The sequence below is a fragment of the Orcinus orca genome, chromosome 1 (assembly GCF_937001465.1).
Source record: "Orcinus orca chromosome 1, mOrcOrc1.1, whole genome shotgun sequence".
Classification (NCBI taxonomy): Eukaryota; Metazoa; Chordata; class Mammalia; order Artiodactyla; family Delphinidae; genus Orcinus; species Orcinus orca.
In genome coordinates, this window is record NC_064559.1 from 11,524,261 (window position 1) to 11,811,248 (window position 286,988).

Below are 286,988 nucleotides of genomic sequence, written 5' to 3' on the forward strand. Positions count from 1 at the left end.
AGTAATTATCAATATAGTCCTTTATGGATGGTGACGTCATAGACCAATCAGCAGAAGGGCAAGCACATTAGGTCTCTTTTCCAGCAACGGGTTTTTGTTCCATACATCCTTTCACCCTCATTCAATCAGAGCCTCTTATAGGCATTTATGAGATGGCTTTTTGGGGTGATGAGTATAATGTATGGCCATAGGATTGGGAAAATGTGCAAAATGCTAGCTGTTGTGGACTGAACTGTGTCCACCCCCAAATTTATGTTGAAGCACTACCCCCCCCAAGTGTGATGGTATTTGAGGGTGGGGCTTTTGAAAGATAATAAAGTTTAGATGAGGTCTTGAAGGCCCTCATGATGGGATTCTCGCCCTTATAGGAAGAGACACCAGAGAGCTTTCCTCCTCGTTCTCTCTCTGCCGTGTGGGGATACATGCTAAGACAGTAGCCTGTAAGCCAGGAAGAGAGCCCTCGCTGTGGAACCAAACTGGCTGGTACCTTGGTCTTGGACTTCCCAGCCTCCAGAACCATGAAAAACATAAATTCCTGTAGTTTAAGCCACCTAGTCTATGATATTTTGTTATGGCAGCCTGAGCTGATTAATGCACTGGCTTTAATCACATGCGTTACAGGCAAATGAACAACTCATTAGTCACTCTTTTGTTCATTCAGTTATTCATTCTACTACTATGTACCGGGCCCCATTTTAGGTACTGAAGGATCAGGGGTAAACAAGGATGAGCTGAAGTCGATACCCTACAGTTTAAAGTCTTGTGGGAGAGACAGGCATGAACTGAATAACACTAGCAACACAATTCATCTAAATATTCAGTGGTGGCACGTGGCATAAAGGTGAGGTCCTCGGAGCCATACTGCCGTATGTCCTGGAGGAAGCACGGAGGGTGAAAGGGACTGAAAAGGATGGTGCGGCTGAGTCTCAGGGAGGGAGGGGACTATACCTGGTAAAGATAGAGAATGGGCAGGGACAGACATTCAGGGCTTGGAGGCAATGTTAAGGAGAGACTTTAAGTAGGGTTGTCTATAATCAGACGAATGAGAGATGATAGTGGCTTCAGCAGAGTAGCGGCGGTGATGGAAAATGGGGATTTTGAAGAAATGTTTAAGAAACAGAATGAACACAGCTTGATGATTGAATAGATGTTGGAGATGAGGAAGAAATAAAGTCAAGCATGATTCCTGGGTTCTTGGCTTGAGAAAATGGATGAATACTCGTGCCATTCACAGAGACAGGACATGCTGGGGAGAAAGATTACATGTTTGGTTTTAGACAAGTTGAGTTTGCAATACCTTGAGACAGCCAAGAGGAAATGACTAACAGGCAGCTGGATATGCAGCACTACTCAGTAGAACTTTCTGTGATGATGTAAGTATTCCGTATCTACACTGTCTACCACTACCGTCCACTTACATTTAAATGAATTAAAATGAAAATTGTAGTTTCTCAGTTGCGCTAGCCACATTTCAAATGCTCAATAACTATATATGGTACGTGACTTTCTCATTGGACAGCTCAGTTCTAGAGCCCAGAGAAGCAGTCTGGTTTGGAAATATAAAACTTCATACCACGTGTAGATGAGGTTTATGACTGGGGATGAGACTGTCGAGGAAGTAGGTAGTCAGTGAAAAAAGGAAATAGTTAGGATTGAGCCTTGAGGACCTTCAACATGTCAAGGCTGGTGAGGAGGAATGAGCTTCAAAAGACACAGAGAAGAAGCAGTGAGAGAGGTAGGAGGAAAACCATGAGAGCATTGTCCTAAAAGTCAAGGGAAACGGGTGTTTTGAGAGGGAGAGAATGAGTCACAGCTAAGTGCTGGTGAAAGGTCAAGAAAGATGAAAATGTTTATTGCATCAATGAAGTAGAGGTCACCAGTGATTTCATCAAGAGCTATTTCAGAGGGGGGATGGGGCTGGAAGGCAGACTGGATGAGGGAGGGGAAGGTGAGGTATGGAGAGAGAATTGACAACAGAAGCTGAGGAACCAGGAGCCCCTGGTTCCACAACTTGCAATAAGCAGGGACTTATTTAAACCAAATCAACATACAGTCAGTAGCCAGAAAGATGTCTTCAAAGCACTGAGTTTATTCTGCAAAGTTACCAATTTCGAATCATTTTTTCATGAATTTGGGGAGGTAATTACCGTTCCTCCTTCCTGCCCTAACTGTCTCGGACAGTAGGTATGAGCTAGACCAAGCAAAGGCTTGGAGGCCATGTATAGAGTATTCTTTACCCTAACAGCAATAGAAGGCAATAGAAGGGTTTTCCTTTTTCTTGAAAAAAATTTTTTTATTATCCAGAATTTAGAGTAAACACAAGAAGACAGAAAAGTATGATTAACTTCTATGTACATTTATCTCCTGGCCCCAGTGGCCTTCAGACCTCAGTTCTACCCCATCCATATGCTCAACCACTTTGATTAAAGACCTTCAAGCATGGGAGTGACATGATTATGCTTTTGCTAAAATGATCATTCTTGTTGCTCTTAGAGCAGGAGCGGCAAACCTCCCCTTTAAAGGGCCAGGTAGTAGATATTTCAGGCTCTGCCGGACATACAGTCTCTACCACAACTACTCAACTCCCCTGTTGTAGTGTCAAAGCAGCCACAGACAACATGCAAACAAATATGTGTGGCTGTATTCCAATAAAACTTTCCTTAAGGACACAGAAATTTGAATTTCATATAATTTTCTTGTGTCACAACATATTCTTTTTTTGATTCCTCCCCTCTCCCTCGAGCATTAAAAAATTTAAAAACCGTATTTGCTCATAGGCAATACAAAAACTGGTGGAGGGCAGATCTGGCCTGTTGGTTGCCAACTCCTAGGGAGGAGAGTGGATTGGAGGAAACAGGGCAGAAAGACCTGCCTGAGGCTATTGCAGGAATCAGGAACAAAACCTCCCTAGGTTTTGTTCCTAGCAAAGAGAAAAGAGAGCATGGTAAACACTGATTAAGCACCATCAACTCTACATTTATTGAGTACCTACCATGCCCGGGCACAATGTTAGGGCTGAAGATACACAAATAAATGAACAAACCAATAGCTTTTGCCACTGAGTCTAGTTGGGAAGACAAATGTGTTTTTTTCTATATAATATGGTAAGTACCATAATAAATAAATTGTTTATATATATATAAATGGCTATGGAATATAGATGAGATATTGATTAATTCCGTTTGAGAAACATGAAACGTGACTTCCAAGAATGACATTTAGGTAGGCACTTAAAAGATGAGCAAAAGTAGGGTGAGGGGGAAGATATTCAAGGCAAAGAGAAAAGTGTGGATGGAGGCAAGGAGGCCTGAAACTCAAAATTCTGCCCCATCTCTGTCTTTTGGTTACTGCTAATTTGAAGGGAGTGTAGGAGAGAACCAAATAAACTTGTAGGCGAAGAAACCTGAAAAATGGAGTATCTGAGATTTCAAGAGGGAGAATAATTGGTCCCACGCAATCGATCTTCCACCTCCCTGACCACCCTTCTTGTTCACTCAGCGCCAGGCACACTGGTCCTTTTTGCTGGTTTTTCTTTTTTTTTTTTTTGGCTGCACCTTGTGGCTCGCAGGATCTAAGTTCCCCTACCAGGGATTGAACCCAGGCCCTCGCAGTGAAAGCGCAGAGTCCTAACCACTCGACCGCCAGGGAATTCCCTGCTGTTTCTTTAAGATGCCTGGCACACTCCTGCCTCAGGCTCTTTGCCCTTGCTGTTCCCACTGCCTAGAGCCCCATTCCCTCCCTCACTCCATCCCTCAGAGGACTTCTCTGACCACCCTATCCAAAACAGACACTACTCTTTGGTTTACCTAGTTGCTTCCCCCGCCCCACAAAGCATCTATTATAATCTCATTCATTTATTGTCTAACTCCCTGACTAGAATCCAAGCTTCATGAAGGCAGAGTCTTTGTTTTGCAGGCTGTTGTATCTCTAGAGTCTAGAACGGTGCCTGGCAAAATTCAGGCACACAGAGTGAAATGAAGAAGAGGAAGGAAGTGGAAAAGGCTGCATGATGGGTTGGAAGTGGAGGAAAGGATATTGCAGGTGTGTAATGTAAGCTCCAATAGCCTCTATTTCATTGGGTAAGGAAACTGGGAGTTCATCTTCTGAGCCGGGGAGGGATGCAAGGTTTGGAACACCTGAGGGAAATGGGAAAGAAAGTAACATGGGGAGGAAGTTGGGAACTCAAACATTTGAACTCCAGCCAAACAAGTGATTGATTGTACTGTGCCTGGGGGTGAGGTGAGATCCAAAGAGAAGACAGCTCCTCCGCACCCAGCTTGGTGGTGATTTGATTTATCTTTCTCGGAGTTGAATATAGAATTATAGAGTCGGGAGAAACGAGGACAGGCTCTCGGCGGAATAAGCAGGTGAGAGTGGGCATGAAGAAATAGGTGGAACTTTGGAAGGGAGGAAATAACCCATCTGAGAGCTATATGTGATGGCACAGAATCTGAAGGAGTGAAACCGAAGCATAGACAGGGTTTCATTGGTTTCATGCTCAACGCTAAAAAAGAAAATAAACGAAAGAAAGAAAAGAAAACAAAACCAAACCCTCAACAGAAACATGCCTGCTATTTGGCAGCAGGGAATTCTCAATTGGCTGGAAGTGAGTTTTGGGACCGATTGCCAGCTGCTGTCCCCTTTTCTTCCTCTCCTCAGGAGAAACAGGCAGTAAAACAAACCGTGAGAACAGGCGGGAAAGAAATAGACCTGGGCCATCTTATTCCAATAATCGTCTCCTTTCTTCTACTGCTGTTATTATTTTATTAATAAGCCAGGGCTGCCCATGCTCCCTCTAAATATAATTTACTATTGTGTGTGACCAGTTTTTGGATGGCAAAGAGAGATGTTTTCTCCTTGTTGAGGATGGGACGTTTAGTGACCGATATTCAGAATCCCTTTCCTGGATGACCTGGATCATGGTATCTTATAGTTGTTTCTGAGATTTCTTCATATGCCAGAAAATAATGAAAGCCAGCGGAATATGAAGTAGGTTTTTGGGTTACATAGTCCCTGCCGGTTGCCAAAAGGGAGTCTTGTTTTCCACAAATGTGCTAAATTCCAGGACTAGGGTTTCTCTTATTTTTATTAAGATTCTCAAATTTAACATGATCGCCTCTTCCCTGCAACTTGCCACTCAGGGTCTTTCTCCGTCTCAGTTGGTAGCAGCTTCCATTCTTCAGGACAAAAACCTTGAACTCACCCTTGACTTTTTACTCTCCTATTCCATATCTATCCTATCAGGAAATTCTATTCTATTCGGCCTTCAGAATACATCCCACATCTGACCACTTTTCACCACATCCACTGTTACTGCCCAAGGCACTTTCATCTTTTGCTTGGATTATTGCAAGGTCTTCCTACAGGTTCTCTGCTAACTTTGTCTGTTTTCCACAGCAGCTAGAATGATTCCATTAAAATATGTCAGATCATGGTACTCATCTGTTCAAAATCTTTCCATGACTCCCCATTTCACTCAGAGTAAAAGCCAAAGTTCTTACAATGGCCCCCAAGGCTGTACATTATCCGGCTCCTTATATCACTCTACCTCATCTGCTGCTTCTCTCCACCTTATCTAGTCTTCTCCAGCCATCCTGGCCTCCTTGACAGTCCTGGAATGTGACAAGTAGGCTCCCACCTTAAGGCCTTAGCACTGGCTATTCCCTCTGCCTGGAAGCCTTCATGGAGGCTGTAGTTCAGAGATCCCCAACTGCCTGGCCACGGACTGGTACCAGTCCACGGCCTGTTAGGAACCCGGGACGCACAGCAGGAGGTGAGCTGCGGGTAAGCTAGCAAAGCTTCATCTGCCGCTCCCCATAACTCGCATTCATCACTCGCCTGAACTATCCCCCCACCCCTCCCGCTCCGAAAAGTTGTCTTCCGGGAAACTGGTCCCTGGTGCCAGAAAGGTTGGGGACCGCTGCTGTAGTCCACTCCTTCAAGTCTGTGCTCACAGATCGTCTTTTCAGTGAGGTCTACCTTGACCACTTGATTTATTTATTCATTTATTTTTAAAGTTTTTTTTTGATGTGGACCATTTCTTAAAACTTTATTGAATTTGTTACAATATTGCTTCTGTTTTATGTTTTGGTTTTTTGGCCATGAGGCATGTGGGATCTTAGCTCCCAGACCAGGGATCGAACCCACACCCCCTGCACTGGAAGGGGAAGTCTCAACCACTGGACCACCAGGGAAGTCCCTTGATCACTTTAAAATTGCACCTGCATGCCTCATCCCCTTAGCCCCTTTAATTTTTTCCTTATAACTATATTTGGTAATGTAAGTCTTAATTATTAATATACTCAGCTACGGATTTTGTTGTCCACCCAATTTTTGTTTTCTTTATTAATGTATCCCAGCACTTAGAAGAATACCCAGCATGTAGTAGGTATTGGATAAATATTTACTGAATAAAGGGATGAATTCCCTTTACTTGACTTAGGACAATCCTCTTAGAAAAGCTAGACTTTAAACTAGATTTTTGGAGACATTTTAATACTAATCAAATTAGTTATAGTTTAATATTTAATATTTCCAGATATGTACCTGGAAGAGTAGGATAGGACTTTGATGGAGATTCTGGTAAGGGATATACTGGACAACGAAAGAACTGTCCGTCCTTGAGGCTAGGTAAATCCAGGTGCTTCACCCCACTTAAGCTCGCTCACAGGGACAATTCTGCCAGAACTAAGGCTTCCTGGAGTTAGGGTTCCCGGAATCTGTCTCCCTGGAAGGTGGAAGAGGGTACCTGAACCAGCTCTGCTACTCTTTCGAAATGAGCCTCTGCAATTCTCCTAGGCCTTCGCTTAGCTCCCTGCAAAGGGAGCAGTGTGTGGTCACATCCGAGACTGTCCTGAGGGTGTAACAAGCAACCTTCAGAGAGGAAATCCAGGACATTCTTGGGCAACAGAAAAGCAGCGCCTCAGAAAGCTGCTTTACGCATTTCAAACTTCTTTGGTTTTATTTACTTATTTTTATTGTGGTAAAACAGGTAAAATTGACCATTTTCGTCATCTTTAAATGTTTGGTTTTTTTGTTTGTTTTTAGTTATAGAAAGTCACACGTGAGTTCTAAATCAGAATTTGGACGATGGCAAATGAGACGAAAGGCGACAGCCCGAGGACTCCTTCACCAGGAACTTTCGGAATGCGCTGCGGGCTGAGACGGCCCCGCCGATCTCCATCTTGCTGGGACGGGGCAGTGGCCGGGCCTCCAGGGACATCGGCCGTCCCAGCCGTGCGGCCGGGTCCTCCCATGAGGTCCGGTCGCCTGGCTTCGGCCGATCCCCGCGACACCGCCGCGGGGAGGACCCGTCCAGGTGCCGAGTCTCGGCCCAAGGTTCAGCCTCCTGGCCCAGTTCGAAGCTGCTGGGAGGTGACGGCCGCAGCCCCCGGGCTCCTCCGGCGTCTTTCATTATTCCGTCTTTCAGAGGCGGCCTTACAGTCCCCGGCCGCGCCTGCAGGCGCGCGCTCCGGTCGCTCCGCCGCGCGCCCCCGGCGACGCGTCGTCCGAAGGCAAATAAAGAAAAGGTGACCCGGCGCCCGCCAACCCGTGCGCGAGCCAGCCGCCTCGCCTCCCTCCTGCCGCGGGCCCGCGCAGGCGCGCGCGGCTCAGTCCCCGCGTCCTCCCCTCCCCCAGCCAGCCTCGCGCGCCGCGGGCGGGGCTCCGCGCGGGGGGCGGAGCCGGCGCGGGCTCGGCGGGGGCCAGGCCCCGGGATTAGTTGGTTTCGGAGCAAAGCGGGGGGAGTCCGGGCCGTCGCGAGCGCTGAGTAGACAAAGCCGCGTCCGGGGGCCCGGTCGGAGGTGGGCCCGGGGCTCGGTGGCGCCCCAGACCGCGGGGAGAACTCTGCGGACCCGCACGCCGCCCCACCACCCGCCGTCGCTTTGCAACAGGTCCGCCGCCTCCCGGGCGGCCTCCCTCTGCGCTCCCCAACCACGCACCGCGCGACCCCCTGGGCGCCTCCACTCGGCTCCGAGCCGCGGTCTGGCCATCCGCTTCGATGCGGTTCGGGTCCAAAATGATGCCGGTAAGCGGGCTGGCGGGTGGGGGCCGGGGCCGGGGTCGGAAGTGTGCGGGGTCGCGGGCGGGGGTCTGGTGCGCGCCTTCGTGCAGGTCCCGAGAGGAGCCCGGGGGCCTGAGTTCGCGTCGCGGGTGGTCTTTGCGTTGCAAACCTCGGGAGAGCTGCTGCGGCTCCATCCTCGGGGCTCTCCACCCCAAGCTCCTGCGTGCGGGAGCGGGGAGACCCTCACCGCGGGGAGGGGTTCCAGCAACTGCTCCAGAGTCGGTGAGGCAGCCACTCGAACTTTTCTTTTTCTCTCTGTTTGGGTCCTGACTTTTTGCAGTTCTTGAAGGTCAAGAACAAGGGAACCGGGAATCTTGTTATTTGCTTTGTCTTTAAACAAACAACTTTAAGTTGGAGTGAAATATACCTACTGAAAAGAGAACTCTTGCTTTATTTTTAGTTGAATTTCGATCTTGATAGCTGTGATGGCAGCCAAGCCACTCTATCTCTTTCTGGAAACTGGTTTTAATAAATGCAACCTCAAAGTTTTTGATCGCAGTAAACGCATTTGCCTGGTTCCTGCTGTTTCCCACAACTTGTTTAGCTAGACCTCTGAGATTAGTGCGTTGTTTATAGGCTCTGTAGGCTTTTGACGTGGCCACCAGGACACAGGTGAACAGCAGGTTTGAGACATTTGAAATGCCCCTTTCCTTCAACGGTCGCAGAACCTGGAGGCTTGCAATGGCTTATGCAGACTTCAGTAGTGTTGTTTCCTCGAGGAAGTTGTACTTAAACCTCTCCCACTGAAGCGGGATCATCTTGCAGTCATCCGATGTTTTCTTATGGCTTCATTTGTTAAAACAAAGAAACAACTTTTCTTTTACTTTTATACAATCTGTGGAATGAGTGGCGACAAATTTTGTTTATATGCAGTCGCAGATGCAGAATATAATATTCTGTCCCCAGGCCCCCTAGCTTGTGTTTAAGGAGGGCGTCCCTAAACTTTCACGCACTGGACACACTTAATTTATTGGATTTAATAATTGAGTTTAGATGGTTTGGGATAGTTTGTTCTGCCAGGATTCAGGGAATTTGAAAGTGTTAATAGCATTATGCATCCTATTTTAGTTTAATACCTGGTTATGAAGTTAGGTTTGTGATGTGAATGCCCAATATTAAAATACGGACATTGGATAAGGGTGAGGGATTTTGCTGTTAAAATTTTTTATTCCTTGGATTTACATTTCTTTGCCTTAAAATAACTTTTGCAAGTTGTCTGTGAATTCTTCTTAAAAATAGGAGCAAGACAGCAAATGTGCGTTGTTGCAATATGATTTCTTCCTTGAAGAAGGAAGGTGTTCTTTGGGCTTTCTTAATGCTTATGAAAGTTTTCTTTCTCCCAACTACATACCAGATCATCACAATCTATAAAGATTTATGTAGCTCTTTAGACTATATTTAATTTAGCAGCATGGTTCTTCTGATTGCCTTTCCTAATGTCAGTAGACTCTTAATGAGACTGTGTGCTGTGATGGCATGCGCAGTATTTGCTCAGCTCCTACCTTTGTGACTGTACCCTTTTTTCTTTTTTACTGATTTGTTCCTCAATTTCACCATCTGCAAAATGGGGATGATAGTAGCTCTTAGGGTGGTTGGGAGGATTAGAGTTACTGTTTATGAAGCAGTTGGTGCCTCATTGCCTCGCTTAGAATAGTTGCTAGATAAGAACTTCTCCTGAATTTGCAATATTGGTTAAACTGGAGATTCTTATACTTGCGACACACAAAAATATGAAACAAATTTTCACTTAGTAACCTCATGTTATATGTGTCTTTATCCTGTAATGTTTGGGGTACTTGAAAATAAGACTGTTTTCTTAAATATATTCTCCTCTTTAGCTTTTAATATGGATTTTTATTCCACCAAGTGAGGTTTTGAATTTATTACTTTGAAAAATTCTAATTTATCAGGAAGAGCATTATGCTTAATATGGAAAAATGGATAGTCTCAGAAAGTAGATAGTTGCCTTGATATACTTTCTTGTTGGGGTAAAATGTACGTAACATAAAAATGACCATTTTAACCGTTTTTAAGTGTATAGTTCTGTGACATTAAGAGTACATTTTTTTGATCTGCTTTTAAAGGCATGCTAAAAATAATTTGCTGTTGATATTTAGGCTGCATTATATTAAAAATGTGCAAATAAATTGTGTTCATGTGTGTTCTCACCAAATGTTAGAGAATCAAGTGATTTTCTTCCATGTGGGACATGAAGTGATACTTGGGCCCCAAACCAGAAGGGGATGATGCATTTTAGCAGGCTAACTAAAAATAAGTAGACAAGCGCTGAGAATCACAATAGAGGTAATGATAGGTTATTGCAGAAAAGGGGGTAATAATTACACTCATTTTCAGATACCTGCCATAGTTAGTATGTCTGGTTCTGTGATATTTCCACAACTTGGTGAGGAGAAACTGATTATGCTTTCATACTTGACACCTTATTTTTTCTTCATTAAAGAAAGGGTCATTTGCAGTTTGACAGTATGACTTTTTAGTGAGCCACTCTCATATTGTATTTACTTATCAAATAAAGGGAAATCATCATTAAAAGCAAAATTTCTCAGTCATTTAAAATTATATCAGATATCTTTTTTTCATTACTTTCATTTTGTGAAGTGTTGTATTCAAAGAAGAATATTTTTATGAAGGAGCTTAGCTAACTCTAAAAGCATTCACTGTTCTTTTAGATATAGTTTTATCAAAATTTTTGTTTGTACTTGCTGCTGAAAGGTAAATTAACAAAATGTACACACAAAACCACACATAGTATTCTGCAGTGCCACATGGAAGGCCAGAGGACTTGAATTTGCCTGTCTCAGTGGTTGATGTCATATATTTGGCATTTATATCCGGCTGTGATGGAAATGAACTGTATCTGTGCTGTCCAGTGTGGTAGCCACCAGCCACCTGCAGCCACTGCACTTGAAATGGGACTAGTGGGACCAAGGAATTGAATTTTTTAAAAAAATCTATTTAATTTTAATTACATCGAAATAGTCACATGTGCCTGGTGGCCACTGACTGTATTTACAGTGCAGTCAGTTTGACGAAGTGGCACAAAGGATAATTTTACATTTGAATCCCATATTGCAGCTTCACATTTACGTTAATAGTTTAAATGATATAGTGATGGCCTGTTTATCCCTAATGACTTGGAGAATGGTTTTTCTGATTATTTAATTTAGTGTTCTGCCTAAACAAATTTTATCATGTAGCCCTAATACGGATAATATTTTCGAGAAAATAATAGCTTATTTTAAAGAGCTCAATTGAACTAATCATGATTTATTTTTAGGTTTATGGCTTCTTATCTTTTGGTGCTTCAGAGGTATCGTAATTATTTCTAGTTATCCCATGATGCTGTGAAATAATATCTGATTATTTGAGCTTCTAGTCTGGGGAGTCTGGGACCAAAAAAATGTGATATTGTAGTAGCTCCTTTAGAAGTTTGATACCTGGTCAGTCGGATTTATATATTTCTAAAGGCAACTAGGTGCAGCTTCGTTAGATGCACAGCCCAAGAGCTTAACTTCTGCTGAAATACTTGTATTAGTTTCATATAGAAGTGCTGGTTTTGCCCCTATTTTTTTTTTTTTTTTTTTTTTGCGGTACGTGGGCCTTTCAGTGTTGTGGTCTCTCCCGTTCCGGAGCACAGGCTCCGAACGCGCAGGCTCAGCGGCCATGGCTCACGGGCCCAGCCGCTCCGCGGCATGTGGGATCTTCCCAGACCGGGGCACGAACCCGCGTCCCCTGCATTGGCAGGCGGACTCTCAACCACTGTGCCACCAGGGAAGCGAAGCACTGGTTTTATTTGCACATATTTTTCCAAACTGAGATTGTGTTTTGAAATTACAAACCTTTCAAGTATAGCATTGGAACATTGTATTATTATGATTATACCACGTCCTGAAAGAATTTCTTTTTGTTGTTGAGTAGTAATGTAGTGAGTTAGTTTAGGTTTTATTCCAGAAGAAAGTTTAAGGTAGGTTCTCTATAGAATTGTAATTCTCAAAGGCTGTTAAACAAATCACCTATTTTAAAAAATGTGCAAAGTATCTCACATTTCATGTGCTGTAGTGAAATTTGTTGCCTTGTGACTTCTGCTACACTAATTAAAAGCTGAAAAGCATTTAATAATTTCTGTATTTTTACCTGTTTCAGAGAAACCAGATTTAGACTTTATAAAGAAACGTAGCACAAACGTGTACCTGCTTATATTTAAAAAATTAACTTAGAACTTCTTTATCTGGGAGGGACACGGAGGGTCATTTATTAATACACTGCTTCTAGGAAGAACTGTTTTCTCTCCCTCTTCACGTCCCCTGCCCCCCAGCAGCAGACAGTAAAAACAAGAAAACAAAACCTCTCTTTTCTGGAGCTTTTAAGGAATACTGTAGACCTTTATCTCTTGGTAATCTACCATAGTGTGTGAGACTCCTTAAAAAGTCTTTCTAAAGCTAACTTAACACTGAGCCATTCTTGCAGCTCATGTGAGGTCCAGCCTCTCTCTAGCTCAAATAGGGTAACTGCGTACCAATACGTGTTGGTAGGATTTGCCGTCATGTATTGTAAACCTCTCACCACCCTTCTCTACTAACAAATATCACAAAGAATATGAAGAATGGGATATAAGAATTCAGGAATCCAGGGTGTTCTTTTCAGCTCATGCCATGTAGTCAAGTCAAACATTATTTAAATACATTTTTTTTTTGACGGTGTGCTAGGTACTGAACAGAACATTTTCCTTAATCAGATGTCATTGAGAAAAGCACACAGAGATGACAGACCGTGTGAGAAGTATACTTACGCTGGAGTGGTAGGTGAGACAGTAAAAGTTTTCATCTTGCTGGGGAGAGCCAAGACGTCTTAGTCATTAAGGAGATCCTTTAGGAGCACTGAGCATTAAGGAGGATTCTTAAAACGTTCTGCATACTGTCTTATCAAAAGAAAACTATCTTATCGAAGAAATGCAAATTCTCAACATAGTTAGATCATGTGCAAGAAACGTAGCTTCGCAGACTCAGCCACTGTGGCCATTTTTAGCTCTTTTCTACATAAAATTTATCCAAAAAACAAATGATTTATTTGGTTAGTGGAACCAGATTTTCATTGAAAATGTTCATGGGACCAGTAAATACTGAACTTTCCCTTTTGAAATGCATATTTCAGTGGTTTTTCTAGAAACAGATTTATAACTTAGTACTATTTATTTAAATTTGAAACATTTCTACCAGAAATCCCTAAGGCGCAAGTTTAGGAAAGTAAACTATTGTAGAATACCAGTTGAAACTGCTAGTGGTAAAAATAAAAAATGGTCAAGGCAGTGTATTGGTCTTCCACAGTGGAATGAACAATTTCTCTGTAAACCAGCGTGGGTGAAAGCCCTGTGCTCTCATTTCCCACCCAGGATGGAGAGGGAGCTTCTCCTGGAACCCCTGTGTGCCCCACACCTGCCCCGAGGTTAGGCTGCTCATCCCGGATAATCTCCTTATGACCCTGTGAAGCGAGGCTACCCCCTTCTCATACAACAGATAAGGAATTTCAAGCTCAAAGGGTTTCGGTAATTTACTGCAGGTCACTTGGCAGAAATGAAATGAAAACGAGGTCTACCTGTGAAGAAATGTTCTAGAATTTTTTTTTTATGTTTGTTTTGTTCTGTTTTGGCTGAGCCGCATGGTGTGTGGGATCTTAGTTTCCCGACCAGGGATTGAACCCATGCCCCCCTGCAGTGGAAGCGCGGAGTCCTAACCACTGGACCACCAGGGAAGTCCCTCTAGAATGTTTTTATATACTGGGCAGGACAGTAGTCATGATGTTCTTTTGGCTAATGATAACTTCAAATATTGCTTTTCAGGGCATAACTATAATTATTTTTGATGTAGAAAAAGGAGAACAGAGGTATCTTCCCATATTTAAATCCAAACTGGATGAGAAGATTGGTAAATGTTTCTTACCAAGTTTCGACTGATGTGGAGCTGACCTCACCCTGTGCAGAGTAAACATCTCAGTGACTATTAGTTTTTCCTATGTCTAATATTTCCATAGAGATCTTAGTTCTTCCACATCAGCAGGGAAAGAGAAGGGGTGTAATGATTACCTTTTTTTTTCTCTCCTTTCTTTTTAATGTTTACCTTTTGTATGAGGGGTGTTGGATAATCTTTCTTTGACGGTATCTTTAAACAGGGTGTGAAGTGATGAGGTAGGAAAGAAAGGGCAGAGTAGCGTAGGCGTGTTGGGAGCCGTGGAGGGCAAGGAAAGCGTGGCGTCTGCTGAGAGATTGCCATCGTCATTGTGCAGTCATTTCCAGCGGCTTGAGAGGGACAGCAGTGACTTGAAGGAATGCCCGCTGCTGGTGGGATCTCCGGGCGGGGGCAGAGTGACAGCATCTCCCCTTGCTGCCCCAGGGTTGTCTGTATAGAGAGGAATAGTGATTCAGTTTAGTCAGATGAATTTATCGGAAGTAAACTAGGGACTGATGTCAAACGACATCACATTAAATCATCGCTCTTCATTCTTCCTCATTAACCTGCTGATTGTTTTTGGATGGCCTTTTGGAGACAACATCTGTTCAACAGGTATTTTTAGCGAACATCCACTGTATTCCAGCCACTGTTCTAAGTGCCATGGACACAGGAAAGAAGGAGAGAGTTTTTGGGGAGCTTACCTTTCAAGAAGTTTAGTGTGGGGCTTGGAGGGGGGCAGATATGGAAAGTAAAAAAACAAAACATGAGAGGTATGTAGGATTTAAATAGCATCATGTGACTGGGATGACTGCTTTAGATTGGATGGTCAGGGAAGTGACATTTTGGCTGAGACCTGAATGACAGGAAGGGGCTGGTCTTGTGAAGATTTGTGGGAGGGGCATATCCAGTAGGCAGAATTCCCAGGGGCTGGTGTAAAGGCCCGGAGGAAGCAATGGGGATGGTGAGGCTGGAGATTAGCAGGCTGGGAGGCGGGTGGCAGGAGCAGGAGGTGGAGCGGTGCAGCGTGTAGGCTTTCCTGGGCTGGTGCGAAGATTTTAGGCGGCAGGGGAGGGGATGTGGCAGCCACTGGAAGAGTTTTAAGCAGTAAAAGTGACATAATCTGAGAGGTTAGATAAGATCCCTCCGTTGCTGTGTGAGAATGGATGATGGCGGTGCCAGAGCGAAAGAACTGGGAAAGGTGCGAGAGACTGATAACCCACGTCATAGGAAGACTACAGAAAACCACCTAAGATGGATAAAAGCGTTATCACACCGAGGGCCCAGCTGTTAGTGTGAACTGGATGTGAGCTCAGTCCACACAGTGTGTGACTTGCTCTAGGCGTTCAGAAGCTTCAAGGGTGAGAGAAGAAACAGTAACACCTGCCCGGGGTTGGGATTAAGACCAGGACAGGGATGGGGAGGGTAACATGTCCACAAGCTCCTCCTATGGGACTAAAGAGAAACCAGACTTTTTATATCATTAGAGAGCTCTGCAGAGCTTGAGAGAAAGCCGCCTTCTGTCCCCGTGGTTCTTTAAACGGAGAGGGGCACATCAGGTTTCTTACAGAAGCCACAACCCTGCAAGTGTTTTACAACAACTGTGCCTTTGACCATGTGACCACGCCACCCTGGAAGCTTCTGATACTTTCACCTACAAGTTCCTTGACCTCCTTTTTTTTTTTTTTTTTTTAAAGCGCTGTGATAATCTTCATTTTATTGACAAATACAAAGCAGCTAGCTATCTAGGAAATTCAAGTCAGAGGCGACTTGAATTCTAGAAAGGGTCTCCTCGTGCCAGTGTTTTTCTGCACCCCAACAATATCTAGTTGCTAACTGATACCTGGTTTGTGATGTGTAGGTCGTTTTTTGGTAATTTATTGATCTCCTGGAAAGAGGGGGCTATTTTTTTTTTTTTTTTTTCAATATGCGGGCCTCTCACTGTTGTGGCCTCTCCCGTTGCGGAGCACAGGCTCCGGACGTGCAGGCTCAGCGGCCATGGCTCACGGGCCCAGCCGCTCCGCGGCATGTGGGATCTTCCCGGACCGGGGCATGAACCCGTGTCCCCTGCATTGGCAGGCGGACTCTCAACCACTGCGGGGTGGGGGCAGCTATTTTGGATAACACTTTTATTTTAAAGGTAGATAGGATCCTTTCTCTGGTAGGTTTTGCTTGCTGCTTTCAGTGGTTGGGAGACCTGGGCGTTATCCTGCTTTCCTTCCGTTCTTCTGTTTTCTCCCATAATGGTTTCATCACTGTCACGGACCCCTCCTCTCTAGCCCCTGGTGCTCCTCTTCTGCATCACCCCTCGCCTGCCTGGACTGGGGTGATCCTCTCCTTATTTATCTTCTTACCCTTACTGTTCTTCATGCCTTCAGTCCATCTGTACACTTCTTCGTGGTGGTCTTTCTTACACTACTTCGTGGTGGCCTTTCTTTCTTTTTTTTTAATTAATCAATTGATTTATTTTTGGCTGCGTTGGGTCTTTGTTGCTGCACGCGGGCTTTCTCTAGTTGTGGCGAGCGGGGGCTACCCTTCCTTGCGGTGCGCAGGCTTCTCATTGTGGTGGCTTCTCTTTTTGTGTAGCACGGGATCTAGGCGCATGGGCTGCAGTAGTCGTGGCATGCGGGCTCAGTAATTGTGGCTCTCAGGCTTCAGTAGTTGTGGCTCGTGGGCTCTAGAGCGCAGGCTCAGTAGTTGTGGCACACAGGCTTAGTTGCTCCGCAGCATGTGGGATCTTCCCGGACTAGGGCTCGAACCCGTGTCCCCTGCCTTGGCAGGCGGATTCCTGACCACTGCGCCACCAGGGAAGACCCCGTGGTGGTCTTTCTGAAACAGCAGTCTGTCTCTTCCCCCTCCAGAATTCTTCCAGACTGACTTGTATTACTTACAGACTATGATAAAACCTCCTTAGCTAGATACAAAGTTTCTTTATTGTCTAGCCCAGTAGATTTCGATTTCGGCCTTTTTGTGTCAAGATAGACTTCCAGAATATTTTGCCTCTCAGTGGGCAGTGGAAGTGATTGAAGACTCAAAACACAGAACAAGTCAGCACTTCCAACCCAGCACCCACCGTGGAGGGGGAGTAAATAGTGTGTTTGCTTTGTGCTGAATGGAAGAGCAGCCACCTCCTCACTGCTCAGCCGACCTTCCTTCGGGATCGAGGGGCAGTTCTGGAAGATCTGCTCACCACCTCGCACATGCTTCCAGGGACCCTGCGTTAGGACTGTTTGTGGGGCCTGATCCGTTTTCCTTTCGCTCACGGTAAGTTGCACCTTCTTGTATATTGCCGTCCACCACCTGCTCTGCGCCATCTGACTTTGCCATAATCCCCTGTGTGTGTAAAACAAGTTTTGTACGTTGTAGGTTTCTACGGCGCAGCTGCAGCTCACTGGTTAAAAAGTGACCTGTCTCTTCTGTTTGTCCTCCCACCTTCCTGTTTCAGCAGTTCCAGGATTGCAGTGAGGATAGCATGCTAGGTTTCCTCACGCCTTTACGTGTGATGTTTTTCTGCCTGGATGGCCCTCTTCCTGCTTGTCTTACTCATCCTGCAGTTTTCAGTTCAGTAGTACTCCTTGAAAGGAGTGCTTTTTTTTTTTTTTTTTTGCAGTACGCGGGCCTCTCACTGCTGTGGCCTCTCCCCTTGCGGATCACAGGCTCCGGACGCGCAGGCTCAACGGCCATGGCTCACGGGCCCAGCCGCTCCGCGGCATGTGGGATCTTCCCAGACCGGGGCACGAACCCGTGTCCCCTGCATCCGCAGGCGGACTCTCAACCACTGCGCCACCAGGGAAGCCCGAAAGGAGTGCTTTTTTTTTTTTTTTGGGATTGAGAGGAAACTGAAGGAGGAACTTCTTCAGAGTGACTGACGTTGATGGGATAAGACTCAGTCTCAGGGGAGGTGACTGTTCTGTTGACGTAGATGAAGTGCTTATGTAATCAGATACCTAAGACCAGCTAGTTTTTAGTATGTAATGAATTTTTCCCACAATTAAAGTAACCACTTCATATGTGCTGTGTCATTTTCCGCAGAATGGTAATTATCTCAGAAAATGATTGTGTACTCTAGGTAACACTGAATGAATGGCTAGGATATCCCATATGTGATGAACTTTTTTTTTTTTTTTGCGGTACGCGGGCCTCTCACTGTTGCAGCCTCTCCCGTTGCGGAGCACAGGCTCCAGACGCGCAGGCTCAGCAGCCGTGGCTCATGGGCCCAGCTGCTCCGTGGCATGTGGGATCTTCCCGGACCGGGGCACGAACCCGTGTCCCCTGCATCGGCAGGTGGACTCTAAACCACTGCGCCACCAGGGAAGCCTGTGATGAACTTTTCTAACAGTACTGTTCAAATTGGTATTGAGACGAATGTGTCATTGATTTCTAGATTCTACTCACTTGCTATTGTGACCAAAGAAATAGCTTATGATGTAAAAAAAAAAATCCATTGAATATGATTTTATAATTTTTTTTTTATGTAACTCAGATATCTCATAGAAACTGATGGACTGATGTTTAAAATATTCCATGCTAAAAAGGCAGTACATGTGGTGTATGAGTGGTGTACTTAGTGTAGAAGTAGGTTTAAATATCATTGATCTTTAATACAACATTAGTAGATGTAACTCATGGTAATTGATGAAAATTTAATAAAGCAGTTTAATGGCCTCGAGAGTAAACTCTAGGCAGGAGAGACGGCTCAGAAGTCATAATAGGCCTCTCTAAGCAGTGATCATCAGATAACTGTAATAAGGTTGGACTGATCATCAGGGAGGCTGGAGAGTATCTGTTTGAGGGAAAGGACTCAAAGCTGTATCCCCGCTGCTCCTGAGGGAGGCTCCACAGAGACCTCTGTTGGGTTGCCCACTGAGATGGGGAGAGAGGCGGAAGGGCCGACCAGGCTGGGATAACTGGGGTAACGGGACGGCACACTTCCTACAGAAGGCCGGCAGCCCAGCCCACCTCTAGGGCGGAGTGTGTCCAAGATAGGGAGCCAAGTGAGCCACGGAGTGTTTCGGTGCACACTCCCTGCCAGCAGAGCGACCACAGGAGCAGACAGCCGGGACTCTGAGGGGCAGGACGCTGAAAACCCGGGAGATCGGAACTCTCTGCATCTCATTTCTAACCCCCTTCCAGGGTTGTAAGCCATAGTTGGGCTGAACGGCTCTGTGCGTTTGAGAGATTGAAAGAAGCTTTGGTTGCTGTTGCTATGTCTTAATCAAATCCCCTTTCTGGATGTATGAGTGTTAAGAGAGGTGTTTTTCTTGACCAGTTATAGGAAGCCTAGTGGCAGCATCCTCTTCTAGAAGGAAGTCTGGGGGCTTCCTTCATTCATGACATTCTTTCTCCACAGAGGAATTATTAAAGACAAAACGCATCTTGACTTTAATCTCACTACGAGCATTATTACCTGGCTGTCCCTATGGTGAGTTTCCTGTGAGTTGTAAGATTGCGGAGGATTTATGTCACTCTTTTTACAGATTGTTCATTTTTCTCTAAAGGACAAATTTTTTCTCCTCTTACGTTGTTTTTTTTTTTTTTTCCCCTCTTAGGTAAACCTAAGCAATTTGAGTTTTTGTAAATCAAAGCTCTGAAGGTGTTATTGCAAAGCTTAATTTCCTTTCTCTGACAGGGAACGTCTTAAACTCTTAATTCTTTTTTTCTTTCTGTGGAACTTCACATGGTTTTTTCAATCAAAGGAATAAACTTTGGCCTCTGACACAAGTACATTTCTTGTAAATGTACCGGCCAGTTTTTTTTTTTAATTTCCTTTTGGAAAAGTCTTCCAAATTTTAATCTGAAATAATTCCTCTTTGAAATGAGTCATTCTTGTGTTAATAGCATAACATTATAGTTACAGTGAATACATGTCCTGTAAAAATGGAACTCTTAAAAATAAATCTTTGATCTGTTCTTTTTAAGTGAAAATTGTCTGTGACTTTGGATATTTGGAAAGGCAAACCTTCCTTCAGACATGACAGGTGTGAATGACTGTGCACAGCGTGTGGGGAGGTGTGGCCTGGCCCAACTTAACATAGTGTTTGATCTTTCCCTGAATCTTCTTTCTCTTCAGATTGATCACTTTAAGAATCGAACCACATTTACTATTTTTACTGCAATATTTTCACATTGTTTTATCACAGTTTGTGTTGTGTTATGTGTAGTTTTAAATTGTAAATTACTGTAAAAATATATTAACGTTGAGATTTAAACAAATTTAAAGTGACATCTATATCCGATCTCCTAATACCACGGGTTTCACTTACATATTCCATACAAGTCAGTTCCTGTGTCCATATGTTTTAGACTTTTTTTTTTTTAATTTATTTTTGGCTGCGTTTGGTCTTTGTTGCTGCGCGCGGGCTTTCTCTAGTGGCGGCGAGCCGGGGCTACTCTTCGTTGCGGTGCGCGAGCTTCTCCTTGCGGTGGCTTCTCTTGTTGCGGAGCACGGGCTCGAGGCACGCGGGTTCAGTAGTTGTGGCTCGCAGGCTCAGTAGTTGTGGCGCATGGGCATAGTTGCTCCGCGGCATGTGGAATCTTCCCAGACCAGGGGCTCGAACCCGTGTCCCCTGCATTGGCAGGTGGATTCTTAACCACTGCACCACCAGGGAAGTCCCCAGATGTTTTAAATGGTTACAATCTACAACTTAATATTACTGTTTTATAACTTTTTCTTACCATTTTTCTAACACTATACTTACAGTAGTTGGTAGCTGGGTCATAGTCCTTCCAGCAGTTGTATTTTAACTTACTTTTCCTTGCTTAACTTACTGGATATTTAGTTTTCTATCTTGCTGTTTATTGATCTAGCACCGTAGTGAAAATCTTCAGGCATTTAGAGTTTTTCTTCATTTTATTGCTTTCTCTAGGGATAATTCATGAGGTATACATAAATGTATGGTTTTTGATACATGATTCATTTTACTTTCTAAACGGGATTTTTAACAATTTTTAGTACCATCATTATGTCTTTGAATGAATCACTTTCCCACAACCTCATCTCTGTTATATCATCTTTTAATAGAAGACTAATTTAATAGTTGTAAGTGATGCCTTGTTGTTTTAATTTAATTTATCCTCCCACCCCCAAGTTTTACCATTTGTATTGCCCTATGTGATCTGTCTGTTATAGCCTCTGCTCTTAAGTATACTCTAGATTTGACTCTTGTTGTTTATTGGGTAATCTGTTCTCTTTGTGGCTCATACTATAAAAAAATGAAGTTCTTGATTTACAAGTTGGAAAGAAGTTAACAGTTGATGTCTGTATGTCACTGAGAAGGGCTGACCAGCTTTTAAGGGAACAAAATCCATCTCCTCTGTTCCATCCAAGCTAGACGCCATGAGCATTTTCAGATGCCCCAGCAATTTATTGTCCTCGTAGCCGCAGGTGCAGCTGTAAAGGCTCATGTGTTGTTTTGATCTGATTATTGCTGCACTGTTTATGATGAAGTTAATTTACGTCACAAGTTCCCAGGAACACATTTGTGAGTCAGTGAGAATAACCAGGATTCTCACGGCAGCCTCCCAGGGGATTTAACTCTAGGGAACTCCATTTTCCTTGCTTCCATATGGGAAAGAAGCTAAGGAAGTCACCTCTATTTTCTTGAGAATATGGTGTTTTAAAAAATCTGGGGCTTCCTTAGTGGCACAGTGGTTGAGAGTCCGCCTGCCGGTGCGGGGGACACGGGTTCGTGCCCCGGTCTGGGAGGATCCCACGTGCCGCGGAGCGGCTGGGCCCCTGAGTCATAGCCGCTGAGCCTGTGCGTCCAGAGCCTGTGCTCCGCAACGGGAGAGGCCACAACAGTGAGAGGCCCGCGTACCGCAAAAAAAAAAAAAAAAAAAAATCTGAAGTATCAGGAAAAGATGGCATTTTGGAAGTAAGGTTACTATAGATTATTATTTTTCTATTATTTCTTAATGCTTTCCATTAATTTATGCCTCTTTGTTGAAACCTCAGTCTACCTCAGATCAAATTCATCTTTCTCTTTTCTGAATTTCCATTTTACCTACATCCTCACTCACGTAATTTGGTACTAAATTGTTCTCTAATCTTTTCATGAGTAAATTTTATTTCTTTTAAGAGATTTTTATATTTCTCACATAGTAAGTATGTAGTAAGCATTTTTAATTGTGATATAATTCACATACCATAAAATTCACCCTACAGAGTATATAATTCAGTAGGGTTTTTTTTTTTTAGTATATTCACAAGGTTATCACCACTAATTCCAGAACATTTTTATCACCCCAGAGAGAAACTCCATCCTCCAGAGTCACTCCCTATTCTGCCTGCCCCCCAGCCGCTGCTAAACATTTATCTAGTTTTTGTCCCTATGGATTTGAATTTTCTGGATGTTTCTTTCTGTGTCTGGCTTCTGTCACTTAGCATAACGTTCCCAAGGTTCATCTATGTGTAGTACGCATCAGTACTTCATTCCTTTTATGGCTGAATAATATTCCATTCTAATGGACATTTAAGATATATTTCTTGATTGTTTATTTTTAGTCCCCGGCTAAAGTTAAGGCAGTATGGTAACCCTAGAAAAGCATTGTCAGACAGATATTTATTTGCCTTACACATCTCACAGCAAGGGCCCAGGGAATAAAAATGGTACTTTATGTTTATCTTACTAATTTCATTATTGATTCCTTAAAAAATCAATTTTAGGGCTTCCCTGGTGGCGCAGTGGTTGAGAGTCCGCCTGCCGATGCAGGGGACATGGGTTCGTGTCCCGGTCTGGGAGGATCCCATGTGCCGCGGAGCGGCTGGGCCCGTGAGCCATGGCCGCTGAGCCTGCGCGTCCGGAGCCTGTGCTCCGCAATAGGGGAGGCCACAACAGTGAGAGGCCCCTGTACCGCAAAAAAAAAAAAAAAAAAAAAAAAAAAATCAATTTTATTATCCAAGTGATGTTTAATCATTCTAGAAAACTTAAGCATAGATAAGCTCCCCCAAATTTATTTCTTAATCTTATCACCAAGGCATAACTACTGTTAATTTGGTGAATTTAATTCCAGGCCCTTCTTTTTTTTCTTTGTATGTATGCACATATATTTTTCCAGTTGTGTAGTAAGATATGGTGAATACTGTTTTGTAATAAAACAATACATAACTTTTTTTTGACACATTTTTGAAAGTTTTGCTCTTTGTGCTTTTTCCTTCTAAATTCCTTCTAAGATTTAGCAGTTTTATTTTTTATCATTAAAGATCATGAATTCTTGGCCACAGTTGTTTTCAGAAGGACTTAGTTGATAGAATAGGCTAAAATTTCTTTCTTTAGTAAGTTTTCGACATGCTGATAAAACTGCTTCATCAAAATGAAATAAAAACAGCTTCATCTTGATTTTGTTTTATTTTTTAGGTAATTAAATTACATTTTGAAGAATTCTTTTATCTTTTGTAGCACAGTACACTTATGAAACAAAGATGAAAGGAAAGTAGCAATATAAAGAGCATGTGTGCCTACTTTTTCTCAGGTTAACATGATAGATTAGTTTAACCAGCCCTCTGTTTTGACCCTCTTCTCTTTTTTCTTTACATTCTTCTTTTATTTTTTTTAATATTCTTTTCTATTATGGTTTATCCCAGGAGATTGGATATAGTCCCCTGTGCTATACAGTAGGACCTTGTTGTTTATCCGTTCTAAGTGTAATAGTTTGGATCTACTAACCCCAAACTTCCAGTCCATCCCTCCCCCCACCCCGCCACTTGACAACCACATCTTTTTTCTTTTTTGTTCCTTTTCCAAGTAAAGTTAAGAAGAGAATTGATACTTACTGAGAAAATGCCCGTTTTACTTTCTCTATAAAATTTGAAATAGTTATAAATTATCAGTAAAGCCCATAATTGTGGGCAGATTATAATGAAAAGATTTAAAATTATAAGTGATATATAAATGCAAGTGATATTTAACCTTTATAACTTGGGGACATACTTAAAGTCTATAAATTTAAAGATGGGTGAAGTGAGTTTTAAAGGTTGATTTCAAATGGTGTGATGCTTTGTGTTCTAATCAGAATTTTCTAGGGGGAAGTGTAGCAGTTATAGGTATTATGGCCATTAGGAGCAGCTGGGCCCGGTGGGTGGTCCCTCTCCCCCACCGCTTCTCTGGTGTGGATGGGAAGACACTTGCTCTCAGCTGCACATGAGCTGTCATACTGTCATGGCTCAAAGACACCTCTTCCAGCTATATCGCTGTCACCATGCCGTGGTGGCCAATTAAAAAATCTTCAAAATAAAGGTAAACTATCTTTGTAACTTAAAAAGTAAAATCACTACAACAAAGAAGATAAGTGAGAACGGGACTGCTTTGGCCAAGCCTAGCATGAAGTGTTTGTGGGTTCTCCGGACGCAGATCACCGCTGGGCAGTCTAGGGAGCAGGCAGTGGCTAGAGATACAGATTCAGCATCACCCACATCATTTCCTCTTGACTGGATCATTCCATCCATTAAAGTGTCCTGTAAAAACTCCATGTTGAAATAAAGAAGAAACAAAGCACCCCTTTCACTCTGTCTCCTTCCATCTGTGGCTCCGTTTTTTCCGTCTTTCTGTTCTGAGTCTCTGCATCCTTCCTTCAGGTTCTCAGCCTGTCTCAGCCAGGCCTTCAATCTCATTCCTCAGACAGCGCTGGTCAAGGCGCCCAGCAGCCTCTGTCTTGCTGAGCCTGGGGACCGGTCCTCAGCCCTCATTTCTGAGATCTGTAAGCTTCATCTGAAGCACTGTCTTTACTTGGTCTCTGGTACTCCACACTCCTTTGGGTTTCTTTCTGGTTTTTTTATGGATGGATCTTTCCCAGTCCTTTGCTGGATCCTTGTTCTCTGTAGGACTTCTGGACGAGACCCCTGACTTGTGGGCCCTTCCCCAGCTCGTTCCACCTTCCTCATCTCAGTAAGTCACACTACTCTTAACTCCGTTGCTTAGACACCAAATCCACATTCACTCTTAATTTCTCTCTACACTCACATCCCATATTCTGTCCATTAAGCCAGTCTTGCTGGCTCTGCTTCAAAATATAACCCCAATCCAGCCATTTTTCACTACCTTTGCTGTTACCTGCAGTCTGTGCTACCATTATATCTCATTTTATGTGCTACATTTCCTCTTAATTGGTCTTCCGTGCCTGTCCCCCTGTAGTCTATTCATATAGTAGCCAGAGTGATTTTTTAAAAAATGACATAAAAATGACTTCAATACCCTGTTCAGAATCCTCCAGTGACTTCTTTTTTTTTTAAAAAGTTGAGATATGATTTACGTACCACCATTTTGAAGTATCCAATTCGGTGTTTTTTAGTGTGTTTACAAGATGGTGCAACCATCACCACTAATTCCAGAACATTCTCATCACCCCAAAAAGAAGCCCTGTACCTCTGAGCAGTCACTCCCCCAGCCCTGGCAACCACTAATCCACTTTTTGTCTCTAATGATTTGCCTCCAATGGTCTCTTAGATTAAAATCCGAATTCCTTGCTCTGGCCTTTGAACAGTGGTTCTCAGCTTGTGGTTTCCAGGGCAGCAGGTACCAGCATCACGTGGCAGCTCGTTAGAAATGCAGCATCTCAGTCCCCATCCTAGATCTACTGAATCAGAAGCTCTGAAGATGGGACCTAGCCATCCATAGTTAAAGACCCTCTCTCCGCACCACATCTCGAGGACCAGTGGCCTCTAAGGTCTTGCATCATCTGGACTCTTTGAAATGATCTCCTATAATCCTTTCCTCTTGCTCTCCCTACAGTGACCTTCCTCTTCCACAGATGTGACAAACTTGATTCCTCCTCAGGGCCTTTACATTTGCTATTTCCTCTGCTTGGGATATTCTTTTCCTATATCGTGTGTTCTCATTCTGTTTCGATTGTGGCTCAAGGACCCTCTCTAACCACATAGAGGTTGAAGTAATTGAGTTTGAGCATGGCCTGTCTCTACCCTGCTTTATGCCCCAGGAGGTTGACTTCTATAAGCCACATAAATGGCCTCCCTTGCCGTCCGACTTCTAGTTGGGTTTATCCAGTGGTGAGTGGTAGGATGGATGATATAAGAAGAAGGGAGCCACGTTGGGGTATTTATTCCTCTGGGCTGGCTGAGTCCTCTCCACGCAGCGTGCTCTCTCTCTCTCTTGAATTTTGTGCTGTGTGCTATAATAACTATTTAGTGAGGATGATTTCTACATTAGAACTTAAACCATAAAATAGATGGCCTATAGGGAATTCCCTGGTGGTCCAGTGGTTAGGGCTCAGTGCTCTCAATGCCGAGGCCCCATGTTTGATCCCTGGTTGGGGAACTAAAATCCCACAAGCTGGGCGGTGTGGCAAAAAGAAAAAAAACAAAAATAGATGGCCTATATATCTTTCATGAATGAAAAGAATGTTGAAACAGAAGTAGGAGGACGTAGCATGATGTAAGCTTGAAGAAATGAGGAGAGGAAGCTAATTTCTGTCAGTGCGTGTAGCTGTGCTGTATACTATCTGCTCTACCATCTGTCAATACCCGAGGGAACACTTACTCTGAAAATAAATCAGAGGTGAATCTGTCAAGTGCAGTAACAGCTACTGGACGTATTCATTCATAAACACATACTTATTGTGTGCTTGTCACAGACCAGGCACAGATCAAGGGGCCGAGGATATTGTATGGAACAGAAAAAGCCCTGGACTTCGTGGAGCTTATGTTCTAGCAGGGAAGACAGATATTAAAAGCAAGTGAAATAAATATAATATTTGGTATGATGGTCACTGTGCCAAGGAGAGACAGTGGAGGCGCACGTGTGTGCGCACGTGTGAGCACGGTGGTGGGATTTTAGGCAGGATGGCCAGGGAAGGCCTCTCTGGGAAGGCAGTGTTGGAGTATAAAGACCTGGGGACATGAGGGGGCAGGCCGTGCTGGCACACAGGGAAGAACATTTGTTGGGGAAGGTCATTAAGAAGGCGTGACCACAGGTTTGACCTGCAAGCTGGACCCCGGCTTGGAGGCCGTGCACTCACTTTCCTGTCCTTGGAATGTGCGCTCCACCTGCCTTCCCCCAAGCTCGAAGCTGCCCAAGGACGCAGCCTGGAGACTGAACCCAGGTAAAGCCTCTCCATAAGCTTTTTTTTAAAAAAAAATTTAATTTATTTATTTAATTTATTTATTTTTGGTTGCATTGGGTCTTCGTTGCTGTGCACGGGCTTTTCTCTGGTTGCTGCGAGCGGGCCTACTCTTCGTTGCGGTGAGCGGGCTTCTCATTGCGGAGCACGGGCTCTAGGCACACGGGCTTCAGTAGTTGTGGCACGTGGGGTCAGTAGCTGTGGCTCGCGGGCTCTAGAGCGGAGGCTCAGTAGTTGTGGCGCACGGGCTTAGTTGCTCTGTGGCATGTGGGATCTTCCCAGACCAGGGCTCGCACCCGTGTCCCCTGCATTGGCAGGCGGATTCTTAATCACTGTGCCACGAGGGAAGTCCCCCCTCATTAGCTTTTAATGCTCTTAAATTTAAACATATTCATCCAGATTTTTTTTTTTTTTGGTCCTTAGTGGGAGGATCGTTTGAATAAGGTGCTGTTGTCTTATGTAATAGCCTTTTATTTGTTGATACAGTATGTTTCGTATATATACACTGTATATTAAATATTTCTGTAATTTAATAAATGCCTCTAGGTCTCATATTTACGAAGAAAACAGTTACTGTGTTTGAAGTGTTGAACTTCAAAGAAAGTATTGGTGTGGGTAGGAACATTGAGGAGGAGCACAGTTTAGTACTGAAGTGTAAATTATTTATCTCTCTCGTTAAATGCACTGTATATGTATCTAGAGCAGCAGCAGGGTGGAAACCTGTGTTCATTTTGTGGAACAGTTTGAAAGTGTTGACTAAGTTGAGGCCTAGAACTATGTATCTATCTTTATGTAGCACAGTTGATCAGAATGTGAAGAACCTGATAACAGTTAGCGTGAAAGCTTCTGAGCTCATCCTGGCAAATTCTAGTTTTGATTTTATATATTTTACTGTTTCAACATTATCCACTTAAACTCTTTTTTTTCTGGGTTACCCTCTAGCTGTAATGGTTTCTAGTTTTGGGGGTTACTTTCTATGCTACACATGTTTATGTGAGTTAAAGGGTTTTGGTTGCAGGAAGTGGAGACTTGGCTTACTTTAAGAACTCATGGTTTTAGTGCAGGGAGGAGGTGGGAAGTTCCCGGGGGCTGAGCCTGCTGACCCAGTGGGCCGTCTTCTCTTACGCATGTTGTCTTCTCCCCTTACTTGGACCGGATCCTTGAGGCACCCAGTCTGCTGTTTTAGCCAGTTTCCGTCATAGTTTCCATGAGGCACTGCCTTCCCCCTCCTTCCCCCCTTACCCCACCCCACCCTGCAAAAAAAAAAAAGAAGAGCCTAATGCATCTGTCTCACCTCGGGGGTAATGGGCAGCGAGGTTTAAGCTGGATGGGAAGCTGTGTGGCTGACTGTTGGCAGGTGCTACAGCTGTCGTATGATGTCCTTGTGTCAGTGTGGTCACAGTGCAGATCCTACTCATTCTGCTTTGTTAGAGCCTTAAAACCCCAATTTCCCCCAGTGTTTGGCATAGTCTCATTAATTATTTTTACAGAATGTATAATGGCCCATCAAGTTCATGTTTCACAGGCTTTGTATTCTCTTTGATTAGAGTTATTTTCACAGGATAAATTCTCACAGTGGGATTACGCTTTCAAGTTGTCTGGTGTTTTTGTTTGTTTATTGTTTTGTTTTATCCTGATACACACTAATCTTCCCGGCATAGGTCCTCACTGAGTGAGTGAGCATGGGAGTGTGCTGACTTGCATTGCCGCCATCAATTTGTTTGTTGATTTCACTCAGTTTCTTCAGTACTGGGAGTTAACAACGGTTTTTTTGTTTGGGTTATTTTTGGTTATTTAATAGGTATGAAAACTTGTATTCCTTTTTTTAATTGTCATGCATTTTTATTTATTTTTTTTAAACTTGAATTCTTTAGTTGCAGTGTCTTTAAGATGCAGTATTGGGCTTCCCTGGTGGCACACTGATTAACAATCCGCCTGCCAATGCAGGGGACACGGGTTTGAGCCCTGGCCCGGGAAGATCGCACATGCCGTGGAGCAACTAAGCCCGTGCGCCACAACTACTGAGCCTGAGCTCTAGAGCCTGCAAGGCACAACTACTGAGTCCACGTGCCACAACTACTGAAGCCCGCGCGCCTAGAGCCTGTGCTCCACAACAAGAGAAGCCACGACAGTGAGAAGCCCTTGCACCACAACAAAGAGTAGCCCCTGCTCACTGCAACTAGTGAAAGCCTGCGCGCAGCAACGAAGACCCCACAATAAATAAATAAATAAATAAAACTCAATAGCAGTCTTTCTTCCAGTAAAAGTAGATACTGCATCTTTTCTTATTTATTTATTTATTTATTTTTGCGGTACGTGGGCCTCTCACTGTTGTGGCCTCTCCCGTTGCGAAGCACAGGCTCCGGACGTGCAGGCTCAGCGGCCATGGCTCATGGGCCCAGCCGCTCCGCGGCATGTGGGATCCTCCCAGACCGGGGCACGAACCCGTGTCCCCTGCATCGGCAGGCGGACTCTCAACCACTGCGCCACCAGGGAAGCCCTGCATCTTTTCTTTTTATAAAAAAAGACATCCCCACCCTCAGAAGCAACACATGTTTTGTTCTTGTGTATCCTTCCCAAAAGAGGCTTTGCATAAGTGTGTGTGTGTGTGTGTGTGTGTGTGTGTGTGTGTGTGTGTGTGTGTGTGAGATCATCAGCCCCTGATCACCTTCACAGGATTGATAAGAAGATCTATTTGTAGTATGGGTCTGGCGCATCATACTAAGAACTACATAAGTATTTGGTAAACAAATAACATGAATAAAATGTCAGAGGAAGACTTTTTTTTGGCCGTACCACAGGGCATGTGGGATCCCTGACCAGGCATTGAACCCATGTCCCCTGCATTGGAAGCAGGTAGTCTTTTAACCACTTGACTGCCAGGGAATTCCCAGAAGAAAATTTAATACGACCTTTTGTATGCACTGATTTGCCTGTGCTCCGGGGATCCCCAAGGGCTCTGCAGGCGCTGCCAGGAGAGGGGGGCCGGTGTCCATCGGCCGAGCTCCAGGTCCCTCCCTTCCTCAGGCCAGGGAACAGCCAGACGGTCCTGTTGTGCATTTGCACTTCAACTGAGACCATCTGGGGAAAGGAATCCGAGGTGAGTAAAAAGTGACCAGCACCAGTGTAGACAGTACTGATAACTGTTGTGTTTCTCCTTTTGTTTCCAGATGTTTCTTACCGTGTACCTCAGCAACAACGAGCAGCACTTCACGGAAGTCCCAGTTACTCCGGAAACCATCTGCAGAGACGTGGTGGATCTTTGCAAAGAACCTGGCGAGAGCGATTGCCACCTGGCTGAAGTGTGGTGCGGCTCCGGTATGCGTGCTTCGGTCGTGCCGTCTTTCATTGTCATCGGTTTTAGACGAGGCGCTGTGTGCCGCACGCGTTTATCTGTGGAGAAACTGCAGGATAGGGTGTCCATCAGAGATAGTATTCTCAGTCCAGTTCTGTGGCGACCTACAAAGTCTCTTTGCTGTTTTCTTTTTCTGCAAGACACCGTAGACACTCCAGTATAAAAGGTCAAAAGATAGGCAGCTGATACACAGGGTGGAAGCTTCTGGGGTGTTATGGTAAAATGTATAGCGCTCACAAGTGTTTCTTGTATGCTTAAGCTGCACTTAATTAGGAATTTGAGGTGTCCTGATTGTTTTGCCCTCTCTGAGGTTCTGTAGGTTTTTCGGGAAAGCTCTTCGGCGTTGAGTTACTGTGGTGGCAGGAGACATAGGCATTATTTTAAGCCTTGACATCAACCCCCTTACTTAGTTCTTTGGAGCCCTGAAATGGGACAGCCTGGTTTCTTTTTGGCCCCTTAGGAGTTTGTAGATGCGGGAATAAGTTTTCATGATTTCTGCTTTGTTTCTGTACAGCCTGGGTGAGCTCCCACTGTTTCCTTTTTCTCCCCTGGGGGTGCAGTGTCCCAGCACGAGTTTCCCACTGTGTTCATTGCATTCACACCGTTCATGGTATGTGACTCCAGCTGAGCGTCCGCTGCTTCCCAGGCCAGTCCTCTTACTCATCTTCCGTTGACTTCCCTACAGCTGCGTGTTCAGGAAGGTCTTCTACACTCTCCCCGAATTGCTTACTTCACATAGGAGCTAGATTAGACCAGTCCCATAAAGAAACCCAAGTGATCCTTTTTAAATAAAAATCTGATAGTTCGGGCTTCCCTGGTGGCGCGGTGGTTGAGAGTCTGCCTGCCGATGCAGGGGACGTGGGTTCGTGTCCCGGTCCGGGAAGATCCCACATGCCGTGGAGTGGCTGGGCCCGTGAGCCATGGCCGCTGAGCCTGTGCGTCCAGAGCCCGTGCTCCGCAACGGGAGAGGCTGCAACAGTGAGAGGCCTGCGTACCGCAAAAAAAAAAAAAAAAAAATCTGATAGTTCAACTTTCCTGTTTAAACCCTTTGATGGCTTTCTCTTCTACTTAGAATAAAATCCAAAGTCTTGATCTGAGATTGTGAGGTCTTTGATGTCATCTGGAACCATTTTCCTCCTTGCCTGCCTCCTGCAGCTATTTTATATTCCTGGATAAACAACGCTCTTTCCCGCCTTAGAGCCAGTGGCGGCAGCTGTTCGCTCTGCCTCTATTGCTCTCCCTCCGGATTTTGTCATTGCCGGTTCACTCTGGTCATTTGGATTGCAGCTAAAACATTGCCTCCTCGGAGGTGCTTCTCCCGAGCTTCCTACTAAAGCAGGCATGAGGTTCTCTGTTTTACAGTTCCATCCTGATTTGATCCTCTGCGTGAGGTGTGTCCGGTTTTTTGTGTGTGTTTATTAGTTTATTGCCTCTTTAATCCCCGTAGCCTCACACACACGCACAAGAATGTAAACTGCCTAAGAGCAGAGACCTGCTTGTCTTGTTCCTTGCTGCACCCCAGCTCAGAGGGAGTGCTGGATAAATATTTACTGAATGAATAAATGAGCTTCTCGTTGCTCTGGTGGCCTCCTTGCATTCTGCAAATTACTTTCCCAAGATGATTGAAACCACGCATTGTGAGCTTCCTCGGTTTCCTTCCTCTGTACTTACCTCAGGTTTCTCTGCATGTGTGCCTACCCTTCTGGCTGATTTTCTTAGAGCAAGAAGTGTTCTTTCACTTTGCCAAGGCTCACTCTCTGAGTTGAAACTTTTTTTTTTTCTGGGAGCCTGGCATGGTCTCCTTGTTTTTGATTATTGATGGAATTCTTTTATTTATTTTAATGAATTTATTTATTTATGGCTGCATTGGGTCTTCGTTGCCGCGCTCAGGCTTTCTCTAGTTGCGGTGAGCAGGGGCTACTCTTCATTGCGGTGCGCAGACTTCTCATTGCGGTGGCTTCTCTTGTGGAGCATGGGCTCTAGGCACGTGGGCTTCAGTAGTTGTGGCACACAGGCTCAGTAGTTGTGGCTCACAGGCTCTAGAGCGCAGGCTTAGTTGTGGTGCACAGTGTCACAACTGTGGCGCACAGTTGCTCCGTGACATGTGAGATCTTCCCGGACCAGGGCTCGAACCCATGTCCCCTGCATTGGCAGGCGGATTCTTAACCACTGCGCCACCAGGGAAATCCCGTGAATTTTTTTTTAAATTATTTATTTGGTTGCGCCCGTCTTAGTTGCGGCAGGCGGGCTCCTTAGTTGCAGCACGTGGGCTCCTTAGTTGTGGCTTGCCAGCTCCTTAGTTGTGCCACGTGAATTCTTAATTGCGGCATGAATGTGGTATCTAGTTCTCTGACCAGGGATTGAACCCGGGCCCCCTGCATTGGGAGTGCAGAGTCTTATCCACTGCACCACCAGGGAAGTCCCCCGCGAATTTTTTTTTAAGTGTCTTATTGAACAGCTGTCTTTTTCCTTACTGATGTGAAATGTCACTTTGAATTCCTGTTGTATCTTATATGAAGTTATGTTTCTATAAGCTTTATAGTCAGTTACTTTTATTGTTTTCTTCTAGTTTTATGATAGGACCAAATAGTTTTAATTACTATAGTTTTATAAAAGGTTTGGTATTGTAAGGCAAGTGCTTATTTCATTGTTATCCTGTAGTATTCTTGTGTGTTTTCTTTTTCAGATATGTTTTAGAATTACCTTGAAATGTTCCATGAAAAATTCTTTGGGGCTTTTGATTGCTTACAGTGAATTCATAATTCATTTGAGGGTTGTTTGTATGGTGTGATTAAGATCAAGGTCTTAGGTATCAAAATCTTGTCTCTTTCATTTACTAGCTTTATAACTTCAGACAAGGTACTTAATCTCAGTAGTCCTCAAGTGTTTTCCCTGCATAATTGGGATAATAATTGAATCTATTGCATAGGATTGTGTGAGGATCCCAGGAGCTGACATTTGAAGGGGGTTTAGCATAGCCCCTGTTAGCATAGCACTTAATGTTAGCTCTCAGCAAGTAATAGCTGTTATGTTTTCAACTCCTCCTTTTTTGCTATAAATTGTTCAAGGTGCCCCATTTTAAAAATAGTACATTTGGACTTCCCTGGTGGCACAGTGGTTAAGAATCCGCCTGCCAGTCCAGGGAACATGGGTCTGAGCCCTGGTCCGGGAAGATCCCACATGCCATGGAGCAGCTAAGCCCGTGCGCCACAACTACTGAGCTGGCGCTCTACAGCCACAACTACTGAGCCCGTGTGCCACAACTACTGAAGCCTGCGCGCCTAGAGCCTGTGCTCCGCAACAAGAGAAGCCACCGCAATGAGAAGCCCGCACACCGCAATGAAGAGTAGCCCCCGCTCGCCACAACTAGAGAAAGCCTGCGTGCAGCCAAAAATAAATAAATGAATAAGTAAAATTTAAAAAATAAAAATAATAAATTTGTTGCTTCCACTTTGTTAGCTTCTCAAGTTTCCCATTTCCTTTAACTGACAGTCTTTCAAAATATGTAGCTTTTATTTGCCATCTCCATTTCCTTACTCCCCACTCATTTGTTTGCTAAGAGAACGTTTCTTGGATTCCTATAATGTACTAGGAACTGTGCTTGATTGTGAGGAATAGAGAGATGAAAGTGTCCTGCCTTCAAGTAAAAGCAGGAATCAGCAGACATTTATCATACAGTGCGATGACTGCAGGAATAGATGGATGTGCTCCACCTGCAGAAGGAGAAAAAAGTGATGGGGACAGTTCTCAATGCTAGGAATGGCTTGTTCCAAGTCACATAGGCACGGATGCCAGGACAAGGGGATTGGTGTGGTCAGAGCATGGGGTGAATAGGCGGCTTTGAGACCCTTTGAAGTGTATTTCAGCGTTTGCTGGCCTAAGCCTGATTTTTTGTCGTCATAGGCCATCAGGACCTTAGCTCCTAGACCTTGTAAGACGGTCCAACCCAGCGTGGACTGGAAGTTACTTCCCTTCCTTTGAATTCCCTCTTTGCTTATGGAACCTGGGGATTTCACTTCTTTTGAAATAAAGTGTCTGTGTGTGTGTGTGTGTGTGTGTGTGTGTTTGGTTTTTTTGTGAGGAGGTGGAGGGTCTGCTGAGAGTTTCTTTTGGGAGGGTGTCTACTCAGCTATGGGTGTTTCCTTTTGCGGGGTGGTCTTAGTTAGAATTTCCCCAGTTTAGAGGAGAGAGGGGTATCTGTGTCAACTCAGTATGTCAAGAACCAGAGCTGTACTTCGTTGCAACCGAGCAGATTAAGTTCAGGGCTTAGTTCACAGAATTGGCTGCTGAACCCTTGGCTGCCCCATTCTCTGCCCGTGTTGTTTATTTAAGGTACTCAGATAGTGTCTTTGATTACTGACAAGTGCATTGAGTTTTCTTAGGCTGTTTCAACCTTCTTATATTAAAAATTATATCGATGTTACCGGAGTTTTTTCGTTTTAAACAGTTACATCCTCAGACAGTATATTTGGTTTTTATATCCAGATCCCTTAAGATTGGAAGATTTTTTTTTTTTTTTTTTGGCTGTGTTGGGTCTTCATTGCTGCACGCAGGCTTTCTCTACTTGTGGCAAGAGGGGGCTACTGTTCGTTGCGGTGCACGGGCTTCTCATTGCGGTGGCTTCTCTTGTTGTGGAGCACAGGCTGTAGGTGCACGGGCTTCAGTAGTTGTGACACGTGGGCTCAGTAGTTGTGGCTCGCAGGCTCAGCAATTGTGGTGCACGGGCTTAGTTGCTCCGTGACATGTGGGATCTTCCTGGACCAGGGCTTGAACCCGTGTCCCCTGCATTGGCAGGCGGATTCCTAACCACTACGCCACCAGGGAAGCCCTCAAGATTGGAAGATTTTTTGAGGGGAGCTTAAGATATCTGGTTTCTCCTAAAGTTCCCATTTATTAGGGTATTTATCTATGCCCTTCTTTTTGTCTCTAGAAAAGTTCTGACAACTGGCAGTCTCATCGGAAGAAGGGCCAAAGAAGCATATTTTCAGGGCAGTAAAGAGGCTTTTGTTTGGAAATGCAAGTGTCTGATTTTTTTTTTAACGTAGTTTATAAAATTGTAATTAAAAAAAACAATAGACAGTAAGACTACACTATTTAGAAAGCTGTTTTTTAATGTTTCATGTGTATACTTAGAGAATCATAGAGCCATTAGAGTTAGAAGGGACCTCAGAGACTGTCCTATGGAATAGATGACAGGAGCTTTGGAACCCGCAGAGCTTCCCAGCCTGCCTGTGGCTAGTGAGGGGCCTCTGAATTAGACTCCTGAGCTCCTGCTCACGGCCTGGATCCAGTCCTCCCCCCAGTACTCCACCCACGCTTGACCCTGATCATATGGGTGGAAAGCTGGTGATGCTTCATTTTCTAAAAAAAAAAAAAAAAAAAGATGTAAGATGCTAAGTAACTTCTGCATTCATAATGCATAATTTGCATGAAGGATAGACAGTAAATGATATGTTCGTCTTTCTTTTTACCTGCAGATAACATGATTTGTACCTCATTTATTCGTTTCTTTTAGAACGTCCAGTTGCCGATAATGAGCGAATGTTTGATGTCCTGCAACGGTTTGGAAGTCAGAGGAGTGAAGTTCGGTTCTTCCTTCGCCATGAACGCCCCCCTGGCAGGGACATTGGTAGGTAGCATCCTATCAGTCATAACAAAGATCTGAAGTTTTATTTCATGCTCGGGTGTAGCACGTGATCAGGAGCCAGGTAATTTGGGGGGTAAGTGAGAGGTAAGGAAGTGGGAACAGCGAGGATAGACAGCTCCTCTAAGCCCTGACTGGGGGGTGGGGAGAAAGGGGTGTGGTTCAGTTTGTTCTGTTTTCTTGGAAGATGGGAAAAATTAGGCGACAGTTTTTAATGTGGGTGGGAAGGAAAGAGTCAGTAGAGCAGCGGGTTGAAATACAAGGAGGAGGAATGCTCAATGGGCAAGTCAGCCAGTGGGAGGTGGCGGGGGAAGGATCTCTCTTCCATTATTTATTTATTTATTATTTTTAAAATTTATTTTTAACATCTTTATTGGAGTATAATTGCTCTGCAATGGTGTGTTAGTTTCTGCTTTATAACAAAGCGAATCAGCTATACATATACATATATCCCCATATCTCCTCCCTCTTGCGTCTCCCTCCCACTCTCCCTATCCCACCCCTCTAGGTGGTCACAGAGCACCGAACTGATCTCCCTGTGCTATGCAGCTGCTTCCCACTAGCCCTCTATTTTACATTTGGTAGTGTATATATGTCCATGCTAGTCTCTCACTTCATCCCAGCTTCCCCTTCCCTGCCCCCCGCCCCTGCTGTGTCTTCAAGTCCATTCTCTAAGTCTGCGTCTTTATTCTCTCTTCCATTTTAACTGGGTGGAAGGGAAACTTTGCAGATGCAGGTAAATGTGTGTTCCCTGTGGGAGCAGTGGGAGGGTCTTCTCATCTGAGAACATTTGTTTTCTCTGAGATAGGAGGCACAGCCGTGTGAAAGTGATGGTTGGAGCCATGGTGGAGAACAGGAGAGAGTGCTGCTGGGGGACCAGGGTCCCCCTGGAGGCCAGTTGAGACTAGAGACCAGGAGACCATGGGTGATTTTTTTCCCCAGTGATGCTCTGCAGCCCAGAGGGTTGTAAGAGGAGATGGTTGGATTGACCCAAGGTTGGGGTTTGACCAGACCAGTTCAGTGGAGTCAGTGGGACAGGGAAGACGAGGATGTTGGTGAGATGACGTCTAAGCTGGGTGGGGGCGAAGTGAAGGCAGGGGGGCTGCAGGGCAAGAGCAGACCAGTGCTAAGGAACTGCACGTCTCACATTCATGCACAGGTGCAGTGAGAGGAAATTATGGTCAAAAAGTAGAAAGTCTGAATTTAAGATTTCAGGGGTAGAGCACCTCTAGGTGACGTGGTCCTGCACCGGGCCATGAAATGATCCTGAATTAGAGAGGAGGTAGGAGGCCACGGATCCTAGAGGTGAGCTTTTGGGTGGTAAGGTCGTCCAGCATGAAGGCAGGACTTGGAGTGGGGAGAACAGGGGAGTCAGGTGGTCACATCTGCGGTGACTGAGGGTTGTGACCAGAGTTTATAGATGACAGTGAGGAAAGGGTAGAAGGTAATACATGAAGGTGGAGAAATAGTGGGCTGAAAGCAGCCCTAGACATCGGGACACAGCTATCCCTGTGACCCTGGAGATCTCATAGGACATGGGAGAAAAGGCAGTTTCAGGTCTGAGATCTGTGGGGAAACTTTGTTCTCAGTGGGAAACCACTGGCCGGAGCATGATTACTAGGTGTTTCTAAAAATGTTGGAACTTTTAAAATGGAAGGTTTGTGACTTCAGTATATGTGTAATTCTTGGGAGTAAGAATGTCGGTAACAGAGGTTAATTATTAGATGTCACAGAATCTCAGTTTTATTCCTTTAGTACAGATGTCCACATGGTACCCAGCAATTAGACATTCAGACCGTGGGGGACCCCAGAATTGACTTAGTCTGGCCTCTTACTCTACAGATGAGAAAGGCTGATACTCAGGGGTTAAATGACTTGTCAGAGGCCACGTCCCTAGAGGCAGAGGCAGGCGTGGAACCTGAGTCACTTCAGCCAGGCTGGCTCACAGGCCTTTCAGTGTCTCTGGTGTCTGTAATTTTATTTTAAATAAGCATGCATTTTTTTTTTTTTTCCCCTAAAGCAGGCTTCTTTTTTGTGGTTTTAAGTTGGCATCTGCATCTTATTTTTATTTTGTTCTTTGTTTACATTACTGCATACATCTTCTTTTAGTAAATTAGATGAATTTTCCCCGTTGATCTACTAGTTCAAATATCTTTCTCTATCGTACCGGGTAAATTATTAAACAGCCTCTCAATAGTGCAGTACGCAGTTTCAGTGTGTCTGTAATGTGAGAAATATAATCTGAAGATAAAGACGCTGTTTTCACATTGTTGCAAAACACCAGTGCCACATAGTGTCTGAACTGGGATAAAACAGGATTGCTGTTCAGTGTCAGCCTTTGTGGTGTAGACTTCTAGATTACAGATTAGGAGACTGTTACTGTATTCTTTTTCCAGTTTAACTAGGACCTGTGACCCAGAATGTATATGACATTAATTTAAAAACTCTTGCTTTTTACTCTGATTATGTAACTGAACATGCCAAGGAGAAACTGGCGGAGTGCTCTTTCTTTGAGGCAGCAAAGAAAGCAGTTATTCCTAAGTGATAGATTTTTTTTTCTTCTACGGAAATATTGTCACAGGTTACCTGAGCTGTTTTGTCAGAGAATTGAACAGTATTTAAAAGTAAGGCTTCCCTGGTGGCGCAGTGGTTGAGAGTCCGCCTGCCGATGCAGGGGACACGGGTTCGTGCCCCGATCCGGGAAGATGCCACGTGCCGCGGAGTGGCTGGGCACCTGAGCCATGGCCGCTGAGCCTGCGCGTCCGGAGCCTGTGCTCCGCAATGGGAGAGGCCACAACAGTGAGAGGCCCACGTACCGCAAAAAAAAAAAAGTAAAGCTAACTCATTGGAGTTAGATGAAGTGTGGTACGTGGCCCTGAGGATAGACATATTTATTTACTGGAAATTTGTGCTAAGCTTCCAGGCAGGTACAATAGAGATTTGATTCAAAAGAAATTTTAATCTAAAACCTCTTGGGAGATAATTTAATAAATTTTCTAACTTCTGGGAAGTACAGGTCTAAGCTTAATTTCACATATTTAAGAAATTCTCTTTGATATTGTTTCTTATAATTTATCAGTTTAAGACTATTTTCCCTTCATGATGCTTTAAGTGGTACTGAGAGACCCATATATTCGGGCTTGAAAAATTCTTTTTAGCCAAAAAAGCAGAATGCACAGTGTTTTCCAATTAGTACTTTCCCAAGCTAAGAAAATGGAAATTTTTTTACTTAAATAAATGGGGAAATACTTGATAATACTTCGGAATTATCGCAAAATGACCAAATGTTCGAAATGCCACTTGTTCTGTTTTCATTTGCTTCCTTCCCGTGTAAGGTACAAACTCTTTAACGAGTACAAGGATGGGTTGATTTAATTTTCACGTTTATTTCTTTCAATGAAACTATTCCCAATTTCACTGCTGAGTAGCTAAATAGAGAACTGGGAGGAGCCACTTAAGCAAACGGTGTGAATGACCCGTAATCAGAAGTACATGTATTTTCTTAACTTCGCCTCCTGTGGTATCTGACGCATGGGAATGGTTAGCATGTGACATTTTCTAGTGCTATTTCTTTTTTTTTTTTTTTTTTTTTAACATCTTTATTGGAGTATAATTGCTTTACAATGGTATGTTAGTTTCAGCTTCACAACAAAATGAATCAGTTATATATATACATATATTCCCATATCTCTTCCCACTTGCGTCTCCCTCCCTCCCACCCTCCCTATCCCACCCCTCCAGGCGGTCACAAAGCACCGAGCTGATCTCCCTGTGCTATGCGGCTGCTTCCCACTAGCTATCTACCTTATGTTTGGCTATTTCTTTTTTTTTGCGGTACGCGGGCCTCTCACTGCTGGGGCCTTTCCCGTTGCGAAGCACAGGCTCCGGACGCGCAGGCTCAGCGGCCATGGCTCACGGGTCCAGCCGCTCCGCGGCATGTGGGATCTTCCCGGACCGGGGCACGAACCCGCGTCCCCCGCATCGGCAGGCGGACTCTTAACCACTGCGCCACCAGGGAAGCCCTGTAATGCTGACTATTTATTCACCGTTCCAAGTAAGGTTTTCCAGAACAGGCTGAATTACGAGACCTTAACTTCATTGCTACTAGAAAGCATTTTAAGTATATTTTCAACTTAAAATATCAGAGAGCTTTTTTTTTTTTTTTTTTTTTTTTTTGCGGTACGCGGGCCTCTCACCGTTGTGGCCTCTCCCATTGTGGAGCACAGGCTCCGGACGCGCAGGCTCAGCGGCTATGGCTCACGGGCCCAGCGGCTCCACGGCATGTGGGATCTTCCCAGACCGGGGCACGAACCCGTGTCCCCTGCATCGGCAGGCGGACTCTCAACCACTGCGCCACCAGGGAACTGAGAAATGAACCGGGACTTATAATATCTGTCAACTCTAGTGTTAATGCCTGCTTTCTGAATTTTGTGCCTAGTGAGCGGACCAAGGTCTCAGGATCCAAGTTTAAAAAGAAATGGTGTAAAACTTCCTGGTGAACATCGAAGAAAGGAGAATGGCGTAAGTGATCATTGTTACCCAAGCCATGTATGGACCACAGTGATACTGCTTTTTTAACCTTTAAATCTCATTCACTGTTACTTTTTTTTTCAGTGGGTTATTAAGGATGGCCCTTTTTAAAAGGCCTATTTTAAATTTATTTCTTCAAAACGGTTAATTTTAATGATCTCCACGTGGCTGTCGAAATAATTCAAATGCTGAATGTACCATAAATTCAGAACAAAACAGATGTTGAGCAGGTTGGAGGAAGTGTCTGTTTTTTTGGTGATTTTATTTGTTGCCGTCGTTTTTAGCGATTAATGATATATTAATACTCTCGCTACTGCATATGAATTTTAGCAGGTGTCCTTGGGATTCCTTGTAGGCATTTTCTCTTCAGAGCTTAGACTTTTTAATACTGTTAAGGATTAGCTAAATTACCTCTCTCCAACCTACATTTGCTTCTACTCTGCCTTTCCCCATATTCTTTGTTTCCCCCCCCAAAATTCTTCCTGTTTCTCTTCTCTGATCTCATATTTATCTTACAGTGAAGAAAGGTTGATATGACGATAACAGAAATGGTCTCAACCATTAACAGGATTTCAGTGCATCTTGACACATTATCACTGGGTTTTTTATTTTTTATTTGTTTTTTCGGCCACGCAGCATGTGGGATCGTAGTTTCCTGACCAAGGATCGAACCCATGCCCCCTGCACTGGAAATGCAGTCTTAACCACTGGACTACCAGGGAAGTCCCATCACTGGGTTGTTAAAAAACATCTTGATAGAAGTATAATTGTCATATAATAAACTGCACATATTTCAGGTATACAATTTGATAAGTTTTGACATATGTGTACACCTGTGAAGCCATTACCATAATCAAGCTAATGAACATATCCATCACCCCCTCCCCCCCAAAAAAAGTTTCCTTACGTCCTTCTGTAATCCTTTCCTTGTTGCCTCCCTCCCCATCCTCAGGGAACTGCTAGCAAGTCTCCTTTCTGTTACTACAAATTAGTTATATTTTCTAGAATCTAGGATAAATGGAGCCATCCAGTATGTACTCTTTTTGTCTGAATTTACTCAGGATAATTATTGTGAGATTAATCCATTTTGCTGTGTGTATCAATAGTTGATTCCTTTTTATTGCTGAGAGATACTTCATTGTCTGGTTACACCACTCCTTATCCATTCATCTGTTGATGGACATTTGGGTTGTTTCCAGTTACTCCATATCAAGCTACAATGAATATTTGGGTACACATCTTTGTATGGACATATACTTTTATTTCTCTTGGGTGAATACTTAGGAGTGGAATGGTTGGGTCGTTTGGTAGATGTATGTTAACTTTTTTTTTTTTTTTTAACATCTTTATTGGAGTATAATTGCTTTACAATGGTGTGTTGTATGTTAACTTTTAAAAAGCTGCCAGAGTGTTTTCCAAAGTGATTGTTTTATTTTACATTCCCCACCAGAGAGTTCTAGTTTTTCCACATCCTTGCCAACATTTGGTATGGTCATTCCTTTTCATTTTGGCTGTCTAATAGGTGTGTAGTGGTATTACATTGTGGTTTTAATTTGTATTTCTCTAATGGCTAATGATGTTGGGCATCTATCATGTGCTTATTTGCCATTTGTGTATTGTCTTTGGTGAAGTATTTGTTCACCTCTTTTGCTTAATTTTTTCTTTATTGGGTTGTTTACTTTCTTATTACTGAGTTTAAGGCTTCTTTATATATTCTGGATCCAAGTTTTTTATTACATAGATGATTTGCAAATATTTTTCCCAGTCTATGACTTGTTCTTAATTTTAATACAGTATAATTGATCGGTTTAGAAATTTTGTAGTTTTAGATTTTACATCTAAGTTTATGATCCATTTTGCAGTAACATTTGCATATGGTGTGAGAGTTAAAGTTCATTTTGTTTTTCATATATGGATAGCAGTTGTACAAGCAGTATTTGTTGAAAACACTAAACTTTCTCCACTCAATTGCCTTTTTTTCTAAAATCAATTACCCCATATATGTGCGGGTCTATTTTTGTACTCTCTGTCCTGCACAATTGATCTATTTATCTGTCATGATGTCAGTAACACACTGTGTTGGTTACTGAAACATGGTAAGTCTTGAAGTCAGGTAGTGTATGTTTTCAACTGCATTCTTTACAAAGCTTTGGCTATTGTATGTCCTTTGCACTTCCATACGGAATTTTAGAATTTGGTTGTCAGTTTATACAAAAAAAGCCTGCTGGGATTTTGGTTGGGATTCCGTTGACTCTGTAAGTCAGTTTGGGAAGAATTGCCGTCTTGACAGTATTGAGCTTTTCGGTTCATGAGCTCCACTTCGCCCTTTATTTAAGTCTTCTCTCTCTCAGCCAGGTTTTGAAGTTTCCAGTGTGCATATCTGGCACATCTTCTGTTAAACGTATTCCTAAGTGCTTCATGTTTTTTATGCTATTGTTAATGGTATTAAAAATACTTTCTTCAGTTTCTGGTTGTTGCTAATATATAGAAATATAATTGATTTGGGCATATTGATGTTTTATCCTGCATTCTTGCTAAATAAATTATTCTGGTAGCTTTTTTGTAGATTCCATAGGATTTTCTTCATAGATGATTGTGTTGTCTTTGTGTAAAGACAGAAAAGAAACTTTTTTTTTACATCTTTATTGGAGTATAATTGCTTTACAATGGTGTGTTAGTTTCCGCTTTATAACAAAGTGAATCAGTTATACATATACATATGTTCCCATATCTCCTCCCTCTTGTGTCTCCCTCCCTCCCACCCTCCCTATCCCACCCCTCTAGGTGGTCACAAAGCACCGAGCTGATCTCCCTGTGCTATGCGGCTGCTTCCGACTAGCTATCTATTTTACGTTTGGTAGTGTATATATGTCCATGCCACTCACTCACCCTGTCACAGCTCACCCCTCCCCCTCCCCATATCCTCAAGTCCGTTCTCTAGTAGGTCTGTGTCTTTATTCCTGTCTTACCCCTAGGATCTTCATGACATTTTTTCCCCCTTAAATTCCATATATATGTGTTAGCATACGGTATTTGTCTTTCTCTTTCTGACTTACTTCACTCTGTATGACAGACTCTAGGTCCATCCACCTCATAACAAATAGCTCAACTTCATTTCTTTTTATGGCTGAGTAATATTCCATTGTATATATGTGCCACATCTTCTTTATCCATTCATCTGATGATGAACACTTAGGTTGTTTCCATCTCCTGGCTATTGTAAATAGAGCTGCAATGAACATTTTGGTACATGACTCTTTTTGAATTATGGTTTTCTCAGGGTATATGCCCAGTATTGGGATTGCTGGGTCGTATGGTAGTTCTATTTGTAGTTTTTTAAGGAACCTCCATACTGTTCTCCATAGTGGCTGTACCAATTCACATTCCCACCAGCAGTGCAAGAGTGTTCCCTTCTCCACACCCTCTCCAGCATTTATTGTTTCCAGATTTTTTGATGATGGCCGTTCTGACCGGTGTGAGATGATATCTCATTGTAGTTTTGATTTGCATTTCTCTAATGATTAATGACGTTGAGCATTCGTTCATGTGTTTGTTGGCAGTCTGTATATCTTCTTTGGAGAAATGTCTATTTAGGTCTTCTGCCCATTTTTGGATTGGGTTGTTTGTTTTTCTGTTATTGAGCTGCATGAGCTGCTTGTAAATTTTACAGATTAATCCATTGTCAGTTGCTTCATTTGCAAATATTTTCTCCCATTCTGAAGGTTGTCTTTTGGTCTTGTTTATGACCTTGCTGTGCAAAAGCTTTTAAGTTTCATTAGGTCCCATTTGTTTATTTTTGTTTTTCTTTCCATTTCTCTAGGAGGTGGGTCAAAAAGGATCTTGCTGTGATTTATGTCATAGAGTGTTCTGCCTATGTTTTCCTCTAAGAGTTTGATAGTTTCTGGCCTTACATTTAGGTCTTTAATCCATTTTGAGCTAATTTTTGTGTATGGTGTTAGGGAGTGATCTAATCTCATACTTTCACACGTACCTGTCCAGTTTTCCCAGCACCACTTATTGAAGAGGCTGTCCTTTCTCCACTGTACATTCCTGCCTCGTTTACCAAAGATAAGGTGACCATATGTGGGTGGGTTTATCTCTGGGCTTTCTATCCTGTTCCATTGATGTATCTTTCTGTTTTTGTGCCAGTACCGTACTGTCTTGATTACTGTAGCTTTGTAGTATAGTGTGAAGTCAGGGAGCCTGATTCTTCCAGCTCCGTTTTTCATTCTCAAGATTGCTTTGGCTATTCGGGGTCTTTTGTGTTTCCATACAAATTGTGAAATTTTTTGTTCTAGTTCTGTGAAAAATGCTAGTGGTAGTTTGATAGGGATTGCATTGAATCTGTAGATTGCTTTGGGTAGTAGAGTCATTTTCACAATGTTGATTCTTCCAATCCAAAAACATGGTATATCTCTCCATCTATTTGTATCATCTTTAATTTCTTTCATCAGTGTCTTAAAATTTTCTGCATACAGGTCTTTTGTCTCCTTAGGTAGGCTTATTCCTAGATATTTTATTCTTTTTGTTGCAATGGTAAATGGGAGTGTTTTGTTGATTTCACTTTCAGATTTTTCATCATTAGTGTATAGGAATGCCAGAGATTTCTGTGCATTAATTTTGTATCCTGCTACTTTACCAAATTCATTGATTAGCTCTAGTAGTTTTCTGGTAGCATCTTTAGGATTCTCTATGTATAGTATCATGTCATCTGCAAACAGTGACAGCTTTACTTCTTCTTTTCCTATTTGTATTATTTTATTTCCTTTTCTTCTCTGATTGCTGTGGCTAAAACTTCCAAAACTATGTTGAATAAGAGTGGTCAACCTTGTCTTGTTCCTGATCTTAGTGGAAATGGTTTCAGTTTTTCACCGTTGAGGACAATGTTGGCTCTGGGTTTGTCATGTATGCCCTTTATTATGTTGAGGAAAGTTCCCTCTGTGCCTACTTTCTGGAGGGTTTTTATCATAAATGGGTGTTGAATTTTGTTGAAAGCTTTCTCTGCATCTATTGAGATGATCATATGCTTTTTCTCCTTCAAGTTGTTAATATGGTGTATCACATTGACTGATTTGCGTATATTGAAGAATCCTTGCATGCCTGGAATAAACCCTGCTTGATCATGGTGTATGGTCCTTTTAATGTGCTGTTGGATTCTGTTTGCTAGTATTTTGTTGAGGATTTTTGCATCTTTGTTCATCAGTGATATTGGCCTGTAGTTTTCTTTGTGACATCCTTGTCTGGTTTTGGTATCAAGGTGATGGTGGCCTCGTGGAATGACTTTGGGAGTGTTCCTCCCTCTGCTATATTTTGGATGAGTTTGAGAAGGATAGGTGTTATCTCTTCTGTAAATGTGTGATAGAATTCGCCTGTGAAGCCATCTGGTCCTGGGCTTTTGTTTGTTGGAAGATTTTTAATCACAGTTTCAATTTCAGTGCTTGTGATTGGTCTGTTCATATTTTCTATTTCTTCCTGATTCAGTCTTGGCAGGTTGTGCATTTCTAAGAATTTGTCCATTTCTTCCAGGTTGTCCATTTTATTGGCGTAGAGTTGCTTGTAGTCATCTCTCATTATCCTTTGTATTTCTGCATTGTCAGTTGTTACTTCTCCTTTTTCATTTCTAATTCTATTGATTTGAGTCTTCTCCCTTTTTTTCTTGATGAGTCTGGCTAATGATTTCTCAATTTTGTTTATCTTCTCAAAGAACCAGCTTTTAGTTTTATTGATCTTTGCTATCATTTCCTTCATTTCTTTTTCATTTATTTATGATGTGATCTTTATGATTTCTTTCCTTCTGCTAACTTTGGGGTTTTTTTGTTCTTCTTCCTCTAATTGCTTTAGGTTCAAGGTTAGGTTGTTTATCCGAGATGTTTCCTGTTTCTTAAGGTAGGATTGTATTGCTATAAACTTCCCTCTTAGAACTGCTTTTGCTGCATCCCATAGGTTTTGGGTCGTCGTGTCTCCATTGTCATTTGTTTCTAGGTATTTTTTGATTTCCTCTTTGATTTCTTCAGTGATCACTTCGTTATTAAGTAGTGTATTGTTTAGCCTCCATGTGTTTGTATTTTTTACAGATCTTTTCCTGTAATTGATATCTAGTCTCATAGCCTTGTGGTTGGAAAAGATAGTTGATACAATTTCAGTTTTCTTAAATTTACCAAGGCTTGATTTGTGATCCAAGATATGATCTATCCTGGAGAATATTCCATGAGCAGTTGAGAAAAATGTGTATTCTATTGTTTTTGGATGGAATGTCCTATAAATATCAATTAAGCCCATCTTGTTTAATGTATCATTTAAAGCTTGTGTTTCCTTATTTATTTTCATTTTGGATGATCTGTCCATTGGTGAAAGTGGGGTGTTAAAGTCCCCTACTATGATTGTGTTACTGTCGATTTCCCCTTTTATGGCTGTTAGTATTTGCCTTATGTATTGAGGTGCTCCTATGTTGGGTGCATAAATATTTACAATTGTTACAATTGTTCCATTCAGTGAATCTGTGTCTTTTGGTGGGAGCATTTAGTCCATTTACATTTAAGGTAATTATTGATATGTATGTTCCTATCCCCATTTTCTAAATTGTTTTGGGTTCGTTATTATAGCTCTTTTCCTTCTCTTGTGTTTCTTGCCTAGAGAAGTTCCTTTAGCAGTTGTTGTAAAGTTGGTTTGGTGGTGCTGAACTCTCACAGCTTTTGCTTCTCTGTAAGGTTTTAATTTCTCCATCAAATCTGAATGAGATCCTTGCTGGGCAGAGTAATCTTGGTTGCAGGTTTTTCTCCTTCATCACTTTCAATATGTCCTGCCAGTCCCTTCTGGCTTGTGGAGTTTCTGCTGAAAGATCAGCTGTTAACCTTATGGGGATTCCCTTGTGTGTTATTTGTTGTTTTTCCCTTGCTGCTTTTAATATGTTTTCTTTGTATTTAATTTTTGACAGTTTGATTAATATGTGTCTTGGCGTGTTTCTCCTTGGATTTATCCTGTATGGGACTCTGTGCTTCCTGGACTTGATTAACTATTTCCTTTCCCATATTAGGGAAGTTTTCAACTATAATCTCTTCAAATATTTTCTCAGTCCCTTTCTTTTTCTCTTCTTCTTCTGGAACCCCTATAATTCGAATGTTGGTGCGTTTAATGTTGTCCCAGAGGTCTCTGAGACCGTCCTCAGTTCTTTTCATTCTTTTTTCTTTATTCTGCTCTGCAGTAGTTATTTCCACTATTTTATCTTTCAGGTCACTTATCCGTTCTTCTGCCTCAACTATTCTGCTACTGATCCCATCTAGAGTATTTTTAATTTCGTTTATTGTGTTGTTCATCGTTGCTTGTTTCATCTTTAGTTCTTCTAGGTCCTTGTGAAATGTTTCTTGCATTTTCTCTATTCTATTTCCAAGATTTTGGATCATCTTTACTATCATTATTCTGAAATCTTTTTCAGGTAGACTGCCTATTTCCTCTTCATTTGTTAGGTCTGGTGGGTTTTTATCTTGCTCCGTCATCTGCTGTGTGTTTTTCTGTCTTCTCATTTTGCTTATCTTACTGTGTTTGGGGTCTCCTTTTTGCAGGCTGCAGGTTCGTAGTTCCCGTTGTTTTTGGTGTCTGTCCCCAGTGGCTAAGGTTGGTTCAGTGGGTTGTGTAGGCTTCCTGGTGGAGGGGACTAGTGCCTGTGTTCTGGTGGTTGAGGCTGGATCTTGTCTTTCTGGTGGGCAGGTCCATGTCTGGTGGTGTGTTTTGGGGTGTCTGTGGACTTATTATGATTTTAGGCAGCCTCTCTGCTAATGGGTGAGGTTGTGTTCCTGTCTTGGTAGTTGTTTGGCATAGGGTGTCCAGCACTGTAGCTTGCTGGTCGTTGAGTGAAGCTGGGCGCTGGTGTTGAGATGGAGATCTCTGGGAGATTTTCCCCGTTTGAAATTCTGTGGTGCTGGGAGGTCTCTTGTGGACCAGTGTCCTGAAGTTGGCTCTCCCACCTCAGAGGCACAGCACTGACTCCTGGCTGCAGCTCCTAGAGCCTTTCATCCACACGGCTCAGAATAAAAGGGAGAAAAAGTAGAAAGAAAGAAGCTAAAAGAAAATAAAGTAAGGTGTAATAAAGTTATTAAAATAAAAAAATAATTATTAAGAAAAATTTAAACAAAAAACGGACGGATAGAATCCTAGGACAAATGGTGAAAGCAGAGCTATATAGACAAAATCTCACACAGAAGCATACATATACACACTCACAAAAAGAGGAAAAGGGGAAAAATAATAAATCTTGCTCTCAAAGTCCACCTCCTCAATTTGAGATGATTCGTTGTCTATTCAGGTATTCCACAGATGCAGGGTACATCAAGTTGATTGTGGAGATTTAATCCACTGCTCTTGAGGCTGCTGGGAGAGATTTCCCTTTCTCTTCTTTGTTCGCACAGCTCCCAGGGCTCAGCTTTGGATTTGGCCCCTCCTTTGCGTGTAGGTCGCCGGAGGGCGTGTGTTCTTCGCTCAGATGGGACGAGGTTAAAGGAGCTGCTGATTCCGGGGCTCCGGCTCACTCAGGCCAAGGGGAGGGAGGGGCACCGGTGCGGGGCGAGCCTGTGGCGGCAGAGGCCAGCTGGACTTTGCACCAGCCTGAGGCACGCCGTGCGTTCTCCCGGGGAAGTTGTCCCTGGATCCCGGGACCCTGGCAGTGGCGGGCTGCACAGTCACCCCGGAAGGGGGGTGTGGACAGTGACCTGTGCTCGCACACAGGCTTCTTGGTGGCGGCAGCAGCAGCCTTTAGCGTCTCATGCCCGTCTCTGGGGTCCGCGCTGTTAGCCGCGGCTCATGCCCGTCTCAGGAGCTCCTTTAAGTAGCGCTCTTAATCCCCTCTTCTCGCGCACCAGGAAACAAAGAGGGAAGAACAAGTCTCTTGCCTCTTCGGCAGGTCCAGACTCCCTCCCAGCTAGCCGTGGTGCACTAACCCCTTCAGGCCGGAAGCCTGAGCCTCAGCTCCCAGCCCCACCCGCTCCGACGGGTGAGCAGAAAAGCCTCTTGGGCTGGTGAGTGCCTGTAGGCCCTGATCCTCTGTGTGGGAATCTCCCCGCTTTGCCCTCCGCACCCCAGTTGCTGTGCTCTCCTCTGCGGCTCCAAAGCTTCCCCCTTCGCCACCCGCAGTCTCCGCCCGCGAAGGGGCTTCTAGTGTGTGGAAACCTTTCCTCCTTCACAGCTCCTTCCCGCTGGTGCAGGTCCCGTCCCTATCCTTTTGTCTCTGTTTATTATATTTTCTTTTTCTCTACCCAGGTACGTGGGGACTTTCTTGCCTTTGGGGAGTTCTGAGGTCTTCTGCCAGCATTCAGTAGGTGTTCTGTAGGAGTTGTTGCACATGTAGATGTATTTCTGATGTATCTGATGCTGTTGGTATCTTGTAATGAATCACATAGACGCAATTCTCCTTTCAGGTAAAGCTGCAGAAAAATGACAGAATAATGGCTGTTCCTTCATTATCTCCTTTTTCTACTTTTCTTCTTCTTTTTCTGCTAGCATTGGAGGGTCTCCTGCAGAGTCTGAGGGCGGCTGTGGCTCACCACAGGGACAAGGACACTGGCAACAAAAGTTCGGGGGAGTACTCCTTGGCGTGAGCCCTCCCACAGTCCGCCATTAGCCCCATCCAAGAAACGTTTTCGTTTTCAATCTGGACACAGTTTATTTCTACTTTTTTGTTCTGTGGCACGGGTTAAACCTCTTAGGACCATGTCCAACGGATGTTTAGAGAGTGGACATCTTGCTTTGTCCCTGATGACCCAATGTATCTTGAATTTGTAAAATTCTAGTGTCATAGTTTTAAAGGGTGTTTTGATGACTGTATTCTAGGTTTGCTGCCAGTGTCCCAGTATCATGTTTAATATGGTCAAACACTGCCTTCCTAATTTAAATTAACTATAGAACGAGGTAATTCCAAGTTGTTCCATCTGTGTTACTGACTATTGAAACTAGTTAATTTAAATTTACAGCTTAGAAGAGTGTTGGTCTGTATGTTAGTATGTTTTATATGTTAATAAGTCAATGTGGGGTATTAATATAAAAGTTAATGGTTTCTTTAATATTATGGAAGAAAAATGGCTAAATAATTTTGTCATGATTGGTTCAGGTGATGCTTATAATGGGCCTTTGAGTGAGGAATCTCTGTGATCATTTTGTACTAAGTTGGATTGTTTGCATTTTTTTTTTTTTGGTAGGTTAATAGTCCTAGGATGGACCTGACACTTGCTGAACTTCAGGAAATGGCATCTCGCCAGCAGCAACAGATTGAGGCCCAGCAACAAATGCTGGCCACTAAGGTAATATCTTGTTTTCAAAGACCTAACAGGCCACTCCTGTTCATGTGTGTGTAAAGCCGTTTACGTTCCATCCTCACTGGTAAACCAGTTACCTCCTAGATACATGTTGATACCATCAACCCGGAAGGTACCTGCTTTCTTCTCTTCACTGCAGCATTTTGTAGAAACCTTAAATCACCCAGTTGTTCCTCTTCCCGACCACCATTCTCATCAGAGTTAACCACGCTATGCTGAGTATCAGTAAAACAGGACCAGCGGAAAGAACCTTTCGGCTTTGCTTGTAGGCACAGCTCTGGGCTGACCTCCTCCTGAATCATTACTGCAGCAAGAGGCGCTTGCTGCTCACGCAAACCTGTCCCCAGCTGCTGCTTGGCACTGGTAACAGGCTGCCTGCCTTTATCTGGGGACATTCTTCACCCACCACCTAATTCACATCCTGTCCTTGGACAAAGAAAACATGGGAAGCCTGTCCCTTTCTATCTAAACCAGTCTCCCTGCTGCTGCTTCTGCCAGCCATGGGCTTCTAGTCTGAGCCAGATGTTGTCGGACTTTGTCTGTAAAGGGCTGAGATATTTTAGGCTTTGCAAGCTGTGCTGTCTCAGCTCCGCAGTTGTAGCAGGAAAGCAGCCATAGACGAACGGGTATGGCAGTGTGCCGAGAAGACTTTACTCACAACACGGATAGCAAGCTGGATTTCGCCTGCAGGTCTGCCAGCCCCTGGTCTAAATACCCAGTCTCTGCCGCCGACCAGTCTTTGAGGGACTGTAAGTTCACTTGGGGTGAACAACTTGAGGGTTTGAGTAGCAAGGTCCCCAGCAGGGCTTTGAAGTGATGGCCAGGGATTCTTTAAGGTGGTTCTCAACATGCACGATGGCCTTCCCTGGAATACTTCCTAGGGTTCCGATGCATCCTTTCTACTTCTGATGCCAGACACCAGCTTTTTCAAAATCATGTGTATCATTGCTTCTCAGACTTTAATACGAATACAGATCACCTAGGGATCTTGTTAAAAATGCATATTTTGATTCAGTAGGTGTGGGTTGGAGTCTGACATTTTGCATTTCTAACAAGGTCCCATGTGATGCTGACGCAGCATTCCTTGAGTTGCAAGGACATGAATTCAAAGAAAAAGGTTGATTGTTAACAGAATAACTCTCTACCCTCAGGGTCTTATTTTGAAACTATTTCTGTGTTATTTGTATGTTTTAGCCGTATTAATCTGTGAAGTTTACCCTTGATTATAAATTGTGTGGCTGTATTACTCAGTTAAAAATTTTAATATAATAGAAATAAAATTGTAAGTTGCATTATTGCAGTTTTCTGAAGGCACTAAGTAGTTCTTTAGCTCTTTTCTAAGTGTATTGAGTGTGTACTAACTATGTACAATACTGTTGACAGAGGTTTACATTTCACATTGCATTTAATCCTCACTGTAGCCCTAGGAGGACTAGTGATCATCTCATTTTATAGATGAAGAGACAGACTTGTGGATTTGGTGAAATTATGTAATTTGCCCAAAGTCTCATAGCTAATAAATGGCAGAGCTTGGGTTTGAATCCAAATTGGACTTCGAAGTGTATCATTTAATAGCTTTCTTTTACTGCCTCCCCCTCTACATGAGCTCCTTCTTGAAATTATAGCCGCAGCTCATGAAAACTAGTTCAAGGATCACTGCTTGCTTGCCGCACAAGGACCACTTGGATAAAAATACTGGTTCCTGGATCTTACCCCCTAAGAGGTAGATTCTAGGCTTGGGCCCGGGAGAGGCTGTTTTTCACAAACTCCCCAGGTGGTTCTCATAGCAGTGTGTAGGACAGATGGTGAGACCAGAGCAACACCACCGGTGTACCTCAGCCTGGGCACCTCAGGGTGTGGTTAGATTAATTGTGGGTTAGTGGTCTGCTGTTTAAAATGACATGTCTGATGATGGCTTATATCTTCAGGAGCAGCGCTTAAAGTTTTTGAAACAGCAAGATCAGCGTCAGCAGCAACAAGCTGCTGAACAGGAAAAGCTTAAGAGGCTCAAAGAAATAGCTGAGAATCAGGAAGCTAAGCTGAAAAAAGTGAGAGCACTTAAAGGCCACGTGGAACAGAAGAGGCTAAGCAACGGGAAACTTGGTGAGTTGCTCCCATTTGGTTTACCTCAGTGCTAAATGCTATAGTGTTAAACTGTTTGGGTGTAAGGAAACGCATTGGTATAAGAAAACACGTTGGTGTAGGAAGTTTATGTGAATTTGCAGTAAGTAAGAAGAATAAGATGAGACTCTGTATGTAGATCAACTTCAAAGGATTTTTTTGGAAAAGTATAATTCACTGCAGTTTTGATGCTGCTGCTTCCCCCTGAATTGAATTCAGCTGTTGAATGTTTTAGACAAGGTTTCCAGGTTCCCTTTGGAAAACGTAGTAGTAGTAGTAGTAGTAGTTTCCACCCCCCCCCCATTTAGTTAGTTATTTATTTGGTTGCACCAGGTCTTAGTTGCAGCAGGCGGGCTCCTTAGTTGCGACTCCAGGGCTCCTTAGTTGTGGCATGTGAACTCTTAGTTGCGGCATGCATGTGGGATCTAGTTCCCTGACCAAGGATGGAACCCAGGCCCCCTGCATTGAAGTTCTCTTTCTTCTCTCTAATTTTTGACTGAAAATTTGATGAAGGTAAGGATTTTTATGCATATAATGGCTCCATCTATTACAATACCATTTTAATTAAAATTTTAGTGATTTGATTTAGAGATGTCTGTTTGATTTAGAGGTGCTTATAAAGGAATAGGTTGATTCTAGGACATTCCTGAAAATTTTCTCTACTTTTTATGAGAAAGTTTATGGTACATCCTGGTTGCCCGGAAAGCAGTCCATTCTCATTTTTCTTTTCAACTACTGTTGCTTTTCTTGTTCTTACTTTAGTGGAGGAAATTGAACAGATGAATAGTTTGTTCCAGCAAAAGCAGAGGGAGCTCGTTCTGGCTGTGTCAAAAGTAGAGGAACTTACAAGGCAGCTAGAGATGCTCAAGAACGGCAGGATTGATGGTCACCATGACAACCAGTCCGCGGTGGCTGAGCTTGATCGGCTGTACAAGGAGCTGCAGGTAAACTGTGGCCACCTGTGACGTTCAGTGGCACATCCTCTCTAGGACGACAGCATTGTCCACATAAGCGGCAGGAAGTCCTGGATTTCGGCCTCTTTTCCTTAAAGCGGGGAGGGGGAGGAAGACCTAAACCCCGCAGAATCCAGAATAAACTTTATAGTACCTCAGACAGGAAATCTGAGGTGTTCCTTATGACCACAGCTGGTGGTCCAACACTTAATTTTAAACCGTGAGATGAGAAGTGTGGGGGGACCTTGCATTTTTAGAAATTGTATGATAGCGAACCATGTGATTATCTGTTTGAGAAATTTTTCTTCCTACTCCTTGGCTACCTTTTATTCCCTTAATTTTGTTCAGTTAAGAAACAAACTGAACCAGGAGCAGAATGCCAAGCTGCAACAACAGAGGGAGTGCTTGAATAAGCGCAATTCAGAAGTGGCGGTCATGGACAAGCGTGTTAATGAGCTCAGGGACCGGCTGTGGAAGAAGAAGGCGGCCCTGCAGCAGAAAGAGAACCTTCCAGTAAGTGTGCTGTTGGCAGGGGGCGGGAAGAGGGGACGATGACCATCCCAGTGAGGTCAGTACTTGCAGCAGCATCTTCAGAATCATTGCTCAGTGCGTCCTCCGGAAAGGGACGGGACCTGTGACTTCTTGAAAGAGAATCCACCGTTCTTATACTTTTAATATGATCACCTACGTAGCTCTGCTCTTTTTTCTAATTCTTGTGATAAAGTGTGGGTGAGAGTTCACCATGGGGTGTTTTTGTTTGGGGATCTCTCTTGTAGATTTGATGACTAGATCCTGAAAGTGCCGATTTTTAACAAAATTATGAACACGTCAGGGGCTTTTCTGAGTCAGATCCAGCCTGACTTGCAATACTAAAGGCTCTGTGCTTTCTCCTAAGGTTTCGTCTGATGGACACCTGCCCCAGCCGGGGGCGTCGGGGCCGAGTCGAGTGGCTGCGGTCGGTCCCTATATCCAGTCGTCAACTATGCCCCGGATTGCCTCGAGGCCTGAGCTTCTGGTGAAGCCAGCCCTGCCCGATGGGCCTGGGGCCACGCAGGCTTCCGAGGGGTCCATGAAAGTCCAGACACTGCCCAACATGAGATCTGGGGCCGCTTCACAAGTGAAAGGTAAAACCAGGCATTTCCAAGTCCTTCCAGGGCTAAGTTGCTCCCGTGCTCACTATGATTTTCCCCCAAATTTGAGTTATTTATTTATTTGTTTGTTTTTGTATACCTTTCTTTTATTTGTGCTTCACAGCAAGTCTTTTTTTTTTTTTATTAATTTAGATTTTTTTTTTCCCTCCAGGTTTGAGTTTAAAAAGATGTCTTCCTATCCCTTGTTCATGTGGCAATTCTAAGAATCTCCTTGTGTTCTCTGGGGTTAAGAAATGATAATTTTCTTAACCCTAAGTACTATAGGGTTCTGTTCAGGAAATGAAATAAAACATCAGGTTTTTAAAAACCTGGAAATTGTTTTGAATTCCTTCTCGTTAATAAGGAAGTTTTGATCTGATGTTAATAACTTGAGAACTTTCCTTGTGGTATAAAAACTCCAGATATGTTAGTGGTGTTGTCGCCACAGAATGCAAGACAGTCGGTCCATTCTGTTGATGATTGGTGTTTGCTATTCGTATATGTTTCTGTGTGAGAATTTGCCTGATGATAATTTTTAGAATAAAGGTAAACATAGTGGGAGATAAAAGTGAAAGTAACAGAGGCTCGTTGTGTTAGTGGTCTTTGCATTCTGTGTGTAGTCCTCAGATACTTGGCCGGGGGCGGGGGGCAGGTGCAAGCCAGACTTTTATAATAGGAGGAAAAAATGAAGGGAGAGTTGCAGGAAAAGCAGGGCAAAAAGCATCCTTTAATGAGCTTATTAAACTCACCCCTGGAGAAAAAAAAATAGAATCGTCTCTTTTCCGTAACCACTACCATGTGTAAATAATAGCTAACTTTAAAATTATTTATTATTTTGGATTAATTGCCACTGTGAAGCAGTAGTGCTGCATAGTCTGGGTTTTATTGTAGAAAGAGTTAGTTTTGTTTTTTTAAGGAAAAATAAAAGCTATGGCTTTGAAACTTAAATACCAGTGTAGAAAAAACCTGAATACTCTGATTTACCCAAGACTGTGGTCAGAGTCATGGGCTGAAAGTCCGTGCTTTTGCTTTTGTTGTGTGTGCATCACTTGTGGTGGTTACGTAAGACACACCAGAGAGCCCTTGGTCTGCTAGATTGGAAGTCGTTTTCTGGGTGGGATGGTGACGTTTTCTTACCTGGTGAGGAGTAATGCGTCCTTGCTGCTTCAAACGGACTTTCTGTTGATGGTGATTAATTTATTTGAGTCAGCAGGAGCACTCTTCAATTACAAGTATAAAATCTGATGTTTTCCAAGTAAGTTTACTGGGGTTTTTGTGAGTCTGAGATTTAAACCCATTTTTAGAGATTTAACTTCTTAGCAGCAAAGTGAACCATTAAACATCTCCTTAGAATGCCAGGTTATTGCAGTTGCTTTTCTGTGTTCTAGGCTCTAAAATCCATCTGCTTGGCCCTGATTGGACTCCTCCGAATGCAGATCTTTTCTCAAGCCAACAAGCCTCTGCTTCTGTGTCCAAAAGCTCTGGAAATGCTCCAGAGCAAGGTGAGGTTTACTTGTGCTGTTCCTGAATATTCTGTTTTGGGCATCTAAAGGTTCTGTGTATCCTTTTTTAGATAGCTTATTTTTTAGTGTGTTAAGACCAGGGACTGTGTTTATTTCCAGAACAGCTTCATTTAGCCAGGGAATTAAGGTACTAGCATTGTAGTGTTGGGTTATCCTTTAATCAACTTAATTTAAGAATAGAAGAGCATTTAGTGGGTATACGTTTGAGGAGAGAGAAACATGTGTGAATAAGAAATTTTATTACAAGCAGTTTGGTTATCAGCGTGATTCTTTTTTTCCCCTGTCTTCTTCAGCTGATGATGGGGAGGTTCCGCTGAGGGAGAAGGAGAAGAAAGTGCGTCCCTTTTCAATGTTTGACACCGTGGACCAGTCTGCTGCCCCACCCGCCTTTGGTACCCTCAGGAAGAACCAGAGCAGTGAAGATATCTTGCGGGATGCTCAGGTACTTGAGAGTATCCCAGTTTTAAGATTTAATGGTAATTCTATATACATTTTTTTTTTTTGAAGAGAGAAAGTATTATGTAAGGGAGAGAAAAAAAATCTATCTGGAAGATTAGAAAATACAACAGCATTCTGTTATTTTAAATTCTGTTGCTTGAGTATATTTGTGGTCTCACATCGTACTGGCACATGACTAACATGCTTGCTTCTGGGTCATATTTTGTATGATTCTCTAAAAAAAATACTAGTGCATTGAAGAACATTGTATTTGTGCTGCTCAGTTACCTTGTTTCTTCAAAATTTGGAGCTTAGGTTATGTCAAGCAATCTGATGATGAATCTTCCGTAACTGTTAGGATCCCACCCTTTGATAAGCAGTCTATGGCTGCATGCTCCAAGTTAGGAGTTTTTTTTTTTAACCACGTGGCCCAGATTGCGTGAAGTTCCGATGAACGAGAATGGTTTTCAGTTATTGGTGTCACCTGTGAATATGAAAAATGGCAGTTAAAAGTTTTCAAGTGGCCACTTATAGTTGCCCAAATAGGAAGGGGCAATGCGGAGGAAATCGTACGGGGCAGGATCTGTATTGCATTACTGAAGTGCCTTTTACGTGTGATTTAGTTCAGAGATTTAAGAGTTTTTAATGGTTTTTAAATGTAGAGCTAGTCTTTTCAGTCTGTACTTAGCATTTGTGCAGTTCAGGGTGTCTGGAACATCCTGTACACCCAGTTACACAGTATTTTAATCAGCTGTCAATGTGTGTTCACAGGCTGCAAATAAGAATGTAGCTAAGGTACCACCTCCTGTTCCATCAAAACCAAAACAGATTAATTTGCCTTATTTTGGACAAACTAATCAGTCGCCCTCAGACGTTAAGCCAGATGGAAACCCTCAGCAGTTGTCAGCGGCTGTCGCATCCATGGGAAACAAACCCAAACCAGCAGGGCAGCAGCAGAGGGTCCTGCTGGCTGTCAGCATGCCTTCAGTTGGCCAAGCGGACCAGACCCTTCCTCCAGGTTCTAAGCAAGAAAGTCCCCCTGCTGCTGCCGTCCGGCCCTTCACGCCTCAGCCTTCCAAGGACACCCTCCTTCCGCCCTTCAGGAAACCCCAGACCGTGGCTGCCAGCTCCATATACTCCATGTATACCCAGCACCAGGCTCCCGGCAAAAACTTCCAGCAGGCCGTGCAGAGCGCGTTGACCAAGTCCCATTCCCGAGGGCCCCACTTTCCGAGCGGTAAGATTCTTGGTCTCATCTTCACCTGCGTGGATGTGTTTCCATCCTACACCAGAGCTGCCGTCGATCAGTAGACAGCACAGTGACGTGTACCTCTTTTGACTGATGCTTTTGTCCTAAGAGATTTGTTTCATTATGGCTTCTGTTCTTCATGGGGAGTTTCAAAGAGTTTGTGCTAAATGTCAGCTACTGTAGTAGCTGAAGATGGTAGGTGAATAAAATGAAATAAATATGAAAATTGATGCATAAAACCTATAGCGATGACATAGCCTTCTGTGTTGAATTTCCTGTGTGCGTTTGTTTCCTGCTCACGGACGAGCTCCTCGGTGAGCGGGGGAAAAGTGCCTGCAGGGGATCGCTGCGCAGAGGGATGTGTCTTCACTCTAGGTCTGACCAGGTGTTCTTGGTGCCTAGAGGTTTAGACAACTGCCTCTGTATATGTATTTTTTTTTTTAATGTTCTCTACTATATTTTAAGTTGTTCTAATGAGTACACAGTTACTAGTTAAATATAAAACACAAAAAGATTACTTTGTGTTCAACATACATAATTTGGTAACTTGTTGGGTTCTTTCTAAGAGTCATTAGTTTATGGGACTGGAATAAAATTCACTGTGTTTTAATGGAATGAAAATGGCTTTCTAGTTATGAAATAAGCACGTAATTGTGGCCCAGAATGTCATGAAAGTAATTACACAGCAGAGAATTAGTATATATGCTACATCTTACTCTTTTTCATGAGTCTGGTGAAAACTGCTACTATAATAATTCGGGAATTAGATAATGATGATGTAATCAGAATGTTTAAGGAGAATAGTTTTGGTAAATAGAAGTGGTTATTAATAATTTTGTAAGCCAAATGATTTGTCACATTGATTTCCTTTTGAAAATTGTGAAAGATGGGATATAGTGCATGTTTAGTTTTAATCTGGACACGTGAAAGGATCACCAGTTTTCACTGATTCTAAATTCTTTTCACATTTTGACATTTTATTTATTTTAATTTTAATTTTTTTTTTTTACATTTTGACATTTTAAATTTGGATACTATGGTCTGTGATTTCTTACAATTATAATTGACAACAGTTTCTTTCACATTGGTACATAAAATAATGGTACCTCTTTACAATCAATGAGGGTTTTGATTCTGTAATAAGTTTATTATGCAGCGATGGAAACCTTGCTTTGTCATTTGTTATTTTTAAAAATTAGTTGTATTGAAGGGTATTATGTAATAACTGAAATTAAAAGAGGCTTTAATTATTGTTAGCTATGTCTGTTATTTGCTAGTTTTGTTTAATTAATACTAATCAGGGCTTTTTTTTTCCATTTCCAATTAGTTTATGGCAAGCCTGTGATTGCTACTGCCCAGAACCCACAGCAGCTCCCAGAGAACATTTATTCCAATACCCAGGGCAAACCTGGCAGCCCGGAACCTGAAACAGAGCCCATTTCTTCAGTTCAGGAGACCCATGAAAATGAAAGAATTCCTAGGCCACTGAGCCCAACCAAATTACTGCCTTTCTTATCGAATCCTTACCGAAACCAGAGCGACGCTGACCTAGAAGCCCTGCGAAAGAAACTGTCGAACGCACCACGGCCACTAAAGAAACGCAGCTCTATTACAGAGCCAGAGGGTCCTAATGGGCCGAATATTCAGAAACTTCTGTATCAGAGGACCACCATCGCCGCCATGGAGACCATCTCCGTCCCGGCACACGCATCCAAGTCCACTTCTGGGACTGCCAGCCCGGAAAGCCCGCTGGAGACCCAGAGTCCATATTTGCACGTGGAGCCAGAGAAGGAGGCGCTCCCTCTGGCCCCTGAGCCGGTATCCCCGGGGGAAGCAGGGAGCGCCAGTACAGAGAGCAGTGACCTGCCCGCTCCTTCTCCGGGCCTTGAGTATGAGCCTGAAGGAGTCCCAGACAGCAGTCCAAGTTTCCAGAACAACGTGGAAGAGCCAAACCCAGAGGCTCCCCCTCTGCTTGAAGTGTACCTCGAAGAGTACCCCCCCTACCCACCCCCGCCATACCCGTCTGGGGAGCCAGAAGGCCCAGGAGAAGACCCTGTGAGCCTGCGTCCGCCTGAGATCACTGGGCAGGTTTCTCTGCCTCCTGTAAGTACTGTGGTGTCTTGTGGTCACTGCAGAAACCTTCTGTCTTGTCACAGCTTTCTAGGTGGCTCGTTGTCACTACTCAGTGAAACACCAGTGAGTACTTACAGCCGGCCATTCACCAAAGATGGTCTGTGTTTAAACCGCCTGTTGTAGCCAATGTGTTCTACAGCTTGCCCTTCATTTTACAGTTCCCTTGGCACAGAGTGGATCTTATAAATGTTATCAAAACGCAATATGTTCAGCATCACAAACATTTTAATGTTGGGGGAAGAGCCCCTTTCTTTATGAAGGAAACAAAGTTTTGCTCTCATACCTATAAACACCATGTTTGCTGTTTCTTCTCTAGCTAGTGTCACATATTATGGAAGGCAACACTGGGAATGAAAAGACCTGGATTTGGAACTTTCGATCACTAGTTTAGCTCTGTGAAATCGGGCAGATGGTTTAACTTCTCTCATTGGTGATACCACTCTTTCAGACTTTTCTTTTTCTGGCAGTGAAATTTATTTTCAATGTCATATTTAGGTGGAACCTCAAACTTCCAATGCTGATAACATTGGAAGGGTTCTAAATGAAATGGGGGCTGGGGGAGGTAACTGAGCAGAGAGTGGGGTGGACCCTCTTCAGCCTCTTCCTCTCCTTCAGCCTGGTTTGAAGTCTCTGGGTATCATGGCGATCCCTCAGGTTTCCTTGTGCTCTGACATTGTTATTCTGATTCAGTACTTGTAATTGGTCTGTTCATATTTTCTATTTCTTCCTGGTTCAGTCTTGGAAGATTGTACCTTTCTAAGAATTGGTCCATTTCTTCTAGTGTTGACAGTCGTTTTATTGGCATGTAGTCGCCTGTAGTAGTCTCTTACCGGTCCTTTGTATATCTGCGGTGTCGGTGGTAACTTCTCCTTTTTCATTTCTAATTTTGTTGATTTGGGCCCTCTCCCTTTTTTTCTTGACGAGTCTGGCTAAAGGTGTACCAATTTTGTTTATCTTTTCAAAGAGCCAGCTTTTAGTTTCATTGATCTTTTCTGTTGTTTTCTTTGTCTCTAGTTCATTTATTTCTGCTCTGATCTTTATGATTTCTTTTCTTCTGCTAACTTTGGGTTTTGTTTGTTTTTCCTTCTCTAGTTGCTTTAGATATAAGGTTAGGTGGAGGTTTTTCTTGTTTCCTGAGGTAAGTTTGTATCACTGTAAACTTTTCTCTTAGAACTGCTTTTGCCGCATCCCATAGGTTTTGGATGACGCTAAGTTATTCTAAAGCTTTGTATGTTTTGACTTGGGCGTGTCTTCTGCACTCCTTCCAAATGTTAAGCTTTTCTTTGGAAGTTTATTTTGTCACTTTGAAATAGGTGAAAGAAGATCAGAATCCCAAAATGTCTTCAAAGTTGTTTTCTTCAGAGTTTAGTTTGAAGTCATTTTGTTTCAGTAGGATGCCAAGCTATGAATTTTTAAAACCTGGCCAGAAGCACCATAGCATATTGTAAGGGTTTTTTTTTAAGTGCTTTATATGTTTGATCCCTTATTACATCTTTTAGATGTGGTAGAAGTCAAAGGTAATGATTATCCAAAGTTGCCTCAACTACTAGTTTACAGTCGACATTTGTTTAAAACTTCTATATGGTAGGGCTTCCCTGGTAGCGCAGTGGTTGAGAGTCCGCCTGCCGATGCAGGGGACACGGGTTCGTGCCCCAGTCCGGGAAGATCCCACATGTCGTGGAGCGGCTGGGCCCGTGAGCCGTGGCCGCTGAGCCTGCGCATCCGGAGCCTGTGCTCCGCAGCGGGAGAGGCCACAGCAGTGAGAGGCCCGCGTACCGCCAAAAAAAAAAAAAAAAAAAAAAAAAAAAAATTCTATATGGTAAACATTGAATTGTAGTGAAAAAAGTTTTAAAATAGAGGTTAACACTTTTTTAACAGTTCTGTGCTGCTCCACCCTGAGGTGTGATTCTCTTTGAGTTAAACATGCGAGATTCTGTTATTCTCTTCCTGGGAAGGTGATCTATAAACTTTTCCCTTCTTGGTTCAAGTGAAGTAGAAGCCACTGTCTCGTGCTGTTGTTTGAAAGTGGGTATGATTGTACTGTTTGTGAGTTGTATTATCTCAGCCATGTAATATTTACTCTTGTTTTCTTTTTTTCAAGAGACAGAAACATTTTAGCCATTGTACATTTATGAAATATATTCATTGCTACTTAACGTTTTTCAAAACTCAGTAGTTTTCCACACCTGAAATAAAATAAAGAGAAGTATGTGCAGCATATCATACCCTAGGAAATGTTTCCACTCTGTTGGCTGTGTTTAAGAAACCTGTCTTATAGGATGTTAGATCTAGTTTTAACATTTGCCTTAGTTTTTTAAGCCTGACATATTAAAATGTAGAAAAGATGGTTAATTTACCCATGTGTCTTGGAGTACAGTTAAATATTTAAATATAAAATAGTGATAGCATTTTAAGACTTGTAGGATTCCTCCCTGGTATGTCTAAGACAGACTAATAATCTTTATTTTTTACTTTCATAATATGCTCCACTCCCCTTCCCCCAGGAGGCATTATGTTGGATATGGTTAAAAGGAGGGGCTTTGAAGAAGCCAGATTCCTTGGATTTGAATTCCAGCTCTGATGTTTACTGGCTGTGTGCCTCAACTTCCTTATCTGTAAAATGGGATAATAGGGTTTTCAAGAGGAATAAATGAATAATCATTCAATAAATGTCAACTGTCGCAATTCTCAGTTTGTGCTCTTGCCCAGTTTATTAATGTGGGGTTAGCGCTACTGTATTAGGTAATTAAAGACCAATCTTGGCTAATTTTGATCTTTGACAGAGAACCAGCCTGCTTCCTACTGCAGATTATACTCTTAGCGCATGTTACCCAAATGTAGTTTTCACTAGGCTTTAAAGAATTAGGTTCTTCCCACTTAGTTACGTGGGTTTATTCATTAAGCGCTAAAAAAATATTTTTTTATATATATATACATATATATATATATATGTATTTTCAAAGCTCCTTTTACTATCTCAGCTGAGATATTATTCCTCCCTTCTTGTTGTTTTTTGGTCTCTTGCTTAGACCGGGATCCTTAACCTTCCGTGCATTTCTTTTGCAGGGCAAAAGGACAAACTTGCGTAAAACTGGTTCAGACCGGATTGCTCATGGAATGAGGGTGAAATTCAACCCCCTTGCTTTACTTCTCGATTCCTCTTTGGAGGGAGAATTTGACCTTGTACAGAGAATTATATATGAGGTACGATTGAATTAGTACGTTTCTTATATACCGCCTTGTATTTTGTTTTAAAGCTCTAATCAGAAGGCTACTGTAGGGAAACTGTACTTTTGCATTGTTTTCTCTTTTGGGAGGTGGGGTTGTTGAGAGGAACTCTTGAGCATGCTCCCAAACCAGCTTCTCTGTTTTAAAGGTGTGGCTGTAACACTTTCAATAAATAGTGCGGAAGTTCAGTTATTCACTGGGGGTACTTTCCTTAGGGACATCATGACCCTCCTTTAAAAGTTGCTCAAGTATGGATTTGTACCCTGCAGTGTTAAATTACAGATGTGGTCCCTACTTTTCAGAAACCTGCTATTTAAAATATTTTTAGTTGACCTTTCTTCCCTTCCATGGCAAACGTGACTTCTCCTTAGATGCTTATCTGTGGTGGGAAGTTGGAGGATAAATAAGCAAAAGTGACTATAAGGATATATAGTTTCTGGGACTTCTTCAGCTTGTAAAACCCTTTTTATAGGGAGTGCCTACTTAATGTCGTATTTCTAGAACTGTACTTGGTATAGTTTTCTTGGCTCCTGAAGGCTTTAATTATGTTTAAAAAAAAAAAAAACTACAAGAGTCTCTTTCAATTCTCTTGATCCTAGAGCCAGTTAATAGTTGACAGTTAAGGTGACAAAAAATTTGAGTGATGATCACCCTTGTTCTTATTGATGTTACAGGTTGATGACCCAAGCCTACCTAATGATGAAGGTATCACAGCTCTTCACAACGCCGTGTGTGCAGGACACACAGAAATTGTTAAATTCCTGGTACAGTTTGGTGTAAATGTCAATGCTGCTGACAGTGATGGATGGTAAGGTTTTCTTTTAAACTCCACTCAGACTTCAATTGTATCTGCTGCGTAGGCAACGGAGGAGCAGTGTTGTAGACGCTGTTAGAAGGGAAGAAGTATGTCAGTGCGTGTCCTCAATGCTGCTTGTAATCTAGAAGGAGAGACGTGGGAGACATTTTTAAGGAATTAATATGTCTTCATGTAATAGTCATCTCACTCCCGTTCTGGAAGCAGATGGAGTTCTGTTTTTTTATATAAAAAAATTTTTTTTAGCCACACTGCATGGCTTATGGGATCATAGTTCCCCGACCAGAGATTGAACTCAGGCCCTTGGCAGTGAGAGTTTAGAGTCCTAACCACTGGACCGCCAGGGAATTTCCCAGATGGAGTTTCAGAAGTTTAGTAGTTAAATAATAAAAATAAGAAATGTCCCAAAGTGGTACACAGTTCATTGGCATGCTTCAGTGAATATGAGAAATGCTGATTTAAGCAGGGTCCCCCCACCTCCCTGAAACTACTGTGTGTCTAAGAGGGGATTATAATTTGTAAACTTCTCCCAGTAATTTTGACCATGGAATCCATTTTTCATGGAGCATCTTGTGGAACTGGTGTGTGGCTAAAACCCAGGAGATATTATTGTAAATGATGAATATTATTATTCCTAGGATGATGATTTAATGATTATGATTATTAATTAAATTATGATTTAATGATTAATAATGATTCCTAGGAAAGATTTACTTCTTTCTATATGAAAAAAAAATTAAGTTATAATCACATTATTTATGCAAGTATTTAAATTTTATAGCCTGTATTTCTCTCAATATGGAAATAATTGTAATATCAAATTTACATGTATACACATATAAGTTGCAGACACCCATATGCATAGGTTTGAAAAAGCCTCATCTCTTACCACATGGCTGTGACTCATTCATTGTGGCAGTCTCCTTCTTGCTAGACGTTTAGATTGCTTTCCAATTCTTTGTTTGTTATAAATAATTCTTGGAGAAGCATTTTTGGTTGCACTTTAAAAAAAATTGTATTTATAAAAGTAATGTGAGCCCATTGTGGAAAACGTACAAAATAGAGAAATAAGAGGAAAACAAGCCATTTGTATCCTACAATCTAGAAGTAAACACCATCAGTATTTTAATATGTTTCCTTCAAGCTCATTTATGTATGTGTATATATGTATAATTTTTATTTATTTTTATTTATTTATTTATTTTTTGTGGTATGCGGGCCTCTCACTGTTGTGGCCTCTCCCGTTGCGGAGCACAGGCTCCGGACGCGCAGGCTCAGCGGCCATGGCTCACGGGCCCAGCCGCTCCGCGGCATGTGGGATCTTCCCGGACCGGGGCACGAACCCATGTCCCCCGCATCGGCAGGCGGACTCTCAACCACTGTGCCACCAGGGAAGCCCTATATGTATAATTTTTTATGCCTATATATTTTTTTTAGTTTAGCTCTCAATAGGTTTTTTTTTTAAGTTGAGGTATAGGTGAGTTACAATATTATACTAGTTTCGGGTGTATAACACAGGGTCAAAATTTTTATAGGTTATACTCCATTTAAAGTTATTAAAATATCGGCTACATTCCCTGTGCTGTACAAAATATCCTTGTAGCTTATTTATTTTATACATAATAGTTTGTACCTCTTAGTCCTCGATCCCCATCTTGATCTCTTCCTCGCTTGGCTTTCCCCACTGGTAACCTCTGATTTGTTCTCTGCACCTGTGAGTCTGCATGTTTTGTTCTCTTCATTCATTTGTTTTATTTTTCAGATTCTACATATAAGTGATAACAAACAGTATTTGCCTTTTTTATGCCTACTTTTTTAGTTTACCTTCACAGCATAAGCAGAACAAACTCCTAATGTGTCACAATGTCTTTGTTTCCTAATATTGGGAGTTCAGATTATAATTTTTTACTATTAAAAAACTTAAAAAGCCATGCAGTTAAAAAGTCTGTAGTAATATTCACCAAATTATTAGTGATAGTGTTTGGGATATGGGGGGTGGGAAATAAATTTCTTTTGTGAAAGACCCAAGTGGAATAACATGAAAAGGGGAGGGAAGAAAAGGGTAAAGAAATCTCATGTACTTCAGGGCTTGATTAACATCCTCCAGCCCATCTTCTGAGTTTGGGCAGTGGTCCCGGCTCTTCCACCTTTACCATGAATCTGGAGTCATTTATAATACATTATGAAACATTTGAGATGGTGGAGAAGATTCTTTGTCATGGTATTCCTAAGTTCCTGCTAACCGGTTGCTAATATAGATTGAAATGTGTATTTTCCAGTCATTTTTCTGGTCTGAATTGAATTGGCAATTTTTTTCCAATTAAAATTGAATTAGGATTAAAAAAATGTTGGGTAAAGGTAGTTCTTTATGTGCAACTTAATTCCTTCAAAATTGGTGGTGATAAAGGGACATTTACAGGCACGTGGTTTTTTTTGTTTTTTTTTTTTTGCGGTACGCGGGCTTCTCACTGCCGTGGCCCCCCCCACCGCGGAAAACAGGCTCCGGACTCGCAGGCCCAGAGGCCATGGCCCACGGGCCCAGCCGCTCCGCTGCATGTGGGATCCTCCCGGACCGGGGCACGAACCCGCGTCCCCTGCATCGGCAGGTGGAGTCCCAGCCACTGCACCACCAGGGAAGCCCAGGCACGTGTTTTGAGGGGAGGCCTATTATTTAAAGACGTTAGGTCCTCCATCCTGGCGGAAATCATCAGGCTGGATGCTCCAGAACATGGAACTAAATATATTCTATCCTGCTTTAGATCAGTGTACAAATTGCATGTCCTTTCACTCCTGTCCTTGATCCCTCTCACCCGCGGTGCTGCCCTGGCCCCAGTGCCGTCCCGACATTTTTCTTTGTGGCTGGAATTCTCGGATGGGCTCCAGCATCTGTGTTTAACTCATTTTTAAAAATCTGTGAGAGCGGTTTTCAGGAGAAAGGGCCTGGTGGGTGACAGGCTGGAGAGCTCTCCCTGCGGATTCCGTGTTGCGGCAGGTGTCGTCCCGTGTAGGAAGGCACCCCCAGTCCTTGCTGTGCCCTTGTCCGCAGGACCCCGCTGCATTGCGCTGCGTCCTGTAACAGCGTCCAGGTGTGTAAGTTTTTGGTGGAGTGCGGAGCCGCTGTGTTTGCCATGACCTACAGCGACATGCAGACGGCTGCGGATAAATGTGAGGAAACGGAGGAAGGCTACACCCAGTGCTCGCAGTTTCTTTACGGTACGGAACAATTCGATTTACGTGCACTGATTACTGCGTTCATTTATCCTTTATCTCTAGGGGATCGTTCCAAAGGGTTTTTATTATTTGGGAATGCATTTTGTGTTGTACATAGTCCTGGGCATTGAAGATAGGGCAGCCTCGATCACAAACATGAATGCAGCTTTTGTGTGTGCCTAGAAGCGGCTGTTATCAGGGACATCTTCAAAGACAAAAGACAGTGATGCAGCCTTGGACCTAGCAGGGTTAATAGCTTTTGACCATCGAAAGATCCTCTAGTAAGACTTCAGTACTTAGCGAGTGATGCTGTATCTGTGCAAATAAGTAAACAGAACCCCCCCTCAAGATGATCAAGAGAAATGCAGGGTTGGAATAAGAATCCACAGATCCAAGTTTTCCTGCTAAATCAAACTTGTCGCAGAGGAAAAGAAAGGCAACACCATATTTTAGAACTGATTTTTTTGACTCTTTTGTTCTCTTGTTTTTGAGTTTATGATTCTGATCAGCTCTGTCCCTAGAGAAAAAAGGACTTGAAGTTTTAGATGGATATATGTTGATTGGCACAGTTATTTACAAGGAAAATTTTTTTTATTTACAAGTCTTAGAAGTTGAGGTTAATGTTTCTTTTTAGTTTGGCTTGAGAGAAGTGGAGAAGGGGAAAAGACAGAGACAAATGAGGAGGTACGTCCCAGGACCCCAGACCACTTGAGCATCAGGCATGGAAAGATGCCTGAGGTGAAACGTCTTCTCTGTTTGACTGTTTTCCGAGTCTCACTAGGCCTGTTTTCAGGCTCTCGGAGAGAAGGGAGGGGGGTCAGAGGGAGAACCACAGACTGCAGGTTCTCTTCTTCATCTCTCAGCTCTTAGTTTTTATCGTTGATATTTATGATCCCTCTCTGTTTATGTTCTCAACTTTACATCAAAGGATAATTTTGACCCATGGACACATTTTGAAATCAGTATGTTATATTAATATGTATTTTGTTACATTAAACGTATTGGCGATCGAGCTATATGTAAGTATGGGATATGATTTTTTAAAAAACATTTAGGGACATTTGATCAGATTTTTTAAATTTATGAAATATATCGTGGATACCGAGAGCATTTCTGACATAGATGTGCAGTTTAAGTAATGATGATCCTAGATTAACACAGTGAAACATCCAGGTATCCAGCTTGGGAAACAGAACATGAGCTCTGTCTGCCGTCAGCAGGGGCTGATATAGCTCCTCTCACATCTGTGGCGACTGCCCCCTTGAATTTATAAAAATAGGTATATCACCTCTGTATGAATCCTACAACTGGTACTGTTTAGTTCTGCCCGTTTTTGACCTTCATATTAAATGAACCATACTGGTGATTCTGTGGCTTAGCTTTTTTCATTCCCCATAGTTTTTGAGATGCGTCTGTGTTGTTGCATGTAGCTGTTGTTTCTTTTCACTGCGCTACTGTTCCATTTTGGGACTCTACTACAATTTATCTTTCCATTCTACTTCTGGCAGATGTTGGGTTATTTCCTTTATTTATTTATCCATTCATGCATTCAGTTATAAACATGGCTTCGGCCACCATTTTTGTCCTCATCTGGTGTCTCTCTAGAAGTAGAATAGCCAGGTCACAGGAATATACGTCAAGCAGAGAGTACCTTTTGCTCTGTGTTCTCTTTGACCTTTGGTGGATTTGGAAGCCTGTCTCACTGTGCCTTTAGTTTGCATTTCCCAAACTGCCACTGAGATGGAGCATGTTTTTAGGACCCTCAGAAACGTTTGAAAATTGTTGACTCATAACTCTTAGTTTGGTAAATAGCAAAGTAATGAGAAATTGTCTTCCATGCCTAATGGTTTCCAGGAAATGAGACTCAAGTTGTCATGTTGAGTGCACCATTCTGATCCCAACCAGATGACGAGTCTGGCGTGCTTTAAAACTTGGTGGAGTTACAGTTCTATCAAACATAACTTGAAAGTTGGAAATTTACTTGTCCCCATGAGTAGAAACCTGACCATTTAGATAGGTAGAGCCTTCTTTTGGAAAAGAACGATTTAATTTCTTGTTTTGCCCAGAGTGAGAGGTAGTGTGTGCTATGTCATATTAACTGACACAGGAAAAATAAGTTCATAATAATTTAGGTTCGCATAAGTTGAGAAACCCAGCTGTTCACAGGCAAGCAGGTGTTTTCCTGGCTTTTCTAAAAAGGTGACAATGATAATGACCTCTGACTTGCCCAGGACGTTGTTGTCTAATTCTTCCTCCCCTTTCCCCATGTTGCTTGCCCGTTGATGACTGTGACCGCTAATTAGCGTCGCCTTATAGGATAGGAAGGTATAAATGGAGAAAGGTACAACCTAAGGTCGTACTTCATTTGCAAATCTGTTATTAACTCTGGTAAGAAGTGGACATTTGGGGATTTTTTTTCCTTCCCCAGTTTGTGGATTTCAGTATCTTTTAGAATTCTGATTCTCATCATTTTAGAGTTGACTATATGTGGACTTTTATATCCTGTCTAATATACCTGGCCATATTTCTATATTCTAACATTTTATAATTTTTTTTCTTTTATCTTTCCACATTTGGAAATTGATAGAGACCACTTTAATAGGCACAACACTCTGGTCATTTTTCTCTGTCTGCTTTAAGTTTTAGGTAAAGAACAAAAATGATTCCAGAGTTCCTTGGTCATTACACTTAGTGAATAGGCTAAAATTGGACAGATGTTTCATTAACTTTTTTAATATCCTAGACTGGAACAGTTCTTTTTTTATTCCTGGGTTTGTAATCGTTTTGTATTCTGAGTAAGAGAAGTTTTGAGAGCTGCTTATAAGGTGTTGGTTAGTTTTTAGAGCTGGTTTAGAGATGATAGCATATGTTAACTTGTCTTTTATATGTTCCCTCTACACGGCTGGCCTTCCTCTGCTCCCCCTGGCCCCGGGAAGTTTATTTATTGAATGTTTAATGTAGTAGTTCTACCATTCCAGCAGGTCCCCATTTCTTCTCATTTGGTTTTATAGAGTGACAGGTTCTGAGCATGGTATCCTCTGAGTTAACATATATTCTGTTCTGTATCTTACATGATTTCAGGAGTTCAGGAGAAGATGGGCATAATGAATAAAGGGGTCATTTATGCCCTTTGGGACTATGAACCTCAGAATGACGACGAGCTACCCATGAAAGAAGGAGACTGCATGACAATCATCCGCAGGGAAGACGAAGATGAGATTGAATGGTGGTGGGCCCGCCTGAATGACAAGGAGGGATACGTTCCACGCAATTTGCTGGGAGTAAGTGAAGGATGTTTTTTTAAAAACAATTTTTATTTCTTTAATGTTGTATCTATTTTATGTTATTTATTTGTTTATTTTTGGCTGCATTGGGTCTTCGTTGCTATGCGCAGGCTTTTCTCTAGTTGGGGCGAGCGGGGGCTACTTTTTGTTGCGGTACATGGGCTTCTCATTGCAGTGGCTTCTCTTGTTGTGGAGCACGGGCTCTAGGCGCGTGAACTTCAGTAGTTGTGGCGCGTGGGCTCAGTAGCTGTGGCTCGCGGGCTCTAGAGTGCAGGCTCAGTAGTTGTGGCACGCGGGCTCAGTAGCTGTGGCGCATGGGCCTAGTTGCTCTGCGGCATGTGGGATCTTCCCGGACCAGGGCTCGAACCAGGGCGCTGCATTGGCAGGCGGATTCTTAACCACTGCGTCACCAGGGAAGTCCCTGGATTTGTTTAAGTCAGGATTTCCGAATCTGCTAGGGAACTTGAACAGGGCACCAGAGACAAGATTCTTTGTTCTTTCTCTACCTTTGGATTTTAAGTTTCATAAAAACCAAGAAAATAATCAAATCATATCAGCACATGTAATCCAATAACATGTCTGTATTAGTCTGAAGGGACTGCTGTCAGTGGGCAGACATTCTTGGTGGGGGTATTTTCAGGGAAAGGCTAGTATAGTTGGACAGAGTCTAATATACAAAAAATGGGAGATATTTTCACTGTATTTTCATCAGCTGTCAGACAGACATGGTCTGTGTCCGCAGAGAGCTTCTGTCCCACTCGGGGCCCTGAACCAGGGCTCTGTCTGGAATCATCCCGCTGTCCGGACATTACTCTCTGTGGAGCTCGTTAAAATGACCCCTGTGTTGGGACCTGGAGCTTGGATTCTGGCCTGTATCTCCTCCTCCTTACTCTTCTCCTTTGTGGTTTGATGTGCAGTGTAAATGACATCATATATCCTGACTGCTGTCTTCCTGGTAGCAAAATTTACTATTAGATAAGCATTTGGGGTTTGGACAATATTCATTCGTGTGATCATACTATAAACGATAAAGAGTAGTGAAACTGAAAAAAACAATTAAGCCATGGAGCCCGTTAAAAAAATCTTTCCAATTACCAGACGAAAGCAGAAATGTAAAGGTAGTTCCCTTTTGAGTCCTCCTGTTTGCTTCTACAAAGTCTTGAGCGCCAGAGAAGCATAATCTCTTGCGTGCAGCCTCTTTCCTTCTTTAATGAACACCGAGAGCAAACAGGCACGCACTTCTGCTTTTTGTAGTTTCTTATCTGGGAAAAGCTCTACCTCTTAGAAGTAGTTGCTTATTTGAGTCTTAACTTTAATTTTCTGACAAAGAGGTCCCGTGGTGAATGAAACATGGGGAGAATGATTTGTTCCCACGTGTGGAAGCAGCTGGTCAGAGACCAAGCTCTGCCTCCTGGGTGGCTTTCAGAGGTTCTGTAATGAGTGGACTGGACTGCAGATTTTCATTTTAATCGGACATTTAAATATTCTCGGTTCTTTGGAGATCTTTCCTGGGTAGAAGTGGCCTCTACACAACTTCTTTGGGTTCCTTTTGAGGTTTTTTTTTAAAAAAGGAAATTGCATAAATGTTTTAGTCAGAGGCTCACATACAAGTGTAGAAAATTATATTGGCTAAAATATCTTCCCTCACAGAGAAAAACAACCCTTGATACAACATTGATCCCTCAGTTAACTTTGCAGTTTGGGCTGGAAGTCTGGCTTGACTTTGTTTCAGTAAACCCTTTTTTCCCTTTGTCTAGGGGAGGGGGAGGAGGGTTTTGTTCTGTTTGCCAGTTGAATGACTAGTTTGAGTTGCTCTTGGCTTCCTGAACACCCCCCTTGCCAGCCCTTGTTATGGAAAACACAAAACCACCAAATCCTAAAACAAAAAACTCCACTTATCCTTCCTCAAATCTGTAGACTTTTAGTCTGTGGCATTTGGTTCCTGATAGCCTCAAGTCTGTGTGACGTCCATTGTGAAATAAAGTTAAAATAGAGACTTTTTAACCTCTTATCTTTTCCCGTGGAATGGAAGCTCCCAGCATTGGAGCTTATAACGTATTGCAAATCACCTCTAGTCCTTTGTGGTCCTTGTTGGACTTGATTTACGGTTCAGTAGGCTGTGTAGATGGAGTTAATGCTCAGAGCATCTTGGATTTTTTTTTTTTTTTTTTTTTTGCGGTACGCGGGCCTCTCACTGTTGTGGCCTCTCCCATCGCGGAGCACAGGCTCCGGATGCGCAGGCTCAGCAGCCACGGCTCACGGGCCCAGCCGCTCCGTGGCATATGGGATCTTCCTGGACCGGGGCACGAACCCGTGTCCCCTGCATCGGCAGGCGGACTGTCAACCACTGCGCCGCCAGGGAAGCCCGCATCCTGGATTTTATATCACTGCACCATGGCGTTGTCCCTGTTGAGGGAACCCCTGTGACCTTTGAATGTCCTTTGTACAAGAGTTGGTAAATATGAATCTTTGGGCAGCTCTGGGTGTTTCACATGGCAGGGAGTTCTTTCTTTGGTTTAATTTCTTTCCTGTGACATCAGCACCCGTCCCTACCCCCCATATTTCTTGAAAATGTGTTATACTCCCACGTCTGTGCGGTATGTAAATATTTTTAAAATTCTTTTTTACAGCTATACCCAAGAATTAAACCAAGACAAAGGAGCTTGGCTTGAAACTTTGCACACTTTTAGTTAATGAAGAATTAATCTGTTACCAATAAGAAGAAATAATATGATTGTTTGTGGCAAAAATTTTGTAAGACTTATTTTAATGACAAACTAACTTGAAAGCAATGAAGATCGGGCTCTGGAAGCAAATGAAGGCTTGGAGCAGAGCCACTGTTGGTGGAGGATACTCAGCACGACGGAATGAACGGAGCTTGGCAGGAAGCTGACCACTCTGCGCTGGATACAGGTACTCCGTGTCACACTCCGAAAGATACACGGTGACCGTCCTGTTCTCTGCAAGAAACGGGACCACTTATTGGGCTCCTGGGAGATCAGCTGCGGGGCCTGCTTAAATGGGCGTTTTTCATTGCCTGCCCCTGTCCCTGCCCTCCCACCGGAAGGAGCAGTGCCATCATGATGCCATCTCAGATTGTCCCCCAGCACCAGCAGGCCCATGGGGGACTCACACGGAGGCTCGAAGGTGCCGCACACTTGCGTGTCGTCTGTGAAGAACTGTTTGTTGGTTGTCAGTGAGCAATAACTTTATGGTATGAGTTCTTGTAGCGTCATGTATTCAAAATATTGAAACCACACTACACTACAGGTAATTAGATTTAGACTTTTGTTTTTAGGCCGAAGTTTGAATCTATATTTATTGTCTTTTGTATCTCGGAAATTAGAGACTTGCTATATAGACTTACCCGTGATATTTGTCAAGATCATAGCTGACTTTAAAAACAATTGTAATAAAGTTAAACTTTTTGACTCTAAGCTTTTTACCGGCTTTAGTTTTTTATGTCACGTTAACAGCCTTGTTTAACGTTCCTAAGCCATTGGAATATCGTACCCTGCTGAAAAATAATAAGAATTTTTTTTTTTACCAGCCATGTGATTAAACGTAAGTATTTCTTTGCTCAGTTTTGCAATTTGTGAGTTTCGTGGTGGTCTTCGTTATAGAATTAAGACACTTTTTAAAGATCCTAGAGGCCATGGTGCTAGAAACTTGTACCTTTACCTAGAGCTTCTGATAGGCTGTTTCAGTGTCCTCGTTTTATTTCAGATTCTTCTTAGAGTTATATACATTTACGGGATGAAAACTTAGGTGGACACAGTCTGCACGTCGTTTTATTAATATGTTACCAAGTTGGTGAATTTTGGGGGAACTCATTTTGCTTAGTGAAACTGTTTCATTTAATAGAAGATACAGGTGAGAAAAACCAGTGGTCCCTTTTCCTTATACATTTTTATGAGTAGCTAACTTCTAGCAAAAAAGGAAGATAGATGAATGACAGAACATATGATGCCTTTCAGAGTCATGCAGAAGTAGTGACAACATGGTTGAAACATCAGAAGACCTGTGTGGTAGACAGAATTCTAAAGATGCCCCTCCAGCCCCTCATATTCCTGTCCTGTGGTGCTGTGGACTGTCTGTGTCCCCCTAAAATTCATGTTGATGCCCTAACCCCCAGTGTGATAGTATTTGGAGGTGGGGCCCTTGGGAGGTGATTAGGTTTAGGTGAGGTCCTGAGGGTGGGTCTGCATAATGAGGTTAGTGTTCTCATAAGAGGAAGTCTGGTGCACTGTGTGAGGACACCCCAGGAAGGCTGCCACTCTCACCAGACACTGAACCTGCTGGCACCTTGATCCTGGACTTCCCAGCTTCCAGAATCACGAGAATGTTATTTAAGCCACACAGCCTGTGGTATTTTGTTACAGCAGCTTGAGCGGACTGAGACACCTGGTTATTTAATCCAGCACTAATCCAGGTACTGCTGTGAAGGATTTTTCAGATTTAAATTAAATTTACTCATCAACTGACCTGACCATAGGGGGATTATCCTGGGCCCATCCCAGGTGGGCCCAACTTGAGCCCTTCCAAGCAGGAGAGATGAGGCCGAAGGGGAGGTCAGCGAGATTTGAAGTGAAGGGATTCGACCTGCCATTGCTGGCTTTGAAGGTGAAGGGGTCATGAGCCAGGGAATGTGGAAACTGAGGAAACCCCTGGCTGACAGCCAGCAAGGAAACGGGGACCGCAGTTTTACAACGACATGGACCTGAATTCTGCCAACCTGAGTGGGCCTGGAAACAGATCCTCCTCCAGTCTCCAGCAAGAATGCGTCACCCAATAAGAGAGGTGTTGGACTTTAACCTACAGAACTGGGAGATGGTGGGTGTTCTTCAAGCCACCAAGTTTGGGCAAACATGTTACAGCAGCACAGGAGCCAAAAAAACCAATGGATTCTCATCCTGGGCTGGTGCACTTAACTCATCCATCCTGTGACCTTGCCCGGGACACTCAGCCTTGTGTGTATAATCTGAGATGGGGTCGAGGGAAACCATACTAAGTACTATACGTGAAGGTACCTGGAAACCCGCAACAAATTGCACCAATGTATGAAAAGGGAAGATGGGAAAATTTGGGAAAACGTGATCATCTCACTTTTATTTCCTTAGTCCGAAACTTAGAGCATCATTTGTTTTTATTCTCCCTTTGGGGGTATTTTTACTTGCTTGTTTTATTATCAGAATATCCGTATATTAAAGCTCCCTATAGTGGATTCCCTGGCAGTCCAGTGATTAAGACTCCACGCGGCATAGCCGGAAAAAAAAAAAAAGCTCCTTAAAAGTATAGAAAAATGTTATGAAGCCAGGGGGGAAAAGACCACTATGGAGGCAACCATAACTAACATTCGGGCCTGTTTCTTTCTATTCTTGCTTGTGATTTTCTCTTCACGTAGTTGAGAGCATACTGTTAAAGCAGTTCTGTATTGTCCTGTTTTATGTTTCACGTTGCATCACATGCATGGTTTTTAATGGCGGTGTAGTATTCCACCACGTCATTCATCCAGTCGTTTGTGTTGAACGCGTGGCTGCCTTTCGCTTGTGTTATCATCGATGCTGCGCTCACATCTTTATGGGAGCAGAATTTTTAGATTGTTGAAAAAATAAGTGGGGATAAAGCAACTGGAGAATGGGCCTTGCTAAGGAGGGTAGGGTGTAAACTCTAGCTGTGCTTGGAGTCTAAAGGCAGTGGAGCCACCGAGGGGTTTTAACCAGGGGAGTACGGGAGTCAGCCAGGGAGGCAGGCGAGTGGGGGTGTCCGAGAGGGAGAGGGAACGGCAGGGACGGCAGCACAAAGTCGGGGAGGGTGATGACAGATACGTGTTCATAGCTTTTGGCTTTGGGAGGTAAGTGGTGATCATCAAAAGCAGTTTCAGGAGAGTGGTCGGGCCATTAGCCAGATCGCAGAAGGTAAAGGAGGCGCAGAAAGATGCAGGGGCGTAGCTGCTGGGGAGGCCTGGCTCTGGGGGAAGGAGGGGAGGCCGGGAGGAGGCGGGTGGTCTGTGTGTTATCAGGTGGCAGGCCTAAGGCACCTGAAAGAGAGTGTGAAGAGAGGGGCCAGCTGATAGGCTGAGACTGCAGTTCAGAGCAGAGATGGGGAGGGCTTTTCTTTTGGACTGGAGGGAAGGGAGCAATGGGGGATTAGATTAGGGTGACTTCCTCGGGGCAGAAGTCTGGGGGGGATTTACTTTATCATCTGGTTCTCTCCCCCCGTGAAATCTCTCCCCTTCTCTTTTAAATCTTTTCTAAATTTGCTACAATAAGCATATAACGTTATCTTTTTTTTTTTTTTCAAGCATTATTTCTTATCCTGTGACTAAATGTGAAGTTGTGAACTCCAGCTTCAGGCAGCGCGGCAGGTCAAAGTGCACCAGGAGGGGCAGAGCACCCGGAACAGTGGGAAAGGTTTGGAGCAGCCTGGGTGGACTGGGGGGAGCCTGCCTGCCCTTCCCCTCCCAGTTTCTACCACTCCTGTATTTCAACCGCCTTAGCACCCTCCTCTCCCCTTCCGGTAGTCAGCCTACCCTCCCCCCACCCCACCCCTCCCATAGCAATCCCGTGTCACTGGGAGCATCCAGCCCTCCCAAACCCAGTTCTACTGAACGGAGAAAATCACCCCCCACCCCCCACCAGGGGAAGTGCTGCCTGTTCTTGGTTCCCGCTTCCTCTGGGCCCTGAGATGCTCCGCAAGCAGGAAAACTTAAACTCCTGCGAGCTGAATTTGGGAAATCCCTCTTCCTATCTTTTCATGAGATAGTAGGCTGCCATTTGCCTCTCTCTAGTCGTCTGACATCTTTCCCTCCTGCCAGGAATCCCCAGCAGGCGACCTGTGGTTTAGCTGCATGTCTTCCTGGCTCTCTCTTGTTCCCTCCACCAAAGTGACAGGCAGGTGGCAGGTGGAGCACAGACTTGCCGGTACCTCCTTCAGAGACCAAGAAGCAGTAGAAATTGGAGCTGACTTTATGGTCCATTATCAAAGCTTCTGAATTGGATTTTTAAAAAGCTCTATAGTTCCACACTGAAATGGAGGCCAGCTGCCCTTTCCTCTCAATACAGGCATTTAGGGAGGGAGGGAGCATTTAGGGAGGGAGGGAGCGCGCCTGGCTAGAGTGGGACGGGATGTAACTGGGTGTGCTCACCGCTGGGCCCTCAGGAAGAGCGGCACCCACGTGCGATTGCCTGAGCGACTCTTTATTGAACAGTACATTTGCGAGAAGATAAGGCAACAAGGCAGTATCTGTACAGTGTCGCTAGCATTTACCCAAGGTGAAGCCAGGAAACACGTTCATGTGGTTTCCACGGGCGTCCCCCCAATCCATGCACGAACGCTAGCGGTGAAGTCTGGGAAGGTTCGAGGCAGGCGGCGAACAGCTGTGCTGTCTTCCGTCACCGTGGGCTTGCAGACGGGACCCCCGGTTTGGGTCATCACTTCAGCTGAGCAACGGGAGCGTCCCTTCAGTATCGTAACGCTCAGTTTATAAGACCAGACGTGCGCGAGAACTTGAGACAGACACACTGTTAACCAATCAGTTTTATATAAAATCTGTCTCTTATTAGCCCAAATGAGAGAGATGTGCTTCTCACCTGGCCTCTTCAGGTGCCTTCGTGATGCAGCATATTTTTCCATTTTACTCAAGGGAAATGGTAATCCCTGGACAGCTGTGTGGTACATGTCACAACTGTATTTTTAAACTCAAAGTTGCTTTAAATATTGCCGGCAAGGACCTTATGTCCTTTAAGGTTTGACTGAATGTTAAATTAAGCTCAGCTGTTAAATACCTCCCTGCATTTTTTTCCTGATTTAATATTGTTATAAACAGGAAAGTGTGTAAAAGTAAAGTGTATCCTATGTACAGATTGAAGGTTTTCTCTAAGTTTTTCAAGGGTTAAGTGACTCGCTTGCATTTAGTACGATTATATGCAAATCTTTTACATTGATATCTGAAAGTTCTGCTTTCTCAAGTAGATAGTATCATCATTTTCAGCTCTAATCATCAGTTTAAGTAAATGTTCCCATAAGTTCAAGATTCAGATAAAAAGTTTCTCTGTGGAGGCTTAGTCCGTGGCTAAGAGAGAAGTCTTCATGAGAAGTCTTCAGGCAGATCAGTTATAACCTCAAAGTACTGAAAAACACAGCCACTGTGGGGAAGGAAAAAAACCAAATCAGTTCAGTGAGCATTCTTAGAATTAAAAGGCTATCCGAGTACCTACAGATTATTCTGAAAGATTGACTGTTGTACGAGAAAAGCTGATCAAGGGTTACGATATCAGAGTATTAACTCACATTTTTTCTACCTGATTTCTAGAGTCTAGCTTTTTACAGGGTCGTAAAAAGCTGTTATCTGAATTAGGTGGTCATGAATCGTAGTACAGGGTTGACTGAAACACGTGAAACGTGGAAAACACGAATTAGCATTTCTGTATCCCTGCCTCAGTGTCACATCAGAGGTTAGTTTGGATAGCCCTTAAACTAGTGGTTTTCAACCTCGGTTCTCTACTGGAGTAATCTGCGAACTTTAAATCAGTCTCTAATGAAATTAGTCTGGGATGGGCCTGGACATCAGGACTTCTGCGAAGCTCCCCAGGACTGCAAGCTGCAGGCCAGGCTAACAATCGCTGCAAACTGAAGGAGAGGTCGTCTTCTGTCGCAGCCTCAGCGAAAAGAGAGTTGAGTGTGGGGAACTCCAGGGACCTGTGAAAGGCGAGGCTTAGGAAAGGAAGGAAAGCCGGTGGGTAAGATGTTTCTCAGAGGAAATGGGAGGATGGTCTGAGTAGGCTGGCCGCATAAAATAGTGGGAGGAATGAGATTTCCAGCCAGAAGGATAAAGGGGGCTGCAGTTTCCCAAACTTCACACGTGGCATGTTTAGGTCCCAATTGTATTGCCTCTACCTTAGACTGCAGTCTCAGGGGAGGGTTATTTCCTGAGCTACACAGAGTTTTAAGCAAGTTAGTGTTCTTTGGAACCAGCTAAAACGTATTTTGCAGTTGGCTCGCGCTACTTTAAAATGCATTGATACCAGAGTGAAAGAGCTATTTAGTTGCTGGCTTCCTCCAGAGTTCGAAATTCAATGGAAGGCGGCGCCAGTCCCTCACCCTCGTCCTTCTTACCACTCTGCTCCTCTCTGGTCCCTGGGACTTGGTCATTCCTACCCAGCACTGGCCACCCAACCCCAGTCTCTGTAGCCTGTGTTGCTCCAAGCTCAGTTCCCCCTTGGACAGAGGAAATGCAAGCTGGAGCCGGGCAAGGATGAAAAGTAAGCCCAGCTGGCTTCCTTCTTTGAAGTGAGAGAACTTTCTGTCTTCGGATGACAAGAGAACATTTTTGCGCTTTGCTTTCTGTGGAATTGGCATACCAACTGAATTTCTAGTGATCGTTTCAGAGGTGCCCATTGCTGGGGTTCCAGACACATGAGCACAATCATTATATATGGTAAGCTTATCTACTATTGTTATTTTATTTTAAAGGTGGAGGAAGTAGAGAAGAGTAATTTGTGCAGAAAGTATTTTAAGTAGATCTAAGAATGACAGCTCTTCCCAAGACCCACTTACATTTCATCCACAGGGTTTCTTTGCATAATAAGCGTCTTCTCCCGTGCATGCGAATTAGCAGGTCATTTTTCTAAGAGGGATTCTGCAGCCACCCTCTTCTTCTTTTAACCTTGTGCTATTCTCAAGGCAAAGCTTCTGGGAGGAGGGACCAGGTGTGTTTTCTTGGACTCGAGAACCAATGGGTAGTTGGGAAATGACTGCCAGTAGAGGTGCACTGTGGGATCTTACAACAATTTACAGCCTGACCCTGACAGACCAAAAGCCACAGATCTCTGTCGCCCAAGTTACAGCCCTTCTCCCCTCCGTCCCCTAGGAGTAGGGGCTGGGAAGCTGCTGACTTACAGAGATAAGGTCAAGCTGGATCATACCAGTATCCTCGGGGTCCAGCCGCTTGAATATCCCTGTGGAGGCAGAAACAGGATGTCATATAAGTGAGCTGCAACAGAGGTCACATTATCCTTTTCCCCAGCCTGGCAGCTGAGTTCACTGAATGACACAAGTTACGATTCCTTCCCTCTGTCCCCAAATTAAAGAAGGATTTTCATTCTCAACTGGACAGACACGTCTCTGGCTCACCCGTGAGGATGGTTTCACCCGTGGGGAAAGGCAGGCTGCTTTCGTACCGAGAGAACTGAAATGGGCCTTTACCCAAGTGGGCACTTACTGAATAGTGTTTCCAGTCGAACCAAACACCTAACAAAATTGTCAAAATCGATGACGAGCTGGTCATCTGCGAACCGAGCAACGATGACTTGGTGGAGCTGACAGGGCATCTTGAAACCTGCAGTTAAATGGACATGCAGACCAATTGCCAAGTGTTCGACTGCACCCTGGGGCTCTGTTCATGGGCTCTGGACCCGGAAGATGAGAGTTATGATGGCTTTGGTCCCCTGGCTGCTCTGCTGTGAGACTTTTTATTTTGCAAAGCCAGTGCCTTCTGCCATTGCTTCTGTTTCCACACTGTTCACCTCCACCCTGCCTCTCTCCTTTTCTTTTGTTTTTTTTTTTTTTGCATTTTAATATTTATATATTATTTATTTAGGCTGCTCCGGGTCTTAGTTGCAGCATGCGTGTGAGATCTGGTTCCCCGACCAGGGATTGAACCCAGACCCCCTGCATTGGGAGCGTGGAGTCTTACCTACTGGACCATCAGGAAGTCCCATCTCCTTACTAACATGTAAGACTTTCCTTGCCTGTTCCTACTTTCATGGTCAGGCTATTTCATGCTATCGATCCTATCTCCTTTTCTGTCTGTCTTACGCTGAATCGCCTTGGAGACTAGATTCTTCCTGGATGTATGTGGCAGAAACTGTTCATGCTAAACTAATATTAATTCTCCCTTTTTCCATAGTTGTAGAATTTTTAACAGGCCATGGCTACCTAGAATCAAGGCTGCCTTTCCCAGCTTCCCTGGCAGCCCTCTGAAGCCTTGTGACTAAGTCCTGGCACTGGGATTTGTGTACAGAGTGACATGTGCCCTTAAAGGCAAGGAGCCCCTCTTTCCCTCCTTCTGTCAGCCCATTGCTAGAACGTGGTTGTGGTGACAAGCTGTCCCCGTCCTGCAGATACGGGTGACGATCTAAGGGCTGGTGACACAGTATGAGAGAAGGAGCCTGGGTCCCTGACAGCAGGAGACACCGTCTGGCCTTGGATGGCTTGAGCTTGAATCGTTATGTGAGAGGAAGGTGTATCTTGTTTAAACCACTTATTTGGGGTCTCTGCTGCAGCATTACATCCCAACGAATGGACAACCTCATACTGTCATATTTGTCCCCTAAGCACACCAGTCTCCCACTCTGCTGGTCTCCCACAGCTGGTGTCCCTTTTACTGACATCACGTGCTGCTAAGGACTCACCCAAGGGTGGAACTGGACATCACACTTCTGCCTGACCAGCCCTGCACCCGAACGGACGAGGGCAGGGTGTGTGGGTCTGCTGAAAACTGGCTTTGCCTGCGACCCACTGGGGCCCTTGGAGGGAAACTGAGATTCCAGACGGCTTAGAGGGCAGAGCGTCCTGGACTCCGTATCATTTTACCAATTAGTCTTTAAAAGGCGAATGAAAAGGATGTGTTTGTACTGAACCAGCACCTACTCTATTTCATAGCTTACCAAACTTTGTATCGTATAGAATAAGTTTTCACATATTCTACAGATAAAAGAAAGAAAATACAGTTAGGAAGTGTTACCTGCTTCTTCTAATGCTTTCCGCATCTCATAGGAGTTCATGGTTCCGGACCTGTCCACGTCGATCTCCCGGTAAATTTTCTGAAACACGCAAAATAGTTAGAAAACCATGACCCAGAAGGTGGCAAGTTACCTCTCTGTGCTGTGTGCTAAGCGGGGCTGAAGTTCTTCCAGCTCCATGCCTCTAGTTTGGCCTTGGAAGCATCACCCATGTTTCTGCCTTAAAGAGTACTTTGCCTCTCCATGAGCTAGTTTATAAATACGCCCATCAAATCACCTAGCCAACTACACGAGCCCCTGTTATTATCTTCTGTAATTTTTGTACTTTAGCTGTCAAAAACCCCAACTACAAGCGGCTACATGGCCTTTTCAGGACACTTGATGGTGGCTTTTAGATGACCCCGTTTCCGGTCAGTAAGGCAGGGAGTAAACCACGTCACTTGCGAAGTCTTTGTTTTTCCTGTTTGCATTTGCCCAGCCCTGTCTTCACCCATTCTGAGCTCCGTTATGAGTACAATCCCCTCTGCTTGGAGATGCTCCTCCACCGTCCTAAAGAGCTGCCGCGTCCAAAAGTACGTGCATGGCGCGTTGCCCACACAGACCCACCGCCCCTGCCGCCCGGCCCTCCTGGGCTCTCACTTGGTATTTCTGAATCTTGGTCCAAAGAATGTAGAACTCCTTCAGACCCAGCTTGCCACTCCCATCCGACTGCCTGCAGTTAAGGAAAGCTCCCAGAGTCTGGGTTCACGTGGGCCGTGGCACCTGGTTTGTCCTCTCCCCTGGAGCATCTGGTAACCACAGTTCAATCACGAGAAGCTCTCGCAGAAGGACCCTTTTCCTGCTCTTCACACTGGCTAGACCTCCATCTGAGGGCTGGTGGAAGGGCCCAATAGAGACCTGCTGGTTCCCCGACACTGTGTGCTGATGGGTCTGGGGGTGCTATGCAGCTGGCCCCAGTTCCTGCTAAGAAGGAGCTGTTGGAGGATATGCAGAGGCTTCAGATGGCTTCTAATGGCTGCGCCCTTGCCCATTTAGGGAGTATCATTATTTCTAAGAGGCCTTCTGTGAGGGGAGCTACACAGCAGGTGCCATGAGCCCACCAGACGAAACTTCATAGAAGCTTAAGCCATCCAGGCCATCCTTGCCCAGCGCCTCTCAGTAAGCAGCAGGGACAGCAGAGGGATGATGAGTCGGCCTCAGGGCCGGGTGGTGGCCTGGGAAGGAGCCAGAGCAAGAGGAAGGAGAGTGCTCTTGGAGGGTGGGCCCCTATCTTATGAATCAGGAAGAAAATCATGACTGGGGAAAGCATTCACATTGGAAGTATCATGGTAGGGACTTCTCTGGTGGCACAGTGGTTAAGAATCCATCTGCCAATGCAGGGGACACGGGTTCGAACCCCGGTCCGGGAAGATCCCACATGCTGCAGAGCAACTAAGCCTGTGCGCCACAACTACCGAGCCCGTGTGCCTAGAGCCCGCGAGCCACAACTACTGAGCCCACGTGCCACAACTGCTGAAGCCCGCGCGCCTATAGCCCAGAAGAACCATTGCAATGAGAAGCCCGTGCACCGCAACGAAGAGTAGCCCCTGCTCGCTGCAACTAGAGAAAGCCCGCGCGCAGCAACGAAGACCCAACACAGCCAAAAAAAAAAAAAAAAGTATCATGGTTTAGGGACTATTTCCCTAGAGGTAACACATCCAAGCTGCGCTGGGCAGAGAACAGCGGGCATGCTGTCAGGAATTCCCTGCAGGAACCCCTCCGCCTGTGGCATCTCACATTCCCTCAGCTGAAGTCCCTCGAATTCCCTACTAAGGGAGGTCAGCGCTGACAACGGTCCTACGCCTCAGCCAGTAGGGACAGCTGGCCGCTGTGCAGGGGAGGAGGCCTGTGTTTGTATCTTCCCGGAGTGAAGTTTCAAACTCTCCCAGCCTCTGTCCTGCGGGGCCCATTAAAGGATACATCGAGCATGTCAACCATGATTTTGCAGGTCTCTATGCTGAAGCCGTCTGACTTGATATCTTGGCCTAGGAGACAAAAATAAGTGTGACAGGAACATCTTCTAGAGCAGTACTGTCCAATACAACCTTCTACGATGGCAGAATATTCCGTATCTGCACCCTCCCATGTGGGAGCCACTTAAATTGTTTTAAATAGCTGCACGAGGCAGGTGGCCACCATACTGGGACAGTGCAGAGGCTGTGTGACATCTGCCTGACTTCTCTGTATATTGGCCATGGGCATACGGAGTTATAATAAGTGCTTTTTAAATAAGTAAGAGAATGCTAAGAGTCTGGGCCCTGAAGTGTTCATAAGATGCAGAGTCACCTGTGGAGCTAGCGGGGGCCCCGCGTGTTTATTCTAGGCAGGGCCCTGAGAGAGGAAGAGGTTTACTTAACTGCCTGTCTGCAGGCATTCAGGGGACCTCTGTGTCCCCAGCTGGGTTAGCCAGAGGGCCAGAGCCTGTCCGCAGCCTGTGCTCTCCTAGGCGAGTCACTCACTGGTTGAGTCCCGTCTAGTTGGTGGTCGACAGGTGGCGTGAGAGCCTTGTCACAGATGTGAGTCTGTTCCCACAGCCTTCAGGGGAGCCCACCCTTTTCATCATGTCCTTGTGGAAGGTTAGGACGTAACCTGTCTCAGAGCTGCTGTTCTGGGCTCTGACCCCGTCTGGGGTGTGGGTGTGGGCTGTGCCTGGGGCCCTCGGGCAGGAGTCGTCACTGGGTGTGGAGCGGGGAAGGGTACCGAGCTCCGGGGCTCGGGTGAGGCTACTGCCGCGCCCCCAACAAGCAGCAGCAGAATCCCAGCGTGGCCCGATCCCTCCCCTCCCCCTCCCCGCATCTGTGCAGAAACAATGGGGCTCAGTGTCCCTGGGTTCATGACAACCACACAGCTTAACAGGCTGTGACCTCACTCGTGCCTGGTGGCCTCGAGGGTAAACACCATCTTCTCATCACCCCCAGATTGGAGGAGGGGCGCCGAGGACCAGGGTCCGCCTTGGGGAAGCCCCACCCTGGCCGCTGGACCCCCTGGCTGCAGCTCTGCGAAGAAGCTCAAAGGCAGCCTTTTGTTTGGAGGCCCCCGGGCATGGATCGGTCACACGTGGTTCCTGTGAGGGACCACATGCGTGTCGTTCACGTGCACTGTGATGGAAGACCCCACTGGCCTGGATCCTTCTTTGGCTTCAAGAGGAGGATTTTTATCTCTTGGGGTTGGGCCAGAGTGAAGTCCACGGGACTTCTGGAGATGATCCCAGGCTGACGCTCAGCCCTGACGACATACGCTCTGGTTTCGGATCCAGGCTGAGAACTCCTGATACCGTACAGACCCCTGCTCAGTGGACTGCTGTCTTATCACAGCAGCACAGTTCTGGTGCTAACTCGAGGGGGAGAAGAGCAGTGTGTGGGGGTGCTTTCTCCCCACCCCCTGCAGCGGTGATCAACACTGGGGAGGTGGACGGTCCATCCTTTGATATTTTTTGCTTAAGAAACAGTTTCACCTGAAAAGGTGCGCGAGGACCATGGCTCTCCAGCTTCTTCTCAAGTCTCCACCCAGTTCTGTCCGTTCTTTATAGATGCCCATCGGCCTGGGCTGAGGGCAGTCACTTCTGGAGCCTTGAAGCCCCTTGCCTGGCCCACTGGCTCAACGGAAGTGACATTTCTCCCATCAAGAACTGGCTCGACCAGGCTCCCTTAAACACACATTTGGGAGATGAGCCTTTTTAATGCCACCCCCTTAGCTGGAGTGGAAGACGGACCCCTTATTTTTCCATTCTGGCTCATCAGTGAGCTGTCGTCACTCTGTCAGTGGTTCCCCACTAAATACGGCCGGGAATCCAGGGAGGGGATGCTTTCTGGCTCCCATCACGCTTTTTCTTAGCAATTAATCATCATAAGAGTCACCGTATATACGGAGCCCAGGCTTTGTTCCTACACATCATCTCACTTAAGACATTCAACCACTCTGAAGAGGTTAAGTAATACTATGCCTATTTTGCAGATAAGGAAGCAAGAGTCAGGGAGATTATCTAACAGAGCTAGTAAGTGGTGGAAACCCGGATGTGATCATTGACCTCTAGACTCCAGAAACCTCCGCCCTTTTTTATCACATCGGGGAGAACCTCCTTCATCCGGTTCCTTGGTGGTGACGGTGGCGTTTAAGCAGGAGTGGGGGTGACGGTTCAGCCACAGCCGCTGAGCCGGGGAAGGGGAAGGGTCACCGTGTCCCCTCACGTTGCAGAAGCAGGATGAGGGATGTGCGAGGGGTGGGTACTTACGCCTTGCCAGAACTCTTCTCAGGATTGTCTGCAACTCAAAGGCAGAGATCTCTGCATCCTACGGAGATGCAACCAGAGCGTCATTATTGGCTCCCTTGGGGCTGCGTGAAGCGCGGAGCAGCGGACGTGTAACGGGTGTCCACTCTGGCTGAGCCCGCGAGGTGCATTAGAGCTGGGGCGGGGAGGGGTCTGTGGGCGTGCATTTCTAACAAGTCCCCGGGATACGCTGCTGCCACCACCCCCCAGGCCGCACAAGGAGCACAGCCACAGCCCAAGTTTCTGATAGTGTTTTAATGCACAGCGTGCTCCAGGCAGAGTTCGTTCGCCATTGCTCTGCTGTAGAGAATATGAAGAATAAATTCTCCATTCTACCCATGTTTGTGGTCTTTTGACTCAGTTCTCTATACCCTTCCTCGCACCCAGCATGCCTTCCTCTCCCTTTAAAACCCAGATCTGGCTTCCTGCAAAGCTGGCTGGGACCGGCTGTCTCCAAGAATTGGCCCAGCACTTTTTCTGTGGCCCTTGATGTCACAGCTCCTCAGAAGTGGTGCGGGTACCTCTGTTCACTTACACATATTGTGTAACTGGGGGACAAGCCCCATTATTTAAGACCAAGACTGACATTGTGCGTTCTTGGGGTGTGTGTGTGTGCGTGTGTGTTTCAATCAGTGGGGAAGTATGTCTCTACGATGCTCCTTCCCTTAGAAACCAGGAGGGAGGGAGGGAGGCAGACAGGCGGGCGGAGGCATGGGGCAGGTGGCACCTGCTTCAACTCTGATGAGGAGGCCCAGGTAAGCCGATGGTGGACACTCGAGAGAGCTAGTGTGCTCCATATATGGAGGAGAATGACTTTGTTTGGAGTCGTTGGAGGAAGAGGCCTGCTAACTTTGTAGCGGACGGAAGCCTAGATGCCTGAGGGATTTCTTTTTTAAGGACAGGGAAGGCTGACACTCTCTCTGTTGCTTGCATCCTTGAGACTGAAAACCCTCCAAGTCCCCAAATATTTTCGTGGCAATCAAAGAGAAGGGGTTGAGTTCCACGTCTCAGCTGCAGTGGCACAGAGCAAACAAAACAGCCACAAGGAGAGGCCCAGAGTCCTCAGGCAGGAGGATCACAGCCAGAGCCGACCCCCGACAGCAGAAGCCCCTGGCGACTGACGTGCAGAGGCCCTGGGGAGGCCTTGGGTAAGGAATCTGAGCGGAAATCCCAGTTATGTTTGTAATTCCTCTTTGCTTTTTGTTCAGTTTGTTTCCTTTCCCCCCCTTAGACTGAAGTCTCCTTGAGGGCAAAGATGGTCTCTTCCTTTGCGTCAAGCAGGGCGCACAGCACAGAGGTTTGGGGAGCACTTACCTCTCCTGCCAACTGGGCAAACAGCCTCCTGAATCCATCATCGATGTCGTCCTCGCTGACATCAATCTGGAAGGTGAGGCACAGAAGTGAGACGCAGTGACCAGCGGGCGCCTGCTCTCCCTTCCGAGGTGGCCTCCCCCGCCACCTCAGTTACCCTCTCTCCCTCTCTCAGGCCTGAATTCTAAGGTTACCGGGATTGAGACAAAGGACAGTGTGAGGAAGGAGGTTTTTTTCCAGTTAAAACACATAAGAGGGACTATAAACTATGTGGGAAGGAGTTACACTCTAATTTCTCACATAGGCGTCTTCTCCAACATTCCACCAAAACGGCCTTTTATGATCTAAGTAATGGGGACTCAGAAGTGTAAAGACAAGCTGGCGGGGTCTCGAACGACTCTGAACGTGGCGAGAGCACAGCCGTGAGGCCCTTGGAAATGGCTCCATATCTCACTGAGTACACGGAGCTTCAGCAGCTGAGGAATAACCATCATCAGGCCGCTGCGGGCACCAGGACAGGGGGAAGAGCGCTCCTTCCCATCTGTGTGCTATCCTTCCTCAACTCTGGACGCTTAGGTTGGGTCTGGAATTCCTGAGTTGCAGTCCTCAAAGCCCTCAGGATTTACCACTGAATCACAACTCCCAGAACTCTAGGGAACCTGAAAAATCTTGTCATGCAACGTTTCCATTTTGTTGATGAGAAAACTGAGGGCCAGAAAGGGGAGTGGCAAGACCGCCCACTGCTCAGAGCAGCCTGGTGTCCCATCCTCCAGGCACCCCGTGCGTGTGGGCTACATCCAGGGGACCGTCCAGCCCCACGCAGCGGCCACAGCCGGTGCAGGAGGCGCTCTCGGACTCCCAGGCCAGGGCTGCACCCTAGTTTCAAGCTCTGCTCGTGAAATCCTAGGGGCCTCCTGAACCCTTGGGGTTATTTTCTGCTCTACCGCTCCTGGGTTGTTCAGGACAGAGCGGGTGAAGCTCAAACAGTACGGTACCTCTTCAAGGTTGGCCTCGATTTCGTCGTCGACAACTCTGGAAACAGAAGGAAACTACGTGTCACTGAAAAGGGAGCGTTGCAGAAATCCCGGCTAAAATGAAACTGCGCCGTTAAACCCAGCATGGGGTGGGCACAGGGGTTTTTTCTGCATCCCAAGTTTCTGTGACAACACATCCCCTACAGCAGAAATTACAGTTAGAGATGATCCAAGGAAGTGTCCTGGCTAAAACAACTTGAGAGTCAGAACTGTTTTGTTTGCTAGTTTTCAGTCTTCATCGAAGAGCACGGGCTTCCCAGGCTCTACGGTGCTGGCGCTCTGGCCTGGAGGGACAGCTTTTAGGCTCCCTCTGAAACGCCCTTTGCCGTCATAAATCTTCACACTGAGAATCCTGCAGTGTACCCTGCTGCCTACTTGCTCTGCAGAGGGTGGGAGAAGGCAGGGAGGCCTGGGTGAGATTTCAGCTGAAGCTCAGGCCCTGGCTAGTTTATCCCACACACAGTCCTGTGTGCAGGGCTGGGTCCTTCTGCTCCACAGAGAGGGAAATTCCTTCTCTGCTGTGCATGGTCTTGGAGCCCGGTGATCCCTGCCCCTCCCGCCCACTGCCCGCCCCCCTCCATCCCACATGGATCTGAGCATGTGGCCCAAGGTCAGAGGGGGACATGGCAGCTGCCACACCCCCTCTTCCCACACCCTGGTCCTCTGGCGTCCAGCCTCCTATCAGTTCTAGAGGGTCTCCAGGGCCTTCCAGTAAATCTTGTGCTTAAGTTGCCCAAGGCTGATTACATCTCACGCAGTCAAGGGCCCAGCTGAACAGACACGGTTAAGCCAGCAGCCATTGTGAATTGAGCCAAAAATGGTCCCTGAACGGCGGGGCTCCAGTGAGGACGGGGGAGCGCCTGGAGACATCTGAGGGACCGCTGGGATTGGCACTTAGACCCTCGGCTCTGCCAGGCTGGTGGGCTGGGGACGCAGGGATTCTACCAGCACTGCCCCAAATGACAGGCATTTGCAATTTGCTCTACAACCATCCCTTCTCATCAGAAAGATCCCGAGTGTCTATTTTCTTTGCTGACCCGAGGACAGCACTAACGTTCTTCGATACCTCAAGTCCTCACGCTAAGCCTTCGAAGCGGGCGGGTACTACAGAAAAAGAAGCTGACGCGGGGGTCCAGGCGGGGCAGGAACAAGGCGTGGGGACGAGGAGGGCTGAACGACCTACTGGTAGTCAGCTTTCTTCTCGGAAAAGACCCGGATGCAGAAGTCCCCGTCCTTGTTGGGCTCGAAGGTGGACGGCACCAGGATGTACTCCCCCGGGGGCAGCTTGAAGCGGTTGAGCACCTCCCGCAGGTTGATGTAGGTGTCCGACCGCTCCCTCGCTCGGTGCGTCAGGAAGAAGCTCTTGCTGAGGTGGACGTTGCTCTGTCCTGTCAACTGGTGAAGAAACAGGAGCAAGAGGGAGTGCAGGGTGGAAAGGGCTCCAAGCACCGTCCTCTCCACTCATCGAGACAAGAGGCTCACGGCGACAACTCTGCATCATCTCAGATGAAAAGCTAACTTTCTACCCCAAACACAAGCTCAGAGGCACACACAGCAGGAGACCCACATTCACCCCCTGTCTTCAGATGCCCCATCTCTCCACTCGGACAGAGGTCCTCAGCCTTCCCCTTACGACTCAGGGGCATTAAAGTGCCCTCGGCCGGGATCCACTCAGTTCTGTGTGGTATAGACACACTGACGCAAGCAGCCAGGACCACGGCGAGGAGGGGGCCCAGCTCTCAAATGTGGGGTGTCAGTCTGACCACGGCATCCACAAAGGCCCAGCACGCCACCAACTGCCCTGTCCTGTGTGTCGACTTGAATAACTGTTGCCTTTAAAAACACACACTGCGACTGTGTGTCTCACCAGCTCGGTTAAGCCTAACTGTGGGCCTACTAAGTGCTCTCACATATCACAGCGCATCCCAATAGTCTGGCAAGGTGGATGGTTGACCAGTTTTACTGACGAAGAAACTGAAGTCCAGAGAGGACGGGTTAATTGCTCAAGGTCACACAGCTTGCAAATGGCAGAGCTGGGAATGGGGTCCAGGCCTCTTTCTGTGCTCCCCCATCTTATAATACCACCGCAGGGCTCATCATTTCCCTTTAGGCCTGTTTTAAGAGCACTACAGGACTCCAGGAAGAGTCTCCTGCAGCCCCTGGACCACGGACCCTCCACCCGGGACTAAATGTGTGCAGCGGCTTTGCCAGGTCTGGGGAGACAGCACGCCCCGTGGCAACTGCCCCAGCTGCCTTACCCTGTGCTTAGACCCTGGGATCTAGGACCTGAGCAACCTCACTGCAGCCCAGAGGGGCTGGGGACTCATCCTTCATCGCCACCAGCCCCTGCCCAGGCTTCACAAGACCCCCAAGCCAGCAGTCTAAGCCTCTTCCTTGTTGGTGAACCTGAGCCCCCAGGGACAGCGGCTGACGTGAGGCAGACGTACCTCCTCTGGAATCTGCAAATAAAGGAGAACACGCTGAATTCAGACTCTGGAAAAGCTCCAGAAAGAAATGTCACCACTGAGATGGTCTCCTTTGCTACCCCCCTTTCTCTGTAGCTTTACCAATAGGAACTAAGTCAACCCAGTAATAATTTCCCAAGGAACGCAACGTATTCCCACATTTTAAAAAAAATCTTGCGCTTCCCTGGTGGCGCAGTGGTTGGGAGTCCGCCTGCCGATGCAGGGGACACGGTGTTCGAGCCCTGGTCCGGGAAGATCGCACATGCTGCGGAGGGGCTGGGCCCGTGAGCCATGGCCGCTGAGCCTGCGTGTCCGGAGCCTGTGCTCCGCAACGGGAGAGGCCACAGCAGTGAGAGGCCCGCGCACCGCGATGAAGAGTGGCCCCCGCATGCCGCAACTAGAGAAAGCCCTTGCACAGAAACGAAGACCCAACACAGCCACAAATAAATAAGTAAAAAATAAAAATAAAGGAATTCCCTTAAAAAAAAAAAAAAATCTTATGAGCCGGCGATAATGTACATGAGCCCTTAGCCCCGTGCTTAACTTATAGAGCAAGAAACCGAGGCCTGGAGCTGTGAAGTGACCTGGCTGACCTGGCTGAGGTCACCCAGCTCCCTGTAGCAAAGCCCACACCCCACCCTCGCCGCCAGGGAAAGCAGGGCTGGAGGAAGCAGCACAGGGACACAGCTGCCCCCCGGGGCTGGGGGCCAGCAGGTGCTGGTTCTAAGCTGCTGCCGGCCACATCCATCTGTATTTCCTCAAGCAAGTCACTTCCCTTCTCTGGCCTCAGTTTCCTTATCTCTAAAACGGGATAGGTGCTTCTTGGCTCTGAAAGCCCATGGCTGGGTTTCCAAGTCTGGGCTGTGTGTCACCATTCAGTCTGCATTTTTCTTGCAGCTATTCTGTCCTAGATCTGAAGTCCTCAGCTCCTACTTCAGAGACTGAGAAGCTTGGAATTATGTGCTTTTTTTTTTTTTTTTTTTTTGCGGTACACAGGCCTCTCACTGCTGTGGCCTCTCCCGTTGTGGAGCACAGGCTCCGGACGCGCAGGCTCAGCGGCCATGGCTCACGGGCCCAGCTGCTCCGCGGCACGTGGGATCTTCCCGGACCAGGGCACGAACCCGTGTCCCCTGCATCGGCAGACGGACTCTCAACCACTGCGCCACCAGGGAAGCCCTTATGTGCATTTTTAGAAATGATGGTGCTTGCCCAGCTCCACCTGTTGGTGGGTGAGCAGGCAGATCGTCGCCCCACGGGTGGCAGCCGCATTTCCCTGCTGGGTGAAGTGAGCAGACAGCCTTCTCCCCGACACTGTGTCTGACTCCTACGCGCCGTGCTGGGAGCCCGGCTCTCAGGGTTCGGTGGGAGACCTGATGTGTAGTATTTGCTAATTTCCATGCTGTACATACTGCCCCCTCCCTGCCGTGGCTGTCTTCAGGCTGCCCACGTGACCTCACTGAATGTCGGGCTGGGAAGAGTGGGCCGGTTCCAGCACATCACTGCGGCCCGCCCATCACACCAAAGTGCACCCCACTTGAGCGGCTCTGAAGTCTTCCTTGCACCCCGCTTCTCCCACTGCTCACCCCAGGCCAGGAGCAGCTCTTCTCTGTGCGGGAGAAGGGAGAGGGGAAGGGACCGGGCCCAGCGTGTTGGGTCAGTTGGTTCGGAATGAAAGGACATGGGGGCAGTGAGAGCGCCTGTGTTGGGCGTGGGGCTCTAGCCGGCTGAGCCCTGGTGGGAGCAGAGGACCAACCGCTCCCCTGCCCCGAGCACAGGCTCTGCCCAGCGGGACGGGACCTGCTGACTCAGTTCCTGCCCTCACAGTGGCTCCGGACATGGTCCAGCATACTCTGTCCTCGCCTTACATCTGTTCTGTCCTTTGGAGATTGGTGGCCAGCCAGAGTGCCAGGCCTGGGGGAAGTGAGAAGGGCCACGGAGACCACTTGAAAGAGCAGGACTCCCCGGAAGCTGGCTGCAGGGGAAGGGGGGCGGGGGCTCCTGGTGACCCAGACCAATTGCAGGGACCTCCCTCCATGAGTCTCTTAGGACTGGCCCGGCCCATGGCTTTGCTTTTCCTTGGCCAAGCTCCCGGCCCGCGGTCCCATCTCCAGGTCTGCCTCTGGGGTTGGCCTTCGTCGCAGGGGCTGACACGAGCCAAGGTGGAAGGGAAGGAGGAGCCCCAGCCCTGTGGACGCCCCTCCCATACCTCATAGATGCCGAAGCCAATGGTGTGCATGTCCTCGCCCATCTTCCTCTGCCGCCGCCGGTGCTTCTGGATGAGACCCACCAGGAAGGTGCAGCCGTTCTCCCCGTCCTCCTGGTCTTCGTCCTCCTCCTCCAACTTGATCAGGTACTGAGGGTTCATCCAGAAGGTATCTGTAGCCAGAAGGGGCGGGGGTCAGTCACTCAGACCGCAGGAGCCCAGCGTGAACAGGTGTGCATGGGGGGACGAGGGGACGAGGGGACGAGGCCGCGCTGGTTGCAGGGGTTGGAGGCTGCTGGGAGAGGGGTGAGGATGGGCGGGTGGGGGTATGGCAGGGCAGAGGAACCAGAGACCAGGGCTGGCTGGCAGCCCGTCCGGGTGGCAACAGGCCATGAGCAGTGGAGGGCTGGGGGTTTGTCTGAACCTCACGGGAACCTAAATTAGAAGCTCCCCTTTGCAGTTCTCTCTCGCTCGCCCTCAGGATGGCCGGGCTTGGGAGGCATCCTGGCACAGGGTGGTCAGAGCTGAGGCCCAGATCTCCTTTGGCTCAGCTGTGATATCTCCCCGTGGTATCTTCTCACCAGGCTCTAACTCGGGGGTCAGAGATGGCCCAGCTGGCCTGGCTGGGGGGACTTGGGGACTAGGTCTGCACCCCCCTCAATGAACCCAGGGGCCAGGAACATCCTGTGCCCCGTCTCGGCCTCTTGTTCTGTGTCCCCGTCCTCCTGGGCCTGTCCCCTTGCCCACTCCCATGGTGTCTCTGCCCTCCCAACTTTCAAAACCAACTTGCAGGAAGGAGCCGAGATTCATTCATTTTAAGGATAATTAATGTGATCTCCTTCCTTTACCTACTAACATTCTACTTGTGGAGATAAAGGTATCTAGTGTAGGGTTTGGCCAACTATGGCTCTATGGGCTGCTGGCTGCCTGTTTTTACAAGTAAAGTTTTATTAGAACACAGTCATCATAACTGTTCATTTAAGTATGGCTGCCTTCGGGCTACAGCAACATTTGAATAGTTGCCATAGAGACCAGATGGCCCACAGAGCCAAAAGGGTCAACTATCTGGCCCTTAAGAGAGAGTCTGCCAACCCCTGATCTAGTGGGTAGGAGACATAGTCTTATCTGAGGCAGAGGACCATCCCAGCACCTCTGGAACTTGCTTGGTGGCTGCATACATGAGATGAAGGATTAAAAGCACCAGAGCTGGGCTTCCCTGGTGGCGCAATGGATAAGAATCTGCCTGCCAATGCAGGGGACCCAGGTTCGATCCCTGGTCCGGGAAGATCCCACATGCCACAGAGCAACTAAGCCCGTGCGCCACAACTACTGAGCCTGTGCTCTAGAGCCACAATTACTGAAGCCCGCGTGCCTAGAGCCCATGCTCCGCAACAAGAGAAGCCACCGCAATGAGAAGCCTGCGCACCGCAATGAAGAGTAGCCCCCGCTCGCCACAACTAGAGAAAGCCTGCACACAGCAACAAAGACCCAATGCAGCCAAAAAAAAAAAAAGCACCAGAGCTAGAGGCACCAATCTGCTAGTCCCAGTCTGACTACTTGCTCTGTGGCCCAGGTATGCCACTGAGAGGCTTGGTTTCCTCATCTGTAACAAGAGAATCAATATATGACCATGAATTGCCATTGCAGTACTTAAAGACTGATTCCGGGCCTCCCTGGTGGCGCAGTGGTTGAGAGTCAGCCTGCCGATGCGGGGGACACGGGTTCGTGCCCCGGTCCGGGAAGATCCCACGTGCCGCGGAGCGGCTGGGCCCGTGAGCCATGGCTGCTGAGCCTGCGCGTCCGGAGCCTGTACTCCGCAACGGGAGAGGCCACAGCAGTGAGAGGCCTGCGTACAGCAAAAAAAAAAAAAAAAAAAAAAAAAAAAAAAAAAAAAAAGACTGATTCCACAGTCAGACTGCCCGGGTTCAAATCCCGGGCACAGTGAAGGCTGTGAGGCCTTGGGCAAGTCACTTAACCTCTCCAAGCCTCAGTCCCCTCATCTTAAAGATGGAGATGATAATAAAGTGCCTGCCTCAGAAGGCTGTTGTGAGGATTAAATGGAGTAATATATTAATAAATCACTTAGCACAGTTCCTAGCACCCAATGTATGTTTCAGAATTGGCAAATGTCATCATGATGGGACAATTTCTGAGTGGGAGAGGGCAGGGGAGGACTGGGCCATCGAGGCAGAAGGGTCAGGGGAATAAACAAACGATAAACCAGAGGAGGAGTCCTTGCCCCCATCTGAGCAGGACCCCATCAACACCTGCTGAGTGAATTGGGCACAAGAGGATTGCCAGGCAACAACCAGGGTCTGGATGTGCAGAGGTCCAGTGGGTGAGGTCCCCCTGCTGGGCTAGGCCGCGTGGGCTTCGTGTGGATAAAGTAGCCCATGGGGGCTTCCCTGGTGGCGCACTGGTTGAGAGTCCGCCTGCCAATGCAGGGGACATGGGTTCGTGCCCCGGTCTGGGAAGATCCCACATGCCGCGGAGCGGCTGGGCCCGTGAGCCATGGCCGCTGAGCCTGCGCGTCCGGAGCCTGTGCTCCGCAACGGGAGAGGCCACAACAGTGAGAGGCCCGCGTACCGCAAAAAAACCAAAAAGAAAAGTAGCCCATGGGTATGAAGTGGGATTAACGCTGCCTCAGTGGGCGAGGCCGTGGCATCAGGGAATCTAGGGCCCAGAGAGGAATCACAGAAACAGCACGTCTTGGGTTCTGCGTGGGCAGGGAGACAAGTGAGTGCAGAAGGCAAGGGGCTGAGGGGACAAGAAGGGTGTTGAGGTGGAGACTCAGGGAGAAGAGGCAGAGGGTCCTGGAGGGTAGGAGCGGCCAGGATGGGGTGCAGCACACCAGGGTGGGGCGGTGGCAGGGTGCTCACTCGGGTAGTTCCTGCAGCCGCCCGCGGTGGAGCCCCGCCTCCAGTTCCCATCCATCTTGGTGAGTTTCCACTTCTTGTAGGAGTCACTGGTCAGCGTGTCAGGGGTCAGGTTGCAGATCTCCAGGCGGGAATAGTGCCTCAGGAAGTCGTTGAAAGACATCCTGCAAAAAGCAGGGACGCAGCACCCAGGTTGCCGGAGGACACACTGATAAGCCTGGACCTTCCGCCCAAGGCCAGACTAGGACCCAGTCAGGGCCAGGCAGAGCTGCTAGGAGACAGCACGTCGGGGCCACGTGGCCACCAGGTCCGCCACTGGAAGGCGCCAATTCTAGTCCTGGTGCTACCACCTTCTAGTCAGGTGACCTTCAGCAAGTTACTTAAGCCTCTATGAAACTCAGAACTCTCATCTGTAAAAATGGGGGCCACGTGCATCAAATGAGACAAAATACGGCTGCTCATTTGGTAAAACGCCAGTACTGTGCAGACGTAGGTGGTCCCAGAGTAGCACAGACACAGCCGCGTGGGCCCCACTGCTACTCTCCAAGGGACCCATTTCTTGAGGCCTCGGGATGAATCTCTAGGAACTGGTTGGGAGAAAGGCCCGTCTTCCCCCTCTTTTCTCTTGGGACCTGAACATGCCTGCAGGAATTCTTAGCCTTCTCTGCTGAGCTGCTCAGCTTTGAAACCCTACTGCTGAGATGGACAAACTGAAGAGGTTCAAGAATTGTTTTGTTCAAGGTCTTATAGTGAATTTAAAACAACAACAAAACCAGGATCCCACGCCCCTGCTCCCTCAACACGATAATCTCACTCATTTTCTAGTAAAGATCAGACACCTCTTTCCCTAACGCCTAAGAATCTTACCAGAATTCCCCATCTTCCTGCCGTCTGGTCAGCCTTTCCCTCTCCTCTGGGTCAATAGTGGTCCAGTTTGGGCAGCTGGAAAACCAAGCAATGGGAGAGGCATTAGAAACTAGCGTGGGACGATGACTTCTCCCCAAGATGCCCCAAAGTTGAGGACCGGGGACATGCTCTCCCACCTGAGGGCTCAGACCCCAGTAAGGGAGGGAAGTAACACACAGGTGGCTGAGAGGTACAGGGCAGCAAGGTGAGAGGATACATTATCCTGGAAGATGGTGGCAGGGAAGATTCCAGAAGATGAACACAGCCCATCAGAGAGACATGAAGTAACATCAGTGGCCCAAACTGAGATGGGCCTGTCAGCTCTTTTAAGGGGCGATTGGAAATTCGATGTAGGGGAGGGGCGCTCATCTTGGCCTCTGTGGCTGACCTGCAGCCCCTGGCAGGCGTCTCTATGCCATGGCAGAGGCTGCCAGGGAAAAGATGAAGAACCGTGGGTGCTGGGCTGTGGAGGGGCACGGGGAGACGGGAGCAGAGGAAGACCATGAGAGGGGCTCACAGAGTTCACCCCAGAGAGTCGAAGGTCTAACAGGCCTACCAGGAACCCTGGACATCAACAGAAGGACTTCTCTCTGGTCACAGGCACAACGTTTACATCCTTGGGATAGAACGAGTGCTTAGGGGAGGAAGGGTGTATTTTTTCCCTGAAGATCCAATAGCAAGGTGACGCCGAGCTAGGGAAGGGAGGAACCATGAGGTGATGAAAGGATGAGCATCCCAGGAGCCCTTGTAAAGGCACCCAGACGGCTGGAGTGCACTGCTTAAGAGCCTAGAGGGCCACCAGCCCCCGGGGTCCCACTCGGGGTGGCCTGTGCTCTCAGGGATTTATTCTCAGCACGGCTACCATGCCCCCCCCTCCTCAGCTCCCCAGAGACCCCTGGAAAGAGTGCCCCCACCGGCTCCCGAACCTGCCCTACTCACTTGTCGTTCCACTGCCCGGTCCACTCCACCTCTCCCCAGGGATTCCGGATGCGGATCAGCTTCTGCAGGCTTCCTCTGCTTTCCACCTGCAGGAGGGGTGGGGGAAGGAGAGGAGAGAGATGTTGAGTTCAAGCCAGGCCTGGAGGTTCTCCGGCCCAAAGCCCCTTTTTCTCCATGAGCCAGGGGCAGGAGGCGTCAAGTCCATGTAATAAGGGGGATCGCAAAAGGGAGAGGGCCTTGACTCCCTGACCCTCGCTGCTGCTCGTCTTGGTCAGCTCCCAGGGTCTGGCCCTTGGAGGACCAGGGCTCTTTTTTTTTTTTGCGGCACGTGGGCCTCTCGCTGCTGTGGCCTCTCCCGTTGCGGAGCACAGGCTCCGGACACGCAGGCTCAGCGGACATGGCTCACAGGCCCAGCCGCTCCGCGGCATGTGGGATCTTCCCGGCCCGGGGCACGAACCCGTGTCCTCTGCATCGGCAGGTGGACTCCCAACCACTGCGCCACCAGGGAAGCCGCAAGGACCAGGGCTCTTTAACCTCTATCCTGAGTCTGAGGCACAAATGTGCTTGTTCTAGACGCTGAATTGGCACGTCACCTCTGAACCTTAGTTTAACTAACTATAATAGCATGTACTTTTGTCACAGGAGCTCCATCAAATGAACACTGGTGATGACAAGCAAATGCAGTGCATGAATCTTGATTAAACCCTGGACTGGGGGCATCGAGGGTACTCTAAAGGACATTTTGGAGCAACTGGGAAAATGTTTACATGGACTATATATTAGATCATGCTATTGAATTAATGTTTATTTCTTCAGCATGAAAATAGTACTGGGATTATGTAAGAGAGTGTCCTTATGGGTAGGAGATAAATGCTGAAGTATTCAGGAGTGAAGTGTCTGTTGTGACATCTGCAATTTACTTCCAAATGGTTCAGAAAGGAAGTACACATACATAGAGACAAAACAGATGTGGAAAATTTCAACCACTGTTGAATCTGGAAAAATAGCATTTGGATGTTTATTATACTATTCTGTCAACTTTTCTGTAGACTTGAAATTTTTCAAAATAAAAAGATATATGCGGTGGTGTTAAAAAAAAAAGAGAGAGAGAGAGGGCACTGCACATGTCAGAAGACCTGGGATCTAGTTCGGGTTTTGTAATTAACAGTGGATGGTGGCTACCTTATAGTATAAAAACAAACAAACAAAAACCGCCAGCAAAATCCAGGACAGCGACCTGCTTGGACACAATGTGTCAGGTGCAGTCTGAGTGCTTTACATATATTAACTTGTTTGAATCACCTCAACAACCTGCAATGGATGTTATTTTTTTTAATTAATTAATTAATCAATTTTTGGCTGCATTGGGTCTTCGTTGCTGTGCGTGGGCTTTCTCTAGTTGCGGCGAGCGGGGGCTACTCTTTGTTGCAGTGCGTGGGCTTCTCATTGCAGTGGCTTCTCTTGTTGTGGAGCACGGGCTCTAGGCGTACAGGCTTCAGTAGTTGTGGCACGTGGGCTCAGTAGTTGTGGCTCACGGGCTCTAGAGCGCAGGCTCAGTACTTGTGGCGCACGGGCTTAGTTGCTCCACAGCATATGGCATCTTCCCGGACCAGGGCTCGAACCCGTGTTCCCTGCACTGGCAGGCGGATTCTTAACCACTGCACCACCAGGGAAGTCCCTACAATGGATATTATTATTACTGTTTCTAATTTAAATCTGAGGAAACTAGGGGGCAGAAGAGAGCTTAAATAACTGCCCAAGGCCACACAGCTGGCAAGCAGAGTCAGATTTGACCACTACAGTAATTGGGGCACCAATGCTTCTGTGAGATCAAATGTGAAAGCACTTTTTTTGTTTGTTTTTTTTATGTTAGTTTCAGCTTCACAACAAAATGAATCAGTTATATATATACACATATGTTCCCATATCTCTTCCCGCTTGCGTCTCCCTCCCTCCCACCCTCCCTATCCCACCCCTCCAGGCGGTCACAAAGCACTGAGCTGATCTCCCTGTGCTATGTGGCTGCTTCCCACTAGCTATCTACCTTACGTTTGGTAGTGTATATATGTCCATGCCTCTCTCTCGCTTTGTCACCGTTTACCCTTCCCCCTCCCCATATCCTCAAGTCCATTCTCTAGTAAGTCTGTGTCTTTATTCCTGTTTCACCCCTAGGTTCTTCATGTCATTTTTTTTCTTTAAATTCCATATATATGTGTTAGCATACGGTATTTGTCTCTCTCCTTCTGACGTACTTCACTCTGTATGACAGACTCTAGGTCCATCCACCTCATTACAAATAGCTCAATTTCGTCTCTTTTTATGGCTGAGTAATATTCAATTGTATATATGTGCCACATCTTCTTTATCCATTCATCCGATGATGGACATTTAGGTTGTTTCCATCTCCGGGCTATTGTAAATAGAGCTGCAATGAACATTTTCGTACATGACTCTTTTTGAATTATGGTTTTCTCAGGGTATATGCCCAGTAGTGGGATGGCTGGGTCATATGGTAGTTCTATTTGTAGTTTTTAAAGGAACCTCCATACTGTTCTCCACAGTGGCTGTATCAATTTACATTCCCACCAACAGTGTAAGAGGGTTCCCTTTTCTCCACACCCTCTCCAGAATTTATTGTTTCTAGATTTTTTGATGATGGCCATGCTGACTGGTGTGAGATGATACCTCATTGTAGTTTTGATTTGCATTTCTCTAATGATTAGTGATGTTGAGCATTCTTTCATGTGTTTGTTGGCAGTCTGTATATCTTCTTTGGAGAAATGTCTATTTAGGTCTTCTGCCCATTTTTGGATTGGGTTGTTTGTTTTTTTGTTACTAAGCTGCATGAGCTGCTTATAAATTTTGGAGATTAATCCTTTCTCAGTTGCTTCATTTGCAAATATTTTCTCCCATTCTGAGGGTTGTCTTTTGGTCTTGTTTATGGTTTCCTTTGCTGCACAAAAGCTTTTAAGTTTCATTAGGTCCCATTTGTTTATTTTTGTTTTTAATTTCCATTTCTCTAGGAGGTGGGTCAAAAAGGACCTTGCTGTGATTTATGTCATAGAGTGTCCTGCCTATGTTTTCCTCTAAGAGTTTGATAGTTTCTGGCCTTACATTTAGGTCTTTAATCCACCTTGAGCTTATCTTTGTGCAGGGTGTTAGGGAGTGATACAATCTCATACTTTTACATGTAGCTGTCCAGTTTTCCCAGCACCACTTATTGAAGAGGCTGTCCTTTCTCCACTGTACATTCCTGCCTCCTTTATCATAGATATGGTGACCATATGTGTATGGGTTTATCTCTGGGCTTTCTATCCTGTTCCAGTGATCTATATTTCTGTTTTTGTGCCAGTACAATACTGTCTTGATTACTGTAGCTTTGTAGTATAGTCTGAAGTCAGGAAGCCTGATTCTTCCAGCTCTGTTTTTCGTTCTCAAGATTGCTTTTGCTATTCGGGGTCTTTTGTGTTTCCATACAAATTGTGAAATTTTTTGTTCTAGTTCTGTGAAAAATGCTAGTGGTAGTTTGATAGGGATTGCATTGAATCTGTAGATTGCTTTGGGTAGTATAGTCATTTTCACAATGTTGATTCTTCCAATCCAAGAACATGGTATATCTCTCCATCTATTTGTATCATCTTTAATTTCTTTCATCAGTGTCTTATAATTTTCTGCATACAGGTCTTTTGTCTCCATAGGTAGGCTTATTCCTAGATATTTTATTCTTTTTGTTGCAATGGTAAATGGGAGTGTTTTGTTGATTTCACTTTCAGATTTTTCATCCTTAGTGTATAGGAATGCCAGAGATTTCTGTGCATTAATTTTGAATTCTGCTACTTTACCAAATTCATTGATTAGCTCTAGTAGTTTTCTGGTAGCATCTTTAGGATTCTCTATGTATAGTATCATGTCATCTGCAAATAGTGACAGCTTTACTTCTTCTTTTCCAATTTGGATTCCTTTTATTTCCTTTTCTTCTCTGATTGCTGTGGCTAAAACTTCCAAAACTATGTTGAATAAGAGTGGTGAGAGTGGGCAACCTTGTCTTGTTCCTGATCTTAGTGGAAATGCTTTCAGTTTTTCACCATTGAGGACGATGTTGGCTGTGGGTTTGTCATATATGGCCTTTATTATGTTGAGGAAAGTTCCCTCTATGCCTACTTTCTGCAGGGTTTTTATCATAAATGGGTGTTGAATTTTGTCAAAAGCTTTCTCTGCATCTATTGAGATGATCATATGCTTTTTCTCCTTCAATTTGTTAATATGGTGTATCACGTTGATTGATTTGCGTATATTGAAGAATCCTTGCATTCCTGGAATAAACCCCACTTGATCATGGGGTATGATCCGTTTAATGTGCTGTTGGATTCTGTTTGGTAGTATTTTGTTGAGGATTTTTGCATCTATGTTCATCAGTGATATTGGCCTGTATTTTTCTTTCTTTGTGACATCCTTGTCTGGTTTTGGTATCAGGGTGATGGTGGCCTCGTAGAATGAGCTGGGGAGTGTTCCTCCCTCTGCTATATTTTGGATGAGTTTGAGAAGGATAGGTGATAGCTCTTCTCTGAATGTTTGATAGAATTCGCCTGTGAAGCCATCTGGACCTGGGCTTTTGTTTGTTGGAAGATTTTTAATCACAGTTTCAATTTCAGTGCTTGTGATTGGTCTGTTCATATTTTCTATTTCTTCCTGATTCAGTCTTGGCAGGTTGTGCCTTTCTAAGAACTTGTCCATTTCTTCCAGGTTGTCCATTTTATTGGCATAGAGTTGCTTGTAGTAATCTCTCATGATCTTTTGTATTTCTGCAGTGTCAGTTGTTACTTCTCCTTTTTCATTTCTAATTCTATTGATTTGAGTCTTCTCCCTTTTTTTCTTGATGAGTCTGGCTAATGGTTTATCAATTTTGTTTATCCTTTCAAAGAACCAGCTTTCCATTTTATTGATCTTTGCTTTCGTTTCTTTCATTTCTTTTTCATTTATTTCTGATGTGATCTTTATCATTTCTTTCCTTCTGCTAACTTTGGGTTTTTTTTGTTCTTCTTTCTCTAATTGCTTTAGGTTCAAGGTTAGGTTGTTTATTCGAGATGTTTCCTGTTTCTTAAGTAGGATTGTATTGCTATAAACTTCCCTCTTAGAACTGCTTTTGCTGCATCCCATAGATTTTGAGTCGTCGTGTCTCCATTGTCATTTGTTTCTTGGTATTTTTTGATTTCCTCTTTGATTTCTTCCGTGATCACTTCGTTATTAAGTAGTGTATTGTTTAGCCTCCATGTGTTTGTATTTTTTACAGATCTTTTCCTGTAATTGATATCTAGTCTCATAGCGTTGTGGTCGGAAAAGATACTTGATACAATTTCAGTTTTCTTAAATTTACCAAGGCTTGATTTGTGACCCAAGATATGATCTATCCTGGAGAATGTTCCATGAGCAGTTGAGAAAAATGTGTATTCTGTTGTTTTTGGATGGAATGTCCTATAAATATCAATTAAGTCCATCTTGTTTAATGTATCATTTAAAGCTTGTGTTTCCTTATTTATTTTCATTTTGGATGATCTGTCCATTGGTGAAAGTGGGGTGTTAAAGTCCCCTACTATGATTGTGTTACTGTCCATTTCCCCTTTTATGGCTGTTAGTATTTGCCTTATGTATTGAGGTGCTCCTATGTTGGGTGCATAAATATTTACAATTGTTATATCTTCTTCTTGGATCGATCCCTTGATCATTATGTAGTGTCCTTCTTTGTCTCTTCTAATAGCCTGTATTTTAAAGTCTATTTTGTCTGATACGAGAATTGCTACTCCAGCTTTCTTTTGGTTTCCATTTGCATGAAATACCTTTTTCCATCCCCTTTCAGTCTGTATGTGTCTCTAGGTCTGAAGTGGGTCTCTTCTAGACAGCAAATATATGCGTCTTGTTTTTGTATCCATTCAGCCAATCTGTGTCTTTTGGTGGGAGCATTCAGTCCATTTACATTTAAGGTAATTATCGATATGTATGTTCCTATTCCCATTTTCTTAATTGTTTTGGGTTCGTTATTGTAGGTCTTTTCCTTCTCTTGTGTTTCTTGCCTAGAGAAGTTCCTTTAGCAGTTGTTGTAGAGCTGGTTTGGTGGTGCTGAACTCTCTCAGCTTTTGCTTGTCTGTAAAGGTTTTAATTTCTCCATCAAATCTGAATGAGATCCTTGCTGGGTAGAGTAATCTTGGTTGCAGGTTTTTCTCCTTCATCACTTTCAATATGGCCTGCCACTCCCTTCTGGCTTGTGGAGTTTCTGCTGAAAGATCAGCTGTTAACCATATGGGGATTCCCTTGTGTGTTATTTGTTGTTTTTCCCTTGCTGCTTTTAATATGTTTTCTTTGTATTTAATTTTTGACAGTTTGATTAATATGTGTCTTGGCGTATTTCTCCTTGGATTTATCCTGTATGGGACTCTCTGTGCTTCCTGGACTTGATTAACTATTTCCTTTCCCATATTAGGGAAGTTTTCAACTATAATCTCTTCAAATATTTTCTCAGTCCCTTTCTTTTTCTCTTCTTCTTCTGGAACCCCTGTAATTCGAATGTTGGTGCGTTTAATGTTGTCCCAGAGGTCTCTGAGACTGTCCTCAGTTCTTTTCATTCTTTTTTCTTTATTCTGCTCTGTAGTAGTTATTTCCACTATTTTATCTTCCAGGTCACTTATCCGTTCTTCTGCCTTCTGCTATTGATCCCATCTAGAGTATTTTTCATTTCATTTATTGTGTTGTTCATCATTGTTTGTTTCATCTTTAGTTCTTCTAGGTCCTTGTTAACTGTTTCTTGCATTTTGTCTATTCTATTTCCAAGATTTTGGATCATCTTTACTATCATTATTCTGAATTCTTTTTCAGGTAGACTGCCTATTTCCTCTTCATTTGTTAGGTGTGGTGGGTTTTTATCTTGCTCCTTCATCTGCTGTGTGTTTTTCTGTCTTTTCATTTTGCTTATCTTACTGTGTTTGGGGTCTCCTTTTTGCAGGCTGAAGGTTCGTAGTTCCTGTTGTTTTTAGTGTCTGTCCCCAGTGGCTAAGGTTGGTTCAGTGGGTTGTGTAGCCTTCCTGGTGGAGGGTACTAGTGCCTGTGTTCTGGTGGATGAGGCTGGATCTTGTCTTTCTGGTGGGCAGGTCCATGTCTGGTGGTGTGTTTTGGGGTGTCTGTAGACTTATTATGATTTTGGGCAGCCTCTCTGCTAATGGGTGGGGTTGTGTTCCTGTCTTGCTAGTTGTTTGGCATAGGATGTCCAGCACTGTAGCTTGCTGGTCGTTGAGTGAAGCTGGGTGCTAGCGTTGAGATGGAGATCTCTGGGAGATTTTCGCCGTTTGATATTATGTGCAGCTGGGAGGCCTCTTGTGGACCAGTGTCCTGAAGTTGGCTCTCCCACCTCAGAGGCACAGCACTAACTCCTGGCTGCAGCACCAAGAGCCTTTCATCCACACGGCTCAGAAGAAAAGGGAGAAAAAGTAGAAAGAAAGAATTAGTAGAAGTAGAAAGAAAGAAAGGAGGGAGGGAGGGAGCAAGAAAGGAAGGAGGGAAGGAAGGAAAAAAAGAAAGAAGACAAAGTAAAATAAAATAAAGATAAAATATAATGAAGTTATTAAAATAAAGAAATAATTATTAAGAGGAAAAAAAACAAAACAAAAAAACGGATGGATAGAACCCGGAACAAATGGTGGAAGCAAAGCTATACAGACAAAATCTCACACAGAAGCATACACATACACACTCAGAAAAAGAGGAAAAGAGGAAAAAGTCATAAATCTTGCTCTCAAAGTCCACCTCCTTAATTTGGGATGATTCGTTGTCTATTCAGGTATTCCACAGATGCAGGGTACATCAAGTTGATTGTGGAGCTTTAATCCGCTGCTTCTGTGGCTGCTGGGAGAGATTTCCCTTTCTTTTCTTTGTTCTCACAGCTCCCAGGGGCTCAGCTTTGGATTTGGACCCGCCTGTGCGTGTAGGTCGCCGGAGAGCGTCTGTTCTTTGCTCAGACAGGACGGGGTTAAAGGAGCCGCTGATTCGGAGGCTCTGGCTCACTCAGGCCGGGGGGAGGGAGGGGCACGGAGTGCAGGGCGAGCCTGCAGCGGCAGAGGCCAGCGTGACGTTGCACCAGCCTGAGGCGCGCCGTGCGTTCTCCCGGGAAGTTGTCCCTGGATCCCGGGACCCTGACAGTGGCGGGCTGCTCAGGCTCCCAGAAGGGGTTGTGGATAGTGACCTGTGTTCGCACACAGGCTTCTTGGTGGGGGCAGCAGCGGCCTTAGCGTCTCATGCCCGTCTCTGGGGTCCGTGCTGTTAGCCGCGGCTCGCGCTCGTCTCTGGAGCTCCTTTAAGCAGCGCTCTTAATCCCCTCTCCTCGCGCACCAGGAAACAAAGAGGTAAGAAAAAGTCTCTTGTCTCTTCGGCAGGTCCAGACTTTTCCCCGGACTCCCTCCCGGCTAGCCGTGGCACACTAACGCCCTGCAGGCTGTGTTCACACCGCCAACCCCAGTCCTCTCCCTGCGCTCCGACTGAAGCCCGAGCCTCAGCTCCCAGCCCCGCCCGCCCCGGCGGGCGAGCAGACAAGCCTCTCGGCTGGTGAGTGCCGGTCGGCACCAATCCTCTGTGCAGGAATCTCCCCGCTTTGCCCTCCGCACCCCTGTTGCTGTGCTCTCCTCCGCGGCTCCGAAGCTTCCCCCTCCGCCACCCGCAGTCTCTGCCCACGAGGGGGCTTCCTAGTGTGTGGACACTTTTCCTCTTCACAGCTCCCTCCCGCTTGTGCAGGACCTGTCCCTATCCTTTTGTCTCTGTTTATTCTTTTTTCTTTTGCCCTACCCAGGTACGTGGGGGGTTTCTTGCCTTTGGGGAGGTCTGAGGTCTTCTGCCAGCGTTCATTAGGTGTTCTGTAGGAGTTGTTCCACGTGTAGATGTATTTCTGGTGTATCTGTGGGGAGGAAGGTGATCTCCGCGTCTTACTCTTCCGCCATCTTCCCGGAAGTCTCATGAAAGCACTTTGAAGAGGACGGAACACTACACAGATGCAGTGTTGTTGTATTATCTTACCTGGTCCAGAAGAGCGAGACAATTCTGGAACTCAGTGGCACAGAGGGCCTGGACCGACCTGTGGCCAGCAGAGGGCAGCACGTGGCCGGCAGGGGCTGGAGAGGGCCGGCCCATCCCCTTGGCCCTGAATTGCAGCGAGAACTGGGGAACACGGGCCCCACCCTCAGCAAGCAGCAAAAATGGCTTTCGCCATCGGGCGAACAAGAGAAAGACCCCCGAAAATGCCTGCCAGGCGTTACCTCCTCGGCGCCAGTGACCGAGTACGCGTGCCCTTTCACCAGCTTCTGGAAGGTGATGGCCTCCGAGTCTGCAGCACTGGTGATCTGGAAATGTGGGAGAATCAGTCCCAGGCCGGCCGCTTCCCTCCCTCCCTCCCTCCCTCTGTCGCTCAGGGCTCAGCAGGGCCTTGGCCCAGGTGGAGGGCTCTCGCTCCCGCCTGGAGGCCCACCTACTACTTCTTTGAGGCGCTGCCCGGCTATTCACAACCAGAGAAGAGGCCGAGGGCAGCCCTCTGGGAGAGCGGCGCTTGCACTCGTGTGTGCCCGGCGCAGTCACAAATTCCCGCAGGAAAGGGCACACCGTGGAGGGGACTCAGGACACACACCTGGACGGCATCGGCGGCCCAGGTGCGCTGAGTCCCCTGAAACTGCGAGGGCTGCCCCACCCACTGCAGGGTTTACACTAGGACAGCCGTTCGTTTCTGCCTGACTTCAGAATTGGCTTCTGTTCTACTAGAACTTCCCCAGTCATTCCTTCCCCATCTGTTCTGATGGAGGTTGTTATTTTTGTCTGGGTCAATGAGAAGGGCTGTGTCGGAGTAGAAAGGGTCTCTGCCATGCAAACATGGTTTGCAGAGAAAGTCTGAGAATCCCTTCCTAGAGTCAGACAGAGACTTGGGCCCCCAGAGCCACACTTCTTACCCCTGTCCCCACAGGGACCAGAGCTAGGACAGGGCTCCGGTGCCGGGCACAGGCAAAGCCTGGAGGCTCCTTGGGGACAGGGGTTGTGCCCACCTCCCTTCCTCTGGTGACGTTCACCAGCAAGGGTGGCACGTGGGAATGGTTCCTTCCTATGCCTTCTGAAGTCTTGCCACGGGCCCCTTAACCCTGCAGCAGTGGAGGGAAGGCTGCTGGGCTCCCTGCGGTCATAGGCCCTGCAGGTGGGGCAGAAGGTGTCTAGAATGGTCCTGCCTTGGGCCCAGCAGAGGGCAGGGGACTCTCAGGGAAGCTGTGGTCCGGGGTGGTGAGTCCAAGGAGGCTGAGTGTTGTAAGCAGGTGGGAGAAGGAAAGGCTGGAGTCACCATCGCCCCAGCGGCTGTACCCCAGCCAGCCGGGTGGTTGCCTAGCCGCCCCTGGGCTCCGGGTGAGGTGCACTATGGTGGACAAAGGATGCGCCAACCGTGTGGGGAATGAGGGCAGTGGGTCTCTTTGGTCACTGTTGGCGGAGGCTCCCTTCAGCTAGAGCAGATGGGGGTGCGGCCAGGGAGGGAGGCCTGGACTTACATCGATAGAGCAGCCAAGGAGAGAGCCTTTCTGCAGAGCTTTCTGGATGATCCTGAACAGGTTGGGAGGGGCCTTCCTTAACTCATACCACTCGGCGATGCCTCCGGTGAAGTCCTCGAAGCCCTCAGTGGTGGCACCCCCGGAGAGTGCTTCGTAACACCCATTGATCCTGCAGGGAGGGGACAGATGCTGCTGCCACCTGGTGCAGACACTTCTGCTTCTCAGAGTGCCCCTCCCCCCATGCCTCTTTTGTTGGATGCTGCAGGGACCCCCTGCTCGGTCTTTCCTTGGTTTGTCTCCACCTCCGGGTGCCCACGAGGGCCAGTGACTGTCGCCAAAGCTACCACTGCCTGGTACTTGGTGAAGGTTTTGGAAAAATCTCACAGAACCTTAAGAGTTAGGAAGGACCTTGGTGTTTATCTGGCCCAACCTCCTGTATTGATTCTTTCTACATCCTGGCAGGAAAGGGGAGGTCTGCTAAATTGGCTGTGTGGCATTTATAGCTTAAAAGAAAACAGTTCAGTAATGAAAGCAGCTTCCGTGTGCTGTGTTAGGAGGGGCTGGTCTCTCCCCATGGCGATGTTGGCGCCCTGTGGCTTCCCTAACTCTACTGTTAAAGCATAAGACTTAGTAGCATCTCAGGCCCCAGATTCTCACAGCTGGATGTGTGACTCCTGGCCCTCCTCCCTGGCAGGGGCTGGAAGGAACAGAAATCCTCCTGATGCCTGAGAGCCGGTCATTTTCCCAGAGGGAGCCCAGACAGCAGGGCCAGGACCCGGCCACTCTGGAGGGGGGCCGACGTGGGCGTCCCGCTGAGAACGGGCAGTGCTGAGCGCTGGACAGGCTCGACTCCGGGCAGCCTGGGGGGGGCGGGGGCCCGGCTGGGGAAACCAGTTTTACTCAGCGTATTATGTACTGTGGGCAAGTCTGCATCATTTTCATACCTCTGCAGTGGATAGTTTTGCCCACGGGCAGCAACTCTTTGCTGTATTTAGCTGACAAAAATGTAACATGACCTGCCAAGGAAGCAGAGGCCCTTCTCAAGGCCAGCACGATCAGTACCATGACTCGTTCCTGTGCATTTGGTTAAAAACGGCAAGAGCTGGGTGCGTTATCTCCTAGAATTGAGAGCCCAATCTTGTCCAAAGTAGTCCTTCTGTACAAGAGGACTTCTCTTCAGGACAGCCCTCGCCTAAGTCCCGTGTTGCTTCCCAGAATGCAGGGCAGCTGGGGGCAGGCTGCGGGGGGACGGGCACGGCAGGCACTTACTTGGCGTAGGCCTTCTCCAGCAGCGCGCTCCAGAACTCACTGCCCTCTACCGAGTGCACGAAGAGCAGCTCCCCGTCCTTGGTGGGCAGCCTGTCGTCCACCACCACCTCCACCCATTCGCCGTACTGCCAGAACTGCAGGAGGGGGAGGTGGCGGCAGTGTGCGGGGGGTCGTGAGCCTCAGCTGCAGCTGGCTCCTCCCTGCCCGGCCCCTGGGCGCCGGTTCCCCAAGCCCATCGCATCCCCGAGGAGACGCTCCCCTCTAGCCCTCCTCCTGCAGGTACAGCCTCGCTGAGAAACGAGCACAGAGGCACCTGCCCTTCCCTCCCAGGCCACACCTGCCCCTCCAGCCTTATGCTTTTCAAAATGCTATTTCTCCTTTACCGGCATAAAAGGAGAACAGCGAGCGGTACCTTAACATTTTGTCTCAGACCCCAAATGGTCAACTTTCTTAAAGAAATGTGGGAATTACTTCCTGAGTGCCCTGCCCTACCGCCCTCCTCCGCATTGCTGTCCTTACAGGGTCCCAGGGCGACGACAGGCCAGGCAGCTTCCTGCTGTCTCTCAGTGTCCTTGCCTGGCCCCCAGCACCTGCTCCTAGCCCTCAGGACCTGCTCAGGAGAAGCTCGAGCCAACTCTTAAGTTACCTGGAAGTGGAAGATCCCCGCGTAGTTCTCCTGGAAGCTCTGGTCCAAGGGGACGACTCGGGCCAGGACTTCTTCATTCAAGGTGAGGGAGGCAATGGCTGCCAGTAGCCAGCAGTCACCTGTGAACACGGTGTAAGGAGCTCTCATCAGACAGGTTCAGTGCCGGGAGGATGCTAAACCTCTTGTGCCCACCTCTGGCACTTGAGGCTGTTGTTCCGGCACAGATGTTCCCCCCCCGGTCCTCACACGAGGGCTATGGAGGAGGGCTGGGGTGATGCTCTGAGGGAATGCTGAGGGAGAAATGTTTTTGCTGTGATAGTTGAGATGGGAGAATTCATTCCCTGAAGAACCCAGAACCTGGTGATGGCTGGACTGTGTCCTCACAGCCGGCTCTGGGCCTGGGCCACCGAAGGTGCATGGCAGCGATCATGTGTGGAGTGAGGACTCCAACTCAGCAGCAGAGGCTTCTGACAACACAGGGTTTAAAAGTGGGCGAGTCTGAGGGAGAGGAAGAAGACACCGGCAGGCAGCCCCATGGACGCAAATGCAAGAGCCAGAATCTGAGGAGGCACCCTGGGCTATCTCCCTGAGGACGGGCGAGGAACACCTCTGGGCGGGTGTGTGGGTACCACACGTGGGAGTCAAAGATGGGGACAGTCAGATGGTCAGCTGTCTGGCAGCCTGGCCTCCCCTTAGCCTCGGTGCCCTCCTCTGCGACACGTTGAGTAACTGGGAGGTGTGACGAGAGCATGTGTATAAAGCACACACCCATTTCAGGGGGTCAGAAGCAAGCTGGTGGCGGGGAGGGGTCATGTTTGCCACGAGATAAAAGGCCCGACTGATGGGGGCGTTCTGGGACAAGGATGAGGAATTTTACTCCATTCTTTTTTTTTTTTTTTTTTTTGGTATGTGGCCTCTCACTATTGTGGCCTCTCCCGTTGCGGAGCACAGGCTCCAGACACGCAGGCTCAGTGGCCATGGCTCACGGGCCCAGCCGCTCTGCGGCACGTGGGATCTTCCCGGACTGGGGCACGAACCCATGTCCCCTGCATCGGCAGGTGGACTCTCAACCACTGCGCCACCAGAGAAGCCCAGTTTACTCCATTCTTAAGGAATGTGCACTTTCCTACAATTTCCCATGACAAGAATAGGAAATAGCCTCAGATGAGTTTGATCTCCATGGCTGGGTTTATTTTTATTAATTGGCAGGTCTATTAAAAGTGTTACTGAAGGACTTCCCTGGTGGCACAGTGGTTAAGAATCCGCCTGCCAATGCAGGGGACACAAGTTTGAGCCCCGGTCTGGGAAGATCCCACATGCCGCGGAGCAACTAAACCCATGCGCCACAACTACCGAGCCTGTGCTCTGAAGCCTGCGAGCCACAACTACTGAGCCTATAAGCCACAACTACTGGAGCCCATGCTCCGCAACAAGAGAAGCCACTGCAATGAGAAGCCCACGCAACGCAACGAAGAGTAGCCCCCGCTCGCCGCAACTAGAGAAAGCCCGTGCGCAGCAACGGAGACCCAACGCAGCCGAAAATAAATAAATGAAAATAAGTTAAAAAATATTTTTTTAAATGTCAACTCTTTTTAAAGAGTGTTACTGAAATTCACCGCAATCTTTGAATTCTGTGGACTAGTTGGTGTCCTGAGAGTTGCTGAACCGACTGACCTGCTAACACTTAGCAATGACGGGGGAACAGCTCTGAGGCCTCTAGGTGCTCAAGCTGGCCCTGTGGGAAGTGGAAGCACACCTCTCCCTAACCAGCCAGTCAGTAGCCAAAGGAAGTTAAATCCCTTTGCTCCTTAGGTTGGGCAGCCGCTGTGGGTTCACCGCAGTTTTCCACTCAGCGGCCATCTCTTCCCTCCTGGCACCACCAGTGACCCTCCGGGAAGCAAGTCTCCCTGCCTGAGAGGTTTGGGTAGCGCTGGCCCTGCCCCCAGTTCCAGAGATGGATCTTCAGCAAGCTGGGCTGCATGTTCTCTGGCTTCAGTGGTTCACTTGGGGAAGGTTCTGCCATCCAGCCAGAGCCAGGGAGGTGTGAGGAGACCACTCCTGGGGCTTCAGAGAGAGTGGACAGGTGCCTTCTTCTACTGCACTGGCTCTACAATGAGGGGCGGCCTACTGCTGAAGCCGTCTTGCAGCCAACTCAGAGGGAGAGGGGCTGAGAGCTGGAGAGAGAGAAACCATGTCCTGGTGTCATCACTTGAGTCCCTGTATCAAGCTGTACCTGAAGCCTCACCTGCTTGGACTTCTCAGTTCCAAGAACTGGTCAAGTCCCTATTTCCTGACCCATTAGCCAGGGCTACCAGTTCCTGCCTCCTGACTGCTAGGGGAGCTTGGGCAATAGCCATGACTGATGAGGCCTTCCTATGTGCCAGCCACTGTTCTAGGAGCTGCAGGTTCATCATTTCATTTATTTCTCACAACAGCTCTATGAGGATGGTGCTATGACCATCTCCATGTTAAAAGCTGAGAATGACAAGGCTTAGGAGGTTAAGTGCACTGCCAACAGTAAAACACTGCAAGGAAGAGTTTAAAAGGTGTGGCGTTTGTCAGATCTCAGAGACAACCTTCTGGGTCAACTAGATCTTTATATAAACCAAACTAGAGACACACTCTTTGACACAGTGAGAATAGGAGCTTGCAGAGAAACTTGGCAGTGAGGGTTTTAAGCACTGGCCCTGCGGAAGGAGCCCCCAGTTGGTGAGGATGGAAATCTATGTAGAGGAGCTCTTCCCGGCTTGATTCCGTACGCTGCCTTGTAGGAACCAGACTGTCATTGAAACAGACGACATTCAGGCCTTTTCTGAGCACCCACCCCCCTCTCACTTAGACCTTATCATACTGTCTGCCCTGGAGGCTGACTACACCAAGTGACAGCTGCTCTTCGAGTCATGAGATCCTCCTTTTCAATCTATTCCCCTTCCTCCAACTTCAGATCTTCTCCTGACTTTAGTCCTTCTTTGAGAACCTGGAGACGACTGTGATTCTTATTTTCCTTGAGGTTATTTGAGATTTTCTAGGAATCTTGGAAAATGACTTGGGTCTGTCAATACATGGAGGCAGACAGGCGTGTGGATAAAGTGGGCCCAAGTGTAGGAACTTCAGCGACATTTGTCCTGAAACCAGTTATTCCCATGGTTCCTGTAGCTCTTCTGTCAAATCCTCGGAAGAGCTGCCCACTCTGTCTGACTCTGGGAGGGCCATTCTAACGCCCTCCTGGTTCTCTTTCCCTTGGTACCAAGCGTCGATGCCTTTACCTTGTGCATGTGTGTAGGCATCACACGAGTGTGTGTCTGCAGGACCTGTCGGCTGCTTTTTAGCGTTGGAGGTCACGGCTGACTGTGCTGCTATTTGTGGGACAGTGACTGAACTCAGGTAGTGATGCCTTTTCCTTTTTTTTTCTTTTTCTTTTTGTGGGTCATACATCTAGGTCAGTGCTGACCGTACATGTGTCTCAGATTACCGCTCACCACCAGACCTGGACGTTCTTGCGACATCCCAGAAATCAGTGGCCATGGCTCCGTTTCACGGGAGAGTTTCACGGCTCCCTGTTTTTTTCCTTCGTGTCCCAGAAGTATTTTTCCTGGTCATCCTGAGAGGAGCAAGGCCTCATCTCCCCCTGCCCTTCAGAGAGGATTGCTTTCTTCATCCCTTCCTATTCCAATCTAACATGTTTCCTCTGAAAGGATTCATAATCCTAGAATGTCTCCTAGACCACAAAACTGTACCTTTTAGAGACTAAGTTACAAAAAAAAAAAAGGCAATTCCCTGGTGGTCCAGTGGTTAGGACTCTGTGCTTTCACTGCTGGGGCCCAGGTTCAATCCCTGGTCAGAGAATTAAGATCCCTCGAGCTGTACAGTGTGGCCAAACCAAAAAAAAAGAGAGAGAGAGATTAAGTTACTTTCTTGAGGTCACAGGTCCTGGAAAGGGGGACCTGTGCAGGGACAGGAATCTAGACTCTTAACTTCTGGTCTGTGCTCCTTCCGCCAGAAGGAATGAAAGAAATAACAAGTAGTTAACATTGTATATAACACTCTGCAATTTACAAAGAACATGGTCCACATCTTATTTGATCCTTACAGAAATCTTATGATTGTCCTAATTATTATCACCTTTTTTGGACGAAGCTCAGGAGTCTGTGTTCTACACAGTTAGCAGGTCTTAACATGTAAATCCTCTGAATCCAAATCCTGGGTTTTGTTTAAAAACCGTACCTTGCTGAAGATTTCCTATGGTTAAGAGTATCTGATTCTTCTAACTAGGGAAAGACCCCACTTCTAACTAGGAAAATCCAACTGCAATTCAAATTTAAAACTAAGGGGTAACAAGTTGGCAGCTTCCTGAAATCCTATACTGTATCTTAATACCCCAATATCCTTGGCTCAGAAATATTAAAACATATCACCCGGGCTTCCCTGGTGGCGCAGTGGTTGGGAGTCCGCCTGCCAATACAGGGGACGCGGCTTCGTGCCCCAGTCCGGGAGGATCCCACATGCCGCGAAGCGGCTGGGCCTGTGAGCCATGGCCGCTGGGCCTGTGCGTCCGGAGCCTGTGCTCCGCAGCGGGAGGGGCCGCGGCAGTGAGAGGCCTGCATACGGCAAAAAAAGAAAAAACAAAACAAAAACAAAACAAAAAACAAACAAACAAAAAAACGTATCACCCATTCAATGCAGTGCAATTCCTTACAGCAACAGGAGGATGGCCTGTCACTGCACAGCCAAGACCCTGGCACTAACATCACAGCACAAGCAAGAAGAAACAAGAGTTAGATGCATTTTACAGTCAAAGGTTCAAAGTTTTTTTTATCAGGTCTCCAAATTCTGGAGTTGAGGGAGACTTAGAGCCACTTAGAAGAACATCTTGATGTCTAATAAGGTGAAAGCATTTGAAATCCTATTGTATTATTCTGATTTCTTAACTTTCTCCCTCACCCCACGTAGCAAAATATTTTTAACTAAGTTGGGAAGCTCCCTTATGTAGAGCCCATTTTTAAAGTTTATTTAATATCTGCTCATATAAGCTTTCTCAGTTACAAGATCTGAAGACAACGGTTATCGCAGTTTACACTCACGGAGACTTGACTTACTGTGTGCCAGGCCCTGTGCTAAAATGCTTTACATGCGTTGCAAACAACAACAACAAAATATTGCCTCTCATTCCAGGAAACAACAATGTTCCTGCCATCAAGCCATCAGCCACGGTAGCCACCCAAACAGTGCACCCTGAGGGGATTCAGGACGGAGAAAAACTGGTCCTAGATAGTTAAGACGCATATGATATCTAGGGAATAATTTCAATGAGTCCAGACTCCTGGATCCTCCCATACATAGAAAAACACTAAAGTCATTAACTTGAGATGTCTGTTTTTTTGTGATTAGCAGTAATCTTTTGACGTCCACTACGTGATTTTTTTCAGTAAAAACTCCTATACACCTTGCTCCTCCCTTACCTCTTTGGAACAGTCCCTCAGAGCTACCAGGGAGGCTGTCTCCCAGGCTATAGTCCCCAGATAGGTCCCCGAATAAAACGTAACTCGCAACTTTTAGGTTGTGCGTTTTTTTCAGTCGAAAGTTATCATGAAGTTATCTCATTTCCTCGCCACAAAACAATTTGGGGTAGATGGGTACTATTACCACCCTCTGTAAGGAGACTGGGTGGCTCACCCCAAGATCCCAGCTAATGAGTGGCTGTCAGACGTGCCTGAGCAAAGCACATGCTTTTAATGTATAATCTGAACAGTCTCCTTTACAAGTAGGTATCAGTTTCTAATTCACCCAGTTCACAAAACATGGTCTTGGGGGCTTTTGTCCTTGAGAGGTGACTCCATTATGTTTCAGTGTTTGGGCTGCACAGTGTTGTCTCTCTAGCTTCCTGCTCGCTCCGCCTGGATGGCCACGTCCGCCTGAGGGTTTTCTCCCCACGTGGAAACCTGTTCTACACCCTTATTAGCTGTAGCCTCACACAGTGCCACTCCTCCGGGCTGAGAATGATTTATGAAAAGCCGTCTCCTCCGGGTAATCCCATGGTGATCTGCTTCTGTAGAGGTGACCTGGTTGGAGAAGTCACTGGAGTCTCCTCCTGGCACAGCCTGTTTGGGTCAGTCACATCCTGGTCTGGATAAAAACCAGGCCAGCTGGTACGGGCCGGGCAAGGCAACCCGTTGACCTCCGAGGCTCCAGACCACTTGTGGCGCAAACTGGTTTGAGAGGGTGCCTGCCAGTGACCAAGGCCTCTCCTGGAATGTTGCCACGTGGTTGGGGCTTGAAAAAGAAAGATCCGGTGTGTAGTTTTCTACGGGTGTTTAAATTATATATCTATAAGAGACCCTGGACTTTAGCAAGTATTTCTTCCTCGTGCTCACTTGTTTGTCTGTTTGGCTCTGCTCTCCAGTCACACAAGAAGATATTTTGGCAGGGGTGAGGGTGGCCGCCCAGACTGCTCAGGGGATGTGTCACTGAACAGTGCACCACGAAACTCCTGCCTTCCCTTCCTGGTGGGTTTTCCAGTTGTTACATGATTTTAGCCTTCCTGCCCAGGTACAAAGTCCTTTTAGAAGGAGCAGAAGGAGGTGATAACCTTCTTTCTTTTTTTTTTTGCGGTACACAGGCCTCTCACTGTTGCGACCCCTCCCGTTGCGGAACACAGGCTCCGGACGCACAGGCTCAGCGGCCATGGCTCACGGGCCCAGCCGCTCCGCGGCATGTGGGATCTTCCCGGACCGGAGCACGAACCCCTGTCCCCTGCATCGGCAGGCGGACTCTCAACCACTGCGCCACCAGGGAAGCCCCTTCTGATCTTTATTTACTCCATTTATCTCAGAGCAGAAACAACTGTCTTGGGGGCCTGAGTGCCGGACTGTGTGAGCTGGAGGTGAGGATGGGTACCTTCCGGTTGCCTCCCCACATCCAGCCTACACCCTTTTCCATCCTGCCCTCTGCCCCAGAGCTGACCTCAGTGGATGAAACTGTGGGCTCCCGGGGCCTCTGGCTGCTGGGAGGGTTTGGCCAGCAGGGAGCCCTGAAGACCAGAGGGAGGGAGAAAAGTGAGATTAGTGTATTTCTTCCCTGGCTCCTTCTTTGTGAGCTCGGCTCAAGCTACGTCCCTTGGCTGCAGGCACTGTTCCTTCAAGGTGGCATCTGTACACGACCCAGTTCTAGAATCCTGACAACTGCCTCCGACTCACATCAGGGCTCTCTTCTGGGAGGGATGGTCATGCTTCCTCATTTGATTACAGAGGCTTCCAGCCACCCCGTTTATATCCAACAGTGCTCAAGACTTCTCTGGCTACTGTGGTCTGTCCTCCACCGGGTGTTCACCCTTATAGCTAACTCCATCCTGGAGTTAGTTAGTCATCCATCCAGGACACCATCCTGCCTGGAGAGGCGTAGACAGTCATTTACTCCGTTTAAAGGGCGGCCCGCATTCTTGGCTAGAAAGATTCATCATAAAATTGGCGCTTCCTCTTAAGTCAGTCTATAAATTGAATGCAATCCCAATAAAAATAGCAAGAGGATTTTTTAAAAATTGGAACTTAGCGTATCCTAAAATTTACAAGGAAAAAGTAAACATAAAGGCTAGCCAGAAAAAAATCTAAAGGGAGCGGAGTCTAGCTCTATTAGCTATTAAAACACATATAGAGCTAACATATTTAAAATAGGACAGAACTTGTGCAAGAGTATACAGAGATACATAAATGGCACAAAATAGAAAGTCCAGAAATAGTTCCAAACATAGGAATTTAGTAAAGATAAATTATTCACAACTGGAACTGGAACAACTGAGTAGCCATCTAGAAAAAAATCAAGTTATAGCTCATCTTGTCATGGGGATAAATTGTAAATGGAATAATATTTACATAAACATAACATTATATATCTTAACAATGTACTTTATATTATTTATATGTTATATATAAATCTAGCCATTTGTATTATTTACATATTTATTGCTTATGTATTTATATATTATATTTTAATATGTTCACATTATAAATATAATATATTTATAAATCTATATATCCTAGAAGAGACAATGGGAGAATTCTATTATAATCTTAGAGTGGTGACAGGCTATCACATTGTAACCTAGAAGCCATAAAAATTTTAAATGATAAACTTTACATTAAAGTAAAGAAAATTTGCATGGTAAAAAAAAATCACAATAAGCAAGGTCAAACTAAAAATTAATAGGGAAAAATATCTGTTATTCAGCTCCCAGACCACAAGTGATATATAAATCTTCCTAGTATTTAAAAGGAAAAAAATGAAAGTTCAACAGAAAAATGGGCAAAGATATAAACAGAGTTAATGGAAAAAGGAAAAATTAATGTCTCTTACACATAGTAAAAGGCATTTATCCTCACTCATCATAAAAGAAACATAAAGTAAAACTATACTAAGATACCATTTTTCACCTTTCGGATTGCAAAGGTCAAAGCATGATCATTTGGAGAGGCTGTGGGAGAATGTACACGCTCAATCCCGACAAAGGCAATTTGAGGATATCGTCAATATACTCCAGCAATTCCACATGTAGTAATCTTTCTACAGACATACTCATGTGTGAAAATAATGTATGTGTAAGGTTATTTATTGCAGCATTGGTTGCAACAGAAAAGACTAAAGGTAAATGTTCATCCACAGAGAACAGGTGAAACAAACTCTGCTCCCTCTACGACAATATTCTGTGCAGCCCTGAAAAGAAACGAAGATGGTTTCTGTTGATACGGAATAATCTCCAAGATGTGTTAAATGAAACAAAGCAAGGTACAGAACAGCAACAACAAAAAGGGGGAAAAAGAAAAACTGGGCGAACATAGTATTGGCTCCCATTCTGTAATTCATATCTTCACAAACTGAAGTTATTTTTGGATGATTTATTATATAGAACATGTGTCCTATGTGCTTAAATCATAGTTTTATTACCAGAAACTCTAGTTTATTGCCTTCAATAGATAATTGGTTATGTCAGTATTTGCAGCAAAAAAAAAAAAGCTTAATATCAGGTCTTCTAAATGAAAATGATTATCTTTCGGTAAAGTCTTCCATAATAATTGGTCTCTAGTCAGTAAGAACAACCAACCAATCAAGTCACTTATTCCTGTGTCCCCTGAAGTGTGTTGTGTAGAAACTAGTTCCTTGGGGTTAACAGATGCTCCCTGAGAAATGGGTTCTGTGGTCAAGTAAGTTTGGGAAATGCAAAGCTAACCAGGTCAAGTGTGGAGACATCTCAGAGCCTTTCAATAGTTACACACTGTGACCTTCCCAGGGGTAAGGGGAGTGGGGTATAATATGAATGTTACCCAAATTTATTTGACCCTGGAACCCTTGCTGTTGACATCTCACACAGGCAGGGACCATGGAGCTCACTGGAGATGCTGGCTTACCTTGTGAGGGCACAGGAGCCGCTGGCTCACCCTGGGAGGTGCTCCAGGAGCTGGGCTGCTCAGAACCAGATCTTCCCTGGGGGCCCAGTGAGCGGCTGTCAGGCATCAACACTAGCTGCAGGGCCCACCTCTAGTGGCTGAGGTCCTTCTGACAGCACCCATGTGCTTTTTCCTCTCTCCAGGTTTTGACATCCTCTTCTTTCTGGATTGTCTATACTTTATTTATTAATTTAAATTAATTTAATTTATTTTCGGCTAAAGGCTTTGGGTCTTCGTTGCTGCGCGTGGGCTTTCTCTAGTTGCGGTGAGCGGGGGCTACTCTTCGTTGCAGTGCGCAGGCTTCTCATTGCGGTGGCTTCTCTTGTTGCGGAGCATGGGCTCTAGGCGCGCGGGCTTCAGTAGTTGTGGCTCGTGGGCTCTAGAGCACAGGCTCAGTAGTTGTGGCATGCAGGCTTCAGTAGTTGTGGCTCACGGGCTCTAGAGTACAGGCTCAGTATTTGTGGCGCATGGGCTCTAGAGCTCAGGCTCAGTAGTTGTGGCACGCAGGCTTCAGTAGTTGTGGCTCACGGGCTCTAGAGTACAGGCTCAGTATTTGTGGCGCATGGGCTCTAGAGCTCAGGCTCAGTAGTTGTGGCACACAGGCTTAGCTGCTCCGCAGCATGTGGGATCTTCCCGGACCAGGGCTTGAACCCATGTCCCCTGCATTGGCAGGCGGATTCTTAAACCACTGTGCCACCAGGGAAGTCCTGTCTATAGAACTGATTATTTTTCTTTGTAATATATGGTTTCATTGTATGCCTTTTCTTGGGGGGGCGTTTAGGCCAAAACAATTTCTGAGGAATGAGGCGAGGCGTATCTAAACACTTAACATCTTCTGACTCACCACCTGTCATCTGCCTTTCTCATTCTGGGAGCCTGATACCTGCCTCGGTCTGTCCAGAGCCCTGCACACAAGCAGGGACAAGTGTCAGAGCTGGGTCACTAGAGGTCCTTGACCACCCTGGCTCCCTGCGACATTTCCTTTCAGCAGGTGGCTGCTGGCCCCGTCCATCACTGAGGCAGCACACAGGGCCCTGCCCAGGGGTTCCTGAACCACCCTGAAGGCCTGCCAGCAGGCTCGACAGGCTGACCGCTCCCACATCTGGGCTCCCCCGACACCCAGCTAAGCTTCTGCCCCTCCTTTCTGTCCTGGGAGACACTCGGCCAGTACAGGCCTGTGAGGCTGGGGACCTTCTGCCCTGCTGCCTATCCTAGAAGCCCACCTGGGTGCCCCTCCCTACAGGAGCCCGCAGCCCCCTTCCTCTGCACATCTGCACCACGTGCAGACGAAACTCCCCGGACAGAACAGTCCTCACCCTGCACTGAGGTGGGACCTCAAACGCAAGTACCGAGGGAAAGGGACCCGTGCATTTACATGCCCTAACATGAAAATGACCGAGAGCAGCTTAGTGGGGAAAAGGGAGAGGTAGGGTTCTGGGAGTCTGGAGCCGGGGTAGGGGTGGAGCAAATAAAAAGCACGAGAGAAAGGAAACCAGCCGAGGCTGGGGGGGGGGGGGCGGTCCAGGACCTCATGCCAGACCTGCCCCTTGAACTTGGACTTGGGTGGGCGCAGAGGTTCCCTGCCCTCCCCAGTGGGGACTTCTGGATCCCTATAAAAGGCGTATCCCGCTGGAGGCTGTGTTCCTGCCCGTTCCCTTAAAGAACTGCCCTTCTCATCTTGCTTCGCACCCATTCTCTCACCTTTCCATGCACCTTGCTGCCTCCTGGCACCAGGAGGCCCCTGCACCAACTCCACGCTCTCTGGGTTCCTCAGAGGCTGGCTCTCGGCCGCCCTGTCAGTCCCCTTTGGCCGAGTTTGTCCTTCCAGCCCAGGCCCTAGGGATCACCCTTCCTGCACAACCCCCTCTACGAGTCCAGTCCACGTTGTCCTGGGGCTCTCGCTGCCAGCACTGAGCTAGAGGGAGGTCCACAAGCCCGCTGCAGGGTGCCTGCCCACCGGGAGCGCTGGCCCGCTGGATGAGAACCTGGGTGCCGTCAGCCTGGGTGCCGACGGGTCCCAAGGAAGGCTGCGGCTGGGCTGATGTGCTGACCCACCACGGAGGTGAGAGGGGGAGGTGCGCCTTGGCTGGCCTTCCCGGATCCCAGGCACAGGGCAGGGGCTGCACAGGCACCCACAGCCCCGCGGGGCCTCCAGGTGACCCCCCAACCAGAAAGGAAAGATCCCCTGGATAGAGCTAGGAGGACTGACCCGGATTTGAATCCTGACCCGCCACTTAAGATTGTGTAATCTTGGACACATTTCTTAATTTCTCTGAGCCCACGTTCTCTCAGCTGTGGAAGGGGGATAATACACACATATCCTCAAAGGGTTGTTAGGATCAGATGACAAAGGGAAATTGGGGGTCCTGGATGGGCTTCAGAGATCTGGAACCCGAAAACACTGTGTGCACATTTTGTATGTATGCAAACATATGCATTTTCTAGGGAGGAGTCAGGTTTCCTTCCCCCTCACACCCCCAAAATTAAGAAACAACAGAGCCAGAACATGGAGTTCAAATTCCGGCTCTGACTCAGGGCAAACTACTCTTTTTGTGCTCATTTCCTCATACATACAATGGGTTTCATGATAGGAAATGGCCTCACAGAGTTGAAAATTAAATGGGAGGAAAAAAGTCAAGCATTTAGAACACTGTCTCTGAGGGTCTGCTCTTTTTATCTTCTAAGTTTATAAGGGAGAAAACTGAGGCCCAGAAGAGGTGAAGTCTCGACTGAGGATGAGTTACGCCCTGTTTTGGAAAGGGAGACAGCTCAGGATGGGGGTGCGCGTAGGTGGGAAGGAGGAGGGAGTGAGACCGGGGAGGACTGTGACCTGCTGAGTGCTTTGGGGGCCTGTCTCATCATCTTGAGCCCCTGCCGAATCTTCAGAAGCAAGCAGGGGGTGGGGGGACGGTAAATAAAGGTAAAGGATGCGCACTGACGAGGATGTAGACGCGAACACATTTACTCAAAACCCAAGAAGGGCCCCTGCAGTGATGGAGCCCCTCACCTTCACCCCTGCCCGTGCCTCACCCGGGACTGTGGCCTTTGCCCCCTACGCCCACCCCCACCCCAGCGCAGGACCAGGGGCCCCGATACCCGCCCCCTGGGCTGAGGATGGCTTCGCGGACTCTGCTCTGTCCCCTCACAGAAGACAAGGCAAGAGGCTCCTTTAACAAGCAAACTGCCTCCCCCGTCTCTGCAGTCTGATACTCACTTTCTCTCCCCGCATGCCTTTCCTGTGGGTTTTCACACAAAACTTTACTGTATTTTGTGCCTACGGCAGAAGAGTGTTCATGCATTAATTCTGAATTTATTCACTTGTTCAATGCCTATGTAGTGTCGTTCTCTCTGGCCCACCCTTGGGCACCTGCTGAGATCACTTAAGCCACTTTTCTCAAGGGACCTCAGGGAACCCCCTCGTAGTTCAGACCTCCCCCTCCCCTTCTAATCTGCTTGGGAAAAGGAGGCTTGAGCAGGATCTTGGTTTGTTCGTTAAGCACAGCTGCCTCACCCTCCTGGACTCGGGCACCCAGGCTACCTGGATAAAAGTTTAACTGTCCCCAGCTGGGCTGCCCTTGTCCGGCTCCTCTGCAGCCTCGCTGTGACCGTGACCATGTACACACAGGCTTCCCTCCACTGCACACACTCGGCACGCCCAGATCCCCACCCTCTGAGCACACAGCACCCACGGGCAGACCTCATGAATAGCTCCTTTAAGCTCCGGAGCCCTCCTCTAAAAAGATAAATTCATGCAGAGTCACGTCGATACATTTCCAGAGCTGTGCTCCCCGGGCCTCTGTGTCCAGTCCCGAGGGTCAGCGCTGAGCACAGGCCGAGGACGCCTGGGGCCCATTGTACTGGGGAGGGGTGGAATGGGGCTGGAATGGTGATGAGGATTACACTGGTGGCTGCTGGAAGTTTTCCCAAGAGGGGAGCGTGATATTCGTTGTGTGTGTTCTGCTCCTTTCCCTCCCACCATCACTGTCTTTCCTCCACCCACCGGGAAGCGGAGCAGAGGACCCGGGAGATGCTGGCTGCCGGCCCACCTGTCCCGCTGCAGCTCCATCACTGTAGGGCATGGTGCCTGCTGACAGTCCCAGGAGGAGGCAAGCTCTGTGAGGGCAGGGACGCTGCCAACGCGGAGCACGTGCTCCATGAAGCAACACAGGCCGAGGAAGCTCTTCATCTCGGAGGAGAAAGAGTGGACAGAACATGAAGCCCAGGGCCAGCCTCGCAGGGCTCTGCACCCCCAGCCCGGCCTCAGCACCCCTCGCTGCTGCTTCCCGCGGCTCCTGGGGCACGCCAGCCGCCCCGAGAGCCTCTGAGCACCTGACTGGCCTACGTGCTTCTTCTGCCTCCCACCTGGTCTCAGACGTCCCTCCTGAGCCGGGTCTAGAGAAGGATGCTTCTCACGCTTGGGCTCACCAGCTGGCATGGGGAACAATGTGGAAACACCATCAGAGAAGACGGGGGTGAGCCCCAGGACTCAAGTCCAAACGGGTCACACAGACTGTAGGGCCATGGGGTTCGAAGAGGGCAGCTTGGACTGGTCCTGAGAGCGAGGTGGAGGTGGGGTGGGAAGCGCTTGCAGGGAGAGAGAAGGTCAAGTGCAGGCACCCGAAGGTATGGGGGGTGGCGTGGCACCGTCCAGGAGGGTGGGGAGCAGGGCAGAGGGGGTGCGAGGACCCCGGGGGGTCTAGGGAGGGCAGAGTCTGGAGATGGGTTACACTTCTGCAGAGTCTGAACTGACCCCGAGGGAATTTAAACGAAGGTTCCCTTTCACCCTTTCTTCTTCTGCACAGACCTTCCAGGCACAAGAAAATACCACTTGCACTTTCCAGAATGGGCTTCTTCCTGCTGGGGAAGCACACACTTTGCTCTGTTTCCTCTGTCCCACACCTTCCCTCCGCCTCTCTCCTTAGTCGTCCTTGGGGACTGTCCCATCCCTTGCCGTTCCCCTCCTGTGTCCTCACACTGCATCCCAGCTGACCCCTACTATAGCATGATCAGAACTTATATTTAATTTGTCCGTTTAACCGTTTCCCCCACTGGCCGTCACTTCCCTGATGACAGGGCCTCTGGCAGTAACGTCAGAATGGACCGGTGACAGGCAGGTACCCAGAGCAGGAATCCAGGTGAGAACTAGGGCCCACCTGGAGTAATGGGGGCTTGGTAGGTGGAGAGGCTGGGAGAGGCGTGACGAGGGATTAAGGACCCAGAACAGGGAGGACCAGATGGATGTGGGAGAAGGAGCTGGAGACAAGACGAGTCTGGTGCAGAGAAAGGGCCGCAGTGTTTTTTGTCTTCTGCCTAAAGTCGCAGCCCACTGCTCTTTCGGTCACAGGCACCCAATGGCCGAGTGGAAGCAGAAAGGGCCTCGGGGCCCGGCAGGGTGTCTCAGGAAAGCTCAGCACCACCAGCCCAGCCCGCTGTGCCCCTCCGCCCTGCGTACTGGGAAGTCCCAGAGAACAGAGGACACACCTGCCCCAACCACGATGGGCTAGTGTCCGAGCAGCCTTGGGTCACCACTGGTGACCATTATTCAAAGGGGAGGAACTGTGGCATCTTCTCAAAACGGCAGCCATGATATTTCCGGTTTCACCTGTTCTTCTAGGACCTTGCCTTTCCCCACCAGGGGGTGGAATCTGCATCCCTCCCCTTGAACCTGGTGGGGCCTCTGTCTGTCTCAGTGAATAGATACGGCAGAAGTGATGCTCTGTGACTTCTGAGACTCTCTCTCTGTAACTTCTGTGTAAGAAGTGGAGCTCCCTTAAAGCCTCCATGGAAGAGACCACACAGGATGCAGGAAGACCCCAGAGATTCAGCTGACGAGCCTCCAGCCCAGGCACCAAACACATGAGTGGGGGGCCTTCGGGTGACCTGAGCCCGTCCCCATCTGACTGCAACCCCACGAGGGACCCTGAGAGAGTCCCCCCTGCTAAGCCCAGCTATCTATCCTTCAGAACCACAGGAGAGAATGAGAAAATGATTGCTGTTGTTTCAAGCCTTTGATGGTGGGGCAGATTGCCACGCAGTAGATACAGGTGCAAGGAGACCAGGACCTTCCTGAAATCTGTGCCTGGCCAGGGGCAGTAAGAGGCCCCTGCCAGCTGACAGAGTCTGCCCCTGGGGTGGGGGACGTGCCTGCCCAGACACCCAATCACTCTGCGGTCCCCGGGGCACCCCAGGACCTGAGATGCACCGCACATGCCTGCTCCGGGAAGCTGATGAGACAGATGGCCCGCCAAGGGGAGCGTCCCGAGACGTAGAGGGGGCCGATCTCCTCCTTTGCTGCAGCAGCTCCTCTCCATGGGGTCAAACATCCCAGCCATGCCGCCCTGACTGCAGCTCCATGTTTCCTCCTTCCCCAGGACGACGCTTACTCCCAACTGTGGCTGGCTTAGGGGGGGTGATTCTGGACGTGTGTGGGGCTGGTCTTCACCGGCTGCCAGAACAGGCATCACACCCTGGGTGCCCAATGACTGCCCTCCACCTGCCCCGTGGTACTTACTGTGTCCATAGCCTCCTTCTCTCCCCGGATCTACCACGGGTTGCCCCCCAGGACCGTTTTTGCTCCCCTTACCCCCAAGGGATTTTTGGCTCTGTGTGGAGACATCTTGGGTTGTCATGCTTGGGGAGGGCTGCCAGCGCATCTAATGGGCAGAGGCTGGGAACGCTGCCACGCGTGCCGCAGCCCTCGGGACACCCCCATGATGGAGAATGAGCCGGCCGCAACCACCAGCAGGGCCGAGGTCGGGGAAACCCTTCTCCCTCTCAAGTCCTGCTTGTCCTGTGTTTCATCCCTGCAGGGCTCTGTGCCTTTGCTTTTCCATGGTGACAGCTAGATAAATGATAAAGGGACCAAGATACTGAGGCTACTTCTCGAGACACTGGTATTTAGCAGTCTCCAGCAGACCGAGACCCTGCTGGCAGAATAACTGTCTCCTGGCCCAGGCAGCCTGGGGCGTCTCAGCTTTGGAAGGAAGTCCTTGGGAGCCAACAGGCGCTCCCCCAGCCCCGGGGCTGCTGGTGCTCCCCAGAGGAAGTGCACACCCTGCCAGTGCCCGGCCCTGCGCGACGGCGGCCGATGAGTCCCACGGGGCCATCCCTTCCGTGACTGCTTCACTGTCTGGAGCAGCCCAGAGAAGGGCACCCCCAAAGCGGAATGACCCCCTACACACAATCACGTCTCATAATATCGGCACTGTCGGGGGGAGGTGGAGGTGCTCCGTTCTGCTCACGTCCCAACCCTGGTAAACACGGGGCTTCAGCCTCCTTCCGTGAGCTGCAAGCACGACTGCAGCCAGAACAAATGATCCGAACCACGTGTGTGCCCTCTCCCTCCCTTCCCCCTGCCGCTCCTGAGGAGCGGGGCCCTGAAAGGGAGAAGGAGAAGGGAGGATGCAGGCGGACGAGGACGCCGAGGCCTCAGGGTCACACTGTCGCACACCGAACTTGCATGGACGAACCAGACTCTCGGAAGGGAGGCCCTGCCCCGTGCCGCCCTTGGCTGCCCTGGACCGGGAGGACACAGCCTCCCGGTCGTAGGTGTCGACTCTGCCCCCCAGCTCCCCGCGACCGTGGACGCTGCGGTCACTACCAGATGGCAGAGTTACCAGCCAGCTCACCGTAGCCCTGTGTCTTCCTGCCATCCACATCCACAACCTCGCCTTCCTCCCCAACCCCTCCGTGCGCAGAGGCCCCAGCAGGCAAGGAGGTGGAGCCAACCCCATCTGAGATTCCTACTCCTCAGAATTCCTTCCTCACCTCCCGGAGGAACCAGAGGGTGAGGATCTACTTTCCTGGTTTCCTGGGGGCCTTCACAGTGTTGAACAAAAGGTAAAGTCTCAGTGCAGCTGGGGCAGCAAAACACAGGGGAGAGATCACGTCGGGGACTGCGGTAAGAGTGAACGTTAGAGGTTTTCTCACTCTGGTCCTGATCCCCAGAGAGAGAGAAACAATCAGTCATACAGCCTTAAGGTTCTCCGCCTCATGGGAAAAGGAAAGGACAGACATGTCACCTTGTTCCCATTTCACAGGTGGGTAAGTAGAGGCTTGGGACTGAAAATAGCAGGCGCGCTACAGGCAAAGCGAGTGCTGGGAGAGGAGAGAGCCCAAGTGTGGTGGCAGTGAGGAGCCTCCTGGCCTTTTGGGAAACTTCAGGGAGCAATGGCCATTGCACGAGCCCTGAAAGTTGGAGCAGGAGACTTCACCGAGTCTCTTGAACTTTTCTCCAAACATCAGCGCCTTGGTCACCTCCTAATGCCAAGTGCTAGAGACGGACCCCACTGGTTGCTCAAGACACAGCAGGGCATGCTCCATCTCCCCTCCCCAGCCTCATTTCCGTACTCCCCTCAAGCCACACTCTCCCCAAAGGTAACTTGCAATTTGCAGTGATTGAACCCTTCTAAGTGTCAGCCTCTGGCACTCTGAGCTTTCCATGCATTATTTAATTTCATCCTCACAGCCCTCTGAGGTAGATACTACTATCATCCCCATGTTATGGATGAGGAAACTGAGGCTTAACGAGGACGGTGATTTACCCCATGTGATAGAGCCAGGAAGTGGCAGAACCACGAGGCCAGCCTCTAACTGACGGACACCCAAGTCCTCACTCTGGACCTTGCCATTTACAGATGCTTACTGATGTACGTGGCTTGCTTGTCTCTGTGTGGAGACCATCCCACTCCGGAAAGTCAAGGATGGGAGGCCGGATCCCAGCGCTGCAGTGGCCATAACGCACATGTGGCTTTTCATGTCCAAACTGAAGAAAATTAAAAATTCAGTCCCTTGGTTGCATTAGTCACACTTCAAATGCTCCACACGTGGCTTGCAGCTACCGTATTGATAGTGTAGAACGTTCGCATCACGGCTCAAAGTGCTGGTGGACAGTGCTGGTCTAGAGTCTGCCCCACTGCACACAGGCCACCCAACGTTGGCCCAGCCAGAGCAGACTGTCCTCCTCCTGGGGCTTCCTCGCCCCACAATTGCTGCCCAGGACCCCACTAGGCCTCACAGAACACACGGCCCTTATTTCTGAAATCCCCTGGATGGGGGCCTCTCTGTGGCTCATCCTGTGGGGGACGATCTGAGCAAGGGTCTCAGGCCCTGGGGTGGAGATGTTACTGCTCAACAAACACGATCTGCAGCCTGGTGCCGGCGGGGTGTGGTGGAGAGTGGGGACTGCCAGTGGAAGTCACAGAACGTCAGAAGTAGTGAGACCTTACGGAACTAGGATCCAATCCCCTCAACTCAGAAATGGAGCAGAGTCCACACGGGGATGCGGCCTGGCTCCTGGCTCAGGCAGCACCTGAACAAGCGCAAAGTCACACTCTGACCCACAGGCCCACGGGGAGCCAAGGAACCGTGTTAACTCTTTGCAAGTTTCCTCTGGCTTCGGAGGAACATGTACATGACAATGGGAGGGGGGATTCTTTGGGGAGGATTCCCACTGCCTCTCCTCCCTGGGGAGAGGAGGTCAGGGACAGCCAAGGAGAGATGTGCCCAACTTTAGGCCTCGGATGAGGCAGGAACCCCGCTGTGTGACTGCCAAGGCTGGGGCAGCCAGGGCTGGACGGGGCCGCCGGGAGATTCATCCCTGGCGCGTTTATGGGCCTGTCTCAGGTGCAGCAGGAAAGGAAGCTGGGAGCCCAGGCAGCAGCCACAGGGGAGAAAAGCTGTGAAAAAGCATTTGTAACCAGAAGAGCTGCCGGGGAGAGGACAGGAGGACTCACGGACCGCACACATCTGCCCCAGGAGCTGGGGGAAGCCACTGGGGTCGGGGACGGTGAGGGCAGTGCTGGGGCTGGCGGTGAAGCCATTGTTTTAAGAAACAGGAAAAAATATATTTATTTTCCCCACCAAACCAGCCAACACTTATTTTCTAGTTCTTCTTTTTTTTTTTTTTAACTACAAGCACTCTTTTTTTAAAAAGGCACCTACAAATTCCAATAGAGGGGCATCCTACAAAATCCCGGACCAGTACTCCTGAAAAGTGACAAGGTCAACCAAAACAGGCTGAGAAACTGTCACAGCCAAGAAGAGCCTTAGGAGACATGACAACTAAATGTAATGTGGGGTCCTGGATGGGATCCTGGGACAGAAAAAGGACCTTAAGTAAAAACTAAAGAAAGCTAAAGTATGGACTTTAGTTAACGATAATGTATCAATACTGGTTCATTAACTGTAGCAAATGTCCCACACTTAATAATGTAAGAAGTTACCAGTAGGGGAAACTGGGCTGGTGTGTTTGGAATTCTCTGTACTATCATCTCAATTTTTCTGTAAACCTAAAACTGTTCTAACAAAGTCTATTAAAATGTTTAAAAGGCACCTATTAAAATGGCTTTTAAAAATTATAATTTAAGGGGGTTGGATCCAGGGCTGAGGCAGGCACCCCTCACCCCCGTCTCAGTGGGTCATGCCCAGGGCGGCAGCGGGGGAGGCAGATGACTGGGCAGTGTCCGCGCAGCAGACCATGTGGTTTCCAGTTACAACGCAGGGATCACAGCAAACACAGCTGCCGCAGAAGCACTATAGCATTACCTCTCCCATCAGCTTAGCAGCCCCCAAGGAGACTGACTGCCTGCTTACACAGAAACTAATTGAGACTCTGAAGCCCTTTGGCGTTTTTGAAGAGGAAGGGGAACTGCAGCGCAGGATTTTTTAATTTGGGGAAAATTAAATAACCTGATAAATGAGTGGATACGAGAAATCAGTGAAAGCAAGAATCTTCCACAATCTGTAATTGAAAATGGTGGTGGAAAAAGTTTTACATTTGGATCTTAGAGATTACGAGTACATACAAAAGGTGCCGATATTAATGCGTTGTGTGTTGTGTGTGTTGTGTGTGTTGCACGAAGACACGTTGATCGAAGTGATTTTTTCACCTCATTCTATGATAAGTTGAAATTACAGGAAGAAGTAAAAGATTGAAGAGCTGTTGAAGAAGCATTTGTACCAGTTATCAGACTGTGTTCTGATGGGATAGAGATTGATATTTTGTTTGCACGATTAGCACTGCAGACTATTCCAGGAGACTTGGGCTTAAGAGATGACAGCCTGCTTAAAAATTTAAATATAAGATGCGTAAGAAGTCTTAATGGTTGCAGGGTAACCGATGAAATTGTACATCTAGTACCAAACACTGACAACTTCAGGTTAACCCTGAGAGCTATCAAACTGTGGGCCAAACACCGCAACGTCTATTCCAATATATTAGGTTTCCTCGGTGGTGTTTCCTGGGCTATGCTAGTAGCAAGAACGTGCCAGCTTTATCCCAATGCAACCGCATCAACTCTTGTACATAAATTTTTCTTGGTATTTTCTAAATGGTATGTGTTTAGATTATATTAAAATAAAATGGATTGTAGACACTGAGAAAAATATATAATTTAAAAAGTTATTTACAGTATTTAAAAATGGGAAAATAGGGAGAGGTTGAATTTGTTCAGGACTCTACAATTTGCCAATGTGTTTGCCTATATTAATCGCATTTTTCATCACAGCCCTGGGAAAGGAGTATTATCATTATTCCCATTTTATAGAAGAGGAAACTGAAGCTCAGAGAGCTTGGGTAACCTGCCCAAAGTCACCCAGGCTAGTAAGCAGGGGAGGAAGCAGGAACTGGAAACCTCCTTCCTGCACGCTTTTCCCACTGGCCCTGCCCTTCCCCACTCTCTGCTGAGCCGGGCTGTGGGGAGGGGCACCCCGTAGCCAAGCATCTCCTAGTGTTTGGGGGCCCACGTGACTTTTAGGGGTAGAGGCAGGGTGATCCACCTCTGAGGGGCCAGGTTACAAAGACACGGGGCTGTGTGGTTTCAACAGCTCTGACAGCGCTGGCAGCCTCGAGCCTTCCCCCAGGAAGCCGAGGGCCTATGGGGGAACCTGGCCAGGGCAGCTACCTTCCTCTGAGAGCTTTGAAGGCTCTGGGGCCCATGGGGGGCTCTGAGGGGGCAGTGGTTAAAGCCCAGCAGTGGCCCAGTGAAAACCAAAGGTAGGAGGAGCTCATCTCTGGGACCTCCTGGGCTCCTGGGGCCACTCCATGGCCATCACCTGTAAGAAGAGGCTGAAAGCAGCAACTCCAGAGCCATATTTAGCTGTAGGGCCAGCCTGGCCGAGGTTCAGCCTGGGTCTCCAGCCCTTCCTCCAGATGGGCAGATTTTTCCTCACTGACTCAGTGCTGAGCCCAACCAGGGTCTGCAAAGCAGATGGCTCACATCAGAGCAGTTCTGCAACCATGGTTGGAATTACTTTGGTGGGGCTTCCAGCTTACCCTCTGGGAAAGTGGGTGGGAGCTGGTGGATTAACCATTGCTGGGCAGCCCTGTGAAGGGAGGCAGGAGGCTGAGAAATGTACAAGTCCCAGGATGGGCCCCGCCCAGGTTCACTGGTGAATTGAGTGAGTCTCAGGGTAGAAAGTACAGGTAGGAAAATAAATTTTGCTTTGAGAATTTTACCTCCAAAATCCCTCAACATAGCCTCATGGCCACTTGTGATGGGAGTGAGAAGAGTGTGGAAAGCTTTACAATCAGATCAGGGTTCTTTCCTTTGGCAATTTTTAGCTTTGTGGGCTTGCATGGGCTCCCCACCCCCTGCCTCCAGATAAGATAAGTTTTCTTATCTGCAGAGTGGAGATGGAAATATTTACTTGGATGATTACCTGAGACAATGCAATGAAAATGCCCCATGAGTTGCATACTGTTATACAGTGATAGGGGCTGTTATCGTTCCTGCTCTGAGATAAGAGATCTGCCCTCGGTGCTTTGATTCTCCAGCACAAGATTTACACTCAGTGTCAGGCACGAGGAACGACTCTAGAATAGCTGACTGCCCCGTCGTAGGGGATCTCGGAGGTCACCCCGTTGACTCTCCCCCTCCCTCCCATTTTCAGAAGAGACTGAGGTTCCAAGTGATGACGTGTCCAACGTCTGCCAACTAAGAGCTGAGCCTTGACTCGTATCTCTGGTTGTGTGGCCAGGTGTCACTGCCGCAGTCCCCGTTCCTGATGCTTCTGAACCTCCTGGGACCTGGTGACAGTCACCACCCCATGCCCGCCCTGTGTCCGGATGCCAGAATCAGAGAGAGTTCAGTCCACCACACTTCACAGATCGTAATCAAACCCAGATCCTCCAAAATAAAAGGCCAAGAGGACAAAACGGCCAATGTGGTGTAAAAAATCCTTAGAAATCACAGGCCTGATTACGGAGAAATGTTTTAAAGGACTTACACTTAATCTTGTTTCTATTTGATTTGGTGCATATCATGGGGATTTCTACCCCAGGGAGTGTAAGCTTTGCGAGAGAGTCTCCTCTCCAAATGGCCTGACAGTATTTAACCAGGACTTAAATCTTGCAATTTGGCCCTTAAGATGTCATTAAACTTTAAAGTAGATGTTTAGTCTAGGTGTGGAATTTAGCCCGGGTATGACAGTTGTCCTTTTTTTTCCAGATTTCCTAAAGCCCCCATGGTTGGTCAAAGTCTCCATCAACTTCTAGCCCTGTTAACTTCCATTTTCTCTAACCAATGGATTTTCCGGGAGCACCCACCTAGGTGCCCTAGGCCCCCTGGGCATCTCTCTTTTGTGGGGGAGAGAAGGTGGGAAATGGGAGGTATGTTTTCTGTGGGTAAGAATGTGCTCTGGCATCTCAGGAATTTGCACACAGAGGCTGAGCTCAGAGAGCGGTGTTTGCACGCCCAGCCCTGGGTCATGCTCTCGGAGACCCATTTCACAAGGGGCTCCCAGTTGCCTGTCCTAACGATTCACACAAATGCCCTGACATCCCTCAGAGACTGAAAACTTTCCATGCCCCTTCTGGGGAGCCTAGCTCAGGGGTTAAACACACAGACGCTCTGCATTTGCATTCCAGGCCCTCACTTCAGCTGTTGGATGACCTCAAACAAGTCACTCCCAGCCTAGCTCAGGGGTTAAACACACAGACGCTCTGCATTTGCATTCCAGGCCCTCACTTCAGCTGTTGGATGACCTCAAACAAGTCACTCCCAGGACAGAACCTCTGCTGGGTGGGCCAGGAAAGAAGGTACAATTCAAGATGATTAATTTTGTTACTGATAGACGGGTCTGGAAAGCAAGTTGGAGCTGATGGCTCGAAACAAGTTTTTGGTTATTCGCAGCAAATAATCTCCTCCAGCGATCATAGGCCCGTATCTATTATGAGTAAAAAAAATGAGCGTGGATTCTATGAGAATCTTAAATAGTGGTCCCAGGCCCCATTGTTAAGACTTCTTTGCAGAACCCTCGAGTCCTGTACAGCAATAAACAACAAGGTCCTACTGTATAGCACAGGGATCTATATTCAATACCTTATGATAAACCATGATGGAAAAGAATATGAAAAAGAATATATGTATAACTGAATCACTTTGCTGTACAGCCGAAATTAACACAACACTGTAAATCAACTTTACTTCAATAAAATAAATTAAAGAAAAAAAAAAGAAAACTTGGGGGCTTTCATGCCAAAGCTGGAGCAGGTTCCAATCTCAGCAGGCACTATGTCCAGAAAATCAGAGCTCAGCTACAGAGAGCAAAGTTTCAGACCCTCACAATTCAGCTACTCCAGTTGAACTTACTTAAATGAACATTTCAATTGCCTCTGTGACAATAAACACCCACATTCACTGTTGTGATACCATGGTGAGCTCATCCTGCAAACACTGAGAACGCCCTGGTACGTTAACTTCCTCCCAGCAGTGAGTGTGAGGGTTTCCTCTTCCTCCACACACTGAGTCACCATCCCACCCCTGAACCCCAGAGAACTGATGTCTCAGTGCTGCAACCGGGCCTGAGCTAGGCCTCCCACCTGGCCCTCAGCCCAGAGCCTGACTGTTCCGTGGGCCACTAGCAACACGGGCCCCGGGACATACAGACACCAAGGGTGGCTGAGATGCGGAAGCTCCTCCGTCTTCTAGTGGGAGTGTCTTTATAACTTCAACAACTAGCCCAGGGCAGGGGACCCAGGAGGCCTCACCGCACATCTGTGCATTTGTCTGCCGCAGCACGGGGTCCTCAGGGGACAAGACATTCCAGGAAGCTTCTAGAACTGGAAATTGCCAAACTCTCTGACAAGGGAGCGGAGCCATCGATCATCCCTCACGCCTTCTACCCACAGTCTTTCAGACAAGCCCCCGTAGCCTGTTTGAGATGCCATCACTTACCCAGGGCTCCTTGGCAGATGTCTGTGCGAGTGGCCCCTCCAGTAATGAATTGTGGATCATCGCAGATCTCCTGGAAACGAGACCCACAGAGTGCTGTCAACCCACCTGCCACGTGCTTCTGTAGTCAGGACACCTCGCTTCCCAGAAGGTGCATCGGACCCCCTCCACCCCTTCCCCTCCCCTCTAGGGAGAGCTATGCAGTTACAGTTAGACTGCCACGGGACCCCAACGCTCCACACTGCCTACAGCCCACTTCATCATGCTACCTTCCTAGGGCCAGGGCAGTGCCAAGTCCAGCCTCCTCTGGGGACCTCGAGACGGTCCACGCTCTGGAGCTGCCCTGCCCGCTATGCCGGTCCCTCTCCTCTGTTCCTGCATGGAATTCCTCCCTCTCCCACACTCTTCTCTCCTTTTCCACATCTTACCATATCTCAAGACCCACTGCCACCAACTCCACGAAGCTCTCCTTCACAGTCCAGCCCTCACCCATCCTTCTGATCCTGAATCCCAGAGTATGTGTACTCTGCAATTTAGCAGCTAGTTGTGTGCTATGTGGTGGTGCTGGGTACCAGTCTGTCTTCCTAACACTCACACGCTTCTTGAGGGCAGGGGAAGGTATCTAGCCTTCTGGATTCGTCCACAGGCCATGATACTTGGGGGTCCACGTACCGTGAGCCTGCTGTGTGTCAATACTGTGTGTGGTACTTTATCTCAGGCAGCCCTTCCGGGAGCACAGATGGACACCGACACCATTTCACAGGTGGGGAGACAGGCTAAGAGATAAAGCCACATATCCCAAGATACACTGCTCGTAAGCTGTAGATGGCACTGGGATTTGAACTCACCAGTGTAAACCATATATTCTTTCCCTCCTGCCCTGCCCCTAATGGATTACTAAAAAGCCTCCAAGGGCTGTCCCACAAGTCTCCTGCTGGAACCTAACCCTGAACAGTGCTGGCCCTTCTGCAGCCCCCTCTGAGTATGCTTCCTGATTCTGAAAAGCCCCACCCCAAAACCACAGAGGAAGTCAGGGCATGAATCTGGGCTTCCCTCGGCCGGGACCCCTTGGTTGGTAAGAGCTCCACCCCAGAGCGCCCAGCCCCCTGTACCCATCCCCCCACCCCCCTCCCTGTCAGGCAGCAGCTTTTCTTGGGTGAGGCCTGGATCTAGACCCTGGCCATCCCAGCTTAGGCTGTAGGCTCTTTTGGAATCCGCAGCAGAACACACTCCTTTCACGCCTCTGCACTGTCCCTTCCCTGTTAAGGTTGGGCTGTTTGGGGGAATGACAGGGACAGTGAGAATGCTTTTCTGCGGAGGCAAATGAAGCCAGCTTGGCCCAAGGCCTGCCAGCCAAACACTTATCCTGCTGATGGAAGAGACCGGGTTTGGTGCTGGGAGCCCAAAAATCATACTGACAATCTTCAGTGTGCCAGGCACTTACCCTAGAAGGATTTTTCCACTATATTTGAGAAACTTCCTCACACCTCTGGCACCCTCTCCAAAGAAGGAAAAGTTTAGAGTGGCCCTTAGAGATGCTTCAGGAAATTGAAACTTGTCCACAACACGAAGGGCATGGAATTAAATACGGAACTTAACAGTCCCAGGAAAGGGGTTGAGGGCTTGGGCCTTGGAGTCAGACAACCTGGGTTTGAATTCTGGCTCTGTCACTTCTTATATGGGTTCTATGACCCTGGCAAGTTACTTCACCTCTTTAAGCCTCAGTTTCCTCATCTGTATAATGGGGATGGCGCTGACAAGTGTACCTACCACATCAGGTTGTTCTGAGGGTTAAATGAGATGACTATGTCCACATGCCTTGGTAAGAGCTCTATAAAAGTCACCTACTATTAATTATTACTGGAGGAGTTGATCATAATCACTGAACTTGAGGCAGGAGATGCAGGTGTGAGGCTAAGTTCAGCCAGCTGAGTATAAACAAATCATAAACCACTCAGAGGCCTTAGATGTTTCAGGGTAAGGTGGGGACTCACACACCTGCCCTCGCTCCCACCCGACTGGTGGTGCCGGCTTTTTCCTCGCTGTGCCTCTGCGTCAGCCACAGGGACTGCAGCCCTGTGCTCCTCAGCCTCCTTCCCAGCCCCCAGCCCTCTGTGGCCAGAGGAGCAGCCCCCGCTCCAGGGCTGGCCTGCTCCCCTGCCTCCCTCCTGCAACCCTACTCTCACTTCCTGGTGGCTCCGTTTCACCGTCTCCCCGCTGCTTTTCTCTCTGGGACCCGACATATAACACATTCCAATTGCTCTCATCTGAAAACCAGCCTCTCAAGCCCCAGGTCCCACTCTCCCTGACACTTTTCCTCCTCTCCTTTCACAGGCCCCCTTCTGGAATTAGCTGGGCACGCTCTTCATTTCCGGTTCCTTACTTTGGGGTCTACAGCCATCCGGCTTCTACCCCATTGCAATTCTATGCCACTGCAATTGCTCTGTTACAGTTACCAATGACTTGCTTCCATCTAGATCCAGTGGACACGTGTCTGTTCGCCTTGCCTGACCCGAACCACAGTGGTGTTGGAGAAGGCAGAGAGGGCGGCTGTGAGCTGTGGCTCTCGGACACCCATAGGCTGGACACAGTCCTGGCTCCACCCCAGACACCTGTATGAGCGAATAGCTAACCTCCCCCGGCCTCAATTTCTTCAACTGCTGAATGGACAATAACAGCTACCCTCCCCCTTGGGTGTGCAGTGCACACCCTGTCCCGCCCTAATCTGGGGCCCTAAAATGGTCTCGGATCTCTATTTCCCCATCTGGAAGTCCTACAGGCATTTCCAACTGTTGGGTGACCTGTCTGTGGTCCCCTCACTAGCTCCTAAAGCCTTCAGGGGCAGAAACCATATGCACTGTGCCTGGCATTCAGTAGGTGTTCAAGATACGCTTATTGAGTGAATGAAAGAATAAGCAAAGAAGTATGTAAATTCACTTTGTAAACTGTAAAGTGCTATACAAATGTAAGGCGAATACATTCTCGTTTATCACTTTCACAGCTGTAATTCTGTTTGAGGCTAATTAGTCTTGCATTCACTCATTCCACAAATAGTCAGTCTTTGTTCACAGATGTATCCCAATCATTTAAGACACTGCCTGACATATAACAGGCACTCGATAAGTATTGTTAAATGAATGAATGAACGAATGAATGCATACTCTGAATGCACTGGGGATAGACTGGTGCACAATACACACATGGTCCCTGCAGTTCACTAGGAAGGACAAACAAATATATGTAATTACATTTATAAGTTGTGAAAATGCTATGAAGGAAATTAGCAGGTTTCAGTGATAAAGAATAATAAGATGAGAAGGGGGCTGCTAAGAATGGTCAGGAAAGATCTCTTTGGGGAGGTGACATCTAACTAAGTCCCAAAGAGTAAGTGAGCCAGACCCCAGAAAACCAGGAAAGAGCATCCCTGGCAGGTGAGGCAGGAAAGAGATGGGTGCCCTTGAGAAACTAAAAGGTGCTGGGCCTGGTGCGCCAGTGGGGAGAGGAAACTATGTAGGCATCGCCTCTTCTTTTAGACGAAGAAACGGAGGCAGGGAGGTTAAACGGCTCACGCAGGTTAGCAAGAAATGAACTCAAGTGCTCCAGGCCAAGGACACTTCCTACTGAACTTGCTGCCTACGGGCTGGGTTTGGAGTAACAGAAGGTGACTAGCGGGTGGGGGTGAGGGGCTCAGAGAAGTGGGAGCAGGGCGGGAATGTTTATTTCCCTAACAGGAGTCTGGAGCCTGTATTTCCCAGGAAGCCTCCTTGAGGTTTGGTGGGGGAAGATCGGTGAGGTGTCCCATAGGACATGGGGCCAGGAGGGGTTCCAGGGGAAATAGGATGGACAAACTAATCAGGAAGGAAACTGTTCCAAGGCCTGCCAGGGCAAGGAGGACAGAGACCCAGCGGGGCGGGATAAGGGAACACCGAGGGGCCCTTGAGATGCAGGGGTGAGGATTCTGGGAGGGTGAGTAAGGTGCAGGAACTGGCTCCTGGCTGCATCTCCCCTGTCCTTTTGATAATCCCCAGGGTAAATGTTACAGGGAGGTCGGCCCCCATTTGGAAAAATAAACAGGAAACTCCGACTGGATAAATCTAACCGTGGCTGCATGAGGCAATCCTTAGTCACAAAGGACCAGGCCAGGCGTGGAGTTCCTCCCTTCCTGAAGCAGCCTAACCGAGTTAGAGACCGACTTTTCCCGGTTGGATAGTGTCTCACTCACCCCACCCCCACCCCACCCCCGGCACCCTGCCTCCCTTCTCCGCAGACTCTCTCCCCACCGGAGTCCAACAAGTTTTCTCCAGGTTCCCCCTATATCAACCCAGTTTTTGTGAGTTTTTTTTGGCGGGACTGCTAGTGGGATTTACGGGCAGCGTGCATTTCGGCCCGTCCTGCGGGCGCCGTGGGTGGCAGAGGGGACACGGGCGACCGCGGAGCTTCCCCCGACCCCGCGCCTGCAGAGTCCCCGGCTGGGCAGCGCGGGGACGGGGCTCCCGGCTGCGGGGCTCGGCTCTGCGCGCTCCCCGGGCTCCCCGCGCGCTGGGCCTGGTTCTCGGCTGCCGCGAGGCCCGGTCGCTGCGCCTCCGGTCTCCGCGCCCCGCCCGCCCCGCATTCCGCCGCGGGCCCGCTGCCTACCGTGGGCCGCTTCCACTCGATGCCCCGGGTCTTGCTGGAGTAGGGTCCCAACTCCTTGAAGCCCAGGGAAGACGGGAGGGCCGGGAAGGACGGGTCCTGGAAGAGCGCCCCGGCCTCCAGGCACTCGTCCCGCAGCGCCGCGTAGTCCTGGTTGAGGTACTTGATGGCCCTCTCGTGCGAGCCCAGCCCCTCGGCCGCCTCCCGGTCCCTCGCCAGCTTGACCGCGATGCCCGCCATGGTCGGCCCGGTGTCCGCGCTGCGCGAGCGAGAGTCTCAGCGGCTGCTCTGCGCGTCGCTCCGCAGGGGCGCGGCCAGGGTTCGGCGCGCGGCAGCGGGACTGGGAGCGGCCGCCGCGGGTGATGATTCACCCGGCAGGGCAGCGCACTCCGCGCGTCGGGGCGTGGCCTGGCCGCTCCCCGCCAGCTCGGCGCGCGGCCCTAGACCCTGCCGGCCGGCGGCCTGCACAGCGCCGGCGGGAGGACGGCGGCGGCGGCCCACGGGTCCGGTGCTGCTACCTGCGGCCGGCGCCTGGGATGGACGAGCCGGCTCGCGCCGTGCACCTGGGCGTCCTGGTGGAAAAGTGGGGATTCAAACCCAACCCTGGGCGAAACGCGAGGCTGGGGCTGTCCTGACTCTCCAGGACACACCCTGTGAGTCAGAAGATCGGGGAGAGAGCTCCAGGGGACTAAATTAGCTCTGTGAGAAGGTTGTCCCTCCGCTATAGTCCCAATTGGCAGATGGGAGAACTGAGCATCAGAGAGGTTCAATGACATCATCCAATGTTGCACAACTAATTAGAGGCAGAACAGGAATTCTAAGTCACCAGAGGCATGTTACAATCATGACCAGTAGCTACACACTGCTACTGGTTAGCTATATGATCACAGATAGGGTGGCCAGATTTGGCAAATAAAAATACATCCACCTGTAATAGGAAAGAACAAATCTGACTCCATATTAGATCTGTTTTGTTGCCTGTGTTTAGTCATGCTGGCTCCGAACCTTTTGTAAAAGAATGTTATCTACAGCCTGAAATATACAGGATAGCCTATTCTCAGGGCCCTGACCTTTAAGAGTACATTCATATAGAGATAAAAAGTTGCAAAACAGAGAATAACTTTTGTTTCATTGGAGGTTTACAGGAACATCTTCACCTGACCAACATGAACAGCTACAAGAAGGAAGGATTCCAACACCAAGAAGTTTGCAACAACCAACCATGCCCCTCCCTCATCTTGCCTTTAAAAATGCTTTGCTGAACTTCTTGGAGAAGTTGGGGGCGTTTTAAGCGTGAGACGGCCTTCTTGCATAGCCCTGCAACAAATCTTTCTCTGCTCCAAACTCTGTTTCGGTTTGTTTGGGCTCGCTGTGTGTCAGGCACATGAACTTGCGTTTGGTAACACACCCAGTTAAATTTGATTTTCAGGTAAACACTAATGATTTTTAGTATAAGTATATCCCAAATATTGCACGGGGGCATACTTAAACTAAAAAATTATTTCCTACGTAGGGGAGCAAAATTTGCCACCCCAAAATATCTCTCTGGCATGTGGATTATTTTGAGCTGAAAACAGTCAAGGCCCAAAAGACTCAGGAAGAAGCTTTGACCTTCCTGGTAACTGCCTAAAGAATTTAGATAAAGGGCCTCTTTTCAGAAGAGAGCCATCACCAGAGATGTGTGCAAAGAATGTGGGCTCACTGTGGTGGGGAAGACTGGCCTAGAGACCAGATTCCTCCCTGTGTCCCATTGTCTCCACCTGGCCCAGCAAACATCTGTTTACCAAATATTTGCTTTTCCCTCTCCAAGTCAATTGTCTTCTACCCCTTTGAAGTCCCAAACCCCTACCACCGACATCCTCATTTGTCTTTAGCTGAAGATGGTGTTTAAGGAGAGGGCTTCAGCCAGTTTGGCGAGTTACTCAGTTTTTCTGGCTCTCTCCCATGTATACGTGGTATTAAACTTTTATTTAATTTTCTTTTGTTAACCTGCCTCATGTCAATTTAATTTTTAGACCAGCCGGAAGAACATAGAAGGGTGGAAGAAAATTTCTTCTTCTCTAATTGCTATTTATCTGAAACTCACTTTTAACTGGGAGGACGGAGTCCATATTGGTAAAGCCTTTAGAGCACTGCCTGTGTTAGGGGCCACTGTGACCATTCTGCTCGTTGAAGAGGTAGCGTGAGATTCTTGGCTCATACACAGGAATGGGTGTGTGCCAAGGAGTGCGGTCGTCCCTTCCTCTCCATCTCTGTGCTAATATGGAAGAATTCATGTTTCAGTGGAAAGCTATGCACTGTTTAGAACAGTATTTCTTTTTTTAATTTTTTTAAAAATTTATTTATTTATTTTTGGCTGCGTTGTGTCCTCGTTGCTGCGCGTGGCATTTCTCTAGTTGTGGCGAGCGGGGGCTACTCCTCATTGCGGTGTATGGGCTTCTCTCGTTGTGGAGCACAGGCTCTAGGTGTGCGGGTTTCAGTAGTTGTGGTGCGTGGGCTTAGTAGTTGTGGTGCGTGGGCTTAGTAGTTGTGGCTCGCAGGCTCTAGAGTGCAGGCTCAGTAGTTGTGGCACACGGGCTTAGTTGGTCCGTGGCATGTGGGATCTTCCCGGACCAGGGCTCAAACCCACGTCCCCTGCATTGGCGGGCGGATTCTTAACCACTGTGCCACCAGGGAAGCCCTAGAGCAGTATTTCTTAACTGAGGGTGAATTTGCCCCCTCCTCCCGGCCTTGGGTGACACTTGGCAATGTCTGGAGATAATTTTTGTTATGATGGGGTGCTACTGGCCTCTATTGGGTAGAAGCCAGGGATGCTGCTAAACATCTTGGACGTCTAGGACAGCTCCCCACAAAACAAAGAATTACGTGGTCCATGTCGACTGAAAAAAAGAAAGAAAAAAACACAACGTGAGAGCTGTGAGTTAAGTTTTTTGGGGGCAAAATGAGAATTATAGCCTGGGAGACAGCCTCTCAGCTCTGAGGAACTGCTCCGAAGAGGTGGGAGGAGGACGGTACACATGTGATTTTGGTGACGGGGGATACATACAGTCAAGCTCACATCTTGGCAGAAGGCTGCAGCTAGTCACAAGGAGACGTCTCCATGAATGGTTTTAGTGCTTTCCTAGATGTGAGAAGGTGCAAGAAATTGGGCTCATAAAATCTTCTCCTGAAAATATCTAACTCTCTAAAGGCCTGTTCTGCCAGTTTTTCTCAGAGCACAGAGCGCCTCATTCCTGATCTCCACCCTGAACTCCTTTCAGCGGGTATTGAAGGTCAGCAACTTTGAGAACCAGATGGGAAGTGACAACTGTTAGTCAGCATCCAAAGATGTCAGTAATGCCGAGGCTGAGAAAGTCTGGTTTAGAGCACCTCCTCCCAAGTTATCTGCTTCCAGCCTTTCACTGTTTTTGAGTCATTTTACAACCCAAAGTTGTAGATAACAGTAGAAGTGCAAAATAATTTTTCTCTACATGCAAATTAATTCTGTTCAGTGTGGGGCAGGGGATCTCCCTCCCCACCGTGGAGAAGCCAGTTGAGTCCATTTGCACATTCATTTCAATATTCTTTATTCTTTACTTCATATAAATCTGTGCCTCTTTGACTTTTCCTTTGAATCAGTCATAACGTATGCTTAGTTGCCTCATTTAATTAATAAGTTAAATAAAATCTTTAAAACTTGTTCATTTTATATCCGTATGTGAGTCATGATTTTACCTTTTTTTTTTTTAATTATCTTTTAGTCTGAGGAAGACCAGATAAAGTGGCATTTTAGTCAATCTTGAAGGACAGTTTGAGATTTGAATATTCAGGATTTTTTAGTGAAACAATGATCTGTCAGGAAAAACTGAAGTCTTTGGAATTACAAAGTATTCCTGGTGTTCTATGGAATTAGGTGAAGCCTAATCACCCTGCCAGGGGTCAGATCTGCAGCGGTCTGTGCCTTTCACAGTCTTCAGGGTATTTTACTACTCTGTGCATTGTAGAAATCGATAGTAATGCAAATAATTATTGTCCATGTATATGCAAATGAACTTCTTTGGGTAGAAGCGCAGTGAAACGGATTCCCTCCCTCGGTTTTGCATCTATTAACAAATTCCATTCAGCATTCCTAATTGTTCTTTTGCATTCTCCTTTAAACTATTTTTTTAATGTCCACTGGTTCCCTCATTTATTCATGAGTTAAATCAAATCTTTGACATGTAGTTATTTTATATTTGTATGAGAGTCATTATTTACTCTTTTTGTGTGTGTGTGTGGTACGCGGGACTCTCACTGTTGTGGCCTCTCCCGTAGCAGAGCACAGGCTCCGGATGCGCAGGCTCAGCGGCCATGGCTCACGGGCCCGGCCGCTCCGCGGCATGTGGGATCTTCCCGGACCGGGGCGCAAACCCGTGTCCCCTGCATCAGTAGGCAGACTCTCAACTACTGCGCCACCAGGGAAGCCCCCATTATTTACTCTTTTAACAGACACTTTGTGGACAGGCTCTGTTATGTCATGTGCACATTATCGCCTCTTAATAAATGATGGAGAAATAAATAAAATGGGTGAGAAATATTCAAGTGAAATAGAGGCATTTTTCTTGGATAAGAGATGGATATTGGGCACTCGATGCGCTAACTTCAAGTGTTTACAGGATTGTCCTGGAGAAGAGGAAGTGTATTCATTCTGTGTTGCTCCAGAGGGAGAAGTGGAACTAGTGATCGACTTAAAAGGGCACAGATTTTAATTCAACATAAAAACGAATTAAATAGTGGCTTGTGACGCAGAGATTCCAGCAGCACTGGCTGTGTTCAGGGGGTCAGGGGTTCCCCAACTCGGCTGAGTATCAGAATCACTTGGGGTCACAAAGTGTTCGGTCTTTAATGATTGCGGGCCAGCCAGATGGGGGTCCTTCTGCTGGAGGGGCCTGCAGAGATAGGGCCTGGTGACCTGTGGGGTTCTTTCATAGCCAAAGATTCCATGGCCTCAAGGTTTGCAGGCAGATGGTATGAGCCAGCCCTGCAGGTACTTTTCCATCATTGTAAGGTCGGATCTTAACAAACGGCACCACGAAACAGAGGAAAGCTTCAAGTGAGCTTTATCAGGGAGCGCTCCCGGGCGAGGTTCACTGCTCCGAGAGAAAGGGGGCCAGAGAAGTCGCACCTGGGAGAGGGTTGGGCAAGATTTTATAGGGGAAGAAGGGAAAGGGGTGTGGTGAATATGGGAGGGCGCAGGGTATTCCTTATTTGGTGGTCTTTTCGGGTATCCTGGGGGAGCGTTGGTCCCGCCCCTCGAAAGGCGGGAAGGCTGGGCCGGGTGCAAAGTCCCCAGGTCAGTTTCTGGAATTGGGTGGTCCGGAATGTCTCCAGGGCAGTTTCTGGAACTGGGTGGTCTGGAGAATTCGGTCTGATGCAACCTGTGAATCTGATTGTGTTCCCCTGCCTCGGGCCAGTTGGCCTTACAATCGTCATCAGGGTGCCAGCCTCCTCCTAGCTTTAAAGTCAGCACTGCTCTTGTTCATGAGGGCCACACACCCATTCTATAAGTGGGGGGGAGTGGTTTGCATATGAAGGAACTACTCTGTCCCTCAGAATCTTTGGGGGATTGCCTATTACTCCCCACTTTCTAAATTTCCCAGATTTCATAGGATTTTCGAATTGCATTGGCTGCCACGAGTATTTATTCACATTTAAGAACGGAGCCCTTTGGACCAAGAGCTTCAGGAGTGGAATTCCCAGGCACCCCATTTCCATGGAAACAGCCTCCATTTGTGTTTGGTTTTGTATTCACCAATTTTATTCCTCCTCCCTCAATCTATCTTGTCCTTGACCAGGTGTTCACGTGTCCATTTCTTACACTCTGCTTGACCAAACTTTAGTCAGGTTTCTCTCTTGCCTCCAAGTCTGAGCAAACACAGAAAAAGCAGACCAGGTCCCGCTTATCAGCTTCTCCCGGGAAATCTCCTGACCCCCAGCATGACCTTTTCCCATCAGACCCCATTCGTTTCCCCTTGTTTGTCCAGCTTCCCCTCCAAAGAGTCTGCTTATTTCTGTCGCCCCTCCTTTACCCTATCAAAAAACAAATTGTTGTTTTGTGTTTTCTTTTTTTGATTTTGAGATCCTTGCAGCTTTCTGAGACCTGAGAGTTCCCCCTGTTGCAACAGTCTTTCTTTCTGATAGAAGTCTTCCCCATCTAAGTCTGGATGTGTTTTTACCTGACATCCTCCATCTCCAGTTGGCACTGCCCGATGGACGGGTACCACTGCCACCACCAGGCTCTGCTTTCTGTACCCTTGGATGAAATGGGGGACACAGGCACTCATTCCTAAGTCACAGGTTTCTGGTGCAAGTGTTTTACGAAACCATCCCAGTTGAGAGCAGAGGAAAGAGACAACCCTTCCTGGAAGCTGTTAATTTCCTTCACTGCTGGGCCACTGAGCCCCCGGGGGCTCTTGGGAGAAAGCTTGTCCACCCGTCCAGCAGCAGAGTGGGCAGATTTCTCCTCCAGCTGGTCTGCTGGAGGACAGCCCATCCTGGGAAAGCACCTCCTCCCAGGCAGGTGGCTGAGGTTCCCCTTCCCAGGCCTTTTGGCGACAAAGGCAAACCAACCGTAACAGAAGCTTCCTGCAGCCCTTCATAGAGGAACCCCCTGTCACCCGGGAGTACCATCCTCTGGCCCGGGCCACACCCTCTTCTCTGCAGTCCTGGCCGATGATTCGTCAGCCTTCAGGGCCTCTGCACACAGGACTCTGCTCACAAAGGAACTTGGTGGTCCTGAGCTACTCATATTTACTTGTAGTTACCCATGATGATGACTACACCCGCCACTGGACAAGGTCCAGTTTCTAAAACCTGAATAAACCCTGCTCTGTACTTTTCAAAGCCTCTCACATGATTCTATCTCTCTGGATCCAGCAAAATCTCCTTCTGATGGCATAATCCCTTCCACAGGAACTCACCAGTGCAGACAGACAGACATACATCCCATTAGCCTCACTGATGCAGTGAGTCACCCAGCCCTGAGAGCAGGGGTGAGTCAGAGCAGCTGGGATTACCCACAGCTGCCTGGGGGCGGGCCACAGGCCTGTGTGCCACTAGGGGTGTGTGTGTATGTGTGTGTGTGTGTGTGTGTGTGTGTGTGTGTGTGTGTGTGTGTGTGAGTGAGAGAGAGAGAGAGAGAGAGAGAGAGAGAGGGAGGGAGAGAAGAAGAGAGGGAGAGAGAGAGAAAGTGTGTGTGTCTCAGAGGGCCAGAGCAAAGGAATCTCTTTTTGTAGAATTTTTCTTTTTGTTTCTTTTTCTTTTTTCTTGGTCAATATTGTGTTTTTATTGGAGTATAGTTGATTTACAATGTTGTGTTAATTTCTGCTGTACAGCAAAGTGATTCAGTTATACCTATATATACATTCTTTTTTAAAATATTCTTTTCCATTATGGTTTATCATAGGATACTGAATATACTTCTCTGTGCTATATAGTAGAACCTTCTTTTTGTAGAATTTTTCTTTAGATTATTTTCTCCAAGTGAAAAGAAGAGAAAATAAAGCATCTAGGTCATACCAAATCCATAGCCCGGATGCTTAACCTCAGCGAAAATAAAAAGTTCTGCAAGAGGGCTTCCCTGGTGGCGCAGTGGTTGAGAGTCTGCCTGCCGATGCAGGGGACGTGGGTTCGTGCCCCAGTCTGGGAAGATCCCACATGCCGCGGAGCGGCTGGGCCCGTGAGCCATGGCCGCTGAGCCTGCGTGTCCGGAGCCTGTGGTCCGCAACAGTGAGAGGCCCGCGTACCGCAAAAAAAATAAATAATAAATAAATTTAAAAAAAAAAAAAAAATATATATATATAATGTTCACAAGGAGTCAATATGTAGTTTAAGAGACAATCAGTATGCATCTTATATAAATGGTACATCTGTGGTTTTTAATCTGTGCTAGACTTCGAAACAGTGATCTCCTGTTATTGTATGCAACCTTGAACTCCACCTCTGCAGGGGTTCTTCTATGGTTAAAGAGGTTATAATTATAAGTAAATTCAGAGCAACTGAGTGCTTATCTAGAAAGATTACCTTTGGCTGGAGGTGAGCTGCACTGAAACTTTACAACAAAATGTCTCTGGACAAGGTGAGAGAAGAGAAACAAAAGGACACTAGTTCATCTGTAATTTACTGTTGGTAAGCCTAGCAGTAAAGAGACGTTGGTCAATTGCTCTGACCCTGATGAATTTCTAAACTGAGATCCTCGTTGTTTATGTTTGCAGATGTTAAATGGAAAAGTTATATACGCATAAACCTTTCTTCCTGGATTTGGAAGATGTGTATAATTATATTAAAATGGTTCTAGCACAAAAAAAAAGAAAAGCAAACAAAACAAAACAAAAAAACCAAAACTTTACTTAGCAGATCATAAATTCCATGAGATGTTAATGGATGTTCTATGGTATTGTGGCTGTGAGTGTGTGGATGTTAGCTTTCAGTGATCAAATACATTTGGGAAACACTTCAAATTATGTTCCCCTCTTGAGAACCATAATGTATATTCTTACATTAAAGGCTCAGGCAAGTCCTGTAGCAAAGAATTCTGTTTTACCTAGTTTGTGGATTTGGGTCCTCCAGGAGGCAAAATGCCAACACAAAGTTAGACGTGCAAGAGATTGATTGGGGGTGATACCTGTGAAAGAGAAAGTGGGGAGGGAGAAGAGGAGGTAGGGGAGCCTTTGGACCACAGTGCAAGCCTGACACCTGTGGAAAGAGAGAGAGAAGGAAAAACAGTGGGGTTGGGGGGCCAGCAGTTCTGCCTGAGAAATCCCCAGCCAACCCACTGGGGACTCCTGAGCAAATCAGGCCTCTTAGAAGTCAGCAGTGGGCAGAAATGGCCAGCCCAGTGCCTCTGCTGTATCGTCAGTGGCTAGAGCAGCCTGGGGAGAGCTTGTCTTCGTCTAGAATGCTCTACACATATTTTTTCATTTCATGGATGGGTCTCGTCATTTTTTCCACATTTACAGATGAGGAAACCGAGGCACCATGAGTTTCAGTGACTTCCCTGGGGTCATCCAGCTAGTGAGTATAGTGGAGTCGGAATTTGAACGCAAAGCTGCATTTGGGAAGCCCTGCCCTAGACACGAGGCAGTGTGGTTTGCGGAGCGAATGGGGAGAAAAATGAACATTCTGACCCTTATTTATCAGCACGCCGCAAACTGCAATGGCCACAGTCACTGATGGCTTCCAGACCTTCAGTCAAGGATCTAGTTCCTCCTCAAGGGCTAGAGATAATATTTTGAGCCACACCCTTTGAGCTGTTTTGCAGATACCAAGGCTTCCCTGTTTTTACCTGAGGTATTGTGCGCTGCCTCTGGCACTGCAGTCCTTCCCCTTCCTTCTCGAAACCTTTCCTCCCTCTGCTTCCGAGGATGACTCCCTCTCCCAGCTTTTCTCCCAGCTCTCTGCCTGTTCTTCCTCAACCTCCTTCACCAGCTCCTCTTTCTCTGCCTGTGCCTTTTGTGTACATTGTTCTGGCTTTTCCTGCCCCAGAACCTGCCTGGTCCATCATCCCCTCTGCTTCCAACTTCCAATCACAGGGGCCACTTGTAAATGCAGCCAGCGCTGGGGGTAGAATAACCAGGATATTTCCACTGCCTGAGGTTTCTTCCTCCTCTGAGAGGTTGTTTGTTTTCTTTTACACACACACACACACACACACACACACACACACACACGACTTTTCTACAGACTTAGAGATACTTACTTTTTTTTTTTTTTTTTTTTTTGCGGTACGCGGGCCTCTCACTGTTGTGGCCTCTCCCGTTGCGGAGCACAGGCTCCAGACGCGCAGGCTCGGCGGCCAAGGCTCACGGGCCCAGCCGCTCCGCGGCACGTGGAATCTTCCCGGACCGGGGCACGAACCTGTGTCCCCTGCATCAGCAGGCGGACTCTCAACCACTGCGCCACCAGGGAAGCCCAAGATACTTACTTTTTAGAACATTAATTTGGGCTTCCAGGCACAATGAAGCATAATGGTGCCCAAGGCATTCTCCATACAATTTATAACTTAAATTTCCACATGATTTAAAGCTTGGAAAGACATTCCTTTTTTTTTTTCATTTTTTTCGACCAGGGATCGAACCAGCGCCCCTTCAGTGGAAGCGTGGAGTCTTAACCACTGGACCGCCAGGGAGGTCCCCCGAAAGACATTCCTTAGCATAAGTCTCTTCTGAGGATGAGGTGGTCAGCTAGAGCCCATGCCAGACTGTCACTGCCTGGGTGTTGGGTGCCCAGGTTCTTCCTTGGCCCAGAGAGAGGCTCTGCCCAGCACCTCCAAAGAGAGACCCTGCCTGAGGCCAAACGAGGGAATTACAAAAGGAGCCTCAGAGCCCTGTCTGGGTCTGAGTCACCCCTTAGTGATGTGGCCACACAGCATCTGGCTCAGAGCATGGAGATTCTTCAGCTCCTAATGGCAAGGATGAGAATCACAAAGGCGACAGGCTTAGAGGTGGAGAAAAGGGCAGGACCATTTCTTCCCATCTAATCGCTGCAGATGTGAAGCCGAGGCCAGAGAAGGGCTGTGACAGCTGGAGGGCCAGCAGTCATAGGGGAGGGCTGGAGCCAGCACTGGGGCCTCTGCCTCGTGGGAGGGGGTGGGTTTCCCATCTTGCTGCCCGCTTCCCAGGCTGTGTCCAGCCTCTGGTTGGAACACGTAGTGGAGCCCAGTTACCCTGCCTCTGACCCGGTTATGCCTGGGAGGCCTAGGCTTCCTGACTCATACTCAGAAGGGAGTGTCTTGGAGGAATTTCTTTCCACCCAAGCAGTCTAGGTGTTAGGGGAAACACTGACTGAAACCGCCTGCGGGGGCCAGGCAAAGACAGCAACAATTTGCATGAGTTATTTTACAACACGAGGTTCTGGTTAGGAACACGGAACTAACAAGGCACCGCCAACCAGAAAAATACGGGAAAGGTCAAAAGGAGAGAGGAGACACCTGTCCACGTGTCTTACCAGCCTCCCAGAATCCTCCTCGTTGGAATCCATCTTGGCTGAGCCGTTGTGCGCACCACCAGAAAGGACCCTGAGTCAGAGAGATTGGCCAGAGACAACCCGAAACTAATCCCATCACCATGAAACCCAAGGCTCTGAGCCACGTGGCAGAGCACTTCTCTTGCGGTCCCTCACCCTGCTGCTCTCTTCCCCGGGCGCCTCTTCCCAATAAAGTCTCTCGCTTTGTCAGCACGAGTGTCTCCTCGGACAATTCATTTCCAAGCGTTAGACAAGAGCCCACTGTCGGGCCCTGGAAGGGGTCCCCCTTCCTGCAACATAGGCACTGATCAAAAATACAAGTCACGTGAAGACGTAAGTGCTCTCTAATGTATATTCTGTGATGTGGCTTTGAATGCAAATAAAAAAACACAATAATGAATAATCAGAGCTATTACCTTAGCACTTTTTGTGTCACTTCTTTTACAGTGCTTATAACCAGGTGCGACAAATGCTAATGGGTCTGATTCCCTGCTAGCCTGTAAGTTCCTGAACTGGAGAACTGTCTTTCTTATTCACCCTGTGATCCTGGCACAGTGCCTGGCGGGTCCCTGGTGAAGGTCTGTTGACTGAAGGAACATAGACACAAAGCTTACTCTAGGCAAAGCTTGCTGGTATCTCCCATGGCTGTGTCACTTATATAGGGTGGGGGAAATGCCGCTTAGGGCCCTGTGTCCTGCTAAAGGGGTCCCTGAATTGAGAGTTTTTAGGAGCCCAGGCTTAACAGCCATGAGGGTTGTGTCTTGTGTCTGTGTTTATCGTGGGGTGGGGTGAAACATTGCTCTCTACAAGAGAGCCAGAAGATCTCTGCCCCAGGGTGGGGTGGCTGTGATGTCTACTCTAGGAGAAACATGAGAAGGTTCTTGGTCAAGGTCTGTTTCCTGCTGACTCCCTCTTCCCCTCACTCTCCTTGGCTGGACTGGTCTATCCTTCAGATGTGGGTGCTGATGCTGGCCTATGGGGTTGGGGAGCCCTGAGAGTCTTCAGGGAGTCTGCCTGGGACCAGACTGGCCATTACACAGCCCAGTCTCTCCACTCCATTTCCACCCACTGGGGTGTGCAAATACCCTGGGGCATGCAAATACCCTGGGGCATTCAGGGCTGATTACAAAGTACTGCAAACCAGGAGCCCGCCTCTACAGGGCCTTGTAAGGGCCTTGAGGGAGTCATCAAAGGGTTAAGGAGGTGAGGGTGAGTAAGGCTGGGAGGTGGGGGGGGAGGGATTTGGGTGGAGGGGGCCCCTGAGCCCCATCACAGGAAATGCCAGGAGCACTGAAGGCTCCTTCCAGAAGCAGGACTCTGGCCAGGATTGCAGAGCCCCACCCCTCAGTCCCCAGGGCCTGCTCAGCCCTCAGAGGCAGGCTCTGAGGGAAGAGTACTCGGCTTTTCTGAAGACAGCAATTCCCCAAGGTTTCTCCTCGTTCACAGGGGAGCAGCCTTCTCACTTATTAGCACAATAGGCTAACACACTTTTGTGGGAGAGGAAATAACCCTCTCCGCCCTTTCGTGGAGCTGGGATGATTTCTCTGAGTCTCAGAGAGCTGTAAATATTGCCAAGATTTCCCAAACAATGAATACAAGCCCCTAGTAAAGTCTTTACACCACAATAATGCTGTCCACTGTCAACAAGGGTGGGAGGTATCACCCCCAGTCTGATGATGGGGGCGAAATGGCGCCTCTGAAGGCCTCTTTGGTGTTGTGCTGGCGCCACCACGTGGCAAAACATAGTACTGTTCCTTCAAAGCCGTAAAACTCCCAACCTAGCTGTGGAAAAGGAAATCTCTACCTCAAAGGCCTTTGATACTTTTCGGCCATAATGAGTAAAACTGACAAAGTGTATTGCTATGGCTCTCAGGAAGTCATGAGTCCAGATTCCAAAACCTTCTGGAATTTATACTGAGTTGTTTGTTCGTTTACCTATTCTCTATCATCTGTCTATCTATCTACCTATCATCTATCTTTCTATCATCTATCACGTATTATCAATCCGTCATTTATCTATTGATCCATCTATCCATCTCTCTATCATTATATGTGGCCAGGTATAATGTGCCAGGTATAACGATGAGCACTGAGGCTTCAACCGTGGACAAGACAGTACTGTCCTCACGAAGATAAAGACAAATAAACAGGAAATCACAGTTCACCGTGGCAAATACTATGGCGGGAAGTGCATTATAGGAGATCCTCAACCAGACTTGGTGAGTCTGGTAGTAAACAAGCGATGCGTGACAGCTGAATGCAATTTATGTAAGAGTGAGTGAGTGGGTGGGAGAAGCAAGTGGAGTGAGGAAGGGTAGGAACGGGAGAGGTTTCCAAATTGATGGGGGGATATTGGGTTGGAGGAAGTGAGGGAAGTTTGAGGGGCTGGCATGTAGGGTGCAAGAGGGGAGAGGCAGTAGGAGATGAGGCCAGAGGGGAGAGCAGGGGCAGAACACAAAGGGCTTTGTGAGTTATCTGGGGGAGTTCAGACTCAGGTTAAAGTGCTCACCCACGGCGTTTAACCTCAGTGTGACGCGTGGCCTAGAGGGGGAGAGGAGAGCTAGGAGGCTGTTGCAATGATCCAAGGAGAGCTGGGGTCAACGGATTGGCGGGGGGTGACTGTAGTGATAGAAGTGGACGGGTTTGAGGGACAATTAGGAGGCAGAAAAGACAGGACTCAGTGACTGACGGAAGGTGCTCAGTGCAGAATGATGCTCAGGGTTCCGTCTTGAGAACAGGATATTTTCTGAGGTGGAGAAGACTGGAGCAACAGTGTGGCAGAGTGAACAGGAAGACAGCGAGCTCTGTTTGGGACATGTTGAGTTTGAGATGCCGCTGGGTGCAGGTACCCAAAGGACCGGTGGAAATGTAGATACAACTTAGAAGAGCAGGGCCTGAGCGGGAGATGAGGGTGGGAGATTCTTCAGCATGAGGTGGTCATGGAAGCTGTGAGCATAGATGAACCTGAGGTGGGAAATTGTGAAGGGTGGCGAGACCAGAACGCTGAATGTCACATGCGTGAAAGAAATAGGCAGAGAAAGAAAAGCTGGGAAGAGATGGAAAGGCAGAAGGAGAAACCAGGAGAGCCATGCCAGTGGAAGCGGAGGGAAGAGATGTTTTCAAGGAGACAAAGTCAACAGCAGATCAGAGATCAACAAGGAAGATGACTGGTGAGTGGGCGCTGGACTTGGTCACTGCTGTTTCATTGAAGTGGTGGAATGGGAGGCCAGAAGGTTCAGGTCCTCCCTATTCTCTCAGCAAATCACATTCCCTGTGTCTTTAGCAGCCATTTCCAAACCTCATCACCTTGCAAGCACCATACTCCTTCATTTCTTTTATATGCATATAAAATGCATATAAAAGAATATATGCATATACCATTATGTATGCATACATATATACATATATATAAAATACATGAATGTATTTTTTCTGAACCACTTGGGAATCAGTTGCAGACATTGTGTCTATTTGCCCCTAAATACTTTAAGGAGTAACAAAGTCAGAATATTTAACTTTCATACATTGCTATTATCTAATTATCCAAAGAATGTCCTTCAGTTTGGGTTTGCCTGATGTTTCTTCATGATCAGATTCAGGTTATGCATTTTGGCAATAATATTACAGAAATGATATTGTGTCCTTCTTAGGACATTGTATCAGGAGGTACATGATATTGATTTGTCCTATTACTGGTAATGTTCATTTTGATTACTTAGTGAAGGTGGTGTCTGTCAGTGTCTCCACTGTAAAGTTACTATTTTTTCCTCTATAATTAATCAATCATTTGATAGGAAATATTTTGAAACTGTATAAATATCCTGTTCCTTATCAAACTTTCATCTACTAGTTGTAGCATTCATTGATATGTTTTGCCTGAATCAACCATTACTCTGAGTATTACAAAATAGTGTTTTTTCTCGTTTTATTATTTCTTCTACCTTTATTGGCTGGCATTCCACTGTTAGGAAGCACTTTCCCTTCTCCTCCAGTTACTTATATAAAGACACACAAATTCTTATTTTACTCAATGGATTCTAATCCTTTGCTATCATTATTTATTTCTATGCTTAAATTGCCCCAGATTTGGCCAGTTGGAGTCCCTTCAAGCAGGCTCCTATGTCCTTTTAACAAGCCCCCACCATTCTTTGAGCACTCTCTTACTTTCTGGCACATAACTACATTCCAGATCTCTCTTATACGTTTTCTGCCCTAGCTCTGTAATTAACCATTACTTCATGGAGTAATGGAGAATGGTGTTTAGAAACCAAGATCCTGGTGCTTGCTTATTGCTACTGAAGTAGCAATGTTTCCTGGCCCTCATGGCAGACATATCTTGTCCGCTCTATAAAGGACACTGTCCATTCTGCAGCTAAAGGCCCACTCAAAGTTTTTTTTATTTTTTAGGGAAATGTACTTTTGTTTGAATGGTTATTCACCATTGAATAGAGCCCAGACTGTATAAGGTTACATGTTAACATGCAGATTTTTGTCTGGTACTGATATAAGTCATTTCTTTCAGGTAAAAAATAAAACAACAAAAACCAAAGAAATCAGAAACAAAATCCCCGGGACTTCCCTTGTGGCACAGTGGTCTGTCTGCCAATGCAGGGGACACGGGTTTGATCCCTGGTCCAGAAAGATCCCACATGGCGTGGAGCAACTAAGCCCGTGCGCCACAACTACTGAGCCTGCACTCTAGAGCCCATGAGGCACAACTATTGAGCCCATGTGCCACAACTACTGAGCCTGAGCTCTAGAGCCTGTGCTCCGCAACAAGAGAAGCCACTGCAATGAGAAGCCCGTGCACCACAACGAAGAGTTGTCCCCACTCGACGCAACCAGAGAAAGCCCGTGCGCAGCAGTGAAGACCCAATGCAGCCAAAAATAAATTAATTAATTAAAAAAAAAAAGAGGGCTTCCCTGGTGGTGCAGTGGTTGAGAGTCCGCCTGCCGATGCAGGGGACACGGGTTTGTGCCCCGGTCCGGGAAGATCCCACATGCCACGGAGTGACTGGGCCCGTGAGCCATGGCCACTGAGCCTGTGCGTCCGGAGCCTGTGCTCCACAATGGGAGAGGCCACAACAGTGAGAGGCCCACGTATCGCAAAAAAAAAAAGAAAAAAATTCCCAGATCCCAAAGGTTACAGCTTCCTTGTCCTGTATGACATTAACCAGTTTTGTATCTAACCCAGAAATCCTATTCTTTATTCAGTGCCTATAATATTAAAAAATAATTTTTTTGAAGTATAGTTGATTTACAATATTGTGCCAGTCTCTGCTGTACAGCAAAGTGACTCATACATGTATATGCATTCTTTTTTTTGTTTTCTTTTGTTTTTTAAATTAATTAATTAATTAATTAATTTTTGGCTGTGTTGGGTCTTCATTTCTGTGCGAGGGCTTTCTCTAGTTGTGGCAAGTGGGGGCCACTCTTCATCACAGTGCGCGGGCCTCTCACTATCGCGGCCTCTCTTGTTGCAGAGCACAGGCTCCAGAAGCGCAGGCTCAGTAGTTGTGGCTCACGGGCCTAGTTGCTCTGCGGTATGTGGGATCTTCCCAGACCAGGGCTCGAACCCATGTCCCCTGCATTAGCAGGCAGATTCTCAACCACTGCACCACCAGGGAAGCCCTGCATTCTTTTTTTTATATTCTTTTCCATTATGGTTTATCCCAGGATATTGAATATAGTTCCCTGTGTTATACATAGGACCTTGTTGTTTATCTATTCTAAGTGTAGAAGTTTGCATCTACCACCCCCAAACTCCCAGTCCATCCCTCTTCCTCCCCCTCCTCCTTGGCAGCCACAAGTCTGTTCTCTGTGTCTGTGAGTCTGTTTCCGTTTTGTAGATGGGTTCTTCTGTGCCATATTTTAGATTCCACATATAAGTGATATCATATGGTATTTGTCTTTCTCTTTCTGACTCACTGCACTTAGAATGATAATCTCTATTTGCATCCATGTTGCTGCAAATGGCATTATTTCATTCTTTTTTTATGGTTGACTGGTATTCCATTGTATACATGTACCACGTCTTCTTTATCTGTTCATCTGTCGATGGACATTTAGGTTGTTTCCGTGTTTTGGCTATTGTGAACAGTGCTGCTATGAACATAGGGGTGCATGTGTCTTTTTGGGTTTTTTTAAATAAGTTTTAGGATTTTTTAAAAAAGATTTATTATTTATTTATTTAATTTATTTTTGGCTGCCTCAGGTCTTAGTTGCAGCACACGGGATCTTTGTTGAGGCATACGGGGGTTTTCGTTGTGGTGCGCAGCCTTCTTTCTAGTTGTGGCATGCGGGTTTTCTCTTCTCTAGTTGTGGCGTCTGGACTCCATATCTTGTGGGCTCTGTAGTTTGTGGCATGCAGGCTTTAGTTGAGGAGCGTGCAAGCTCAGTGGTTGTGGCATGTGGGCTTAGTTGCCCCGTGGCATGTGGGATCTTAGTGCCCTGACCAGGGATTTAACCCGTGTCCCCTGCATTGCAAGGAGGATTATCACTGGACCACCAGGGAAGTCCCTGTCTTTTTGAATTATAGTTTTGTCCGTGTATATTCCCAGGAGTAGGATTGCTGGATCATATAGTAATCCTATTTTTAGTTTTCTGAGGAACCTCCATACTGTTTTCCCTAGTGGCTGTACCAACTTACATTCCCAAGTGCCTAAAATATTTAATCTTTCAAATTCTCTTTGAACCACCTTTGCTACCCTGCTGGTTTTCTTTTAATTAGGTAAATAAATTATTTTTAAACATTGGGTAAATAAATTCATCTTCACTTTATATTTATAAAAGTGAATAAATGAAATAACATTTTAATTTATTAAATGTTATACCTTGCACACGAGTTCCCATTGACCTTCAATTTCCAAACAAACACCACATGAATTTGCTTTAAAGTTCCCTCTCTCCATACTTGTAATTCCCTTCGCCAACAATGAAAAACATGGCTTCCATCATTCTTGATATATTTTTTCATTTACTTAATCCAAGAATACACAGAAAGTAGTTTTAAATTGCTAACCCATTCTACCGTGAAAATCAAAACTACCAACCAGTATTCAATATTTGTTTACAGTTGTCTTTGCTCAGGATATATGGTCAAAATGCTGTGGATAAAGTCTCTTGGATTAGTTTTTCTTCTGTCTGACAGATCCTTTCTGAGTCTGAAATCTGTTTATAAAAGGACTGGAACAGTTTATTCCACACCTGTAGCCAGAGTGTTGTTAACTGTACAAGTTCCTTTCACATGAAAACAGATTCTTACTTTTTGTACAAAGTAGCCATATAAATAGAAATATCAAATGTACATGGAACAGAATGTAAAAAAAAAAAAAAAAAAGTTGTGATCACTTCCCAGGAGTTGTACATTCGATTTACCAGTGACATATTTTTACTAGCCTTTTGCTGATATCCTAACTACACATTAGTTCTTTCTGCCCCACATGGAAAATGACAGTATCGGCACATTTTAATTAACTCCAGATATTTTTCTCTATTTAGAACTCTGATAAGTTGATATCCCTTCAGAGAACCCCAGGTAATAAAAAGCATCTCCAATTCTCCAGAGTTGGGCCATTCAAAGCCAGTTTTAAACAAGAGGTTGAATGACGTTTCTGATTGTTCACTCTTATATGTGGTGTTAGTGTACTCCTGGGGGTTAGGGAATTATTTTATGACTCATATAAACGATGTCTTAATTTTTAGTTTTTAATAACTGGGCTGTACGTTTTATTCACATTAGCATCAGGAATAAGAGTCTAACAAAGCCTAACTGGGTACAAAATTTGGAGCTTATCTTTAACCCCTGACCCCCATTTCATCACTTTTTCCCACCTTAATGGTATTCTTTCTACTTTCCAGGTATGCAGTGCCCCTAAGCTCGCTTTTTACATGTTTTAAGATCTTTCATAAAAGGATCTGAAATTCATTTACATTAAGGGGTAAATGACAGATAATAGCTTAAAGTATTACTCCTCTTTTCCAAACTCCCGTGGGACAACCAAATTAGTGGCACAGGATCTCACCCTCAGGGCCTGCTACATAACTTACAGGGCTCAGCACAAAAAGAACATGTGACCACATTCTCAAAACCCAGGAAAAAAATGCTGTTAAAATATAAAGCTTTTGGGTTTCCCTGGTGGTCCAGTGGTTAAGACTTCGTGCTTCCACTGTAGGGGGCATGGGTTCAATCTCTAGTTGGGGGAGTTCTGCATGCCATGCAGTGGAGCCAAAAAAAAAAAGTAATATATATATATAATATATATAACATATATATAAAGTTTGGTAGGTAGTCTTGGTCAGAGGGTGAAGTCAAAATGTGATAGAGCTGAGACAAAATTTTGGCCAATCCCATGGAATGTTCTGGACCATCCATGGCCCATAAGAAATGCTAGGTTGGGCCAAAATGTCTTTAGACCTTTGTCTCTGTCAATCACTGGATGTGGGCTGCTCCAACGGCAGGGAGTATGATTAGCAGAAAGTTTCCAACTCTCAGTTCCTTTAGGGTGTGTTTTAGTTGCAGGAGGCCACCTCACCCAAGGACACACCCTTCCCACCTGGACCCCACATCCTGCTTTGTCTTCTGAAGAGAATGTTAACAAACGAAATCCAGCCATATACATATGGTAATAATCACAACCAACAGCTTGGGTCTGTTCCAAGGATAGAAGGTTGGTTTAACGTTGGGGAATCAGCGAATCAATCACTGATAGACTGATCTGCATTAACAGAATGATATATAAGCTTACAGATAAGAAAGGGTGAAAATAAAATGATGGGAAAAGATATATCATGTGTCAATGATAAATTAATCAGTTGGTCTAAGAAAGGAATGGAAAATTTTATTGAAGCCAAAAGAAGACTGTAACCTGGGAACAGCAACTCAAAAAGCTCCAAGAACTGTTTCATCCATTAGAAGTCAATGCACAGTTATATAAGTTTTTTGAGACAGAAGGCTGTGTATTAAATGATGTATTATTGACAGTTTACACAATCCAGATCTAAGTGTCATCATGGCCCCTTTCAAGATCAAGAAGGAATGTTATCTTTTTTTTTTTTTTTTGGTGGTACACGGGCCTCTCACTGTCGTGGCCTCTCCCGTTGCGGAGCACAGGCTCCGGACGCTCAGGCTCAGCGGCCATGGCTCACGGGCCCAGCCGCTCCGCAGCATGTGGGATCTTCCCGGACCGGGGCACGAACCCGTGTCCCCTGCATCGGCAGGCAGACTCTCAATCACTGCACCACCAGGGACGCCCAGGAATGTTATCTTTTAAGGAGTTGTCTTGTTGATGCTAGGAGAATGTTGTTCTTTATGGCTGAGCAGGTATTTCTGCCGGTGGGGCAGGTTTGGTGGATGCAAAATCCAGATACAAGTTATGAAGGTACAAAAAGACATGGAGGAAATTTAAACATGTTTTGCTAAAGAACTCAATCTGAAAAAACTGCATACTGAATGGTTCCAGTTTCATGACATTCTGGGAAGGGCAAAAATATGGAGGCAGTAAAAATATGGTTGCCAGGTGACAACAATAGACCAGACAGATCTAACTGATGTTTATAGAACATTCCACCCCAAAGTGGCAGAATACACTTTCTTCTCAAGGGCACAAGGGACAGTCTTCAGGACAGATCACATCTTGGGTCACAAATCAAGACTCAGAAAATTTAAATTGTATCAAGCATCTTTTCTGACCACAATGCTATGAGAATAGAAATCAATTACAGGGAAGAAACTGTAAAAAACACAAATACATGGAGGCTTAACAGCGTGCTACTAAATAAACAAGAGATCACTGAAGAAATCAAAGAAGAAATAAAGAAATGCATAGAAACAAATGACCATGAAAACACGATGACCCAAAACCTGTGGGATGCAGCAAAAGCAGTTCTAAGAGGGAAGTTTATAGCAATTCAATCTCACCTCAAGAAACAAGAAAAATATCAAATAAACAATCTAACCTACACTTGAAACAACCAGAGAAAGAAGAACAAAGAAAATCCAAAGTCAGTAGAAGGAAAGAAATCATAAAAATCAGAGCAGAAATAAATGAAATAGAAATGAAGAAAACAATAGCAAAGATCAATAAAACTAAAAGACGGGTCTTTGAGAAGATAAACAAAATTGATAAACCCTTAGCCAGACTCATCAAGAAAAAAAGGGAGAGGACACAAATCAATAAAATCAGAAATGAAAAAGGAGAAATCACAACAGATACTGCAGAAATACAAAGGACTATAAAAGACCACTACAAACAACTATCTGCCAATAAAAGGGATAACCACGAAGAAACGGACAAATTCGTGGAAAGGTACAATTTTCCAAGACTGAACCAGGAAGGATTAGGAAATATAAACAGACCTATCACAAGTAATGAAATTGAAACTGTAATTAAAAATCTTCCAACAAACAAAAGTCAAGGACCAGATGGCTTCACAGGTGAATTCTATCAAGCATTTAGAGAAGAGCTAACACCAATCCTCAAACTCTTCCAAAAAATTGCAGAGGGAGAAACACTCCCAAATTCATTCTACAAAGCTACCATCACCTTGATACCAAAACCAGAAAAAGATATCCCCAAAAAAGAAAATTATAGACTAATATCACTGATGAACATAGAGGCAAAAATCCTCAACAAAATAGTAGCAAACAGAATCCAACAGCACATTAAAAAGATCATACACCATGATCAAGTGGGGTTTATTCCAGGGATGCGAGGGTTCTTCAATGTACGCAAGTCAATCAATGTGATACACCACATTAACAAATTAAGGAATAAAAACCATGTGATCATCTCAGTAGATGCAGACAAAGCTTTTGACAAAATTCAACACCCATTTATAATAAAAACTCTCCAGAAAGTGGACATAGAGGGAACCTACATCAACATAATAAAGGCCATATATGACAAATCCACAGCAAGCATCATACTCAATGGTGAAAAACTGAAAGCATTTCCACTAAGATCAGGAAAAAGACAAGGATGTCCACTGTCGTCACTCTTATTCAACATAGTTTTGGAAGTCCTAGTTACGGCAATCAGAGAAGAAAAAGAAATAAAAAGAATCCAAATTGGAAAAGAAAAAGTAAAACTGTCACTGTTTGCTGATGACATGATACTATACATAGAAAATCCTAAAGATGTCACCAGAAAACTACTAGAACTAATCAATGAATTTGGTAAGGTTGCAGGATACAAAATTAATGCACAGAAATCTCTGGCTTTCCTATATACCAACAACAAAAAATCTGAAAGAGAAATTAAGGAAACACTCCCATTTACCATTGCAACAAAAAAATAAAATACCTAGGAATAAACCTGCCTAAGGAGGCAAAAGACTTGTACTCAAAAAACCATAAAACACTGATGAAAGAAATCAAAGATGATATAAACAGATGGAGAAATATACCATGTTCTTGGATGGGAAGAATCAATACTGTGAAAATGACTATACTACCCAAAGCAATCTACAAATTCAATGCAATCCTTATCAAACTACCAATGGCATTCTTCACAGAATTAGAACAAAAAATTTTACAATTCGTATGGAAACACAAAAGACCCCAAATAGCCAAAGCAATCTTGGGAAAGAAAAATGGAGTTGGAGGAATCAGGCTCCCCAACTTCAAACTATACCACAAAGCTACAGTAATCAAGGCAGTATGGTACTGGCACAAAAACAGAAATATAGATCAATGGCACAGGATAGAATGCCCAGAGATAAGCCCACGCACATATGGACACCTAATTTATGACAAAGGAGGCAAGAACATACAATGGAGAAAAGACAGCCTCTTCAATAAGTGGTGCTGGGAAAACTGGACAGCTACATGTAAAAGAATGAAATTAGAACACTCTGTCGCTCCATACACAAAAATAAACTCCAAATGGATTAAAGAATTAAATGTAAGACCAGACACTATAAAACTCTTAGAGGAAAACTGAGGAAAAACACTCTTTGACATAAACCACAGCAAGATCTTTTTTGACCCACCTCCTATAGTAACGGAAATAAAAACAAAAATTAAAAAAATAGGACTTAATTAAACTTAAAATCTTTTGCACAGAAAAGGAAACCATAAACAAGACAAAAAGACAACCCTCAGAATGGGAGAAAATATTTGCAAATGAAACAACAGACAAAGGATTAATCTCCAAAATTTACAAACAACTCGTGGAACTCAATATCAAAAAAACAAACAATGCGGTTAAAGAATGGGCAGAAGACCTCCATAGACATTTCACCAAGGAAGACATACAGATGGCCAAGAGGCACATGAAAAGATGCTCAACATTGTTAATTATTAGAGAAATGCAAATCAAAATTACAATGAGATATCACCTCATGCCAGTCAGAATGGCCATTATCAAAAAATCCAGAAACAATAAATGCTGGAGAGGGTGTGGTGAAAAGGCAACACTCCTGCACTGTTGGTGGGAATGTAAATTGATACAACCACTATGGAAAACAGTATGAAGGTTTCTTTAAAAACTAAAAATAGAACTACCATATGAACCAGCAATCCCACTACTGGGCATATACCCTGAGAAAACCATAATTCGAAAAGAGTCATGTACCACAATATTCATTGCAACACTATTTACAATAGCCAGGAGATGGAAGCAACCTAAGTGTCCATCATCAGATGAATGGATAAAGAAGATGTGGCACATATATACAATGGAATATTACTCAACCATAAAAAGCAACAAAACTGAGTTATTTGTAGTGAAGTGGATGGACCCAAAGTCTGTCATACAGAGTGAAGTAAGTCAGAAAGAGAAAAACAAATACCTTATGGTAACGCATATATAGAGAGTCTAAAAAAAAAATGGTACTGATGGACCTAGTTGCAGGGCAGGAATAAAGAGGTAGACATAGGGAATGGATTTGAGGACATGGGGTGGGAGGGCGAAGCTGGGGCAAAGTGAGAGTAGCATCGACATATATACACTACGGAATGTAAAATAGTTGGCTGGTGGGAAGCAGCAACATAGCACAGGGAGATCGGCTCGGTGCTTTGTGATGACCTAGAAGGGTGGGATAGGGAGGATGGGAGAGAGGCTCAATAGGGAGAGGATATGGGGACATGTGTATGCATATGACTGATTCGCTTTGTTGTGCAACAGAAACTAACACGGCATTGTGAGGCAATTACACTCCAATAAAGATCTATTAAAAATAAATAAATAAAAAGCATTTAAAACAAAACAAAACAAAAATAATAGAGGAAACTGTGTGTGTTGTGGGGACAGGGGTAGGAAGTGAAGGGTATATGGGAACTCTTTGTACTCTCTGCTCAATTTTTCTGTTAATCTAAAACTTGTCTAAAAAATAAAGTCTCCTATTAAAAATAATATTACTAGGAGAATGTAATATTACTAGGAGAGATTCTTTTGGTGCAAGTAACAGAAACCAACTCAAAATAAGCCAAAGACAAAAGTACATGCATGAGGGTGTGGGGGCCGGTTGAGTTAAGAGTTAAATCCAAGGTCATAACAAAGCATCTGAAGTTCTTAGCAGGGCTGGGATGGTACAGAAAGGAAACGTGGAAGGCGTGGATAGGACCCCAAACTGAATCCTTACCATGGTGAGGCTCACAGAGGACATGGATGTGATGGCGGTACTCTGAGAAGACGCCGCTGGTGACAGCAGGGAAGCTGTGAGATCTGATGGCAGACCTACAACGTGGAAATGGCCTGCAAAATCAACTTCTTGAAGACAAAGAATGGGGCAGACTCGTGGCAGGGCTGCTGAGGCCAGGAGCTAGGATGCCCAGTATGAAATCCTCATCTAGTTTGTCTCTCCACCCATTTTCTTTCTCCAACCCCATCTTCTCTTAGCTTTCTCTACAGTAAACTGAATCCCAAATATGTATGCAGGCCTGCATATACAGAAGCAATCTCACTAGTCAGCAATGGAATCATTGCTGGTTTTATGGAATCATTTATCTGGTTTTCTGGGTTTTCCATTATGTGTCTTGATATTGATTTCTCTTCATTTATTCTGCCTGGGCTTTATTGAGCTTCTTGAATCTGTGGTTTGATGATTTTACTCAGTTCTGGAAAATTCTCAGCCATTGTATCTTCAAATATTCTCTACCCCTTTCTTTCTCTCCTCTCCTTTGGGAATTCAATTTTATGTTATTATACCTTATTGTACTCTTTATGTCTCTAACCCTATCTTTTTCTACTTTACATATTTTTATCTCTCTGTGCTTCAGTCTTCTGATCTAACTTCCAGTTCACTAATTTTCCCTTCTATTGTATCCAATCCACTGTCAAATATATCCAGTGAGTTCTTAATTTGGGTTACTGAATTTTTCAGTTCTAGAAGTTCCTTTTGACTTTTTCAAATCCATGATGTAGCTTTTTATAGTTTCCTGGTCATGCAAATGTTTTAAAGTTTGAATTTTATCAGTTTAATCATAGTAATCTTAGGTATTTAATGAATGAAAATTCTTAAAGCTTAAGGCTTTGTGAGTCTTTCTGTTTTCTGTTATTACTTATGGCTCTCAATAAATATTGTTTTTGAAAAAATATTTATAGGAATATTAATAGACATAGGATAGCATCACCTTCCTCCAGAGAGGATTTTCATTTGTTTCAGCCAGGCTCCTGGGTCTAGTCAGGACCATTTTTGTCCCCTTTTAAGGACTGAGGTTCCCTGGAAGGGTCACTCAGATTCAGCCTGCAATTCTAGGTGAGAGTTTACTTCTGGTTTGCTTTTATCTTTAAGAAGAGAAACTTCAGTGTCTCATTTAAAGTGTGGGAGGGTATTGGATTTCTCACCTTGGTTGAGTTCTGTGCCAGACTCTTGTTCCCTTCTTCCCACAGGGCTGCTGAAAGTTCAGCTTAATTTTTAAAGCTATTATTCAGCTGTTCCTACAGGAGCAGCAAAAACAAACAAACACCCTCAGTGCAAAAGCAGGTTTGTATAAATGACTTATCTTTCTGGCTCCTTCCTACAATTTATCTGGTTCATCCTCATTAGCTTTTTTTGTTTTTGTTTTTGTTTTTAGGCTGCATTGTGGCATGAGGGATCTTAGTTCCCTGACCAGGGATTGAACCCATGCCCCTGCAGTGGAAGCGTGGAGTCTTAACCACTGGACTGCCAGGGAAGTCCCTCATTAGCTTTTTTTTTTGAATTTTATTTTATTTATTTTTTTATACAGCAGGCTCTAATTAGTTAACCATTTTATACACATCAGTGTATATATGTCAATCCCAATCTCCCAGTTCATCCCACCACCACCACCACCACCACTTTCCCCCCTTGGTGTCCATACATTTGGTCTCTACAGCTGTGTCTCTATCTCTGCCCTGCAAACCAGTTCATCTATAACATTTTTCTAGGTTCTACGTATATGCTTTAATATATGATATTTGTTTTTCTCTTTCTGACTTACTTCACTCTGTATGACAGTCTCTAGAACCATCCACATCTCTACAAATGACCTTATTTCTTTCCTTTTTATGGCTGAGTAATATTCCATTGTATATATGTACCACATCTTCTTTATCCGTTCATCTGTTGATGGGCATTTAGGTTGCTTCCATGACCTGGCTATTGTAAATAGTGCTGCAATGAATATTGGGGTGCATGTGTCTTTTTGAATTATGGTTTTTCTCTGGGTATATGTCCCATAATGGGATTGCTGGGTCATATGGTAATTCTTTTTTTAGTTTTTTAAGGAACCTCCATAGTGGCTGTATCAATTTACATTCCCACCAACAGTGTAAGAGGGTTAGGGAAATCCCTCATTAGCTATTTTTAAAATTAATTAATTAATTATTTAAATTTTGGGCTGTGTTGGGTCTTCATTGCTGTGCACAGGCTTTCTCTAGTTGCGGTGAGCAGGGGCTACTCTTCATTGAGGTGTGTGAGCTTCTCATTGTGGTGGCTTCTCTTGTTGCGGAGCATGTGCTCTAGGTGCTCAGGCTTCAGTAGTTGTGGCATATGAGCTCAGTAGTTGTGGCTTGCAGGCTCTAGAGCTCAGGCTCAGTAGTTGTGGTGCACGGGCTTAGTTGCTCTGCGGCATGTGGGATCTTCCCAGACCGGGGCTCAAACCCGTGTCCCCTGCATTGGCAGGCAGATTCTTAACCACTGTGCCAACAGGGAAGCCCCCTCAGCTTTTTATTTTTTAAATTTATTTCTTTAATTTATTTCTTTTTGGCTGTGTTGGGTCTTTGTTGCTGCACATGGGCTTTCTCTAGTTTCGGGGAGCAGGGGCTACTCTTTGTTGCGGTGCTCAGGCTTCTCATTGCGGTGGCTTCTCTTGTTGTGGAGCACAGGCTCTAGGTGCGTGGGCTTCAGTAGTTGTGGCTTATGGGCTTAGTTGCTCTGCGGCATGTGGGATCTTCCTGGACCAGGGCTCGAACCCGTGTCCCCTGCATTGGCAGGCGGATTCTTAATCACTGCGCCACCAGGGAAGTCCCCCCTCATTAGCTATTAATGCTCTTAAATTTAAACACCTTCATCCAGATTTTTTTTTTTTTTTGTCCTTAGTGGGAGGATCGTTTGAATAACCTGATCTACTATTACTAGAAGCAAAAGACCTTTTGCTTTTATTTTATTCTATTTTTACCATCTTGTTATGGAAATGTAAAACCTACACAAAAGTAAAGAGAGAAGCAGAATGAACTCTCTTGTACTCATCAATCAGCTTCAACAATGATCAACTTTCTTAATTTCTTGTTTTATTTACTCATCTCTTCTGGCTCTTTCTTTTTTTGTTGAATATTTTAAGTCAAAAGACAGAAATATATAATTTTAATTGAAAATACTTTGGTGTGAGTATTTATGTTAAGGAGTTTTATATCTATCTATCTATCTATATATATATAAATATATATGTACAATAAAAATACATCTACAATATCTTATCATACCCAACAAAATTAACGATAATTTCTTGCCATCATATAGTACCAATCTTATGTTCAGTTTTCCTCAGTTGTCTCCAAAATGTTTTTTTACAGATTGTTCAAATTGGGGTCTAAAGAAGGCTCAAACATTGCATTTGATTGATGAATTTAACTACATTTAGATCTATAACATGACTTCACTCCTTTTTTTCCCCCATGGCATTTATTTTTGGAAGAAAGTGGATCATTTGTCCTGTAGACTTTCTCACATTTGGGAGCAGGCTGATTGTATCCTCATGGTGTCATTTAACATGTATCTCTAACTCAGTGGTGCTTACCTGGGGGTGATTTTGCCATCTAGGGAATATTTGGCAATGTCTGGACATTTTTGGTTGTCATGACTGCAGGGATGCTACTGATATCTAGTAAGTTTAGGCCAGGGATGTTACTAAATATCCTATAATGCACAGAATAGCTCTACCCAACAAAGGATTATGTGGTTCAAAATGTCAATAGTATGGACATTGAGAAAGTGCCTAATCTTTGATTTTCTCTAAAATGGCAGTTAGATCTAGAGGTTTTATCAGATTTAAGTTCAGTTTTAGGGAGAGGATAGAATTCTTCACGGGTGGACTTGTGTTGTATATCCTAGGATATCATGTAAGAAATCAATAATCTCACATTTTCAGTGATGTGCAGATTGATAAACACAGTTAGGTATTGTCAGCCTGATCCATCCATTATAAAGTTTCTATTTAACTTTTCATCTAATAGTTTTATCATGCATTGGTGGCTGCTTAAGCCCTTTATTTCTTCAAAGGTTGCAAAAGGGTGACTCTTCTAATTCTGTTATTTGTTCTATTATTAGCTGCAATTCTTCTATACAGAAAAGCATTGCCTTATCAACTATTTACCCTGAAATACAGTCCATACTGGAAAGGCAGGATGAATGCATGATTCTTTCCCTTTCTCAATTCTCAGAATGCCATAGTTGCTTATAAATATGTTTAAAATAGTCTTTATAAGTGTTTTTGGAAAACCCAGCTTGCTACCACCCTCTGAGGAGCGAAACAGGAAAAGAGTGTTACTACACAGACACTGTTACACCAGGCACTTGGTTTTAAATGAATCCACAAGGTGGGTTGGGATGAGACAGGGATCTAGGGGGCAGCAGAGACCACCAGCTGCTGGAGTCAGAACACCTTTGCTTTGATAACCTTTAAAAATTCGTTGCCACTGACGGTTGCTACTTGCAGCTCTAATTTCAGCTAGATAGAATCTCAGCTGATCTGAGAAACCATATCCCCGCCATGGCTGCAGGGAGGAGCTGGGCTCTCTCTGGACCTCCTGGCCCTTGCTACCTACTGCGTAGAGTCTCACCTCCCACTAGCAACGGGAACCTGTCAGTCCCTGTGGGTGGGGTCTGTCTGTGACAAGAAAGCAGCCTCCACCAAGTTCAACTCCAGCGTTCATTCTGCGTGTTTCCAAGCGATCATTTATGTGTCTCTTTAAACGGTGTCAATATGCTATCCTGGAGAAGAGCGTGGGCTTTTAGGTAAGACAAACCTGTTGCCAAGTCCTGGTTCTGCTATTTATGAACTGTGTGATGAAACTCAGCTTCCACATCTGTAAAACGTGGTGGATGAGAGTTGCTACTGCACAGGGTTGTTGCTGCTGAAACAGAGGATGCTGGAAGTAAAGGGCTCAGTCAGGGCCCTGACGTGCAGGGCAGTGCTGTGCAGTGTGCGCGCGTGAGTGCACAGTAACCGCAAAGGAGCGCCCCTCACCTTCCCCTGGCACAGCTTGTCCCAGCTCCAGGGCTGATGGCTGCGTTCAGCTTGCCCAGGAGCTGGTCACCTCCGGACAAGTGTAGCTTGGTTGAGCGCATAGTGGAGCTGTGCTCTGTGCCCCCCCCATGTCCTCTGTGTCCGGTGAGCAAAGGAAGACCTGGGAGAAAAGTGACTTCTCCAGGTCACCATGAGGATGGGACAGGGCGGAGGATGGAATCCACTACAGACTCTTGGTCTAGGGCTCTTATTGGCTGCATTTATATTACTATTTTGTCTAGATCCCCCTAGCCCTTCCCTAACCCCTTCTTATGTTGTCTTGGTTTAAGTCATACTTGCAAACCTTTTCAGAGAATTACGCATAAAATAAGAGCCCTCAGGATACCTGTGTACTGAAATTCCTATAATTTTACCCATCCTGGGCTTAATTATACTCTGTCTTTTGCTAATCCAAGGATGCAAGATACAAAGCCTGAATATAACTTGTATGTTTAGCTAGTTATTCATTCATCAAACATGTATTGAATATTTGATATGTGCTAGGTACTGGGCCAAAGGAAAGGGGTTTGAGATAATGGGGTGGGGGAAGGGTGAGTGGAGACATAGGGATGAAAAATGCAGTCCCCTGCATGTAAGGAATTTTAACTCTAATGGGAGGAGTGGAGGCAATTCAGAACCAAGAAGCAAACCGATGATTACAATTCAGTGTAATGCACAGGATGGCCTTTACCTTGGGAGCCTTTCTGGAAAATTGATACTTGAATGTAATCTAGAAAGATGGGTCATGGCAAAGCAGGGAGAGAACAGAGTGACTGTCATTTCAGTTAGAGGGAGCATGGGGGGTTGTTAAAAGGCATGGTAGGTTTGGGGGAGTTTCCCATAGCTCTGTATGGAGGAAGCATGGGCAGATAGGGTTGATGTGGTAATGGGGCTGGGGTAGAAGCCAGGTGGTGAGAGCTACGATGCCAAGGCAAGGAGTTGGGACATCATCTTTAAGGCAAGATGAGGGGCATTGAAATACTTAAAGTAACAATCAGACTGGAGATTGGAGAGATTTGAGAAATTTGGAAGACTATCGCCATGATCCAGGCTAGAAGGGATAAAGGATTGTACTTAAGGGGCTTCCCTGGTGGTCCAGTGGTTAAGACTCTGTGCTCCCAATGCAGGGAGCCCCCCCGGGTTCGATCCCTGGTCGGGGAACTAAGATCCCACATACTGCAACTAAGCCCACGGACCGCAACCACTGAGCCCGCAGACCCCAGAGCCCGCGTCCTGCAACCTAGAGCCCGCGAGCTGCGGCGAAGACCCAGCGCAGCAAAAATAAACAAACAAACAAATTAATTAATTAATTTTAAAAAAAGAATTGTACTTAAGCTGTGGCTGTGGGCATGGAGAAGAAGGAAGTAACTCAAGGGACATTTAGGAGAAAGACTGAATAGGACATATGTTCAAATAGTAACCATGGGAAGGATCTACCTCGACGTTTTGGAATCAACCTTGAGAAATTGCTATGATGTGCCCAAGTTCCCACCTGGTTTTTCACAGGTTCAGCTTGGGGCACTCCTCTAAAGTTTGCTGGAAGTTGGAAGTCTGATAAACACCTATGAAGATTTTTTTTTCTTCCTTTGCCTCCCCTTTGAAAAACCCAGTGGAAAATTCAGTGTTTTCTTTGTCCTAGTGATGGGGATGGGGGGAGATGAGAAACGTGGCTATTTCCAGCAGCATATGGCCTGCAAGGGAAAAATGATTGATGGGCTGTGAGTACCTTCCTTCCATCCAATTTCATGTCAAGCTCTGCTGTGGCACCAGGGTTATAAGATTTGAGGCTCCTTGCACAAAATTCCCAGCCCATAAATATCTCCCCTTCTGCCTGCTATGGGAACGTTTTTTCTGTTAATGTCCAAAATTAGATTAATTATAATCCTTGATTTAGGACACAAGCTCATCATTAGTCCATGCATGGTTTTCTTTCATTTCTTGTTCATAGTATAATGAACTCCTACGTATCCACCACCCACCTGAGAATGAAAACATTACCTGAAAGGTATACCTCTCTTCTGCTCCTCTCCCACCCCATCTCCCTCCTCTTCAAGATGGAAGGAAAAACCCTTCTGATCTTTGTGTTTATCTTTCCTTTTTTGGTGTGTTTTATTTTGTATATTTTTATGTATGGGTTTTTCTCCCCCACATTCAAAAATTGACCCACTAAAATGAGGACATTTGAACTTGGAGAAGAGCAAATACAAAATCCTTTGGAAGAGTCTGACATCTTCATAAATATATTTCTTTTTAAAAATAGATTTAGTTATTTATTTATTTTTGGCTGTGTTGGGTCTTTGTTGCTGCTCGCGGGCTTTCTCTAGTTGTGGCGAGAGGGGGCTACTCTTTGTTGCGGTGCGTGGGCTTCTCATTGCGGTGGCTTCTCTTGTTGTGGAACACATTCTCTAGGAGCGCGGGCTTCAGTAGTTGTGGCACACGGGCTTAGTTGCTCCGCAGCATGTAGGATCTTTCTGGACCAGGGCTCAAACCTGCATCCCCTGCATTGGCAGATGGATTCTTAACCACTGCGCCACCAGGGAAGCCCTTAAATATATTTCTTATTAAAAACCTAATTTACGGGCTTCCCTGGTGGCGCAGTGGTTGAGAGTCCACCTGCTGATGCAGGGGACACGGGTTCGTGCCCCGGTCCAGGAAGATCCCACATGCTGCGGAGCGGCTGGGCCCATGAGACATGGCCGCTGAGCCTGTGCGTCCGGAGCCTGTGATCTGCAACGGGAAAGGCCACAACAGTGAGAGGCCCGCGTACTGCAAAAAAAACCCCACAACCCCCCCACAACCCCCCCAAAACCCCCCCTAATTTGCCTTACAAAAAAAAATCTTTGAGTGAAATTGAGAGTCCAAAAAAAAGATATGTTTGTGCTCTAGTATGTCACCAAGCACCCTGGAGGGCAGACGGCCCCGGTTAGAGAGGCACTTCTGGCTTCCGTGACTGCTGGCAAAGTGGGCTCTGACAGCCTGAGATCAGTGCCTCCTTCCAACAGAGGGACACAGGGAGGGGCTGCCAGCAGGTGACGCTCATCAGAGCCCAGGTGCACAGAATGGTGACGGGCTCCAAGCGGTATGGACAGAGCGTGGACTTCATGGGTGCAGCAGCTTATCCCTTAAACTGGTCAGTGACATAGGACTCAAGTGGCCTGGCTCCAAAAGGGGAGCTGGGCCAGTTAGATTCTCTCTTGGGAAACTGGACTGAGAAACACAGAAGGAATGATTTGCTAGTTAGTAGTGGGAGTTTCACTTACTTGACAAGTCAAGAGAGAGAGCTGGAGCTGGAGAGGACACGATGGGCCGTGGGAAACTCAGAGTTGTACTGGAGCAAAAATGATGAGCAGTCCAAGGAGGCCAGCTGATAGCCAGACAGAATTAGATGGTTGACCAGAACAGAGGCTTGCTAACAGGAGGGCAGTGGTGGAAGGAGCCACAGTCCTGATACTGAGGCTGGGGGAGCTATGAGTATCCAACATTCAGCAGAATTCAACTTCTGATTTCAGAAAGCCTGGTACCATCAAGACTCTGGTTCTTAGGTTTCCTGTTCTCAGGTGTCCATAACCCTGTTTAATCCAACTTTCCACCTATTCTATGCCTGCACCTGCACCTGTACCTGCACAGCCAAACATGACTGGAATAAAGAATACAATCAAACTGTCGTGGTTTAAAAATATGCTCACAAATTCTTTGATACTCCTCCCTTGAAGAGGTGGAGGCTAATTCCCTCCTTTTACGAGTGGGCTGGACTGGGCTTCCCTGGTGGCGCAGTGGTTAAGAATCCACCTGCCAATGCAGGGGACACGGGTTCGAGCCCTGGTCCAGGAAGATCCCACATGCTGCGGAGCAACTCAGCCCACGTGCCGCACAACTACTGCAGCCCGTGCGCCTAGAGCCCGTGCTCCGCAACAAGAGAAGTCACCACAATGAGAAGGCCGCACACCGCGATGAAGAATAGCCCCCGCTCGCCGCAACCAGAGAAAAGCCTGCGTGCAGCAACGAAGACCTGAAGCAGCCAAAAATAAATAAATAAAATAAAATAAAATAAATTTATTAAGAAAAAAAGGGGGCTGGACTTAGTAGCCTTGCAGCTAATGAGTAGAATAAATCAGGAGCGACAGTGTGCGATTTCAGAAACTAGGTTGTAGAAGGTGCTGCGATTTCCTCTTTGGTCTCTTGGATTGCTCGCTCTGGAGGAAGTCAGCTGCCATGTCATGAGGACACTCAAGCAGCCTATGGAGAGCCCCACAAAGTGAGAAACTGAGGCCTCCTGCCAACGGCCATGTGAGTGCACCATCTTGGAAGTGGATCCTCCCACACCAGTCAAGCCTTCAGTTGACTGCAGCTCCAGTCCACATCTTAACTGCAGCCTCAAGACAGACTCTGAGGCCAGAACCACTCAGCTAAGCTATTCTTGACTTCCTTCCCCACAGAAATGGTAAGATAATAAGTATTTGTTGTCCTAGACCACTAAGTTTGGGATAATTTGTTAGCAGCAATAGGTAACTAATATACAGGCTGATTTGTCTCACACTTAGTTGATGATCACTGACTCCACTGTGCTGTTAGTGTTGCCTGGCAACCATACTGTTATGTCTCCATCCTTTCATTCTCCCATTCTCTTTCATCCCTTCCCTCTTTCAAATCTCCAACACCTCCACCCCATTCTCACTCTCAGCTAATGTCCTTAATTCCTATTTCCATGAGTAAACATTAAAGCAGTCAGAAGAGAACTTTCCAGAGTCCCACTGTCATATCTACGTTCACATCTGTTCTGCCTTCTCTACTGTGACTAGGGATGGACTCTCTGTACTACTAGCTAAGGCCAATGTCTTCCCTTGGGTTCTAGATCTGATCCTTTCTTGCCCACTCAAGGACATCCCTCGTGAAATTCTTCCCCCCTCTCTGTTTCTGGAAGGAAAGAGCATTGATCTGTGACTAATTGCTACTCATAGGTCAAGTAAGATGAGGACAGAGAAATAACCATTGGTTTTAGCAACATCATGGTCATGAGGTTCATTGCCACAGTGGTTTATCCTGAAAATCTGACTGGAGGGATAGTAAAAGAGCCTGGGAGGGGAGAATTAGGCACAGTGACTGTATATACCCCTTTGATGAAATTCTGTTGTAAAAAGAAAGGGAGAAATGGATCAGGGATATGGGTTCAAGAAAGGTTAGAAAGAGGAGAAGTTAAAGGAAGGTTGTATGCGGAAGGAAATGACCTCGTAGAGAAGGAGAAAACTGACGATGCAGGTACATCCATGGCCACCTGGCGGCAGGGACAGAGGGCAAGGGAGTGTGTGACATAGTGACGTGCCCAAAAGAACGACCTCAAAAACAGTTACTAAGCTCCAGCAATTACCCATGGCACTCTGAAGCCTTGCACGATACATTTTAGATGTGCACAGTTCCAGCCTTCCATGGCCTTGTTTTCTACAACAGGCTGGGCCAGGACAGTTCTCACCTTTTTTCCAAACTTTTTTTTTTCTTTCTAGGAAGTAGTTTCCTTTTTGGAGGAAATCACGTTGCCCCTATTTGCTCAAAACATGAGTCCTGAACCGTTAGAGCTCTAGGGGTGGGGTGGGAGAGGGTCTCCGTGAGGCCAGCGGTATCCTGGCCACGTCCCCTGTCCCACCCAGCCTTCCCGGCCACTCCTGTACACGCAGAGGAGGGACCCTTGGCAATTCATCTCGCCACCTGCCCAGACCCACGGCCACTACCTTATTTAGGCCGTCATCCATTCTTGCCTTGTTTAGAGTGATTGCCTCTTAACTATAGAGAAAAATTCCATGTTCAAAGCCCCTACAAACTGTATCATCTAGTCCATCACCTCATCCCTCACTCCAGCCGCTCTGAAGGATATTAATTGTCCTTCCTGCCTTTACTCTTGCTGCTTCTCTAGTCTCCAATGCCCTTTTCTCACTGCCCTCTTTCAAATCCTAATCATCCTTCAAGTCCCTTAAATCTTCAGGATCCAGCTGGAATGCTACCTCGTCCATGAAGCCTTCCTTATCATCTGTCACCTCAGAACTGGCCGCTCCTTTCTCTGAGTGTTGTTCTGTCTCTCCTATAGCATTGAAGTTCCTTGTGGGCAGGGGTGGTGTTTACTTGTCTCTTGATCCTTCTACTTGGTGGCTGCCCCTGCCCAGCAAAGTGTCGGTGCAGAGAAGGCTTGTGGGTTGGAGAGCCGAATGGTCAATGGGCTTCTTTCTCTCAGGTCTCCTGCCTCATGGTCTATTGCCCAGGCCAGGGCTTCCCACTGGTAGGCAGTGTAGGTCCTGTGCCCTGGAAAGAACATGGAATTTAAAACCAGGAGACTTGGGCTTCCCTGGTGGTGCAGTGGTTCAGAATCTGCCTGCCAATGCAGGGGACACGGGTTTGAGCCCTGGTCCGGGAAGATCCCACATGCCGCGGAGCAACTAAGCCTGTGTGCCACAACTACTGAGCCTGCGCTCTAGAGCCCGCGAGCCACAACTACTGAAGCCTGCATGCCTAGAGCCTGTGCTCCGCAAGAGAAGCCACTGCAGTGAGAAGCCCGCGCACTGCAACGAAGAGTAGCCCCTGCTCGCCGCAACTAGAGAAAGCCCATTCACAGCAACGAAGACCCAAGGCAGACAAAAATAAAAATAAATAAATGAATTAATTTAAAAAAATACTGTAAAACAACAACAACAACAAAATAAATAAATAAAATCAGAAGACTTAGGGTCAAGTTTGCCATGTGAGTAACTTTGGGTTAGTCTGACAGTACAATCTACCCATAGACTTGCTGTGACTCTCTAATGGATCATGGACTTGAAAGTGCTACCTCTATTCAAACGTAAGTTTTTACATTAGTCACACTGGGTCCGCAGGGTCTGGGTTGGCCACTGGGGGACAGTCTCAGCTAGCCTCCTAGCTGGGCTTGAGTGGATCCACCCTTTCCTGCCAGGGATGAGAGACTGGGGTGGTGTGCGATCCCACAGACCTGGAGAGCGATGAGCCCACACATCTGGCCTTCTCAGTCTTCTGTTTTCTCAGGGCTGGTTAGATACGGATCAGTCTTACAGCTCTGGCACTCTTTGGAGTGATGGGATACTTCCTGTCCTGGGCAGACGGGGAACCCATCTTTTACTTAGAGACGACTCACGAACGCGTGGATCACAGCAGGCCATCTTCTCTGTAATACTATTTTCTTTTATTTAAAAATTTTAATTGAGATATAATTCACATAATCAAAACTCACCATTTTAAAATATACAATTCTGTGATTTTTTTCATTATATTCACTATGTTGTGCAACCATCACTGCTTATCTAATTCCAGAAAATTTCCATCACCCCCGATAAGAAACCTCACACCTATTTGTAGTCAGTCCCCGTTCCCCTCTCTGCTCAGTTTCCGGCAACCAATAACCTCCTCTGTTTCTGTGGACTTGCCGATTCCGTATATTTCATATAACCAGAAGCACACAATTTGTGGCCTTTTGTGACTGGCTTCTTTCACTTAGCATAATATTTTCAAGGGTCATCCATGTTGTAGCCTATGTCAGTACTTCATTCCTTTTTATGGCTGCATAGTATTCAGTTGCATGGCTGTACTACATTTTGTTGGTCTATTCACGCGTTGACGGACATTGGGCTGTTTCCACTTTTTGGCTACTGTGAATAATGTCTTACGAGCGTTGGAGTAGAAGTTTTTTTGTGGACTTAAGTTTTCAAGTCTGTTTCAATTCCCTGGAGTGGAATGTTGCTAGAAGTTACTCTGTCACTCTGAGGAACTGCCAAACTCTTTTCCAAAGTGCCTGTGTATTTTCCATTCCCACCAGCGATGTACGAGAACTCTGTAATCCTCTTGCCACTGGACTCACCCCATGCTTGCCTTAGAATTCTGAAATGGGAAGGCCCAGGAGAGAGACTGAAGTTAAGGTTCTGCATGACAAAGAGCTTTGCAGACTTTGTCTGAAAAGCACACTGGGGCTTTGGGGTGATTTGTCTTCCTTGCTGAGGACACAATGCAGCCTTGTCCTTCTGGCCGAGAGGAGCTGCTGTGGATAAGCTGAGTGCTCTGTCTGAGCTGCATTCACCAACACTGTTTGCCTAGAAGAGTTCTTACTGGTTGGTGCTGGCAGGTGTGTTTCTGCCCGGCCTCATCAGCCTCTGTTGTGGATCCTGGGCTTCCTGGGTGGAGCTGGCAGTGGCTCTTGTGTGGTGTCTGAGGTGTGAGGCTGGGGAGATGTCTGTTCAGGTTGACAGGGCCAGCGGGAGCCCGGCTGGGTAACGGGGAGACGTTGGCTGTCAGCTCAGGTGGGGCTGGTGAGCAGAGACGGCTCCTGGCTCGGAAAATGAGGGTTCTCTTCCCAGCAGCTCAGACCTGTCTCCCTAGATGAGGATGAATTTGTTCATGCAGCATCTGGACGTGACAAGGGAGGTGATTTAGGCAGGTGGGGTGGGAAAGAGATTGCTAACCCCAAAGGAGACCCTTATGGAGAAGGGAAATCACCAGCTGTGCTTACTCAGTGATTAGATGGAGAAGGGCTTGTTCATTTCAGTCAGTCTAAAGGGAGTGTTCCCGGGAGGCTCGGGGAGAAACCGAAGCAGGGAAAACAATCTCGTGAGCTCCCTGCCTGAAGATGCTGGGTCCACTATACCTGGTATGTATCTATCCAACCACTGGGCATCTTATACCTGTGGGTGTTTATTCATTCACTGCCTCCTCCTTTTTTGTCTGTTGTCAAGTCTCCCTCTGCCTCTGTCTCATGAGGACCCTTGTGATTGCATTTAGGGCTACAATAATCTCCCCATTTCAAGATCCTTAATCACCACTGCCAAGATTGTTTTCCAAATACAGTATGTACTATTCACAGGTTCCAGAGTTTGGGACTCAGGATCTTTGGAGGACCATTTTTCAGCCACTCCCCCTCCCAGTTTCAAAAATCACTGATGTTCCAGATCCTTAGGGTAAACCAGGCCTCGGAAATTGGAACCCTGAGAAAAGTGGTTAATGCAAGGTCCCAGAGCCCATTTCCCTTCTGAGATTAGAACCCACAACTCTTATTCCCCAGGCCTTCTCTTTCTGGTCCTGGTTCCTAGGAATAACCATGACTGGCACCTCCTGAGTGTTTCTTATGTACTATTCTAAGCAAATTCCATGTACTATCTCATCATCCTTCCAAACAACCCTATAAGGTAGAGCTTACTGTTACCTTTCTCTTTACAGGTGAGAAAATTAAGGGGATGAGAGGTTAACTAACTTGCCCAAGGTGACAGAGCTAATTACTGGTGCTGTTGGGCTAGATACCCAGGCAAAGGCCAAAGCCTTCACTTGTAGGAGGGACACCTTTGCTTGGGGTTACTCTGATCCACTCCATGAATCACCCTTCTCTGATATTTTTGTCCTTCTAACGAATATGGAACTAAACTTTTCTGGAAGGAAAGGAGACCCCTCTAACCCCTTGCCCTCCTGCTGAGAACCAATTCTTTGGAAAATACTGGCCTCAAGCTGCCCAATAAGCCTTCTCATCTCAGCTGATGGGACCAATGGGAAGTAAGCAGGGTCTTGCAATGAGATGGGGATGGGTGGCTGTGATCCTAATGGATTTCTTAGGCTAATGGCCTGGGAGGGGCCCTGGAAGTTTCCCAGCCTCCAAATTGTCTGCTGAAAGCAGAAGGGGAGGGTGGGGCAGATTCATTTGCACCTTGGGTACATATCTGTTCCTGGCTGTGACTCACTTCCCTCTGGAGCAGGGCCTCGGGTGAGATGTTTACCTGTTCCACCTCCCCTTCACACTGCCTTACAGCTCCCCTCCCCGTGGGGCGGATCTCTGACAGCACAGAGCAGCTCTGCCCTTCTGTCTACCCCACGGAGCCCTCGACCATGGCAGCGCTGGTGGCTAGACTATCCAAGCAGCAGGCGGCAGCTGAAGGTCTTGGCTCCAACCAGAAAGCCGTGAAGTACTTGGGCCAGGACTTTGAGACCCTGAGGCAGAAGTGCTTGGACTCAGGGGTCCTAGTTAAGGATCCAGAGTTCCCAGCGTCCCCACCAGCCTTGGACTACGAGGATCTTGGACCATGCTCCCCCCAGACTCAAGGCATTGTTTGGAAGCAGCCCGTGGTAAGGAGATGGGTTTGCTGTTGAGTGGCAGGATGGAGGGCCCTCGCTTCTGGTCAAAAGTAGCTGAGGGAGAAGTTATGGTTCTTGGCCCTATGTTCCTGTAACCCATATTTCAGCCTACCCCCACCCCTCCACTTTAAAAAACATCTTTTCAGAGGTGATAATGTATAGAGGGAAGGCATGCACTGGCTTTGGAACCAGACAAGTTAGATTTGAATCCTGCCTCTGCCCGTGTGGTCTTGGACAGATAATTGCTGTGATCCTCAGTTTTTTCATCTGTAAAATGGTGCTACTGGCATCTTATTTTTCAGTGTTGGTACAAGGACTGGAGATAAAGGTCAGAGCACAGTGTTTGGCATATAACAGGCACAGAAGGCATGGTAGCTATTGCCTAGGACCCCTGGGCCAGTGCAAGATGGAAAAAACCAATGCTAGAAGTAATCAGTCCTGGGGTACATTGTGACGTCGTTGCTGAAGTGTGCAGGGTTGTGAACTGTCATTGTTCTATTGAGGCTAGGGAGTGGAGAGGTGGGGCTGGGGGTCTGTGAATACAGATGGGAGTCAGGGACTCTGGGATGCTGTCACTGATTACCGCCCCCCCCCCCCAGATCTCAAGGGCAAGGGATGTAGAACCATCCCCCCAAAACCTGGGCCCATGACCTACTGCTCTGTGACCCTTGTCAGTGATTTAACCTCAAGGATAGGAGCCCCACACACAGAGTGGTTGTGAGAATTGAGATAATCCTTTGAAGTGCTCTGCTCAGTGCCTGGCCCACAAGTCTCATAAGAGAACACGCTTTGCGACCCTTGGCCAGGGGGCCGTTTGTCTTCTAGACCACGATGGGAAAATCAAGCCATGGTCCTTATTTTCTTGGCAATGGTTGAAGAGGGAAGTTAAGGAGAGAATGACTCCTTGGATGTGGTCAAAATCACCCTTTAACTCCAACTATCTCTACCCCTTCTGTTTTCATCCTATCAATTTTACACAACAGTTACCACCTCTGAGCATAACTCCTTTGCCCTTCTTCCCTCCAGCCCCCCATAGCCATCTTCCACGCCCCTCTGGAACCTATGTGGGTGCTCTGGGATGTTGGCAAAATCAAGGTTGGGAACCATGGTTTTATATTCTAGTGTCAAGAGTTGGCAGCCACATTTCATTTCAACAGACAGTTTTTTTAGGTCTCTGTTTTGGGCCAGGCATTGGCTATGCCCTGTTTAGAAAGGTGGCCGGGGAGAAACTGAGCTGGGATCTCGGCTCTGAGGGAGATTGTGAGGAGGCAGACACATGAATAAAGGACCGACATCCTGGGCAGAATGAAGGAAGTGCTAACAGAGACATCAATCACGGGCATGGCAATGTGGGATGTTAGGACTGAATGATGGAAAGACTTAGGGGAGGAGAATACATTCGAGTGGAACTGAAGGACCCCAAGGAGCTTGGGGGAGGGGAGATGGATATGGGGGGAGGGGAGAAGATTTCACTCTGTGACCAAAATCAGGTATCTTTAGCCTTTGCCTAGTTTTTCTCTTTCATTTGAAATTCTTAAAGCCCTCACCTCCTCAACCACATTTCACGTTCTCCCCTAAACTGTGTCTTTACCTGGTCTCACTGTCCACGTAAACATGATAAATTCAGACTGGAATGCTGATTTGTGCCTGTCAACAAAATGCTATAAAAGCCAGACCATGAGGTAGTAGAACCTGATTAATGTGGAACTGAAGGACTCCCATTATTGGGAGTTTTCAGATGAATAAATAAAAGCTTGTCAGAATGTACCCTCTCCATCCCCAGTCATCAGTGAAGGATTCTCACTCAGCTGCTTTTGACCAGGCTGTGCTCACATATCACAGGATACATTATAGGACCCAGTTTTATCCTCTAAGATCTTACAGATTATTGAATAGACTCTTGAGTTTGTAATGACCCTGATTCTATCTCTATTGGGAAGGTGCCTTGGAATCTGGGAAAACAGCCTGTTCCTAAATGCTTCATTTCTTTCTTCCCTTGAAGTCTCTCAGGGGCCTGCAGGAAGGTTGGGTGTCCAGAAATGAGGTGCACCAATGAGTTCATTTGCTCTTTTTTCCTCCCCTTCCCTCCCCTCCCCCTTCCCCTCCCTTCCCACTTCCTCCCTCCCTCCCCCTTCCCCCCTCCCTCCCTCCCCCTTCCCCCCTCCCTCCCTCCCTCCCTTCCATCCTCCCTCCCTCCCTCCCTCCCTTCCTTCCTTCCTTCCTTCCTCCCTCCCTCTCTTTCTTCTTTTTTTCTTAAATTGTGGTAAAATACACACAACATATAATTTACCATCTTAACCATTTTTTTTTTTTTTTTGCGGTACGCGGGCCTCTCACCGTTGTGGCCTCTCCCGTTGCGGAGCACAGGCTCCAGACGCGCAGGCTCAGCAGCCATGGCTCACGGGCCCAGCCGCTCCGCGGCATGTGGGATCTTCCCGGACCGGGACACGAACCCGTGTCCCCTGCATCGGCAGGTGGACTCAACCACTGCGCCACCAGGGAAGCCCTGTTAGATTTTTTTTTTACCCATATGCACATATGTTTTTTAATAGAAAACAAGTTAATGATTTTTTTTAATATTTGGAAGAAAAAAAAAAAGCCAGTCCAAAGGCACGGTCTTGGCCCATTTAGGTAGGAGCTAGCAGCTTTATACAAGGCTGTAGGGCTGCCACTTTGAGGTAGGTGAGCAGGGAAAGCGTAGGTCAGATGTGGGAATGGAGCTGAGTTCTCCTCTCTGTATAGGACACTTCCTGACGCCTCAGTGTTTCCATCAGCACACGGGGTCATCATTGAGTCAAGTATTTAATGAGCGTCTACAGGGTGCAGGGCATTTTGTTAGAGTGTTATACATTAGCCTCATCCTCTCCCTGTAAATAGGGGTGTTGTCTGAATGGGTGAGATCATAGTTCCTCATGTCATTATCTCAGCCTTTGCCTGTCTCCTACCCTCCCCCATACCCGCTTTCACACCCACACACCCACACAGTATGTATAGCGATAAAGAGCTGGCCGTGGGCACCAGCTCCTGCTCTGCCACCCCTGGCTGTGTGACTGTGGGTAGCTCTCCTGCCTTCTCTGGGCTTCAGCATCCTCAGAAATAAAAGGCGGTATGTGCAGTAGATGTTCTCCTAGGTCTCTTCCATGAATTTTGGGACTATCAAGTTCTTTCACTCTTGCTGTCACCATCACTGGGCATCTGGTGACTTGTGTTTTGCAATTGCTTTCCCAATTGGTTTCAGGAATTGTGTCCCAGCCCTCAGTTTATCGTTGGTGTAGCCAGCGTACAGACGTTTGTCAGCGTGTGCTAGGTGAGTAACTGGGGAGAGTCCTATTTGATTTGGGAGACGGCAGGTGTGTACGTGTAATGAGTAACGTCAGATTACGCTGTTAGAGTTGACCGACTACATTATGTCTGTGACTTATTTGTATGGGTTTGTGTTTTGAGACCGTACTCTCCATTCTGGGTCTGGAACTACATTTGGTTCCTCCTAACAAGAGATTTTCCATAGGCTCATTTAATCCCTTTTAGTGCTAGAGTCACGAGCCAGAATTATAGGCATGCAGTAGATAACCACGCTGTGCTGTGTTTTGATAGTAGTGACCTTTAAGTGGATGTACTTTGCCCTGTGGAATGGCCATGTCTATATAATTATGGGCTGTCATAATAGATGCTCTTAGCATGAGTAAGAAAAGAAGAATCCCAGCCTTCCAGCCAAGCTTCTTTCCAGCCCGGAATCCTGGGATTAAGAACCTTCACTTCCCAACCTTTCATATTCCCTCCAAATCAGGCTCAGTTAAGTTGAGGAAATAATTTATTTTGTACGTTCTAGCCTTAAGTGTTGGAAACCGAGGTTCTCCTTGATAGCAGATCAGCACTGTTGATCTCATAAGCCCTCCTGATCCCAGGGCATCACAGTTTCTTCATTGAGTGGGACAACACTGACCTTTCAGGGACAACACGGCTCTGAATTGAATTCGCTGGGCTTCCAAATGGCCAGCCAGTGACAGCTTCAGGAAATAGACCTGGAAATGAAGGCAGGAGGAGACAAATCCTATCTGCTGAAAATTAGCCAAACAAACAAAATCTCAGCATCCGTGTGGCCCCGATCACCCTTTATCCTTCAGGAGATTTCCCCTCCATCCTTTTTCTCCTTGTTCCTCCTGTTCTCTTGAGCCTGTGGGAAACTTTTATGATTTTGAATCACCGGCATTTATTTTAAATGCTTCCAATGTTCTCTCCTTTGACGAGTAGAGCCGATACCCCCTTAGCCAGAGCTCATGGTGCGTGAGCACAAAGCAGTGAGAACGATTCGGGTACCACACAGACGTGAGCCCTGTTCCCTGAAAGCCACAGTCTCCTAAGCCTTTGTGTGAGGGCTCACACAGGGGTAGCGTTCTGACCTTTTATTGCTCTGGATGACTGTGCTGTGCCTTTTTCCTTCCAGCTAAATATTTAACCTAATTGAGCACATGTCTCAGGGAAACACAGCTTCTAATCTATGCTTTTAACAGCTTCTTGTTGTAGATGTTTTGACTTTGGCAAAGGTATTTAATAAGTGTCTTTTAATTGATCAACTTGGATAGATCTTCCTTTGAATAGTTTTAAGCTCAGAGAAAAGAAGGGTTCCCAAAAGAGGCCTGAGCGTTACCATGGTGAGCGTGCGCTGCTGATGGAGCCTGCAGCTAGAGTAGCAGTAAATGAACCTGATTCTCCGAATCCGACTCACGTCAAAGTGAGGGGGCCACGCCGTGGAGGCTGCTCCGGGTTAGCCCTGCTGCAGTGGTGGTTTTTAATGAGCAGAGCGGAAAGCGGGTGTTGAGTCCAATTTCCTGAAGGATGCTGGGTACGGGGCTGGAGGGCCTGTGGACCAGATGGAGCCTCAACGTGTATCGAAGTGGGTGCCTGCACGCCAGGCCTGCAACTCAGCACCAGGGTGGTTGCCAGGAGCTGAGTGACAACAACCTGTGTGGCCTGTGAGACTTGAGCTCGGTGGCGTTAACGATGGGGTGGATCGTGGCGAGATTAAGAAGAAAACTTCCTGATCAGAGAACCAGGGGGTGTCAAGCTGCATCTGTTGAATCAGGGTGTGACAGGGATTCATGTTTGTTCAGTGCCTTTCAGGCTTGACACAGTCCAGCACAGTGCAGTGGGGTCTGTTCCAGGTTTAAAACATTTTTGTTATTATTTTTTATTTATTATTATCTTAAAAATTTATTTATTTATTTTTGGCTGCGTTGGGTCTTCATTGCTGCACGCGGGCTTTCGCTAGTTGCGGTGAGCGGGGGCTACTCTTCATTGCGGTGCGCGGGCTTCTCATTGCTGTGGCCTCTCGTTGCAGAGCACAGGCTCTAGGCGCGCGTGCTTCAGTAGTTGCAGCACATGGGCTCAGTAGTTGTGGCTCACGGACTCTAGAGCGCAGGTTCAGTAATTGTGGCACATGGGCTTAGTTGCTCCGTGGCATGTGGGATCTTCCCGGACCAGGGCTCGAACCCGTGTCCCCTGCATTGGCAGGCGGATTCTTAACCAGTGCGCCACCAGGGAAGTCCTGTTATTATTTTTTAGCAGTTGATCTATATAATGAAAATGATGTCCTTTATACAGTTTTGTGTTACCGTGATTTTATTATTATTTTGAATACACACTGTTCAAAAATGAAAACAACTGAAAGGTCCACCGTGAAGATTCAGCTTCCTGTCTGTCTCCATCTATTCCACTGCTTGCTGTCCTGGAACCTTTTTTTTTTCCTTATCCTTTCACTGTTTCTTTATGCAAATTCAAGCAAGTCTAAATACGTATTCTAATTTGTATCCCCTTCTTGCCTTGAAAGCAGCATACTGTAAACACTGTTTAGCACCTTTCCATTATTTGTTATTATTTTACTAAATAAAATGTCTTGGAGCTCTTTCCATGTCAGCGTATGAAGGGCTTCATTCCTTTGTAACCACTCAGAATATTGCAGTCCATTGTGCGAAGTACCAGTTGATTTAGCCTGTCTCCTACTGATGGACACGAGTTATTTTCTCTCTTCAGCTATTATACAAAATGGTGCAGTGAATGTCCTTCTCCGCGGTAGTGTGTGTGTGAGGGTTTTTGTCAGCAGGTTTGAAGTGTGGCTGCTTCAGTCACCATGGAATATCTTTCCCTTCTATTTGATTCCCAGTGCTTAGTGGCCTCATATTCAGTCCCACTATCACCACTGTCTTATCTACTCTGAGGAAAGGGCCCAGGACAATCATTTACACTTTAGTGTGAATTTGAGTCAGTGGGCTACCAGAGGATTTGTATATTGAACATTATCTCCAGAGCATGAAAGAATTGTACCGTTACATCTTTAGTTACACCAACTCTCACTAACTTATTTCTTTTTGGTATGAATGCAGACAATGAAGCACAGTAATAGAAATCATGGCTTATATTCATATTACATTACAATTGTTGCAAATAATTCAAAATACCACATATTCATCATTACCTCAGAATTATGGTGCTTATTAGTCGCCACTCCAAAACTTTTATATAGAATGTTAATAAAGAAGTACGAACCTTACCATATTCTAATGTTAAAAACATATTTTGATAACTATTTCAATGTAATTATATTATATATATACGATGTATTTCTCGCCAAGCCAGGCTTCATCCTCGCCATGTGAGCCCCTTGCCTCCCACCAGAGTCTGTGCTCATGTAGAGTCCAGGAGCTAACTTTCTTTGGAGACATTATTATAGGAAGAAAGACTGGGAAGTCTGCAATGCTAAAGATTCAATTGCTCCAGGTAATTCTTACTGTGTAATATGACTTTCTGTTGGGTGACTCAGTCTCTGCCTGAGGGCGGTGTGGTTTGCCTCCACACCAGTAATCAAATGCGTATCTGTTGATGAAACAGCCCCCAGACAAAAATCCCTCCCTGGATCCCCAGGCCTGGAGTTCTTCACCCGGACACACTGAGGAGGGGTTCCCTGCAGCTGCAGCCTTACCACGCTTGGTCTTCCGGGCAGAGCCCCTGCTCACCAGATCTAGCAAGGGCCACACACACAGCATCCCTCCAGTGTGAGGAGATCTCAGGGCCACACCATAGTGAGAGGGAGTAAGTTGTTAAGTGTGGGATTATGCCCTGTCGGGCGCGTCTGCGGTGCCCACTTCCAGCGAAGGCTCATGGTTGGCGCATCACACAGGGAACTGCGGGCACCTCGCTTGTCCCTCTGCTGCCTGTCCCAGCACCGTCTGTCTCTCCTTTGCATGTTGGCCCATGCGTGTCCCTCTGAGGCCTCTGTGTCCACAGAAATAGACTCTGTCCCACCACGAAGTACAGAAGGCTTCTTTCACCCGACGCGGTAAGTCATGACTCTGGGCTGGCCAGGACTCCTTTAGTCACTGGCTTCAGAAGTTCAACCCAACCAGCTTAAAGAAAAAGGAGAAGTTATTGGCTCATCCCACTAGACCGTGGAAAGGGAAGGGCAGTGCTGGCCTCGAGAAGCCTGGATCTAGGGATCTAGGTGTTCCTGGAGCTCTCTCTGCCTGTCCTGTCTCCACTCCACCCTCTTCCATGCCAGGCAGGCTTCACGCAGAAGGAGAGATGACCACTAGGGTTCCAGACTTCAACTTGGTAGTATCGCAAACCACCTTTGACTTTACAGATCTCAGAAAAAGTCTCTGATCTGGTGGTTGGGATCTTTGCCCACTCCTTGGGTTCAGCCAGAGGGGTGAGGTGCTATTTGATTGGCTCAGCTTGGGTCATGGGCTTTGCTCTTCTGACTGCCAGGCTCCCCCCAAACCACAGGGGGGTTCTCCAAAAGAAGGGGGCAGTGTGCAGTGGGCCGACAGAACGGAGAAAGTGTACCTCAATATGCCAGTGGGGTGGCGGGGACCGGGTCTGGCCAGACTGTGCTCTCCCTGCCCCAGGTCACCTTCGTCCTGCCGTCTTCTCCCTGCCCCTGAATCCATCACCCTGCAGTGCTCCGGGACATGTCCCTCCCTGAAGGCTGCTCTCTTTCTCTGGAACTGTGCTACCAGCAGTGCCTAATTCAGCGCCCCGGGTGCAAAAAGCCCCCCAGGGAGACCTGGGTCTTCATGGTCTGCCTGTGGCCTCGCCACCTCAGTTTGCACAGCTGTACAGTGGGCTTGTAATCAAACCCAGCCTGCCGGGTGGTTGCGATGAGTAGAGAATTGACACGGCTCCTCGTCCTCCCGGAAGTGGGCACTGCGACGGGCAGAAGGGGTTGTAATAACCCTGGGAGCCCTGCCTGTGTGTTCCATGGGACTGACTCTCTTCTGCATCTCTATAATCCACCGTGCCTGGGGTGTAGCAGGGCTCCATGAATGTTTACTGGACTTCTGATCTGTTACCTAAGCCCTTTGCCTTGTATCACTATTAAATCATGAAGACAGGGGTATCTTACGTCAGAGGCTACTTGTGTTTTTTCTTCCTTCTTTGCCAATATCACTCTTGGCCATCAGGCTGGATCAGGTATTTCGAATAAAGAAATCCCAACCTGGGGACTCCCCTGGTGGTCCAGTGGTTAGGACTCGGCACTTTCACTGCAGGGGGCCTGGGTTCGACCCCCAGTTGGGGAACTACGATCCCGCAAGCCGGGAGGCACCGCCAAAGGAAAAAAAAGAAAAAATAAAATTCCCATCCTGAAGGTGACTACATGTCTTTATTATTTTTTATTTATTTATTTATTTTTGCGGCACGCGGGCCTCTCACTGTTGTGGCCTCTCCTGTTGCGGAGCACAGGCTCCGGACGCGCAGGCCCAGCGGCCATGGCTCACGGGCCCAGCCGCTCCGCGGCATGTGGGATCTTCCCAGACCGGGGCACGAACCCGTGTGCCCTGTATCGGCAGGCGGACTCTCAACCAGTGCGCCACCAGGGAAGCCCGAGGAAGGCACCTTGGAGTGAGGGTCAGGAGATGTGAGCCCGAGTGGCATCACGCGGCATCACTGTTGCCACTGCGTGATGCAAGTTTTCTTATCCACAAACTCAGCCACTGGACTCGATGTTTCCTGCTTTTGCTGGCGTCTCCTATGGGCACGGATAAGTAAGACACAGATCCTGCTCTTAAGGAGTTCATTAAATGTCCAAGGCTGGAACCTTGATCAGCACAGACGCTCCTTCTGAGGTCCACTGAGAACACTGACTCTACCTCTCAGCTCATTCCTGTGAACGGGCACTGTGTTTCCTCCCGCGGTTCTGGCAGTATGGAGGGTGGGTGGAGGTGGTGGTGGACGACAGGCTGCCCACCAAGGACGGGGAGCTGCTCTTCCTGTGCTCCGAGGAAGGCAGTGAGCTCTGGAGCGTGCTGCTGGAGAAGGCCTACGCCAAATAAGTGGGTCAGGGAGGAGCTAGGAGGCTCTGCCATCTCCTTGGAGGATTTTTACCTGCCCCTCCCCAGACTCTGCGTGCCATGCCCATCGTTCCCAGCCCCTGCACCCCATGTAAAGTACCCCTCCATAACTAAGAGAAACAGAAATTTGGGCTATGAGTTAAAAGCTCAGCTCTGTCCCACATGAATGAGTGAACTGGGACCACCACTTAGCTTCTTAGTGTCTCAGCTTTGTCCTCTTTCAAACCCCCGGGTCAGTTCTTAGGTCAATGTGAATTTTTATTTTATTTTATTTATTTATTTATTATTATTATTTTTTGTGGTGCGCGGGCCTCTCACTGTTGTATCCTCTCCCGCTGCGGAGCACAGGCTCCGGACGCGCAGGCTCAGCGGCCATGGCTCATGGGCCCAGCCGCTCCGCGGTATGTGGGATCTTCCCGGACCGGGGCACGAACCCGTGTCCCCTGCATCGGCAGGCGGACTCTCAACCACTGCGCCACCAGGGAAGCCCCAATGTGAATTTTTAAAAGAATGACAAAGAAGAAGAATAAAGCAAATGTACTTAGATCCCAAACTCATCAAAATCTCTACCCTTTGCTTGGGAGTCATGCTCCTTCTCACTGGCATTCAATGTTCAAAGTCTTCTCTGGGGTTCTTTGAATCAGTTTCATTGACTGGTACCCTTTTGTGCAACCCCTGTTCCTTCCCAGCCCTATTCCCAAAGCAAACCCCAAGGGATGCCTCTCAGCTTTGAGGGAGGGTCCCCATCATCCCTACCCATGCCCCCAACCCCCAGAAACCCAAGAAGCCAAGGTCAGCTCTGGAAAGATTGCACTTTGGTTTTTAATAGAGCACATGGCTTGGTGAGAGGTGATCTGAGATTTGCTCCTGGAAAAGTGCTGAGCTGGCCACGTGAAAGTGTGCCTAAGCCCCTCCCTGGCCCACAGACAAAATTGGCAAAGGTCCTCCTGTCCCTTCCAGACCACACCATGTCCTACCGACCCCATCCCATGTGGTCCCCTCGCTGGGGTTGCTAATGGCTCTGAATGATGCATGTGTTCTTTTTTTTTTTTCCAACAGGCTCAACAGTTCTTATGAGGCTCTCGCTGGAGGGCTTTGAGGATTTCACAGGTGGCATCTCTGAGTTTTATGAGCTGAAGAAGCCACCAGCCAGTCTGTTTCAGATCATCCGGAAGGCCCTTCGAGCAGGGTCTCTGCTGGCCTGCTCCATTGATGTGAGCCGGGACGGTTTCTCTTTGCTGCCCCTCCCCATGTGTGGTAGGGAAGGAACAGGACAGGGGCTAGAGGCTGGGAAGGCTTTGGGCCAGAGTAGAGTCTAGGACTTACAGAGTAAGTCCTGTGACATATTTGTTCCTAGCACGTGGGAGCCGGTGGGAAGACCTAATTAATGCGTAGGAACTGGAGTTGGTCTCATAAACTCAGAAACCATAGGAGTTCTAAGTGTTAAGCCCCGTTAGTACTGCAGGAATTGCCCTAAGAATGCAGCCTTGATCTCTGGATCCTGGGCCCTACCTTTGCTACCCCCTCTTGCTAAGTAATCTTGGGATTTTGGAAAACAAATATGGTGATTGACAATACATGATGGGCTTTGAGAACACTGAAGAAAAGGGAAGAGGTTCTGAACCAGGCGTGGTGCCCTGTCTGGGGGCTGGTTGTTTGCGGTTCCAAGGTAGTGTGTAGACCAGAGCCTGGAGGCCACCAGCCACGTGGTCTGCTGTCACCTGCCCCTCCACCTGCTCTTTCTCCTTCTCTCGACCCTTACCTGGTGACCTCACACACGTGAATGGCAAAGCAAGAGCAGTCCCCCTTTCTCCTCTCTATAAAAACCCCAGCAGGATATGTGTATTTTTGGTGGAGAAGTGACGTGGGGTCTGGGGAGAGGGAGGGGCTGTTGAGGAGGGACCCTGGGGACACCCACCACCACTGGTGAACCAGGGCCAGTCCAGACAACTGTCATGGATAATTAGTCTTCTGCAGGCAGCGTGGGGTCCTTCCTGGAGAATAAATGGCTTCCCACTTCCTGTGTCATTTCAAAGGCTGGTAAGTCATACTCCAGGACTGGCAGGCAGGCCTGATCAAAGAGGGTTTAGATGGAGAGAGCTCTATTTACCTGAGGTTAATTGCTGCACCTTCCCCCGCCCCCCCTCCCCAGCCCTGCACCGGGGCCCTGTGGCTGTGTAGCATGTCCTTGGAAAGCATTGTAGGACTGGCCCCAACAAGGTCAGGGGCAGCCACTCTGAGTGGACTTTACTCTCAACTCAGGTCTCCAGTGCAGCTGCAGCAGAAGCCATCACCAGCCTGAAGCTGGTTAAGAGTCACGCGTCCTCTGTCACTGGAGTGGAAGAGGTAAACTTGGGCATGGGGAGACGGAAGGGCAATGCGTAATGATACTACCATAAATCCCTGGCATCCTTGAGAGAAAGAGAGGGAATCACCACCTAGCCCTTCCCTGCCCTGCTGAGGTGCAGCATCTCTGGTGGCAGAGCCCCTGGCACTGACCCACACTCAGCTCTTGCTTATTACAAGGGCCCTCCTACCTCTTGCCCACTCAGAGATGGATAATGTAACCTCTTTGAGCTTCAACTCTATGGGTTCTAACTAAATGCAGGCTATCCTCTGAGATGTGGCCAGGAAGAGGGACGAAGTTTTGGAGGAAAGTTGTAGAAATTATCAGTTAGATCTACACTCATTCTAAGAAGGGTGTTTGGGCTTCCCCAGTGGTGCAGTGGTTAAGAATCCACCTGCCAATGCAGGGGACACGGGTTCGAGCCCTAGTCCGGGAAGATCCCACATGCCCCGGAGCAACTAAGCCCATGCGCTACAACTACTGAGCCTGTGCTCTAGAGCCCATGAGCCACAACTACTGAGCCCATGTGCCACGACTACTGAGCCTGAGCTCTAGAGCCCGTGCTCTGCAAAAAGAGAAGCCACCGCAATGAGAAGCCCGCACACCGCAACAAAGAGTAGCCCCTGCTCTCCGCAACTAGAGAAAGCCTGCACACAGCTTCCAAGACCCAGTGCAGCCAAAAATAAATAAATAAAATGAAAAAAAAGAAAAGCATTTAAAAAGTATATCTTACTGTATGTCATATGGCAAAAAAAAAAAAGTATGTTTGTACAGGTAAAGCAGTGGAAACCCATAGGATCTCCAAAGAGAAAAAGGCAGTAAAACCTGCCCCAACTTTCAAGGTGGGGTGTGATGGTGGGAAGGAAAGCAAGTATTCCTTACGTTCCAACCCAAGGAGAAAGCATGGGCTGAACTTTTCATTATTTCTATTTACCATAGTCTGCTTACCTCCAAAAAGGATGTGCATTGGTTTACAATGAAAAGCATGGACACAATAAAACCATACAACAAAGGTAAAATACACCAGACAATCTAAGCTAAAGACAGTGCTCCAGTTGAGAAATTAATTTTGTTTTGGGTTTCCTGATGGCCAAGGCAAAAAAGGAAACGCAGTGGTTGTCTCAGTTTTTGTTATTTATTAAAAAGGCATGAATGTTTGTGTTTCACAAATACGCTCTTTAATGAAGTCAATTCCCAAATATGAATTGAGCACATATATGTAAACACTGGGCGAGGGCATGACGGGTCAGACACTGAAGACAGAATGGTCCATCATGTTTGCACGTGTATGCAAAGGCACATGTGGGGGCTCCTGGTGAGTGTTCCGTAGACAATAGGAGAAGGTGGATGTATGGATTTCCCACTATGGGCTTTGAGAGAGACTGCCTGGGTGCCTGTCCTCCATCTACTACTTACTAACTAGGTAATCTTGGATAACTCAACCCCTCTGGCTGGGTCTCAGAGGTTTTTTTGTTTGCTTGTTTGTTTTTTAAAACTTTTATTGGAGTATAGTTGATTTACAATGTTGTGTTAGTTTCAGGTGTACAGCAAAGTGAATCAGTTATACATACACATAGATCTACTCTCTCTGGGTCTCAGAGTTTTGAGAGAGATGAAAATGAAGATAAAACAGCACCCAGTTTATAGGATTGTGGTGAGGTTTAAATGAGGTGCTAATGCATCCGAGCTGCCCAGCTCCATGCCTAGCGCATACTACCTGCTCGAAAAATGCTAACTGCTCTGTTCTTAGTATTTGTTGGAGGGCATTGATTGGCAATAGGTCTCATATATTAAGAACTGAGTCAGTCAACTATCAAATTTTAATCCAAGTTACAGCAGATAGACACTTGTTTTTATGCTGGACTTACTATTTATTCAACCAGATTGTGGAAAATAGAGTAGTTAGCTAAGGCTTGAAAACATGTGTTAAAAGCAAATATAAGTGGTTGTTTAGGGGCATTTGAGGGATTGAATGCAGGTCCGCTCAGGTGAGGACATGAACGCAGGGCAGCAGGGGTATGCGCGGTGATTCAGCTGCCTTTGTCTGTGGCCCTTGCAGGTGGATTTCCGGGGCCATCCAGAGAAGCTGATGAGACTCCGGAACCCGTGGGGCGAAGTGGAATGGATGGGGGCCTGGAGCGATGAGCAGGTTCTTTCCTCCCTCCGGCCGTGCTCACCTCCCTCTGCGGGAAGGCATCACGCAAAACACGCAGTGATCGTGAGACCCACAGTGGAGTAGGCTCGGCAGTGCTTTCCGTCCACAAAGCACACAGCCTGTTTGGAAAAGTGTTAGGTGGTTCCAGGTGGGGAAAAGCCAAACAAAAACCACTCAGCTGTAGTCTTCGATTCCTTGCTCTGCTTTGGCATTTGCAAGCTTGGCAGCTCAGTGGAATTTTGCTGAGCGCCGGAGGGTTGGCTTGTTTTCTACCTACCACCGCGGTCTCCAAAGGTGAGACCCTTCACTCTCCATCGGATTCTTTCCACTCCACAAAGCTGGTCACTCGGACAAAGGCCAAACCCCTCAGCATCAAGAAGAAACGTGCCTAGAAATAGGAACTGGATCCCAGGAGCCACTGGCCGCCAGAGGCAGTGAGGATGAGTGGGAGTGACGCCCGCTCCCCCAGAGCTCATTACGGGCGGGCGTAATGATCTCTCCCAACAAAGCCATTAATGAACGGAGGGGCCCAGACCTCTCACAGTGGAGAGTGGCAGCCAGTCAGAGGTGGTGCCTGGACACAGAGGCCTCCTGTGGTGTCCTGGTACAGCTGTGCCCTGGAATCGATGCCACCGTGGTACCGGAGGATGGAGAGAGCATGGCCCAGTTTCCATCCTAGTTAGCACCGCTGGCACGGGGGAGGCAGGTTGGCGCTGGGGAAGGATGGAGAATTGGCCAGTGTCACTGATGAAGAGCCACCAGAAGTGGGAATGGTCATAATAACAACTCGCCCCCCCAGCACATCCTTAAGCCTCGTAGGTACCTCATACGTGCTGTCCACACTGCATGATGCCACCAGGGCTTTGGAAGGGAACTTTATTACATTTATGAACTAATCACACATCATTAGTGCTCGTAGCTGGTACTTCCCTTGAGGTTTGTGTCATGAAGAAACACATCCCCAGGGCCACGGATCACCTCTTATATTAAAGATTTTTCATTCTCCTGCCTATGATGGAGCAAAACCCAAAACCTTAGTTCTGCCAACTGCCCCAAAAGGATGTCATGGCTGAATGAAACTGAAACCCCAGTTTCGGCCATTTTAAGCAGCAGCTGCTTCCCAAGCTGCTTACGGGGCTTATATGACTTTATCTCCTTTCCCCAAAGATGCTCGATCCCTAACAGGCTGGGACAGGTCCAAGGGTGTGAGGTGGTGACAGGCAAGCCCCGCAGGCTACATGTGGAGACGCAGCCACGGGTATTTATACATGGCTGCTGGGGGAGGAGGGTGCTGCATCTCTGAGGTAACATCCCTAGTCTCAGCCCAATGTCTTTAAATTGGAACTTTTTTTTTTTAAGTTTCAAAAAACTAACTGGGAGATTTAGGTCAGATCTCATATTCTCCAGCTAGTCCCCTAATCTTTGTTTATAACAAGCACATTCTGAGGTTTGGCTCTTTTTTAAAAAAATGCATTTATTTATTTTCAGCTGTGTTGGGTCTTCGGTGCTGCGTGCGGGCTTTCTCTAGTTGTGGCGAGCGGGGGCTACTCTTCATTGCATGTGCGGGCTTCTCATTGCGGTGGCTTCTCTCATTGTGGAGCACGGGCTCTAGGTGCGCGGGCTTCAGTAGTTGTGGCACGTGTGCTCAGTAGTTGTGGCTTGCAGACTCTAGAGCACAGGCTCAGTAGTTGTGGCGCACGGGCTTAGTTGCTCTGCAGCATGTGGGATCTTCCTGGACCAGGGATCGAACACGTGTCCCCTGCATTGGCAGGTGGATTCTCAACCACTGCACCACCAGGGAAGCCCCTGAGGTTTCGTCTGATCCAATGACTATTTCCATGAACTAAACAGGCCCTGGGTGCTCCCATCTCTGATGCCTAGGGGTCCTGAGAGCCCCCCTGGAGGAAGAGGCTGGGCTTGGGTATGCCCCAGCTTTTATGCAGCGACGGGGAGGTCTTCACGTTTTGCTGAAAGCAATCAGGGAAGGGATTTTTTAAAGATGGATCTGGATACTGCTCAGTTATTTAGCGTTGCATACATATTTCAGGAAAACCTAACCCCTTAAAGGTCAGGTAGCTGGAAATGGCATTTCAACAAATTATGTGGGTATTGCTATGGAAAGGCCGCCAGCAGGAGGCCTCACAGGGTGACATTACTTCATGGAAATTGTCACAAAACTGGGCCTGATGGTCATTTTGCAGGCTCAGGAGGGGGACCATGTTCATGTGCCCAGAGATGCTTAGACCCTCTCACAGTATCTTCACTTCAGACTGATGGATAAGCCAGAAGGACATCTCACCAGTTGAGAAGCAGTGGAGTGGCCTGTGGCGGCCATTCTCGCAGCTCCTGCCTTGGACTTGCCCAGGCCTGTGATCAGGGCCTGGGGGGCTGAATCAGACATGAATGTAAAACTTGCCTGGAGAGTGAACTTAGAGCAAAGCCATGGCGCAGTGTTCCCGCTGCATGCCTGGGGTCACCCTGTTAGGGCCCGTGGAGCCCCGTCCCTTCCCCAGGCTACACCCCCCTCCCACCCCTGGCTATCATTTCGGTATTCCCCATTTCTCAGGGGGAAGTTGAGCTGCAGTAAATAGCTTGCACAGCAGCAAACCCTTCAGGAATGATCACCTCTGCTTCCTTTTAAAAAAACTTTGTTATTCTTTCTTTCCCAGTGCACTAGAGTGGAATTACATAGATCCCAGGCAGAAAGAAAAGCTGGACAAGAAAGCTGAGGATGGAGAGTTCTGGTGAGTGTCACCTGCGGGAGTGCTGTCCCCTTAGTTGTGGGTCCATTCCTGGTTCACAGGTGGGCAGCTCTCTCTAGGTGTTCCAGGAATTCCACATGGTTTCCAGCCAGGAGGGCTTGTTTCTCCTCCCCCTTTTACCCCAGAGTAGTTCTACCTCCGTACCAGTACGTCTGAAGCATTGAAACCAAGATATCTGGGCTTCAACACGGATTAGCTATCAGCTTGTCTTCCTCCGTTTCCATATCTTTCCAGTGAAATAGGAGCACTGTTCCTATCTCTTTAAGTCCAAGATTTAGCATAGCATCAAAATAAGATAACTTGGGCTTCCCTGGTGGTGCAGTGGTTGAGAGTCTGCCTGCCAATGCAGGGGACGCGGGTTCGTGCCCCGGTCCGGGAAGATCCCACATGCCACAGAGTGGCTAGGCCCATGAGCCATGGCTGCTGAGCCTGCGCGTCCGGAGCCTGTGCTCCGCAACGGGAGAGGCCACGACTGTGAGAGGCCCGTGTACCACACAAAAAAAAGATAACTTCCTTCACTCATGGGCTAAGGAAGATAATAGGGACACCGCTAAGAATATGACGTGGTTTAGGGGCCATCTCTAGGCTCCGACTTGAACACCAGTTAGATGTAAACAGGAGGGAACTTGGAGATGGTGGTTTGGTTCAATTTACCTGCCAGGGTCTCTCCAGTTGATGGTTTCGTCTCTTTGCGGGGTTGGTTAGATATGAGTGGGGGTTCTCTAAGAAAAATGGAGATGCTAACAGTAGTGAGGAATGTGGTCAATGACCCCTGCATATTTGTACAGTGGGCTGCAGAAAAGACTCGAGCTAGCCCACGGCCTTTGGTCCGTCCTGTGCCCAGGGGGCACGCGTTCCATCACTTTTCCAGCCCAGCTCTCTCGACTGAGAGCCCAACTGTCCCTCTGCCCCCAGGATGTCTTTTTCGGATTTCTTGAGGCAGTTCTCTCGGCTAGAGATCTGCAACCTGTCCCTGGACTCCCTGAGCAGCGAGGAGGTGCACAAGTGGAACCTGATTCTATTCAATGGGTACTGGATACGGGGCTCCACTGCCGGCGGCTGCCAGCACTCCGCAGGTGAGGCGGGAGCTGCCGTGCTCACCTTCTTCTGGCTTGTCCTCCCAGGGCTGGGCATCCTTATATGTTAATCTTGGGACGGTGCCTTTGCACTCTGTTCTCTGGCTCCTGGCACCCCTTAGTGGCCCAGCTTCTTTCTGGGGCTTGGAGGCCAGGGCAGCAGTGGTGGATGGCGGCTCTGCAGCCACTCACCCGGGGCCTGATCTCAGGTAACATCATTCTTCAGCGTCTGTGTGTTCAGACTATCTCTGCTTCACCCACCCGCCCCCTGCCCGCCAAGGCCGTTCTTCTTCGTACTAACCATGCTCTTGTCACCCTGCGCCAAGGCCTCTTGTTTTTCTCTGAGGCTTCCTCCATCCCCATGTGGCCCGGCTGGCTGGCAACCGGCCCACTGCGCCCTGGGACAGAGGCTAACGGTGCGCTAGAGGGACGCGGGTTCGGCATCACTGTATCAGCAGACCGCATCCGTCCAAGCGGCCATTCCGCTTTGTTTGCACCCGAGTCAGACAGCCTGGGTCAGGGGTGGTCACACACAGGGTGTGCGAATGGCCACTGTCCACTCCCCTGGTCGTCATCAGAACTCCCTCCCTGGTGGGGATAGTCTGGTGCAAACCGCTGCCTCTGCACTAACCCGGGCCCTCATCTTATTAAAGGTGGGAAGCCTTCCCTGTTCGCGGGAGACCACTAGTATCTACACATAGAGGCTCCTCCTAGGTTGAATCAGCTGAGGCAGCACCAGAGGAAGAAACTCCGAAAAACAACCCCACATCTCTAAGGAGAAATGAAAGAAAGCAAAACCCACCCTCTCCACTTCCCACCTCCCCAGGCCCGGTCCTGGTCTGACGCTGACATTGTTAACCGACTTCGACTTGTAAGCATTGGGCCTTGTTCTCACGACAGAGCTCATTGCAGGCCTGTGCTCAGGGCGTGGAAGCAGCATTAGAATAAAATCCCATGTGGGTGCAGTCCTGGGTCCTGACCGGGTCTCTTGTTCATTATCCCCATCCAACCCGAGCTCCCATTTCTGACGGCAGAGATGGAAGGAGGGTGGTCCTTTCCTGCCACTGTCGCTCAGATGACCGGTGCAACAGCTCTGGGACCTGGGAGGGTCGTCTCCCTGGTCTGAGCTTCAATTTCCCAATCGTCAAAGTGGAGGGATAATACCCAGCTTTGGAAGCGCTTTGTAAATGGTGTAGTGTTATACAAATGGGATGTGTTATCTTTATCACCCATTGTCTTCTTCCAGCTCTGTTAAGGAGTAAACAAAAAATGTAGGGATTGCAGTGATGTTGCATTTGGGAGAAATTAAAATATGCTCACCATTAGCAAGCTCTTAGAAAATGTGTAGGAAATTTGCATGGATCATTTTGGGAGCTCGGAATTGTAGGGGTGCCTAAGGTATCTGTCTGCATGAAATCGCTACCCCATCTGTGCCGCCAGCTAGCTGTCGGGACAGATGGACTGTTCCTGCCCTTTGGTAATGATGTAAGTTTAGAAGATTACAGAATTGTCTCTGGCTCCTCTGGAATCGACAGATATTTGTTTTAAAATCTACACACTTGTAGGGGCATCCCTGGTGGCGCAGTGGTTGAGAGTCCGCCTGCCAATGCAGGGGACACAGGTTCGTGCCCCAGTCCGGGAAGATCCGACATGCCGTGAAGCGGCTGGGCCCGTGAGCCATGGCTGCTGAGCCTGTGCGTCCAGAGCCTGTGCTCCGCAACGGGAGAGGCCACAACAGTGAGAGGCCCGCGTACCGCAAAAAAAAAAAAAAAAAAAAAAAAATCTACACACTTTTGCCTTAGATAAAGAAAAAAATCTGGAAGTGGAAGTTCTGGGAAGGTGGAATTGAATAAGTAATTTTATTGTTAAGAAAATATAATAACCAGTGGCTCTTGGTCACCTGTGAATGCCCTGTTATTGTATCATGTTGGACCCTTACCTAGAAGATCTAAGCACTCTCTCCATCCCCCACCCCTTTCTTCCCCCAGGGCACATCGTTATTGAAATTACTGAGGCCCTGGCATGGAGATGGCTGCCAAGCCTATCTTCCTCAATCATACTCTGCCACTTGAGTCAGTCATAGAATTGCTGTGTGTCCCTGGATGACCCATTTGCCCTCTCTGTGCCTTGGCTTGTACAGTCACTATTTGGAGAGATTTTTTTTTTTAAGGTCATATTTGAAATGAAGCAGTGTTTTAAAATATCCATAGGTGGTACGGCAGGCATGCTTCTTAATTGCCAATTATTATTCCTTGGGCATTATTAAATGACGTACTCTTGAGGGAGCGTCCCTCATCTCTGGCTGCCATGCTGAGCCATCTAGTGGGGTCCCTGAATCAATGGACAGAGGATCGGCAATCATGGCTGTTTTGGGCTGTGATCTGAAGCGGGGGCCCGTCAGACAGGCTTCCCAGGGGGCAAGAGTGGTTGGTCATCTTCTTATAGTCTGTCAGGAGAGGCCTCCTTGGTAGCTAGATTTTGCTAGAATTGTCCTCATCTGTTTCAGGGACCTGCTTTTCCCCCCAGAGACCTCCTTCCTCCAGGAGATGGGTTCATCTTCACAGGTCAGTTCTTCACAGGCTGAGAACAAGGAGATGTTAATCATTTCCCCAGAAGACTTGGAGTTGCCTTCCCAGGGGGACCCAGTGTAGCCCTGGGACCACAGGACCTTGAATATCCTGTCAAGTATATCTGGGCCCTGGTTGATCAAATGGACAAGTGTAAAGTTTCCACATGCTGTGGGGTGTGTGTGCTGGTATGTGGGTGGGGTAGGGAGATAGGAGGAAATACTGACCACCTTGTAAAGCAAACTTGCTAAGCCCTGCTTACCCGGCACAGTTTGGCCAGAGTTATGTTTCCTTGAGACGATCAAAATTCCTCCCTTTCATTCTATTTTTCCCGATCTCCTCACACGCCCTGGGGGGAACCACCATCTCCTGGGTGACTTCTAGCCATTTACTGGACCAATCCCCAGTTCAAAATCTGTTTGGACGAGGTGGGCGACCACCAGGAGGAGAGCATTGGTGAGCCCAGCTGCACGGTGCTGCTGGGGCTGCTGCAGAAGAATCGCAGGCGACAGAAGAGGATGGGACAGGGCATGCTCAGCATAGCCGACGCTGTCTACAAGGTACTCTGGAACTGGGGTCAGCCGTCACGGCACGCCTGATGTCCTTGGTCAGAATATTTTGCCCAGCAATTGAAGCAAATCTTTCTTATTGTTTGGATGTCCCTAATCAAGCATTTTCCTTGCTCCCCAAAATGCCTCCCCCAGTGGCCTTACTGAGGCTGGAATTCCACAATTAGAGATTCATTCCTCTGGCTTAAATCTCTACTGTTAACACTGAGACGTGTAATTCATTAAGCTTTGTCTGTCATTGAGGGCTCACTGTAACTACACTTATTAGACTCTCTCCAGGTATAGGCTTCTCAGGGGACAGGAGCCAAGAAGGTGACACAAGGAGTATGAGGACATCACAGAGTGGGGGAAGGGAGCCAAAGACAAATCTTTCTCCCCGGGCAACCTTGAAACACTTGTTGGGACACACAAGGCGTGGGCTGGGGTGAAAGGAGCCCCAGGTCATTTTCAGTTCTAGTGTCTCTGGATGGAAGGTCACAGCTGGCTCTGGGCTCAGGCTGCAGTGCGTGTCTCAATACCCCAGTTTGCCCTGTAACCACCCCTCTATAGATTTCACAGCCTAACAGGTAGGTTAAAGCAAGACCTCTGGGTCTTGACAAGTCTAGCCAGGATCGAATTGGAATCCACTTATTTTACGTAGGCAAAGACTTTTTATAACGAATTCCGGAGGGATTCGTGGTGGTTGTTTTTATAGAATTTTGTTAAAAGTGAATTTCTTGGGAAAAATATAATTCTAATCAGAAACACCAAGAGCTGGCTGGAAGCCCAACATCTCAGTATACATAAATGCATGGGAAAGAAGTACTGTAATAAGAAACCAGTAAGGAAAAGTGCAATTGTCAAGCTCACGTGACCTCCAGCCCCTTTCTTTCACTTATTTTGGAACTTAGAGCTTTAGAGTTTTGTGTGTGTGTGTGTGTGTGTGTGTGTGTGTATGAGTATTTTGTGTTGGAGGAATGGGAGTTGGAAAATAATTGCTGCTTGATGGCTGGAGAAAAGTATTTCAAATAAATAAGCTCCAATTCTACTCCAGCGCATCCCTTCCATCCCCACCTAGAATGTAAGTAGGACCAAAACAGATGTTTTGCTTATAGGGATAAAAAAACCAAGAAAGCACTTACCGTATGCATATCAATTCAACACTTCTTTAGTGCGCATCTGCCGCGCGCCGGGTGCCGTGCTGAAAGCTGAGATCCAGAGGAAGAGCAGAAGCTTATCGACCTCAGGGTGCTCACAATCTAGAGGGGGAAACCACACACACACTCCACTAGCTACAGGGCAGGGCAGATCTGCTATGACGGGGACCAGCACGGTGAGCTGAGGTCTCCTGAGAGAGCGATAGCTTCGTGGAGGAGAAGAATTTGATCAGGGTGTCAAAAAATGAGCTGGAGGGCTTCCCTGGTGGCGCAGTGGTTGAGAGTCCGCCTGCCGATGCAGGGGACGCGGGTTCGTGCCCCGGTCCGGAAAGATCCCACATGCCGCGGAGCGGCTGGGCCCGTGAGCCATGGCCGCTGAGCCTGCGCGTCCGGAGCCTGTGCTCCGCCACGGGAGAGGCCACAACAGTGAGAGGCCAGTGTATTGGGGGAAAAAAAAAAAAAAAAGAGCTGGATTTCAAAGGTGGACGAGGGAGAACATTCCAGCCATAGGGGACATCATGTGCTTCTTGACAGCTGTAGAGGAAGTGACAGTTTGGGAGAGCAGGCAGGAGGTGGGCGTGGCCAAAGGGTGGGCTGAATGGGGACTGTGGCCACCAGCTCTTCATCCACCAGCTCTACCTTCTATAACCAGATCAACAAAGTGTTCTTTCAAAGGTACGTGAGCTAACACACGGAAATAGCTCTGTGGGCATGGCATTTGCTCTCGTAAATAATATATACGGCATGTCAATTTTTCAGACATTAGTTTACAGCTGCTTATAAAATAACCCCACGTATGTGATTCATGGACCTTCCTCTTACAGCCAGAGGCGTATAAATTAGAGCATGACATCTGTGAACACAGCCACTTTAACGTCAGGGTGAGGAAGGTGTACAGCCCTGTAGGGAGTGTCTGTGCCTGGGCTTGTAGAAAGTACCAGGCGTTGGAGAGAGGCCATGTAGGGATTGCAGCGGGTACCATTCTCTGACCCCTGGAACTGCTTCTTCTGGCTTTAACCGTCTGCAAACTGGAGTCTGGTTTGAGGTGGGAAAACTGACAGTGACTGAGGAACAGCCGGAAACCCCCAAAGGCTAAAAAGCCCTGCTGTGACAACAGGCTCCTGCCACACGGGCCTGTCATTTGCATCCAGGATATCTTGCATTTCAAAGGTGACTGTCCTTTCCATCCATCAGTGGGCAAGGCTGGCCTGCGCTCCTGTCTGGATGCTGCGGCTGGGGACTTGTGCCACCTGAGGCCTGGCTGGCTGGCTCAGTTCCTGCCTGGGGCCTCTTGGCAGTGGAATCAGAGCATATCGCCTGCGGCGGTGGGCGGGGTGAATGCAAAGACAGCCGAGGTGGTTGAGAGTCCCTGCCCTGGGGGTGAAGGCTGTTGGGAGGCAGATCCCCCGAGGACCTCTGCTCTCCCAGACAGCCGGGACCTCTGCATGCGGGATTTTAGCTTTAGATGCAAACTTAGAGGAGTGACTGCAGACTTTTCTACCTCTGCTGCCAATCATAAACAGGGGCTTCAGAGTGAGGATGCCAGCTGACCCAAATTTTCCCTAATTTTTTTCCCTCAGAGTTGGCAGCTGCCCACAGACCTAAGCCACAAACAATGCCCTTGCTACTCTTCTGGTCAAGAGAGCCTGCTTGGGAGGGGCAAAGGTGGGAAAAGGACAAGGGGGGATTGAACCCTCTTCAGAGCCTTCTCTGGCATGGGAGGACTCCCACTCTGCATCTGAGATCTCCTGTGGGCATCACCATTTCCATTTGCAAATAATTGGACCTAACTCTACCTAGACTAGTGAAAAAGGAATTTACCAGCTCATGTCACCAAACCCAGGGAAGGACAGGGATGCTTAGGACTGGGGACGTGCCTGCTCTCAGGACCCTTTCTCTTCACATCTCCCCTCTGGTGTCAATGCCATCTTCCGGGTCTGGCTTTCTGCACAGTCTCTCTAATATCACCCACATAAAACAAGGGGGCCCCTTCCCTTAGTTCCAATTTGAAAATCCTAGAGGAGTCTGTGATGGACTCAGCCTGGGTCACGTGCCTATTCCTGGACCAATCCCTGTAGCCAGTGGTGATTAAATTATGTCTCTAGTTGAGTGAGACCCCTTTCTGGCCAAGCCCTTGATCTGGAGGCCAGGTCTCTAGGTCTGTAAGATGTTAGTTCTCCTTTAACCCCCAAGGTTAGTCCTCCTCAAACATTTGGGGTCCTGGTAGATTATACAATATGAAAATAAAGGAGAACTTTTTTCTCCTTTCGGTTTTCTAGGGCTCAGTAGTCCACAGATGGCCTTGAAAATTCACCAATGACTTTCCAGTTTCAGAAATGCTAATGACTCTCACTTTAGCACAGAATTCCTCCCAGTGGCCCAGGACTGCACAGTCTGTGGGCCAGATGTGGGGAGGGACACAAAGGTACAAAGGGAGGCCCACGGCACCCTCAGGTGACATGCTCTTGTCTCCTGCCCTGTAGGTCCCCAAAGAGGTATGTGAACACTGACGGAGATTTCCTCCTTGGTAAGGAACAGCTGGGCTGCCTTCGTGATGGGCACCCAGTGGCATGCGCTTCCTCTGATGGAAGCCGGTTCTCCCACAAACCAACTCCCACAGGATCTGGTGAGCTGCTAATCCTGAGAGAGCTGGTAAAGACACTTGGGTCCCACCCGCCAGGAAGGGGACAGTGGTGACCTGTGCCCCTTGTGTGCCTGGTGGTCTGATACAAACAAGATGACTGTAGCTCACTTAGGCTCCTGTTTATCTAGCCGACAGAAATAAAGGCCCAGAGAAGGAAGCACCACCTTGATCTTTTTGGCTCCCAGCTTTTCCTGCATCTCCCCAGTGATTTACAGCTGGGTTAGAGAGGCATGTCATCAGGGTCGTACTTACATCTGGGGTTTCCTGCTACGGTCCCAGGCCTCGGCCAGCTATCCCGGTGGCCTCGTGGGCAGGGGCTGGTGGGGTGCTGTGAGACTGCCTCATCCATGCAGCTGGTACACAGTCAGGCCCCAGCTCGGCCCAGCCCAGCGAGCCTCTCCTCGGCTGCACGCTAGGGACACCTGGGAGCTCTTAGACGTCTCCACGCCCAGACCAATTATGGCAGAATCTCTGGGGTGATTCCAATGTGCGGCCAAGGTTAGGAACCACTTGTTCTGTCTGGGGCTACCGCAGCCGGAGTCTATTACTCGAATGATGTAGGGGTACGTTTGCCCTGCTGTGCTAATCCCTGCTCCCCCGGGGTTCTCAGCCTTGGCCACCTGGTAGCATGTGCCAATGAGGCCCACGTTCACAGGTTCCAGCCTATGCCTTCTTCCAAGGCTGCCGATCGCTGGTCTACCCTGCCTGATGGCTCCCAGATGCATGTTATTGGTTATGGAGGCAACAGACAAGAGCGAATGGATGATTTAGAGCATGCCCCTCTTCACTACTCAAAAGTCATTAAATTCAAACGTGCACTAAGTCTGACGGGTGGTGGCTCCCATCAGAAGCGGCCCGTCTATGAGAGCGAGGTCCTCTGCACACACAGTGCGGCCTCCAGGAGCATCTCCCGGTGCTCTCCGTGCGTCGCTGTGGAGCCTGTGCTCTGCAGGTGCCGGTGGCTCTTTGGTCAGCGGTTCCAAGGCCTGGGGGGCTTGTGAAAGCACAGGCTGCTGGGCCCCAGCCCCAGAGTCTCTGATTCCGCAGGTCTGGCTTGGGGCCCGAGGACCTGCACTTTCAACAAGCCCCCCAGGGGTGCTCACGCTGACCCTGGGCCCACACACTCGTGGCTGGGCCAGGCCACGGGGAGGTGCGAGGGCCAGGGCCCTGGTGGCACATGCCTGTGTGGAGTCCCCAGTAGGACAGAGGGGCCCCAGCTCCTGCCTCCGTACTCTCCACCTCTCACTCTGGCCTCCCAGGTGAGGCGTCTGCAATCTGTCCCGCCCCTGGGTTCCTGCTAGAACTCAGTTTGCCCCGCTCCCTTCCCACCTCCCACCCCACACTTCTCCTTCTCCCGTGCTGGTTTCCTGTTTCCTCCCCTCGCAGTCATCAGGGAGGGCAAGAATGACATTTAGCCCCTTAACACTTGCAGTCAGCCAAGGCCTTGCTGGCCATGCCCCAGCATTCTGCCCAGAGTAGAAAACTTCTGGTGGGGGGGGGGATCCCAAGGCTGTGGCTGCTGTAGTGCCCACGTCAGCAGGGGCAGGCTGGGGGGTCCCGCTGTGCCAAAGAGGGTCGCGTGACCATGAATAGGCACTGTCTACCCTGGGGTGGGCAGTCCAGCTCTGGGTCACACAGAAGTCACAGCCCTTGCAGCTCACCAGCACCTGCGCTGTCACAGGCATCTTGATGAAGCCTGGTCCTGAAGATACAGTGCGATGGGGAGGCTTAATCGCAGCAGCAATAACACCAGCGACAGCGTTTTCAAAGCACTCTGTAGCCACTAATTAGCCCGTGGCCTATGACCACAACCTCCCTCTCCCTCCCACAGACAGATGGGTCTTGGGGAGCGTCTTCCCCCCTCCCAGGAGGGCCAGGCCTCCCTCGGGGTGGCCAGCCCCTCTGTCTGCCTCCCTGCCCCACCCCTCTCCCCCAAATCTGATCACCCTGGTTACCTCGCAGAGCAATTTTCCAAGCCAGGCCAAGGTGAGCAGGCCCTCCTGGCTGCTGTTGCTTGGGAACCAGGATTTAAGCCACAGGCCTGTATTGGGGAGCTCAGCGCCACACCCCCAGGTACAGCTGCAGATTCAATGAGGGATGATTCATGAGGACAGATATCCAGAGAGAAGCTGAGCACACACACGGAGCACACCTGCTGTCCAATCCTTCATTTACGCAGGAAGAGGGAAAGGGGTCTGGCCAAGGTCAGTGCCTCAACCTGGGCCGGGCACCCAGAGGTGCTCTGAACACATTTGATGATGGACACACGGTGAGCTCACGACAGAATCCAAGGCTTCCTGATTCTCAGCCCAGGGTTAAAAATCAACCGTCCCTAAATTAGTGCGATAAAACCCAACCCTGGGGCCTTCATCTTCCAGGATTTCACAAGACATTGACCCTGACTGTTGCTTTGCACAGCTGGAGAGCCACAGGGATAGCACCGGGGCCGGGTCTTCTTCCTGGGCCGCCAGCCCTCCACCCACTCCAGCACCTACGTCAACCTGCACCAGGTCTCGGCACGTGTGCAGCTGCCCCCTGGGGAGTACGTGGTGGTGCCGTCCACCTTCAGGCCCTTCAAGGACGGCGACTTCTGCCTGAGGGTGTTCTCGGAGAAGAACGGGGTGACAGGGGGACCTGGCTCCGCGCAGGTGCAGGCCCTGTCACTGTGCGGGACCCACCCCCGGCTCCCAGAAGAAATTTGTAGAACACCATAGATCTCAAGGGTCCTTCACTAGGTGTCCCACTACTGCTCCTACACGTTGGTCTGTAGGACATGGGGGAGTTTTCCTTAAAAAAGGTCAAGGCTAGAGAGAAAGGGCACCAGTAACAGCATGGTTAGAGCGTTTTCCTTGCAGCGGGGATGGGCACCTCATAGAGGAGGATCTAGATGAGAGCACCGCCTCTTGCCTTACACACACCACACACACACACACCACAGACATACACACACACAACACAGACGTATACCATACACATCCACAGCACATACATACACACACACGACACACAACACACACTACACAACATACAACACATACACACACCACAGACATACACACCACATACACAGATCACACACACAACACAGACGTATACCATACACATCTACAGCACATACATACACACACATGACACACAACACATACTACACAACATACAACACATACATACACCACAGACATACACACCACATACACAGATCACACACACAACACAGACATATACCATACACATCTACAGCACATACATACACACACATGACACACAACACATACTACACAACATACAACACATACACACACCACAGACATACACACTGCACACACAACACACACACCAGACATACACATAGCGCAGACATACACACCACATACACACCACACACATCACACACACCACAGACATATACACACCACACACACCACAGACATACACAACACACACACCACAGACATTCACACACCACACACCACACATACTACACACACACACCACACACACATGCCGTACATACACACAGACCACATATTACCACACACACACCACAAACAGACCACACACACCTGATATACCTTACACATACCATACACACACATCACACACACCACACATACATAACACATATATAGCACACACATATACACCACACACATTCCACATACCACACACACACAAATACCACACACACACACACCACACTGCACCACGTAAACCATGTACGTGTGTGCCTGGACACGTGGGCTGTGGGCTTGGTGGCTCACTCCTCAGACACCATTTCAACAGGGATTCACATAGCTGGGTTCCTAGGGGAAGATGAGAATAGTAACTGGGGTAAGGTGGGGAGAGAATTCCCCAGAAGAGTGATCCACCAGGGGGAACATTCTAGATTCCATGGGGTGCCCACTGAACTTGGCAGTTCTTGTCTCTGGTGAAAAACTCAGGGTGGGGGGGGCGGTTGGGGAGGTGAAGGGAGGGGTCCTGGTTCAGTTTATGCAGTTTGGTGCTAGTAGGAACTGAAGGTCTTGCGTAGGAATCCAATCCCTCAGCAGAGCTAAAAACTTCCTAAAAGAACCTAGCCATTAGCTGTATGTTTCACTTACTCATATTTGTTTTTTTCTTTCTTTGTGTTTTAGGGAAATTGGGGATGTAGTAGCTAGAAGCCCACATGAGGTATGCCGCATTTTAGTATGCCAAGCTCTGACACTGATGCATAGCAGTCATTTGGGATTTCTTATTGATTCATAACTGCTCTTTATATACTGAGGACGATAACTTTATTCATCAGGGCCACAACATTTTCTAGGTCCTGTCTCTTCCTGATGAAGATGAGATAGACGCAGCACCCGGAACCCAGGCTTTGTAACACATTCCTACCCCGTAGGGGGAGTCTGAGTGTCCCCCACATTCAGGCAGGTGGATCCTCAGAGCACTTGCTGTGAGCTTGAGCACTTCTGGGTAGGATGGAGAAGGCGATGGGAGAAAGAGATCTAGTCCCTGCTCTTATTCAGACCTCCATCCAGTCTTTTAGACAAATGACAGAAGCATAAGGAAAAAGATGAAGGGCAGCTCATGCCAGCAATGGATCTAAGCCTGTGTGAATGTAGTCTGAGGGTGCTGGAGTGAGCACCTCCTTTGGGAGGCTCCGTGGGGGAGGTCATTTCAGAGCAGACTTTGGAGGAAGAAATGCACAGAGTTTGTGGGTTCACCTGCTTCACTCCCTCTACCCCTCCCTCCCTGCCCTGTTTCTCAGATGCGGTGCACAGAGGCAACACGTTGAGTATGGCTGTTTTGTGAGGGGTAGTGGTATTATTTGGCATATATCAAATCTTTAAGCTCTTATTTCTGCAGATGCATGAGGAGGTGCCAAAGATGGACCCATCTTGCCCTGGGGGCGGGGCAGTTATGCCATGAGTCTATTAGTTAGAAAACGTGTGCCCCATTGTCTGTTCCTTCTCATTCCCATTAGTCTTTGAACTGGACTTGGTGTCCAGTAGTTAAGCTAATGGTCAGTAGCGGCCCCTGCCTTGAGTCAGCTGCAGTTCCTGGCACCAGAGGCCCTTTCTGTGCTTCTGCCTCTGGGTGGTCCCAGCTGGTCAGAGCTCTCCCTCCTGCCCCCTTCCCCTTCCGCACTGCAGGTAGATGCCAGCTCAGCCTCTTCACTGCCCCCCAGGCCTTGTCTCTCACAGTAGCTGCTCCTCCTAGTGGTCCCAAGTGTGTTAGAAAGGCCAGTGTGCCAGTGTGGAGGGTGTGGATCTGAGTTCACAATTCATGTGGGAAGAACTATCCTTCCCCCACTCCCTCTTTTTTTCCCCTGCTAAATCAACCTAAAACTGACGCTACCATCATCAAAAATTCTACAAATAATAAATGCTGGAGAGGGCGTGGAGAAAAGAGAACCCTCCTACACTGCTGGTGGGAATGTAAATTGGTACAGCTACTATGGAGAACAGTATGGAGGTTCCTTAAAAAAACTAGAAATAGAGCTATCACATGACCCAGCAATCCCACTCCCGGCCACATATCCAGAGAAAACCTTAATTCGAAAAGACACGTGCAACCACAATGTTCATAGCAGCACTATTTACAATAGCCCCGACATGGAAGCAACTCAAGTCTCCATCAACAGATGAGTAGATAAAGAAGATGTGGTATATATGATGATGAAATATTACTCAACCATAAAAAAGAATGAAATAATGCCATTTGCAGAAACATGGATGGACCTAGAGAATATCACACTAAGTGAAGTAAGTCAGACAAAGACAAATATAATATGACATCACTTATATGTAGAATCTAAAAAAATGATACAAATGAACTTATTTACAAAATGGAAACAGACTCACAGACATAGAAAACAAATATATGGTTACCAAAGGAGAAAAGAGGGGGAAGGATAAATTAGGAGTTTGGGATTAACAGATACACACTACAATATATAAAATAGGTAAACGACAAAGACCTAGTATAACTGTACTCAATATCTTGTAATAAACCATAATGGAAAAGAATATGAGAAAGAAAATATATACATATATTCTTTCTCATACTCTGAATATATTTATTTGAATCACTTTTCTGTACACCAAAAACTAATACAATATTGTAAATCAACTACACTTTAATAAAAAAAACTTACTGGGCTTCCCTGGTGCGCAATGGTTGAGAGTCCACCTGCCGATGCAGGGGACACGGGTTCGTGCCCCGGTCCGGGAGGATCCCACGTGCCGTGGAGTGGCTGGGCCCGTGAGCCGTGGCCGCTGAACCTGCGCGTCTGGAGCCTGTGCTCCGCAACGGGAGAGGCCACAACAGTGAGAGGCCCGCGTACAGCAAAAACAACAACAACAACAACAACAACAAAAGCCCCCAAAACTTACTAAACCCCCATTTCAGGAGTTCAATCTCAGTCATTGTCGGGGTGCACCATCTCCACCTCCCATGGTCTTGGGGTTTTCTGAAACACCAGGAAGTCTGTACCAGTCACGGGTCCTCACTGTTCTCCCTTGAGATGCCCACTGTCTCAGCTCATAGGTTCCTTCATGTCTGGCAGCTCTTGGGCTTCTGTACTAGGTCTGAGGCTTAGAATCTTTGGTAAACTAGGAGTCGCCAGGCCTAGGGGACAACCGTCCCTTGAGGTCCCCAGAGCATCATGTATGAAGCCATACAAGGGTTCCCATATTTCAGGGCCCTGGGAACTGCCAACATCTTCTTGGTCTCAGGGAAACTTGGCCTTTTCTCTTTAAGGTACCCCTCCCCCTGACACACACACACACACACACACACACATGCCACAGGGATAATATATTCAGGCGACTTAAGACTTTACAGGAGACAGGAAGAGCCATTGCCCTTGCCTTCAAGAACTTCTGTTTTCCTCCCTCCAGAAATCTCCAAGACTTGGACAGCTGGACATTTAAAGGGCCTGCTTGGAATGGGGGAGGGAAAAAAGAAAGCAATTGAACAAACACACTAGAGAAGGGTTGCAAAGATGCTGTCAACATGTAATATGACAACAGTAAAATAATACCTGTTTTTGCCAGGTTGCCTTACCATTTCCAAAGTGTTTTCATGTATATTTTCTCAGAGCAACAGATAATTCCACTACATTAAGGTCCTTGAAAGCAAGGACCATGTCTTGTTCACCACTACATCTCAGACACAGATACAGAACAGTTCCCAACATGTGCCGGGTGTCCAGTAAATATTTTTTTGAAGGAGTGAACGAACTGAAGTACCGTTTGCCAGACCATGTATGCCATCATTTAAAAGCATCTTTCTCCCTGGTATCCAGAAACTCCCGTGTGCAATGACATCCCCTAGTGGTGAAGTACCTGCTATGCACCCGTTTGTGCCCGTGTCCATTTTTTCTTTCACTTTTTTAAAATAAATTTTTATTGGAGTATAGCTGCTTTACAATGTTGTGTTAGTTTCTGCTGTACAGCAAAGAGAATCAACAATACATATACATATAACCCCTCTTTTTTGTTTTTCCTTCCATTTAGGTCACCACAGAGCACTGAGTAAAGTTCCCTGTGCTATGCAGTACGTTCTCATTCGTTATCTATTTTATACATAGTAGTGTACAAATGTCAATAGCAATCTCCCAATTCATCCCACCGCCCCCCCTTCCAAGGGGGACTTGAACTTTTAATATGCTTTGATATTGCACGTTTTCATGTATACCTTGTGTAATTTTTATAAGTACAGTATTTGAATGTCTGCATGATTCCTAGGTAAGAAGGCCATACAGTTGCTTTACTAGAATCCTCCCTATTACTGCAGTTGACTTCTATAGCCAGGACCTTCCCAGTCCCTGAGGGAGAACAGTAGAACTGGAAGGCAGGAATATTAAGGCCGTTGCTGTAGAGCTGGAGAAGGTGGGTCTGAGCAGCCAGCCCAGCCGCAGCGCTGAGATTTATCCTTATTGAAATGTATAGCTCTAGTCTATTTCTTCCTTTTTTTAGAGGTTTTTTTTTTTTGATGTGGACCATTTTTAAAGTCTTTATTGAATTTGTTACAATACTGCTTCTGTTTTATGTTTCGGTTTTTTGGCCATGAGGCATGTGGGATCTTAGCTCCCTGACCAGGGATCAAACCTCCACCCCCTGCATTGGAAGGTGAAGCCTTAATCACTGGACCGCCAGGGAAGTCCCTCTCTCTCTCTCTTTCTTTTTTTTTTTTTTCTCTCTCTCTTACCCCTCCCTCCCTCCTTCCCTTCCTTCCTTCCTTTCTTTCCAGTTCATACTCATTTTCCCCCAGAATAATAGAATATTACTGTATGTTCAGAATCTGTAGACTTCACGCTAGATGCAGGTTATCGTATATTTTATTACATGGACGATATAAAGCTTTTATTCTACAAGACCACTTTAAAATCATACATGTGTGATGAGAAGTATTTATCATTTCTTCTAAAAACTTTAGATGTATTTTTGGATTTACTCCTCATAAATGTAAACAGTATGATAGGCATTAAAACCCCTGTGTTATCGACGAGGAAGCAGAGCCCTGGCGAGGTTGAGTTGCAGTAGGATGCTGAGAGCAGCTGCTCTGGGGATCAGACTGGTGGCTGGTGAAACAGTGCACAAGCTTGACTTTGAATCCTGCCTCCACCATGTACCAGCTGTGTAATCTTGGCCTGCTACTTAACACTTTTAAACCTCAGTTTCTCCATCTGTGAAATGTGGATAGCAATGAGACCAATCTCATAGAGTACTCATGAGTATTAAATGAACCAATCTATGTATAGTACCTGACAGGTAGTAAGTGCTCAACAAAGGTAAGTACTATTACTACCGCTGCTACTCTTTTTTTTTTTTTTTTTTGGTGGTACGCAGGCCTCTCACTGTTTGGGCCTCTCACTGTTTTTGCCTCTCCGTATGCGGAGCACAGGCTCCAGACGCACAGGCTCCGCGGCATGTGGGATCTTCCCGGACCGGGGCACGAACCCGCGTCACCTGCATCGGCAGGCGGACTCTCAACCACTGCGCCACCAGGGAAGCCCCGCTGCTACTCTTAATAGTACAGTATCATTGGGCCAGATCAGGCCTTTTGTACTTTCCTGAGGGATGGTTTTGGAAGAAATTGACTTGGTTTTCTGAAACTCTTCAAGACATCTGGGAAACTTGTGACTTTTCTGTCTGGTGATGACAGTTGAGGAGTTTCATTCCATTTTGCAAAGAGCCCATGGTCATATCAGAAAGTCTCTGGACAGTCATTCATATAATGATTAGCAATTTTCGAAGGACTTTGACACACATTAGTTCTCATTTGATTCTCAAATGACCCCATGTAACAAGCCTAGTTAATTTAATACTGGACTTGAGGAAATGGATGTCAGAGCCCTGAGATGGAGTTTCGTAATTGGTCAGTGCGGTGTTTGAACTCCTGTCTTCTGGCTTCCAGTTCTGCTGTTTCCACTAGGCTGTGATTTTAACTCCTTTTTAATCATGTTGCTATTTCAGAATCTGGTGAAAGCTAAGAAAACACATGTTAACGTTACTCCCAATTTTCATGCAATACCTGAAGTTCACAGACCCCTTGAAGGTCATCAGTGAATCTCTTTTAGGAGCCCACAGACCCAGACCGAGATTCTCTGCTGTCAGTGTTGCCACCGATCTCTGAAAGCGATTCAGGGTTGAAATCAGAAATTCAGGGTTGGTGGGGATCACTTCCTCACATCGCTGATAGAGGAAGCCCCTAGACCCCTGGACCTTGCTGGATGGAGAGCTCCTGGGGCCAGGACCTTGGACCTCTCCTGTTTACTGTCATGTACCCCCATCCACCCAGTGTCCGACACACGACAGATATGCGACAGGTGTAGTGAATGACGAGCGAATGAGTTTTAAATCTTTGTCTTTCATTCTCCTCAACGAGTCCCATCTTAACTTTGCAATTGCCCTGCCTTTTAGCCACACCCCAATGAGGTGGACAAGAAGACGGCCAGCTCTGGAGCCTGTTTGAGAAGCTTGCAGGGAAGGTGAGTACAGGGCATAGACAGGCTCCCAGACAGGCAGGAGAGTGTTCTGGAAAGCTCAGCTCACCTGAGTCTTTCCCCTCGCATCTCCGTGAGTATAAACGATGAGGCTGCAGGTCTCCTGTCCCCCAACTCTGTCTGTTGCCACTTTCCTGTCTTAAACCTGAGAGGCCTTTCCTGCACTGCTGGGGAGAGGAATCTTGGGACCAAGGCCATTTTTCTTGCTGTGTTGACTGCTTTTTGAGAAAACAGAAAATCCGAATCTCTAGATCCTACCAAAAGCCTTTCTGTGTGTAAACTGGCCCTGTTGGATCACAGCCCTGACTTTATAAAAAGCAGGGAGACAAAACTTCCCTATATCAATATCCTTCAGAGATGAGAGGAATCGCTCAGCCCAGGTGGCAGGCGGCTCAGTTAACCTGGCCTGGGACTAGTGTTCACCGGCCCGCCGCCCTGCCTGCCCTCAGGGACACCAGCGGAGCTTGGGCTGCGGAATTCAAGTTGGCCCAGGTGCCGGCACCGCTCAGGGGCACATGGAGCCAGGGGAAGACGCTGGTGTGCCCCCTGCTTCTTCCCTCCCTGTCCTGCTGACTTAGCTTATTGTGATTCCAGTCCTGTGAGGCCATAAGTCAGAGCAGACTCAGGACTGCACGTGTCACAACTGGCCCCATAGATACAGTGAATGCACTGCTCTTTGAAGGATAATAAGGTTTGCCAAAGGGCCTTGGAAGGCATCCGTCATCTTGGGCTGCCATAATAGTGTACCACAGACTGGGAAGCGTATGAAACAGAATAAACAGAAATTTATTTCTCACAGTTCTGGAGGCTGGAAGTCTGAGATCAGGCATGGTTGGATTCTGGGGAGGGCCTTCCTCTAGCTTGCAGACTGTTGAAGTCTCACTGTGTCCTCACAAGGTGGAAAGAGGGTAAGGGATCTGTCTGGGGTTCCTTTTATAAGGACATTAATCCCACTCAAAAGGGCTTCACCCTTGGGCTTCCCTGGTGGTACAGTGGTTGAGAGTCCGCCTGCTGATGCAGGGGACACGGGTTCGTGCCCCGGTCTGGGAAGATCCCACATGCCGCGGAGCGGCTGGGCCCGTGAGCCATGGCCACAATGGGAGAGGCCACAACAGTGAGAGGCCCGCATACCACCCCGCAAAAAAAAGAAAAAAAAAAAAAAAGGGCTTCACCCTCATGACCTAATCACCTCCCAAAAGTCTCTCCTCCTAATACTATGACATTGGGGATTGGATTTCAACATATGAATTTTTGGGGACTCAAACATTCAGTCCATAACAGAAGGCAAAAACAATGCTCTCCACCCTGCAGGGAAGCTCAGAGCCACTTTCTAGATTTAAGGATAGCATAGAAGAAAATACATCAGAATCCTTGCAGAAGATAAAACCTGGGAACAAAATTCCTTTATATAGCCATTAAAAAAAGCTTTGCAAAAATGAGTCAATCTGTGTTTTAGATGGGCGCTCAGACCAGTGTTTTTGCTAACGAAACCTTGTTGCCTTAGCTGCCAAGGGACCATATTTTATTTAGAACATCAAGACTGATAACAAAGTAAAAGTTCCTATTTGTATAGTTCTTCACGTAGCTTATCTTCTCTCTCCGGCCTGGTGGGACAGTATCGGTCACTGTCCCTGCTCTGCGGGTGAAGGGTCAGGCACAGAGAGTTAAGGAGCTTGCTGGGACACAAGGCCCGGTGAGGGACAGGCCAAGATCTCAACATCCCATTCTTGGCCTGGAGGCTTTTCAGAGGGTCCCCAGGTCTTGTTATTGGGACTGACCGTGCCGTGCTTGAATGAGGCCAGCTGTGCTCACAGGCAAGGCTGCCCTGTGCAGCTCCCACCTCCCTGGTTTCTAGTAGAATAGCCTGGGCCTGGCTGGTGGAGGCGGGGAGAAGTGGGGCCCCATGGGGACAAGTGATAAGACCACACCTCACCAGAGGAAGTGACTTGGCTAAGGTCGCATGGAGAGTAAGGGACGGAGTCACAACTGGAACCCAGATCTCAGTCCAGCATCCCTTCTCTGAGCCTCATTCATCGTCCTGCCCGAGGTCTGCCCTCAGGCTCAGAGTTAAGGGACGAACCGTCCTACTGGCTCAGTGTTTATCCCAAATGCACGTGGGAAATCCTACTCCCCTAAATCTCTACTTCCAGTTTGAGATGGGCTATGCGTGAAATAGCAACTCCCATAGGTGCAGTGGGGAAAGCGGCACTTTGGGGTGAGACAGTCTTAGGTTTCTGCCACTGGTGGCTGTGAACCCCCAGCAGTTACATCACATGGAAATGACAATTACATGGTGAATGTATATGGTGTTTAGCAATCACAGTTTCCTTAACTCTAACATGGGTGCAGAGCTGTTGTGAGGGTTTGAGGATGTCCCACATCAGGCGTGTGACCCATCAGCACTGCCTCCTATTATTGCTTCTTGCCATGTCTTGGTCTTGGGTTAGGCAAGCCCGGAGAAAGGCAGCAGGCACCGTGTGCAGCCTTCTGCAGAAGGTGTACCCCGCTCACGCCATTAATATACACTTCCCACCCGGCTATGGGGGCCCCAGAGAAACTGTGAATTGGAGTTTTTTAAAGATGTCGCAGCCTTTTAAAATCATAGAGTCAGTGGACCTGGTGTCTGACTCTACATGAATTTAATGTCTTGAAACGCTTGTCAGGGCCTGACGTGGTTTGCATTTGGGTTCCTCTCTCTAGGATTCTGAGATCAGTGTCAATGAACTCAAGACGGCTCTGAATGAGGTGTTTTCCAAACGTAAGTTCTTCCTTGGGGCTTTTCAGGAAGTCTGGGAGCCTAAGACAGATGCTGGGGTGGGGGTGGGGTAAGGATGGGTGCAGGCACTGGGCCAGGGGCACTGCAGATGGGGACAAGGGGCCTTTGGCCTCTGGTCCGGGGCCCTGATTCCCTCTGGGCTGATGGAGCGTCCAGCAGGTGGGAGAGGCTGGAGCGGGAGGGGTGCTGGGCCGGATGAAGGCGGGGCTTGTGCTGGGGCCAACTGGCCCTGCAGGAAGGAGTCCTGAGTCTTGGGAGGAAAGAAGTTGGTCTGAGAGTAAGTGAAATTTTCCCGCCAAATTTATCACTTTGATACAGTGGGAAACTGCGCAGATCGAAGATCTTGTTCTGTAGCGCATCCCTGGGGAAAGCGTGTGGAGGGGAGGATTCTGACTGTCCTAGGTCGTGATAGTTCTCCGTCTTTAGACTTTAGCAAGCCCCGGGGGTTGTCAGAGAATCAAGCTGCACCCAGGTTGAGGAAAGCCTTGCTCCTTCCCTCTGAACCGCAGCCCCATGTAAGCTGGCACGGAACTGGCTTCTTGTTGGGCCCAGGGCTGGACCAGGGTCAGGCTTCCACCTGGTTGAGTGATGGGCATGTTCACCCATGGCAACAGGACAGGGGGTGAGCATGCAGGATGCAGGGGCAAGGCCGGGTGTGAGCCCACCTGGGGCCGAGCAGCTCCCCAGGGCTCAGAGCCCAGGCGCAGGCTCAGAGACACGCCGCCCTGCTCCAGCTCTCCCTCCTGCCTTGCAGAGAAAGAGCCCAGGGAGGAAGAGAGAATTTGCAGCGCCTTTGGTTCCTTCCTGCCTTGGCTCTCAGGTGTGGGCAAGGTGAGTATGGAGCCAGGGATGGCTGTAGCTCCCAGGAGATACCTGCAATTTAGCAGTAAAGATAACAGCTACCGTTTGAGAGGCTGTGTGACATGGTTGAAAGCTTGGGCTATGGAGACGGGTGGCCTGCGTTTAAATCCCAGCTCTGCCTGGGTCGTGTGATCTTGAGCAAATTATTTAACCTCTCTGGGCCTCAGTTTCCTTATCTATAAAATAGGGATGAATGTATCTACCACATGGGGTTATTTGGAGGAGTAGAAGTACAGTGCTTAGAACGATACCTAGCCAATAAAAAGTTAGCTGGTTTGTTAAGAACTTGCTATATACCAAGCACTGTGCTAAGAAGTTCACTTCCATTATCTCATTTTAGCCCCAATTAGCTTTGGGGGCAAGTACTGTTCTTACTGATGGAGAAAGAAACCAAAGCTCAGAGATATGAGTTTGCTGAAGTCCCGGTGGCTTGTGAGTAGCAAAGCTGAGGTTCAGACACTGAACCCTGATGCCAGTGCCCACCTGTGCCACCCCCAGGGGGCCCCGCCCAGGAGCCCGCCGCCATGCTCTCTCCTTTCTGTGGCGCTCACATCTGGCTCCGTACTCTGGCTGGCGTCCTCGGTGGCTTCCTACCAGGGAGATTATTTCCCCTGCCTTCAAATGATCCTGATTCCCTCCCCTCTTTTCTATTTAAATATTTAGGAGCAGACATCAAATTCGATGGATTCAACATCAACACTTGCAGGGAGATGATCAGCCTGATGGATGCATCCTTTAAATGTCACATTATTTTTACTCTGATCCTGATTTTCAGGACTCCTCCACCTCTCCCAGTGAGACGGAGGCAAGGGAAAGAGGGAGAAGGGAACCAGCATTTTCTGAGCATACGGCAGGTACTTGCTTGAGCTGTAAAGGAAAATGTCATCTCATTTTTGCTCCTCAGTAAGCGCGAGATGATCCATTTTACAGGTGAAGAAACTGAGGTGTGCCCTGTTGAAGTGACTTGTTTAAAATCCTTTAATTCAAAGACAGCAACCATGTGGCATTTGTGACCCTCCTCCTGTTCATCACAGTATTCCTCCCACAAGGCTCCTCCCACGAGGCCCCTCCCTCCTCCTTCTCCCCGGCTGTTTCTATCCCCGTCTGTATTTGTCTCCCAGTATTGACACGGCCACCACCAGTAGTTGAGAAATATCACACAGGATAAACCTGTTTGTCACTCTGACCCAGTTTAACCCTCGCTGTGTATTGAAGAATGAGTAAGAGACTCAGGGAGGAATGGGGAAGGTGAGGGCATCCTAGGTGGAAGGAACGGCTTAAATGAAGCGCAGAGTGGGGAACTGTGGAACATCACTTGAAACTTGGCCTCAGGTGGGTCCAGGTTACCGTTCTCCATGGTGCTGCTGGTGAAGGTGATTTCTTTGAAAACTGGAGCCTAGGAGGGTGCCCCTCAGTTCTGAGGGCTTCATCTGTGATAAGATCTAATGACCTTTGAGGCGGGAGGAATGAACTGTACTTACATGGTAGTCATGCAGAGCGGTCCTGGTTAGCCAGCACGCGTGTGCTGCCCTCTGCTGGGGGTGTCAGCCACGGAGAGCAGGTGCTATCCTTGTGGTCCCAGAGCTTCAGATGCTGGGACTCTCCAGCCCTGTGTCCTTCTATGAGGTCGGCATGGTCCACAGTTTAATTCGTGAGCCACAAAGAACTGTTAAGCGTCGATTCATTTTTCTACAAATAGTTCTTTGATTTCTGAATCATTCTTCTCAAACTTGCCTATCAACTTTAACTTAGATTTGAGGGTGACCTTGTAGTCACTCACTCATTGTTCCCAGGGGTATTTGCATTTTCATGGCTCCAGGAGGACCGTGACTCAGTCATTCTTCAAGAGGGTCTGTTCCACGGTTTGGGTGCTTTGGGGCAGTGGTTCTGAACCCGGATATGCAGCAGAGCTGCCCATGGAGCCTTGTGTAAATATAACAGCTTTATTGAGATATAATTCACATACCACCCAATGTACCCATTTACAGGGTACAGTTCAATGGTTTTTAGTATATTCACGGAGTTGTATAAACATCAACCACCCATTTTAGAGCATTTTTATCACCCCCAAAAGAGACCCTGTACCCATATTAGCAGTCACTCACCTTTTCCTCTCAACAACCTGAAACCCTCTGCCCTACAACAACTTTGTCTATAGATTTGTCTGTTTTGGATATTTTCATGTAAATGGAATCATATAACATGTGGTCCACTATAGCATGTATCAGCACTTAAAAACCATGAGATTTTAACAATCCAGTTGCCTGAGTCTCACTCCTGGAGATGCTGATTCATTAAGTCTGGGATGGGGCCCGGGAGTCTGTAGGCAATTCCATCTGGGATTGAGGATACATTGGTGCTCTGGGACAAGGGCTTTGGAACAGACAGGAGTCCAAGTTCTGGCTCCACCACAGTTATTGAATGCTCTGAACCTCAGTTTCTTCTCCCGGAAAATGGAATAACAATATGTAGCTTGTGAGGATGAAATGAGATACAAGTATACATGGGACTAGCTAGACCAGAGCGTTAGCCCTCCTTGTAGACTACTCTTCTCAGGTATGTTGGTCGAAGTATTAGGACTTGAAGGCTGTGGTCCATCCAACACTCAGCGTGGATCGTGGAAATAAGGACACAGACTTTCTTAAAGGGTGAGGTTTATACCCTTGGGTGTAAACGTGACTTTTTGTTTAGCTAGTTGAAGGAGGTGGGAATGATGTTCTATTTCAGAATTTTAACATCTGAGCTGTAACACACTGGTGTCTAGTGATTAGTTGGGATGGCTGAGAAAAGGGTAGAATTTCAAAGAGACTGAACTTCATGAGGGTGGGGACAGTTCAAAACCAACCCCCCAGGTCGAGCCCAGTGCTTAATCAATATTGCTGGACACAGAGAATTGCACAGAACCCCTGGCCTGTTTGGGTTGAGCAGTGGCCTATGAGCCAGCTGTGTTCCTGGGACCATGTCCCAGGGTCCCAGGAATCAGTGTTGAGAAGCTCAGAGCTCCTTCAGGACACCAGACAAACATCTGTAGACCGTGTGGCAGAGAATCCCAATCCCGTGCTCCTGAGGACTCTTCTGATAACATTTTTTAAAAAAATATTTATTTATTTGTCTGCACCGGGTCTTAGTTGTGGCACGCAGGAACTTCGTTGCCGTGTGTGAGATCTTCGTTGCGGCATGCGGGATCTTTAGTTGCGGCATGTGAACTCTTAGTTGTGGCATGTGGGATCTAGTTCCCTGACGAGGGATCGAACCCAGGCTCCCTGCATTAGGAGCACAGAGTCTTAGCCACTGGACCACGAGGGAAGTCCCTCTGATAACATTTTGACATCAACTATCAATGACATCAATATCAACCAGACATTTAAATCTGGAAGGGAATTTACAACAGACCATAGAGCTCAACCCCTCAATGACCCAGGATGACGAGGGTGCTGGATGCTAATGAACGGAGGGCGTTAGGCTCCTGACTTGCCCTTTGCTCCTAGCTCTGTACCTGACCTCAAAGGAGGGCCTTGGTGAGTGTTTGACTCTTTAATCTTTATTTGAATTTGTCTCCCACCAACATTTCCCACCGTGACCCCAGGGCCCTTCTTACTACAGACACGGATGTTCACTGAGGTCTTCAGACACTCACTGTGCAAGGTCACAAGAGAACGAAATCCATAGAGCATGTGGAATCTGGGCTTGATCATGTTGGCCTTTAACCTGCTTAGAGCAATGGGACGGGCACCTTGGGGCTGGTGGAATTCAAGACGCTCTGGTTGAAGATTCAGAAGTAGCTGGTAACCCCTCTCCCTGTTGTGCGTACTCTGGGCTCTTGTCACCATCCTCTGTTCTGTTTCTAGTCCCTCGCCTTCCGTGACACCCATTCCTGATCTATTTGCTGCCCTGGTCTGACCAGATCCTTCATCATGGTCAAAGGCAACACCAAACCTGGACATACTGTTCAGGAAGGACTAAGGAGTCAATGAGAGATTGCCAGTTCTGTCAACAGAAGTGCTGTCAATGTGCCAGTGCTGTCACAGGAAGTTCCCCTGTTCACAGGGCAAAAGGACTAGCACCGGCCCTCAGCCCAAGCTCTTAATTTTGTTCTGGAAACTTCTTGGGAGGAATCAGTGAAGCCTTCTCTGAGGGTGTCCCTGGCCTTCTGAGGAAGTGGTGGGGTGGAGGGAGATGGTTCTGCAGGGGCCACAAAAAGCTGTTTTCTACCTGGAAATTTACTTTACGAGATCTATCGGGAAACTGATTATAACCACTCGGGGACCATGGATGCCCACGAGATGAGGACAGCCCTGAAGAAGGCAGGTGAGGACACATCCTGTAGACAAGGTCTTGAGACCCAGATGTGCTCACTTTATTTTAATTTAATTTTTAAAAACTTTTATTTATTTATATATTTTTAACATTTTTATTGAAGTATAATGGCTTTACAATGGTGGGTTAGCTTCTGCTTTATAACAAAGTGAATCAGTTATACATATACATATATCACCATATCTCCTCCCTCTTGCGTCTCCCTCCCAGCCTCCCTATCCCACCCCTCTAGGTGGTCACAAAGCACTGAGCTGATTTCCCTGTGCTATGCAGCTGCTTCCCAGTAGCTATCTATTTTACATTTGGTAGTATATATATGTCCATATATACACTACCACTCTCTCACTTTGTCCCAACTTACCCTTCCCCATCTCCGTGTCCTCAAATCCATTCTCTAGTAGGTCTGCATCTTTATTACCATCTTGCCCCTAGGTTCTTCATGCCTTTTTTTTTTTTTTACATTCCATATATATATGTTAACATACAGTATTTGTTTTTCTCTTTCTGACATACTTCACTCTGTATGACAGACTCTATGTCAATCCACCTCACTACAAATAACTCAATTTCACTTCTTTTTATGGCTGAGTAATATTCCATTGTATACATGTGCCACATCTTCTTTATCCATTCATCCGATGATGGACACTTAGGTTGTTTCCATCTCCTGGCTATTGTAAATAGAGCTGCAGTGAACATTTTGGTACATGACTCTTTTTGAATTATGGTTTTCTCAGGGTATATGCCCAGTAGTGGAATTGCTGGGTCATATGGTAGTTCTATTTGTAGTTTATTAAGGAACCTCCATACAGTTCTCCATAGTGGCTGTACCAATTCACATTCCCACCAGCAGTGCAAGAGGGTTCCCTTTTCTCCACACCCTCTCCAGCATTTATTGTTTCTAGATTTTTTGACGTCATTCTGACTGGTGTGAGATGATATCTCATTGTACTTTTGATTTGCATTTCTCTAATGATTAATGATGTTGAGCATTCTTTCATGTGTTTGTTGGCAGTCTGTATATCTTCTTTGGAGAAATGTCTATTTAGGTCTTCCACCCATTCTTGGATTGGGTTGGCTGTTTTTTCGTTATTGAGCTGCATGAGCTGCTCGTAAATTTTGCAGATTAATCCCTGTCAGTTGCCTCATTTGCAAATATTTTCTCCCATTCTGAAGGTTGTCTTTTGGTCTTGTTTATGGTTTCCCTTGCTGTGCAAAAGCTTTGAATTTTCATTAGGTCCCATTTGTTTGTTTTAGTTTTTATTTCCCTTTCTCTAGGAGGTGGGTCAAAAAGGATCTTGCTGTGATTTATGTCATAGAGTGCTCTGCCTGTTTTCCTCTAAGAGTTTGATAGTTTCTGGCCTTACACTTAGGTCTTTAATCCATTTTGAGGATGGTGTGTTTTTGTGTATGGTGTTAGGGAGTGTTCTAATCTCATACTTTTACATGTACCTGTCCAGTTTTCCCAGCACCACCTATTGTAGAGGCTGTCCTTTCTCCACTGTACATTCCTGCCTCCTTTATCAAAGATAAGGTGACCGTATGTGCGTGGGTTTATCTCTGGGCTTTCTATCCTGTTCCATTGATCTATCATCCTGTTTCTGTGCCAGTACCATACTGTCTTGATTACTGTAGCTTTGTAGTATAGTCTGAAGTCAAGGAGCCTTATTCCTCCAGCTCCGGTTTTCGTTCTCAAGATTGCTTTGGCTATTCGGGGTCTTTTGTGTTTCCATACAAATTGTGAAATTTTTTGTTCTAGTTCTGTGAAAAATGCCAATGGTAGTTTGATAGGGATTGCACTGAATCTGTAGATTGCTTTGGGTAGTAGAGTCATTTTCACAATGTTGATTCTTCCAATCCAAGAACATGGTATATCTCTCCATCTATTTGTATCATCTTTAATTTCTTTCATCAGTGTCTTATAATTTTCTGCATACAGGTTTTTTGTCTCCTTAGGCAGGTTTATTCCTAGACATTTTATTCTTTTTGTTGCAATGGTAACTGGGAGTGTTTTCTTGATTTCACTTTCAGATTTTTCATCATTAGAGTATAGGAATGCAAGAGATTTCTGTGCATTAATTTTGTATCCTGCTACTTTACCAAATTCATTGATTAGCTCTAGTAGTTTTCTGGTAGCATCTTTAGGATTCTCTATGTATAGTATCATGTCAACTGCAAACAGTGACAGCTTTACTCCTTCTTTTCCGATTTGGATTCTTTTATTTCCTTTTCTTCTCTGATTGCTGTGGCTAAAACTTCCAAAACTATGTTGAATAAGAGTGGTGTGAGTGGGCAACCTTGTCTTATTCCTGATCTTAGTGGAAATGCTTTCAGTTTTTCACCATTGAGGACGATATTGGCTGTGGGTTTGTCATATATGGCCTTTATTATGTTGAGGAAAGTTCCCTCTATGCCTACTTTCTGCAGGGTTTTTATCATAAATGGGTGGTGAATTTTGTCAAAAGCTTTCTCTGTGTCTATTGAGATGACCATATGGTTTTTCTCCTTCAATTCGTTAATATGGTGTATCACGTTGATTGATTTGCGTATATTGAAGAATCCTTGCATTCCTGGAATAAACCCCACTTGATCATGGGGTATGATCCGTTTAATATGCTGTTGGATTCTGTTTGGTAGTATTTTGTTGAGGATTTTTGCATCTATGTTCATCAGTGATATTGGCCTGTAGTTTTCTTTCTTTGTGACATCCTTGTCTGGTTTTGGTATCAGGGTGATGGTGGCCTTGTAGAATGAGTTTGGGAGTGTTCCTCCCTCTGCTATATTTTGGAAGAGTTTGAGAAGGATAGGTGTTAGCTCTTCTCTAAATGTCTGATAGAATTCGCCTGTGAAGCCATCTGGTCCTGGGCTTTTGTCTGTTGGAAAATTTTTAATCAGTTTCAATTTCAGTGCTTGTGATTGGTCTGTTCATATTTTCTATTTCTTCCTGATTCAGTTTTGGCAGGTTGTGCATTTCTAAGAATTTGTCCATTTCTTCCAGGTTGTCCATTTTATTGGCATAGAGTTGCTTGTAGTAATCTCTCATGATCTTTTGTATTTCTGTAGTGTCAGTTGTTCTCCTTTTTCATTTCTAATTCTATTGATTTGAGTCTTCTCCCTTTTTTTCTTGATGAGTCTGGCTAATAGTTTATCAATTTTGTTTATCTTCTCAAAGAACCAGCTTTTAGTTTTATTGATCTTTGCTATCACTTCCTTCATTTCTTTTTCATTTATTTCAGATGTGATCTTTATCATTTCTTTCTTTCTGCTAACGTTGGGGTTTTTTTGTTCTTCTTTCTCGAATTGCTTTAGGTTCAAGGTTAGGTTGTTTATTCGAGATGTTTCCTGTTTCTTAAGGTAGGATTGTATTGCTATAAACTTCCCTCTTAGAACTGCTTTTGCTGCATCCCATAGATTTTGGGTCATCATGTCTCCATTGTCATTTGTTTCTAGGTATTTTTTGATTTCCTCTTTGATTTCTTCAGTGATCACTTCGTTATTAAGTAGTGTATTGTTTAGCCTCCATGTGTTTGTATTTTTTACAGATCTTTTCCTGTAATTGATATCTAGTCTCATAGCGTTGCAGTCGGAAAAGATACTTGATACGATTTCAATTTTCTTAAATTTACCAAGGCTTGATTTGTGATCCAAGATATGATCTATCCTGGAGAATGTTCCATGAGCACTTGAGAAAAATGTGTATTCTGTTGTTTTTGGATGGAATGTCCTATAAATATCAATTAAGTCCATCTTGTTTAATGTATCATTTAAAGCTGTGTTTCCTTATTTATTTTCATTTTGGATGATCTGTCCATTGGTGAAAGTGGGGTGTTAAAGTCCCCTAGTATGAATGTGCTACTGTCGATTTCCCCTTTTATGGCTGTTAGTATTTGCCTTATGTATTGAGGTGCTCCTATGTTGGGTGCATAAATATTTACAATTGTTATATCTTCTTCTTGGATCGGTCCCTTGATCATTATGTAGTGTCCTTCTTTGTCTCTTCTAATAGGCTTTGTTTTAAAGTCTATTTTGTCTGATATGAGAATTGCTACTCCAGCTTTCTTTTGGTTTCCATTTGCATGGAATATCTTTTTCCATCCCCTTACTTTCAGTGTGTATGTGTCTCTAGGTCTGAAGTGGGTCTCTTGTAGACAGCATATATATGGGTCTTGTTTTTGTAACCATTCAGCCAATCTGTGTCTTTTGGTGGGAGCATTCAGTCCATTTACATTTAAGGTAATTATCGATATGTATGTTCCCATTCCCATTTTCTTAACTGTTTTGGGTTCGTTATTGTAGGTCTTTTCCTTCTCTTGTGTTTCTTGCCTAGAGAAGTTCCTTTAGCAGTTGTTGTAGAGCTGGTTTGGTGGTGCTGAACTTTCTCAGCTTTTGCTTGTCTGTGAAGGTTTTAATTTCTCCATCAAATCTGAATGAGATCCTTGCTGGGTAGAGTAATCTTGGTTGCAGGTTTTTCTCCTTCATCACTTTCAATATGTCCTGCCAGTCCCTTCTGGCTTGTGGAGTTTCTGCTGAAAGATCAGCTGTTAACCTTATAGGGATTCCCTTGTGTGTTATTTGTTGTTTTTCCCTTGCTGCTTTTAATATATTTTCTTTGTATTTAATTTTTGACAGTTTGATTAATATGTGTCTTGGCGTATTTCTCCTTGGATTTATCCTGTATGGGACAAAAAAAAAAAAAAAAAAAAAGAAAACCTAGTACCAATTTGTGACTGAGCTATTCCAATTTTATGAATTAATCTTTAAAAAAATTCATCAAATCAACACCAGATTATAAAGAATTTTTACTGAAATTTGTTTTTTAACACCTCCAAAAGAGAAACAACCCAAATGTCTAAGAAAATGTTAATAATAACATATTTTCACATATTCACCTATGTAATACAATTAGGAATAAAAATGATGATTTCAAAAAAAAAAAAAACCTGGACAGACAGAACCCTGGGACAAATGGTAAAAGCAAAACTATACAGACAAGATCACACACAGAAGCATATGCATACACACTCACAAAAAGAAAAAAAAGGGGGAAAAAAAATCGTTGTTCCCAAAGTCCACCTCCTCAATTTGGGATGACTCGTTGTCTATTCAGGTATTCCACAGCTGCAGGGTACATCAAGTTGATTGTGGAGATTTAATCCGCTGCTCCTGAGGCTGCTGGGAGAGATCTCTCCTTCTCTTCTTTGTTCGCACAGCTCCCAGGGGCTCAGCTTTGGATTTGGCCCCGCCTCTGCGTGTAGGTCGCCGGAGGGCGTCTGTTCTTCGCTCAGACAGTACGGGGTTAAAGGAGCCGCTGATTCGAAGACTCTGGCTCACTCAGGCCGGGGCCGGGTGGGGGGGGGGAGGGGGGGAGGGAGGGGCACAGAGTGCGGCGCGAGCCTGCGCGGCAGAGGCCGGCGTGACGTTGCACCAGCCTGAGGTGCGCCGTGCGTTCTCCCGGGAAAGTTGTCCCTGGATCCCGGGACCCTGGCAGTGGCGGGCTGCACAGTCTCCCTGGAAGAGGGGTGTGGACAGTGATCTGTGCTTGCACACAGGCTTCTTGGTGGCAGCAGCAGCGGCCTTAGCGTCTCATGCCCGTCTCTGGGGTCCGCGCTTTTAGCCGCGGCTCACGCACGTCTCTGGAGCTCCTTTAAGCAGCGCTTTAATCCCCTCTCCTCGCGCACCAGGAAACAAAGCAGGAAGAAAAAGTCTCTTGTCTCTTCGGCAGCTCCAGACTTTTCCCGGACTCCCTCCCGGCTAGCTGTGGTGCACTAACCCCTTCTGGCTGTGTTCACGCAGCCAACCCCAGTCCTCTCCGTGAGCTCCGACCGAAGCCCGAGCCTCAGCTCCCAGCGCCGCCCACGCCGGCGGGGGACCAGATAAGCCTCTCGGGCTGGTGAGTGCCGGTCGGCCCTGATCCTTTGTGCGGGAATCTCGCCGCTTTGCCCTCCGCACCCCTGTTGCTGTGCTCTCCTCCACAGCTCCGAAGCTTCCCCCTCTGCCACCCGCAGTCTCCGCCCGCGAAGGGGCTTCTAGTGTGTGGAAACCTTTCCTCCTTCACAGCTCCCTCCCACTGGCGCAGGTCCCGTCCCTATTCTTTTGTCTCTGTTTTTTCTTTTTTCTTTTGCCCTACCCAGGTACGTGGGGAGTTCCTTGCCTTTTGGGAGGTCTGAGGTCTTCTGCCAGCGTTCTGTAGGTGTTCTGTAGGAGTTGTGCCACACGTAGATGTATTTCTGATGTATTTGTGGGGAGGAAGGTGATCTCCGAGCCTTACTCTTCCGCCATCTTGAAGCTCCTCCTTTATTTATTTTTGACCGTGTCGGGTCTGGGTTGCGGCATGCGGGATCTTTTGCTGTGGTGTGTGGGCTCTGTAGTTGCAGCACGCGGGCTCTGTAGTTGTGGTGTGAGAGCTTAGCAGTTGCAGCACATGGGTTTAGTTGCCCCATGGCATGTGGGATCTTAGTTCCCCATCCAGGGATCGAACCTGCGTCCTCTGCATTGGAAGGTGGATTCTTAACCACTGGACCACCAGGGAAGTCCCAAGATGTGCTCATTTTAAACTCTTAATATGATGGTTGCTAATGACCATAAGTGGCAGTTACCTTATGTTGGATGTCAGTGTGACAACAAATATTTGTTGAGTACCTTCCTTATCTGGGGAGGAGGGAATGTTGCTGGATTCTTTAGACTTTTTCTAAGGACTTTGCCTGTTACTGGGAAGGTGACAGCAATCACAGGGGACGGGGCTGTGAAGGGGATGGTCAGGAGAGACCATCCCCTCACCTTCCCTGTTTTTTCTTGCTGTAGCCAATGTGATGCACAGCTGAGTTAGTATTGGAGCTACAGGCCTTATTCTTGGATCAGGGAGGAGGCTTATCCTGTTGAGGATTATCTAAAAGGAGACTGATTGGATGACTAGACCCTTCTGGTATCTTCTGAAGGGGGCAGCGTCAGGCCTGAGTCAGCCCTGATTTCTGCTGTAGACAGGGCCGAGCCCCCCACTCCACCTATAACCTTGGCCCCCTTCTGCCCGTAGGTTTCACCCTTAGCAACCAGGTACAGCAGACCATTTCCATGCGGTATGCATGCAGCAAACTTGCCATCGACTTTGACAGCTTCCTTGCTTGTATGATCTGCCTGGAGACCCTCTTCAGTGAGTCACTCTCTCCTTTAACCCTATCTCATTTCTCCTGAGGTGCGGAGAGGGGCAGGGGGCAGGGCCAGCAAGCAGAACCAGACAGGCTTCAGAAACTGTGGCATCCTTGGGGGAGGGGAAGCAGAAACTAAAGCGGCCGAGGAAGCCCAAGCTGGCCACGCCCAAAGTGCTGCCTTCTCTGGGAGATTTAAAAAGATTGTTGTGGGCTTCCCTGGTGGCGCAGTGGTTGAGAGTCCGCCTGCCGATGCAGGGGACACGTGTTCGTGCCCCGGTCTGGGAAGATCCCACATGCCGCGGAGCGGCTGGGCCCGTGAGCCATGGCCGCTGAGCCTGCGCGTCCGGAGCCTGTGCTCTGCAACGGGAAAGATTGTTGTGCACCTACTACATGCAGTCATTGGGCCAAATGAATGAGTCCCAGCAACGGTCCTTAAATGACTTTTAACATCTGTGCCTCCATGGGGATCATACTGAGAGCGTGTGTCACTTCCCAGGGAAGGAATAGGGGTCTCCTTCTGGAAGCCTTTAGATGGTCTAGTGCCCCCTTGGGCTCATGCTAAGGTATCATATTAAGGGAGGGAGTTTTCCTTCCAGTGAGGGCTGGGAAGTGGTAAATTCTAATGGGGAAAGGTCAGTGACTGGATTACCCACAAATGGGGAAACCACCTCTGTTCCACGACCCCATCGCCAACCCCTGTTGAAAGAATTGCAAGTTTCTAGAGCTTCTGAGGGTGGAGATGGCAAAAGGACCTTCTCTGCTCACATCTGGAGGTTTGTCTAATTGGGCAAGGGGACATCTGCTGTCTAAAACCCTCACCCTGGGCACTGGATCCAGATCTAGCTTTTCAGGGTCCCTGAAGCTGAGTGGGAGCTGGGAAGGGTGCAGGGGCCGGGGGAAGGTACCAGGTGGGGTGGACAGAGACAGCTCTCTTTGGCTGTTCCAGAGTCCAGGAACATCCCCATCTGATTTCATTCGTTCTCTGTCATTCTAGAACTGTTCAGCCTTCTGAACAAGGACCAGAATGGCATTGTCCGGCTCTCTCTGGCAGAGGTAAGTGGTTTTGATAAACTGCTTGGTGATGATACTTGAACATTCTTGGATGGTATTGCTGCCGAGCGCTGTTAATTCACACTGACTTGTCTTATTTCCACGTGGATACAGCACATGTTCTATGGCAGGCATTGCCGGGAGGAGTGTGATTGTCATCAATCTTTCAAATATTATTTATTATTATTATTATTATTATTGTTGTTGTTTTAAAGATAAAGCTACAGTTACATATCAGATCATTTCAAGGATGCAAGCTCTTATTAATTTGGATGGAATGGTGGGTGGTAGGTATAATTTAAAGTGCCTAACTTTTAGGACCAGGCATCTTTGATTGACGTATAGAAGGATGTCAGAAACAAAGAATTAAATTGCAACAAGGTAGAGTGCAGATGCAAAATAGATGGGTGTAAATTACTGTGTACAAAGCCCATAATGTCTTACGCTGACAACGTAGTGCCCTTCCCCTGTGGAGGGCTGCAGCCTATGCAGCAGGGCCTTTATTGGCCTGTGGGGATGCAGGTGTGGGTATGTGCTGAGGGGCCAGGCCAGGAGGCATTGCCCTAGATCTGTTTCTCAGGCAGAGGAACTAGAGCACCAGGTTATTCCTGGCCCTGCCTAGTTGTCTGGGTACAACCACTTCTTTTCTTCTCTAGAATGGGAATGTCATTGACCCCTTTCAGTGATCTAGGGAAGGCCCTCCTGGAAGCATGTCTGTGGATGTCTACAAACACCCGCTCAATAGTGTTGGACCTGAAACTTTTGGAAGTCCCTTTGGGGCTCAGCTTTTCCTAAGTCACTTTTCCATGGGGCTCTGGCTCAGGGGGTAGTGACCTAGTTAAGGGCTTCCTTGCTTCCTCCTGTTGAGCAAGGCACTTACTGGAGGACACAGCTAGAACAAGTCATACCACGTGAGGCAGGAGATCGCCTCTGGCGCAGTCACATCAGCTCCTGAGGACCCCTGAGCTCACCCCGATCTCCTTATTTTGCAGTGGCTGTGCTGTATGTTGGTCTGACCCAGGGTTGTGGACATTGGTGATGCTCCCTGCCAGCCTGCCTGCCTCTTTTCTCCCTTTCTTTACAGTTTTGTGAACATTTATCCTCAAGGGGGCATTCACTGGTGATTCATCTCTTTCTTGCCGTTTCTTGTTCCCTGAGATCCTGGCCTGTCCCACTGGAGCAGTCCGGGGAGCCCGAGATCTCTTTCAGCAGCATTTAAGCTGATCCCAGAGCACAATGGAGAGACAGAAATTAATTAAAGTTGTGGGTCAAAATGGTTTCTGCCTTCCTCTAGCGATATGTAATCTGGGGGGTGCCCTGGGGTGTTCCTGCTTTAGAAAAGACGTTCTTGAGCAATGACGCAGCCCAAAGCTGCTGAAAGATGTGAAATGTGGGTGAATTTCTTGGAGGAAAGGCCTGCTATAGATTAAACTGCCTCTGGGGACTGCCTTCAGGAAAGGAGCTGCCCCTGCCCTTCTGAGGAGGGTGCAGGGAAGGGCTGCTGGGGGAGAGGCCTTTCTTCCTCACTTGCAGACGGGAGAAATTGCTATACTGCAGGTCGGCATGGGCTAAAGGAAAGGATAGGAAAATTCTTGCTGAGGGGAATTCTTACCTGACAAATAGCTTGAGGGGAAATGCAGTTCAGGTGAGTTTTGCTCATGGCGGAACACAACGATCTTTGTTGTTGGTAAGAAAATAGGTACCATAGCCTAGTGTCCTAATGGGTAGCTGGGGCAGAGCTGACTCTCATACGCGGATGTTGGAAATGAAGTGTACAGGAAGATGAGTGTCTTAGTCAGTTTGGGCTGTCTGAGCAAATACCAGAGACCAGGTGGCTTATAAAAAAACAGACACATTTTCTCACAGTTGTGGAGGCTAGAAGTCCGAGATAGGAGCAGCATAGTTGGGTTCTGGAGATCTCTCTCAGACTATAGACTTCTCATTGTGTCCTCACAGGGTGGAGAGCAGAGGGGAAGTAAGATCTCTCATGATTCTTGGAAGAACACTAATCCCATTCATGAGGGCCCCACCCTCATGACCTTATCCAACCCTAATTAGCCCTCCAGGTCCCACCTCCTGATACCACCACATTGGGGGGTGTGGTTTCAACGTATGAATTCGAAGGGGATACAGCCATTCAGCCCATAGCTGTGACCTACTGGAGAGAAAACACACATTTATGCCTTGGCCTCTGCATTAGTCTGATTAAAGATTAACTTTTGACCTCCAGAAGTAGAGCTGGATGAACGTTCCTTATAAGAACATGATTTATAAGTATGGTATAACACCCGTCAGCTTGTTTTTTTTTTTTTTTGAAGTATAGTTGATTTACAATATTGTGTTAGTTTCATGTGTAGAGCAAAGTGATTTAGGTATATATATATATATATATTTTTTCAGATTATTTTCCATTATAGGTTATTACAAGATATTGAATATAGTTCCCTGTGCTAAACAGTAGGACCTTGTTGTTTATCCATTCTATATATAATAGTTTGCATCTGCTAACTTCAATCTCCCAATCCATCCCTCCCCCTCCTCCCCTTGGCAACCTCAAGTCTGTTCTCTATGTCTGGGAGTCTGTATCTGTTTTGTAAATAGGTTCATTTGGGTCATATTTTAGATTCCAAATGTAAGTGATACCATATGGTATTTGTCTTTCTCTTTCTGACTTACTTCACTCAGTATGATAATCTCTGATTGCATCCATGTGGCTACAAATGGCATTATTTCGTTCTTTTTATGGCTGAGTAGTATTCCATTGTGTGTGTGTGTGTGTGTGTATATATATACATATAAACCACATCTTCTTTATCCATTCATCTGTTGATGGACACTTAGTTTGTTTCCATGTCTTGGCTATTGTAAATAGTGCTGCTATGAACATTGGGGTGCATGTATCTTTTTGAATTAGGGTTTTCTTTTTTTTCCTGGATATATATCCAGGAGTGGGGTTGCTGGATCATATGGTAGCTCTGTTTTTAGTTTTTAAAGGCTCTTTCCATAGTGGCTGCACCAATTTACATTCCCAGTGTAAGAAGATTCCCTTTTCTCCACACCCTCTCTAGCATTTATTATTTGTAGACTTTTTGTTGATGACCATTCTGAGTGAACACCAGTCCACTTTAATGCTGTCTTCAACTCTCCCAAGGCCCAGCGGGGAGAAGGGGTAGGCCCTTAACTGAAGGGGGCTGTGGGAGCTCTGGGATCCCACCCCTCAGGGAGAGGCTCTGGGACGGCGCCCCTGCAGGGAAAGCTCACTCACTGGAGGGTGGAGGAGGAGATGTATTTGTTTGGCAGTCTGTGGGTCCCAGAAGAAAAGAGGTCCTTCCACGTGTAGTCAGAAGTATGAGGGAGCATTCATCACCTGGGTCATCTGCAGGACCCAGCAGGTGTATGTCCAGCTGCCCTCAGGCTGCCTGGGGATACCACCCAGCCTGCCCCTGTCGGCCCAGGTGGTGTTAGCTACAAGTCCCTGACCCACCCCGTTGTTTAAAAATAAAGTACTACAAAGCAGTTCTCCTTTACATTTCGAATATAGCATGGCTGCCTAAGTTGAAAGGACTGTGTTGTAATCGGCGGGCAGCAGGTAGGTTTATTTTTCAGGCCTACAAGCTACTTCAGGGAATAGTCTGGTAACCAAAAAGCCAAACCAAACAGAAAAACCCAGAAAACAGTTTAGTTACAAAATAGATTTGCTTTGGGGGTCCCAGTCCCAGGGAAGTGTTGTGCTGGGGACTTCTTACCGGTACAGCCTGTGAGGCCAGCTAAGGATCTTCACACTGCATAGCTTTCCTCTTAAACCCCTGAGAGTTTGCTGTCTGCTCCTCTCTGCCCCCTGAATTAAGGCAGCAGAGGTGCTGCTTTTTGGTGTGACCTCTTCATCGCCCCTCTGTGTGGCTGCATCTCAGGAAAGATCAGCCCCTGCTGGATGGCGGCTCCTCAGCGTGGATTCCCCAGGGAGGCTCCTGTGCTTCCCCGGCCGAGGCCTCCCCCACGTTATTGCGTTCACGTGTTTCACGTCTTCTCTGTTCCTGTGGACGGTCTCTGAATGCAGAGTGTTCCTAATTCCTCCAGAGCCTAGAACAGTGCCTGGCACAGGGTAGGCGCTCGGTGAATGAAACCCGTGTCCTTTCCTTTGCACATGAGGAAGTTCTGCAGCACTTGGGCCCCACTTTGTTTTCCCAGTAGAGAGGATGGGTTTGCACTGGTCCCTCACAGCAGTTTCCTGCAGCCCCAGAGGGGAACTGCTGATGTTTGGATGCGTTACAGCCAGCCTCCGTGGGCGGGTGAAGGGCTGGAGGGGGGGATGGCGAGAAGAAGATGTGTCCCCTGCAGGGTCCCCTGCTGAGCTGCCCCCTCCCCAGGCTCCTTCCCACCCCATGCCAGGAGCCGAGGCAGCCATTGCCTCCCACGTCGGCGGGTCTTTGATTTGTGCAGAGAATCCTTGGAGGCTCTCGGCTTCCCCACTTTCTGGAAGGAGAGGGAAGCAGCGCGGCAGGAGGCTTGAGGCAGCTATGGGGGTCAGGGTGAGCCTCCTTCTCTTCCTCTCCATCCTCCCTCGCCTGCAGAGCCCCGTCACTTCTCTTAAAGGCCGAGCTTGTTTCCTCATTAGTAAACGTGAGGACACACATGCTACCATGCCACCCCCAGACGCAACTGAGGCCTCCGGGGGCATGGAACCTGACACTGGTGGGAGGCGGTCAGGGTGTATGGACTATGCCGGGTAATTCCACACCAGCAAGGCCACCTCTAGCCAGTCCCCTTTCCCGTGAGAGCTTCGAGTCACGCAGTATTAGCTTTCTGCTCACGTCCCCGGCCCGAGCAGGGCTTTCGGTAATTATGCACAGTCGCAGAAGCCTCATTGATCAGGGCTGGGAGAAGCCGGTGGCCCTGCCACACGCAGCAGGGGGCTCTTCACGCCAAGATCCCGACGGCATCCTGTGCGTCCTGCCCGGGGCGCAGCTGGTGGAGGCCCCCGCCCTGCTCAGGGCTCCCCTCCGTTCCTCACCGCCTCCCTAAAGCCAGCTGCTCCTCCGGGCTGGGGCAGCGGGGCACACAGCAAATTCCTGCATCAGCTGTTCTCGCTCTGCCACCTAGGCTGACTTCTTGCCTCTCACTCCAAGCCTCACGCTGCGCAGCCTCTCAGATGCCCAGCATCTTTTTTTTTTTTTTTTTTTTTGGTACGCAGGCCTCTCACTGCTGTGGCCTCTCCCGTTGCGGAGCACAGGCTCCGGACACGCAGGCTCAGCGGCCATGGCTCACTGGCCCAGCCGCTCCGCGGGATCTTCCCGAACCGGGGCACGAACCCGTGTCCCCTGCATCGGCAGGCGGACTCTCAACCACTGCGCCACCAGGGAAGCCCCAGATGCCCAGCATCTTTTCACCTTTAGATGTTCCAGTTTCCCACAAGCCCTGATCCTGTCATTGCTTCCGCTGTGGCTCCAGGACACGGCCAAACCCCATCTCCCCAGCCCACGCTTCTGTGCTCTCCTTCCATGGGGGATCCCATCCCCCCGGTCGACATCTCCCTTCATACATGAACCCTTCCCTTTTTTTTTTTGAACCCTTCCCTTTGATTGATGGGCTGGGTTGACCTCGAGAGTTCACGTAATTGGACAGTGGACAACCAAGACACCCCCCCACCCCCAACCTCTCTCTGCACTTCAGAACGGTGTCAGGAAGGACCTAGTGCGGGGACACCTACCTGCCACCTTTGCTCTGCTCCGCGGCTCCATGTTATAGATAGGGTGACTGTGGAGCCCATCTGTGTGATACAGGCAAGGATAGAGAGAAGCATCCTGAATCCCATCTGCCTTCCATCCTATCTGATGCGTACCTGTCATACCTGAGCTGCAGTCTTTGGGAAGGATAGCAGTGGTCACTTACTAGTGGCAGCTCGTGGGGGAAAGGGTGACGATTTGGAGTTTGCAAGCTCTAAATACACACGTTGACTCCTTACAGTTTTGGGAGGCCTGTGTTTGCTTCACCCGTTGATTAACATAGGGCTTTATGGGGGATGGAGATGAGGCAGGGGATATGGTCCCAGCCACTGAGTTATGAAGGTCTTGTGAAGGCTGATGGTGCCTCTCCCAGCTCCCTGCTGTGGAGCAGAGTCAGGAGTGCAGGCGTGTGGAGACCCAGCAATTTACTGCCATCTGCTGAAACGTGCTTTTTCTTTTGTAATATTTGCTATATTTACATTCTTATACTTTATAAATTTATTTCTGTTAAAATGATTGTATGTATTTATTGTTATAAATTTATATGTTCATGTACATATTTACATATTTATACATAATCGATATATAAATATCAAGATATATAATAATAGTATATAAAATCAATATATATCAATAAATATCCACAACATATAAATAAAAGGACTGTATACTGAAGTCCCATGTATTATCCATTACAGTGAATGATTTTAAATATTTTACCGTATCTGTTTTATCATTTTTGCTGATGAATTTTACTGAAGAAGTTTTTGTGAAAGTAAATTGCAGATATCATGACATTTTACCCTATACTGTGCATCTCCAGCAAAGGGCATTTTATTACACAGCCAGAAAACTATTATCCAACTTAACAAAATAAGCAATAATTCTTTAATCACATCTAATAACCAGTGTATATTCAAATCTCCTTGATGGACTTAAAAATATACTTTTACAGTTGGTTTATTTGACTGAGGATTCAACCAGGGTCCTCATTTTTCTGGTTTTAATCTACAGCAATCTTCCATTTTTGGGGGGTATTGAATGACTGATGCATAATTGCAGCTTTAAGAAAGAATATTGGTGATATGAATCTGCTCTATCTAATTCTCAGTCTAATTAAATCTCATGCAGAGCGCCCATCCCCTCCGGCTTCCTCCTTCTCACCACGACCAGGCAGGATGGTCTGTAGGGACTGGAATCTGGGAAAAGGGCATCTAGGTTTCCCTCCACTGTGGTTTCCATCCAAGCCCGCCTGTCCTTGCCGGTGGCATCTCCTGCTGGTGGCCTGTTGGCTCCAGAACCATCTGAGCTGGAGCCTCCCCTTCTGGGCCACACCTGGTTTTTGTTCAGGTCACCTTGTTCTCTGACCCTGAGGTTCATGGCTCCTTTCAGCCAGTGGGGCGGGGCAGTACTCATCCTAACCCTGAGGACGCCAGGCCCCCCGGGGAGGCCTGCAGATCAGATCTGCCTCTGAGTATTCACTGAGGGGAACGGCTCAGTTAGTAAAAACAGAGGAAAGCACATGGGAATTCTCTGGGATTTAGAAGGTATTGTGGTTCTGTGCATAGTGTAAGCCTTCAATTTTGGCTTGTTGCATTGGATTGAATTCAGCAAGGAAGAGAAGATTAGGAGATGAGAGACATTATCTGGTGATGAAATTCAAGCCCAAATGTTCCTGTAGTCATGCTCTTATGTAGTCATGCCTACTTATGCTCTGGGAGGGATTGGCAGGGAGCCCGTTCCAGAACCTCACAGACACTCATGTGTGGATTTGCACACTGGGCTTACCCAGTGGGCATGAGGGGCTTCTGTCTGGCCCCTAGGCTACTCCTGGAGACCTGGAGTGGAATCCCCTGAGCCTCCTGACGGCAGTGGGGTGAATTCTCAGGGCGTGGAGCCACGCTCTTCAATTCTACTCAGTAATTTGATCAGTAAACATCTTAAGCACCAACTACTAGCCAGGCTCAGTGCTCACCCTGGGAGTTGTAGGGGGGGTGAGGTGGGATGGTGGGATGGTGGGTGGCGCAAGGATGAATAACTGAGGTCTCTGCCTCCCAGAACCTTCCAGACGAATGGGGGAGGCAGACTCCTACACAAGTAACACGATTTGAAACAGTGTAACATCAGTGCTGGAAGAGAGGTACAGAAAAGACAGGCCACAAGAAGAGAGAGAGGTTAATGCTGTCTCAGGAAAGGGAGCAGGTTTCCTGCAAGATGGGTAGGAATTGGGCAGCTGGGACTTCATTCAGTCATTTGGTAAATATTAATTATGCATCAGCTATATTCTAGGTATTGTGCGGGCACCAGTAAATGAGAGGGAAAGGTGTTCCAGATGGAGGGAACAGCATGAGAGGAGGGAAGAGCATAGGAAAAGACAGAGCCTGTTTGGAAAAGCATGGGCTGTGACTTTGAGGCTGTCGCTGCATCCCCCCAGGACATGCTGGACCAGGAAGCAGCCACCTTCCTTCCTTGTTTCTTCCTGTCTGCTGTGCCATGATCCTGCCTGGGGTGCTTTGCCTTTCTATATCAGAGGGAAAGAATTTCAGGCTCTTCCCCAGAGAGGGCAGTATCCTTGGCCTCCTGAGGTTCAGGTTGCTGGGTAACGTCCACTTCCTCCACTCCCTGGGCTGGAAGCACCCCCAGAGCTCTTTGGGCAGCTGAGAGCCACCTTCTGGGGCTGTTGCCCAGCACTGGGTCAAAGCACCTTGATGTGCAGCCAGCTGTAGCTTCTGCAGCTGTGTCCTCACCACCCAGGGTGAAGAAGAAAAGGCCAACTCTCAGAAAGCCCCTGGGAGAGGCCAGAAACATTCCCCTGGAGCTGAAAGCAATCCAGATGATTGGCGGAGGAAGTGCAGCTGGCCTCCCCCTTCCACCTGCATTCTTGAAACCTTTACTACTAATTAATTTCTGAATTACACAACAATGCACTTCCTAGTTACACAGGCGAAACACTAGCAGCTATAAAGGGGGCCTTACGTATTTCACAAGTGATTCTTTTTTTTTTTTGCGGTACGCGGGCCTCTCACTGCTGTGGCCTCTCCCGTTGCGGAGCACAGGCTCCGGACACGCAGGCTCAGCGGCCATGGCTCACGGGCCCAGCCGCTCCGCGGCATGTGGGATCTTCCCGGACCGGGGCATGAACCCGTATCCCCTGCATCGGCAGGCGGCCTCTCTACCACTGCGCCACCAGGGAAGCCCACACAAGTGATTTTAATAGCTGCTCTCCCAGAAATGAGAGGGATGGAGGGGCGGGCGGAGGAGGAAGGAGAGAGAGAGGGAGAGAGAGAGGGAGATTTTGGACCGATTGAGACAGAAGATAAGCCTGTCTGGCACGTCCTCCTGGTCTCAGAGGCTGGTGTCGTCTGGAGGAGCTCAGATGTTTGGGGACCTCAGCAACCCTTCCAGGAGACATGCAGCCCTCTCTGGCCTCAGAAGGAAAGCTTCCTCGGGAACCCTGCCAACTGTACAAACACCAACCAACACGGAAATGTAAATAATAACACGCAGACACGATGCAAACATAATTATAGCCGAACATTATGAGGAGAGAAACTCACTGGAGACTGGCCATGTTTTCCTGTCTGTAAGTCCCATTTTGCACTGTGGTGATTAAAGCAGACTGATTTTTTTTCTCTCTCTCTTTTCTGTTTTGTTTTTACTGCCACATAGAATTTTTTCTGTGTGTGTGTATTGATAGTAGATTGGATAGCACATGAAAACAAGGAAGTGGCTTCCACATCATGTTGGAATATCGGATTATCAAATGTTTATTAGGCTCATCAGACTTATTGAGCTCCTACTGTGTGCAGGGAGGTATGCTGGCCAGTGGGCTACATGAATAAGGTAGGATCCCTCCTGTGGGTGTGTCTCTGAGGAGAGACATGGGTAAAAACAAGCGGCTTCAGCATGTGGTGGAGACAGGCACAGGGAGCCATGAGGGCAGTAGCTGCATCTTGGAGTTCAGGCAAATCTGTGGAACAGAAGAGAGTGTGAACAAGGACTTTCCTCCGCTCTTACCTAGATCATGAGGGCTGGAGCCCTTCCCAACTCTCAGCACCCGATTTACGGGTCGAAGGCCAGGTATGAAGGCTGTAGGCTACGGGTGGTTCTCCTGAGGGGTGAGTTGTATCTGCCACGGTCCACCGGGGGACAGAAACCATAACAGTTATTTGAACAGAAAGAATTAAACGCAACAAATTGTTATCTAGGTAAAAAGTTATAACTAGTGATTGAATGGATAAAAAGAGTACTTGAAGGTACCGTGGAGGTAGCAGCTGTGGGAAGCAACTGCGTCGGGCTGAGTGAACAAAGGGAAGAGGTTGGAATTATTAAAACACAGAAGTTTAGAGAGACCCCATCAAGCTGAAACTCAGACCTCTGAGAAGCTGGTGTCTCTGGAAGGGGAGGCTGTACCACCAGGAGGCAGGTTTTACAATTGTAGGAGTGATTGCGGAGCCGGTTCACCTGCTGGGGGCGCCCCCTGTTGGCAGAGCTGAATATAGAGCCTGCGGACAGAGATTCAGAAGGTGGGGTGGGTGGCCCCGTAGGCTGGAGATTCATTCATACCGCCTAGATTTTTGAGTACCTGCAAAATATCAGGCATTTTGTGGCTTGGACCAGCCTTGCAGCCGTGGAGGTGGTGAGGAGAGCTTATAGGATCTGCTGTCGGGTTAGGTGTGGGGTATGACTGGGAGGGAAGAGTCGAGAATGATTACAGTATTTTTGGCTGGAGCCTCTGAAGGATGGAGCTGACGGTAACTGCGGGTTTTAAAAAATATTTACGCCGTCGATGATTCTAAAGTTATGAAAAGATTGCATTTGAATTCACTGAGTGAATTAATCTGAAGAATGCAGTCTTAATAACCTGAGATGTATAAACCATTTTGAATAATCCAGGATATTTGCGTGTTTCCTGTTCACTACTCTTTATGAAATTATTATTTTCCCAGACAGGCCCTGGGAGTGGGAGTGGCCTTGTACACTCTGGGGCTTTACTTTCTCACAAAAAATCTTCTAGAGTTCTTTTGTTTTTGCCTTTTTGACTCCTGCTACCTACCCATAGGTCCCCCCCACTCCTCCCCATTGCTAGCTACTGAGGATGTGTCTGTCCTCACCTTTACCTGCTCAGAATTCTTCAGGGTTTCCTTCTCAATTTCTCCTGTTTTCCTTCTCAGTCTCCTTCTCTGGCTCCTTTAATGAGGTCAACCTCCAGATCTCCATCCTTTCTCCAGCCCAACTACCTCTGATTTGGTCTTGAGTTTCCAACTGCCTTCTGGGGATCTCCACAAGGTTTTCCTGAAGACACCTGAGGTTCTCCACGTTGCCAAATGAACTCGTTCTTCTCCCTTTATACCTAATTCGCACCCGCTCCTCCCAAATCCTTGATGTCACTTAATGTCATCGCCTAGCCATTCTGGCTCCAAGCCCAGTCATCTTTGACACCTTCCTCTCACTCATCCTCATAGCTGATCCGTCACTGATTCCTGTCAGTTCTCTTTTCACTCACTCCTTGTTTCCCCCTTTCCTTCCCACTGCCTGAATTCAGCCTGTTCCCTTGTCTCGCCGGGCCTGTCCCGGTGCAGAGGCCTCCTAATTAATTCTTCTCCTTTCAAGCTCTTACCTCTCTGTCCCCTGCATCGGGAATTGCTTCCTAAAGCATCAGTGCACCACTCTGTCTCCTTCTCAAAGCTCTCAGTGGTGTCCTGTTGCCAGCCAGACTTCACCCCAGTTTCATCACTCTTTTTTTTTTTTTAAATGTTGAGCCTTCTTTTAATTTATTTTTATTTTTATTTTTGGCTGTGTTGGGTCTTCGTTTCTATGCAAGGGCTTTCTCTAGTTGTGGCAAGCAGGGGCCACTCTGCATCGCGGTGCGCGGGCCTCTCACCGTCGCAGCCTCTCTTATTGCGGAGCACAGGCTCCAGACACGCAGGCTCAGCAGTTGTGGCTCATGGGCCTAGTTGCTCCGTGGCATGTGGGATCTTCCCAGACCAGGGCTCGAACCCGTGTCCCCTGCACCAGCAGGCAGATTCTCAACCACTGCGCCACCAGGGAAGCCCCATCACTGTGTTTTAATCATGCAGGATGGCTTGATATTAACTACAGTCACCAAGCATGCTACCTTTGCTGGGGCTCTTCCTTCCACCTGTGCTTTCCTTTTGTCCCTCCCCGGCCTACAAATGCCCCACCCACCCTGCCCACTTCCTTCCACCCCCCATGAAGGTGAAGAAGAGGACAGTTTCTTTACTTTTTTCCAACATGCCTAAACTCAAATTAGAGCCCATTCAGTTCTAGCCTCCCAGCCAGGCAGAGAGAGAAGTCCAGAGCCATGGACCAGAGAGGAAGGGTCTGCAGAAACCTGAACTTGAGCCCCTGAAGGCCCATCTGCCCACCCCAGGCACAATTTCAGTTCAGTCCAGAAGATGGTTTTCCACGATGTCTCTCACCGTCTCTGGAGAAGAAGGTGCTTCCCTGCAGTCTGTGATGGGCAGGGCCTTGCATGAATTAATCAGCAAATTCCCTGTATTTAGCCAAGTGTCTGCAAGGAAAACCACTGCAGACTGAAGGGGTGTCTTCCCGGCTGTCTCTGGCCTTTTACTCTCACTGAGTTCCTGGCGCCCCAGGGTTCTCAGACCAGTCTCTCTTTAACTGGATCTCTCAGGACTCCCTTCCTGAGACCCGTCCAGCATCTGGAGCTGTCCTCCACCCAGCCTCATGCTAACCTCTCAACCCTGGGCTCTAGAGGAGAGAGCTGGGCGTTCCTGGGTCAGTCCTGCTTGTTCTTTTCCAGCAGGGTGGTGACTGCTTCCTTGGCTTCTCTTTCTTCCCACGTGGGCTCCGGTGGGTGCTTTTATTTCTCTCTCTCCCTTGGCCTACCTCCCGACCACACCCTCAGGCCAAGCAGACCAGCATTGGGGCCCGCCTGCTCCAGGGATGTGCCCCCGGGGACGACCCAGGGTGTGTCCATACAGCCCAGCACTTACTTGTCCTTGGGCTCATCTGCTCATGGCCTCTGGATTTTTCCAAGGGGACAGTTCCTTGGGGGGACAGCTCTGAGCCAACAGGGGATTAGAGGCTCCCCGTCGTCAGCCAGAGAAGGAAGAGATTGCACTTCAGAAAGGCCTCCTGGCAGCTTCACCCGGAAGGTGGCCGTCATTATGGGGCTTGGAGTCCTTGTCTTAGCTCTGTCATAAGCTGTCCATTGATCTTAGGGAAGTCGCTTCGCCTCTTGGGGCCCCATGAAGGCTGTATGGAGAGACTTGTGTCCTGCATCTGTGTCCCAGTTGTGGTGGGCTGTCCTGGAGATGTCTCATGGCTCCTTGGAGCAGCTCCTGGGTTGTCCTGGGCACTAGGTGACGCTCTCTGTTCTGCATTTCAAGTATGTCGAGTTGATTATTACGTTTGAATTCAGTATCCATAAATTCTTTTATTTTGTTTCACATGCTGAATCTCTGGAGCCCAATATGCAAATTTATGGAAAACAATATGCAAATAAGAGCATAGGACATCAAGTCTGCCGGTAGAGGAACTGTCAGGGGAGCCAGGCCCCTGCCGCCTCCACTCTGTGACTTTTCCAGGCCTCAGTTTCCTCATCTGTAATGTGGGGGAGCTGGGCTGGAGGGTCACTCAGTTCCTTCCCAGCTCCCCAAACCCAACATTCTGTGTTCGGAAAAATTACTACAGTGTCTACGGAGGGAACAGCTTCTGAAATGGGCTCCTGTCTGCTGGGAGGTGGGCTACAGTGGCAAGCTAGGAACCCAGGGTCATAGGGTCCCTTCCAGTGGAATTTCCCGTTTGGCCTTTCCTCTCCATCCCACTAAATGTGCAAAATTAACAGCAATAACAGCTAACAGTAGTTGAGTTTTTCTGTATGCCAGAATTTCTATGAAATGTTTTATGCTTTATCTCATTTAATTGACGAGGCATAGTGGCTAAGAGCAAGGGGCGTGGAGGTGACCATCTAGCTCCAGAGCCCAGCTCTGCCACTCGCTGGCTGTGTGGCCTTGGGCCACCTGGTTATTATTTACCTTTCTGATCCTAATTTTCTCATCTGACAGTGAGAATAATTATGGTACCTACCTCATAAGGTTGTGATCATGGTTAAATGAATTTGTCTATGTGTTCAGAACAGTATCCAGCATGTGGTAAATACTGCATTAAAATCTAGCTATTAACACTACAAATGACAGCCTTCCCAACACTCCTACCAGAGGGTACTGTTATTCCCACTGACTGCTGAGGAAATTGAGGCTTAGAGAGGCTAAGGGTAGGTGGCAGCCTTGGTCCATTTGAGCTGCTGTAACAAAGTACCATAGACTGGGTGAAACAACAAACATTTACATCTTACAGTTTTGGAGGCTGGGAGTCTGAGACCAGAGTGTCAGCGTGGGTGGTGCTGGGGAGGTCCCCCTTCCAGGTTGCAGACTGCCATCTTCTTGTTGTGTCTTCACGTGATGGAAAGAGGGTGAGGGAGCTCTCTGGGGGGGTCCCTTCTATAAGGGCACTAATCCCATTCATGAGGGCTGCACCCTCATGACCTAATTATCTCCAGAGGCCCCACCTCTGAACACCATCACATTGAGGATGAGGTTTCACATAAATGTTGGGGGGACATGAACATCCATCCATTGCAGTGGCCAAGGAGGAACTCCAGCCCGTGACTGTCCACATGCATCCACTGCACAGCACCCGGTGCTCCTGGACTGGTCCTCCCTAGCTTGCTCCTCAGCACAGGGTCCAGGCTCCCCTTCCCTCAGGGCACTGTCTCCAGCTGCTCTTTGAGACTCTCAAATTGAGAGGAAAGTGGTTAAGTCAATTCACAGATTTTCTCCTGGAACCAAAAGGAGAGGCAAAGGGCAAAGCAACCAGTGAGGAGGCGTTTCCCAGCCTGATGCAGCTCTCAGGGCTAATGGCTGTGGCCCAGGAGCGGTCACAGGCAGACCCAAAGCCATGTTGCCAGCCACAGACTTGAGCTTTCCTAATGCACCCAGGCTCCTGGCACCAGCCCATGTGAGCTTGTCTCTACCCAGTGCACCCACAAACACTCTGGTTTATCTACAGGACTAATGAATTCTGCCAATGCCATAATCAGCAGGAATGGAAGAGTCAACTAGAGCTAATTCTTTTTTTTTTTTTTGCGGTGTGTGGGCCTCTCACTGTTGTGGCCTCTCCCGTTGCAGAGCACAGGCTCTGGACGCGCAGGCTCAGCGGCCATGGCTCACGGGCCCAGCCGCTCCGCGGCATGTGGGATCTTCCCGGACCGGGGCACGAAGCCGTGTCCCCTGCATCAGCAGGCGGACTCTCAACCACTGCGCCACCAGGGAAGCCCTAGAGCTAATTCTTTCTAGGGTTCAATGTAATTACTTTAAAATGACTTATTTAGTGAAATGGTAATGACGAGGCTAATGTTATCTCCCCAGATGACGAGGCTATTCGTTGTATGCTGCTTCGGGGGGGAAGCAGGGAAGCAGGGCTGTCACCCAGAAGTGGAGGCCGTCCGTCAGGGCTGCAGCTTGATTGCTTCTGCTTCTCCTACAGAGCAGTGGTAGGAGGCCACTTCCCTCAGTGCCGTGGCCCCTGGGGACAAGCCCACTGCAGCCAGGTGGCCTTTTCTCTAATCGTCCAGGTGATACCACTGTGGCTGAGAGAGGCTGATGGACGCTTCCTGTTCGAGAGGAAGTCCGGGGGTCTTATAGACTTAGGAAGCGTCTTCTGTTTGGGCAGGCCTCGATTTAAATCTCATCGCCACCTCTCGACCAGCCGGCCATGTGATCTTGGCTGACTCACTTAACCTGTTGGTCAGTTTCCTCACCTGTCAATGGGAAATGGCAATACCTGCCTCAGCTACCGCTCATGTCCTCTTATTGGCTGCAGGGGATATTGGAGGCGAAGCTATGGCCCACGCCGAGCGCAGAATTTATGGACACACTTGGCTCTTCAATCTTGGTTTATGTGCCCTGTTACTACTCTTTCTTCTTTTGCGTCTGCTGTTAATCCATGCTAGTTGGCCTTTTATGTAGTCTCATAAGGCTTCTTACCCCATTTCTGGAGCAAAGTGGAGGATAAATTACAAGTAGCGGGCAAAGGCATGAGCATTAAGTGACAATTACAAAGTGTCTAGCACTTTACGTCTTTCCCTCCCTCTCCCCCTAATGGGATTCTGTCGTCTGCTTCTCACTGGGGCAGGGTAGGGGTGGGGGGACATGGACCCTGAGCGGGGGGTGGGGTGTGGGCAGGGACAGGCAAGGAGCCAACACTGGAAGCAGAGTCTCAGGGGGCCGAGGTCTGAGCTGAATGGATGGTCCAGAACTAGGTCACCACAGAGTCAGATACAAAAGGCCGAGCCAGGGAATGAAGTGAGGTGCCAGTGAGTTTAGGCGTTGCTGCTGATGAGGAGGGTCCAGGTGGGTGGTGTGGGTTCTTGAGCTGAGGTAGTTACAATGGCGGCAGGTGTTTATCGGGTGGGTAAGGTACTTTCAAGGAGTCAGAGTAGGGGAGCCAGTTGGGAGCCCATTTGGTAACTATGGGGCACAGATAATCTGGGAGGGTTCTGTGTGTCCAGGAGGGATGAGAGAGGGGTATTCTGGGGGTGGGGGAGGGGGGACTGATTGACCCCGGAGGGACAGTGCAAGTGCTGTAGGCCAGTGGGCAAAGTCTAGGGGACCAGCCTAATTGAGGTGCAGCGAGCTCTTCTCAACAGCCCCAATGGCCAAACAAAACTGTTGGAGTAGGCATCTCAGGGGAGCATACCTGGAGGACTGGGTGCTACCAGGCCTTCAATCTCAAACGGTCCAGCAGCATCAGCACGCCAGGCTCTGACTCACCTTGGTAGAGAAACTGTCTTCTGGAATTTGCCCTCTGCACCAAGAAATAAGTGAGCATCTAAATGGATAGAACATTCTTTCTCTGGGCAGAAGTTTAGTTTTCTTAAAGCCTGACAAAAATTAAGTATTAGAAGCAGTAGAAATAGAGAAGGTTTAGACAAGATTGCAGAAAAAAGTCAGGATATGTTTGACTCAAAACTCAGGCATTGAGTCAGATTAACTCGGAATCCCCATTTCCTAGCCCTGTGACCCTGGATGAGTTACTGTCGTCTGAAAAAAAAAAAATGCGTAACCTAGAAGTTGAGAGTATGTTTTATTCGATGGACATTTTTAGGACTTCAAGCCCAGGAGCCAGCATCTCAAATAACTCTGAGAGACTGCTGTGAGGAGATGAGGTGGGTAGCCGGGGTATATAGGAGTTTTTGCAACAAAGGGCAGGTAGTCGGAATGTGAAAAGATTATTGTTAATTAAAGAAAACCAGATATCACAAGTTAAGGAGTTTAGTGCTTTTCTATGTATGGGAAGATGCAACAGTCTGGGCTCACTGAATTCGTTCCTTTGATATGCACCTCAGCTCTCTGGGGCCGGGATCCTGTGTTTTCTCATCCTGAGTTCCCTCAGGGCTCACCGTCTGGGCAACTGTAATGTGATGGCTTGATGGCTGCAACATCCTTTGTTTACTTGATATGGCAGGCAGTATTTTAGTCCTCATTACTTAACCTCACCGAGCCTCAGTTTCTTCATCTGTAAAATGGGGCCATAGTGGCTCCGACTGGCCTGGGTTGCTCTTAGGGTTAGACGGGTTAATGTATGTTCAGCTCTGGGTTCAGGAGTGGGCCCCGATCAGACACTCCATCAATGTTACCACTTCTCATTATTAAAAGCAAAAATCCCATTAAGAAAATTTGGAAATGTTTTTATCCTTTAAAAATACATTTATTTATTTATTTATTTTGCGGTACACGGGCCTCTCACTGTTGTGGCCTCTCCCGTTGCGGAGCACAGGCTCTGGATGCGCAGGCTCCGGACGCGCAGGCTCAGCGGCCATGGCTCACGGGCCCAGCCACTCCGCGGCATGTGGGATCTTCCCGGACCGGGGCACAAACCCGTGTCCCCTGCAGCGGCAGGCGGACTCTCAACCACTGCGCCACCAGGGAAGCCCCAGGATGGGACTCTTTTTGTTTGTTTCAAGCTCAGAGCTAGGACACCAAAGTTGTCCCACTAAAGGATTGTGTGCTGACTTTTACGCAATTGTGTTCTATTTCTGAGAATATTTTCACACTGAGAATGAAGCTGACTCAACACTGTCCAATTAACCATGGAGGGAATATGTGGGGCTGGGGAAGTTTGGCCTTGAGCTGTACTTGTACGTGACATCTAACTAATGCTAAACACCATGCTACTGGGGGAAAGAAAACTCCCCTTCACAGGCTCCATGGCGCTCAGAGAATAAAGAATTAGCGACCACAGATAGGATGTCCAAATAATGGTTATGTTTGATCATCTCGCTCTTTGCAGAGAATTAAAAGCAATCATAGGTAGAATCAATGCCACTCTAAGTTTCCCAGATCAGGGCTGGTTTAATATTTTAAGTGGATTTTACTGCTGGTGATTTTTAAAACACATACACGCGTCTCCTGCTGACTGCTGTGGCAACCGGGAAATGAAGACGAGGGACAGGGTCCCTGCTGACATTTAATTCTCAGGGCACTGCAGGTGCCTTACTCCCAGAGACCTGCTTTCCTGACACGAATGTGTGTGTCTCTGCCTCTGGTGATAATCTTTTCCCCACCGTCTCTAGCATTTTATATATATGACAGTCACTTACAGGGCGAGTTATTTACGTGACACCTTGCAAAGGGCTTTAAGAATACAACTGCTGTTCAGTTATTCCTTACAACTCCCTTGTGATGGAGATCATGTCTACACATCAAGCTTCAGAGGATCCGGAGGCTTAATGCTTCTTGCTTGAGTCCTATAAGAAGTCACAAGCAGGGACCCTGGCTGCCACCCCAGGGTTGCCCGGGGGCTCTGGGTATCTCTGTTTGTGCTGGAAGTTTCCTCTGAAGGAGATAGTTCCAATTCAAATGGGAGACTTGTGGGGATCAGAGGACGGTGAAAGCAGGGTAGCTGGTGTTTGGCCAGGGCATGGTGCTCGGGATAGCCAAGGACACTCATCCAGGAGCCCAGGAGCTTTGGAGCAGAAGAGCTCATCTCTATAGACAGTGACTTCCCTGAGGACACTCTTCCGGATTGGTCCACGTGGGCTCTTGTTCTCACTTAGATCAGCACTGACTCTGCAGCATAACTGGGACATGGGCGGGTCCTGTCCAGGTACTCCCAGGGCAAGGTGGGAGGGAGGCGGGGCTGGTGTCCTTAGTCTCTGAAGGCCAAAGCTGCTCCCGCCAGGTGGTTGAAGCTGGGGGTCGGGACAGCAGCCCCCATGAGGGCAGGCCCGGGGAGGGTGGTTTGGAAAGAAGGGGCAGGAGGAAGGAGCCGGGACCTCACAGCAGCAGCTGTGCCTCTTTGTGGGGGTAAAGAAGAGATGGCTCCCAGCCATTGGGGTGAGCAGGGCTGCATCTGTGATTCCTCCAAGGAACCGTCCAGACTTTGGCTAATGCTCCGAGTGGGGGGACTCATGGGTGGGGTCCCCTGCCTGCCTCATCCCCCCTCAACTGGCAGGCTCAGAGCTGTGTTGGGGAGAGAAGAACATCTGTGCTGTGATGATGTATAGCCTCCGGCTGCCCCCAAGAGCCCCAAGGCGGAGTAGGGAGAGGGGTAGGAAGGGGGACGGTCACGGAGATGTCCCGGTCCAGGAAGATCTGCCCCCGACCCGGCTCATCTCATTTGGTCCTCATGGCAGCTCTTTGCAGTCGACATAATTAACTTCATTTTACAGATGAAGAAACCAATATTCAAAGTAGTTATGCGGCTTGTCCAATATTGTACAACTAATTAGGAGCGGAGAGTGGGCTCATTAGCCTCTCCAGTGAGCCAAAGTACCTGTGTGTCTCTCTCCAGGGCTTCTGTTCCCTTAGGTGTAAGATGCATGCCTTTCCCTCCTTCTGCCTCGATGGTCTGCGCCCTCTGCACTGCTCCAGCTCTCGCCCCAGGGTCAGCTTCTGCCTCAATGGTCTGCGCCCTCTGCGCTGCTCCAGCTCTCGCCACAGGGTCAGCTTCTGCCTCGATGGTCTGCGCCCTCTGCGCTGCTCCAGCTCTCGCCACAGGGTCAGCTGGGGCTAAATCCATGTCCAAGCTCCTCACTTGCCACGATCTTTGGTGAAGTCTCACTTTCCTCTGGTTTCCTGGAGGAAGCTGAGTGGACACAGAGAGAATGCCGGTAAGAGGCCACAGAGCTACTGAGATCAATGCAATTTTGTCACCATGGCAAGTGGAAGAGGCTGCGACATTTCAATTCGCCCCCATCTGCATCTTGAGGAAAGAGAGAGTGTCCAGCCCACAGGTCCCCGCTAGGGATGGGGACCTCTGCAGTCTGACACCTTTTGCCTCTGAACTACGGTTCTCTTCTCTTGAAAGCCATTTGGTTTTAGCTCCTCTAAGGGGCCCTGCGTGACGCATTTATTTTAACTCAAGAGTGCTGTCCTCAATTTCCCTGGGAATGTGAACAAGGCCCTTCTATTTCCTGATCTGAAGGCAGGCCTCCCTGAGGTCAAGCCCGGGACTGGCTCTCTCATCTCCACGGGGACAATCGTGCTCCTGTCAGCAGCTCTTCTCCTGCGGGGTCTCTGGGCTTCCACTGCCTGGGCGCATAGTCTCTTGCAGGAGATGGGAGAGCACGATAGTGGCCAAACACAGAATGGGTTCTTTTACTTGTTTCCTTACCAGCCGCTTCCAGGACAGGAGGAAGGAAAATGGGGTTCTTGGTGCCTGTGAGGGAGGCTACTGAGCCTGGACATTGAGATTGAGTGAGTGAGCACCAGTCCCAGCTGGCTCTTGGATATTTGATTTCTTAGCTTGTGTCTACTGAGCACCTACTATGTGCAGAGCCTTGAGCTATGGCTTCAGGAAAGAGCAGAGTTGGCTATTGGTTGCTGAACCAATAACATTTCCCAACCTCCTCCTTCCTTTCTGGTCAAGCATACCACACATGAGACACAGCCTTGATTACGGAGCCAGCAGGAAAGTCTTCTAGGGAAAGATTGTCTCTCTGACAAAAAGAGAAATGGAAAGAGAGGTTGTCCTCCTTCTTTCTGATGTGATTGCATTAGGATGGGTGGCTGGCAGCCATCTTGCCACCTTGAGGGGACCGAGCAAACACTGAGGATGGCAGAGTGGAAACGCGGAAGTCAATAAGTCGTTGATGACTTCATTACACTGAATTAACCAACCCTAGACCTGGGAATATTCCCAGACTTCCTGATGTGTGAAATAATCAATGTCCTTATTGTTTCGGTTATTTTGACTGGGATATTCTGTTTCTTGCAGCTGAAAGCATTCTAACCGATAAACACAGACAACAGAATCTTTCCCTTTAGGAGATTAGCATCCAGGGGAGATGGGAAATGCACCCATGAGGCCTCTGGAAAGCACTTACCAGCCCATGCCATACGCATAATGCATAGTTGGGTCTTTTTTTATAAAGAAGATGCGTTCATAAAAACAATGTGTTACACAAATTCTCCAGTGATTTCATAACTGCTTCTGAGATACTTCACCTAATTAATAATTGGTATTTAACTCACAATAGCTCTTAATACTGTAGAGTTTCTTTCCTCTGTTTTGACAAGTAGTAAATATCTGGAAATCCCTATTATTCAGGTGAAATGTTTTATAAACAAGTTATCCTTTACCAAATGAGTATTAATTCTTTAATTTATCTCCTTTAATTGCAGATATTGGAAATAAGGGTCCTAAAGAGAAGGGTCTCACCTGAATATCAGGCTGTATGATCACATCTCTTATTCCCAAACAGAAGACTGGGGTAAAACATGGAATGATGTTCATACCTTCATTATTCCAAGTGTTTATTGTATCCTAATTGATACATGTGTAATGAGATGTTAAAAGGGTGCTTGTGGCTGAAGCTCGTGGACCATACATGCATCATTCAAAGGAGTGGTGAGGGCTTCCCTGGTGGTGCAGTGGTTGAGAGTCCGCCTGCCGATGCAGGGGACACAGGTTTGTGCCCCGGTCCGGGAAGATCGCACATGCCGCGGAGCGGCTGGGCCCATGATCCATGGCCGCTGAGCCTGTGTGTCCGGAGCCTGTGCTCTGCAACGGGAGAGGCCACAACAGTGAGAGGCCCGCGTACCGCAAAAAAAAAAAAAGAGTGGTGAGACTGTTTGCAGGATTTGCCGTGGAGCTCTCCAAAATTCAGTCACATGAGTCTCAAACCCCTCATTCTTAGTGAGGGCATCAAAGATTGGTGATGGAAAATTAGGAAGTGGATTCCAAGTGAGAACTCCTGCTGAGCCCAAGGCGGGGAGTCGTTCACCCGGCTCTAGCTCTCTTCTCTTTAGGAGTCTAGAGGCCGGTTCCCAAACTTGCTTGTTTGCAGAGTGGTTTAATTCTAGCAATGAGATGCCCTGTAGCTAGATTTGGAAGCCAGAGTAGCAGGCAGAGCCGTTCTTTCTCCTCCAGCATGGTGGCAGGTGCGTGTGCTCTGGCCAACATGAGTTTTCCCAGTGGATTCTCTGTTTGCCAGCCAGTCTCCTGCCGCAGGGCTATTGAGAAGATGTGAACAACAGCAGTGGTTTCCATAATTTTCAGACTCCAGGTAGCACAACAACTTCCTGATCTTTGGGATCACTGCCATGGTGATAAATCTGAAATTCTGTGGTGGGCTAGAGAGGCACTCCTGAATCTCTCTCCTCTGGCCCTTCCAAGAATTTGACCTGTACCTGATTTCTGCAAAAGTTAGCCAACTGGGAAGTTAGAGAGGACAGTCTATCAGACTGCTCCCACTTCTGACACCAATTATAAGTTCAGGAGGTTCCAAAACCACCCTCAATTTTGATAATTGACTAGAAGTACTCACAGAAACTCACTTACATTCTTTTATTCACAAATGTGGTTTATTACAGGAAAAGGGTATAGATTAAAATCATTCAAGGGAAGAGATGCATGCAGCAGAGCCCAGGAAATTTCCAAGTGTGGACTCTTCATTTTCTTCTCCCCATGGAGTCAGGATGCATTACCCTCCTGGCATGTGTGATAACACACACAGAGTATTGCCGACAAGGGAAGTTTCACTCTTTCACCCTTTTTTCACTAAAATAACAAGTGGTTTCTATTTTCTTATCTGAAAACCATGACCAGTAGAGGGCATGGAAACTATATCCTCCTTCACCTCAAGTCAAGATGGAAGAGTTTTAAATACATCACCCGGAAAGGTCAATATGGATCTCCTTTGGTTTGGGGGACAGAGCGGTCCATGGTCTGAGTCCCCCTGAAAAATCTAGAAGGCGAGAGACAGGCTCACCAGCGGCTTTGTGAGGGGAGGCGCAAGGCAGAAGTTTCTGCCACACTGGGATTGGCCTGTTCTCCTGACATCTGTCAGGTCAGAGGGTGCAGGGTGATGCCCATGGGCCACTTTGGACCATGTGTGAGAGAGGGCTAGTGTGGGCCATCTTAGGACCTTTTCTAGAGGGTCACCTGGGGGGCCAGACAGACACAGCTGATGGGAGCTGGAGGGATCACTGATAGCTTAGAGACTGAGGAAGGAGTAAGGAACCACCATGAATAGAGGTACTTTGACACAGGTCAAGGGAACTGATGGCAAGAGAGCCCCAGTTTTGAGGGTGTCTCCAGATGTGCCCTCATAAATGCACATGAGACAAGACTCTTCCCTCACTTAAGAGGAAGTTGGTGCTAGATGACCCAGCAGTGCCCGTCAAGGGAGAACTTTCTGCTCTCCACTCCTTGTTTCTCTTCCCCCCACCTCAGTCCAGTTCCAGTGGGCCTAAAGCTGGACGGGAGGAGTAGAAGCCCATGGTAGGGGGGCTAGAGAGGACCGTGACCGCATCCACCCAGCCAGCCCCGCTGCCTCCAAGGCGTGAGATCTGGGAGTGGAGGGAGGTGTCTCCAGCTTGGATCAAGAGCGGAGTCTTGACTATTCCTCTGGGCTGGAATTTTAATTATTAAACCAAGACTTGTGATTGTGAGGACTGGAGAACTCTTGTATTATGCAGGAGTGACCAGGAGAGCCATGGGGCCTGCCATGGGAAAATGGGCTTCCAGGAATACGTTTGCATAAAACTGGGAGATAAAAATAGAGTTGCTCACTCCATGTAATGGTTATACAGATTTGCTCTCTCCTCTAAATGGTTACTTGACTGTGGGTGGAGGATGTGTGTGTGTGTGTGTGTGTGTGTGTGTGTGTGTGTGTGTGTGTGTTTCATTTTCAAACCCCCAGAAGTTGTGCCTGGTACATTATAGCCATTCAGTAAGTGTCTGGGGGATGAGTGACAGTTTCTTTGGGTTGCGATGTACTATATCAACCAGCTATTGCCACAGTGACTCTGCTTAACAAAATACCCGAAGCTTACTGGCCCCAAACAAGGAGTATTTATTTCTCGCTTATGGGTCTACAGGTTGGATGCGTTCAGCTGATCTCGGGTGCGTTTAGCTGGGCGTGACTGCAGACTGTGAGGTGGGTCCAGGTCTGCTTTATGTGTCTCTCCTCTTCCTTGAGACAGGGGCCACGCAGGCCGTGTTCTTCCCATAGTGACAGGCAGGTGTGCCAGAGGGCAAGCCCAGCTGTTCCCATTGACCAAAGCAAGTAACATGGACGTGCCGCAAGTCAAGGGGCAGTGAGGTGCACCCAGCTTACTGCGGAGGTCAATACGCTGGCGGGGGCGGGGGTGGTGGCAGGGGGGGCGGGCAGGGGCGGTGAGAGATTAGGGCCAGTAATTCAATCGGCTGCAGGTACCATGTACGTTTTTTTTTTGTCCACACTTAATCAAAGATAAGGGATGGCCTTGAGTCATTCATTTCTTGCGCTGCAGGAGGGAGTGCTCGGGCCCCTGCCGGGAACTGACAGTCATTGAGGACAGTTGGCCTGGCCTTGGGAGCTCTGAGCTCTCGGCCTCGCCCTGCTGAGCGATCCAAAAGAGGAGCGACACGAGGCCCCCGAATTCTCTGGGCCCAGACTCTTGATTACAAAATAAGAGGGCCTTGGTCCCTTCGGCTGAAACTAGTCCTGGTCAGGTCCCACGGGCATGACTCCTGTGCCCTAAGGAAGGTCCATATTTGGTGCAATGCTCTGCTGTCGCCATCTTGAAATACTGAATCATTTTTGGACAAGGGGCCCTACCTTTTCATTTTGCACTGGACCCCACAATTTATATAGCTGGCCCCGCCCATGGGGATGCAGGTTTCCTGAAGATTTACTGATGTAATTCCATCCTTGGAGGGACTGCAGCTCACTCTGTGCTCATTTATTCAGCAATAATGACAAAGAGTATGGCCACCAATTCATCCAGTGTCCTGAAGCACCAGGCACTATGCTAATAAGGGTTTTACGAACATCGTTCCAATCCTCATAGCAGACTTTCAAGCTTTTCACGAAAATGAATGTCATTGTAACGTATAACTCATCCAAGATCATACGGCTGGGACTTGAGTCTAACTGCGTTTCTCTCCCATGCCTTTCGGCCAGATGATTTTGCTGTTATGTTCCACAAACTGGATGGAGATCTGGGGATGCAGAGTACACTCCCTACCCTCAGGGGTTAAACATCTTATTAACGATAATTGCAAACACCTACATGGAGCTTGCTGTGTGCAGGCAATGTTCTGAGCAATTTATACATATCAAGTCATTTAATCTGTACAAAAGCAATCCATGGTTTTTAGCCCCATTTTATAGAGGGGAACACTGAGGTATAGAGGAGGTGAGTACCTCACCCATGGTCACATGGCTGGAAGGTGGCAGGGCCAGGTTTCAGGCTTAACCCCTTGCTATACCTCCTCTCAACGTGGTGCAGCCAGGCTCCTCTCTGCTTTGGTGATGAGGGGAAAAACATAGATGAACTCTTCCTACCCTGGGTCAGATTCTGTGGATACAGTTGAGAACGTTGTGGGAGTGGAAGGGAGACAGGCCCTGGGCCCTGAGACCTGGGACCCTTTACCAGAGCGCTTGCACCTGGACAAACGTCTCCTCCAGCAACAAAATACAAGGAAACTAAAAATAACTGCAGGTGTGCGCAGCTGGGGCAACTGTAAGCAATAAGATACAAAAAGGCCACAAACCAACTGTCACTTCCTGAGTGCTGGGAGCAAAAGCAGGGGACCGTGTATGATCCCTGCACACAGCACCACCAAGGGGGTGGGCAGACCACCTAAGCTCTGCCCCCCGCCCAACCCAGGGACCTGCATCTGTCGTAACTCCGCTTAAGGAGCCAGCTGGCACCCTCCTCAGGGAGCGGGCAAGGGCACCTGTTACTTGCTTTTGCTCCCAGTACCGCCTTACCTGGATTTCTCGATGGACTCTTACCGATTTCTAGTGATTGAAGAGTCCAAGGACCTGGGTCGGTAACAGAAGGGAGATGGGAGGCAGGTGAGCACAGAGGCTGGGACCCCGGTGTGACATGATGGGGGCTGTAAGGGGATGGCCGTGGGACATAGGTGTTACCGGTTCACCAGACGCAAGGAAGCGGGCCTCGCACACGCAGCGGGAGGGAAGCTACCCCGTGACTGGGATTCAGAGCTGTCTGTTCCACGCACACCGACTGCTTGTTCTGTGTTTGCATCCGGGGGGATTTCTTTTCTCACCTCTCTTCTCAGCATATGGTCCGATTAGCCTGCTCCCTTTTGAAGGGAAATGTGTCCATCCACCCATCCCGGGTCTGTTGCTGCCATTTTTGCCTCCCCAGTAAAGCTAGACGTGAGGAAAGGCTTAGCCAGGCAGAGCCGTCTCCAGACCTGCCCGCCGCTGTAGCAGTTCATGGGGGGACTGGCGTGTGTCACTGCAACCCTATTAATTCCCACAGAGCACCCACCTCACGCCAGGGACCGTGCTCACAGAACGAGGTTCATGTGAATAGCAGCTAACAGAGGCGTGACTGGGACTAGAGCTTATGAAACCATCCTCCCACATTCCAGATGTGGTTTGGGGTAGTTCCACTGCCTCTGGTCACCCTGAAGTAACTGAGGAGTGATGGGTGAATCTTTACTATTGTTTCGGCGATTACGGTCTACTGCGAGTGTGAAACAAAACTTTGAGGAGAGCCCGCAGGGTGAGTGAGAGCAGGTGAGGGAGGAAAGGGAAGCAGAGGCCAGGTGACAGAAAGGAGGAGCAGGGGAGAGAAGAGGGGAGGGTGGGAGAGACGGGAGTGCAAGGACCATGCTGTGGCTCCCTGCAGAGTTTGGGGGCTGGACCGTGATGCCCAGAGGACGGGTGGGGTTCTCTTCAACGGGGCTTTTTGAGAAAGATTACACCCTGCGGTAAATATCTAGAGCAGTTCTGTGTTGCTGTGCAGCCCCAAGACCTGCTGGTTGTCATTTCCATCAGGGCTGGGAGCTGGCCCTCCTGGATGGGCAGAAGCCCTCTCTTCCCCCAAATCTCTGACCACCCCTTGTCCTGGGTACCATCTCCAGGCACCTTCATCTTGAGAAAGGGTGCCCAATGTCACATGGGCTCTTCCCTGCCACCTGTGCAGGTCCCCAGTTCCCCTGATGGATGAGGGCTGTGTCTCTCCTTCCAGGTGGGCTGCCTCTCAGCCCGGAGCGTGGAGTGGGGCAGCCTCAGAGCGGAAGGGCAGAGAGACGCAATTGAAGTCATTTTCCCTCTGCTTCTGTATCTCTTTTTTTTTCCTTTGGGTAAAGATTGAGGCAAAGTCAATTAAATGGAAAAGTCAATAGGCTTGGGTTGAGAAATTAAACAGAAAATCAGACTGTGTAAGCATTACAGTTCTTACAGGAATATTAATTCAACTTAATGGTGGAGTTTGGGCTGTGTCACGGGTCTAGTAATTTGGAGGCCTGCAAGAGGACTGTATATTCATAATGCAATTTTCATCGTTTCGTGTCGAAGGCATTCCTAATACAATTTTATGAGCCTTCTTGCCCAGGTCACTATCGTAAATGAGAAGTTATTCCCAGAGGATCTTATTTGGGACAACAAATGGATAAAAGTATTGAATTTATTAACATCTAAATTAAAAAGTCTGAAAAATGGAGTTTTAATTAATCAGCTTGCAAACAGCTACCCCCAAGGATAAGATAACAGAGCTAGTGATTGGAGACATATTATTTTTCAAAACAATAATGATATTTCCACAGCAGCTCCTATCTTAGGAGTTCAAAGCCATCCCGTAATCGTTAATTATTTAAAGACTTTCTAAAACGGAAGCAGATAATTGATGCTTTTTCGGGCTTTCTAATGTGGAAATGGGGCTAAGAGGGGAGGGTGAGTGCCTTTGTCTAGTTGTGGTGCTGGCTGTCAGAAAATCAGGAAGGTCAGGAGGTGGGTGCAGTTCTCTGAGCTTGCTCTGCCTGTGGCCTCATGCCCTCTGGCTTTCTGGTTCCTGCTCTGCGCTTTGGGCCCAATCTCCTTCCCATCCAGCCACCCACCCTGTCCACCATCCTGTTCAACAGCCCCCAAGCGTGGCCCTGTCTTCACACCTGGGCCATCTTAGGTGTTCATCAGCCTCCCAGGACCTGTCCCTGGACCCCAGCTTCCCCAGGGGCCGCAGCACCAGGTGAGACACATGCTCTGCTCAGAGGCTCCCTTCCACCACGGGCTGCTGGGAAGCTCAGCCTCCAGCCATCTCTGGTAGGGGCGCTGGTCTTTAGAGAGGCTTTCCCTTCTGCTCCCGTCTGGTTCATGGACTCTGCACTCTGACATCTGGTCTTCTGGGCTGCCTTCCTGGGGCCTAGTCCTTCCCCGAAGGGCACGGAGGTGGTCGTCCCCTTTCCTGAGCTTTACTTGGAGCTAGAGGTAACTCACTTACCATCAGGCAGACGGGAGTGTAAGATGTCAGAGGCCTCACTGACCTGTCTGCTTTGGAGCCAACTGGCAAAATCATCACGCTGGGTCCTAAGTCACTGACACAAGCCACGGGAGGCCAGCGAGTGCTGGGAAATCAACGTCGCACTTTCCCCAGGAGAATGGTGGGGGGAAGCTGTGTCCCATAGAGATATAGGTCACAGAATGTCTTCATATTTGATACCTCATCTCACTGGCACCCAACCCCTGTAAGGTAGGGAGAGGCAGACAAGACTAGTTCTATTTTATAGACAGGGAAGGAAGCTAGTAATTTTTGAGTAAGATTGTTTTGGACAATTGGGCAATTTATATATGTTATCCTATTATGTTAGGTAAGGTGGTTTATTTTTCTTTTATATTATTTATTTATTTAAAGAAAAGTGATGGGACTTCCCTGGTGGTCCAGTGGTTAAGACTCCAAGCTTCCTATGCAAGGGCCGTGGGTTCGATTCCTGGTCGGGAAACTAAGATCCCACCTGCTTTCTTAGTGCCCATTCGTCTCCTTCATTCGTTCAGTTGCTGTGTGAACTTGCTGCCTCACTTAGCTCTTTCTTGGTTTCCTTATCTTCCAAGTGGCTCCCTCATAGTGTTGGTATGGGGTTAAATGGGATAATGTGTTTGTACCATTTAGACAATGCCTGACGCATATTCAGTGCTCAGTGAGAGTCAGCAATCATTGACATTATTATTACCATCGGTATTATTCACAACTTCCCTGAACCTCTATTTTCTCAGCCGTCAGATGTGCATGAACATACTCAGGGATGTCGAGGGAGTCAGAGAGAATATGAATAAGGTACTTAGAACAGCATTTGGCCAAAATTGAGGACGGCCGACCCTCTGTATCTGCAGGTTCTCCACTGGCAGGTTCAACCAACGGCGGATCGAAAATCCTGGAGAGAAAAAAAATTCCAGAAAGTTCAAAAAGCAAAACTTGAATTTGCTGCTTGGATCATCTATTTATGTAGCATTTATGTTGTATTAGGTATTATAAGTAATCTAGAGATGATTTAAAGTATGCGGGAGGATGTGTAGGTTTTATGCAGATGCCACACCATTTTATATAAGGGACTTGAGCATCCGGGGATTTTGGTATCTGTGGGGTTCCTGGAGCCAGTCCCCCGCAGGTACCAAGGAGTGACAAATATGAGACACAGGACCCTGGTGAGCTGCCTGTAGTGGGTGATGGAAGGGAAAGGAAAGGGAGTTCGGGTCCTCATTCATTCATTCGTTCACTCACTCATTTGTTCAAAAGCTGATTGTTGAGGACCAATATGCTTCAATCTCTCTAGAGTCCCTTGGGCCAGCCAGTGTCTCTCTAGAGGTTCCAGGCATGAGAAACAAAGCTGGAACCTGAATTTGCCAATGGAAAGGACTAGGCAGGCAGAAAATCCAGTTCAGGGGCTGACATTTCCATCCACCCCCTCAGGGAACTGGATACCCCACGCCCCTTGATTTACTTACTTTCCACCAGAAAAGGAGCCGTGGTAGACTTTTCACATAAAAAAGAGAGCGGTGTAATGACCCATTATATTCCGCCCCCCCCGAAGTATCAACCCATAGATCAAGTCAGGATCATGCGGGGCAGGGTGATGGGAAAGGGGGGCGGTCTGGGGACAAATGTGGTGCTGAGAGGACAGAGGCCTAATGGGCTCCCACCCCGACCTTCCCTCTGGCTTCCCCACAGGTCCCTCTCCTCTTTGCCTCCCTAAATACTTCCCTTTCCCCCCAGTTCACCTCCTCCCTCTCCTGTGATGACTTCTTGGACTTACCTCGCCCACACTTGATCTTTCCTTTCTTTGGAATGTTATTTCAGTTGGACTTAGAGCCACATCCTCTAAGGCAATGGCTCCAATGGTTCAATGCCTACCGATCTTATTTCCCCAATTAGGTTGTAAGCTCCACGTGGGCAGGACTGTGTCCTAAACCCCTTGGTACACTCACAGCATTGGCCCAAGGAAAAATCACCGTGGTCTCTGGAATCTCATCTTTATTCCACTGCCCACATCAGGCACCTGGTTATCCAGTCCCACAAGCCCAAACGAGCCAGGACACTGGCACCTCTCTGTTCCAGATCATTCTTGTTCTTCCTGTAGTTGACCTAGAAAAATCCTACCCATCCTTGAAGGCTGAGCACAAATGTCACATGGTCATTTCAGAGAGTATGCTCCAGGCAGAGCTAATTCCTTCCTTCACGTTGATTCCATAGCACATCTTCTGTTCTTAAAATGACCCACTTCCTGGCTTGTTGGAGGAGTTAGATGCAGGTGGCTACGAAGCCTCATATGCCAGGCCCAGTGGGTATTCTCATGGAGCCCCAGCACCTCCCTGCTTTGGTACAGAACACTGTGTACGTTCTTTAATAGCTCTTGTTTCTTGTTTCACTATCTCTGTCAAGCCTTCACCTTACAGAGATGCTGTGAAATGAGATACACAAATGAGATAATAGGTAACAGTGCCTTAAGCACCAGAAGATGGATATATTATTACAGCTGGAAAGCTCTCTACTGGGGAAATCAAACTTGATGAGGGTGAATAGGGAAGGGAGGGAGGGATAGAAATAGAGAGAAAGACAGAGACGGAGAGATACAGGGAGAAGGAGGCACAGAGAGAGAGAGACAGAGAGACAGAGAGAGGACACACAGACTAGCGTGTCTACTGGACTGGGAGACCGGGAGGGATGTCTTCAAGGCAATGGGGTGTTATGTTTACTGAAAAACAAAACACCCCAAAACCATTTGAATTTGGTTTCTGCTAGGTGTTCACAGAAAGTCCATCCCTGTCTCAGGGGACAGTATATTTTAGCGAGTTAAGAGCTTTGAATTCAGCTAGACCTGAGCAGGGCCCTGCCCCCGACTTCCTAGCGGTGAGGATGTGGTCAGGGGACGCCCTGCGTGTGGGTTTCCTCGCAGTCAGCAACAAGGGTGCACAGCCCCAGCCTCCAGGGTGGTGTGAGGACGAGGGAGCGTGTGCAGTGCTCACAGATGTGCAGTAAATGCACGACAACTGCCTCACCCCTTATTTCCCCACCCCCGCTCCCCTTCCCCCCACTGTCCCTAGGGTTGGACTCGTAGCCAGAGGAGTCAGGCTGAAGTCAGCAGTTTCAGAAGGAGAGATCACATCCTTCCCCCGTGGTCCTGAAAGTCACACACCAGGACCTCCCGGGAAGGGAAGATACACAACAGGTGCCATGAGGAAGGTTCCAGGGCGTGAGGGTGTAACCCTTCTCTCTTCCCTGCCTAACTTCAGAACCAGCCGAGAGATGGTCGAGAGAGACAGACAGACAGACAGAGCAGGGCCTAGGACGTGACGCAGGGCAGGAGGCTCCTCGTCTCTAGAAGCGTCCATTGCTATCCTTTGGATGTCCGGGTCAGAGCATCACTTGAAATCCCCATGGGGACACAATTATGGATATAAGTAGTTGAGGCCTCTGTCGCAGGAGGGCTCGGAGGATACATCCTGTTCTCAAGCTGTGTGGGTGGGTGTTTTCCTGTAGGCAGTGACCCTGGTCTCCCTGGAAACCACAAGCCGCAGAAACAAAGGCACACTGCTGGGCGTCGTTCACGGCCACCCTCAGTCCCTGTCTCATGGCGGAGGGGGTGTGAGGGTGGAGGGCACCGAGGACACGTTCTGCTTCTTCGTTGTGGGAATTTGTCCCCCATGCCCACCTGGCCCCCAGAGAGCTTTCATTTTCTTGCCAAGTCGGTCTTAGTAATAATGTGGCGAATTCTTAAGGGGGCAACCATGTGGACCATCAAGGCCTCAGTCTGTCTTTCTCTTAGCTTGTAGTCTGTCAGCAGGACCCCAGACAAACGAGGAGCGGGGTGGAGAGAACGTGAGAGGTCTGCGTGGATTATTCTCTGACCTGGGAGCCTACTCCCTGGCCCCCAATTCCCTTCAAATACTCTCCCCAACTCCTTCAACACACCCCTGCCCTGAATGGGTCCCTCACCCGAATCGCCACCACACAGGGCTGTACCTGCCCATTCACCTGTCAGGCTTCCTGCTGGGATCCAGGGCAGGACAGAGGCTCTCACTCATCTTTGCATCCCCAGTGCCCTGGTGCAGCCCCAGAAATGCTTGTTCGTTGATTGACTATCAGAGCCCGCCTGGCCCGGACCTACCCACGGGTGCCACGCTCAGTGGTCCTTGCAGAGAACCAGGAAGCCAAGCCCCCAGAGCCTCTCCTTTTCACTCCGCATCTGCCTTGTTTCATCTGAAACGTGGGAGGGGTGGAAGGGTTTCCCGATGCTCTCCGGGAGCGCAGGGCTTGTGTTCCCCTCCCCACTTGTTGCTCTGTCCCGGCCCCCCACCCTGCGCTGCACACACCCTGGGAAGGCAGGCCTGGCCCAGCACCTGGTTCAGGTGCTGCCTCTGAAGGCCTTTGGGAGCTTGGGGCCAGGTCCCTTCAACCTTTTCAGCACAGTGAGCATCAAAGCTACTTTTGTCATTGGCTGATTGTAGTGGGGTTTTTTTTTTTTTTTTTTTTAAATTGTGGAAAAACGTACATAACCCAAAATTTATTATCTTAACCAATTTTTTTTTTTTTTTTTGCGGTACGCGGGCCTCTCACTGTTGTGGCCTCTCCCGTTGTGGAGCACAGGCTCCGGACGCGCAGGCTCAGCGGCCGTGGCTCACGGGCCCAGCCGCTCCGCGGCATGTGGGATCCTCCCGGACCGGGGCACGAACCCGTGTCCCCTGCATCGGCAGGCAGACTCTCAACCACTGCGCCACGAGGGAAGCCCTATCTTAACCATTTTTAAGGGTACAGTTCAGTGGCATTAAATGCATTCACATTGTTGTACAACTATCACCACCATCCATCCGCAGAACTCTTTCACGTCCCAAACTGCAACCCTGTACCCATTAAACGACGCCTCACTCTCCCCTCACCCAGCCCCATGCAGCTACAATTCTATTTTCTGTGTCTGTGAACTTGGCAGTTGATCGTTTTCATGGGACAAAAGCACCGACCGCCTGGCACCACCTGGAGACTTCTGATACCCAGTCGTGCTCTGCTTAAGACGTAGGCTTGAATTTGACACTTCTTCTCTTGTGGGTCACAGACCCCAAAGTCCATTTGACTCTAAACCTGTGCTCAAAACTCTAAGCAATGCATTTGGAATGGGGGCATTTCAGGAACCTTGGCTGGGGAGGGCAGGGGCTTTGGGACAAGCTGTGAGTTTAGAAAGTTGAGATTTTTGGCGTCTCTCAAATCATACTTGGTTGCCTGTTCATAAGATCAGCTTTGTCCCCGGTCATCCAGGTTTCCAGATTTGCTATTCCTTCTTGCTGACAGCTTATTTATTACAAAGGAATGTTCCTGGTTACTTGGAACAATCAGAGCTCTATATTCACAAGAGAGCTGCCTTGGGTAGTATTTCACCGACCCCTCGCACTGGGGGCTGTGAACTGTGTACAAACTCAGCTTCTCTGCTTGAATTCCCTCCTCTGGGCCTGGTGGGGTGAGCTCAGCGCAGGGCAGGCGGTGCATCTTAGTGGCGTCATAGCCTGAGGCCGTGGCTCCGTGGCTGTGGGCTGGACTGGCCCTACCAGCATTGGCTCTGGCAGGAATAGTAATCACGCTCGCTCCCTTCTCGTAAGATCCTGCCATATACCAGGCACTGTTTGACCCGCATAATCTCATTTAATCCTCGCAACTGTTTTAGAGAGGGTTGGCCAGAAGCAGATTTGTGATGAGGATTCTTAGGCAGGTGATTTAATGAGTGGGCGCTATCCTAGACGTGAGGGAAGCGAGGATGGGGCAAGGGAAGAGGGGAAGCCAGGGGACGGTCTTGATGGCGTGTAACCGCAGCCTGATACCACAGAAGCTCTGACATCGCAGAGTTGCCGCTTTGAGGCAAGGGCTTTGTTCTCCTCAATCTCTTGTTCAAATTGACTCTCCCCGAGCCCGGGTTGGGAGTAGGGGTATAACCTCGAAGGAATCTCTGGGTGAGGAGGTGGCTGAAGGGGGACAGAGAAGGGTACAGCTGGGAGCCGTTAGCAGCCCAGCTTCGGAAGGAAGGACAGGGGGAGTCTCCAACAGCATCCTCTAGAACAACCTTCTGAGGTGTGTACTAAGATGAATCCCCATGTTACAGAGGAAAACTGAGGCCCAGAGAGGGCAAGCGACTGGCCCAAGCACATCCTTGCAGTAAATGGTAGAGGCAGGACCTGGACCAGGTATTCCCACCCCAGAGTCACCCACCCACTGGCTCTTATGCAGACTCCGATTCCTTCCAGGAGCTGTGGCCGATCCCACGAGCACTTATGTCTGCGCCTGGCTCTGGCTTTCCCATGAATGGTGCATGAATGGTGCATGAATGGTAGATAAGCCCCAGATCTCGGGGACTCAGCACAAAAGGAGTTTCTGTTTTGCTCACATGAAGTGCAGCTGGCAGTGGCGGCAGGGGGAGTAGAGTCCCATTCAGGGCCTGGGCTGAGGGTAACACTGCCATCCTGCAAGGACAGCTCCCAGGAAGCCCCAAGGAAGTGGAGAATCCTGCAGGAGGCTGGTAGGGGCCAGGCCTGGAAGCCGTGAACCCCACTTCGACCACATTCACATTGTTGTACAACTATCACCACCACATTCAGTGGCTGGTCAGAACCCAGCCACAGGCCCCTCCAAGATGCTCGGGAGACTGGGAAAGGTAGACCCCGCCTACACAGATGCTTCCCAGCCTCGACTCCTCAGAGTGGAGTAGTATTTATGACCCACCAATAGGGGTCACAGCCTCTGACACGGCCACCTGTGCCACTTCCTTGGTCCTAGGGGTCAGCTCAGGCCCCTAGGACCAAGGGGCCTGAGCCTTGTTTTTGTTTTTTTTTCTTTTGTGTGAAGAAAAGAACCATCCAGAATTTATTCTCCAGCAGACAGATAGCATCAGCAGGTAAAAACTACAAGCGTTTCTCCGTAGATCATACATTCACAAGGCATTATTAGCTTAACAAGTGAGAAAGCCTCTGGTGTATTTTCTGTAACAATATCCACTTCACAGTGTAAACAGGTACTATTATTGTGTTCACTTACAATTCCAGAAGGAAAGGCACAACTTGGCAAAACAGAAAAACAATTTTGCGGGGGGGGTCCTAAAGTCAGGTGCAATTACTGAGAGACAGACTTGAGAACAGTCGCAATCCACTTTTCCACATAGAGGGGCAAAGACTTCACCCAGAAATGTGGGTCTTTCTTTCTCCTTCCTTGTTAAATCCTCAAGACTAATGCCTCATCATCTGCTTAATATCACATATACAAAAGGGGGATTAAGAAAAAAAGAATCACAACAATGTCTTGAACTTCCAGCGGCTCCCACCAATATGTTAACTCTTAGGTTTACGACAGGGCCCAGGAACACTTCAGCTTCAGCCGTCATCAAATAAGCAAACAGAGACTATAGCTACAAAAATAACACACGAATGAGTTGGATAAATTAAAGCTTTCACGTCCAGGACTCGCCTGTTCCAACTTGGTAGCCTTCATGCAATACTCAGAAAAAAAAAAATCTTCATAATTACTTGGCATAAGTCACAATCAAGGAACTTCTGGTACAAATTAGTAAAAGAAGTTATTAGTATATAATAAGAAAACATGCCCTTCCAGTGAGTTTGTTTCTTCAAGAACGGACACCCAGCTCTTCAGAGTAGGCACCGGTGAACTAAATTAAGTCACCTGAGATTCCCTGCTCAGGTGCTCACCTCTTCTGGTTTTAGGAAGAAGAAGGGCATCTGGAAAGCATAGGGAGGACCTTGGCACTCTTGGGACTTCAACTGAACTGTATTTAAATAAGCAGCAACACACACACTGACTCTCTAAGGACTAAAATCTGTCCACTTGAGGGCATTCTACTTCAGGTTCCAAGGTTGAAAAGAAAGTTGGAATTCTACAACCTTGGTTTAAAAAAAAAAAAAGTGCATTCGAAAAAGAAAAGAAAAATGGGTGTAGGGTTGGGAGAATACAAAACAGGTCCCTAAACAGACGACAGACCTTGTCCATATACCCACATACAGTCACCGCAGAAGTAAGTATACACTACCCACCCATCCCTGCCCCCAACCCCCAAACAGGCAAAACAGTTGTATTCTATCCCTTGTCTCTGTCCCCTCCTCCAGGAGGCTGGATGTCCTTTAACTAGCAGATGCCTGGGATCTTCAGGACTGTTTCTCAGGTGGCACCTGGTTCTGCCTTTGTGTACCATTTCACCCCTGGAGGTGGGTGTGTGTGGGTGGAGGCAGGCATGAGGATGACGCAGCTGGGAGCTAGGGAGCCTGGCTGGAATCAGCATGGGCACTTTTTCAAAGAAGCCAAGTTTAGAGCCAGACAGAGTGAAGATAACAGACTTGGAGAAGGAATTCTAAAATCCTATCCTAAACAGAGTCTGCATCTCAGGAATCCAATGGAAGTCCTTGGACCTATTCACTCCCTCAAAAACTGTATCCTAAGCTAGAGCCAGGTAATATGGAGATTAGACCTCAGTCCTGTGTCCCATGGAACTCAGAGTCCAGTGGGAGAGACAGAGGATCGGCACACAGGAATATCCCAGGAGAAGCAGCTTCATGATGAGAGGAGGCACCTGGGGCTTTGGGAGCCCCTGATTGAGACTGGGGGACTCTGGGAAGGCTTCCCAGAAGAGGTGAAGCTGAGTTTAATCTTGAGAGGTGACTAGGAGTCATCCGCAGGGTTTTGAGGGGTGGTGGGCTGGAGCTGGGTGCCATGCCCAGCCCTGGGAGCAGCATGCCTGCTCAGAAAGAATCAGGTGACCCATGAGGGCCCTGAAGGTGCCAGGGGCTTGGGCTTGACCCTGAAGGCCCTGGGGGATCACTAAAAGGTGACTTGGAGGAGAATCGTAACCAGGTGTGTGTGTTCTGCATGCCAGGTGGAGAATGGGGAGGAGGGCATTGCATTCATCCAAGTGAGAAATAAAGACCTGAATGGAGGCAGTGGCTATAGGGACAGAGTGTCAGGGTTGGGCTGCAGAGATATTTAAGGTAGAATGGTGGGTTGGAGGTGACTGGAGGGGAGGAATCAGGATGGCATCCAGTTTTCTGGGGTTAGGAGCTGGAGAATGGGACCATTCACTGAGAGGTGCTGAGGCCATAGACCTTGGTGTTCCAACAGGATCTTAGAAGCCAAGTGTATGTATTACTTGCTCGGGATGCTGTAGCGAAATGCCATGGACTGGATGGCTTAAACAGCAGACATTTATTTCTCACAGTCTGGAGGCTGGAAGTCCAAAATCAAGGTGCCAGCATGGTCAGCTTCTGGTGAGAGCTCTCTCCTTGGGTTGCAGATGGCCGCCATCCTGCTGTGTGCTCATATGACCTCTTCCCTGTGTGTGTGAGCATGAACATGGGGGGAGAGAGCGAAAACAAGCTCTCTGGTACCTTCTCTTATAAGGGCACGAATCCCATCATGAGGACCCCATCCTCATGAGCTCATCTAAATGTAATACCTTCCAAAGACCCATGTCCAAATACCTAACATTGGAGGGTAGGCCTTCCTCGTATGAATTTGAGGGAAGGGGACACAGACATTCAGTCCATAACACGAAGTGACCTTAGGCAAGCCATTAAGCTTCCAATGCTTCAGTTACTCATCTGCCAGGTGCCTTCCTCCAGGGTAATGTGAGGATCAAATAAAAAATGTGTGTGAAAGTGTTTTGAAAATCACAAGGAGTTTTGCAAATTTAAGGAGTTAATTCAAGGAGAAGGGGCCACAGGAGAGACCATGCAGTGACCTGCCAAGAAGTCGCTGGAGATGCCTGGCTGGGGGTGCTATCTGGCTATTCTGGAGCCAATCCTGGTCTCAGAGCTCCCCAAAGAAACTTCTATCCTGCTGGGGCCTGAACTCGGAGGCCCCACTGGGGTGTGGATCATTTGAACTGTTCCGGCACTGTGGGCACATCTCATTGAATGCTTCTGGGTGGAAGGTGCGATGACCATTTTTTCTTTTTCTCTTCTTTTTTTTTTAATAAATTGGAAACTGTTTTCTCCCCTTTTCTTTTTTCTTTTTCTTTTTTCTCTTTTGGCCATGCCACATAGCATGCGAGATCTTAGTTCCCCGACCAGTGATCAAACCCGTGCCCCCTGCAGTGGAAGCATGGAGTCTTTTTTTTAAAAATTAATTAATTTGGCTGCATTGGGTCTTTGTTGCTGCGTGCGGGCTTTCTCTAGTTGCAGTTTGCGGGGGCTACCCTTGGTTGCGGTACGTGGGCTTCTCATTGCAGTGGCTTCTCTTGTTGTGGAGCACGGGCTCTAGGTGCAGGGACTTCAGTAGTTGTGGCACACGGGCCCAGTAGTTGTGGCTTGCGGCTCAATAGTTGTGGTACATGGGCTTAGCTGCTCCACAGCATGTGGGATCTTCCTGGACCAGGGATCGAACCCATGTCCCCTGCATTCGCAGGTGGATTCTTAACCACTGCACCACCAGGGAAGTCCAGAAGCATGGAGTCTTAAGTACCGGACCTCCAGGGAATGACTTTTTTCTCATAACCTCCATGGCCTTCATGGGCCCCAGAGACTGGTCAGTGACTGGGCTCTAAAGGCAGCCATATTATGGCCTTGGCAATGAGCTGCAGCCCTCGGACTGCCAGGAGAACCTCCCAGGGCTCACGGACCCTCTCACCTCAGCATTGCCTTAGGTATTTTCCTCCCTTGCCTTTGGGAAGCAGCTGTTTGCAGAGGCCCTCGGAGCTTTCTCCTTTGCTCTGCAAAAAATGTTAAGCAAACATTTAAGGAATAAGGGCTTTATAATGATGAAAGTAAACACTGAGGAATACCAGCTATTATGGAATGTAAGTGTTTAAAAAAAAGAGGAAAGGAAAAATAAATGACAAAGTGCTGCTTGTCTCAAGCAGCCCTCCTACTGACTTGCAGCTGTGTGAGGCAGGGTGGGGGACCAGCCTTTCCCATGCTTCACATTTCAGGCTGCAGCTCCCGCAGACGGCTCCTAAGAGGCTCAATGCCCAAGTGTGTTCAGGTAAAACAGGCATTTCCTCCTCCTGGAGAAAGGAGGAGAGCAGAACAGATGGGGTGCCCAGGCCAGAGGACCAGCTCAGCTGTGCTCTGAACTGTGGGGCACCCCCCCGCCCTGAGAAAAAGATGGACAGGAGGAGGCCAAGGAAAGGGAGGCTGGGCAGCCCTGGGGATGGCAGCAGAGACTTTACCACCAAATGGAAAGCCCAGGCAGGTGCCAAGGGCTGTCCCAGGTCTGGGGGCTCCCATTCCTCCCCACATCCCCAACCCACTCCCATGCCACTCACCCCACGCCTGCTAAGCCTAAAGGAAGGCCCTTTTCTTAGTTCCCAACTGGGGGACCATTCACTTTTTCTCTGAGAAGCAATGCCTCAACCTCTCTCTGGGGGCATAACATAGTGGTTGGACAGCAAGGGTCAAACCCTAGTCCTGACACTTGTTGGCTATTGGCTTCAGTTACCTTCCCTGAGCCTTGGCTTCCCAATCTGTAAAATGGGCTAATAAAGAGCCTACCTCAGGGCTTCACTGGTGGCACAGTGGTTGAGAGTCCACCTGCCGATGCAGGGGACACGGGTTCGTGCCCCGGTCCGGGAAGATCCCACATGCCACGGAGCGGCTGGGCCCGTGAGCCATGGCCGCTGAGCCTGCGCGTCCGGAGCCTGTGCTCCACAACGGGAGAGGCCACAACAGTGAGAGGCCCGCGTACCACACACACACAAAAAAGAACCTACCTCATTGGGGACTTCCCTGGTGGTGCAGAGGTTAAGGATCCGCCTGCCAATGCAGGGGACACAGGTTCGAGCCCTGGTCTGGGAAGATCTCATATGCCGTGGAGCAGCTAAGCCCGTGCGTCACAACTACTGAGCCTGCGAGCCGCGACTAGTGAGCCCACTCGCCTAGAGCCCGTGCTCTGCAACAAGAGAAGACACCGCAATGAGAAGCCCGTGCACCGCAACGAAGAGTAGCCCCCGCTCGCCGCATCTAAAGAAAGCCTGCATGCAGCAACAAAGACCCAACACAGCCAAAAATAAATAATAAATAAATCAATTAAAAAAAATAAAGAACCTACCTCGTCATGTTGTTGTGAGGACTGGATGAGGTGGAGCTTGGACAGGGCTGGGCCTGGAGTGCAGAAGCTGAGACACTGTCACCACTCTTATCCCTGTCTCCTCTCCCCTCCCAAGCTGGGATCCGGCAGTGGCCTTGGTGATAGCTGAGGTACACATTCTTAGAGAGTCGACTTGCCAGGTTCACCCCAAAGTAATCCTCCCTGGGTCCGCAGTTGGATTTGGTCTCCTTCCAAACTGCCTGCCTAGCACACCCTAAGACGTGGGAAGATTAATGGCTTCCAGGGGGTCTCTTTACCTCCCACTGGAAGCCACTATCTCTTTCTAGAATGGCTTTAGAAAAGATGCATCTCATTAAATTCAGACCTTTGGAAACCATTTGCTGCACCCCAAGCCTCTCCAGATGGACCAGGCAGCCAGCGAATGAGCTGGGGAGTGAGGACCCACATTAGGAAAACACAGAGGATGCTGTGTCTGACACTGCTTACAGTTCAAGAAGGTCTGGTGAACTTCTTGCTCTGAATGAGCTAAAGGTGTCGGGAATTCCAGGGCCTTTGATTCTCAGTGGGTTCTTTGAAGGAGTTGAGCCTGGGGGGCTTAACTTGGGAGGTGGGGGGTCATGGTGGAACTTATTGAGGCGATTTTTCAAAACCTACATCTTCTCCCAGCCCCCACCAGGGCATCTGGGAATCTATCGGGCGGGGGCTGTGTTGATAAAGCCCGTACACATCCTGCCTCTGGCTGAGGACCACACGTGTGGACTCAGGAATAGAGAATAAGCAGTATGTGGTAGTGACCTCCCAGTGTGGCTGTTAGACTACGAAGCTAGAAAGTGGACCCTACCTTTGTGTAATTTCTTTCTTTCTTTCACTCAGTGAATGTATTTGAGTTTCTGCTATGTACAGGGTAGTTACCAGGCTCAAAGAATACAAAGATATGTAAAGCATAAAATGTCCTTATCTTCATTGAACTTACGTTCTCTTTTTCTTTAACTGAGGTATGATGTACAATATTATGTAAGTTTTAGGTATATAACAAAGTGATTCACAATTTTTAAAAGTTATAGTCCATTTATATTATTGTAAAATATTGGCTATATTCCCTGTGTTGCGCCATATATCCTTGTAGCTTACTTACTTTATACATAGTAGTTTGTACCTCATAATCCCCTACCCCTACCTTGTCCCTCCCCGCTTCCCTCTCCCCACCAATAACCACTAGTTTCTTGTCTGTTTCTTTTTTGTTACATTCACTAGTTTGTTTTATATGTGTAATTTATTTATTTATTCCGTTTTCACATTTTTATTGGGGGCCACTGAGGATGGGGTGCTCATACTTCCTCCTTCCACTCCAAGCTGGGCCTTGGTGTCCTGGGGGTAACTGGGCACATTCCCATCATCTCGGAGGTGGCTGTAGGGTGTGGCCTGGTTGACCAAGACGTTGTACATGGTGTAGGGGCCGAGTGTGGGCAGCATTATAGCAAGGCCCAAATGGTGAAGGATGGGGCAGTTCCAGCTCCTTGGCACAGGCATTCTTTTTTTTTTTGCGGTACGCGGGCCTCTCACTGTTGTGGCCTCTCCCGTTGTGGAGCACAGGCTCCGGACGCGCAGGCTCAGCGGCCATGGCTCACGGGCCCAGCCACTCCGCGGCATGTGGGATCTTCCCGGACCGGGGCACGCACCCATGTTCCCTGCCTCGGCAGGCAGACTCTCAACCACTGCACCACCAGGGAAGCCCGGCCCAGGCATTCTTGATGAAGGCAGTGAGTTTCACAGCCATCTTGGTCTCCACATTTGTGTAATTCATACCTGACAGATTCCTTCACAGACATCGCCTCACTTGACATCCAAGGTTACACTCTGATAGTCAAGGCTGCCGTAGCTCCATTTTACGAATGAGAAAGTTGAGGCCCAGGTAGGACAGGTGCACACAGCAAAGAAAGGATAAGCCAGAGTAAGAATCCAGCTCTTCTGACCCACATAGCTGTGGTCATCCCAGTCTAGATCATGCTGAGGGTGACCAGTGGAGCTGGGCCAGCATCCAAGTGTAGGTGGGACACTTTTTTTTTTTTTTGACCACGCCATGCGGCATATGGGATGTGGGATCTTAGTTCCCTGACCAGGGACAGAAACTGTGCGCCCTGCGGTGGAAGCATGGAGTCATAACCATTGGACCGCCAGGGAATTCCCTAGGTGGGACACTTTAAATGTGCATCTCAAAAGCACTTCTTCTATCCCTTTGTCAAACAGACCTTGAAAAGACACCGGTTGCTTTGTGTGCCGTCATTTTGGGCTGCGTTGTCACGATTCTCTTAGTATGGCTCTGGAATTACGTAGCAAAATCCCTCAGAGTTCCCCTGCTTGCCACGAGTGGGTACTTTTCAACTGTCAAGAAATGAGAGGAAGCTTCTCGACTCTCTTGGAAAGTTCTGGACAGAAATATAAATGTTCAGACACATCCTAAGAGTCTCGTGGGAAGAACTTAAAGCCAGCTCATAATCAGGGTTCAGGCATAGAGAGCGATCTGATGGAATGGGTTCCCCAAAGTTGGGTGACTTGGAAGATGGAGTGAGCCTTCCGTCACAGTGGCCGTAGCAAAGGTCCAGCAGCGTGGATCAGCCTTGGCAGCAGGGCCCGAGATGTGTGTACACATTCCAGATATGGCCTGAGGCTGGCCTGACCACGCCACCCCCCCCTCCGCCCCCCAATACCACTGAGAGCCTGTGATCCGGGAAGGTGACCGGCTGGGGCATCAGTGAGAGAGCTGTCACTTGAAACCCAGCAACCCTTCTGCAGAAGCTGGTCAGGAGAAGGGCAAGGATGGAAATTTCCTGCTGGCCAGAGGTGGGGTGGAAGGGGGTGAGATGGTCAGAAGTGGCCCAGGCATTGGGCATGAGTAGGCATGGCTAGAAGCCCACGGGCAGCTCAGTAAGAGACGGCACAGAACAGAAGGAGGGTTGGACCGGAGACAGAGGCGGTGGTTGCATCGTATGTGAAATCTTCTCCCCTGCCCACCCTGCCAGGGGCTTCTAGAGAGAATGACTGGAGAGTTCATCTGCCGCCCCAAACACTGGAATCTCTGCTCATCAAACGAATGGTGGGTTTGGTCAGTGCTACAGATGTGACATTGACAGACGCCAGTGGGTAAGACCGGAGGCATTTGAGTTATGTTCATTTGAGGGAGGTGCTGCAAATTCAGGCTGTTTCCGCTGCTAGGACCCCATCTGTCTGCATAGGTTGGTGAAGCCCAGAGAAAGTGGAGCTGCAGATAAGGAAGGTGGCTCCGCTGGGAAGCTATTTGCTGAGCTCGCTGTAGTGAATGCCAGCTGCATCCTTCAGACACCCCTCCAGGACAGTCTCCCGTTCTCCCAACACCTTCTGGCTCACAGCTCAGTCCTCTCTGGGAATTGCCTGCAGCCAAGACCACATCCTCTTCCTGGGCAGCCTCTCTGGGGAGAGAGATAAGTGGTCACTGAGGGGGTGGGAAGGCCTGACCCCCTCTCTCTAACGGGAACACCTCTGAAGGGCTTCCCAGCGGCAGAGCTCCCCGCAGGATTGCCGGATGCCCCTGCGGGGTGGCATCGACGCTCACCTGCTTCCTCTGCCCAGCCCTGCTTCCTGCACTCGCCCAGAAAAGGTGTTGGCCCAAGAGTACTGCCCAGGAAAACTCCTGCTTGCTAAGCTCGGCCTCAGAGTCTCCTTTCGGGCTCCTGAGCTAGGACAGCCCAGTCCTGTTGTGTCTCCATCACTGCACTACCTTCTAAGTGGGAGGAAAGTTGGTGATCAGAGCCAGAGGGCCGCCGCCAACCTTGGGACCCTCATGTATGAGCCCTACCCTGAGTACTCTTCCAGAGCCTTGGCGATGTGTCCAAAGAACGGGGTGGGGGGAGCCCTGGACAGAGAGTGTTGCGGTAGCCAGGAGCCTGACTTCTGTGTGTCCTCAGCCCCATGCGGAGTCTTAGGAAACACAGAAAAAGCAGAGTCTAGTTTGACTTGTAGACGTTTGGGGCTGTTTATTGACCTCGATGGACTTGTACCATGGGAACAAGTCTCACCGAGGCCTCACTTGTAACCAGAGAGCATTTTTTATCAAGATGTGTATATAGGTCAGCCCCCTGGGTAGTAGTCAGGGTTCTCCAGAGAAATAGAATACACACACACACACACACACACACACACACACACGAGTAGGTATGTGCGTGTATGTGTGTGCATGTGTGTGTGTGTGTGTGTGTGTGTGTGTGTGTGTGTGAGAGACAGAGAGAGAGAGAGAGAGTTATTTTAAGGAATTGATTTATGTGATGGCAGAGGCTGGGCAGCCTAAAATCGGCAGGGTGGGTTTGGTGGGCTGGAGACGCTGAAAGACCATCCAAACGCCGTGTGCTGCAGAATTCCCTTTTCCCCCGGGGGGCGCGGTGGGCTGGTCAGTCTTTTCTCTCTGAAGGCCTTCAACTAATTGGGTGAGATGCACCCAGATTATGGTGGGCAATCTGCTTTTCTCAAAGTCTCCTGGTTTAAATGTTAATCTCATCTGAAATATACCATCACAGCAACATCCAGCTATGTATGAGCAAATATCTGGGTACCATGACCCAGCCCAGTCGACATAAAACTATCCATCACATCCCTCCATGTTGTACAATTTCCATCTAGGAAACTTCGCCCTCATCACCCTATAATAAGCAGGCAGGGCACCATCAGGTGAGAGGGGAGCCATGCGCCTGCTCAGCTAGTGTCATTCTCAATTGAAGATGAATGTTTGCCACCAGGGATTCACTGTCTTTACCTTTCCTCGTGAACTTTAGACATTTTATCATCTCTAGCGCCTTCATTTACCAGGGGCTGGCAAGCTGATTCTGTAAATCACATAAGGAAACGTAGTATTTTAGGTGCTGCACGTCACATATGTCTCCGTTGCATATTCTTTTTTGTTTGTTTTACAACTTTTAAAAAATATAAAAACCACTCTTAGCTTGCTGGCTGTATAAAAACAGGATGAGGGCTGGATTAGCCCGTGAGCTGTAATTTGTCAAACCTTGACTTAAACTACTAACATTCCGGGTGCATCTGATTGCTTGAAATTCCTGGATGACTTCCAATCCCTAAGTGCACTCCTCCAACTGCTTCCAAATCCAGGTGTTCAACAGAAACCTAAGTGACATCAAAGCTGCAAGGTCTGCAGGAAGAGAAGGGCTTCCTCCTCCCAGGCTCTAATGACCAGATCTCCCCCTAAAGATGGGGACGGCTTCTCCATCACGAAAGCTTTGAGCTGGGAGGACAAAGGGCCAAGGAAGACCATGAAAGAACACCAGCCCTGCCCTCCCTCCAGCCAGCTCGTTGCCCAGCACAGTCCCCTCCAGTTCTGTTGGACGCTTAGGGTCCCCAAGAGGGAGCACTACTCCAGGTGGCCTGGAGGGTCCCCCCACCTGGGCAGGGAGGAGGGCAGCTGCATGGGCTTGGACAGCTGCCTGTGGCCAGAGCACACTGAGCCTGCGTGCAGCCTGGAGCCGCCCTGGGATGAACCACCTTCAGGCAGGAGGCCTGTCAGTCAGCCTCCAGGGGGCTTTTCAGTGATCAGGGTCATGGCGCTTTGAAACTTGGCTTTTCGGTGTGTCTGGCGGGGTGAGGGGGGAGCTTTTTATGAACCACTTGTAGATCAACTCAACTGCACAATCCTGTTGGGTAAAGACTTTGTGGAAAACTGTGAGCTCTTACACCGGCCAATGCTGTTTTAGCGTGTGCGTTCCTATCTCCTGTGAGAGTTGAATGAGAATAGAAATCGTCCTGTTTGCTGCTTCTCTAGTTTTGTGTTTGATCTGGCTGTAAAGAACTCTTTTCTCAGAAGTTGGACTTTTCATTCCTCTCCTTCCCTCCCTCTTCTCCCTCCCTCCCTCCCTCTCTTTCCCCATCTATCCTTGTCTGCTATTGCACCTGCTGTGAGAGATCCCCGTATTAAACCTGTCTGCAGGTAGCTCAGGGGAGGGCATGTGTAAAGCAAATATGAAAGATTTTTGTGCCTTTGTAGCTCTCTCTTCCTTACTCAAAGTATTGTTTCTGTGACACTAACAGCAGAGTGAAAGCAGACCCGGGGGCCAGGCCTCTGAATGGCAGGAGAATGAAAATGGACCAAGTACTGGATTACCATGCAACACCCCTTCTGGCCACAGCTCTTTCTACCGGTGGCATCTGCCCTCCAGCCTGTCCTGCTTTGTCCTCAGGAAAGCCATCTTTGGAACATCAGGCGGCGCAGGCCAGGCCCTTCTCCTCACGAGGCTGGGCAGAGCTAATCAGACACCATGGGCTCTACTGTCTAAGAGTTCTCAGCCCAATGCCAAAGACTGTGACCACATGGCAATCTTCACCCCTGAAGGGCCCACCAGGGTGAGCTGCCCCAGAACAGAGGGTCAGAAACATGCAGGAAGTGCCAACTATGAGTGTCATTTGTCCTGGAAGTCAGTGCAGAGATAATGCCTTCAAGATCTGTGACTCAATAGTGAATCCCCATAGAATTCTCTTTATTTTATATGTTTGGGCTAATTTCCAGAAAGCATAATATTTCAGGAAAATGCATTGTGTTTATTTGAATAGCGTTCATTTCTTTATAAGTTTGCCTTTAGATTTGATTAAAAATGTATTGTCACAGCTGCTGCTGTTGGGATCGTTGGAACCAAGCCTGTGAGCCACGTTCTCCAGAGAGGCTGCTCTGAGTCTGCTCAGTGGTTCCAGAACTGTCCACGGAGACACATCCTGAGGTGTGTGCGTGAGGCCCTTCCTCCTGTTCCTAAAGGCAGGCATTATACTGATCATTTTAGAGTTTGTACTGCAGGCCTGCTTAATATAAAACAGAAGCTTTTCAGAGTCACCCCATTCTGTTGCTTTTTCTTTGTGAAGTAGAACACGTAAACTGGATCCTCTTTTGGTAAACCGTTCAGATCCAACTGAAGTTCAGGAGAATATTAATAAGCGCTCGGAAAACCATAGAGTGTGTCTTCAGAATTTGCTGCATGTGGGGCTATTATTTTAATTTCAGAGTTAATGCAGGTTCTAACTCATGATAACAATGACTTTATGAAGGCAGGCACTGGATAACAAAGCTATTTTCATCCTTTACTGAATGGTTTGGAAATCATACTGCTTTAATCTCTTTTTAATATTTTTTTTTTGTTCTCTGACTTTCTGAAAAATGTTTTATAATTCAGGAACGCCAGTCATCTTTGCATGATGGAAAGGCGGAGAAAAATGGCATTGTCATTCATGCATGCATTCATCTGCTTTATTTCTTCATTTTTTTAAATCAGTAAAATCAGAATAACAATAATACTTTCCTTCTAAGGCTGTGGGGAGAGGTCAATGAAATGATGCGTGCACAGCGTTCAGCGGAGAGACTGCCAGCAGAAGGCACTCGGTGAATCTCAGTTTTATTTTCCGGCTTCCCCATTCACTTTCCTCCCTCCTCCATAGAGATCTCACAAGCAAATTCCACGTGCTCAGACTGTAATATATACAGGATATACAATGTTAAGGAAAAGTAAAACAACAACAATAATAATGATATAGTATGAAAAATATTACAGTACAAATGTAGTGGGAGATCTCATGCCCTGTACTTCTGTTCCTCCCTTTCTCCTTTTCTTTCTCTGATCCTAGAGTTAGTGGTGTTTCTTAGTTGAGTGAGTCAGCTTTGAGGCACTAAATGTGCCTCCCTGACACATGAAAAAGGTGGGCCTGTTGGGTCCCCCGGAGGGGGTCCGGGCATCTGTGCCAAGGAGGCTGAGTGACTTTGTCTTTGGAGAAGAAGCTGTTTTAGACCTTTTGCATTTGGAGGCTGCTGGGCTCCTGGTAATATTTAGGGAGGCCACATTGCTGCGAAAGGGGATGTCCTCTGTGTCCCAAGCCTTGGGAAGGGGAGGGTTGCCCTACCTCCTGTGGGTGGCTGTCCAGGCTGGGCAGGAGTGGGAGCTGCCCAGGGTGGAGGCCTGAGCCAGTTGTGCTGGGCTCCTGGGACTGCTGGTGGGGATGGCTGGGTGTGAGGCTGGAGGAGCTGGTACCAGGGCCCAGGGAACCACAGGGAGCCCCAGGGACACCAGGCAGGGGATGGTCCTCCCTCAGAAACCAAGGGGGACTGTGGCAGCCGAGAGCAAAACCAAGGAAGGAACATGGGGGAACACCAGGAGGGAGATTCTGGACTTCTCCTTAATCTGGTGTGTGGGTTTGAGCTGGTTTTGTTTATTTGTAAGAAATAGAATGGATACGAGCCTACTTGCATGCTGAATTTGCAGAGCAGTTGTACCAGTTACCCAAGGTACAGAAGGCCATGGGGACACGTTACAGCCAAGTCTCTCCTCCTGCCAATCTCTGTCACACATGGCATCCTGCCCACGACTATCACGTCTTCCTCAGACACTCATTCATTCATGTGCTCAACAAACTACAAATAAGTCACAGCTGTAGTCGCATCTCACTCCTTGTTCTAGAACCTTCCATGGATCCCCATTGTCGACTGAAGGAAGGGCAAACCCTCCACAATCTGGCTCAGACTTACCCTTACCCTTCTAGTCTTAAATCTCCATCTCGCCTTCATGGGCTGCCCTCCCCATCAGAACTGACAGATTCTTCTCGAATTTCCAAACATGCCCTGGGTTGTCTTTTCCGAGCCTCTCTGCTAGTGTGGTTTCTTCTGCTTGAAATGCCCTCAGCCCCGTTCTACCACTCGTTACCTGTGTGCCCTCCTCCAGACTCTCTCCAAGTCCAGGTTCAACAGAAACCTAAGTGACATCAAAGCTGCAAGGTCCGCAGGAAGAGAAGGGCTTCCTCCTCCCAGGCTCTAATGACCAGATCTCCCCCTAAAGATGGGGACGGCTTCTCCATCACGAAAGCTTTGAGCTGGGAGGACAAAGGGCTAAGGAAGACCATGAAAGAACATCAGCCCTGCCCTCCCTCCAGCCAGCTGGTTGCCCAGCACAGTCCCCTCCAGTTCTGTTGGATTCTTAGGGTCCCCAAGAGGGAGCGCTACCCCAGGTGGCCTGGAGGGTCCCCCCACCTGGGCGGGGAGGAGGGCAGCTGCATGGGCTTGGACAGCTGCCTGTGGCCAGAGCACACTGAGCCTGCGTGCAGCCTGGAGCCGCCCTGGGATGAACCACATTTGGGCAGTGAGGCCTGTCAGTTGGCCTCCTGGGGGCTTTTCAATGATCAGGGTCATGGGGTTGCTCCATGCGGGGTAGGGGTGGGGATTGGGGTGTTTTATGAAGCACTCTGACCTTTGGGTGGGTCTCTAACCCCTCTAAGGCTGGGATATCTCATCGGAAAAGGAGAAGGATGTTGCCAGACAGGGTTAGCTTTCTGCTTCGTGTCCAGGCAGGGCCAGCTCAGATATCGTTGACCTTCAGGCTTTTCCTTCTCCAGCCTTGCCGTCATCACACCTCTGTCTTTGAACTGCCACAGCATTTGGTTTGTCTCTCTTAAGGCACATGTAGCTGTAAAGTCATATAACTGTAAACGCCTAGAGGCAGGAACTGACCTGACACGTCTTTGTATTCCCCCGCCATAGCCGAGGGACATAGTAGGAATTATTCACTCTTGGCTGATTTGAAAACTGATAATATCAACCCACATTTATTGACCTCTTTCCACGTGGCAAGCATTTTGCATGGCTGTCTCATGTCCCCTCACAACGCAGCCTCATGGATGTATACGTATAACTGAATCAATTTGCTGGACACCTGAAACTAACACAACATTGTAAATCAACTCTACTCCAATTTAAAATAAAACACGTAAATTGAAAAAACCCCCCCAAACCCCAAAAACTCCTCAAACCAAAAAACAACATAGCCTCATGGGCAGGCACTCTGGTTAGTCCCGCTGACGTCTTGGAGAAGTGGAGTAACAGCCTGCAGTCATCTGAGCAAGGGGAGCGCTCAGGACTTAGCCCGGGCAGTCTGGCCTGTAGGTCAGCTAGTTCACACTCGTCAGGTCCTTCTAGAACCCACAAAGGGACCATCTTTGGTAGTTTAAGAGCAGTGTTTTTCTCCCATAAGGGATTAAGATAATTACCCCAAAGACCAGTGGTTCCCAGCCTTGGCTGCACATGGGAATCATCTGGGGAACTTTCTTTATTTTTTAATCAATATATTTTTTTATTGAAGTATAGTTGATTTACAATGTTGTGTTAATTTCTGCTGTACAGCAAAGTGATTCAGTTATACATATATATACATTCTTTTTAAAATATTCTTTTCCATTATGGTTTATTGAATATAGTTCTCTGTGCTATACAGTAGGACCTTGTTGTTTATCCATTCTGTGTATAAAAGCTCACATCTACTAACCCCAGCCTCCACTCCATCCCTCCTCCAACCCCCTCCCCCTTGGCAACCACCAGTCTGGAGAACTGGCTTTTTGATGACACCTGGTGAGGCCTGTGGAGAAAAGCCCGCAAGTGGATGTGAATCCTCCTTCATTTATTTACTTACCGTGATAAACTATACATAACATAACACCTACCACTGTAACCATTTTTTCAGCGCACAGTTCAGGGGCATTAAGTACGTTCACATTGTTGTACAGCCGTCACCATCCATCTCAAGAACTTTCTCATCATCCCAAATAGAAACTCTGATCCTACTACATGATAACTCCCAAGTTTCCTCTCCTCTAGCCTCTAGTAACCACCATTCTGCCGTCTGTGTCTATGAATCTCACTGTCTAGGTAGCTCAACTGAGTGGAGTCAAACAGTATTTGTGCCTTCGTGTCTAGCTTATTTCACTGAGCACAATGTCTTCAGTGTTCATTCAGGTTGTGTCAGGCATCAGAATTTCACTCCATTTTAAGGTAAATCATATTCCACTGACTACTTTTTTTGTGTGTTTTCTTTGGCCAAGCCAGGAGGCTTGCGGGATATTAGTTCCCTGACAAGGGATTGAACCCCAGGCTCTCAGCAGTGAAAACACAGCGTCCTAACCACTGGACTGCCGGGGAATTCCCCATTTAATATTGTTTTTTTAAAATTTAATTAAATTAATTTATTTATACAGCAGGTTCTTATTAGTCATCCATTTTATACACATCAGTGTATACATGTCAATCCCAATCTCCCAGTTCATCCCACCCCCCACCCCCCCATTAGCCCCACCAAAGAGCCCGGCTAGGCCCCAGTGTTGGATCACCTCAGGCCAAACAACCAACAGGGAGGGAACCCAGCCTCACCCATCAGCAGACAAGCGGATTAAAGTTTTACTGAGCTCTGCCCACCAGAGAAACAGCCAGCTCTACCCACCACCAGTCTCTCCCATCAGGAAACTTCCACATGCCTCTTAGATAGACTCGTCCACCAGAGGGCAGACAGCAGAAGCAAGAAAAACTACAATCCTGCAACCTGTGGAACAAAAACCACATTCACAGAAAGATAGACAAGATGAAAAGGCAGAGGGCTATGGACCAGATGAAGGAACAAGATAAAACCCCAGAAAAACAACTAAATGAAGTGGAGATAGGCAACCTTCCAGAAAAAGAATTCAGAATAATCATGGTGAAGATGATCCAGGACCTCGGAAATGAATGGAGGCAAAGATCAAGAAGATGCAAGATACGTTTAACAAAGACCTAGAAGAATTAAAGAACAGACAAACAGAGATGAACAATACGATAAGTGAAATGAAAAATACACTAGAAGGAATCAATAGCAGAATAACTTAGGCAGAACAGATAAGTGACCTGGAAGACAGACTGGTGGCATTCACTGCTGTGGAAGAGAATAAAGAAAAAAGAACGAAAAGAAATGAAGACAGCCTAAGAGACCTATGAGACAACATTAAATGCAATAATATTCGCATTATAGGGGTCCTAGAAGGAGAAGAGAGAGAGAAAGGAGCCAAGAAAATATTAGAACAGATTATAGTCAAAAACTTCCCTAACATGGGAGAGGAAATAGCCACCCAAGTCCAGGAAGTGCAGAGAGTCCCAAACAGGGTAAACCCAAGGAGAAACATGCTGAGACACATAGTAATCAAATTGGCAAAAATTACAGACAAAGAAAAATTATTGAAAACAGCAAGGGAAAAATGACAAATAACATACAAGGGAACTCCCATAAAGTTAACGGCTGATTTCTCAGCAGAAACTCTACAAGCCAGAACGGAGTAGCATGACATATTTAAAGTGATGAAAGGGAAGAACCTACAACCAAGATTACTCTACCTGGCAATGATCTCATTCAGATTCGATGGAGAAATCAAAAGCTTTACAGACAAGCAAAAGCTAAGAGAATTCAGCATCACCAAACCAGCTCTACAACAAATGCTAAAGGAACTTCTCTAAGTGGGAAACACAAGAGAAGAAAAGGACCTACAAAAACAAACCCAAAACAATTAAGAAAATGGTAAGAGGAACATATGTATAGTTAATTACCTTAAACGTGAATGGATTAAATGGTCCAACCAAAAGACACAGGCTCGCTGAATGGATACAAAAACAAGACGCCTATATATGCTGTCTACAAGAGACCCACTTCAGACTTAGGGACACATACAGACTAAAAGTGAGGGGATGGAAAAGGGTAGCCCATGCAAATGGAAATCAAAAGAAAGCTGCAGTAGCAATACTCATATCAGATAAAATAGACTTTAAAATAAAGAATGTTACAAGAGACAAGGAAGGACACTACATAATGATCAAGGGATCAATCCAAGAAGAAGATATAACAATTATAAATATATATGCACTGAACATAGGAGCACCTCAATACATAAAGCAACTGCTGATAGCTCTAAAATAGGAAAGCGACAGTAACACAATAATAGTGGGGGATTTAAACACCTCACTTACACCAATGCACACATCATCCAAACAGAAAATTAATAAGGAAACACAGCTTTAAATGACACAATAGACCAGATAGATTTAATTAATATTTATAAGACATTCCATCCCAAAACAGCAGATTATACTTTCTTCTCAAGTGCGCACGGAACATTCTCCAGGATAAATCACATCTTGGGTCACAAATCAAGCCTCAGTAAATTTAAGAAAATTGAAATCATATCAAGCATCTTTGCTGACCACAATGCTATGAGATTAGAAATCAATTACAGGGGAAAAAAACGTAAAAAACACAAACACGTGGAGGCTAAACAATACATTACTAAATAACCAAGAGATCACTGAAGAAATCAAAGAGGAAAGCAAAAAATACCTAGAGACAAATGACAATGAAAACACGATGATCCAAAACCTATGGGATGCAGCAAAAGCAGTTCTAAGAGGGAAGTTTATAGCAATACAAGGCTACCTCAAGAAACAAGAAAAATCTCAAATAAACAATCTAACCTTACACCTAAAGGAACTAGAAAAAGAAGAACAAACTAAGTCCAAAGTTAGCAGAAGGAAAGAAATCATAAAGAACAGAACAGAAATAAATGAAATAGAAACAAAGAAAACAATAGCAAAGATCAATAACACTAAAAGCTGGTTCTTTGAGAAGATAAACAAAATTGATAAACCATTAGCCAGACTCATCAAGAAAAAGAGGGAGAGGACTTAAATCAATAAACTTAGAAATGAAAAAGGGGAAGTTACAACACACACTACAGAAATAAAAAGCATCCTAAGAGACTACTACAAGCAACTCTATGCCAATAAAATGGACAACCTGGAAGAAATGGAAAAATTCTTAGAAAGGTATAACCTTCCAAGACTGAACCAGGAAGAAACAGAAAATATGAAGAGACCAAGCACAAGTAATGAAATTAAAACTGTGATTAGAAATCTTCCAGCAAACAAAAGTCCAGAACCAGATGGCTTCACAGGTGAATTCTCTCAAACATTTAGAGAACTGCTACCAACCATCCTTCTCAAACTCTTCCAAAAAATTGCAGGGGAAGGAACACTCCCAAACTCATTCTATGAGGCCACCATCACCCTGATACCAAAACCAGACAAAGATACTACAAAAAAAGAAAATTACAGACCAATATCACTGATGAATATAGATTCAAAAATCCTCAACAAAGCAAACTGAATCCAAAAACACATTAAAAATCCTCAACTAGCAAACTGAATCCAAAAACACATTAAAAGGATCATACACCATGATCAAGTGGGATTTATCCCAGGGATGCAAGGATTCTTCAATATAGGCAAATCAATCAATGTGATACGCCATATTAACAAACTGAAGAATAAAAACCATATGATCATCTCAATAGATGCAGAAAAAGCATTTGACAAAATTCAACACCCACTTATGATAAAAACTCTTCAGAAAGTGGGCATAGAGGGAACCTACCTCAATATAATAAAGGCCATATACGACAAACCCACAGCAAACATCATTCTCAATGGTGAAAAGCTGAAAGCATTTCCTCTAAGATCAGGAACAAGACAAGGATGTCCACTCTCATCACTATTATTCAAGATAGTTTTGGAAGTCCTAGCCATGGCAATCAGAGAAGAAAAAGAAATCAAAAGAATACAAATTGGAAAAGAAGAAGTAAAACTGTCACTGTTTGCAGATGACATGATGCTATACATAGAAAATCCTAAAGATGCCACCAGAAGACTACTAGAGCTAATCAATGAATTTGGTAAAGTTGCAGGATACAAAATTAATGCACAGAAATCTCTTGCATTCCTATACACTAATGATGAAAAAATCTGAAAAAAATTAAGGAAACACTCCCATTTACCATTGCAACAAAAAGAATAAAATACCTAGGAATAAACCTACTTAGGGAGACAAAAGACTTGTATGCAGAAAAGTATAAGACAATGATGAAAGAAATTAAAGATGATACCAACAGATGGAGAGATATACCATGTTCTTGGATTGGAAGAATCAATATTGTGAAAATGACTCTACTACCCAAAGCAATCTACAGATTCGATGCAATCCCTATCAAATTACCAATGGCATTTTTTACGGAACTACAACAAAAACTCTTAAAATTTGTATGGAGACACAGAATACCCCAAATAGCCAAAGCAGTCTTCAGGGGAAAAAATGGAGCTGGAGGAATCAGACTCCCTGGCTTCAGACTATACTACAAAGCTACAGTAATCGAGACAATATGGTACTGGCACAAAAACAGAAATATAGATCAATGGAACAAGATAGAAAGCCCAGAGATAAACCCACACCCCTATGGTCAACTAATCTATGAGAAAGGAGTCAAGGAACTACAGTGGAGAAGAGACAGTCTCTTCAATAAGTGGTGCTGGGAAAAGTGGACGGCTACATGTAAAAGAATGAAATTAGAACCCTCCCTAACACCATAAACAAAAATAAGCTCAAAATGGATTAGAGACCTAAATGTAAGACCAGACACTGTGAAACTCTCAGAGGAAAACTTAGGAAGACCACTGTTTGACATAAATCACGGCAAGATCTTTTTTGAATCACCTCCTAGAGTAATGGAAATAAAAACAAAAATAAACAAATGGAAC

The 286,988-nt window shown here is 47.4% G+C and overlaps 3 protein-coding genes and 1 pseudogene across 9 annotated transcripts; 3 read left to right on the forward strand and 1 right to left on the reverse strand.

Moving 5' to 3' along the window:
• Positions 1-6,968: 6,968 nt before the first annotated feature.
• TP53BP2 (tumor protein p53 binding protein 2) lies at positions 6,969-74,446 on the forward strand. 7 transcript variants are annotated; one of them, XM_033430415.2, is made up of 18 exons: positions 6,969-6,991; positions 30,267-30,414; positions 35,967-36,080; positions 40,534-40,616; positions 50,810-50,911; positions 52,855-53,029; positions 53,810-53,991; positions 54,349-54,513; positions 54,896-55,124; positions 56,519-56,632; positions 56,947-57,095; positions 57,863-58,328; positions 59,668-60,443; positions 63,540-63,677; positions 64,376-64,509; positions 67,562-67,728; positions 70,807-71,006; positions 73,640-74,446. In XM_033430415.2, exons 2-18 carry the CDS (start codon positions 30,267-30,269, stop codon positions 73,679-73,681), a joined length of 3,384 nt encoding a protein of 1,127 aa, XP_033286306.2. In that variant the 5' UTR covers positions 6,969-6,991; the 3' UTR covers positions 73,682-74,446. The 7 variants fall into 7 exon arrangements, with proteins under 7 accessions (XP_033286306.2, XP_012388937.2, XP_033286307.2 ...); XM_012533483.3 differs by lacking the exon at positions 6,969-6,991 and adding an exon at positions 7,872-8,026; XM_033430416.2 differs by lacking the exon at positions 6,969-6,991 and adding an exon at positions 35,382-35,467 and having other exon boundaries at positions 30,278-30,414.
• Positions 74,447-78,187: 3,741 nt separating this feature from the next.
• Positions 78,188-140,755, reverse strand: CAPN2 (calpain 2). Its single transcript, XM_004271002.3, has 21 exons — positions 140,504-140,755; positions 135,872-135,941; positions 111,262-111,380; positions 110,616-110,749; positions 109,347-109,515; positions 108,084-108,167; positions 98,794-98,879; positions 97,816-97,890; positions 96,952-97,112; positions 94,076-94,245; positions 91,852-91,863; positions 90,588-90,799; positions 89,366-89,402; positions 88,374-88,439; positions 87,024-87,081; positions 84,713-84,777; positions 83,393-83,461; positions 82,756-82,834; positions 81,232-81,348; positions 80,910-80,968; positions 78,188-79,156 (listed from the first exon to the last, which is right to left on the reverse strand). The coding sequence occupies exons 1-21, from the start codon at positions 140,738-140,740 to the stop codon at positions 79,133-79,135; spliced, it is 2,103 nt and encodes a 700-aa protein (XP_004271050.1). The 5' UTR covers positions 140,741-140,755; the 3' UTR covers positions 78,188-79,132.
• On the forward strand, positions 131,151-132,050 carry LOC101270530 (poly(A) polymerase alpha-like; annotated as a pseudogene).
• A 38,963-nt stretch (positions 140,756-179,718) lies between the features above and the next one.
• Positions 179,719-233,688, forward strand: LOC101285525 (calpain-8). The gene is given in 23 exon segments (XM_033431015.2): positions 179,719-180,266; positions 183,514-183,550; positions 183,553-183,582; positions 189,426-189,592; positions 190,711-190,833; positions 191,882-191,965; positions 194,026-194,111; positions 196,791-196,865; positions 197,799-197,959; positions 200,911-201,086; positions 204,715-204,726; positions 207,294-207,309; positions 207,312-207,534; positions 209,009-209,045; positions 214,787-214,805; positions 214,808-214,854; positions 217,570-217,627; positions 219,170-219,234; positions 222,223-222,287; positions 222,732-222,814; positions 229,854-229,970; positions 230,963-231,021; positions 232,011-233,688. Coding segments are annotated over 23 exon segments (2,118 nt in total). The 5' UTR covers positions 179,719-179,912; the 3' UTR covers positions 232,035-233,688.
• The last annotated feature ends 53,300 nt before the right edge of the window (positions 233,689-286,988 follow it).

Coding starts and splice junctions, on each gene's coding strand:
- TP53BP2 (XM_012533483.3), top strand. CDS start 8,000: ATGCGGTTCGGGTCCAAAATGATGCCG. Junction 36,081..40,533: donor CCCCCCTGGCAGGGACATTG/GTAGGTAGCATC, acceptor TTTTGTGCCTAG/TGAGCGGACCAAGGTCTCAG. Junction 57,096..57,862: donor ATATCTTGCGGGATGCTCAG/GTACTTGAGAGT, acceptor GTGTGTTCACAG/GCTGCAAATAAGAATGTAGC.
- CAPN2 (XM_004271002.3), bottom strand. CDS start 140,740: ATGGCGGGCATCGCGGTCAAGCTGGCGAGGGACCGGGAGGCGGCCGAG. Junction 88,440..89,365: donor TCGAGGCCAACCTTGAAGAG/GTACCGTACTGT, acceptor CTCACCTTCCAG/ATTGATGTCAGCGAGGACGA. Junction 79,157..80,909: donor TCCAGCTTGACCTTATCTCT/GTAAGTCAGCAG, acceptor CCTTCCCCACAG/TGGCTGTGTTTTTCAGTACT.